Source organism: Cetorhinus maximus, chromosome 18, assembly GCF_964194155.1.
Source record: "Cetorhinus maximus chromosome 18, sCetMax3.hap1.1, whole genome shotgun sequence".
Taxonomy (NCBI): Eukaryota; Metazoa; Chordata; class Chondrichthyes; order Lamniformes; family Cetorhinidae; genus Cetorhinus; species Cetorhinus maximus.
In genome coordinates this window covers 37,588,345-37,876,702 of record NC_135896.1, presented here as the reverse complement: position 1 = coordinate 37,876,702, position 288,358 = coordinate 37,588,345, and the positions used below count along the sequence as shown (strand labels likewise).

General features: G+C 41.8%; 1 protein-coding gene across 3 annotated transcripts; it reads left to right on the top strand.

Moving 5' to 3' along the window:
* Positions 1-61,073: 61,073 nt before the first annotated feature.
* On the top strand, positions 61,074-255,388 carry cdc42bpb (CDC42 binding protein kinase beta (DMPK-like)). Of its 3 annotated transcripts, none has more exons than XM_078562422.1 (37): positions 61,074-61,894; positions 144,926-145,017; positions 169,731-169,814; positions 172,924-173,019; positions 173,232-173,380; positions 178,884-178,977; positions 180,062-180,262; positions 180,703-180,951; positions 187,176-187,255; positions 189,688-189,854; positions 191,409-191,528; positions 197,141-197,274; positions 198,914-199,156; positions 203,495-203,605; positions 204,660-204,904; positions 206,357-206,462; positions 208,339-208,463; positions 208,615-208,720; positions 209,673-209,821; positions 212,206-212,303; positions 212,458-212,537; positions 229,071-229,169; positions 231,694-231,768; positions 232,077-232,182; positions 232,452-232,588; positions 233,220-233,359; positions 235,594-235,675; positions 236,326-236,542; positions 236,653-236,715; positions 236,987-237,583; positions 246,550-246,647; positions 246,754-246,838; positions 248,203-248,323; positions 248,435-248,552; positions 249,825-249,933; positions 253,993-254,054; positions 254,205-255,388. In XM_078562422.1, exons 1-37 carry the CDS (start codon positions 61,720-61,722, stop codon positions 254,331-254,333), a joined length of 5,142 nt encoding a protein of 1,713 aa, XP_078418548.1. In that variant the 5' UTR covers positions 61,074-61,719; the 3' UTR covers positions 254,334-255,388. The 3 variants fall into 3 exon arrangements, with proteins under 3 accessions (XP_078418548.1, XP_078418547.1, XP_078418549.1); XM_078562421.1 differs by having other exon boundaries at positions 254,202-255,388; XM_078562423.1 differs by lacking the exon at positions 61,074-61,894 and adding an exon at positions 106,977-106,995 and having other exon boundaries at positions 254,202-255,388.
* The last annotated feature ends 32,970 nt before the right edge of the window (positions 255,389-288,358 follow it).

Genomic DNA, 288,358 nt, shown 5'->3' with positions numbered 1-288,358 from the left:
TCATTTCAAGTGAAGCAGCATTTCACTTGCACTTCCCTCAATTTAGTCTACTGCATTCGTTGCTCCCAATGCGGTTTCCTCTACATTGGAGAGACCAAACGCAGACTTCGGTCTGTCCGCAAGCATGACCCAGACCTCCCTGTCGCTTGCCATTTCAACACTCAACCCTGCTCTCATGCCCACATGTCCGTCCTTGGCCTGCTGCATTGTTCCAGTGAAGCTCAACACAAACTGGAGGAACAGCACCTCATTTTCCGACTAGGCACTTTACAGCCTTCCGGACTGAATATTGAGTTCAACAATTTTAGATCATGAACTCTCTCCTCCATCCCCACCCCCTTTCCGACCCTCCCCTTTTTTTTCCAATAATTTATATAGATTTTTCTTTTCCCACCTATTTCCATTATTTTTAAATGTATTTCCATCCACTGTTTTATCTCTACCTTTTAGCCTTTTTTGATTCCTTCACCCCACCCCACCCCCACTAGGGCTATCTGTACCTTACTTGTCCTGCTTTCTACCCTTAATTAGCACATTCCTTAGATAATATCACCACCTTCAACACCTCTTTGTCCTTTTGTCTGTGACATCTTTTGGTTATCTCCACCTATCACTGGCTCTACTTGTCTACTTGGCTCTACTTGTCCCACCCCACCTTAAACAGCTTATATTTCACCTCTCTTCTATTTTTACTTAGTTCTGTTGAAGGGTCATTCGGACTCGAAACGTTAACTGTGTTCCTCTCCGCAGATGCTGCCAGACTTGCTGAGTTTTTCCAGGTATTTTTGTTTTTGTTTTGCATTTCCAGCATCCGCAGTTTTTTGCTATTCTAATCCCATTTTCCAGCACTAGGCCCATAGCCTTGTAGGCCATGGCATCGCAAATGCACATCCAAATACTTCTTAAATGTTATGAGGGTTTCTGCCTCTACCACCCTTTCAGGCAGTGAGTTCCAGATTCCCACCACCTTCTGGGTGAAAAAATTCTTCCTCACATCTGCTCTAAATCTCCTGCCCCTTACCTTAAATCTATGCCCCCTGGTTATTGATCCCTCCACCAAGGAGAAAAGTTCTTTCCTGTCTACATTATCTATGCCCCTCATAATTTTATACACCTCAATCATGTCCCCCCTCAATCTCCTCTGCTCCAGGTCTCTCCTCACAACTAAAACTCTCCAGCCCAGGTAACATCCTGGTAAATCTCCTCTGCACTCTCTCCAGTGCAATCATATCCTTCCTATACTGCGGATTCCAGAACTGCATGCAATACTCTAGCTGTGGTCTAACCAGCGTTTTACACAGTTCCAGCATAACCTCCCTGCTCTTATGTTCTATGCCTTGGCTAATAAAAGCAAGTACCCCATATGTTTTCTTAACCACTAAGATAAAAGCAAAAAACTGTGGATGCTGGAAATCCAAAACAAAAACAAAAATACCTGGAAAAACTCAGCAGGTCTGGCAGCATCTGCGGAGAGGAACACCATTAACGTTTCGAGTTCTGTTGAAGGGTCATTCGGACTTGAAACGTTAACTGTGCTCCTCTCCGCAGATGCTGCCAGACCTGCTGAGTTTTTCCAGGTATTTTTGTTTTTGTTTTGCTTTCTTAACCACCTTATCTACCTGTCCTACTACCTTAAGTGACCGGTGGACATGTACATCAATGTCCCTTTGATCCTCGGTACTTCCAAGGGTCCTACCATTCATCATGTATTCCCGTGCCTTGTTTGTCCTGCCTAAGTGCATCACCTCACACTTATCTGGGTTAAATTCCATTTGCCACTGATCAACCCATCTGACCAGCCCATCTATATCCTCCTGTAATCTAAGGCTATCCTCCTCACTATTTACCACCCCACCAACTTTCGTGTCATCCGCGAACTTACTGATCAACCCTCCTACATTCAAGTCCAAATCGTTTATATATACCACAAACAGCAAGGGACCCAACACTGATCCCTATGGAACTCCACTGGACACAGGCATCCAGTCACAAAAACATCCCTCGACCATCACCCTCTGCTTCCTGCCACTCAGCCAATTCTGGATCCAATTTGCCTTGGATCCCATGGGCTCTTACCTTTGTTATCAGTCTCCCATGCGGGACTTTATCAAAAGCCTTGCTGAAGTCTAAGTAGACTACATCAAATGCATTGCCCTCATCTACATACCTGGTTGCGTCTTCGAAAAATTCAATCAAATTGGTCAGACATGACCTCCCCTTAATAAAACCATGCTGACTGTCCTTGATTAATCCCTGCCTCTCCAAGTGTAGATTAGTTCTGTCCCTCAGAATTTCTTCCAATAGTTTCCCCACCACTGAGGTTAGACTGACTGGCCTATAGTTCCCTGGTTTATCCCTTCCTCCCTTCTTGAATAACGGTACCACATTGGCTGCCTTCCAGTCCTCAGGCACCTCTCCTGTGGCCAGAGAGGTATTGAAAATTATTGCCAGTGCCCCTGCTATCTCCTCCCTTGCCTCACTCAACAGCCTGGGACACATTTCATCCAGGCCTGGAGATTTATCTACTTTTAAGCCTACCAGACCACTTAGAACCTCCTCCCTTTCTATGCTAATTCCTTTAATTATATCACAGTCCTTCTGCCTGATTTCCATACCCACGTCGTCCCTCTCACTTGTGAACACCGTCACAAAGCATTCATTTAGAACCCTACCTACGTCTTCAGGCTCCACACACAAATTACCGCTATGGTCCTTAATGGGCCCTACTCTTTCCCTAGTTATCCTCTTACTCTTAATGTACTTGTAAAATAACTTTGGATTTTCCTTTATTTTACCTGCCAATGTTTTTTCATGCCCCCTTTTTGCTCTCCTAATTTCCTTTTTAAGTTCCCCCCTACACATTCTATACTCCTCCAGGTCTTCCACTATTTTGAGTCCTCGGTATCTGCCATAAGCCTCCCTTTTTCTCTTTATCCAATCCTGTATATCCCTCAACATCCAGGGTTTCCTGGATTTCTTGGTCCCACCCTTTGTCTTTACTGGAATATGTTGGCCCTGTGCTCTCCCTATTTCCTTCTTGAATGAGTCCCACTGCTCTGACGCAGACTTAGGTAAAAGTAGCTGCTCCCAGTCCACTCTGGCCAAATCATATCTGATCTTATTAAAATTGGCCTTCCCCCAATTTAGAATTCTGATTTCTGGCCCATCCTTGTCCTTTTCCATAACAACCTTGAATCTAACGGAGTTATGATCACTATCTGCAAAATGCTCCCCCACTGATACCTGTACCACTTGCTCGGCTTCATTCCCTAAAATTAAGTCCAGGACCGCACCCTCTCTTGTAGGACCTTCTACGTACTGGCTTAAAAAGTTCTCCTGGATGCATTTTAAGAATTCTGCTCCCTCTAAACCTATCACACTATGACTAACCCAGTTAATGTTGGGGAAGTTGAAATCCCCCACTATTACTATCCTATTATTTTTACACTTATCTGCCCGTATATCTGCTCTTTTATTTCTCCCTGATTGTTTGGGGGGCCTATAGAACACTCCCAGCAATGCAATTGCTCCTTTTTTGTTTTTAAGTTTTACCCATATGGCTTCATTTGAGTAGCATTCTGAGACGTCATCCCTCCTTACTGCTGGAATTGATTCCTTGATCAATATTGTGATACCCCTCCTCTTTTACCTCCTTCCCTGTCTCGCCCGAAGACCCTATATCCTGAAATATTGAGCTGCCAATCCTGCTCCCCTCTCAACCATGCCTCTGTGACAGCAATGACATCATCCTTCCATGTGTTAATTTGTGCCCTCAACTCATCTGCCTTATTTGTCAGACGCTTTGCATTAAAATAAATACCATCCAACCTTACCAAACTCCCTTGTGCCTTAACTGGCCTATAATTTCTATGCCTTTCAGTCTCACTTGCTCTCTCTTCTAATTTTGGCTGTGCATTTCCCCCTGCTGAACCTCCTCTCAGTATCCCATTCCCCTGCCAAGTTAGTTTAAACCATCCCCAACAGCACTAGCAAACCTTCCCGCAAGGATGTTGGTCCCATTCCGGTTCAGGTGTCACCCGTCCACCTTGTACAGGTCCCACCACTCCCAGAAATGGTCCCAATGTCCCAGAAATCTAAAGCCCTCTCTGCACCATCTCTCCAGCCACGCATTCATCTGGACTGACCTCCTATTTCTATACTCACTAGCGCGTGGCAACGGAAGTAATCCAGAGATTACTACCTTTGAGGTCCTCTTTTTTCATCTGCTTCCTAGCTCCCTAAATTCTGCTTGCAGGACCTCATCCCTCTTTCTACCTATGTCATTGTTACCAATATGTACCATGATCTCTGTCTGTTTGCCCTCCCCCTTTAGAATGCCCTGCAGCCATTCAGTGACATCCTTGACCCTGGCACCAGGGAGGCAACATACCATCCTGGAGTCACGTCTACAACTGCAGAAATGCCTGTCTGTTCCCCTTACTATCGAGTCTCCTACCACTATTGCTCTTCCCCTCTTTTTCCTCCCCCGCCCTGTGCAGCTGATCCACTCAGTGCCGTGAGCATAGCTGCACTCCCCAGAGGAACCGTCACTCTCGCCGTTTTCCAACACAGAAAAGCGAGATGCACCCTGGGGATTTCCTGACACCTTTCTTCTGACTGATGGTCACCCATTCCCTCTCTGTCTGCACTTCCGTAAGCTGTGGGGTGACCACGACTAAAAACGTGCTATCCATGAAACTCTCAGCCTCATGGATGTACCTCAGTGCATCCAGGTGCTGCTCAAGCTCCGAAACTCGGAGCTCAAGTAGCTGCAGCTGGTGGTACTTCCTGCACACATCGTCAGTCAGAGCGCAAGGAGTGTCTCGGACTTCCCACATGTTGCAGGCGGTACATAACACGGGACTGAGCTGCCCTGCCATGCCTCTAGTTGAAAAAAAACCCTTACTTTAAGTTAAATACAATTTAAAAAGTTAAACTATTTATGTACTTTAAGTAAAAACTAGAACTTACCTTTCCTTAACTTAATCTATTTTAAACTGGAAAAAAAAAACTGGAGAAAAACATTTACCACTGCTCACTTTTTGAAGTGACTGCTTCACCACTATGCTGACTGCAGGACGCTCTTCGCAGACTGCTTCACCACGATGCTGACTGCAGGACACTCTTCCCAGACTGCTTCACCACGATGCTGACTGCAGGACATTCTTCCCAGACTGCTTCACCGTGATGCTGACTACAGGACACTCTTCCCAGACTGCTTCACAGTGATGCTGACTGCAGGACACTTTTCCCAGACATTCACTACCATGACCAATTGAATTCCACCAGATTTTTATTGTCTATTGAATTCCTGGAACCAGTATTTACTAATGTCCTAATCTCCCAAGTTCAGTCTATATAACAGGTCCAATGTATGTGCTCACTATCATGTGTGTTACTCATTTTGGTCCTCGAGTCGCTCACTGACATCATAATTGTATACAGATATCAAGATTTCAAATTATAATCACAGTGATATAAATTATTCTATATGCACTTGCATATCCTTTCGAGCTCAGGGTTTTCAGTAAATTCTTGATTATGTGCTTCAACAATTTTTCATTTCCATGGGCAAAAATTAATTAGATAAATTCAGAAATCAACAGATAACACAATTTCCACTTGCTTTCAGAATGGCCAAAAGCAAGCCGTGATACTTCATTGTTGATTTTAAGCACAGACCTGTCACGACTTGCAACCTCTAATTTGAATGTGGCAATTAAAGTGAGAGGAATTTGCCTGAGGATTAATTCTCAGCTGTATGATGCTGGAGATCTCTTGCTGCTCTTGTGGCCAGAAAATCATTGAAGAATTAGTTTTCATACAGTGTCAATGCTTCAGAATGAGGGAGTGGACTGCTGGTCTGGAGGCTGTTGGACCTTTGTGTTGAAAAATGCAGTTAATGAGAAGAATTCTGTGGTTCATTGATGAAAGGTGGTTAAATTGGTTGAAACTATTCAATACTTTTGAGTGAACTGTGTGAGCACAATATTTATAATTACATAAACTGGAATTTTTTTTTTCCTTTTTCTTTAATATTTGTCATTACCTATCTGGAAATGTACTCTTTTAAGTAGGATAAATGTTAAATTCTCCCAGGAGATTAACTATGGGACTCAAGAAATTCTGTTGCAAAATAAGCATGTAAAAGACAATTACAGTGGAATTCATGGAATTTCATAACAAGGGAAACTCAACTGTAAATTTTAAGGAAGATAGCCAAAGGCTTTAACTAAAGAAAAGAAAATAAACTTTAAAATACTTAATAATAATGTGTACAATGTAAGACTATATCAGCAGCAGAAATGTGTTCTGCTGGGATGATGGCTTCAGAATCCAATCTTCCCGTTAGGCATAATTAACACAGAACATTCGCACCATACAAGTGCCAGGCAATGGCCATCTCCAACAAGAGAGAATCGAACTATCTCCCCTTGACATTCAATGGCATTACCATTGCTGAATCCCCCACTATCAACATCCTAGGGTTTACCGTTTACCAGAAACTGAACTGGACCAGCCATATAAATACTGTGGCTACAAGAGCAACTCAGAGGCTGGGAATTCTGTGGTGAGTAACTCACCTCCTGACTCCCCAAAGCCTGTCCACCATCTGCATGGCACAAGGCAGGAGTACAATGGAATACTCTCCCCTTGCCTGGATGAGTGCAGCTCCAACAACAATCAAGAACCTTGACACCATCTAGGACAAAGCAGACCGCTTGATTGGCACCCCATCCATCACCTTAAACATTCACTCCCTCCACCTTCAATGCACAATGGCATGTGTGTGTACCATCTACAAGATGTACTGCAGGAACTCAGCAAGAGTCTTTCAACAGCACCCTCTAAACCCACGACCTCTACCATCTAGAAGGACTAGGACATTGGATACATGGAACCACCACCACCTGCAAGTTCCCTTCCAAGCCACACACCATCCTGACTTGGAAATACATCACTGTTCCTTCATTGTCACTGGGTCAAAACCCTGGGACTCCCTTTCAAACAGCACCGTGGGTTCACCTACAGCACATGCACTGCAGGGGTTCAGGAAGGCTGTTCATCACCAATTTCTAAAGGGCAATTAGGGAAGGACAATAAATGCTGGCCCATCCAGCGATGTTCACAATCTTTGAAAGAATAAATGAACAAAAGATAGAACAGGCATCACAAGAGTCACATAGTGCTGGGAGGTGACAATTTACATGGAGAGGAAACCAGGTCCTGCCTGTGTCTTAAAGGTAGCAGAAATGCAAAAGGAATAAAAAATAAGATCCAGAAGAAATTTAAATTTTACATGTAATGGAGCAAGACTTTTTATCTTGATGAATAGTGATAAGTGTGTAAATTAATTTATGCCTGCCAGAGGTTGTGATTTACACAGTGGTGGTCTTGATAGTTATTTAACGGTTCCACCCCCTGTCAATGTGTTTTTGTGCTATTCAGTCATGGCTGGGATGACGGCAGCATCTCAAGCAGTAGTCCAATCACCCCTATAATCCAACTTGATAACAGTTTGTAGGAGGGCAGCAGTGTGATGCCAAGCACTAGAAATAAGTGCAGGACAAGTAAGTGCGGGTGTGAGGAATGATGGTGCAACAGCAGGAGGATGGTTCTGGTCATTTATATTTCTCTTCAGCACAGTCAGATGCAACCATCTGAAAAACCCGATAATAAATTTGGAGATTGTGCTATTCAGGCTCTAACGTAAATCGAGATAAATCTAGAAAGGCTAATTGGCTGCATGTGTGAAGATGCCACCACCATATCTGAAGCAGCTGCCTGGCAACAACTGTGGTGGACAGTGTCTTTACAATGCCTTCACAGGGCTGCATGCAATGCTTTGTTGTCTGGTACAAGGACACCTACTGTTAACATGCAAGCACCATGGGGCTGCCAAAGTACATCAGTGCTAGAGAATGAGGTATGTTTTTCATTCTTGTTACCTAGTATCTGCAGCAAGTGTTCCTATTTCAGGTATAGCACAATCAGCATCAGGCTAAAGTCCCCTTTACTTTGCCCCCCACCAACCTGAACTTCAGAAAAGCACCCACTGCTGTACTGTATTTTTCTACTTCCAATATAAGCAATCCTTGTGTACACTCTGACTCAGATTGTCAATTAAGGCGAATCTGTGAATAGTTTTGCATTACAGGCGAATGCCACTAAGGACTACACATTCATCTCATCTGTCTGGTTTTAAACCCAGACTGTAGAGATGAAAAGACAAATCGTCTTATTTTGAAATGTTTTTGAAAAATGTTCAAATAAATTAAACTGACCATAAACGCAAATGTACTCCTCAGTTGTAAGATCAACTTGTGACCTGACCCAAACATTAGAGAATGGAAAGTCTCAGTGTGCTTCTGCATCAGGAAGGTTGTATATGAGCTTACAAAAGTTGTTCAGCTCAGCAAGCAGATTTCTTTTCAAATACTTCCATATGAGACATGCCTTGCCAAGGAGGGGAAGCTTCTCAATTCCAGACAAAAGCTGAATTTTACTTAGGGCCAGGAGGAAAAGAATTGCTGCTCCAGGCCCCACAAGGAACCCTTGGGCAAACTTGCTCCCCGCCTCCTGCACCTTGGTGGGGATTCCCCTGCCCATCACCGTCCAATGGACTTACCCTGTAGAATTAGAGAATGATTACAGCACAGGAGGACCTTCAGCCCATCATGTCCATGCTGGTTCTCTACAAGAGCAACTCAACTAGTCCCACTCCTTTCCCCCCTAGCCCTGTATTTTTTTCTCCTCAGATAATTATTCAATTACCATTTAAAAGCCATGATTGAATCTGACTTTACAACAATCTCAGGCAGTGAATTCCAGATCCTAGCCACTCACTGTGCAAAAAACGTTTTTCCTCATGTTACCTTTGGTTCTTTGGGTCATTCACCTTAAACTAGTGCCCTCTCGTTCTCAATCCTTCCACCAATGGGAACAGTTTCTCTCTATCTACTCTGTCCTGAACTCTCATGATTTTGAAAACCTCCATCAAACCTCCTCTCAAGCTTCTCTTCACTAAGGTGAACAGCCAGAGCTTCTCCAATCTATCCATATAGTTTTTTTTTTATTCATTCACGGGATGTGGGTTTCGCTGGCCAGGCCAGCATTTATTGCCCATACCTAGTTGCCCTTGAGAAGGTGGTGGTGAGCTGCTTTCTTGAACCGATTCAGTCTATGTGGTGTAGGTACACCCACCGTGCTGTTAGGAAGGGAGTTCCAGAATTTTGACCCAGCGACAGTGAAGGAACAGCAACATATTTCCAAGTCAGGATGGCGAGTGACCTGGAGGGGAACTTCCAGGTGGTGGTGTTCCCATCTATCTGCTGCCCTTGTCCTTCTAGGTAGTAGTGGTTGTGGGTTTGGAAGGTGCTGTCTAAGAGCCTTGGTGAATTCCTGCAGTGCATCTTGTAGATGGTACACACTGCTGCTCCTGTGCGTCGGTGGTGGAAGGAGTGAATGTTTGTGGATGTGGTGCCAATCAAGCGGACTGCTTTGTCCTGGATGGTGTCAAGCTTCTTCAGTGTTGTAGAAGCTGCACTCATCCAGGCAAGTGGGGAGTGTTCTATTACACTCCTGACTTGTGCCTTGTGCTTTGGGGAGTCAGGAGGTGAGTTATTCGTCGCACGATTCCTAGCCTCTGACCTGCTCTTGTAGACACAGTATTTATATGGCTAGCCCAGTTCAGTTTCTGGCCAATGGTAACCCCCAGGATGTTGATAGTACGGGATTCAGTGATGGTAATGCCATTGAACATCAAGGGGAGATGGTTGGATTCTCTCTTGTTGGAGATGGTTATTGCCTGACACTTGTGTGGCACGAATGTTACTTGCCACTTGTCAGCCCAAGTCCGGATATTGTCCAGGTCTTGTTGCTCAGGGGGAGGTGATGGTGTTGTGGTATTTTCACTGGACTAGTGATCCAGAGACCCAGGGCATGGCAGATGGTGGAATTTGAATTCAATAAAAATCTGGAATTAAAAGTGCAATGATGACCATGAAACCATTGTAGATTGTTGTAAAAGCCCATCCATGTCATTTAGGGAAAGAAATCTGTTGTCCTTACCTGGTCTGGCCTACATGTGACTCCAGACCCACAGCAATGTGGTTGACTCTGAAATGGCCTAGCAAGCCACTCAGTTGTAACAAACTGCTACAAAGACACATAGTTGAAGTTCCTCATCTCTGGGACCATTTTTGTAAATTTTTTCTGCACCCTCTCTAATGCTTTCACATCCTTCTTAACTTGTGGTGCCCAGAATTGGACTCAGTACTCCAGTTGAGGCCAAATCAGTGTTTTGTAAAGATTCACCATAACTTCCTTACTTTTGCACTCTACATCTCCATTTATAAAGCTCATTATTCCACAAGCTTTTTTAAGCGCTCCATCAACATCCCCTGCTACTTTCAATGATGTGTGCATCTATACCCCCAGGTCACTCTACTCCTGCACTTCCTTTAGAATTATATCTTTATTTCATGTTGTGTCTCCTTGTTCTTCCTACCAAAATATATCACTTCACGCTTCTCTGCATTAAATTTTATGTCATACATCTAGCCATTCCACCAGCCTGTCCATGTCCTCTTAAATTCTACCACTATCCTCCTCACAGTTCACAATGCTTTCAAGTTTTATGGCATCCACAAATTTTGATATTTGGCCTGCACACCCAAGTCTAAGTCATTAATGTAGATCAAGAAAAGCAGCAGCACTAATACCAACCCCTGGGGAACCCCACTATATACTTCCCTCCAGTCCAAAAAGCAAACGTCCATCATTACTCTGTTTCCTGTCGTTCAGCAAACTTTATAACCATGCTGCAACATTCTGCCCATTTTATTCCATGGGCTTTAACTTTGTGGACAAGCCTGTTACATGGTATTTATCAATGCCTTTTGGACATCCTTGTGCACCACATCAACTACATTACCTATTACCTCATTTAAAATGCAATGAAATTAGCCAAACACTATTTGCCTTTCGCAAATACATGTTGGCTTTCCTCAATTAATTCACATTTGTCCAAGTGACTGTTAATTTTGCCCTGGATTATTGTTTCTAAAAGCTTTCCCACTCCACTGAGGCATGTACTTGCTGCATTAATCCTTATACCCTTTTTTGAACAAGGGTACAACATTTGCAATTCTCCAGTCCTCTGCACCTAAGGAGGATTGGAAGACTATGGCCAGTGTCTCTACAATTTCCACCCTTACTTCCCTCAATATCCTCAGAAGTATCTGACCTGGTCCTGTTGACTTATCAACTTTAATTACAGTCAACCTTCCCAATGCCCCCTGTTCATCAATTTTTACCCCAGTGCCTCAGCTACCTCTGCTCTCATTATGACTTTGGCAACGTCTTCTCATTGGTAAACACAGTTGCAAAGTACTCATTTAATACCCCAGCCATTCCCCCTGCTCCCATGTATAAATCCTCTTTTTGGTTCCTAATCAGCATCACTCCTCCTTTGACTACCCTTTTCTATTTATGTGCCTATAGAAGACTTTTGAATTCCTTTTTATGTTAGCTGCCAGTTTCTTCTCATACTCTCTTTTTATTTCTCTTAATTCTTATTTCACTTCCCCTCTGAACAGGCTCCATGGCAGCAGCCCTAATGTTTATAAACCGTAAGGGCTATCATTCCATCAATGTAAAACTGGTGTGTGATCACCGGAAGCACATACTGCACATTTGTCACCTGGGAGTTGCCATGACTCCTAAATCCTAAGTCACTCCCAGGTGCCTGAGATTTTCAAGGGGCCATTACATCTGCAGGGATGGCTTCTTGGGGATAAGGCATACCCACTGAAAGGTTGGCTGATGACACCAGTGTGTCACCCTCAGAGTCGGTCCGAGGAGAGGTACAACACTGCTCACAGCTCCACACGCTCCCTTATAGAGCAGACCATAGGGCTTCTGAAGATGCATTTCAGATGCTTGGACTGCTCAGGTGGCTCACTCCAATATACTCCCGACAGGGTTACCGCACCATCACAGTGTTTTGCGCCCTTCACAACCTGGCAATGCAAAGAGGTGACCCCCTGCCAGAGGATGGCCTGGAGGAGGATGAGAGCTTATTTGAGGATGAAAATCCAGAGGCCCAAGTACCTCAGGAGGCTGCTGAGGGTCAGTATGAGCGCGATCACACCATGGAGGAAGGAAGACATGGGAGACATGCATGTGATATGTTAATCACTGACAGGAAGTGTAAACTCAAGTGAGGGAATATGGCCACATCTCTCCTAGCTCTCAATGCCATTTTCTTTCAACTCAGGGATGCTCACCCACTCACAGCGAGAACAAGTCCCACTTTCACACTTGCCTCACCTGAATCACCAGACCATGATCTTTGCTTTGGTCCATGAGGCCTTGTGAGTGAGCTCATTCTGGGAACTGAGAGCCCACTTAGGAATAAGAGTGATGTGAGAGAAGACTTGAAGACTTTGCCGCCATCTAATGATACAAACACTGCTGCGACTGAGATGTGGACATGCCTAGGGATCTCCTCCTCTCGTGAATGTCTTTTCTTCTTCCACTACCACTGAGGAGACACAAATGCTGCTAGATTATCAATGCTGATGAGCTGCCCTCACTCAATGGTGTTCTTTGAGGAAGATGAGTTAGAAACATTTACATCACACACTTCCAATAAAGACTTAAACACATCTCCCTGACATCACACAAGGGGTGCAGACACTAGTTCAACTGAGGTTGACATCACAGGAATGTGAATCTCACAGTGGGAACACTATCACTGAGTGGGAGGATGGCTAAACTTTGGAATAAGAGGAGTCCAAAGTACAAAATCACAATGCATTCAGTTGCCAAGAATATCCACATAACCATCAAATGTATTAACAAAAGTGCAAATTTATTAACATGTCTAGTACACCCGTGACCCAAAAGTGACATCAGTTTTTCTTAACTTTCCTAACTCTACTGCTATGCCTGTGTGCAGTCCCGACATCCGCAGTGGAGGTGGAGGCAGCCTGCTGACTACTACATCCTGATGTATGTGATGACCTTGGCGGGCATCCTCTGGTGGTCCGAGGCCTGGAGGGCCCTGGCCTGATAAGGGTCACTTGCTCAGGGGCAGAAGTACCCTCGGCGGCTTGAGAAGCTGTAGTGAAGGGGCCACAGGCAGAGGGGACTGTGAGCGGCTGCACACCCCTGGAGTGTCCTGAGAGGAGGCACCCAGGGTGTCTGGCTGACACTCATCCTCACTCTGGGTGCCCAAGGGCCCTGCCCTGAATCCGCAGGAGATGGTGCACCTGGAGGGAGGCCAAGATGCCTCGTCCCCATGTTGCCTACATCCTGATGGTGCCCACCAGGCTGTGCGGCCATGGAGTGCAGGGCCAAATGCAGATCTGGCAAGGCCTGCTGAACCAAGGTCTCCATGGTGATTGCCAGCCTTCCCATGGTGAGTGTGAGGCACTCACATGTCGGAGCCACGACATTAGGCAGAACGCAGTTGGACTCCTCCATCATTCGCTCTAGTCTGCTGAGTGACTGCCGAATCCCTGCCTGATGTTCCGCCACCTGCCATTGCATCTCCAGCATTGAGTTGATGGTTGCTCCAGACGCTGATCATCTGACACAGACTGAGCGGGTGGCTGGTCTCCAGCAGCCCTGGGCTGTCCCTGCCTCCGACTACTGTGGGGGTGTGTCAGTGAGGTGTTCCCCAGAAAGTGAGGCCCAGCCTAATCTACATGTGTGTCTCTGAGCTGGTGGAGGGTGCGTGTGGACGTCTGGAGGCTTGCACTGGTGCTCGACTGGGTGGGGGCCTCGATCTGCTGGTGCCTAGAAAATAGAAAATAGAGTTTTAGCTAATGAGCATGAGCTAGATAAGACTACATGTGAGTTACTCTGATTGTCAGGATTTGATGAGGTGATGGGAGCTGTGATCCATACTGGGTTGCTGGGAGAGGCCGATCTCCCCTTCCCCACAGGAGTGAGCCCTGTCCTCTGCGGCCAGCTCGGCTGCAGCCTCCTCAGCCTCGGTGAGGGCAATGAAGTCGGCTGTCCCTCCACTGGGCTGCGATCTCTCGTGCCTGTTGTATGCCAGTTTGGCCTGTATGAAGAAGAAAGAAAGGCATGTGATGAGAAGAGATGGAGCAGAGGTTGGGTGAGATGCATGTTCCCTGTGTGCGGTGAGCCCTCCCCAGAAGGCCCAGAGGATGGAGTGTGAGCAACACGACAGATGGGATGGTGGTGATGTGAAAGTCTTGGTGAGAGAATGAGTGTTGATATGTCTCCCCCACTAATGGTTGTGTGAGATCCCTGAAAAGAGTAGCCATTTGAGTGCATTATGCCATGGTGAGAGTTTGATATTGGGGGGAGTTGAAGGATGACTTACCCTGGCGGAGTGGATGAGATTATTCATCCTCTTCCTGCACTGGGGCCTGGGTGCCAGCTATGCTGACCTACTCCGCGACGCCCTCCCAGGACAGAGAGGTGAGGCTGCTGTGCTTCCTGCCGCCATCCTTGGGATAGAGCACTTGCCTGTGCGCCTGTACCCCTCTGATCAAGGCCTGGAGAGCCTGGTGCATGAAGCGGGGTGCTGCCTGGCTCTTCAGGCTTTTTGCCTTCCTCTTCTGTCTGCTAGACATCTCTGGTGACCTGGAAAGAATGAGATTGTGTGTTGGACTGGTCTTTAAGTGTGGTGTCCGGACCTTCGAACCCGCCAGCTGACGGCGGCCACGCGAATCAACTCCCGATCCGCCAGGTGATTCGGACCAATACGCTTCTCTGAATAATTTATGATGCTCCGAGTGCAGAATCAGGCGCGAGTTCTCACCATTCCGGATAGCAGGGTGGGTGCTGCCAAAAATGCACCCCCCCAACCGTATTTAGTGTCATTTGTGGAAAATTCTGCCCAAGGTACGGTTCCTCGAGTTTGTATTGAACTTAGTTGGAACACTATAAGCAGTGGTAGGGGTATGTAGAAGTGGTCCTTGGTTTTCCGAATCACTATGTTTCTGTATTAGAACGAAGGCCCAGCAAGCAAAAAGGTTTTATTGTATCTGGTTCTGAGGAATGAGGTGGATCAAGTGTCAGTAAGGAAACACTTAAGAGGCAGTGATCATAGTATCATAAGGTTTAGGCTAGTTATGGAAAAGCACAAGGAGCAATCCAGAGTGAAAATAATGAATGGAGGATCTGGCTCAGGTAAAGTGGAATCAGAGATTGTTAGGCAAAACTGTAATGGAACAATGGGCTGCCTTTAAAGAGAAGATGATTCAGGTACAGTCGAGGCACATTCCTACAAGGGGGTAATATAGGACAAACTAAACTAGAGCTGCCTGGATGAAGAAATAGACAGGGAGTAAGGTGAAGCAGAAAAAGGATGCATATGACAGATGTCAGGTTGATAATACAATTTAAAACCAGTCTATTGCACCCTGCACTCTTGTGAAGCCTGAGATGGCAGCGAAGCCGGTGAATCTCATAGCCTGGCTATCTTCATCCAGAACAAACCTGACATAATGATGGGCCTTTGTGTAAAGGACATCTGTGACCTCCTTTATGTACCAATGCATTGAAAACTGAGAGATGCCACACAGGTCGCCTGTTGATCCTTGGAGAGAATCAGAGGCCAAGGAATTGAGTGCAGCGGTCACCTTCAAAGCCACTGGCAGGAGAAACCCTCCAACTCCATGAGGCACCAGGTCTTCATGAATAATGTGGCATATGTGGGACAAGTGCAGATGTTCACGGCATTGCCTCTCGCTCATTTGTAAATAGAAGACTTTTGGACGATAAACCCTAGGTCTGGCGAGTCACCCCCATTGTCTGGGTCTCTCCTCCTGACCCTCCTGTTCATGCTCAGGCTCCGCTTGAACATGTCCCTCCTGCTGGAGCTGCACGCGGAGTCAGGGCAAGAAAGAAAACACAGAAGATGACATGTTTAGAAACTGTAAGGGTCCACATTTTTTCCTGACCTACTTGTATGGTGGCTGATGCCGCCTTGTCCCTGAGGCACTAGCACACACATCGAGGTGACCAAGATGGCGTCGCAGATATGTAACATCTTGAGCCCTGTGTGGGATGCTACTAAGGTTTAATTGAGATGAGTGACCCAGCCTAGCTCTGTGCTCCAATCTCTGATGTGGCATATTAATGACCAATCAGTTGCTCATGGTTAATGAGTGGATGATATTTGACCCGTTAGGAGTGTCACATCTGGTGAACACATGACAGGCCTTCATTGATGGAATGTCATATATGATACAGCTGTGCCTTCCTCATTATTGCCTGCATTCCTAAATTCTACATTCCTGTGTTACACTTGAGATGCAGCAACTGTGATGTGAAGCCACTGAGTTCTGAGTAGCCCTATAACAGTGCTAATGAAGCCATTGGCTTTAAGTGGCTTCCATCATAAGGAGGTATTCTTCATTTCTTTCTAAGCAGACTCCTGCTAATACCAGCAATAAGAGGTTAGCAGGCTACCCTAGAAAGGCCCACCTCATGTTCGCCCTCCCCCCTGACTGCCATTTCACAGCTTTCCCTCCCCCTTGCCCCCCTCATGTTCGTCAACCCGACCCTCGCCTCACAGTCCACTCCCGGCTGAAGTGCTAGTCTCTGAAAGCGGAGGCCTGCAGAGTGGCGTTCATCGCAACAAGACCGGCGCAGCGCTATGGCAGGCATATTCCACTCACCTCGAAGTTGCCAGCGAACTGAGGTCTGAATTGTGCACGCCACCCCTTTTTCATCGGATTTGAGGCCAACGTAATTTCCCGCTGGTGTGATGGGAGATTAGAAGGCGTGGCAAGATTCCAGCAAGCAGCTGTTTTAATGAGCATTCATGACATGCTAATGAACGCAAATGGAATTCACGCCACTAGTCAGCGAGGTAACTGACTCACCATGAACACACCATCAGGAGAATTGCGACTTGTTTTTATGACAGTGGATATGCGACTTTTTGCCTGCCAGTAGATTCCCGGCTCCCGCCCACCATAAAACTCGTCATGGACAGGATGGGAAAATTGCGGCCCTCATCTTTCAACAAGGCGCTGTATAACCTCCTGGGCTCAACATTGAATTCAACCTCTAAAGTTTACTTCATTTCTTTCTCCACAGATGCTACTTCACCTGCAGAAACACAGTTAATTTTTCAGGTCTGTGACCTTTCAACAGAAGTGGGACATTTCATAGGTTTTCAGCAAATGAACAGGGCGAGTGTGGGAAGTAGAACATACGGGAAGGTCTGTGACAGGGTGGAGGGCTGGAGAGATTAGACTGTAACTTCTACCCCATTTTGTTTTATTTTTCTCTTCTGGTTTGTTTCTTTTTCTCTTGTTTCTCTCTTATTTCCTTTACATTGCATTTGGATGGCAGCTAGTCAGGAAACTGCCATTTACACCTCCTCTAGACATGTCTTTCATTCCTTTACTTGTCCCATTACCACTCCCTTTGGCCTTGCAACATGAAACCTTTTGTCATTTAACCTCTCCAGTTAAATGTCCCAGTAAATTTTAGAGGTTGATGAAGAGTTCAGGAGGATATGCCAGGAGCAGCACCAGGCACACTTAAACGTGAGGTGTCAACCTAGTGGAGCTATAACACAGGACTACTTGCATGCCAAACAGCATAAGCAACAACTGATAGACAGAGCTAAGCGATCCCACCACCAACGGATCAGATCTAAGCTCTGCAGTCCTGCCACACCCAGTTGTGAGTGGTGGTGGATAATTAAACAATTCACTGGAGGAAGCAGCTCCACAAATATCCCCATCTTCAATGATGGGAGAGCCCAGCACATCAGTGCAAAAGATAAGGCTGAAGCATTTGCTACAATCTTCAGCCAGAAGTGCGGAGTGGATGATCTGTCTCAGCCTCCTATGGAGGTCCCCAGCGTCACAGATGCCAGTCTTCAGCCAATTCGATTCACTCCACGTGATATCAAGAAACAGCTGAAGACACTGGATGCTGCAAAGGCTATGGGCCCTGACAATATTCCGGCAATAGTACTGTGCTCCAGAACTTGCCGCGCCCCAAGCCAAGCTGTTCTAGTACAGCTACAACACTGGCATCTACCCGGCAATGTGGAAAATTGCCCAGGTATGTCCTGTCCACAAAAAGCAGGACAAATCCAACCCGGCCAATTACCGCCCCATCAGTCTACTCTCAATCATCAGTAAAGTAACGGAAGGGGTCAATTGGCTGTTGCATAGCAATAACCTGCTCACTGATGCTCAGTTTGGGTTCCGTCAGGGCCACTCAGCTCCTGACCTCATTACAGCCTTGGTTCAAACATGGACAAAATAGCTGAACTCCAGAGGTGAGGTCAGAGTGACTACCCTTGACATCAAGGCTGCATTTCACCAAGTGTGGCATCAAGGAGCCCTAGAAAAACTAGAGTCAATGGGAATGAGGGGAAAACTCTCCACTGGTTGGAGTCATACCTAGCAGAAAGGAAGATGGTTGTGGTTGTTGGAGGTCAGTCAACTCAGCTCCAGGACATCACTGCAGGAGTTCCTCAGGGTAGTGTCCTCAGCCCAACCATCTTCAGCTGCTTCATCAATGACCTTCCTTCCATCATAAGGTCAGAAGTGGGGATGTTCGCTGATGATTGCACAACGCTCAGCTCCATTTGTGACTCCTCAAATACTGAAGCAGTCCATGTCCCAATGCAGCAAGGCCTGGACAATATCCAGGCTTGGGCTTACATGTGGCAAGTAACATTCGCACCATACAAGTGTCAGACAACGGCCATCTCCAACAAGAGAGAATCCAATCATTGCCTCTTGATGCTCAATGGCATTACCATCGCTGAATCCCTCACTATCACCATCCTGGGGTTACAATTGACCAGAAACTGAACTGGACTAGCCATATAAATACTGTGGCTACAAGAACAGGTCAGAGGCTAGGAATAGTGCGACGAGTAACTCACCTCCTGACTCCCCAAAGCCCGTCCACCATCTACAAGGCACAAGTCAAGAGTGTGATGGAATACTCCCCACTTACCTGGACGAGTGCAGCTCCCACAACACTCAAGAAGATTGACACCATCCAGGATAAAGTAGCCTGCTTGACTGGCACCACATCCATTCCCTCCACCACTGACACACAGCAGCAGCGTGTACCATCTACAAGATGCACTGCAGGAACCCACCAAGGATCCTTCGACTGCACCTTCCGAACCCACGACCACTACCATCTAGAAGGACAATGGCAGCAGATGGATGGGAACACCACCACCTGCAAGTTCCCCTCCAAGTCACTCACCATCCTGACTTGGAAATATATCGTCGTTCCTTCACTGTCGCTGGGTCAAAATCCTGGAACTCCTTTCCTAACAGCACTGTGGGTGGTTCAAGAAGGCAGCTCACCACCACCTTCTCAAGGGCTACTAGGGATGGGCAATAAATGCTGGCCCAGCCAGCGAAGCCCACATCACAAGGATTAGTAATTTTTAAAAATAGAATATGTTAAGAAATATAACAAGTTTAAGTAAGGAAAGGCAGAGGGGAGGAAAGGAGTAAATGGAAAATTTGTGATAGGGCGGAAAGCAGGTGAGATTACAAAACAAAAGGGTTGATGTTACAAGGTGAAAGGTGTTAAATGGATCTAAGCCAGATAGTGAAATATGAAACAAGACACAAAGATGAGATTTTTCCCTTGAGAGTAGGTTTATTCACAAGATTATTAAAAATCTTTGCCTCCTAACTACCCACCCAGAGTCCCAGCTGATTCCCTTTATGCTCTTTTAAATAGAAAAATTAAACAAATGAATAAATTAACTAATTAACAGTCCCTTAAAATGGCATTATAACAAAAATTAAAACCATATTAAATGAAATTAAAATAACGTTCCCAGGTCTGGTGATGCACTCCAGCTCCCGCAACGCCCATCGCTTGCTGACTCTCTTTATAGGCTCTTTTGAGAAACAAAATCAACAAATTAAACTAAAAAACAAAGGGGGGTGGTGACAACACCTGGAGGGGCACTGTAACTAAAACAAAAACAAGAAAGGAAACTTACAAAGTTAAATCAAAATGTCATTCCCAGGGGTGACTCTCTTTATACTCTTTTGAGCATGCCTGAAACGAAATTAACATGTGAACAGATCAAATTAAATAAACACATCAAATCAAATTAAAGTGATATCCCCTTCAAGGGGATAGACAAACTGCACTGATTTCCTCTTACCACCAGTCTGTATGCAGAAGGTGCTTTTGAATTTTTTTTTAAATATGTGGTGGAGTGTTTTGCTAATCCTTCATTTTCATGATCCAATATATGAATAACCCACAGTAAACCCGAGTTAGGGTTAACTCAGGTTAGTTTATTTTCGCATTCTATAACCCAGGGGAAGGAGTGTTCGCAACGCCCCACTCCAAGCACACACACTCACACATAGTAAAGGGGAATAGAGAAAAGGAATTTTACAGTGCAAGAACTACAGAAATGAATATTAGTTCATATGATTCCCAGAGTCCCAAGTCAGAGTCTGTAATGTCTTAATGTACCAGACAGGTTTCTACTTGAAACAGATAACTTTATTATAGAGAGCTTTTCAAAAGCTATGTGCTTGAACTAGGTCCTCGACTAGATAAACCCACCCAGATTACCCGCACTTAAGGCTCTTTGACCGGAGTCTCCAAGAACAATCACGTGACCCCGATAGGCAATGGGAAAGACTACACCTTCAATTACGACATTTCCTCCCCCTTTAGTTTTTTACATTTTCTATTTACAGAGAACATTTGAATAGCCCACAACATATACATATAGTATACGTATTCACAAGTCAGGTGATTAAAGTTTAAGTCACTGAGGTGGTTTCTTTACTCGGCTAGAGTGGTGTAGTTCTACCATTTGAGGTTCTTCCACTGGATCAACAAGATCAGGAACTGCAGTGACAGGTACATCATTAGAAAGTGGCAGATCAGGGTTTGGCAGCTCTACAGAGTCATCGGGCATGTCTAATCTAGGCCGATCTGTCACCTCAGAAATTAATGGCTCAACGTTAATCACAGGCGGAAAAGCTGGTTGTTGGAATGTCTCTCTATTCCTAACATGATCCACATGTCTTCGAACAATTCTGTCTTCCACTTCCACCTGGAAGGACAAGGGTCCAGTTTCAGAGACAATTGTACCGGGAACCCAACAAGGTTCACTTCCAAAACCCCACACGAAAACTGTATCTCCCACAGTAACTCTTTGAACTTTGCTAAGAATATCGTGATTCAATTTTTGATTACTCTGATTTATCTCTACCTTCGCCTCTAAGTTTGGAAACACCAGACTTAACCTTGTATGTAGGTGACGTTTCATCAACAATTCAGATAGTGTTGGATCTGTATGAGGCATCATATGATAATTGAGAAGAAAAGGGGAAAGTAGAGTTTCTAGAATACCTTCGAATAACCTCTTCATTCCTGATTTGAAAGTTTGCACAGCTCTTTCAGCTAACCCATTTGATGAGGGATGAAATGGTGCTGTTTCAATATGTTCGATTCCATTTAAACTCATGAATTTCTGAAACTCTGCACTGGTAAAAACTGTATCATTATCCGAAATGATGACTTGCGGTAAGCAATGTATACTAAACCATTGACTCAGCTTTTCAATAGTTGCGCTCGATGTCGGTGATCTGACTTCATACACATCCATCCATTTAGAATGCGCACCTACGATCGATAAAAACATGGTACCTAAGAATGGTCCTAAATAATCAACATGCAGTCTAACCCAGGGTCGACCAGCCACTCCCACGGATGCAGTGGAGCTGAAACAGGCAACTTCCGTTGTTGCTGACAATAGAGGCAGTGCTTGACCATGCTTTCAATGTCACTGTCAATGCCTGGCCACCAGGCATAGCTTGGCGCAAGCATTTTCATCTTCCATTTGCCTGGATGCGCACTGTGAAGCTCTGCCAATTAACGGCCAGCCAGGGTGAAAGGCAGGCTGAGAAGCTCAGCGCTGCTGGGGTGGGGGCGGGGGGAAGGTGCGCGCAAAAGTCTGCGTGTGCGGGGGAAAGCTCCCTGAAGACAAGGAGCAGAAGAATTTTAAAATCCAAAATAAGGATTCTGAAAATCGGAACAAAATGTCCCCACACAGGACTCACTCACGTGAACAGAAACATAATAAAAATTAAGTCAAAACATATTTTTTCTTTTTTTAATTAATGTCAGAAACCTCAACCCGCCCGTGGATGAGGTTTCCTCAAAAATGCAAAGGCCGCCTGGCCAATTCACCCACCTACCAACCATAATGTTGGACGGGTAGTGAAAAATAGCAGTTAGTTAATACTGTAAAGGCCATAATAGACATCTTAATTGTCAGCGGGCATGCTGCCGACTCTCGTGCATGCCTGCCAACAGAAATATTGCACACTCGGGCATGTCGGGCACACGCCCACAGGCCAAGCAGAAAATCCTGCCCATAAGGTTTATGAAATATTTCCAATTCGTACCAGGAGAGCTGATTGTGCACATGAGAGGTGGTTGGAAGTTCAGAAACAAATTGTGAATGTGAGTGCCAGGATACAAGATCATTTGGATAACAAAGGGTCAAATAAAGATAAACATATACACGATATAATGGGGTAATTTTATCGAGAGTGTAAAGAGTGGAAAACGTAGTATGCGGGGTGACTAAATTAACGTGGGAGCCGAAATATTGATATCCCAATGGCGCGATGAGATGCGGAGATTTAGTCAATGGCATGAGACAGGAGACAGCACTGAGACACTAGAAAACAGCACGAGGGGATAGAGCAGCGAGACATCATAATACAGCATGAGGGGAGAGAGAGCAGGGAGACAACATAAAACAGCACGAGGGGAGAGAGAGCAGGGAGACAACATAAAACAGCACGAGGGGAGAGAGAGCAGGGAGACAACATAAAACAGCACGAGGGGAGAGAGAGCAGGGAGACAACATAAAACAGCACGAGGGGAGAGAGAGCAGGGAGACAACATAAAACAGCACGAGGGGAGAGAGAGCAGGGAGACAACATAAAACAGCACGAGGGGAGAGAGAGCAGGGAGACAACATAAAACAGCACGAGGGGAGAGAGAGCAGGGAGACAACATAAAACAGCACGAGGGGAGAGAGAGCAGGGAGACAACATAAAACAGCACGAGGGGAGAGAGAGCAGGGAGACAACATAAAACAGCACGAGGGGAGAGAGAGCAGGGAGACAACATAAAACAGCACGAGGGGAGAGAGAGCAGGGAGACAACATAAAACAGCACGAGGGGAGAGAGAGCAGGGAGACAACATAAAACAGCACGAGGGGAGAGAGAGCAGTGAGACAACGTAAAACAGCACGAGGGGAGAGAGAGCAGGGAGACAACATAAAACAGCACGAGGGGAGAGAGAGCAGGGAGACAACATAAAACAGCACGAGGGGAGAGAGAGCAGGGAGACAACATAAAACAGCACGAGGGGAGAGAGGGCGGGGAGACAACATAAAACAGCACCAGGGGAGAGAGAGCAGGGAGACAACGTAAAACAGCAGGAGTGGAGAGAGAGCAGGGAGACAACATAAAACAGCAGGAGGGGAGAGAGAGCAGGGAGACAATGTAAAACAGCAGGAGGGGAGAGAGAGCAGGGAGACAACATAAAACAGCACGAGGGGAGAGAGAGCAGGGAGACAACATAAAACAGCAGGAGGGGAGAGAGAGCAGGGAGACAACATAAAACAGCACGAGGGGAGAGAGAGCAGGGAGACAACATAAAACAGCACGAGGGGAGAGAGAGCAGGGAGACAACGTAAAACAATGTGAGGGGAAAGAGAGCAGGGAGACACCATGAGCAGAATCGTCCCAGATTTGCACTAAGTACGGTAGCAAGTAGGTAAATCGACATTTTACCTGCCGGCTACAATGGCGGCTTTTCACACTACATCATCCCAAACACACTGCCTTAGTTATGCGTTCCCAGGAAACACGCCGTTTCCATGTGGGCGGGTTCTCGTTCGCCCGCCACGCCATTACCTCACCGCTTCATCATGCTGGGCACTATATTTAAAGTCTAGCCACGTGCACACCTCTCAGTGCTTCCAGCCCACGACTAAAGCAGAAAAGACATGGCCCCAAAAGGCAAGAAGCCTGTATTCCCCAGGTTCAATGATGTGTCCCTGCAGTGGGGGCTCGCCGTGATGTCATCTACCCCAACTCTGTCCACAGGATGGCCAGTAACATCACTAATCTGGCTTGGGAGGCAGTGGCAGCGATGGTCAGCACTAATGCCCTACAAAAGAGGACAGCCAGCCAGTGCTGCAAAAGGATGAATGATCTCCTCCGTTCCAGGGTAAGTCACTCTCTTCATCACTCTCAACTCACACTCACAAATACATCACACATCCACAGGGCCCTCACTCACTGCCAGTTCAAGGGACATCACTGAATGGTGATGTCACTCCCTCACACACCCCTTCATTATCCTCATCCCGTCCATGGGACTACTCACCACCCACACATGCCAGGCAAACTTATTGTCTGGACTGTCAGAGAGCCTCCATTTATGCTGGACAAGCTGGTACACAACAAGAGGGAGAGGTCCAGACCAGTGGAGGAATGCCTGAAATCAAGGTCCTCACAGACTTTGAAAACAGCCATCCAGCTGGCCGGCGAGGATCTGGACCAGTCCTGTGCTGACGGTGAGGTCGGCGGTGCTCTACCAAGTGAGAATCCAGCAGTGCAACTTTCATCAGACAACCATGCTGTGAGTGATGTGTCCTGTTTCACAGGTCACTGCCATACACTAATTATCTCTCCTTGCTTTCACAGGCACATCTGGGAAACAACCAAGAGAGTCCAAATCCAGGTCCTCCAATCAAGCACCGAAGAGGAATCTGGAGGCACCCTCCTTTTGGTCCTGTCACAGCGCCCACCCACACCTTCCACCAGAGCAGAGACACACACCTCAGTGTGACCTAGGTTTAGAATAGCCTCGGGATCACAACCTGGTGAGCACATCGCACATTCTGATCCACAGCAGGCAGCAGCTGGGACTTCTCAGGTGTCTGGCACTCAGAGGACTACAGGAGGCCAGAAATTTGCTGAGTCTGAGTCAGATGACGAGCCTCTGGACTCGGTCATGTCACAGTTGCTGGAGCTGCAAAGGCAAGCTCGGGAACATCAGGAAGGGATGTCCGCTGCACTCCTCAGATTGCAAGGCACAATGGAGAGGTCTATCCACCTTCAGGCTGAGGTGATAGCACCGGCATGCCAACGCACTAAGGTCAACACTGGTAGGATGGTGGCTGCCATGGATACCTTGTTTCTGCACTGCTGCACCAGCTGAACTCCATTGCAGACACCATAGTTGGCCCCAACAGTGTGTACGCAAGAGAGGTGCAGGGCAGCTTGATCTCACTCCAGTTACCCCTTCTCCTCAAGGGGCAGAATTTTTAGGTCGGCGTGCCTAATTGTCAATAAACTTCGAAGAATGTCTCCCTGCCAATCGCTCCTTGTTCTGATGAGCAGTGTTTGTCTCACTCAGACGTGAAATTTTTCTACACAAGATAAAGGCAGGTGTCTCAGTCCAGGGCCTCTTCCCTGTGCTTTGTGCAGCCTTCAGACCAAAGTGACGGTCCAGCCTCACACTCCCTGGACAAATTACTGATGCCTGCTTCTCAACGGTGCTTGTCATTGCTGCCAGAATGTAGTGGGCAGGCGTCACACAGTTCTCTCTGTGTGCTCTCTCTGTGTGTTCTCCCTGTGTGGTCTCAGTACCTTTAAGGTGGAGCTGCCCCCCATCTCTTCAGCATCTGTGACCACTGATGCTGTGCTCCTGAAGGGCTCAGGTGCTGAAGGCAGACAAAGAATCAGATGCTTTTAAAGTTTCATTGCTGCATCTCCATGATATGACCCTGATCACAGAGCACAGGCGAGCTGCCCTCAGCCTGACAGGAATCAGACATTCACAGAGGCTATGTGAAGATCTGTTGAGTGTCCTCACTGCATGTCGTCATCATCCTCCTGCAATTGAGCAACTATTTGGGCCTCCACTGCATCTCCATGAAAGGAGCATTATCACAGGGGGCGTGTTCACTGCCATAAGCCAGACTGGATTCAAACGTTTACAGTTGCAAAATGAGGATCTTATGGTGTCTCCTCACTGCATGTCGTCATCATCCTCACAAGGTTTCCCTCATGCGTGGCCACTTCCCTCGCCCACCCCCACTCCACCCCCACTCCACCTCTCATGTGCCTGTGCGCTACCTTCAAGCACAGGGCAGCCTTTGCCTCCACCCCCCAAAGTCACCTCAACCGCAGGGCAGTCTTTGCGCACACCTCCTCCCCCCCCCCCCCCCGATTTCACCTCAACCACAGGGCAGCCTTTGCACCCCCACAACGCGCCTCAATCTTGAACTCCAGAAGGCGACCCTGGCGAGTGCTGCACAACGTTACTGTGCACTCACCTCCGAGTTCCCCTCAAAGTGCAGGCTGCCAAGTGCGCGCCTTATATATGCTGTTGTGAGACACATCAGCATGGGGCGGGCGATCAGCAGAGGCGGAATGAGTCCAGCGGGATAGCCTTATAATGATATGCAGATTTATTACAATGAGGTTCCCGACGTTCGATGGCGGGAAACGTGGCCCGCCACCAGCGGGCTGAGCGAATGATCACAAACTGGTTTCACAACATTTGTAAATCTGAAATTTGGGCTTCTCGCCAGATTGTCCGCTCATGCCACCGAACGCGCCCAACGTCAGTGGGCACGGATGATTCCACCTCATAAAACAGCGCAAGGGGAGAGCAAGCAGTGAGACACCATGAAACAGTACAATGGGATAGAGCAGTGAGACACCATAAAACACCACAAGAGGAGGGAGAGTTGCGAGATACTGTAGTACAGCTAGGTCAGTCTTTGTTTCCAGAGCGGACTGATCACGTTCTGAGAAAATCAAAGTGTGACTTCACCGGGCAACAAGTAAATAATTGGTTGATGAGAATTTTTTTCATTTATCTTGCATAACTCGGGTAATTTATTCACAATTGTGAGGGTTTATTAGCAGTAGTACATTTTACTAGCAGTATTAAAGCATATTAGTAGTTGTAGGGCTTATTAATTAGGAACATAGGAAGAATATAGGAACATAAGAACAGGAGTAGGTCTATTGGCCCCTTAAGCCTGCCCCACCTTTTAACTAGATCATGACTGATCTTCTACCTCAATACCAGCTTCCTGCACTATCCCCAGGTCCTTTCATGTCATTGGTGTCTAGAAATGTATCAACCTCTGCTTTGAACATACTCAATGACTGAGCCCTCTGGAGTAAAGAAGTCCAAAGATTCACAACCTTTGGAGGAAATTCCTCCTCACCTCTGTCCTAAATGGCTTACCCCTTATTCTGAGCCTGTGTCCCCTGATTCCAGAACCTCCAACCAGGGGAAACATCCTTCCTACATCTACCCTGTCATGGCCTGTAAGAACTTTGTACACTTCAATGAGGTCTCCTCTCATTCTTCTAACCTTTAGAGAATACAGGTCCGGTCTCCTCAATCTTTCTTTGTAAGACAATCCCGCCATCCCAGGGATTAGTCTGGTGAACCTACATTGCATTCCCTCTCTGGCCAGTATATCCTTCCTTAGGTAAGGAGACCAAAACTGCACACAATACTCCAAGTGTGGTCTCATCAAGGTTCTATAAAACTGTAGCAAGTCTTCCTTATTCCTGCACTCAAATCCCCTTCAGTAAGGTTAACACACCATTTGCCTTCCTAATTACTTGTTGCAGCTGCATGTTAGCTTTCAGTGGCTTATGAACAAGGACACCCAGGTTCCTTAATTTGGACATCAACACTCCCCAATCTCTCCCTATTTAAGTTTTTTCTGTTTCTGTTTATTCCTACCAAAGTGGATAGCTTCACATTTCTCCACATTATAATTCATCTGCCATATTCTTGCCCACTCACTTAGTCCATCTAATCTCTTTGAAGCCTCTTTGCATCCTCCTCACAACTCACATTCCCACCAAGTTTCATGATATCAGCAAACTTGGAAATATTACATTTGGACCCCACACCCAAATCATTGATATAGATTGTGACTAGTTGGGGCCCAAGCACTGATCCTTGTAGTACCCCACTCGTCATAGCCTGCCAACCTGAGAATGACATATTTATCACTACTCTCAGTTTTCTGAACATTAACCAATGCTCAATCCGTGCCAATATATTTCTCCTAATCACATGTGCTCTATTTCGCTTACGAACCTTCTGTGTGGGACCTTATCGAAAGCCTTCTGAAAATCCAAATATACCGCATCCACTGTTTCTCCCTCATCTATCCTGCAAGTAATATCCTCAAAAAACTCCAACAGGTTTGTCACACATGATTTTCCTTTCAAAAACCATGTTGACCCTGCCCAACCTCACCATTATTTTCTAAGTGCCCAGTTATCACTTCCTTTAGAATGAATTCTTGCATTTTTCCTACTACTGATACCAGGTTAACAGGCCTATTGTTCCCTGTTTTCTCTCTCCCTCCTTTCTTAAATAGTGGGATTACATTTACTACCTTTCAATCTGTAGGCACCATTCCAGAATCTATAGAATTTTGAAAGATGATCACCAATGCATCCACTATCCCGATAGCCATCTCTTTCAGCACTCTTTCTTTATGAATTTCTTGGTTCTCCTTTGCTGAATTTAAAAATGCTCCCAATCCTCAGGCTAACACTTTTTGGCAACTTTATATGCCTTTTCCTTTGATCCAATAGAATCCTTAACTTCTCTTAATAGCCATGGTTGAATCACTTTTCCTGCTGGGTTTTCATGCCTTAAAGGGATGTAAATTTGTTGTAAACCATGTATTAATTCTTTAAATGCTAGCCATTGCCAGTCTCCCATCATAACTTTTAATGTAGTTCCCCAGTCTACTTCAGCCAACTTGTACCTCATACCTTCGTAATTTCCTTTGTTTAGATTAAAGAGCCTAGTTTCGGATTGTACTACATCACTTTCAAACTTCATGTAAAATTCCAGCATATTAAGGTCACTCTTCCCTAAAGGCTTCTTTACAATGAGATTATTAATTAGCCCTTTCTCATTGCACAATACTAGATCTAAAATAACCCATTCTCTAGTTGATCCCTCAACATACTCTTCTAGAAAACCATCATCTATACATTCCAGGATTTTGTCCTCAACATTACTACGAATTAGGCTTACCCAGTCCATATGTAGAGTGAAGTCCCCCATGATTATCCTTGTTTCATGCACCTCTAACTTCCTGATTTATACTGTGCCCTACATTACCACTACTATTTGATGGCCGATAAACAACTCTTATCAAAGTTTGCTGCCCTTTGCTGTTTCTTAGTTCACCCAAACTGATTCTACGTCTTGATTTTCCAATCTAAGATCCTCTCTCACTAATGTACTGATCTCATCCTTTATTAACAGTGCTACCCCACTTCCTTTTCCTTTTTGCCTATCCTTCCTAAATGCTGAATACCCTTGAACTTTCAGTTCCCAGACTTGGTCATTCTGCAGCCATGTCTCCTTAATGGCAATTAGGCCATAGTTGTTTATTTCTATTTAAGCTGTCAGTTCATCTACCTTGTTGCAAATGTTGTGTGCATTCAGCTAGAGTGCCTTGAATTCCATCTTATCATTTTCACAATCTCTAGCCTTAACTGCTGGTGCATTCTTATGGGCTAAATTTCCTGTTTGGCAGGGGGGGGGCGCAGCAGGAGCAGGCACGGGCAGGCACGGACCCGATTGCCACCCACAATCGGGTTCGCGCTGCAATTTTACGTGGGCAGGCCAATTAAGGCCTGCCCAGCGAAATGCCCAACTCCCGAGGATAGCGGGAGTGGGTGGGTGGCAACGGGAGTGCATTGTCCGCCGGGTCCAATGGCAACCCAATGGCCTGTTTATCAGAAGCACTGGCAGTCTTTGCAAGGCTGCTCACAATGGCAAGTGGAAGGGCTCACCAGAGGGCTTCTGGTGAGCAGGCCAGTCCGGAGGGTAGGCCAGCAGAGCAGGCCAGGCTGGAGGGTAGGGCAGCGGGACAGGCCAGGCCAGGCCAGAGAGTAGAGCAAGGGGCCAGTGTGCCCCTCGGCTATGAGATGACTGCCTTGCTGCCCTCCTCAAGGAGGTGGCAGCACGGCGGGAGGTGCTGGTCCCCAGAATGGGAGGAGGAGGCCCCCCCCCGACATGACAAAACGTGCCTGGGAGGAGGTGGCAGAGGTGGTGAGCTCCCGTGATGTGGTGCGGCGCACCTGGATCCAGTGTCGCAAGCGCTTCGACTTGTTGTGCTCCGGCAGGGTGAGTATCATGTTGGCATTGGTCATGTAATCCAGCAGGTCAGCTTACACCCCCTGCTGCCACTACCCCTCCCTCCCCTCAAGTCTGAGTGTAGTGACTGCATGGAATCATTGACGGCATTTGTCCTTTGCTGGGTGGGCCAGCAGATACTGCCCATGCTAAGGTCAGCCTGAGAGGGTGATGAAGAGATGTATATTGCCCCTGCAGCATGTGTTACACTGAGACCCACATGACTGGTTTGGGGGCAACCTGGAGGAGCTGCACCTAGGTGCTGTGTTTGAACCCCAGGACATGTCCAAGTCAGGGTGGTGATATGCTGGGAGGGGGGCTTCAAGGTGGCGTGGCAACTGACCATCTGCTGCCCTCTGCGCTCCACGTGCTTGCCCCTCCTTGCTATGGAAGGATATACCATGTGGTGCCTAATGTGATGTATGCAGCATGTGTCCAAGGGGGGCATGGGGGGTTGTGGAGCAGGCCTAGCATCTTGTGTGAGTGTTCGGGAGCAGCGGGGTGAAGAGGCTCTGGAGACCTGATATGTCCCACTCTGGTTGGGGTGGGCCGTGCGTGAACAGAGTCCATGTGCAATTTTCACTAATCAATGCTCAGCTCTCATTTTCAGGAGAAGAATGCTCATAACTCGGCAGAGGGTTTGAGGACTGGCGGCGGCCAGGCGCAGATCACCATTCTTAGCCAGTTCGAGCAGGAGGCCCTGGATCTGGAGAGGCACCATGCACCAGGGTCCACTGGTGTTGGCGTGGCTGGTGTGCCACGGCCAGGTATTTATGCCCAACAGTGAGGTCAGCATTGTTCTCCCAACAGCCATAGCACTGCTGAATGTTAAATGATTTAATTTTGCAACATGGCTTGACCATTGGTAATGGAAGGATGAGCGCATAATAATCCGGGAGACAGGGATGCACTTTGACATTGTCCCCACGTTAACTGATCCACTGTCCTTACTCTTCCTTTCAGCATCATCGGAGCAGTGCAGGGCGGAGGCCCAGCAGAGACCCCCTTTCACACCTGAGGGCCCTGAAGTCTCACCAGCGTCACACCATTTCTGCCAGGCAGGCACAGGCGCAGATATTAGCACCTCGGTGGGAATTCAAACATCAGCTAGTGTCCCGGGGCACAGTGATAAGGGAAATTCACAGTCGCTGGAGGAGCTGGCAGAGACAGAGGGTGCCCATGGTGCCAGCAGTCGGAGGACTGCAGGGGACCAGGCACATGCCCAGTCGGTGCCTGATGATGTGCCTCTGGAGTCGTCCGCGACGCAGCAGGCGCAGGAAATGCGGCCGAGTGTGCGGGAGCATCTGGGGGAGATACATGAGGTTATACCTGGCTTGGTCTCCATGGTGGAACAGTCTACGCGGACGATCGCCAAAGCAATGAGCCACATGTCCGAGTGCCATGCGTCCTCCATGGAGAGAGTGGCGACTCTCGTGGAGAGGCTACTCCAGGAGACCCATCAGGGCTTCCTGGGGATGCGTTCTGACCAGCAAGCCCTCACATCGGCATTGACCTCAGCTGGCCAGTGTCAGTGTGGGAGATGGTTTGGGCATCAACTTTCACAGTTCGGAGCCTATCCATCCATGGTGAACAGGGAGGCCCAAAGCGATCTCAGGTGCAGCAGCAGCCTGGCATCTCTGTGGGCACCTCTCAGGGTGCTCCGGATGAGGGCAGCAGCTCCTCCACCCCTCTCCCAGTGACCGTTGCATCCGGTGAGGCTGCAACAACTGGGAGATGGCAGCTGTGGAACGGGCAGCTCCCTCCCAGGCGGGGCCAACACAGGCTCCACGGGCCAGAGGACAACCACCAAGGTCACCGAGGCCAATAGGCCAGCAGAGTCAGCAGGGGCAGCACCAAGATGTATCACCCGGAAACGAAAGCATAAGGCACCTTAGGCACACCACTGGCTTTTCACTCGTGCTTTTGTGTTGGCATGATAAGATCCTATGATTTGCTTTGTTTGGTAACACTTTTTTTGGAATAAATTGGTTTGCTTGACAGAATAAATTCAGATATGTCACCATGGCTGAGGGTGCCTCTTTTCTTCTGCGTGTGAATGGTTTCCAAAACTGTAATAAACTAAAATTGGTTGGGCATTCAGCTTTATTAACAAGGCCCTTAGTGACTGTTTCTAACCTGGCAGATTTTGCATTTAGGTGTCAAGTATCAAGCCGACAGCCCAGGCTTGTCCTGGAGGTCCATCTGTGCTGTGCTAGCTGAAGGTTCGTTAGATTAAAGCCTCCCGGGTGTCCCTGCCTCCCTGGAGTGTGCCCGGTTCAGCGTCTACCCCCTCAATATTTCCCTGTGCGTGCTCATCCTCGGACTCATTGCTGGACTCATCGTGTGCAGCCGTATCCACTGTGTCAATGTCAATGTCTTCACCGTCCATTGCGTCCCCCCTTTCCAGCGCAAGATTGTGGAGAGCGCAGCATGCAACCACTATCACTGAGACACGATCTGGGGGGCTACTGGAGTGTGCCTCCTGAGTGGCCCAGGCATCGGAAGCGCATCTTGAGAAGACCAATGGTTCTCTCCACCACAGCCCTTGTGGTGCCATGGCTCCTATTGTACCGCTGCTCAGCTTCTGTTCTTGGATGGCGGAGAGGCGTCATGAGCCACCATCTGAGGAGATAGCCCTTGTCACCCAGCAGCCATCCATCCAGTCGAGCTGGAGCACTGAAGAGCCCCGGCACCTGGGAGTGTCTGAGGATGTAGGCGTCATGGGAGCTGCGTGGGTATCTTGCACAGACTTGCAGAATCTGCTTCCTATGGTAACACACTATCTGCATGTTCATGGAGTGGAAGCCCTTCCTGTTGATGAAGGCACCGGGCGCACCTGCTAGCGCCTTGATGGCCACATCTGTACAGTCTATAGCACCCTGGACATGGGGGAAGCCAGTAATGGCCGCGAAGCCTCTGGCTCTCTGTGCCTGGCTTGCCTGGTCCCAGCACAAGTGTTCACAGCTGATTGGGAGACACCGCAAAGATCACCCACCGAGCCCTGGAAGGAGCCAGAGGCATAGAAGTTGAGGGCAGCTGTGACCTTCAGGGCCACTGGCATGGGGTGTCCACCCACACAGTTAGCGGAGATCTCAGGGCCCATCATCTGACAGATATAATTGACTGTCTCCCTTGAGAGACGGAGCCTCCTTCGGCATTGCACCTCAGGCATATTGAGATAGCTGCTTTGCCGCCTGTATACCCTGGCAGCAGGATAGTGGCATCTTCTGTGGCCCCTTCTGCCTTGAACTACCTCTTGGCCTTGCGCCCCTTGTGCCTGCACCTCTCCTCCCAAAGGTGGCTCCCCTGGAGGCTGAATGTGTACTCCTGGCCTCCTCCCCCTTCTAGCCCTCCCTTCCTCCTCAGAGGAGCTGCTTCCAGTGGACAGTTCAGCTCCCATTCCCAGGCTAAGGGAAAGCTTCCTGAAACCTGCAGGCCCAGAAAAGATTACTCATTGCAGAGTGCTGACCTGAAGGGTTAAGAGTCCAGAAAAGGCAGCTGGTGTGCTTTTTGAAGTACTGCAGATCACGCAGGCAAGTTTCAAAAACATTCACAAATAAATGCTTGACTGTGCACACTCGCAACCCCAGTGAGTCCTCTTATCCCGCCCATGGATGAGGTTAATACAAATGTGTCCTAGCCGCCTGTCTGTTGCACCTGTGTGCCAAGCCGAAGATCGCACAGGCATCAAATGGTGCTTCAAGGGCCTGTTAATTAGTGGCGGTCGCTCATTGGACATCATCTTGTGCCAGCCCAGCAATATGTCGCAATGGTGCGCGGTGACGCCGAGCGAGCGTCCCAATGTCACCACATGGCATTTTACGCGCGGATGTGTAGGACCCACCCCCGCACGCCAAAGGGAAAATTTAGCCCCATGTGTCTACACTCTGCCCCTTCCTGCCACACCCTGATAACATTTCCCTTATTGGTGTCATGCTCTCTTATCTTCTCCTTTTTCTTTAGTTTATCACATCCTTCCTCACCCCACTAAAGCCCTCTCTACTGCCGTAGTTATATGACTTGCCAGAACACTGGTCCCACCATGGTTGAGGTGAAGACCATCCCAATGGTACAGCTCCAACTTTCTCCAATGCTGATGCCAGTGACCCATGAATCAAACCCATTTCTCCCGCACCAATCTTTACCCCACGCATTTACCTCTCTAATCTTATTTGCCATACACCAATTTGCTTGTGGCCCAGGTAATAATTGAGAGATTATTACCTTTGAGGGTCTGCTTTTCAATTTAGCCCCTCATACTCCCTAAGCAGAACTGCCTTCCTAGTCCCACCCATGTCATTGTACCAATGTGGGCCACGACCATTGTATCCTCCCCCTCCCACTGCAAGTTCTTCTCCAGCCCAGAGCAGATGTCCCGAACCCTGGCACCAGGCAGCCAACACAGCCGTCTGGACTCTCACTCTCGGCTGCAGAGAACTGTGTCCATCCCCTCATTATATTGTCCCCTTCTAGCATTACATTCCTGTTAGCTCCCCCTGTTTGATGGCTTCCTGTACCATGGTGCCATGATCAGTTTGCTCATCCACACTGCAGTCCCCACTCTCATCCATATAGGCTGCAAGCACCTCAAACATTATGGACAATAGCAGGCGATGAGAACCCTCCATCTCTGCCTTCTCGATTCCCTTATCTGCCTCACTTGCAGTCACACCCTCCTGTCCCTAATCTAATTACAAATTAATGAACAAAAATAAATTAATTGGCAGGGCAGCTGATGTATTGCAGCTGCAGTATGTTTTTTTCATTCATTCATGGGATGTAGGCTTTGTTGGCTGGGCCAGCATTTATTGCCATACCTAGTTGCCCTTGAGAAGGTGGTGGTGAGCTGTGTTCTTGCACTGCTGGAGTCCATGTGGTGTAGGTACATCCACAGTGCTGTTAGGAAGGGAGTTCCAGGATTTTGACCCAGCGACAGTGAAGGAACAGCGATATATTTCCAAGTAAGGATGGTGAGTGACTTGGAGGGGAACTCCCAGGTAAAGGTGTTCCCTGTTCCCATCTATCTGCTCCCCTTGTCCTTCTAGATGGTAGTGGTCATGGATTTGGAAGATGCTATCTCAGGAGCCTTAGTGAATCCCTGCAGTGCATCTTGTAGATGGTACACACTGCTGCTAATGTGCATCGGTGGTGGAGGGAGTGAATATTTGTGGATGTGGTGTCAATCAAGCGGGCTGCTTTGTCCTGGATGGTGTCAATCTTCTTGAGTGTTGTGGGAGGTGCACTCATCCAGGCAAGTGCGGAGTATCCCATCACACTCCTGACTTGTGCCTTGGAGATGGTGGACAGGCTTTGGGGAGTTAGGAGGTGAGTTACTCATCGCACGATTCCTAGCCTCTGATCTGCTCTTGTAGACACAGTATTTATGTGGCTAGTCCAGTTCAGTTTCTGGTCAATGGTAACCCCCAGGATGTTGATGGGGTGGGGGTGGGGGCGGGTGATTCAGTGATGGTAATGCCATTGAACATCAAAGGGTGATGGTTGGATTGTCTTTTGTTGGAGATGGTCACTGCCTGACACTTGTGTGGTGCGAATGTTACTTGCCACTTGTCAGCCCAAGCCTGGATATTATCCAGGTCATGCTGCATTTGGATATGGACTGCTTCAATGTCTGAGGAGTCACGAATGGTGCTGAACATTGTGCAATCATCAACGAACATCCCCACTTCTGAATTTATGATGGAAGGAAGGTCATCGCTGAAGCAGCTGAAGATGGTTGGGCTGAGGACACTACCATGAGGAACTCTTCTGGGAATGATGGACACCAGGGTGATACAAGGCAACCACATCTGCAGTAAGTATCAGCAGCTCAAGGAGCTTCTCATAGCATGAGAGAAAGCTAGCTATAGGAAATATAAAAATAGACAGTTTTTTTTCCTTTTTTTATTCATTAACGGGATGTGGGCTCCATTGGCTGGGCCAGCATCTATTACCCATCCCGTTGCCCTTGAAATGGTGGTGGTGAGCTGCCTTCATGCACCTCTGCAGTCCAAGTGGTGTTGGTACATCCACAGTGCTGTTAGGAAGGGAGTCCCAGGATTTTGACCCAGCGACGGTGAAGGAACGGTGATATATTTCCAAGTCAGGGTGGTGAGTGACTTGGAGGGGAACTTCCAAGTGGTGGTGTTCCCATCTATCTGCTGCCATTAACTTTCTAGACGGTAGTGGTCGTGGGTTTGGAAGGTGCTGCCTAAGGAGCCTTGGTGAATTGCTGCAGTGCATCTTGTAGATGGTACACACTGCTGCTACTGTGCGTCGGTGGTGGGGGGAGTGAATGTTTGTGGATGTGGTGCCAATCAAGCGGGCTGCTTTGTCCTGGACAGTGTCAAGCTTTTTGAATGTTGTGAGAGCTGCACTCATCCAGGGGAGTATTCCATCACACTCCTGACTTGTGCCAAGAAGATGGTGGACAGGATTTAGGGAATTAGGAGGTGAGTTACTCATCACACGATTCCTAGCCTCTGACCTGCTCTTGTAGGCACTATTTATATGGCTAGTCCAGTTCAGTTTCTGGTCAATGGTAACCCCCAGGATGTTGATAGTGGGGGAATTCAGTGATGGTAATGCCATTGAGCATCAAGGAGCAATGGTTGGATTCTCTCTTGTTGGAGATGGTCATTGCCTGACACTTCTGTGGCACGAATGTTACTTGCCACTTGTCAGCCCAAGCCTGGATATTATCAAGGTCCTGCTGCATTTGGATATGGACTGCTTCAGTATCTGAAGAGTCGCAAATGGTGCTGAAAAACAAGAAACAGTGCCATATTAAAGGTTACTGCACAAAATAAGAGCTCATGCTGTAGCGGGTAACATATTAGCATGGATAAGGGATTGGTTAGCTAACAGGATGCAAAGATTAGGGCTAAATGGATCTTTTTTGGGTTGGCAATCTGTAACTAGTACAGTGCCACAGGGATCAGTCCTGTGGATTCAACTATTTGCAATCAGTATTGTTACGGACAGAAGGGGGGTGAAACAGCACTAATTTTTTCTCTCACCGCCTGTCCGTAATTGCTACTCCTCCTTAATTCCTCTGTAACCATCAATATGTGCCAACCATGAGGCGTGTCAGTGCACTTAGCTCTCTGAACAAGTTAGTCTCAACAAATGATGATGATGCACACATGAATGAAGTGAACCCAATATAATGCGAAATGTTTACAAGTGAAATTATATTTGAAAAACACCCACGCCACCTTTGTGCTCTCAACAAGTCTTACGTTAATGGCCAAGGAGTTGGGTAGGAAAGTTTTGGCCCTGATACAGAACCTCCCTGTTTGTCCAGGAGGCAAGGCCCATCTGTGCCTGCTGCATTGTCAGCTGACAGCAGGTTTCACCACTGAAAAGCTCCCCCACCATGTGATCATACATATCTCCTGTGCATGCCACCGGCACTTTAAGTTTTAATCTTGTTTTAATCCTGCAAAAAGCAAGAGAGCAGAAGTAATGCCCAGTTCCTGTTCTGCTGTTGGTAACCGTGCACCACGGTTAAAATTCCAATCATTAATGTTTTATGGCATTGCAATATCACAATATTTTTATAAACAATTATCATGTAGTTAAACAACTGCACCTTTTCTCTTTTAAAACTTAATTTAAAAAATTAAATTTGGGAGCAACCCGACTCCATTAGTTGAACTCAGTGTGAATTATTCTTGAGTTTATTCCAGGTTTGGAGATCACGGCTCTCAGGAGGGAATGAAGGCTGCTGAGAAACTGGGAAATACCAGGAAGGTGGAGGTCCTTAATGTTTTAATCTGCAGCTGGCCAGAATGAGAGGCTCGCCAGCTGCGGGTAGGAATGTTAGCTGGAGTTTGCAAGTGTCAGTCCTTGGCAATCAAGGGGATCGTGGTGTTACAACAAGCCCCAGGCGAGGTCCCCCCAAATTTGTTAACTTCCCAATGGGACCCCAGTTTTGTCATGCTCCCGGGTGAGGAGGAATGAGCTGGTACCCACTTTTTATTCAACTCCCTTGGTTGGTTGCAACCAGGTTAATTTAAAAGAGATCTTTTCTTCCTGTGGATACCTTTACCCAGTCCAAATGCATTTATGTTTTAGAAAGAGCCAATTTAACCAGAACTTCTTGCGTCTAAAAAAGAGTAAGTTTATTAGTTATTAAAAACCCAAGAAAAATAATAAAAATGCAACATACATACAACCAGATCAGAAATGAGAAGTTAGGAGTCCAAAAATAAAAATTACAAAAGATATACGAATCACTCTTTGGCTTGTCTATGAGGCGTAGATGGCCATACATTGCGGCCGTTAAGTTGGGTGATTCTGGTAGAGCTGACTTTGGCAGTTTTGCAGTTGGTTTGGAGATATTTGGTTCTGCAGGTTGGCTGAAGAAGCTGTTCTATTTCCTTTTTGATTGTGACTTTGCTGACTTGCCTCCAGCAACAGAGAGAAGGAGAGAGTCTTTGCTTGCAACTGCAGGGGTGACTAATTTGTCTTCTTGTTTTGTCACTCTCGCAGCACACTAGCACACTTGCACATTAGCACTGCAGCTAGCTATTTAACCCATTTTTCCCTGTGAATTCCTGTAAGGGGAAAAAAACCATGTCTTGCCCCTAGACTGTCTGTTTTCTTTGATCTCCGACCATTTTACACATACTGAGATGAATCAACAGGAGTTAGATTTTAGATGCCTGCTGAGACGTGGTAATCAGTCTTTTGTTTCTGGGACCACAGGAGATTAAAGTTCAGTCTTTTGCATGTTTCTTATCTCCCTTTTAAGTGTCTCTGCTTGAAGAAGGCCATGACACCTTTTCAGGTGTGACATTCCATGTTCTCTCAGGACAGGTCTATCAATATAATCCACATAGGAACTTTTCCAGAAGGTGATCACTTTACATTATCAGCCATCTTTTGCTCAGTATTCTTGCTTGCATTTCTTTAAAAACACACAAGTCTTCCTTAAAAAGCTCAATATGCCTGTAAGTAATTCATGGCTCTAATTGGCTTTTATGACAGTAGTCAGCGGTGCGGTGGAAAGGCTTGGAGTGTGGCAGAAAGGAGGGAGAGATCACTGGGGGATGGAGGGATTGTGGGAGTGGGAAGAGATCACGGTGGTTGGGCAGAGATCATAGGGGTGGACAGAGATCATAGAAGGGGAGTTGGGTGAATTTGCTAATAGTGTAAAATGGGCGATATTGTTTCCACCACCCTTTATACAGGCCTCCTGACTTTCATTTTCAAATAGTGGCTGAATTGTTGTGCCATTTTACACAGTCACCCAAGTAAATAGATGTGGGAAATTATTTTTTACAGTTTAGTTTTATTTTGTTCTTGACCCCATTAAAGTTTGCCTTTTGGGACACCAGACAATTTATATTACAGTCTGAAACTGGCAGGTTGAGGGTGAAACACCAAATATATGGGTTAGACAATCGAAATGGAGATCTGTCATTTACATATTTAGCATTCTTACAATATATAATAGACAACAATTCAAATAAATTTCAAATTCATTGTGGTACAAGGAGTTCACAATAAATGTTCCAAATGAACTGGCTTCCCCAGTGCCATATCCACCATTGTCCTCTGCTTGATCTCATCTTGTAGCATGCCTACCAAGATATTCAACACAAGTAAATTTTACACAAAGTGTTAATTGACTTTAAATAATTTATTTATCTAACTCCTGCTCCATATGTTTGATTTTCTTTGGCTTGTTCTTTCCTCAACTGTTTGTGTACGGGGTTTGCCCTGAGTTGCACCTTTTTGATCTTACTATTGTGGGAAGAACAACTTGAATGGCTAGCTGCTCAATCTCAAAAGAAGGCCCTTGCGATGTAATAAGCCTGTACCTCCCTGTGCAAACTCATGGATTGGCCTCCAACTGCTGGCACCACATCTGGGGCTGTACTGGCTGCCTGCGCCCACATTCTTTCTGGCTCAGCACGCCTTGAAATACAGCTTTCTTATCTGTGGCTTCTGCATTGTGCTGTTGCTGTGCACCCCTCAACCTGTTGCTAAGTCCCTGTTGTAATGTAAGAAATGGGGTGTCAATTTGTGGCAGCAAAGGCCCAGAAATAGCCAAGGTATAATGACTGGTTAATCTGTTTTAGTGATGTTGGTTGAGAGATAGATATTGTTCAGGACTCTGGAGAGAACTGTCCTGCTGTTCTTCAAATAATGGCATGCCATCTGTTTACATGAGAGGCAGAGGGAGCCTTGATTTAATGTCTCACCCATAGGGCGGCACCTCCAACAGTGCAGCACTCCCTCAGCACCGCATTCAAGCAACAGACTGGATTTTGTGCTGAAGTCCTTGGAGTAGTGCTTGAGCAGACAGCCTTCTGACTCAGAAGTGAGAGTGTTAATTTATGCCATAGCTGATAGATCAGGGGAGACCACACTCCTTGGAGAACTACGGTGGTGAAAAGTGGTGAAGATTTAACTATGGCCGGGATTTTCCGGCCCCGTCATGGCAGGACCTGCCGCGGGAGATTCGGCGGCCCAGACAAAAGTCCATTGATTGTAAGTGGGACTGGACGATCCCGACAGTGGCTGGGGCCAGAAAATCCCACCCGATATTTCATGTTCAGCAAGCACAATTATAATGAAATATAAGTGGATGGACTGCACAACCAGCTTTGTCCAATTATTCAAACTGCTTTCAACATACAGCAAGGTGGAAAATAGAAAACAAAAACAAAAATACCTGGAAAAACTCAGCAGGTCTGGCAGCATCTGTGGAGAGGAGCACAGTTAATGTTTCGAGTCTGCTTGACTCTTCAACAGAACTAAGGAAAAATAGAAAAGGGGTGAAATATAAGCTGGTTTAAGGGAGGGGGGTAGGTGGGACAAGAAGAGGTGGATAGAGGGCCAGTGATAGGTGGAGATAACCAAAAGATGTCACAGACAAAAGGACAAAGAGGTGTTGAAGGTGGTGATATTATCTAAAGGAATGTGCTAATTAAGGGTAGAAAGCAGGACGAGCAAGGTACAGATAGCCCTAGTGGGGTTGGGGTGGGGTGAAGGTATCGAAAAAGGCTAAAAGGTAGAGATAAACATCAGCCAATTGTTTGCATTTGAGCATGAACTGGAACACCAGTACTTTTGGACTATTTCTGCTTCTAAAGTCTGAATTTGCTCTTCCATACTGCGAACCTCATCTTTCATGTTCTTCAGACTGGATCGAAGTTCAAGAATTGCATTGTTCTTTCCACAATGAAGTTCCAACATTTCATCAAACTCATCTTCTGCATGAAAGTTGGTTTTCTACACTTAACAATTTTTCCTTAGTAGAGCTAATTTGTGTGTGCTATCCTTCAAACTCACATTCTCAAATTTTTACTTCTGCCAATTGTTTCTGAAACTCTTCACGTTGCTTTGTGAGAACTTCTACTCCTCTCCTTGCAACTATTCAACTTGTTCTTCATATTCTAGGTTCTTGATTTTTATTTCTGCCATGTCATTTTTCAACAATTCAATGGTTCTCAGTATGTTTGAGGCATCCAGTGATTCTCCATCTAGTTCCATGAGCTTCAGTGTCAGGTTAACATTTTCCAAACCATTTTTGTCTTTTCTTTCTCTGTCTGCAACAAAGCTTTGTCCTTGTCCTTCATTTTGGTTTCACTGTTAGCCAGGTCTGTCTCCGATGAAGACTTACCTCATTTCAGTTCTGTAATTGTGCTCCTCGTGACTTCATTATCTGCTCACAGTTTTACAGCTTTTCGTTTCAATGCCTCCTCTTTTCCATTCAGCTGGTTCTTCAGCACTTCAGACTCTTTCTTGTACCTTTTGGCTTCCTCTTGGAATATTGAAAATTGCTGAGTCTTCACTGCCAACTTGTTCTTCAGTTTGTTCAGAGTGATGTTAAATTAATTTTGTTTCTCTTCATAATTTTCCAGAGGAACAAACTTTGACCTAAGGGACCCTTGTAACGTGTGAAGATCTTCAACAGATTTTCTATTTCTTTGCAAAGCTTGATTGCTTTGTCTTGAGTTTTCTTGTAATTCAACAGTTTCCTCAAGTTTCTTCTGCTGTTCTTCTATTCTGCTGTTATGGACAGTCCTCATTTCTTTATGCTGCTGGAGGGTTATGTACTCTTGTATTTGATCTTGAAAGACAGTCATCTGTTCTTTCAACTGTTTATTTTCTTGTTGACCTCTTGCCAACTCACTCTGCACTTCAATGCATTGCTTTGTTGCTACTGATAATTCCAACAGAGCTTTTCCAAAGTATTATTCAACATCTTTTTTTTGCTCCTCATGTTTTTCCATGGCCACATATTGATTTTTCAAAGAGTCCTTCGAGGTCACAACTTCTTTGAGTGCCTTTTCTGCCTGCTGTTGAGCCTGCCTGTACATCTAGTTGAGTTTTCCCAACTCCTAATTTGATTTGCTAACAATGGAATTTAGAGTTGTTATTTCCTCCTAGTACCCTTGTTTTGTCTCTGAAATTTGTTTATTCAAATCTTGAACAGTTTGGTTCATTGAAGACTTCAGTTTATTGTACATTTTCAAAGGTATAAACTTAGCTTGAATCTTGCTCTTCCAATCTGCCAGTTCAGCTTTGATTTGAACATTATCCTGTGGAATAGCTTAATTTTCTCTTTGCAGGTTTTGTTCCTTTTGGGTTACCTCAGATAGCTTTCCTACATTCACAGTCATCTTCTTGCTCCTCACTGCTACCTGCAGTTGCACTTTGTCTACTTAGTCAGCATTTTCAAAAATCTCTAAATTTTTAAGCCTTTCAGCTGCTTCTCAGCCTTTTCTTCTGCAATAAACCCTTCGGCTCGTACACCCCATTGCACTGCCATGACCTGCGACCGTCTTGGGTTTGCTTGAGTATTGTCTCCCCTGCTCTGGGATCTCCTATCTCCCTCGCTTTGGGGTCTTCTGTCTCCCTTGGCCTGTGGTCGCTTTTCCCCTTCTGTGCTTTATTGGAGGTGTTCCTGACCTGCTTTTAAAGTCTGCACTCTCCACCATTTAGAGTTTAAAATATTTGTGAAAGCTTTTTAATATCTCACCAAATGCGGTTGAGGGTTCATATGTACATTGTTTTCTGGTCATTTCATCCATATATATACCAAACAAGTACATAAACATATTAACTTTTACCTTTTCTGATTCCTTACTTAATTCTGATGTACTCCTGTAATTTAAAAATTTTCTTCTCTAAGATTCGCAATCTTGGGTTTGGTTTAGCCCTTGCCTTAGCCAAAACAAGTCTGGTGGTTCTAAATTTCTATTCATGGCTGTTTTTATTTTATTTTTTGTAGTTACTACTTTAAATGTCACTGCCCTTTTAAGAATGTCTATGCAGGAACACTGTTTTTCTCTTCAATATGGCTCCGCAGCTGCCGTTATTTTTCCTCTGAACTTTCCACACTTTGTTGGGTTCAATGGACTCCCGCTTTGGTCGTGGGCCATTTTTTTAAACAAAAAATCTTTAAAAACTGGTTTTGTTTGCCGGCAATTCACACCTCTGACTTTTGAAAATCTATTTCAAGGCGATTCTTTTTTTATATTCTGCCTGCTGTTCTTTTAAACTATTTTTTTTAACTTCAGTCCAGCTCAGCCACCTTGTGTTCTGTTGCCGGCTGTAGGCCAGTCACTGCAGCCCTACCTTAGCCGCGCGCTGGATGTGCTGATCCTAAGACTACCATCTATTTTAATAGGTAAGTACAGCTTTTTAATGTATTTTGCTCACCCTTCTTGTGATTTGGCTATGTCCCTTGGACTCTGCCTTCATTCAGATCTGCTCTTCATCTACACAGTGGATTCCTATTTACAGTGGATTCTTCTTGTTTTGCGCTTTTTTCCTGGCTTCTTTTCAAACATACGAACATATGAATTAAGAGCCGGAGTAGGTCACTTGGCCCCTCGAGCCTGCTCCACCATTCAATAAGATCATGGCTGATCTGATTGTAACCTCAACCCCACATTCCTGTCTACCCCTGATAACCTTTCACCCTCTTGTGAATCAGGAATCTATCTAGCTCTGCCTTAAAAATATTCAATGACTCTGCTTCCACTGCCTTTAGATGAAGAAAGTTCCAAAGACTCAACCCTCTGAGAGGAAAAAAATTCTCTTCATCTCTGTCTTAAATGAGCGAACCCTTATATTTAAACAGTGACCCCTAGTTCTAGATTCTTCTACAAGAGGAAACATCCTCTCCACATCCATCTTTGACAAGACCCCTCAGGATTTTAAAGGTTTCAATGAAGTCACCTTTTACTTTTCTAAACTCCAGTGGATACAAGCCTAACCTGTCCAACCTTTCCCCATAAGACAACCCGCCCATTCCTGGTATTAGTCTAGTAAACCTTCTCTGAATTGCTTCTAACACATTTACATCTTCCCTTAAATAAGGAGACCAGTATTGTACACAATACTCCAGATGTGGTCTCAACAGTGCCCAGTACAACTGAGGCATAACCTCCCTACTTTTGTAATTAATTCCCCTCACAATAAATTATAATATTCTATTAACTTTCCTAATTACTTGCTGTACCTGCATATTAGCCTTTTGTGATTTCATGCACTAGGACACCCAGATCCCTCTGAATCTTAGAGCTCTGCAATCTCTCACCATTTAGATAATAAGCTTCTTTTTTATTCTTCCTGCCAAAATGGACAATTTCACATTTGCCCACATTATACTCCATTTGACAGATCTTTGCCCACTCACTTAACCTATCTCTGCCCTTTGCAGCCTCCTTGTGTCTTCTTCACAATTTACTTTCCTATCTACCTTAGTATCATCAGCAAATTTAGCAACCATTCCATTGGTCCCTTCATCCAAGCCATTTTTATAAATTGTAAAAAGTTGAGGCCCCAGTACTAATCCCTGTGGCAGACCACTCATCACATCCTGCCAACTAGAAAAAGGCCAATTTATGCCAACTCCCTGCTTTCTATTCGCTAACCAATCTTCTATTCATGCCAATATGTTACCCCCTATACCATGAGCTTTTATTTTCTGCAATAATCTTTGATGTGGCATTTTATGAAATGCCTTCTGGAAATCTAAGTACAGTACATCCATCTCCCCTTCATCCACAGAACACATGACTCCTTCAAAGAACCCCAATAAATTGGTTAAATATGATTTCCCTTTCGCAAAACCATGTTGCCTGATTGCCTTGATTTTTTCTAAGTGCCCTACTATAACATCATTAATAATAGCTTCTACTATTTTCCCTCTGATAGATGTTAAGCTAACTGGTCTGTAGTTCCCTGCTTCCAGTCTCCCTCCCTTTTTGAATAAAGGAGTTACATTTGCTATTTTCCAATCTAATGGAACCTTCCCTGAATTTAGGGAATTTTGGAAAGTTAAAACCAATGCATCAACTATTTCACTGGCTACTTCTCTCAAGACCTTAGGGTAAAGTCCATCCGGACCCAAGGATTTGTCAGCCCAGAGCCCCAACAATACTACTTCCGTAACGATTGTAATTCCCGAGTTCCTCCCTCCCTTACATTTCCTGATTTACAGCTATTTCCAGGATGTCACTTGTGTCCTCTATACTGAAGGCGGAAGCAAAATGCCTGTTTAATTCATCCACCATCTGCCTACTTTCCATTATCAATTCCCCAGACGCACTTTCTAAAGAACCACTCAACAGGAGCAAGTACTTTTCCCAGCAGGGAGATGCCTCGATAGTTGCTGCAATTGCTGTGGTCGTCCTTATTCTTTGCATCACGCATATCCTGGGACACTGCAACTAGAGTTGCTCTAGTATGGACTACTAAAGGAGAACTAACACAGATTTGTTAAGGGAAAATTGTGTTAGATGAACTAGTATGAGTTTTTGGTAAGATAACAGAGAAGGTGGATGAGGGCATTATGGTTGATGTTATATATGCCGGTTGATAAAATACCACATATTAGACTTGTTAACAAAACTGAAGCTCATAGAACAAAACAGACAGTAGAAGCATGAATACCAAATTAGTTAAGGAATAAAAAAGAGTTGTGGTGAATGGTTGCTTTTCAAACTGGAGAGAGGTATAGGTGGAATTCCCCAATTAATTGCATATGAATTATATACAAGTTGTGGGCATTAATTGGGGATTCACTTATACCCTATATGAAAAATAACAGACAGAAACTGTGTTTGTTAGGTGAGGTGGTGCACCTTTGTAATGTATATTTCCATCATTAAATGTCCATAAAAGTTTGTCAAGATTGGCTTCAGTTCTATTGGCTTTCGGGAGTGGAGCACTGTTGTTTTTGATATACATTAATGATTTCAACTTGGGCATATGGAGCACAATTTCAAAATTTGCAGATGACATGAAACTTGGAAGAGTGGTAAACACTGAAGAAGATAGTAAAAGACTTAAAGAGGATATTGACAGGCTGGTGGAGTGGGCACATGAAACTCAATACAGAAATGTGTGAGATGGTACATTTTGGTATGAAGAATGAGGAGAAACAAGGAATGTTCAATGGTACAATTTAAATGGGGTGCAAGAAGAGAGAAACCGTGGAGTGCTTCTGCACAAATCTTTGAAGATGAGAGAATAGGTTAACAAAACAGTAAATAAAGCATGTGTGATTTAGGGCTTTATAAATTGAGGCACAGCCCAAAATCTAAGAAGTTATGGCTAAGCCTATATAAAACACTAGTTCAACCTAACTGTAGTAAAGTGTCCAATTCTGGGCATTACACTTTAGGAAGGGTGTGAAGGCTTTGGGGAGGGTATGGAAGAGATTTACTGGAGTGCTTCCAGGGCTGAGGGATTTTATTTTTATATTCGTCCATGGGATGTGGGTTCGCTGGCTAGGCCAGCATTTATTGCCCATCCCTAACTGTCCTTGAGTTATGTGGATTAACTGGAGAAGCTGATGTTGTTTTCCTCAGAACAGAGAAGACTAGGAGGTGATTTGATATAGGTATTTAAACTCAAGAGTAAATAAAGAGGAATTGTTTCCCATGGCTGGAGGGTCAGTAATGAGAGAGCAGAGATTTAAAGTGATTGGCACAAGAACCAGAGGCAGTTTGAGGAAATACAATTTTTCGCAACAAGTTGTTAGGATTTGGAAAATATTTCCTGACAGGACGATGTACATAGATTCAATAGTAGCTTTCAAAGGGAATCTGATAAATACTTGAAGGAGAAAAAATTGTAGGGATATGGGCAAAGACCAGGAGAGTTGGACTAATTGAACTGCTCATTGAAAGAGCTGGTGCAGACTTGACGGACTGAATGGCCTCCTTCTGTTCTATTCTATGATTCTATCATATATTTTGCATTTATATTAAGGATTGATGAAACTCATGACAATATAATTTTCCCAAAAAACAAACTTTGTTTATTCCACAGCTTTTTATATAAAGATCTCCCTTCTGCCTGTAAAGTAAAACAGCATGAAATAAGCAGACACAATAAATGAAAAATGATATGAAAAATACCTTTGATGGCTCAATTAGAGTCAGATGCCTCCAGTAGGCTCTGGTAATGAGAGGCATGAGCAAGAGCATGAAAGAGAATCAACATTCCAATTTGAAATAACAACCTGCATTTAATAGTGTTCTTAATGTAAGAAAGCATCCCAAGAAATGTCATAGAGCCAAAATTTTACAAAAACAGCCCAAAGGAGATATCAAGCAGGCTGACAAAAACTCAGCCAAATGTCTGGTCCAACGTGAAGCAATGAAGGACGGGGGTCGCAATTTGTTGAGGGAACTTAGAAAATGGCTTTGGTCTTCCCTATTTTTAACTGAGTTAAAGCTAGAGGTGAATGGGAGCTAGAGAATCAAGGATATGCTCTAATCCAGATGAGCAGGAGGTGATTGAGAGTTTTCAGCAAAAGCCCTGTTCAATGCCCTTTGTCCATTATGCAGTATTCAATTAATTAATAAAGTATGATTAATTCCTTGTTAAAACTTTAGGATATTCCAAAGAACTTTATAGCCAATTGCATACTTAAATATTGGAATGTGTTCTTTTACATCCACCTGAGGGGGAAAATGGGGCTTTGGTTTAACATCCAATCTGAAAAATGGTATCTCCAACAGTACAGGACACTCTCAGTATTGCAGTGGAGTATGAGTCTAGTTTATATCTTTAAGCTCCTGGAGTGGACATTCTAGGTCAAAGGCAAGAGTGCTACCGACTGAGCCACGGCTGACATTCAAATATTTTTTACATCAAGTATGCACTCTTAATATTAAACATTGCTTCTTGCTCCTGCCAAGGAGATCTCCATCCCTAGACTGAAAAAGTTTTGTCATCATTATTGCTGCTAGCATATTGTTTTGTTCTTGTTGATGCATTCACAGGTCAGAATGAGCTCCATTCTATCTGGTAATGAACCATATCTCGTGCAAGTTATAAAATGATGTGTTGTGTGCTTGTTTTGTGGTTGACATCAGTAGGATGTGGGTCATGAATGTTTTAATGGCACTTAATGAGTTTCTGTTGATGAGTTTGATTAGTACGTAATTCTGTAATCTTCCCACAATGCAATAAACTCGTGTCCATGATTTGTTGGCATGCTTTTAAAGTTCGATGTTGTAACTAAAGTCATGAAGGCTTTACACTCACCGAGGTTTCTTTGACAGCACCTTCCAAACCCCTGACCTCTACCACTTAGATTGAAGGACAAGGGCAGCAGATGTGTGGAAGCACCACAACCTGCAAGTTCCCCTCCAAGCCATACACCATCCTGACTTGGAATTATATCGGTATTCCTTCACTGTCACTGGGTTAAAATCCTGGAACTTCCTTCCTAACAGCACTGTGGGTGTACTTACAGCCACAATGAAGGCAGCTCGCCACCACCTTCTCAAGTGATAGGCAATAAATGCTGCTCTAGCCAGCGACACCCACATCCTGCGAACGAATAAAAAATAATGAACTGGAAGACTTTAGTTGCGTGAGAAAATAACTGAAAGCAAAATGCTACGGACTCTGGAAATCTGAAATTAAAATAAAAAATGCTGGAAACATTCTGCAGGTCAGGCAGCATCTGTGGAGAGAGGTGGGTTTACAGATTGATGACATTTCATCAGAACCTAGTCTTTTATGTTTTAGGATAATTTAAGCTTTTATTTAATGACAGAAAATATTAAATAAGGTAAATATTGAAAATCGTCAACCATCTTTATTAGATCACTGAATTTGGCATTTGCAGTTTGTAAGTAGTTGAGCAAATGAACCAAACTTTCTCAGCAGATAAACTGCCGCAGAGGAAATCACTTCTTCCCACCACGGCAGCTGGTGAAATTTAAATTCAATTAATAATCTGGAATTGTAAAGCTATTCTCAGTAATGGTGACGATGAAACTATTGTCAGTTGTTACCAAAACCCATCTGGTTTACTAATGTTCTTTATGGAAGGAAATCTGCCGTCCTTACCCAGTCTGGCCTACATGGGACCCCAGACCCACAGTAATTTAACTGCTCTGTGACATGGTGTGGCAAGCCACTTGGCTCAAGGGCAATTGGGGATGGGCAACAAATGTTGGTCTTGCCAGGGATGCCCACAACCCATGAATGGATAAATGTTTTAAAAAGATAGAAGTCTAGATTTCCAAACTTTCTGTCACTGGTCAAATCTCTTGGGAGGGGAAGGGAAACTTTTGCCCATCCCATCTCTGACTCTGGCCATTATTTTGTCTACGTGGTCATTTAAATGTTAGAAATGAACTCCATGGTTTCTGCAGGGAAGTCTTGTAGGCTGGGGTTTACTGTACCTTTTGTCCCTGGAATGGCAGAAGGTATTTGGTCTCCCACCCATGTAAAAGTTTATCTGTACTAATGCAGTCATAAAATTATTAGCTCATATGCTTAGCTGCTCACAAGTTTTATACTTTTAATCAAGTAGCAAGATTCTTGAATCATCCAGATCTATTTCTGAAAATCGGTCTCTCAGCATTAAATGGTAAAGACATTCATAGTCTGTTGCACCTTACTGCTTCCTACCACATAACCTCAAGTGTGATAACCATTTTTCCTGAAGTACTGAATGGGTTTTTTCTTAGTTTCTTAAATTTATGACTGCATTTTTAGTAGCAGCAAAAGTAAGTTATTAACCGCTCATTGGAAACTATGGATATAATTATTTTGTACATTCGCTATTCACCTATATTAAGATTAAGAAACTCATTCCAACTGCAACTAGCTGAAGTAGTTTTCAAATCAGAATTATCCTGTCTACCTGAATCTGACACAGGATAACAATCTTGCCATTGTCATTTATATTTTAGCAACGTCTTTAGAAAAGCCTGGAAGTTGGTGCTTTGAAATGTTTTGATGTGATAACGCACTGTATAAGGTGCAAATATTAAGATGTTCATCCTGGGAAAGAGAGTCTTATCCTAATGCCTTGCTAATTTTGGTCTAAACTGATGATTAAAAGATGAAGGAGTGAAGTGGAGTAATCATCTCTCCAATTTTCTACCACTCTCACTGTGTCAAGCATTACAAGTGCATATACTATCATATTGTAGCACCACACATTGGAGTGCCAAGCATACTATCATTCATTTTTGTAGTTTCTGTCAATTTTTAAAACTACCACATGCCTTATAACAGCATTTCAAATGTTTGTGTCCATAAGCCTATTTTTAGTTCCCTAAATTTTTGTTCCAGTTTGTGGAGACACCCGCTCGGGCGTGCCTGCCAACAATTAAGAGGCCTATTAAGGCCAATAATGAAGTAATTGACCTGGATTTTTTACTACCCATCCAATGTTATGGTTGTTGGGCGGGCGATTTGGCCAGGCTGCCTTTCGAATTTTGAGGAAACCTCATCCATGGGTTGGATGAGGTCTCCGATATTAATTTTTTTTTAAATAAAAATGTTTCGGCAGAATTTTTATCATCAATATGTTTAGGTGAGTGATTGTTGTGGGTGGAAATTTTTTTCGGAATTTCATAATGTTTATTATTAGTTTTATAATTGTCCAGCTCTGTGAGGCAGCTCTCTGCCTTCAGAGAGCTTTCTGTGAGCGTTCCCCCATGCCCACGCTCACGCTGACTTCAGCACTCGCCCTCTTCCCGCCCCAACCCGGCAGCGCTGAGCCTTTTAGCGTGTCTTTCATGCTGGCTGGCGGTTAATTGGCCTGCCAGTGTGAAATTGCAGTCGGGGGCCGATCACGGGTGGCAGCCCATTTCCTGGCTGCTCCCGGGCCCATCTGCCCAATGATCTGAAAATCCTGCCCATGGAGTTTGCAACCCTATGGTGACAAAAATGTCATATAGGAAACAAGGTTAATCACAATTTTCCTTCTTAGACATTCCGTCAGGATCAAGGATGACTTGCTTCTGTTCTGGTTTAATGGGTTCTGAGATGGCTGATAAGTCCAATGGACGAACTGCAGACTCTGCCACATGTGGGCCAGGTGGTGCTTGGCAGGTTGGATAGAACAGTTGTTTGGAGGCTTGTGCGCTCTCTCTGACCCCTTGACTTTGCCTCTGTGTGTTCCTGACGAAGTCTCTCAATATGTTGGGTTTCTTCCCGAATGAACCTTCTCCATTTTGGTCAGTCACAAGCCAGAGACCCCCATGAGTCAGCAGGGATGTTTGACCTCTTTAGAAATGCTTTGAGGACGTGCCTAAAGCATTTCAACTGTCTTCTTGGGAGTTTCCTGAGTTCCAAGTAGAACAGTTGCTTCAGGGTCTGGTCTCAAGCACACAAAGGACATGTACTGCGCAGCGGAACTGTTTTTGATTATCACCTCTAAGCTGGGCATGTTGGCTTGGGAGGGGTTGCTGCTGTTGTATCGCCTTTCCTCCCATTGGATTTGTAGGATCTTGTGAAGTGCTTCTCCAGTGCTTTGAGGTGCCTGTTGTAGATTGTCCAAGTTTCTGAAGCATATAAGGGCGAGGGGATCACTACTGCCTGGTAACCATGGCCTTGGTCTCAGGTTTAAGATCCCATTCCTCAAATACTCTTTTCCTCAGTCAGCCGAAGGCTGAGCTGGCATATTGGAGGAGATGATGAATTTAATCAATTACGATTATACTTTGAAATACACCAACTTGTCATAATATTCAATTCAGAAAAGTAAACATAAAAAGGTGAAATAGATCTGTAGGATAATGTGGATTTACTTCAAGAAGCTGGGCCCCAATATTTACAGGGAGACAATTGAGGCTGAAGAACCCAGGAAGGGCGGGAATGCAGAGATCATGTCGAACTTATCCGGACCTCATTAACATGTGTGAGTTCAGTTTCATGTTTGGCAACTGGCCAAATGAACAGTTGGTTTGGTGATCAGGACTAAACACCAGTGGCAGGAGACAATCCTTGGGAACAATCTCAGGTAACCAGGTGAGGACTGAGATAAGGAGGGAGGAGAGGTCCGCGATTGGGGTTGGGGGAAGAGGCCCATGATTGGGAGGAAGAGAATCCCATGATTGAGTCAATGGGAGAGTGGTCTGCAATCAGGTGGAGGGAGGGTCCTATGATTGAGAGGAAGAGAGGCCTCTGAACGGAGCTGGAGCTGGGAGAGAGTCCCCCAATCTGGGCTGGGGGAGAGTCCCATGTTTGGGGCTGGGGGAGAGTCCCACAATCAGGATTGGGGGATAGTCCACATTCGTGGCTGGGGGAGAGTCTACATTCGGGGCTGGAGGAGAGTCCTGGAAATCAGGCTGGGGGAAAGTCCCGTGATCCTGGCTGTGGGATAGTCCCGCAATCTAGGCTGGGAGAGAGTCCCACGATCCCGGCTAGGGGAGACTCCTGTGATCCTGGCAGGGGGGTGGGTCCTGCGATCCTGGCTGGGGGGAGTGTCCTGCGATCCTGGCTGGGGGGAGGGTCCTACGATCCTGGCTGGGGGAAAAATCACTGCCTTTAGGGCTGTGGGAAAATCTTGCATTAGGCGCTGGGAAAGAATCCCATGATCCAGGCTGGAGGAGAGTCCTGCGTTCAGGGCTGTGGAGAAGTCCTGCATTCGGTGTTGGGGAGAAGTCCTGCATTCAGGGCTGCGGGGGCAGTGGCCTGCAATCTGGAGGGAGAGAGGCCTATGATTAGGAGGGGGAAGAGACCCAGGATCAGGGCTGTGTGGGGAGGAAGCCTGGCGATCAGGACTGTGGGGTGTGGTTCCTTGAGGGGCCGAGCTAAGCACTACTCCTCCACCTGAATGCTGGAGGAGTCATTACCTCGGGGAGCTGGCAGCTCCCACCTGCATTTCACTGCTGAGCTTCATGAATCCTGGGAAATCTATGCAGCACCAGTAAATTCTAAATTGAACTCTCAATTGCACGATGGGAACTGGAATTAAATATGTTAATGAAATGTCCTGCCTCTCCGTGACTGAATACTTGGATGCCCCAATATTTACTGTATAAAAAAGGCAGCAGGCACATGTACAACATGTTGGGGTTGCATTCCTTGTTTGTCACCCCTTAATTCCCACCTCTGACCCTCTTGTGCCCGTCTAGGGGTTAATGTCAAAACCTTAATTTGTAACACCTCTCAGAGGTTATGTCAGTGTAATTTCATTTTTGTAGAAAGCCAAAATGTATTCTCAGACAGATGCAATGGTAAATTACAATCTTTTATCCCAAATGAATATGCTTGTAGGAGGTGGAGCTGGATACCAAGCATTCCCAATAATGACTGGACATTGGTGTTTCCAGTAAAATTGGCAACACAAAATAAAGCACACCATTTTGGGAGTAGTAGATGTAAGGCATCCCCAGAATGATCTGCATTGAGCCATATGGTACCATAAATTCTACACCTGCACACACTTTTATAACTGTGGAGTTTTCAACAACAAAATGCCCATAAAGAAAGTCACATCAGTCTCAAACATAACTAGCATCTAGCTCATTTGATGTCATACATTAAATTACATTAATAGTTTTTTTTTCCTCTGCAACACTGGTGTGCAGACTTCAACACTTTTTTACAAGCTGGTAGCTTTTGAGCCACTTTATTTTCCTGGCGCCAGCTCACAAATTTCAGCACTTTGATGGAATTCACAATCATGACCTCTGGGTTATCTGTGCAATACAATAGCCACTACACACTGGTGTCAACTGTGGCTCAGCTGGCAGAATTCTCACCTCTGAATCAGAAGCTGTGGGTTTAGGTCCCACTCCAGAGACTTGTGCACAAAATCTAGGTAGATACTCTAGTACGGTATTCACAGAGGGCTACTTTATTAGTGATACAATCATTTAATTGAAGAAGAGCAAGGGTGTTAGAATCACAGAAATTTATAACTCAGAAGGAGGTCATTCAGTCCATCATGTCAGTGTCAGCCAAAAAAGAGCTACCCAGCTTAATTGTATTTTCTAGCTCTTGGTCCATAGCTTTCTAGGTTACAGCACTTCAAGGGCGTATCTAAGTTTTTTTTTAAATGCAATGAGGGTTTCTGTCTCTACCGCCCTTTAAGATAGTGAGTTCCAGATCCTCATCATCCTCTGGGTGAAACAGATTTTCCTCAGATCCCCTCTAATCCTTCCTGCAATTACTTTAAATTTATGCCCTCCAGTTATTGATTTCTTTGTTAAGGAAAATAGGTCCTTCCTGTGTACTCTATCTGGGCCTCATTTTATACACTTCAATTAAATCTCCCCTCAGCCTCCTCTATTTCAAAGAAAACAGCCCCAGCCTATCCAATATTTCTACATAGTGTTCCAAATAGGAAGTTTATAAGATTGTTATATTTTGGGTCTGTCACTTTAATTTAGGGTAAAATGAAAGAATGAAGGCAGTCATGCGACCTGTTCTGAATTCTGCCTGGCAACAAGCTTGGGTGGCTTTGTTGTTAAAGGGTAAAGTGGAGTGGGGGCTAGGTTATTTTACTGGGAAGAAAGTGCAAGGTTTTCACACCTGTAGACAATGGCAAGAGTGTCTATGATGACTATGGGTGGACTGTTAGTCTCCAAGTCTTACAGTGTTAGGAATGTCAGGTTTTATAAATGGTCATACTTTAAACTGTCCATTTATTCTGAGATAGAAGGCATTGGGGTGGGTGCTAGAGGATAGCTAATTAATATTTCTACCTGGATACAAGGCCCATGTGATTCATATTGCCATGGGGATGAGCTTTAGAAAGGAAAGGTCAATAGAAAGCTGTTGTGATATGGGGTTGCAGGTTTATTAGCTGACAGGCCAGTCTGCAAGAGTCTGAGAGAGAGCAGAGGAATATAGGCAGCCAGCCCTGCACCTGAAGCAGAGGAAATGCTTTCTTTATTTTTCACCATGCAGAATGCAGGTGGGAGCTAGCACTCAGATTGAAGAGAATAGGTTTATGAGAATTAAACAAAGACTGGAAGATTCACCTAACTTTGGCTACATGGCTGATTTTCCAGACTAATCTTCTCCGTGAAAGTCAATTCAGGGATTAGAAGTTACCCAGTTGGAAAAAGAAAAATGAATCTGGCCATTGGGAGCAGAGAATAGCTTTGGATTGGTTCCAGGAGAATAAAGTGTCCATTTAAGGGGCAGATTAAAGTATAACCGTGGCGTGGGATTGTCGATCATGTTAATTCACATGGGGATGTTTTCTGTAGTTTAAAATGAAAATTGCCAGCAAAAATATTGTCAGTAAATGTTGCTTTTAGTTTGTTTGTTGAGGTAAAAGTCTTAAAGCTTGAAAATCTTGTGTGATCTTTTCTGTCAGTCACTGGAATTCAAATATCTTTTTAAAAGTTATCGTTCTATATGGGGATCAGAACAATAGTTGACATTTTCCAGTAGTGGCAAAATCCTCATAAATCTCTTTAGTATCCTCTCTCGTGCAAACACATCCTTCCTGTAATGTGATAACCAGCACCATATGCAGCACTCTAGCTGCGGCCTAACTAGTGTTTATACAGTTCTGGCATAACCCCCTGCTCTTATATTCTATGCCTCGTATGCCTTTTCAATCACTTTATCTACTCATGCTGTTACCTTCAGGGGTCTGTGGACAGGTACTCCAAGGTCCCTCTGTTGCTCTACAATTCTCACTATCCTACCATTTATTGTGTTGTTTGCCCTCCCCAAATGCATTACCTCAGACTTCTTTGGATTGATTTCATTTGTCACTTTTCTGTCCACCTGACCAATCCACTGATATCTTCCCATAGTCTCCAGCTTTCTTGCTCACTATGGACCAAATGGTCAATTTTTGTATCATCTGCAATTTTTAAAATCATGACCTCTACATTTTAGTTGATATTATCCATGAAAGGCTAGGGATCTAGTGCTGGTGGAACTCAACTGGAAGCAGCCTTCCAGTCAAAATACACCCATTGACCCTCTGCTTTCTGCCACTGAGCCAACTTTGGATCCACTTGCCACTGTTCCTTTTCTGGGGGTTAGTTAAGGAATAGTATTGTAGAGGTTAGGTAGCAGATTGCTAACCATTTGCTCAGAGAAAAGGGTTTGGCACAGAAACTAAGGATTTGCGCATATGCATATTTCCTAGGGAGGAAGCAGGATTAGGTCGGTCAAATTTAATATAGAAGAAAATATATTTAAATTAATATGTAATTGTTATTGTCAGTGTTGTAACCACTGAGTATTAGCTGTGTATAATATATATCTATTTAAATGAATCACGTTTATATTTTAGAGACAAAATACCAGCATTTGCTGGTTAAGCTAAATGGGCTAGTATAAACATTGAAATGAAAACAGAAAATGCTCAAAATATTCAGCACATCAAGCAGTATCTATGGAGAGAGAAACAGAGCTAAAGTTTCATGTGATGAAAAGGGGGAGGGGTGGTGGCATTGATTAAGGAGAGCATTACAGTGCTGGAGAAAGAAGATGTCCCAGAAGGGTCAACGACAGAATTGATTTGGCTAGAGCCAAGGAACAAAAATTGCATTGCTCAGTGTGGTCTTTAGGCCACTAACTATTGGGAAGGAAGTGCAAAAATTAGAGTAGTTATAATGGGGGATTTTAATTATCTGAATATAGACTGGGATAGTGATAGTGTAAAGGGCAGAGAGGGGTAAGAGTTCCTAGAGTGTGTTCAGGAGTATTTTCCACAGTAGTATGTGTTCTATCCCAATGAGAAAGGAGGCACTGGTAGACCTGGTTCTTGGGAATGAGGTGGGCCAAGTAAATCAAGTGTCAGTAGGAGAACATTTAGGGGACAGTGATTATTGTATCATAAGGTTTAGGATGACTATGGAAAAGGACAATGAACAATCCAGAGCAGGAATAATTAACTGGGGAAAGTAAGCTTCAAAGTGTTGAGAATGGATCTGGGCCGAATAGATTGGAGCCAAAGGTTGGCAGAGAAACAGTAACTGAACAATGGGCTACCTTCAAAGAAGGGACTGTTCGGGCACAGTCAAGGTATAATCCCTCAAAGGGAAAGGTAGGTCAAACAAATCCAGAGCACCCTGGACGACAAAGGAGGTAGAAATTAAGATAAAGAAAGAAAAGTGTGCTTATGATAGGTGTGAAGTAGAAAATACAATTGAGAACCAGGCTGAATACAGAAGGCTCAGAGGGGAGGTGTAAAAGCAAATAAAAGTAGCAAAGAGGGAGTATGAAAAGAGTCTGGCAGCTAACATGAAAAGGAATCCCAAAGTCTTCAATGAGCATATAAATAGTAAAAGGGTGATAAAAGGAGGAGTAGGGCCAATTAGGGACCAAAAAGGGAATTTTTACATGGAGGCAGGGGGCATGGTTGAGGTATTAAATGAATACTTTGCATCTGGCTTTACCAAGGAAGAATGTGCTGCACAGTCCACGGTTCAAGAGAAGGAAATTCGGTCACCAGAAGTGTTTAAAATTAATGAGGAGGAGCTATTGGATAGTCTGTCTTTACTTACAGTGGACAAGGCAGTGGGACCAGATGAGATGCATCCAAGGATATGGAGGGAAGTGAGAGTGGAGATGCATCCAAGGAAATGGAGGGAAGGGAGAGAGGCACTGGCCATAATTTTTCAGTCTTCCTTAGACTTGGTGGTGGTGCGAAAGGACTGGAGAATTGCAAACATTACACCCTTGTTCAAAAAAGGATGTAAAGATAAGACCAGCAAAAACAACCAGTCAGTTTAACTTCGCTGGTGGGGAAACTTCTAGAAACTATAATCCAGGAAAGAATTAATACTCAAATGTGAGTTAATTAAAGAGAGCCAGTGTGGATTTATTAAGGGAAAATTGTGTTTAACTAATTTGCTGGAGTTTTATGAAGAGGTAACAGAGAGAGTTGATGAGGGTGATGCTGTTGATGTGGTGCACATGGACTTCCAAAAGGCATTTGATACAGTGCCACACAACAGACTTGTGAGCAAAGTTATAGCTCATGAAATAGAAGGGACATTAGCAACATTGGCTGGGTGATAAGAAACAGAGAGTAATGGTTAATGGATGATTTTCAGGCTGGAGGAAGCTTTATAGTCCAGTTCCCCAAGAGTCAGTATTGTGACCGTTGCTTTTCCTGATTATATATTCATGATCTAGACCTTTGTGTACAGGGAAAACTTTCAAATTTGCATACAATACAAAATGTGGAAGTATTGTGAACTGTGAAGAGGACAGTGTAGAACTTCAAATGGACAGAGACAAGTTGATCGAACGGGCAGATAGGTGACAGATGAAGTTCAATGCGGAGAAACGTGAAGTGATTCATTTTGGTAGGAAGAACATGGAGAGACAATATAAAATAAAGGATACAACTATAAAAGGGGGAGCAGGAGCAGAGGGAAATGGGTGTATATGTGCATAAGTCATTAAAGGTGGCAGGGCATGTTAAGAGAGCAGTAAATAAAGCATACAGCATCCTAGGCTTTATTAATGGGGCATAGAGTACAAGACCAAGGATGTTATGTTGAACTTGTATAAGACACTAGTTGGACCTCAGCTGGAGTATTGTGTCCAATGCTGCACCGCATTTTAGGAAGGATATAAAGGCAGTGGAGTGCAGAAAAGATTGACTAGAATGGTTCATGTGATGAGGAACTTCAGTTATTAAGTAAGACTGGAGAAGTTGGGACTCTTTTCCGTGGAAAAAAGACTGAGACAAGATTTGATGGAGGGATTCAAAATCATGAGGGGTCTAGACAGAGTAGATCGGGATTTCCCACTGGTGAAAGAATCAATAACAAGGTGGCAGATTTAAAGTAATTGGCAAAAGAAACAAGCATGATATGAGAAAAAAAGGCTTTTTCACACCAGTGGTTAGAATCTGGAATGCACTGCCCGAGAGTGTGGGGCAAAGAATGGCACTTCGTGAAATGCTCATTTGGAGTGCCGGTGCAGACGCGATGGGTCGAATGGGCTTCTGCGCTGTAACAATTCTCTGATTCTGTGAATACAGCACTTCGAGAAGGAAGAGATTTTGCTAAATTACGGACGGGGCGGGGGGTAAATCAGCGCAGATGCTGAAGATGGGAATAACGCAAACTGATTTCGGAAAGGGCAAGTTTCCATTTGTCAGACGATGTTTTCGCCCGTGCCACCGGGCACCCACCCTCCTAAAGTTGAAATCTACAGCTCCAGGACACATTCCCATTCCCGGCCCCGCTGCTCCGGGGACATTCCCATTCATGGCCCCGCTGCTCCCGAGTAACATTACTATTCCTGAGCCCGCTGCTCCCGGGATTCATTACCATTGCTCCCGGGATCCATTCCCATTCTCGACCCCGCTGCTCCCAGGATTCATTCCTGGCCCCACTGCTTTCGGGATCCATTCCTATTCCCGACCTCGCTGTTGCCGGGATCTATTCCCGGCCCCGCTGCTCCCGAGATCCACCCCATTCCAATTCCCGGCCCCGTTGCTCCCGGTATCCATTCCCATTGCTCCCGGTACCCATTCCCATTCTCGACCTCGCTGCCCCTGGGATTCGTTCCCGGCCCCGCTGCCCCCGGGATCCATTCCCGGCCCCGTTGCTCCCGGGATCCATTCACATTCACGGCCCCGCTGCTCCCAAGTAACATTGCTATTCCCGAGCCCGCTGCTCTCGGGATTCATTACCATTGCTCCCGGGATCCATTCCCATTCTCGACCCCGCTGCTCCCAGGATCCATTCCCATTCACGACCACGCTGCTCCCGGGATCCATTCCCATTCTCGACCCCGCTGCTCTCGGGATCCATTCACGATCCCGCTGCTCCCAGGATTCATTCCCGGCCCCACTGCTCCCGGGATCCATTCCTATTCCCGACCTCGCTGTTCTCGGGATCCATTCCCGACCGCGCTGCTCCCGGCATCCATTCCTATTTCCGACCGCGCTGCTCCCGGGATCTGTTCCCATTCCCGCTGCTCCCGGGATCCATTCCCATTGCTCCCGGTAAACATTCCCATTCTCGACCCCGCTGCTCCCGGGATCCATTCCTAGTCCCGCTGCTCCCGGGATCCATTCCTATTCCTGGGATCCATTCCTATTCCCGACATCGCTGCTCCCGGGATCCATTCCCATTGCTCCCGGTACCCAATCCCATTCTCGACCCCGCTGCCCCTGGGATCCGTTCCCGGCCCCGCTCATCCCGGGATCCATTCCCGGCCCCGTTGCTCCCGGGATCTATTCCCATTCCCGCTGTTCCCGAGATCCACCCCATTCCAATTCCCGGCCCCGCTGCTCCCGGGATCCATTCCCCGCCGCGATGCTCCCGGGATCCATTCCCGGCCCCGCTGCTCCCGGGATCCGTTCCCCGCCGCGCTGCTCCCGGGATCCATTCCCATTGCTCCCGAGATCCACCCCATTCCCGGTCCCGCTGCTCCCGGGATCCGTTCCCGGCCCCGCTGCTCCCGGGATCCATTCCCATTCCGGTTGCTCCCGAGATCCACCCCATTCCCGGTCCCGCTGCTCCCGGGATCCGTTCCCGGCCCCGCTGCTCCCGGGATCCGTTCCCATTCCCGGCCCTGGCGCTCCGGGTTCCTCCCGGTTGCCATGGGGAGGGGCTGTCAATCAGGTGACGTGCCTGTGTTTCCGGTGGGTGTCTTTGTGGAGAAGTGTCGGTTCACTGAGTGTCGGTGAGTGTCCGAGCGGCGCCTCTCGGCCATATTCCTCACCAAGCACCCCCCCCATCTCGGTTAAAGGAGCAGTGCGGCGGCGGGGATCGGGGCCCGGGAAGCGAGGAGCGGGGGCCAGCAGCACCCAGGCTGGGCCCGGGATGAGCGCCGCCGGCTTCACACTGACGACAAGACGCCCAGGCGCTTCGGCAGAGCCAGGAAAAAGGAGATGAACAACGCACTTGAGCAGCCGAGCTGGCTCTCTGGGGCTGGGCTTCAGCACAACTAAAGGCTTAACTTGGGTTTTGCAGAGGGAAGGAGAGATTTATTTTTTTTTGTGTGGTTGTTGGGGTTGGAGGGGCTGGGGGTGGGTGGGAGGAGAGACGAAAATATTATGACCAGCTGGGCCTGAACGCAGCACTTTTTTCCTTTGCATTTTAACTTCAACCATGAAAATGTCAGTTCCTGCCTTTTTTAATGTGAAATAAATCGCTGCTTTGATCTCTTTCGGGCAAGTGGACGCGGCTTGGTGGTCGCCTTTTGAGGAGGATCATATTGGGGGGGTGGGGGGGGGGGGTTTAAAGAAACCAGGAGAAAAAAAAACTTGAGAGGATAAAATGTCAGCGAAGGTTCGCCTGAAGAAGTTGGAGCAGTTGCTCCTGAAGGGACCTCAGATGAATGCAAGTTCAATGAGTGTGGAGACTTTGTTGGATATTTTAATATGTTTATACAACGAATGTAGCAGCTCGCCTATACGACGGGAAAAATACATTGCAGAATTCCTGGAATGGGGTAAGCAAAACCTTAAATGATCCAGTCTGAAATGGTATCGTGCTTTGAACTGCGCCCAGATTCAGTAAAGCTGTTTGTTTACTTTTGTGGAACAGGTTGGGCTAATTCTCAGATTTTTTTTCTATTAAACATCGAAAAATGAAATATTTATTGCAGGTTTATCAAAACTCTCATTTAAAAACTCGGATTATAATGCTTTGAAATGCTACAAGGTTTCCAAAACATGATTGGCCAAATCTGGATTTTGTTTTAATATAGCAAAAATCTGGAGTGAGAGACAATTTATCTATTCCACAGCATGTTCAGGCACACATTTGCTTGACTCTTTGCTCAATAGCTTTCCTTGTAACTAACAAGGACCAGCACCGGTTTAATTCACTGCTGTTGTTGTGGCTTATTTGTTGACTTTTTATGAACGAGTACTTCATTGTACATACATATTTCACAATTTCAAGTCAGTAGGTAGACATCTGATGGGAATGAAAGCTCTGTCCTGTTTCTTCTACCACCAGTTTATCAATTCTTAATGTGCTGTTTCTAGAGATTAGCTTGTTGGGGAAGGCATAATGTCATTTACAGGAATGTAGTAACAGTTTTATTCAGTTTAGTTTATAATTAAATGGCCAATGTTCTATGCTCACAAACTGAGGAATCACTTCCTGGCCTATCTTATTGACCTTAGTAATGAGATTGGCAACTGAATAGTGAGCCACTTTTAACTTGATTTAAAAAGAGCACAAACATGAAAAGGGAGTAGTTTGACAACTTGCACCGCTCCATTTCCAGAAAGGCATCTTCAGTATTATTCAAGATCTGACATCATTGGGTGGTGCTAGCAATGTCTGTTATAAATTGGGGACTTCTTGTAATCTATGCTGCTAATTCCATATATTCTGTCTTTTAACATGTAATTGGATCATTTTCAGACATGTGATTCCTGAATCTGAACAGTTTTAAATTTCTATCAATCAGAAATATACACAAATTTAGAATATATGTATTCTGTATAATAATTTTTTGTGTGCATATATGTATAAATCAGCTAGATTGTTGTTGTGAATGAGCCTTCGATCTCTCAACGGGAAACGTTTCCAACATAATTTTTAAGTGTACAGTATTATATAACTTTAATTCAACTTTAAGTTGGTCAAGATTTTAAAGTAAAATTTAATATTACATTTATAGCTTCTGGATCATTGTTTTTCTTGGCGCTGTATCTTTTTCCTGTTGTTTAATCAAACATGCAGATTACTCAGATTTTTTAAACAGTTTGGAAGGAGCCTTCACCAGGTCTTACTTTACATTAACTACTTAACTGCAACATTAAACATTACAACGCTTGTTTTAATGTACTGTTTACAACTGAATAATCTACCAAACTATGATAGTTGCTCCATTTTTAGAACTAGACTTTGACAACTATCTATATAAATAAGCCAAAGGAGAATGGACCATCTAAAACTGAGCATCCATATACACCTGAGTGCAGAGCACTATTAATGTAATAAGTTTAGATAAAAATCTACCATTAACAATGCAGCTATAGTCATCTGGCCAATCATATCAGAATGCTTTTGCATGTACTTGTATGAAATTTTGCAGAGACCCTAGAATGGGCTTTTCCCCTTTCAGAACCCTCTGCAAAAGCAATGTTGGGACAGCTCTCAGAACGAAAAAAAAACATTGCATGTGAATAAATGCCTCTTTGTGGATCTTTTAAAACCTCTTTTTTGGGGGCTCCCTCTTTGCGGTACATAGCTTGTATAGTTGGCTAGTCAAGTATATTGTAGAGATTAGATTTCATTTGTGAAGAGATTTGTAACTATATACGTTCTGCTGATTTATGTAGAGTGAATGTGATTTCTGAATATGTTTTTATTTCACTACTAACTAGACCATAAACAGTGCACTACGTCCCAAAATACTATGCTTTATTCATCAATTAATCTTTACAATTCAATTAAAATATATTTTTTAATATTTAGTTAAATGTAAGTGTTTTTGAGGAAGTGTCTGATTGGATTGATAAAGGCCATGTAGTAGATGTGATATATATGGATTTTTATAATGCATTGATGAAGGTGCCTTTAAGGAGGCTTTTTGCATAGCAAGTTGTTTGGACAGGAAACAAAGTGGTGGAATCCCCCGAGGTTTCTCCTGGTCCACTGTTGCAACCTCAACAGAAGCCCTGTTATATGTGAGTGGGGTGTCCAACATGGATATTAACCAATAAAGACTAGGCGTTGCTTGGACGAGACAAGGTTTGGAGGTGGTGTACCTCAATGGGTTAACAGAGTCCACTTTTGTTTTTGGCATATATAGATGATTTGAATTTGCACGTAGGGACCACAATATCAAAGTTTGCTGATGACAACAGAAAAGGTTTGAACGAGATGAAGAAGCTATTTGAGATACTTGAGCTATCTCCACTGAAGCAGCTAAGGCTTAGGAGATTTATTGAAGGTTTTTAATATTGTTGACGGTTTTGACACATTAAGGCTAATGTTTAGCCATGATTGTATTGAATTATGGAGCAGGCTCAAGGGGCTGTGCAGTCTACTCCTCCTATTTCTTGTGGTGTTATGTTTAGCAAATGATTTCCTTGGCTGGGGAATTAGTGATGAGTTGTAATTAATTAATAATCATTCGAATGAGAAGAGAGTTTAGGAGCAATTTCTTTACACAGAAGGTTGTTGGTGGATAGAATGCTCCATCGTGAAGGATAGTTGAATAGAGTCCATTGCTTTTAAAGGAAATTGGCAGTATTTTTGAAGTAGTGGAAGATTGAAGGCAATGGTGAGAGGGAAGGGCAGTGAGATTCGTTTTGGATAACTCTGGTAAAGAGTCAGCACAAACATGATGGGCTGAATAGTATCCTTCTATGCTGTAAGTTTCTATATGCGTGTTGTTCACAGTCAAAGTTGGAAGTTTATTGAATTTCTTTGTTGGCCAAGGCTCTTGCCTGAAAGATAGAAAACCTTCATTTACCTAGTGCCAACAGCTATTTACACTGTAGTTGACTTAAGTTACTCTGTTGTACAATGTTCATTATCTTGTGGTGGAATAGTTTATTCATTAGTTATCTATTTGAACTATTTTCTACTTATAGAATGCCAACTCCTCAAGTTCTGAAATTAAGGGCTGAACTGAAATTTTAATCAAAGTAATATGCAGTCATTTACAGTTAAAATGCTTTTGTGATATATTGACAGGGGTTTTGTCTGGCTGACATCTGTTCCATTGTTTCCAAGTCTGTCATTGTAGTTGTTTCTCCAACAAAGCTTGCAACTTAAAAAAAAATCAGTCAGGTTTAAATTTTAAAAAAAGTTCAAGTAAGAAACCTCATTTCAAATGGATCCCTAATAGAATATCCTCCAACATAATTTTGAAAGGATAGATTTGTGATACTTGCTACATATTAGAGGTGATTGAGGAGGTGGGTTCAATATTGATTAGTTTGTGCCATAATTACTGGGGTTGTTAGGAAAATGGCAGCTGCTGTTTGTTAAAAGCCCTTTTTTTAAATCAAAACTGCAAGCATTGTGAATGGTTTATGTATTTGAAATTGTATAAAATGGTCTTGGAATTGCGTGTATTGGGAATGCAGAGTGCCATGTATATTGCAGAAGTTTATATATTTTAAGAATATTTAAAGCAGTATTAGATATTGAGGCTTGTTTACCCATGTGATTTTCTTTTAGCAACAATGTCTGCAATTATGTCTGTTGTGATTTTGCTATTAGTTCTCTAATTTGATATAGCGTTTTGTAATTTGGATCACTAAGTTAGTGAATAAGTACCTGAACGTCTGTACATGATGAGTAAGACCGTTGTCACAAACACTGGGGTAGATCCTTTTGACATTCAGTTTTCAGCTCAGAAAATAACAATTATGTTGCTTTACCCTAAATATAGCTTTGTTCATGTCCACACTATTATCATCCCTCTTAAAGAATAACCAAGAAATTAACATCAGACACTAGTGTGATTGGAACTTGAAGAAATAAGAGTACAAAAGAAATGACAGCAAATGGAACACAGTTGCTATTTAATGTTACTTTATATGTACGACTCCTTGTCATTTGTCTTGGACATTAATGGGACCACAAATTTATTTACATTTGGAAGTTTTGAACAATGTTTTGATTTGAAAATCTCATTCCATCCTTTTAATTGCAGCTAAATGGTTCTCTTTAACCTAAATCTCCCATCTGCAGCCGCCAAGAGCAACATACAAATGTACAAAAAGGATGGGAAAAAGCCACCCATCCAGACATGGTGCAATCACGTACACTATTGACCCACCCCAACTATGCAAAGGCCTGGGAGAAGCAAATAAAGCAGAAAGACCTGCAACCCATTCAGAAAAAAAACTCCTTTGTGACTCCCTAAGGTAATCAAGCAAGGCTCCTGGAGACCGTGTCAGCCTGTAACTCCAATTAATCCCAGCTAACTAGCAACCTACCCACTGTAACTAGCAATGCTATGTTTGCTCAGGGATTTGTTATTTCTCTTTTAAAAGACAGGAAAGAATCTATGCACACTGCATGTTTTGGCAGTTGTAGAGGGCTAAAGAGATTTTATGCATAGCCAATAGTCCGTTTGTTGCTATCTATAATCAAATAACCTGTTCAATCTAACTGTGTTCAATTCATTTAACATTTTAAAAGTATCAGTCCTGTTCCCTCTAATCCTGCATTTCTGAAATCAAATAGCCCTAACTCTATGGATCTATGGAGAGAGGCATAGGGTTAACGTTTCTGGTTGATGAACTTGTATCAGAAGTTTCTGTTTTTACTTTCAGATTTCCGTCATCTGCAGTAGTTTACTTTCTGATGAACTAAACCTAAAAGGCTTGATATAATTTTGGATCTTCTCCGGCTTCTTGATATTACTTACCAATCTGCAGGGACCAGAAGTAGCCTCTTTATATAGTTATGATGCTGTTTGTTTTATACTCCATGGTCCCAGTAAAGCAACCTCTTTCTCCGGTACATTGATGATTGCTTCGGTGCTGCTTCATGCTCTCATCTGGACCTGGAAATATTTATTAATTTTGCTTCCAATTTCTACCCCTCCATCATTTTCACATGGTCCATCTCTGACACTTCCCTTCCCTTCCTTGACCTCTCTGTCTCAATTTCTGGTGATAGACTGTCCACCAATGTTCATTACAAGCCTACCGACTCCCACAGCCATCTCGACTACAGCTCCTCACATCCCACTTCCTGTAAGGACTCCAGCCCATTCTCTCAGTTCCTTCGCCTCCGTTGCATCTGTTCTGATGATGCCACTTTCAAAAACAGTTCCTCTGACATGTCTTCCTTCTTCCTTAACCGAGGTTTTCCACCCACGGTGGTTGACAGGGCCCTCAACCGTGTCCGGCCCATCTCCCGCGCATCCGCCCTCACAACTTCCTCTCCCTCCCAGAACCATGATAGGGTCCCCCTTGTCTTCACTTATCACCCCACCAGCCTCCACATTCAAAGGATCATCCTCCGCCATTTCCGCCAACTCCAGCATGATGCCACCACCAAACACATCTTCCCTTCACCCCACTCCGGCAGCATTCGCAGGGATTGTTCCCTCCGGGACACCCTGGCCCACTCCTCCATCACCTCCTACACCTCAACCCCCTCCCACGGCACCTTCCCATACAACTGCAGAAGGTGCAACACCTGCCCCTTTACTTCCCCTCTCCTCACCGTCCAAGGGCCCAAACACTCCTTTCAAGTGAAGCAGCATTTCACTTGCACTTCCCTCAATTTAGTCTACTGCATTCATTGCTCCCAATGCGGTTTCCTCTACGTTGGAGAGACCAAACGCAGACTGGGTGACTGCTTTGCAGAACACCTTCGGTCTGTCTGCAAGCATGACCCAGACCTCCCTGTTGCTTGCCATTTCAACACTCCACCCTGCTCTCATGCCCACATGTCCGTCCTTAGTCTGCTGCCTTGTTCCAGTGAAGCTCAACGCAAACTGGAGGAACAGCACCTCATCTTCCGACTAGGCACTTTACCGCCTTCCGGACTGAATATTGAGTTCAACAATTTTAGATCATGAACCCACTCCTCCATCCCCACCCCCTTTCCGATTGCCCCCCTTTTTTTCCCAATAATTTATATAGATTTTTCTTTTCCCACCTATTTCCATTATTTTTAAATGTATTTCCATCCATTGTTTTATCTCTACCTTTTAGCCTATTTCGATCCCTTCCCTTCACCTCACCCCACCCCAACTAGGGCTATCTGTACCTTGCTTGTCCTGCTTTCTACCCTTAATTAGCACATTCCTTAGATAATATCACCACCTTCAACACCTCTTTGTCCTTTTGTCTATGACATCTTTTGGCTATCTCCACCTATCACTGGCCCTCTATCCAGCTCTATCTGTCGCACCCCCTGCCCCCCCCCCCACTTAAACCAAATTATATTTCACCTCTTTTCTATTTTTACTTAGTTCTGTTGACGAGTCATACGGACTCGAAACGTTAACTGTGTTCCTCTCCGCAGATGCTGCCAGACCTGCTGAGTTTTTCCAGGTATTTTTATTTTTGTTTTGGATTTCCAGCATCCACAGTTTTTTGCTTTTATCTCAAAGTGTATTTGCCTTCTTGTAGTCACATCACACACACTACTCATGTACCTTTTAATGAGCTATCCCACATTATCCCCTGGTCTTGATTTGTTACCTTTTCTGAGGACTCCTGCATGGTACAAACATGCCTGTGGTTTCCCGAACGCAACTGCATTTGTCACATGGAAGGACATCTGCTACACCAAATTCTAATCAGCTTACTGAACTAAATTAGCCCACAACCTATTGATTTAGTTCAAATTACTAGCCTACTGTCATTGGTGAAATTACAAATGCTTCCATTAATGCCCTCTCCAAATCATCAAAGGAAATGCTGGACACTAGTGGTCCCAGTAGGAGGACTTATGGAATTTCACTTGAGCATCCCTATCCTATTATTGATAACTTCTGTTTGTGAGATCTAACTAGTTTCTTATCCAGCATAATATCTGCCTTATAATCCCGTAAGATCTGATATCCCAAAGAAGTAAACAGTGATCATAAATGATATCCTGTTTATGCAATACCCTATAGCAGCTTCTATTGGTGGTTCTAAATCTCCCACAAATTGATATTTTACAGCAGTTCCGCAGAAACCTTTGAGTGGATACAAAGTGATAGGTACCTCTTTCCTCAACTTATCAACTAATTACCAAATTTGCCCCATTTAGAACAAGATACAGTAATAGACTGATGTCAGATTAATGATGCCTATAATTCCAGCATCTGCTTTCTTTCTAATTGATGGAGCCATGAACGTGATCAGTTGCTTTTCTCAAATATTCAAATGTAACTGGAATCAGGTTACAATATTCATATTTTATAGTAAAAACAAGAAGCTTGCGTGGGACAGTTCAACAAACATAATTCACAAATTCTGTTGAACTGTCAAATTAGTACCAAACAAAGCCTAATGGCTGTTCCTGTAATTGAGCTTATAACTAATTATAGTTTGTTTTGAGATGTAATGCAGTGGATCAATTTTTGATGGAATATGCAGCAAGTAAGAAATGTACATCACTTCGTAACTGCTGTTTATCTTGCAGGATTTATCTGAATACTATAAAATACTGATTTGTAGGAGACTAGAAGTGAGTGGCAGCTGGTGAAAGATAACCATTTAGATGGTGGACACAGGTATCCTGTTTACACTTTGGCCTGCTGTAGCATTACTTAAAGGCCCTGTTTTTGTGAAAGGAATTTATGTAATGAATATTTAATTTGAAATCTGCTGTGCCTTCAAATACTTGGAAAGTAATTTAATTGCACATAATAATAGTAGGTTGCAGAAAGTACTCTCTTGTTTATGGTTGACATACTTAAGTGAAACTGTGACATGCCAAACTAAACTATCAAACAGTTATCAGTCAAAATTTCACCCTGTGCCTTCCACACAAAGCATGAAATAAGTAGGCAGTTCAGCATCATACTTCTTGCTGAACGTATGTGCAGCCATTAACTCTTATTTCATATAATTGAAAAAAGATTGCACATATTATACCTAAAGATCAAAAGTCACTCGATTTCTCCTTCCTAGATTGATGTCATGCAAGCAAAGTTCATGGGATCTCATCACCATGGCATAGGCTGTGAAGCGTACGTATGATTTCACTCTGATAGTTTTAAATTCATGCTTGGGTAGTGAGCGTCGCTGGTAAGGCTACCATTTAGTGTCCATCTCTAATTGCCCTCGAGAAGGTTTTAATGAGCTCTCATCTTGAACTGCTGCAGTCCATGTGGTGCAGGTATACTCAGCGTTGTTAGGAAGGGAGTTCCAGGATTTGGACCCAGCCGTGGTGAAGGAATGGCGATATAGTTCCAAGTCAGGATGGTGTGTGACCTGGAGGGGAACTTGCAGGTGGTGGTGTTCCCTTGCATCTGCTGCCCTTGTCCTTCTCAGTAGTGGAGATTGTAGGTTTGGAAGGTGCAACTTTAGGACCCTTGGCAGATAGCTGCAGTGCATCTAGTTAATGGTATACATTGCTACCACAGTACAAGGGTGGTAGAGGGAGCAAATAATTAAGGTGGTGGATGGTTTACTGAACAAGCAGGCTGCTTTGCCCTGGTTGGTGTCGTTGGAGTTGCACTCGTTCAGTCGGTGGAAAGTATTCCATCACACTCGTGACTTGTGCCTTGTAGATGGGAGGTGGGGTGTAGGAGATGAGTTACTCATCCCAGAATTCCCAGCCTTTAATCTGCTCTTGTAGCTAAAGCATTTATGAGGCTTGTCCAGTTCAGTTTCTGATCAATGGAACCCCCAGGATATTGAGGAGGGATTCATGGGTGGTAATGATAGTGAATGCCAAGGGGAAATGTTTAGATTCTCTCTTGTTGGAAATGGTCATTGTCTGGCACTTGTATGGCACAAATGTTACTTGCCACTTATCAGCCAAAACCTGAACGTTGTTCAGGTCTTACTCCGGGCAGCTTCAGTGCCTGAGGAGTTGCAAAGGTACTGGACACTGTGCAATCATCAGTGTATATCTCCACTTCTGACCTGAGGAGGTCATTGATGAAGCAGCTGATCATGGTCGGTCCTAGGGCACTACACTGAGGAATTTGTGCAGTGATGATGTGGGGCTGAGGTGCTTGGCCTCCAACAACTTCAACCATCTTCTTTTGTGCTAGGTCTGACACTCATGAGCAGAGAGTTTTCCCCTGATTTGAGCAAATGAATTAGGAGCAGGAGTAGGCCACTTGGCCCCTTAAGCCTGCACTGCCATTCAATAAGATCATGGCTGATCTGATTGTAATATCCCGCCTATCCTCGTTAACCTTTCAGCCCCTTGCTTATCAATAATCTATCTACCTCTGCCTTAAAAACATTCAAATACTCTCTTCCTCAAAAGGCAGTGGATGCAGAGTTCCAAAGACTCCCATTGACCAAAGATTCCCATTGACTTAAATTTTGCGAGGGCTCCTTGATGCCACATTTGGTCAATGCTGCCTTGATGTCGAGGTTAGTCACTTTCACCCGGTCTCTGGAATTCAACTCTTTTATACATGTTAGGAACAAGGCTATTTTGAGGTCTGAAGCTGAGTGGCCCTGGTGGAACCTAAACTGAGCATTGGTGAGCAGGTTATTGTTTTTACTGCCACTGGATAGCACTGTCGATGACACCTTCCATCACTTTGGTGATTCAGAGTAGACTGAAGAGGTTGTAATTGACTGGGTTGGATTTGTTCTGCTTTTTGTGAGCAGGATATTTGTGGGAAATTATCCACATAATCAAGTAGATGCCAGTGTTGTAGCTGTACTGTACAGCTTGGCTAAGGGTACAACAAGTTCTGGAGTGCATGCCTTCAGAACTGCAGCTGGGATGTTGTCAGGGCCCATAGTCTTTGTTGTACTTACTGCCTTTAGCCATTTCTTGGTATCACGTGGAGTGAATCGAAGTGGTTGTAGACTGGTGTCTATAATCTCGGGGACCTTGGGAGGAAGCCAAGATGAATCATCCACTCAGCACTTCAGGCTGAAGATGGTTGTAATTGCTTGTTTTTTGCACTGATGTGCTGTGCTCCCTCATCATCGAGGATGAGGATATTTGTGGAGCCTCCTTCTCCTCAGGTTAGTTGTTCAATTGTCCAACACCACTCAATTGGATGTGGCTTGGTGGCAGAATTTTGATCTGATCCTTTGGTTGTGGAATCACTTGGCCCTTTCTATATGCTGCTTCTGACATTTAGCCTGGATAGTGTCCTGTGCTGTAGCTTCAGCAGGTTGGCACCTCATTTTTGAGTATGCCTGGTGCTGCTTCACCACTTATCGTTGAACCAGGATTGGTCCCCTGGCATGATGGTAATGTAGAATGAGAGTTATATCGGGCCATGAGGTTACAGATTGTGGTTGAATGCAATTCTGCTGCTGATGACCCATAGCTCCTCATGCACGCCCAGTTTTGGCCTGCTAGATCTGTTCTGAGTCTATCCCATTTAACGTGGTGATAGCGCCATATAGCATGATGAACGATGTCCTCAGTGTGAAGACAGGAGTTTGTCTCCACAAGGACTATGTGTTGGTCACTCCTACCAATGCTGTTGTGAACACATGCATCTGTGCCAGGTAGATTGGTTAGGATGAGGTCAAGTCGTTTTTAAGTTTCTTTAACATTTTTATAAGTTAATGCTCGTATTTCAGATATTGCAGTAATATACTGAAAAAATATGTTCTTGGGATGTGGACGACTTGTGTATATTGGTGGTGCTGTGCTGCTTCAATGCTTTCAGGTAGGGAACTCCAGGGCATTGATCGATTACTGATATAGGATCAGTGAATATCTGTGCAAGTCAGGATAGTGTCTGACTTGGACAGCTTTGAGGTGATGGTATTTGCACCGCAGTGTGCTGCCTTCTCAACAGTTAAGGTAGCAAGGGAGAGTGATGCTTTGAAGTAATCTTGGTGAGTTTACTGGATGCCTCCTCTAGCCACAGTAGGCTGGCGATTGAGAAGGTGGAAATTAATTTGTGTCTTGGATTGTGTAAAACGTCTTGCGTGATATTGTGGCTGCACCCATCCAGGTGAATGGTGAGTATTTAATTACACAGCTGAATTGAGCATTGAAGCTCGTGTAGAAGCACTGAAGATCCAGGACGTGAGCTACATGTCATGGAGTATGCAGCCTCTGCTCTGCTCGTGTAGCCATGGTGTTGATATGAGTTCAGTTAAGCTTCGGGTTGGTGGTGTTGAGAGCTAGAAGGGTATGATTAGCTTTCTTTTGTTCAAAATGTGGGGCTGGTGTTACCTGTCAGCTGAAGCCTGCATGTTTTCCAGGTCCAAGTGTAGGCTGGTAGAAGCTTCTTCAGAGTTCAGCTCCATCAATAATGAACAGCTCCACGCCTGACCTTATGAAAGAGGGAAGGTTACCAATGAAACAGTTGACAATGCTTGGGCCAAGGAACTTTCACTGAAGGAACTTCTGCAGTGATGTCTGAGGCTGTGATGTTTGCCATCTGACAACTGGAATTTTCTTTTGACCCTAATTGATGTTAGTTTTGTTCGGGCTTCTTGTGTGCAATGGTGATGAAGTAAACCCACTGCCAAAAGGCTGCCAATGCAATAACCGTTATCATTTATGTTTACAATTAACCTAAAAAAATGAACCTAAAAGCCTGTGCCGCAGTGTATTTTGTGCTCATTTATAACACACTTCATAAATATACTTCGAGTTTAGCATTCTTTATTGGTGCATATAATTCTTTTTTCTTATGCAGTGAGTAACCCATCGTATGAAGTTTTAAGCTTCAGAGAGACAGTTTAGCGTGATGTTATCTATTCTGATGTTATCTCAAGGCGTCAGTGAATTCGGTTTGTTTTTTAAATACTCGTTGAGGGTTATCTGATTGTCCTATGACTTGAGAACCGAATAATGCCAAGAGTTCTCAAAATAAAAATAGAAAATGCTGGAAATTTTCAGAAGATCAGGCATTATTTGTGGAGAAAAACAGTTTTTAACATTTCAGATTAATTACTTTATATCAGTATGGACAAAGGGTCATCAACCTGAGACATTAACTTTCTCTTTCCAGAGATGCTGTCTGACCTGCTGAGTATTCCCAGCGTTTTCTATTTTTATTTCAGAATTCCAGCATATGCAATACTTCATTTTTGTGTTAATGTTATCAGATCACTATTTTATTTCTGGCAAGTAACTTCTCACATTTAAGGATAGTTTCGAAGGTGGTCACTATAGTATGTTCGACAGTTCAATGCCACTTCTCTTTTATCCCCCTCCCCACCTTTAGCCAATGAGATAGCTTTCCCTTGATCTTGGAGCTCGTTGTTCACAATGTTGAATATTTCTTAAGTTTCAAATTAAAAGTCTTAGTGTCTCCTGCAGGCCAGCACCGCTTCAACTCCCTTGGGAGTCGGAGCGGAGTGGACCTCCGGGAAATAGTCGGGAGCTGAGCAGTGCCTATAAATACAGACGGTAAATTCGGGTGAGGCCTAGCTTGCTGGGAGTCGGAACAGAGCGGACCTGCGGGAGACAGTTGGGAGCCGAGGAGCACCTATAAATACAGACCAGGGATTCGAGTGAGGCCTACCTTGCTGGGAGTCGGAGTGGAGTGGCCCTGCGGGAGACAGTTGGGAGCTGAGGCACTGTTTCACTGTTTCAGCTGCTGGGAAGCTGCAGTCGGGGAAAAAGAATAAAAAGCAATTGTGACATCACAGGAAGCTAGTAAGTTGATTGGCCGGTAAGTGCTCAGTCTAAGGGATAGTGAGTGGAAAAACCAGGAGTTAAAGTAGATCTATAAATAAAAAGAACTAAAACTTTAAAACAATAAACCAAAAGTTGAAAACTTTAAAATTAAAATCAAGCAATAAAGATAGAAAAACAATATAGTAAAAATAAAGTAATTTAAACAAACATCTAAAACACATACCTTGTAGTTAAGAAGCATATAACCTTTAGTTGTCAGTGGTACTAGCATTCAATAAACGCAGTAAATTAGATTGGCGGGACAGGTGTTATGTTGCAGCTGTGAGATGTGGGAGCTTTTGGACGCAAAGGCGATCCATGACAAATACATCTGCAGGAAGTGTAAGCAGCTTGAGGAATTCTGGATCAGGATTATTGATCTGGAAGCCGAAATGCAGACACTGCGCAACATAAGGGAGGGGGAGAAATACCTGGATACTTTGTTTCAGAAGACAGTCACACCTCTTAGAAGAGGGACATTTGTTTTGGTCAACAGTGAGGGACAGGAGGATGTGACTGTCAGCGAGGCAGGTAATGGGACCGAGCAGACAGTAGAGGAGGAGCCTCAGGCTTTACAATTGTCAAACAGGTTTGAGGTGCTCACAACCTGTGTGGATGAAAGCGAAGCCTGCAAGGTGGAAGAGCTGGCTGGCCATGGCACTGTGGTACAGGAAGCCGTTCAAGTTGGGGGAGCAAAAAGGAATGTAGTGGTAGTAGGGGATAGTATAGTAGGGGGGATTGACACTGTTCTCTTCAGAAAAGAGCAAGAGTCCAGACAGCTATGTTGCCTACCCGGTGCCAGGGTTCGGGGCATCTGCTCAGGGCTGGAGAGGAACTTGCAGTGGGAGGGGGAGGATCCAGTTGTCGTGGTCCACGTAGGTACCAATGACATAGGTAGAACTAGGAAAGAGGTCCTGCAAAGCCATTATGAAGTGCTAGGTACCAAACTAAGAAGCAGAACCTCAAAGGTAATAATCTCTGGATTATTCCTGAGCCATGTGCAAATTGGCATAGGGCAAATAAGATTACAGAGACAAATGCGTGGCTCACAGACTGGCGTGGGAAAAGTGGGTTCGGTTTGTGGGGCACTGGCATCAGTACGGGGAAAGTGGGGGCTGTACCGTTGGGACGGTTTATACCTGAACCATGCTGGGACGAGTGTCTTCACAAATCGCATAACTAGGAAAGTAGAGAGGGGCTTTAAACTAAACAAGAATGGTGAAGGATCAAGCTTGGGTAGAGATAGCAATTCAAGATGTAGAGTCAAGACAGGGGAGCACAATAGTAATATGAAAAATGAGGGTCAGAGAATGGCAACAGGGACAGAGAATAAACCTAAGACGTCAGCAGTTAAGACTAGATGTTACAAAGATAACAAAAAGACAAAACTGAAGGCTCTCTATCTGAATGCACGTAGCAGTCATAACAAAGTAAATGAAGTGATGGCCCACATTGAAGTAAATAAATATGATCTGATAGTAATTATGGAGACGTGGCTGCAGGACGACAAAGACTGGATCTTTAATATTGAAGGATACATGCCGTTCAAGAAGAACAGGAAACTAGTTAAAGGTGGAGGGGTAGCACTGTTAATCAAAGAGGGCATTGGTGCAATAGTTAGAGATGACCTTGGATCAGGATATAGAATCGGTTTGGGTGGAAATGAGGACTAGTAGGGGAAATAAGTCATTAGTGGGAGTGGTCTACAGGCCCCCCAACAGTAGCCACAGTATAGGACAAAGTATTCAAGAGAAAATATTGGGTGCTTGTGATAAAGGGATGGCAATAATCATCATCTACACACAAACTGGAAAAATTGGATTGGCAGTAGTAACCTGGATGAAGGGTTCTTAGAATGCTTTCGAGATAGTTTCTTAGAGCAGCATGTCCTGGAACCAACCAGAGAGCAGCATGTTCTGGAACCAACTAGAGAGTAGGTTATATTAGACTTGGTATTGTGTAATGTGACAGGATTAATTAATGACTTAAGAGTAAAGGCACCCGAAGGTAGCAGCAACCACAATATGATTGAATATTACATCCAGTTTGAAAGGGGGAAAAGCGGGTCTAAAACTAGTACCTTAAACTTCAATAAGTGCAACTATGTGGGGATGAAAGCTGAGCTAGCTGAAGTGAACTGGGAAACTGGGCTAAAGGATAGATCAATAGAGAAGCAGTGGCAGACATTTAAGGGGATGTTTTAGAGTATTCAGAATAAGTATATTCCTACTATAAAGAAAAATTCTAAGGAGAGGACCCACTATCCGTGGTTAACTAGAGATGTTAAGGAAAGCATCAAACTTGGGGAAAAAGCATACAACTCTGCAAGATGAGTGGCAGGACAGATGATTGGACAGAATATAAGGAATGGCATAGAATGACTAAAAGGTTAATCAGGAAAAATAAGTTAGAATATGAGAGGAAGCTAGCTAGAAATGTAAAAATGGATAGCAAGAGTTTCTACAGGTACTTAAAAAGGAAAAGCATAAGTAAAATGAGTGGTGGTCCTCTAGAGAGTGACAGTGGGGAGTTAATAGTAGATAATAAGGAAATGGCGGAAGAAAAGAACAAATATTTTGCTTCTGTGCTCACTATAGAGGATACAATAAACATTCCAGTAATAGCTGCAAATCAAAAGTTGAATGGGAGAAAGGAACTTGGTGAAATTAAAATCACTAGGGAAATGGTACTGAGCAACTTAATGGAGCTGCAGGCTGGCAAGCCTCTGGGCCCCAACGGGCTACACCCTAGGGCCTTAAACGAGGTGGCTTATGAGGTAGCCGATACGCTGGTATTAATTTTCCAAAATTTGCTAGATTCTGGAAAGGTTCCATCAGATTTGAAAGTAGCAAATATAGCCCCTCTATTCAAGAAGGGAGGGAGGCAGAAAACAGGAAACTATAGGCCAGTTAGCTTGATGTCTACCATGGGCAAGTTATTAGAATCGATCATTGAGATTATAGCTGGGCATTTAGAACAGCTCAAGGCAATAGGAAAGAGTCAGCATGGTTTTGTGAAAGGAAAATCATGTTTAACCAATTTATTGGAGTTTTGAAGAAGTAACATGCGCAGTGGATAAAGGGGAGCCTGTAGACGTACTGTACTTGGATTTCCAGAAGGCATTTGATAAGGTGCCACATAAAAGATTATTACAGAAAATAAAAGCGCATGGTGTAGGGGTAACGTTAGCATGGATAGAAGATTGGCTGGCTGGCAGAAAGCAGCGAGTATGCATAAATGGGTCTTTTTCTGATTGGCAGGATGTGACAAGTGGAGTCCCACAGAGGTCTGTACTGGGGCCTCAACTTTTTACAATTTACATCAATGACTTAGATGAGGAGAGTGAAGACATGGTAGCTAAATTTGCAGAAGACACAAAGATAGATAGGAAAGTTTGTTGTGACGAGGACATGAGGTTGCAGATGGATATAGATAGGCTGAGTGAGCGGGAAAATATCTGGCAAATGTAGTTTAATGTGGGAAAATGTGAAGTTGTTCATTTTGGGAGAAAGAACAAAAAAGCAGAGTATTACTTAAATGGAGAGCATAATTCTGAGGTGCAGCGGGATCTAGGTGTTCTAGTACATGAGTCACAAAAAGTTAGTATGCACGTAGAGCAAGTAATTAAGAAGGTTAATGGAGTGCTATCCTTTATTAAGAGAGGGATTGAACATGAAAGTAAGGATGTTATGCTTCAGTTATACAGGGCATTGGTGAGACTGCACCTTGAATACTGTGTGCAGTTTTGGCCTCCTTATTTAAGGAAGGGTGTAAATGCATTGGAGACAGTTCAAAGGAGGTTTACCAGGTTGATAACTGGAATGAGTGGGCTGTCTTATGAGGAAAGGTTGGGCTGACTGGGCTTGTTTCCACTAGAGTTTAGAAGAATGAGTGGTGATTTGATTGAAGTATACAAGATCCTGAACGGCCTTGACAAGATGGATGTCGAAAGGGTGTTTCCTTTTGTGGGTGAGTCTAGAACTAGGGGGCACTGTTTTAAAATTAGGGGATGCCCTATTAGGACAGAGATGAGAATTTTTCTTCTCTGAGGGTTGTGTCACTTTGGAATGCTCTGCTTCAGAAGGTGGTGGGGACGGGGCCATTGAATATTTTTAAGGCAAAGGTTGATAGATTCTTGTTAGGCAAGGGAATCAAAGGTTATCGGGGTTAGATGGGGAACGTGGAAATCGAAACACAAGATAATCAGCCATGATCTTATTGAATGGTGGAGCAGGCTCAAGGGACCGAATGGTCGACTCCTGTTCCTATTTCTTATGTTCTTATGTACAACTGCAGGTAGTGTACTTCTTTAAGTTTCCTTGTAAAGCTGTAGTGTAGTTCTTGATTCTGATGTTGAATAATCAATGCTAGTAAATTTTCATAATTGATATGAAGTAATAAAAGCTGTACATTAAAAACTGAACTAAGTTTTTTTCTTTGTTTTAAAGTTCCAATACGGAGGAAGGTGGGATTTTGCAAGGAGTAATTAATGGTTTCGCTGTTAGAAAGTTGTTGTTCTTAACAGTATGTGAAAGAAAATTAACTTTCGATTCTGGCACCATCAGGAAATTCAGCTCTTGGCAACAGCAATGAGATGGGTGGAATTTTTGAAGACTTCAGGCAATTGAGGCATTCACGAGGGAATTAGATGATTATTTGATAAGAAACAATGTGCAGGGTTACTGGGAGAAGGCAGGAGAATAAGCATTTCACCTAGTGCCATTCAGAGAGCAGGTGTAGACATAATGGGCCGAATGGCTGCCTCCGCTGTAACAATTGTGAGATTCTGTGAAATTGAATTTTCCTTTAAAGGCTGTGTTGTCTTTTGCTCTCTGGTGTTCCCATTGATGGGCAGGAGGAGGATAGACTGTGCCCTAATCACTGTATAGCAAGGAAAGTCCTCAAAATACTGATTTTTTTGAGAGCAAATGTAGCTGTTAGATTTATAAATGGAATGATTTAAGGATTCTTCACCTGCTAGAGACATCAAGTGGCGCTAGGATATTTGTGAACCTAGTCTCACCTAGAGAATATCTAAAGACCTTTTGCATGTACTTGGTGCATAAGGTCCTTGGAAAATTGGTTGTGGCTGACCCTTTGCTGAAATTGCTGAAGAATTTGATTGGGACATTCATTCCTAACGTGATGTCATTCGATTGATATCCGTTAATTATTTTAGATAGTTTTTTTACATAAAGCACTAAAGAAATAAGATAAATTCCAACCGATTGGGTGAAGATTAAATTATTTCACAAAATAAATATTTAATTGCTTGAATTCCGTGATACTTTTTTTCTGGGGGCATGGACATGCTTTACAAGTATCTTCTATCCTGTAACTTAATTGTGTCAAGTATTGAAAATAGAATGGTCAGGAATTATTTTGACCTCAACCTCCTCAACTGGGATCTGATACTAGACAGATTATCCAATTTCAGCAGTTTTGTACATGATTAAACGTAAATTTTAAATATAATTTAGCTGTCAGTACTTTGTCATTTACTGCTCATTACCAAGATAAGAAAACATTAATTTGATAGCTGAAGAATTGTAACCTTAAGAGGGTTTGTGTTCAGTGACTGGTTATAGGGATGGATGACGCTGATATTGAGGTGCTAATATTCAGTGTGAATAGAATCTCGCATGCGTTAAAACAAATTATCATTGTGATACTTTTTAATATTTTAAATTGAACGCATACTTGAACTTGGGTAAGTTTGTATTTGGCCTCTGAACATGGTTTCACATTTAGTACAGTACAAACAGCTGTCTTACAATAAACATCCTACAGCTAACTGATTTAAGATTGGCTGGGTGACAGTCACATGCTTTGAGAAAAAAGCCAGCTATCTGAACATTGCCTAAAGCAGGAACTTGACTTTCACTGACCTTTAATTTGAGACTTAACTGCTAAGGAAGTTCTGCATGAACTGGGTGTGTATTGGCAAAGAAAAAACAATGTTAGTTTACTGGCATTGGACAATAAATATAATTTACTACCCATAGCCACCACACCTCTTTGGGAAATGTCCTAGCAAGGATAAGGGTGTGTGTATTTTTTTCTTTAAAATTTTTCAGCCTTTTTAAAGAAAAATAAAACCAGCACTGAAAGTTGTTTTTTCCCCTCCAAGTAAAAAGTGTCACTGTTGGTGCCAAGCGTTTTTTTTTAGTCTGATCATTAGTATACCCTTTACGAATCAAACAAATTCAAAGGATTGTAATACCGTAGATATAATTTTTTTTTAGTTTTGGTCCATATTTCTTGGCCTATTTAATGGATTTTTTTGTCAAACCCAGTGTCATTGCTGCTGGAGATACTGACTTGTAGAAGTTACTGTAGGGTTCAACAACAACAACTTGCATTTATATAGTGGCTCTAGCATAGTTGAACATCCCCAAGGGGATTCACCAACCAAGATTTGACCTGAGACGCATAAGGAAATATTGGGACAGCTTTGGCAAAGGTGTAGGTGTTAAGTGTCTTTAAGGAGGTGAGAGAGGCAGTGAGTTTTAGGGAAGAAATTACAGAGCTTAGGCCTAGGCAGCAAAGGCATGACCATCAATCGTGGAACAATTAAAATAGGGGATGAACAGAAATTTTATGTGGCCAGAATTGGAGTAGCACATAGATCTTAGAGGTCACAGAAGGTAGGGAGGGACGAATGCATCAAAGGTTTTGAAAACTAGGGTGAGAATTTTACAGACTAGGCGTTGCCAGACCAGGAGCTAATATAGGTCAGTGAGAATGGTGGTGATGGGTAAATGGAACTTTGTGCAAGTTAGAATGTGGGTAGCAGATTTTTGGGTGAACTCAAGTTTATAGAGGGTGCAAGGTGGGGAGCCTGTCAGTAGAGCATTGGAATAGTTGAGTCTAGAGGTAATGGCATGGATGAAGGTTTCAGCAGGCGATGAGCTGAGGCGGTGTAACAGCGAGGCAGTCTTGGTGATGCAGAGGGGTTGAAAGCTCAGCTCTAGGTGAAATATGATTCCAAGGTTTGAACAGTTTGGTTCAGCCACTAGGTAGTGCTCAGGGAGATGGAGTCAGTGAATAGGGTATGAAGTTTGTGATGAGGATCAAAAACAGTGATTCGGCTTTTCCGGTATTTAATTGGAGAAAATTTCTGTTCACCCAACACTGATTTGTCATACTGTTTGTTCAATATCCGGAGATGGGAGGGATTGAGATGGGTAATGCTGTGGTGGATTTGGTGGTTGTTGGCATACATCTGAAACCTGATGTGTTTTTGGATAATATTGCCAAAGAACATCATGTAGATGAGAAATAAGAGGGAACCAAGGAAAGATCCTTGGGGAGCATGGTGTGGGAGTGGGAAGAAAAGCCATTTCAGGTGTTTGGTTACAATTGAATAAGAATGGAAGCAGATGAGGGCAGTCCCACCCGGATGGACAATAGGAGAGGCATTGGAGGATGATGATGTGGCCATTCATGTCAAAGGCTATAAGACAGGTCGAGAAGGATGAGGAGGGATAGTTTCCCAAGGTCACAATCACAGAGGATGTCATTTGTGACTTGATGTGTGGTTATCATACCCTGCAGCTGGAGGCTATTGGAGGATTTCAAACATGGAGCTGCTGGAAAGATCAGAGGACTTTGGAGAGGAAAGGGAGATAGGAGATGAGCGGTAGTTTGAAGGGATAGAGGAGTCAAAGAGCTTGGGGAGGGGATGATGGTGATGAATTTGAAGAAGTGGTGATTAGGAGAGGGGACCATAACATATATTCACTGGTTAAATAATACTGCATTGTGTGTTGAGACAAACTGGCCAGAATGATCCCCAGTTCAATCTCTAATCAATGTTGTTAACTAAGCTTATATTTTTAATAAGGAGCCTGTTGGTGAGGCTGTCAGCTTTTGAACTTTATGAAAACCATACAGCTGTGGGGAGGATGAGTTAGAAATTTTCATAATTCTGCAGCTATATATTTTCAAATAACATTGACATAATCAATTGTGTATTTCTCATCCATTGAATAATGATGCCACATATGAACAAAAGGAAACAAATGGACCAGTTAAACAAGCAGCTTCAAGCTAACATTTCCACCATTCATTCTTCACTGTTTATTTTGGCAGTGTGTTTCTACCTGCATCTTGCTTGTAATACAGTTGGTGATATGGGATCATTGCTCTGTTTGCTTCTGACTGCTATTTACTGTGTTTTGTGTAATGTGCTCATGTATATATATGGCAAGAATGCTTTTTAAACAAAGCGATTACTTGGATAGCAGGGCCTATTTTAAATATGTATAAATCAGTTTTTCACTTGCTTAAAAATTTATCCTTCAAAAAGGATAGTTTTAGCACAGGCTGTGAGAAAGTTAGTTAAATAGAGTAGGGTTGCAACAGATCATAAAGCACAAAGGTGAATAAAATTGTGAAAGATTATTGCTTTCAAGCAAGCTCAGTTTGGTAAACTCATGGGAAATTTCCCTTTTTTTTGTTCTTGGGATATAGATGAAGAGCAGCTGCCTCGTTTTGTAGTAGAGATGGCTCTAAAAAAAAAATAAGCCAGCCCTATCCATTTCTTTGGTCTATCTGGATTTGGACTACTGAGTTCAAAAATATCAGGTTTTTGATGTAGCTGCAAAAACAATGAACTGAATATTTTTAATTGAAAAAGAGCTCTGTATTTTTTCAGTCTGAAGGCTGGTAGCAACAAAATTGTCAATCTTTCTCAACAATTATTCCCAGTGCCAGAGATACAATGCCTAGTTCTGCCTGCATTGGCGTCGTCATTACTTGTCAGTTAGAAAGTTAACTGCTTTGTTAAAGGTAATGTCATCAACAAGGCAAAAAACCCTTTAATGATATCCGAAAAGCATTTGATGAATATAGGCACACTTGCATGAAAGTCAGCAATATAGGTGCTTCAATCTATATTTGGTCCACATGTGAAATTGGGGGCAAACCAAAAATAGTCTTAGTTTGTCCTGTTTTTAAAGTCCTCATTAAAGTTTACAAGAATCATGGTTCTATCTTAAATTTTACTCCAGAATGACATTGCTTTGCTCTCCCTGCTGATGCTGGTTAAATAGAGAATGTCACCTTCTGGATTCAGGTAGGCTGTGGATTTTAAAGATCAGGAGAAGCCCAAAACGCTGATGATTTCTGAGTGCGTACAAGCTTAATTTTAGTTCCTCAGATCAATTTTTAAAAAAATACATTCCGTTTAAAACTGCTTTTATGTTTAAGTTAACACGCAAATAATGGTTCTTAAATATTCCATTGCAGTAGGGCTGTTTGTAGATGATTGCTTTCCCTTGTACTTAAGAATGATCCCACAATTTTGTCACAGACTTGGAATGTCACTTTTGAAATAGGGGGTGGGAATTTTTAAGGAAAGGGAGAGCCTTGTGAAAATTAGCTTTTTTTTAGCTCTAATATCTTCTTCCCCTTCACTTGCAATTTTTTTACTCGTGTTGCACACTTAATTGGTGACATATATAGATATGGCACATGTAAAAATCACCAGCATTTCTGCTGTATTTGAATGATTGCTGGCATATGGTGGATTATGCAGCTTTTTTGTGTATGGTGCACTAAATTTATAGAAAATAAAATAATGAACAAAGATGTATCTTGTCTTAGCTTTTGAATTAGCTTAAAACTGACTCTAATGATGAATAGCTACTGCAAAAATTAGAAAATCAGCTCTGCTTTCAAAAAGAAACTGGTCACTGCTAAGCAAAATAATTTCAACCCTTTTCTGGAAGAATGAGTTCTTTGTGTGTGAAAATGTTTATCAAATCTCTTGAAGTGTGTGGTCCATTTTTCTTAAGTGTTGCTCTATAAGCTCAATATTTAATTATGTATCAAGAACAAGGTAGATAAACAGTGCAATTTGACTACATAAAAAATCATGTCAGAGGTGATGCAGCATTATAGCTGTTAGAAGATAAGCTTGCAAGTGCCTTTACCTCATGAATGAATGTAATGGCAGCTATTATATTGCGCCTTTTTAGCATAACTGCAAATAGTTCAATGTAATTCAACTCTTCTCCTGTATGCCTTATTAAGCTCAGTAATTTGGCCTTGCTTTGTTAGTTTTGTTAATTTTGTGAAGCCTCCCTTTTTTATGTGCCTTTTTTTGTGTTTTTCTATTATTGATTCAGAAGGCATTAAGACAGTTGAACTCTCAGGTGGTAAAAATATTGCTGCAGTCAGAAAGTTGGAATGCAGTACCACACAAATGGGTTTAAACATGCATGTGCAGAGCCCTGTAACCAAAACCTCTCCTTCCTTACCCCCACTCCGCGGTGATAGAGTGGCAGTATAACTGGCTTGCTGTACAGATGTTACCACTGTTCCAGCACCAGGTACAGTGCAACAGCAGTGTAAGATTATGTGCAATTGTGCTTAGAACTTCATTGTTTTGTGCCTTGGAAATTATGCACTGTGGATAACTTACTCATGAGCGAGCTGAGCAATAGTAATATTTACTTACAAATACTATTGAATTTATTTCCATTTCAGATTTAGTTTTTTGGATCAACTGTGACATAAGACAAATTAGAATAGTAATTTGTTATTGTCTACTGTAAATTTATGAAAATCTTAGAGGCGAATGCTTGGATTGTACATGCTTGCCAGCCCCAGAGAGGCTGAAGGTTAACATTTTTTTGTAGAACCGGAGAGGCCCCTCATAAAGCAATATCTGTTTCTGGTATTAATCAGCCTCTCATACATTTTACACATTTTTGGTTTATCTTTTCAGCTCTACTTTGGCTAGGGAAACGTTATAAGCCGCATAAGACACAAACTGTTTTTATGTTTTTTAACCTTTTTACCACCTCGTTCTACTAGAATATTTATATGGGTTGAGGGCCCTGTTGAATGAAAGTGAAGTAGAAATACAATTTTCTGTAGCATTCGGTTTTCTTAATATTCTTCCTCAGTTGGATGCTCAATAGAACTGCGTGTTGTCTAGAAAGTAAGACATGAAAAGTTAAGGACCAGTTTTGTACACTGCCATGTGTGTTCTAGCATGTATTTGTTTCATTCTCTGGGGATTGCCAGTGTTGACTTGTTGAAATTCCTTTATTTGTTATGCTGTTCTTCAGAGTTGCGTATCTATTAGAAATCTTGGATGCTTTACTGACTTCAGCAATCAACCTATAGCTGCTGCATATAGCTCTTGGGAATGATTTTACAGCATTTTTTGATTGAGTTGTTAGGCCTTTTAATCCAAAGGATTTGGGAAAAAGGACAGCTTTGGTGGATGAAACTAAGTTACGAAGGAAGGCTAATAAAATCAAAGTTTTGCTGATTTGGTAAAGATTGGAAGGTGCAGATGCTACTACTCAGTTCCAAACTTTTCTTGTCTTTCCTAATATCAATCTTCTAGTACCTTGCCCAAATGCTATTTTTCCCCATAAGTCTAATGAAGATAGTTACTGCGAACCAGTGACTTGACAGTGGTGAGCAGCACAACTGAGAATTGTTCTGTCCTTGTCTACCATCCAGATAGGCATTTTGCAGTAATGGTCACTGAATAGTGAGATGCTCAAGCTTGGCATCACCTGATCATTATTCACTGATTTACCTCATTTTGTCTCTTACATTTTCAATCGTTATGGGCAGAATTTTTCATCCTGTGGGCGGGCATGCGCCTGACCCGATCGGGAGTAAAATAGTGCGCGATGATGTCGTGCGAGTGTCCCCACATCATCGCGTATTCACGTGATACTTCAGTCGGCGGGCGTGCACAGGTGCCGGAGCAGTGCCCACCATTAAGTGGCAACTTTAAGGCCCTTAACAGTCCAATTGACTGTAATTTTTCCTTGCCCATGTGATTTTTTTTGCTTGTCGCATGGGCAAAACCAGCAGGTGGCAGCCAGTATTTTTACAAACATCATCCAAGGGCCGGATAAATAGGGTCAGCAGCATTGTCAGTGTGAGTACTGAGGAGTTTTGGAGATAACTTGCCGCTGGCTGCTTATTGGTAAAAGCAAAATACCGAGGATGCTGGAAACCTGAAACAAAAACAGAAAATGCTAGAAAAACTCAGCAGGCCTAACAGCATCTGTGGAGAAAAAAAAGATGTAATATTTTGATTCCGCATGACTCTTCTCCAGAGCTAGAGAGAAGTAAAAATGTGATGAAATTTATACTTTTTAAGGGGGTGAAGCTGGTGAAGCTGGATAGAAGGCCAGTGATAGGTGGAGGCAAATGAGAGATTGCCAGAGGTGTAATGGACAAAAGGACAAAGGGGTGTTAATGGTGGTGGTACTGTCTAAAGGAGGTGCTGATGGTGGCATTAAGGTCAGAAAGCAGAATGTGATAATAGCAGGACAAGGGTAAGCACTCTGGAAAAAACAACATGAACAAGTGACAGATGGCCTTTGTGGGGGTGGGATGGGGGGAAACAAGATTGAAAATAAGATAAAAGGTGGGGATAAAACAATGAATAAAAATGAAAATAAATAAAAATAATTGAAAAAAAAATAAAAATGAAAAAATTAAAATTAAAAAAGGAAGATGAATATTGAAAAAACGGGTGAGGATAGAGGAGAGAGTTCATGGTCTGAAGTTCTTGAACTCAATGTTAATTCAATGTTTGTTCTGCAAAGTGGTCACCCAGTCTGCGTTTGGCCTCTCTAATGTAGAGCAGACCGCATTGGGAGCAGCAAATGCAGTAGACCAAATTGAAGAAGGCGCAAGTGAAGTACTGCTTCACTTGAAAGGAGTGATTGGGCCCTTGGACGGTGAGGAGGGAGGAGGTAAAGGGGCAGGTGTTACATCTTCTGTGATTGCATGGGAAGGTGCTGTGGGAGGGGGATGAGGCCTAGGGGATGATGGAGGAGTGGACCAGGGTGTACCAGAGGGAACGGTCCCTATGGAATGCCGATGGGGAGTGAAGGGAAGATGTGTTGGGTGGAGGCGTCATGCTGGAGTTGGCGGAATTGGCGGAGGGTGATCCTTTGAATGCCGAGGCTGGTGGCGAAAAGTGAGGACAAGGGGGAGGGTCCCTTATCATGGTTCTGGGAGGGAGAGGAAGTTGTGAGGGCAGAGGCGCGGGAGTTCCGTTGGACAAGGTTGAGGACCCTGTCAACCACAGTGGGTGGGAAACCTCGGTTAAGAAAGAGGGAAGACATGTCAGAAGCGCCGTTTTGGAAAGTGGCATCATCAGAACAGATGTGACGGAGGTGAAGGAACTGAGAGAATAGGATGGAGTCCTTGCAGGAAGCAGGGTGTGAGGAACTGTAGTCGAGGTATCTGTGGGAGTCAGAGGGCTTGTAATGAATATTGGTACTCGGTACCATTTGGTACTTGGCAGCTTCACCTCTGATTGGGGCTTCATTCTTAGCATTTCTAGGCTTCATTTGAGTCCTGTCTCATTGCTGTCTGCCAGACCTTTGGAGGATTCAGACCGTGTGGACCCTCCCAGGTATCAGACAGCCTTCCCCTACCCTCGTAATGGGAATTGTGGCCTCCGCTGGAGGCACCTCCTGGGAGGAGGAAGAGAGGGGCAGAAGGGAGAGGTGACTACATGTCCCTATGCAGCTTCCAGGGGAGGGACCTGTGGGAGGAGAGGCACAGGCACAAGGGGCTCAGGACCAGCAGGTAATCCAAGGCGGAAGGGGCTGCAGAAGACGCCACTATCCTGCTTCCAGGGTTTATAGGCGGCGATGCACCTACCTCCATATATTTGAGGTGCAATGCCGAAGGAGGCTCTGCCTCTCAAGGGAGAGCGTGACTTCAATTTGCCAGATGATTGGGCCTGATATCAGCTCCGACTGTGTGGATGGACACCCCATGACTCTGAAGGTCACAGTGGCCCTCAACTTCTGTCCCTCTGGCTCTTTGCAGGGCTCAGTGGGGGGTCTGTGTGGAGTCTTTTGATCAGCTGTTCACATTTGCGTGAAGCTGGTGACACAAGCTCTGCTCAGGCGGGTACTGACCTTTATTCTTTACTGTATGGAGGAGACCAGCCAGGTTGAGCGAGCCAGAGGCTTTGCAGCAATTGCTGGGTTCCCCTGTGTGTGGCCATTATGTGGCCATCAAGGTGCGAGCGGGTCAGCCGGGTGCCTTTGTCAACAGGAAGGATTCCAGTCCATGAATGTGCAGATAGTGTGTGACCACAGGATGCAGATTCTGCAAGTCTGTGCAAGACACCCTGGCAACCCCCATGACGCTTACATCCTGAGACAACTACCAGGTACCAAGGCTGTTTAGTGCTCCAGCTCGACTAGATGGATGGCTGCTGGGTGACAAGGGCTATCCATTGTCAGCCACCCAGGAACAGAGGCAGAGAAGCATTACCATAAGAGATATGCCTCCACAAGGACAGTGGTAGAGAGGACCATAGGTCTTCTCAAGATGCACTTCCAGTGCCTGTACTGTTCGGGGGGAGCACTACAATACACCCCCAGAGTGGGTGTCACTGATCGTGGTTGTATGCTGTGCTCTCCACAATCTGACACTGGCAGGGGGGCCTCTCTGGAAGAAGAGGATCTTGACCCAGCTCCACAAGCCACAGATGATGAGTCCAGTAGTGAGGCCAAAGAGGAGCACAGTGAGGAGAAGGCTGAGGGCGTGGAGCCGGACCTCGGTAACCTCCAGGGAGGCAGGGACACCAGGGATGCCTTGATCCAACGCTTCTTCAGCTAGGCTACCAAAGATCAGCTTCAGACACATGCCAGGGCTGCCGCCTCCATCCCGGATGTCTGAAAGGACCCTTTCATTTGAACCCAAAGAACACTCGGTGCCTGTCAAATAAAGTTCAGAGCCACCTATTTCCAGAATTACATACTGGCATTCCCCTCACTAATGAAATAAAAAGGTAAAGCATACTCAGGCCATGATGACAAAAACACAATTTGTCATTCTGACACTTCAATAATCTTAACCAAAACGTTCCTGGTACTCAACATCAGACCAGTATACATAAAGTAAACAAAAATGAACATAAAATCACTCGTGATCTGTCCCTCTTGTGCTCATGGTGCCTTTAACTTATGTTTGCAAGTGCTACGACTAGGTGCTCCCTCCTTGCTGGCACCGGCATTAGAGGCAGCCTGCTGACTCTGCTGTCTTATTGGCCTTGACGACCTTGGCGGTTCTCCTCTGGCCAGTAGAGCAAGTGCTGGCCCTGCCTGGGAGGGAGCTGCCAGTGCCATGGCTAGCATCTCCCCAGTCACCACAGCCTCATCAGATGCCACGGTCACTGGAGGAGGGGTGGAGGAGCTGCTGCCATCATCCAGAGCACCCTGAGAGGAGCCCGCAGAGACAACAGGCAGTTCATGCACCAACATGAGGTCACTCTGGACCTCTCTGTACACCATTGACTGGGCACCTAGCTGGGTGCCTCATCTATCTCCCACACTGACACTGACCACCTGAGGTCAGTGTCTGTGTGAGTGCTTGCAGTTCCAAGCGCAACCCCAGGAACCCCTCATTCTGCCCCTGGAGCTGCCTTTCCCATGAGAATCGCCACTCTCTCAATGGAGGAGGCAGTGCGCTCAGCCATGAGGGTCAACACAGTGCTCACGGACTCCTCCATCATGGAGACTGTGGCACACACACCCTCATGGATCTCCGCCAGATCCTCCTGCACATCTCACTGGAGATCCAGCATCTGCTACCTAATGGAAGACTCCAGAGGCTCATCATCAGCCTTTGACTCAGCATCGTCCTGGTCCCCAGCAGCCCTCCCCTCCTCCTGCCGGTGCCCTGGGCGCACTCTGCCTCCGCCTGCTCCTCAAGCAGTTGTGAAGTGCCTTCACCCGTGTGCACCGAGATACTAGCTGCTGCTCTAATGTCCACCGAGGTTCTGGTATCTGTGCTGGTGCCCGCTTCAGAGAGCAGGTGTGACGCAGGTGTAAATGATGCCTGGTGGTCCTCTGGTGTCAAGGGCGGCCCTTCGGGGTCCGGAGCTCGATTGCCTGCTGGTGAACCTAAAAGGGAGAAGAAGGACATGTCACTAGCTTAAGTCATCACACTGTCACTGTGCATGCCAGGCACCCTGGTGAGACAGCGGAAATCTGCATCATGGTGCCCTCGTCTTCCAATGATCAATGGGGACTCCTGGTTCGAGGCTCACATCAATGAAAAGACTAGAATGGTTGCACAAGCCGAAATTCTCATCTCTGTGCACTGCACTCTTACCTTCATCTGCCATCCCAGCCTTTCCACGCCTGGTTGCACATGGGCTGTGCTGGCTCTCGAGCCCTAGGGCGTCTTGCTCATACCTCGATGTTTAGGAGGCTAGCGGGGCCTCCGCCAGTCCATGACCTTTCTATATTGTTGTGGGCCCTCTTCTCCTAAAACAACAAAGGGGCATTGATTAGTCCACTCTGTACCTGCAATGTCATTGTAGCCTGGCCACCCTCAGCTGAGGTGTGCCTGGCAGGGCACATCTGAGTCATGGCCCTCGAGCCGCAAGGCACTCAATCCAAGCAGCCAGGGCTCACCCACTTGGCCAGCTCCAGTGTGGTTAGCAGTTAGACACTAGCACCCCTGAATTTCCCTGGGACGGCGGGAGGTTGTCCTGGTCTACATCCTTTTTTCCTTTAATTGCAAAGGCAATGTATGAAATCCTAAAAACCATAGGCTAGGATTTTCCTTTCGTCAAGCGGCCATGAAACAGACCGTTACCCGCGATTGGGCCCCGACTGCGGTTTCATGCTGGCGGACCAATTAAGGCCCGCTCACCGCGAAACTTGGCTCTTCACTGGTCAGCAAGCGGCGGGCGGGGGCCTGTCGGCTGCTGGCCCATTGGCAACCTGGCGGCCGGTTTAAAAGTGGCCCAGGCAGCGCCTGGAAGGACGTTCCCCGAGCCGGCACTGTGGACCCAAGTGCAGCTGGACACTGCAGGTAGCAGGGCAGGTCGGGTGGGCACTCGAATGCCTGCTTCTGAGTGCTTCGCCATCCTTCTGGAGGTGGTGACTGCCAGGAGGGATACCCTTGTACCCAGGGATGGGAGGAGGCAGCCACCACTCCTCACCAAGAGGGCATGGGAGGAGGTGGCAGCCGAGGTCAGCAACCATGACGTGATGTGGCGCACTCCTGGGTGCAGGACTGGAAGCACTTCAATGACCTGTTGTGCTCAGGAAGGATGAGTACCATGTTGGCATGGGTCAGTGTGCAGCTTGAAATTGTCCCCTGCACACCAAGATCTAGATCATTTATATATATATATATATCAGAAAAAGCAAGGGTCCCAATGCTGATGCCTGGGGAACTCCACTACAAACCTTCCTCTAACCCGAAAAATATCCGTTGACAATTATCCTATGCTTCTTATTACTCAGCCAATTTTGTATCCATGTTGCTACTGTACCTTTTATTCCATGAGCCCTCACTTTTCTCACAAGTCAGTTGTGTGGCACTGTATCGAATGCCTTTTGAAAGTCCATGTACACCACATCAACAGCATGGCCCTCATCAACCCTCTCAGTTACTTCTTCAAAACACCCCAAGTTAGTTAAACATGATTTCCCCTTTAGAAATCCCCACGCTGCCTCTTCCTAATCAACCCACATTTCCCATGTTACAATTAATTCTATCCTGAATAATTGTTTCAAGAAGCTTCCCCACCCCTGAAGTTAAACTGACAGGTCTGTAATTGCTGGGCTTATCCTAACAGCCTTTTTTTGAACAAGGGTGTAATGTTTGTAATTCTTCAGTCCTCTGGCAGCTCCCATGAATCTAGGGAAGACTGAAAGATTATGGCCAATGTCCCTGCAATTTCCACTCTTAACTTCCTTCAGTATCCTTGGGTGCATCTCATCTGGTTCCAGTGCCTTGTCAACTTTAAGTACTGACAGTTTATCCAACACTTCCTCCTTATCAATTTTGAACTCTTCTGGTGACAGAGTTTCGTCCTCTGTCATCATAGCCTCGGTAGCATCTGCTTCCTTGGTAAAAACAGATGCAAAGTATTCATTTACCACCTCAGCCATGCCCCTGCTTCCATGTGTAAATCCCTATTTTGGTCCCTAATCGGCCCTACTCCTCCTTTTACCACCCTTTTACTATTTGTGTGCCGATAGAAGGCTTTGGGATTCCCCTTTATTTTGGCTGCATGTCACTTAGTAAAGTACAAACATGATGTCGTAACATGGCCAAAACTAATGGAAATGCAGAAACAATCCTAGGAAACCCAGAAGATTAAAGGACAGGCGAAAGCTCTGAATGTATCTAAGTGGAGTGGCGTGTGAGAGTGTGGATGTATATATTTTTGGCTCAAGGTGGGTGGGGAAGGATAGTGGGGGGTAGTCACACAGTTGTCTGTTGGCAGTGGAGGGTGAGGGGACTGCTTTCTTAGGAAGGGAAGAGTGGTGCAACTGTTCTTAATGGGGAAATATTTCAGTCATTTGAATGACTGGGAGGTGCAAGGTCATTTTGACAGATGGCATCAGAAGATATAATTCTACCTGAAGAAAGTCATGATGATCAAAATAAAGGTTTATGCAGTCTGTATGCCAGGATTCTTAGATGAGTGGAGGCTGTTAGTAGCTCTTGGTGCCTCCGCTTTATAAACTGCCAGTGCCAGCCTTGAAGATTTTAATTAATTTGGTGATTGAGCACAAGTTAGGATAAGGAAATGGTTCAAAGTTTATAAATGGCAGAGGGGAAGACGATTGTAAATTCTCAGAATGCATTTCATCTTTAATGTTTGAAAGTGGGAGGAACAGTTTGTCTCAGTGTTAGTTGGAGCCTCACTATTTTCAGTTAAGTAGAATTCCCACCTTTTCTAGTGGCGCATTCCTGAGAATGTGATTTTCCCTTTACATGGTGTTCACTATGGCTTTTTTATTTGCAAATGGGATAGGACTGTTGCTGGCAAAACTAGCATTTGTTGCCCCTCCATAATTACCCTTAAACAGGGAGTGGTGAGCTGCCGCTTGAACCACTGCAATTCATGTGGTGTCATTACACCCACAATCCCCTTGCTAGGGAGGGAGTTTCAGGATTTTAGCACTGCAAAACTCACCACCTGACTCCCCAAAGTCCACCATCTACAAGGCACAAGCCAGGATTGTGATGGAATACGCTCCACTTTCCTGGATGAGTGCAGCTCCAACAACGCTCAAGAAACTTGACACCATCCAGGATAAAGCAGCCTGCTTGATTGGCATCCCTTCCACAAAAATTCACTCCCTCCACCACTGACAAACAGTGGCAGCAGTGTGTACCATCTACAAGATGCACTACAGGAACTCACCAACGCTCCTTAGGCAGCACCTTCTAAACCCATGACCACTACTATCTAGAAGGGCAAGGGCAGCAGATATAGGAACACCACCACCTGCAAGTTCCCCTCCAAGCCACTCACCATCCTGACTTGGAAATATATCGCCGTTCTTTCACTGTTGCTGGGTCAAATTCCTGGACCTTTCTCCCTAACAGTTCTGTGGGTGTACCTACACCACACGGACTGCAGCTCACCATCATCACCTTGAGTGCTATTAGGGAAAAGCAATAAACGCTGGTCTAGCCAGCGATGCCCACATCCTGTAAATGAATAAAAAATGTATATATATTTCCAAGACGGAGTGGTGTATGGCTTGGAGAAGGACTTGCAGTTGGTCATGTTCCAGTGCGCCTGTTGCTCTTGTTCTTCTTGGTGGTAGAGGTCGTGGGTTTGGAAGGTACGGTCGAAGGAGTCTTGACAAGTTGCTGCAGTGTATCTTATAGATGGAACACACTCCTGCCGCCGTGCGTTGATGGTAGAAGGAGTGCCTATAAAATGGTTGTTTTGTCCTGGATAATGTCCAGCTTCTTGAGTGTTGTTGGAGCTGCAATCATCCAGGCAAGTAGAGAGTATTTCATCACATTCTTCACTTGTGCCTTGTAGATGATGCACAGGCTTAGGAGAGTCAGGAAATGGGTTATTTGACGTAGAATTCCCATCCTCTGGCCTGCCCTTTTAGCCACAGTATTTATATGGCTGGTTCAGTTAAGTTTCTGGTCAGTGATGAGTCCCAGGCATCCGATGGTTGGAGAATCAGTGATGGTAATGTAATTGGGTGTCATGGGGAGAAAGTTAGATTTTTACTAGCTGGAGTTGGTCGTTGTCTGGCACTTGTGCAGTGCGAACGTTACTTGCTACTTATCAGCCCAAGCCTGAAAATTGGTCCAGATCTTGCTGCATATGGATGTGGACTGCTTCATTATCTGAGGAGTCATGAATGGTACTGTACACTGTGCAATAAGAGCATAACATAAAAAAGATAGGAGCAGGAGTAGACTATACAGCTCCTCGAGCCTGTTCCGCCATTCAATGCGATCAAGGCTGATCTAACTCACTCATCTTTCCCGTCTGCTCTCCATATTCCTTGATTCCCTGAGAGATCAAACATCTATCAATCTCAGTCTTGAAATATACCAAATGAGGGGGCATCCATAACTCTCGGGGCAGACATTTCCAAAGCTTCACAGCCCTGAGTAAAGAAATTTCTCCTCATCGCAGTCCTAAATGATTGAACCCTTATCTTGAGGCTTGTTCTCTTGTTAGGAGAAACAGCTAGGGGAAACGGTTGGTCATTGTCTACCGTGTAAAGCCTCTTCAGAATCTTGTATGTTTCCACGAGATCATCTCTCATTCTTCTAAACTCCAGAGAGTATGGGTCCAAAGCAAGACTAACATTTCTCAGCGAACATTCCCACTTCTGATCTTTATGATGGAGGGAAGATCATTGATGAAGCAGCTAGAGTTGGTTGGGCCCAGGACACAACACTGAGGGACTCCTGCAGTGATGTCCTGGGACTGAGATGATTGGCCTTCAATAACCACAACCATCTTCCTTTGTGCAAGGTAGGACTCCAACCAGTGGAGAGTTTCCCCCCGGTTTCCATTGACACCAGTTTTGCTAGGGCTCCTTGATTCCACACTCGTTAAAGCTGCCTTGATGTCAAGGGCAGTCACTCTCACCTGACTTCTGGAATTCTGTTTCTATCCATGTTTGGACCATGGCTGTTAAGAGGTCTGGAGCTGAAAAGCCCTGGCAGCGCACAAACTGAGCATTGGTGTACAGGTTGTTGCTGAGTATGTGCCGCTTGATTGCATTGTCGACTTCACCTTCCAACACTTTGTTGATGATTGAGATAGACTGATAGAGATGGCAATTGGCTGGATTGAAATTGTCCTTTTTTTTGTGACATGACATACCTGGGCAATTTTTCACATTGCTGGGTCATAACTGTACTGGAGCAGTTTAGTTAAGGGCACGGCTCTGGAGCACAAGTTGTCGGTACTACAACCAGGATGTTGTCAGAGCCCACAGTCTTTGTTAGATTCAGTGCCTCAGCTGTTTCTTGATGTCACATGGACTGAATTAAATTGGCTGAAGACTGGCAGAAATCTCAGGAGGAGGCCAAAATGGATATTCCACTCGGCGCTTCTGGATGAAGGTGGTTGCAAATGCTTCAACATTTTTTTTGCACTTTTTCACTTCACCCATCATTAAGGATGGGTATGTTTGTGGAATCTGCTCCTCTGGTTAATTAATTGCCCACCACCATTCATGACTGGATGTGGCAGGACTGAGGAGCTTTGATCTGACTGTCAGTTGTGGGATTGATCTGTGTATAGCATGCTGCTTCCACTGTTTAAGGTTGGCACCTTATTGTTCATAGAATGTCAGGATCGCTGGCAAGAGCAGCATTTATTGTCCATCCCTAATTGCTGTTAAGAAGGTGGTAGTGAGCTGCTGTTTTGAAGTGCTGCAGTCCATGTGGTGTTGGTAGACAGTGCCATAGGTCAGGAATTGGCACTGATCCTGGAGGTGGCATGCAAAGTAGAGCTGGGGATATTATATCTTCTGCCACAGATCATGATCAAGCCTGTTAAAACCTATTGGTAATTTGGAGATATATTTTGTAAATTCCACTCAAGTTAATACTGAAGTTAAGCAGAGCCTTCATAATTGACGCCTGTGGTAATGTTAAATGGTTGGCACCTGGGATAAACAGGGATGGTATAAGTGGCGGTGCCTGTAATGGTATGCTCACAGTGTCACGTACAAGTTCAGTACCACTAGAAATTGGAGACTTGCCCTTTTTCTGTGTTCACATTTGTATGTTCCTGTTTGCACTTATTTGTTTGTGTTTGCACGTGTGCGTATTATTTGAAACTTGGCCAGTGCCTGAAGATACTGTCAATGGGAGACAGTATGTAAATATATTTAAAAACAGGAAAGGAGGTGATTAAGGATGGGACTTTGGGTACTCTGGACAAGAGGAGAAGCTGTGTGTTGGCTATGTTGGCATTGAAATTAGTCTATTAATAGAAGTGTTTTTGAGAGATTTTTCTGTTAACTGCTTGTGTAATCTTTATAGCCATGCAGGAAATGATTTGTATTTAGAACTCTCATTGCTCCAGTTATTTTAATCCTTACTTAATAAAATTGGTGTTGCAGACCTGCCCATTGAATATCCTTAACATCAACTTAATCAACGGCATCCTGGTCATAAGAACAAAGAAAAGTACAGCACAGGAACAGGCCCTTCGGCCCTCCAAGCCTGCGCCGATCATATTGCCCGTCAACTAAAACATTTTGCACTTCCGGGGTCCGTATCCCTCTATTCCCATCCTATTCATGTATTTGTCAAGCTGCCTCTTAAACACCACTATCGTACCTGCTTCCACCACCTCCTCTGGCAGCGAATTCCAGACACTCACTACCCTCTGCGTAAAAAAACTTGCCCCGCACATCTCCTCTATAGTTTTCTCCTCTCACCTTAAATCTATGCCCCCTAGTAATTGATTCTTCCACCCTGGGAAAAAGCTTCTGACTATCTACTCTGTCCATGCCACTCATAATTTTGTAAACTTCTATCAAGTCGCCCCTCAATCTCCGTCGCTCTAGTGAGAACAATCCAGGTTTCTCCAACCTCTCCTCATAGCTAATAACCTCCAGACCAGGCACCATCCTGGTAAACCTCCTCTGCACCCTCTCCAACGCCTCCATATCCTTCTGGTAATGTGGCGACCAGATTTGCACGCAATATTCCAAGTGTGGCCTAACCAAGGTTCTATGTAGCTGCAGCATGACTTCCCAGCTTTTATACTCAATACTCCTGCCAATGAAGGCAAGCATGCCATATGCCTTCCTGACTACCTTATCCACCTGCGTTGCCACTTTCAAACCTGTGGACCTGTACACCCAGATCCCTCTGCCCGTCAATGCACTTAAGGGTTCTGCCATTTACTGTATAATTCCTGCCTGTATTAGACCTTCCAAAATGCATTACCTCGCATTTGTCCAGATTAAACTCCATCTGCCATTTCTCCGCCCAAGTCTCCAACCGATCTATATCCCGTTGTATCCTTTGACAATCCTCTTCACTATCTGCAACTCCTCCAACCTTAGTGTCGTCTGCAAACTTACTAATTAGCCCAGTTACATTTTCCTCCAAATCATTTATGTATACTACAAATAGCAAAGGTCCCAGCATTGATCCCTGCGGAACTCCACTAGTCACAGCTCTCCATTCAGAAAAGCACCCTTCCACTGCTACCCTCTATCTTCTATGACCAAGCCAATTCTGTATCCATCCTGCCAGCTCACCTCTGATCCCATGCGACATCCCGTCATCTTGTATAGAATACTGTCAAATATTTTTCTTCCAAATGGATAGCTGACTGAAGATTTGTTTTCAATAAATGAACATGGTTGGGATTCAGAAATATGCTTTTCTTATGAAATGTTTTGCAATCAAATTAGGAATGTTCGCATTCAGAGCCCTTATAATAAATGTCACTTTTATAACTGTACAGAACTTCACTTATCCAGTTTACTTTTTTGTGTTTTAATTTATAAACTATCTATTGGGAACAGCTGTAAAATATTGTGTATAAGTTGCACATTAAATGGATGTTTGTCTGCCCTTGTAAGTCTCATTTTTAAAAAAAATGGTAAGTATAAAGTCAGACTTTTTTTCAGTTTGGCATAAATTCAAATGGCAGCATTTCAGACATATATACACGTGTAAAGCATTCCCATCAAAGCAATAATTTTTTTAAAAACTGTGGACTGCTACTCCTTTTGTGGACTCAAACACTGCCTTCTGACTGGTCTGCTAAATTAACATCTAATGTACTAACAAAAGCAACAGTGTGCTGTGTTCTCTTTTGGTTTGCCTGGAGTAGCATTACCATGAAATTCTACCCCTTTCAGCATTTTGTAGGCTGAAGTACTGAATAGTTGTTTGGTAGTACAGAACTTGAGTATTGCTGAAAAAAGATTTTTTTTTTTTTGTCGAAGATTTTCGTCTTGCACTTTTAAAAAAATTCATTCCCGTGATGTGGGCTTCGCTGGCTGGGCCAGCATTTATTGCCCATCCCTAGTTGCCCTTGAGAAGGTGGTGGTGAGCTGCCGCCTTGAACCGCTGCAGTCCATGTGGTGTAGGTACACCAACAGTGCTGTTGGGAAGGGAGTTCCAGGATTTTGACCCAGTGACAGTGAGGGAACGGCGATAGATTTCCAAGTCAAGATGGTGAGTGACTTGGAGGGGAACTTCCAGGTGGTGGTGTTATCAGGACAATTGTCATCAGGACAATTCGCAAGAAAATGCCAATGTCAGGGGAAACCACATTTATACTGTATGAGAAGAGAGTGCTGATTGTTTGGCAAATAGACTGTGGTAGAGGCATCATCATGGAGAATGCCCCAGTTGATATTTGCGCTGCAACATTGTACTATGGCGATATAGACCAGCCACAATTGTGTAAATCAGTATTCATTGAGCTTTTGAACTCAACTTATGCAGTTGAGCTCAGCCTTAATAACACCATGTATACCCAAATAGATGGTGTTGCCATGGGATCCCCTATAGGCCCAGCTCTCTCAAACATCTTTGTTGGGTTCCATTAGAAACATGTCTTCAATGGAAGATCACGTAACTTCCTACCCCTTGCATATTTCTGATATGTGAATGATATGTTTGCTATATTTAAATCCACAGCTGCTTGTAATAATTTCCTTGCATGTCTTAATGGGCTCCATCTTGCGCTCAAATTCACCTTTGAAATGGAGCAGTCAAATGAACTTCCTTTTCTTGACGTACTAGTTGAGGAATCTGCCAGGGGATTCTCTACCACAGTCTACCACAAGCCTACATTCACTGGTCAATTCATGCGTTGGGATTGTTACAGTTCCACACGCTATAAGATTGGTCTTATCAGCAGCCTTGTAAATAGGGCTTGAGCCATTTGCTCACCATGAAATCTTGTTGCTGAAATAGGGCACCATCAAAGACATCCTGCAGGATAGTGGCTACCCTGATCAGATCATTTTGCGCTGTACATTGCATAACCTCATGAATGGGCCCAAGGTTGTCACTTTCGGTTCTGAAACATAGAAACTAGGAGCATGAGTAGGCCATTCGGCCGTTTGAGCCTGCTCTGCCATTCGTTATGATCATGGCTGATCATCCAACTCAATAGCCTGCTCCCGCTTTCTCCCCATACCCTTTGATCCCTTTCGTCCCAAGAGCTATATCCAACTCCTTGAAAACATACAATGTTTTAGCCTCAACTACTTTCTGTGGTAGTGAATTCCACAGGCTCACCACTCTCTGGGTGAAGAAATTTCTTCTCCTCCTCAGTCCTAAATTGTCTACCCCGTATCCTCAGACTGTGACCCCTGGTTCTGGATTCCCCCACCATCGGGAACATCCTTCCTGCATCTACCCTGTCTAGTCCTGTTAGAATTTTATAGATTTCCATGAGCTCTTCCCCTCATTCTTCTGAACTCCAGAGAATATAATCCTAACCGACTCAATCTGTCCTCATACGTCAGTCCCGCCATCCCAGGAATCAGTCGGATAAACCTTTGCTGCACTCCCTCTATAGCAAGTACACCCTTCCTCAGATAAGGAGACCAAAACTGCACACAATATTCCAGGTGTGGCCTCACCAAGGCCCTGAACAATTGGAACAAGACATCCCTGCTCCTGTACTCGAATTCTCTGGCTATGAAGGCTAACATACTATTTGTTTTCTTTACCGCCTGCTGCACCTGCATGCTTACCTTCAGCAACTGGTGTACAAGGACACCCAGGTCTTGTTGCACATTCCCCTCTCTCAATTTATAGCCATTCAGCTAATAATCTGCCTTCCTGTTTTTGCTACCGAAGTGGATAACCTCACATTTATTCACATTATACTGCATCTGCCATGCATTTGCCCACCCACTCAGCTTGAACAAATCACACTGAAGCATCTCTGCATCCTCCTCACAGCTCACCCTCCCACCCAGCTTTGTGTCATCTGCAAATTTGGAGATATTACATTTAGTTCCCTCATCTAAATCTTTAATATATATTGTGAATAACTGGGGTCCCAGCACCGATCCCTGCGGTACCCCACTAGTCACTGCCTGCCATTTGGAAAAAGACCCGTTTATTACTACTCTTTGTTTCCTGTCTGCCAGCCAGTTTTCTATCCATCTCAATACACTACCCTCAATCCCATGCGCTTTAATTTTACACGCCAATCTCTTTTATGTGGGACTTTGTCGAAAGCCTTCTGAAAGTCCAAATAAACCACATCCACTGGCTCCCCCCATCAACTCTACTAGTTACATTCTCAAAAAACTCGAATAGATTTGTCAAGTATGATTTTCCTTTCATAAATCCATGCTGACTCTGCCTAATTCTGCCACTGTTTTCCATGTGCTCAGCTATTAAATCTTTTATAATGGACTCTAGAATTTTCCTCACTACTGACGTCAGGTTGACTGGTCTATAATTCCCAGTTTTCTCTCTACCTCCCTTTCTAAATAGTGGGGTTACATTAGCTACCCTCCAATCTGTAGGAACTGTTCCAGAGTCTGTAGAATCTCGGAAGATGACCACCAATGCATCCACTATTTCTAGGGCCACTTCCTTAAGTACTCTGGGATGTAGATTATCAGGCCCTAGGTATTTATCGGCCTTCAATCCCATCAATTTCCCCAACACCATTTCCCTACTAATACTGATTTCTTTCAGTTCCTCCCTCTCACTAAACCCTGTGTTCCCCAACATTTCTGGTATATTATTTGTATTCTCCTTTGTGAAAACAGAACCAAAGTATAAATTTAGTTGGTCAGCCATTTCTTTGTTCCCCATTATAAATTCCCCTGTTCCTGACTGTAAGGGACCTACATTTGTCTTCACCAATCTTTTTCTCTTCACATACCTATAGAAACTTTTACAGTCAGTTTTTATGTTCCCTGCAAGCTTACTCTCGTACTCTATTTTCCCCTTCTTAATCATTCCCTTGGTCCTTCTTTGCTGAATTCTAAAGTGCTCCCAATCCTCAGGTCTGTTGTTTTTTTCTGGCCAATTTGTATACCTCTTCCTTGGATCTAATACTATCTCTAATTTCCCTCATAAGCCATGGTTTGGCCACCTTTCCTGTTTTACTTTTGCGCCAGACAGGAATAAACAATTGTTGCAGTTCATCCATTTGCTCTTTGAATGTTTGCCATTGCCTATCTACTGTCATCCCTTTAAGTAACGTTTCCCAATCCATCATAGCCAACTCACGCCTCATACCATCATAGTTTCCTTTATTAAGATTCAGGACCCTAGTCTCAGAATCAACTATGTCACTCTCCATCTTGATGAAGAATTCTATCATATTATGGTTGCTCATCCCCAAGGGGCCTTGCACAAGTAGATTGCCAGTTATTCCTTTCTCATTACACGATACCTAGTCTAGGATGGCCTGTTCTCTAGTTGGTTCCTCAATGTATTGGTCCAGAAAACCATCCCATATACACTCCAGGAATCCCTCCTCTATGGTATTGTTACTAATTTGATTTGCCCAATCTATATGCAGATTAAAGTCACCCATAATTACAGATGTTCCTTTATTGCATGCGTCTCTAATTTCCTGTTTAATGCCATTCTCAACATTACCACTACAGTTGGGGGGGGTCAATATACAACCCCCACTTTTTTTGCCGCTTAGTGTTTCTTAGCTCTACCCATATAGATTGCATATCGTCGGAGCTAATATCTTCCCTCACTATTGCGTTAATTTCCTCTTTAACCAACAATGCAACTCCACTGCCTTTTCCTTTTTGTCTGTCCTTCCTAAATACTGAATACCCCTGGATGTTCGGTTCCCATCCCTGCAGGACACCCTGCAGCCATGTCTCCGTAATCCCAACTATATCAAATCGGTTTACATCTATTTATGTGGTTAATTCCAAATTTGTTCCAAATATAATAAACGCTTTTTCCCTGAAGATTTGTCTAGAAGTTAGGGTGCATATTACACATGGTAACAAATCAAAAATTTTTCTTTTTTTGCAGCCAGACAAGAACATCTTTTCTCGACCCATTGTGAATGATAATGCATACTAACTAGAAATGTTGTGTTTTGATATTAATTTTAAATTACCCTTGTTTCTAAGGCAAAAATAAGAATTGTCTTTTCATTGATTTTTGTATTTATAACCATAATTTTAGAAAGAAATGATCAAGAAGCTAAAGAGATCGTTTACATTCATTTGCATGTGTCTGCTCCTGGAATGAAATTGATTATCTCCAATTCCAAGCATACTCAAAAACAGGAGGCCTACAAATGGCTCGCATATATACCCTACTGCCTCAAGTTAGCCTGTGCAGACAATTCCCCTGTGAGCGAACTATGAACAATCTGTTAGATGACAGGTCATTGCCGTCCTGAGAAACTTGAATACACATTACATGCTACATTTGATCAATCGATTTAAATGCTGTCAGCTCAGTCGGTCTACTTGAATATGGCACATTTTGCATTTGTGAGAGAGTCGGCCTCAACAAACTAAGGTGGGAACGGACCCCTTAGCTTAGTCAAGTTTGCTTACCATTTTTGTCAATAAGGGGTCATTTGAACTGCAGTGTTACAAAAGTCTAGGTATGTATTATACACGGTGAAATGCAAATTTGATTTTATGTTCATGAAAATTGGAATGCTTAATATTTTCGACGTGTATTATATTTGGAAAATTGCTTCTATTAGACCCTCCTTCTTGTATCCATCTCCTACTGGCGATATAATGCCCTTTATGGAAAAAATTCCAATAGGTTAAGCTATTGAATGATGTCTAGGCAATATGCTGAAGGCAGCCCCAGCAAAATTTTATATTTCTAGGTTGAAATAATCTATATCAACTAGATTTTTGATGCATCTTTCAGTTGAAAGAGGAGAGAGGCTGCATTTTGAGTTCTACCTTTTAGAATGTTAAGGGAACTTTTTTGCACATTTTCTACATATATTCTTGTAGTATTCTTTATAAATTTATCATTGCTTTTTAAGAATCAGCACCCTGCTTCTGGTAACCTCGTTGATGAAACTTGATTTTATGCAATGCTAAATCTGACATGTAAAATACAAATTTGCAGATGGATAACTTTGTCTTTCAGGAATTTTTTTTCCCTTCCTTTCAGCATGTCTCTGCGAGGAAAGATTTTACCCTTTTTGGAAAAAGCAAATCGTGTGTTTTAAAAATATTGTGTAACTGACATTAGTAGCATTACATCTCACAGGTCTAGTTTGCATATTGCAAAAACCACATTAAATTAGTGCTGATTGGTTTACATTTAGCCAGGGAGATATTTTCACCAATCAAAAAACAGTTCCATTTACTAACCAGCTATACGAAGTTATCAATCTGATGGCTTAATTTAATTTTTAACCATTCAAGATTTGCAGGTAGCACAAAACTAATTATTTTCAAGGATTATTTTTAGTTTTGATAATGCACAAATACCAATATATATAACATATTAAATATGTGAAAGAAAAACTCAATTGAGCAAACTGTAACTGAAGTTACCACCAGACAGCCCAAAAAAAAGGCTGTCTTTTTTTTCTCCTCAAAAAGAGACCACCCACTTGGCTAACATTGGACTCTATCTTGACTTTGGCCGATCATCTGGAGTTTTTGATGCCCTAACTCTCTCTCTCTCTCTCTTGCTATGCACCCTCTTAGTTTAAAAATGAAATCATGCAATTCTTCACTCCTCACCGCCATCTTTAAGGAGGATTGGACGATTATGGCAGTACCTCCGCAATTTCCGCCCTTACCTTCCCTCAGCATTGTCGGATGCATCCCATCTGGCCCTGGTGACTTGTCTTAACTTGAAGCCAGCCTTTCTAATACCTCCATTTTATTAATTTGTAGCACATTCAGTATTTCAACTGCCTACTCATTCACTGTCACTCCTGCAGTATCTTCCTTCGTAAAGACAGATGCAAAGTACTTATTTAGTACCGCAGGCATGCCCTCTGCCCCACCTGTCCTCTTACTATTAATATGCATTTAGAAGACTTTTGGATTTGCTATCATGTTAACTGCCAATCTGCACTTATGAGTGTAAGTGTATCTCTCTTTCTCTCCTATTTTATTTTTCACTTTTCCCTCTGAACTTTCTGTATTCAGCCTGGTTCTCACTTGTGATATTAACTTGACATCAGTCATACATACACATTTTCTGCTTCTTCTTGCTGTCTCTTTCATTATCCAGGAACTTCTAGCTTTGTTTAGCCTACCTTTCATCCTCGTGGGAATGTATCTGGACTGTACCCAATCTATCTCCTTTTAAAGACAGCCTATTGGTCTGTTGCAATTTTGCCTGGCATTCTTTCATTTCAATTTACCTGGGACAGATTCATTCTCAGCCCACTGAAATTGGCTGCCTTAAATGTTTTTACTCTGAATTGCTCCTTGTCCTTTTCCATAGCTAACCTAAACCTTATGATATAATGATCACTCTTCCCTAAATGTTTCCCGACACCTGGTCCACTTGACCCACCTCATTTCCCAGAAACAGATCCAGCAATGCCACCTCCCTTCGAAAGCAGAATACTGTGGATGCTGGAAATCTGAAATAAAAACAGAAAATGGTGGAAATACTCAGCAGGCCGGGCAGCATCTGCAGAGAGAGAAACAGAATTAACATTTCGGGTCAATGATCTTACATCAGAACTGGGAAAAGTTTGAGATATAATAGGTATTGAGCAAGGGTTGGTTGGGACAAGGATGGAGGAAGGCTTGTAACAAGGTGAAAGACAGGAGAAATTGAATGAAAGAAGAGTTAGTCTTGCACCCTAACACAGGCCTTCCTTTTATCCTTTTCTCATCCACCTCTCGCTTTATAAACAAAGACAGAGTATAAAAGCAAGGAAGTTATGATGAACCTTTAAAAAACACTCTGGTTCTACCTCAGCTGGAGTACTGTGTCCAATTCTGGGCACCTCACTTTAGGAAGAATGTGAAGGCTTTGGAGAGGGTGCGGGAATGATTTATGAAAACTGTTCCATGGAATGGGTGTCATCTGCTACATCATTAGATTGGATAAGCTAGGGTTTTTCTCCCTGAAGAAGAAAAGGTTGGGAAGAAATTTGATAGGGGTGTTCAAAATCACAAGGGGGCTAGACGGAGTAGATGGAGAGAGGTTATACCTTTTGGTGAAGGGTTGAGAACCAGATTTAAGGTTATTTGCAAAAGAACCAAAGATGACATGAGGAAAGACCTTTTTACGTACCAAGTGGTTAGGATCTGGAATGTACTGCCTGAGAGTGTGATGGAGGCAAATTCAATCATGGCTTTCAAAAGAGAATTGAATAAGCACCCAAAGAGAAAACATCTGCTGGCCTACAGAGAAAGGATGGAGGAGTGGGACTAACTAAATCATTGTTGCAGATACTAGTGCAGCTTGAGGTACCAAACGGCCTCCTCCAGTGCTTTAACCATTCTATGTAAACAGCATAGTACAAGGCTGACTAGGGCTATTGAAGAAAGGCAGGTTATGCAAGGCGGGAAAAGAAAAAAGTTAGGTATCAGATCAAATTCTAGAAATGGAGGCCCGGGTCCCTGGCAGAGAGAACTTATAGGAGAAAACCTCATGTAGATTTTTTTAACTAAACATTAATTTGTGGTTAGGACTGTTTGCAGGCAGATTTTTGACATAGTTGTTAGGGATTAATGAGCTGATCAGAGATCCAGCTTTCTTTAAAGGAAAAAGAAATATCGGAAATTGACTATCTAAACCTTAGATCTCCTGCTGAGTTTCCTTCAGCTCCAGCCCCATCCTGATTGATCTTGCTATCTCTGGCCCCAGTTTTGCTATCATCTTCATGCACCTTACCCAACTTACTTCCAACAATGATGCTATGCTGTCTTTCTTAATTCTGCCCCTGTGTAACTTGGATGGTTTAATTCTGATATCTCTTTGTAACTATGCAAATCTTACTAATTTTTTAATTTCTAATACATACTAGTGCAGTACAGTTCCAGAAATGTGGGGCATCATTTGATGTACCATTGAGTGTAGCTCATTGTTAAGAGATGACAACTTTTCAATTGTTGGAATAATAATGTAAGTATTTTTTCACTCCATTCATTTTGGATATGTTCGTTAGGTTGTAAGGAAATCTGACAAGACTTGGATTGGAATTTTTGGATATCTTCAAAATTATATTGCCTGTGCTGGTTAGCAGATTTTAGTTCAAAGTTCAGGAGCTTCTTGTAGTTTAGATGATTTATAAAAGAGTACATAGTGTTTTTTTTTTCCCCCTTTTGCTCATAAAAGCAATGGTAAAAATTATCAAGTAGCCATTTGGTGAATTAGTTTAAATTGGGCTTTGAACATATCAGGAAAAGAAGGATTTTTAAAGAGAAATGTGTTTAAATTGGCCATGACAGTGTGAAAGAAATTCTACAATATAAGAACTTCATGGTACTCAGTTTGGTCTGGCTAACCATTATGTAAGTTAATCTAGAGCACTGAAACAATTTTTTGTTTGTAAATGGGCATTATCATGGCAGTTTTCAGTAATCGTTTTTACGAGGTCCTGTTTTAATTTATTATCTCTTACATTGCAACTATTTTCTTGGATTCTCTTTTCCTGTCCCCATCAATTCTACACAATTGCTAAGCAATTCTCTGCTAGGAGATGTGGATGGGTGTTCATTCACTCTCTAGATTTTTACTTGCCCTTAAATTTTGCAAGTGAAATGGTTCACTTCCACTTCACAACTCAATTTGACTGCCTGCTTGGTTGAGATTGATCTTGATGAATGAAGAATCATAGGTCAAAACTGCAGTGCTGTCATTCTAATATAGCAATTTACTCTTAAGGGATTTAAGTTACTGAATTCTTGATTATATGCTGTTTACTTACAAGCATTGGGCAGTGTAAAACCATTTCCAGTTAAACTGCCACAGCACAAGTTCTAATATCATGAAGGATTCTTACCTTATGGTTTTGTTTAATTTTTCAAAAAAATGCTTGCCCGAGTTAAATTTGCATTGCCCTACAACTTAATAGCAAGTGTGATTTCCCGTGACCTTTCTTAACCTTGTGACCTCACAAAAGAGAGGTCATGAATCAGTGACCTGAGTTAACTCGAGGAACAGCACATCATCTTCCGATTAGGCACTTTACAGCCTTCGGGGCTCAACGTTGAGTTCAGCAATTTCAGATCTTGAACTCGGTTCTCCATTTTGATTCTGGGCTTTTTTTTGTCATGTGCTGGTCTGAATCTTGTTTTTCATGTTTTTGCTTTTGGACACAGCTATTCGTTATTCTGCCATTTGCACTCACTCTGGTCATATGCTTTATTTCTCCCGCCCTCTACTCTTTCTCAGAGTTTCCCTTTTTTTCTTCCTCCCCTTCCCCCTTTCACTGGCATATAACCCATCATATCTGTACCTTCCTTAAGTTCTGAAGAAGTCATATTTGACTTGAAACATTAACTCTGTTTCTCTCTCCACAGATGCTGCCAGAGCTGCTGAGTATTTCTAGCACTTTATTTTATGCCTGATTTTGCATTCTTTTTAGGCTTATTGCACCAAAAAACATCATCGCTTGAAGCTGCTTTTAGAGTTGAAATAAGCAGAAGTAAACCGTATTATATACCAGTAGTAACACTAGGATTGTAAATTGACACTGGCTGCCTAGTGTGAGACAAATTTCATTTAGAAAAGCATTGTCGGAGTGCTTACAGATCTGAGGGCCCAATGAAGTGCATTCCAGGACTGACCTATGTTCATTGGATTGTGCTTGTGTACATAGGTTCCTTCTTTTGAAAGTTACTTTGCTCATTTTGTTGTTGTACTGCAGACTTCACACCAAAGCTGAAAATCAGGTATCTGGATGATTGTAAACATGTCAGTGTAATGTACAATTCCAGTCAGTGCGAAACCCGTCTTTTACTTAATTGTAAACATTTTAAACCTAGGTGCTTCTAGCACCGCAAATCTTTTCTGCTGACTGAAAAGGACTTCCTTTCTTTACATGGAAAATACAGTCTTCGCACAGATAGGGGCTAAACTGTTTTCTCCGTATACATCTGAGCACAAATGTATGGAGCTCAGCATCACCCTTTTGGGTAGAAACTTTCCTTCAGTACTAGAAAGGAAGGTAATTGGACATCTATATAGGGCTGATCAGAACAAAATGCAGAAATAAAGGTAAAAGCTTGCCTCTTTTTGTTTTAGTGAGCCCCATAGGAGGCTTATTTGTCTTCCATCTTCAGTTCTGATTAACCCATCTCTTCTCTTTCCGATGTGAAGAACTCTGTGCTCTATTGCTGTATATTTTTAACTTCAAATGTCCAGTATTTGCATTTTTCCCTAACCCCTTTTTAACTGTCTCAACAAACATTGCTAATTCATGTTTTATTAACTCCAATCTCATTTGCACTCTCATTCCTCGACACTATTGATCAACTACACTGCTCCAGTGAAGCTCAGCACAGGCTTCAGAAAAAGTGTCTCATGATTTTGCTGAGCCCACTGAAATCTCTAGTCTGAACATTGACTTAGTAACATCAGATCTTAGCTACACCTATATGTTCACAGCAGTGGACACTTGCAATGTGAGGAGAGTCTCAATATATCCAGGAAAGGAAGGTGGATTGACATTTGGATTGTCAAGTCTTCGTCAAAGTACAGCCTAGTATGGATCCATTCTTTTTCTCTCTTCATCATAATGGTGAGAGACTATGATCTGTGGAGCAGCTGAAAGATTTAGTTGCCTATGTGTGTAAATTACTAAAAAGGTATTGCAAAAAGACTAATGGAATGCATCCCTCTATCTCCAGAGGGTTGGAATAGTTTTGGGCACTGAACTGCAAGAAAGATATATTCATCTTGAACAGGATAGAGCATAGCTTTATCAGAATGATGGCTGAACTTAAAAGGGTTAAATTCAGAGGGCAAGTTACATAAACATGGTTTGTATCCCCTTGCATTTAGAAAGTTGAGGGGTGATCTAACCAAGGTGTTTAAAATGATTAAGGGATATAAGATAGATACGGAAACTATTGTCTCTAATGGGACAATCTAGAACAAGGTGGCATAATAACATTAGTGCTAAGTGAGTTAGGAGTGAATTTTGGAAGCAATTTTTTCCCCCACAAAAGCCTACGGCAAATCTGGAATTTGCTCCTTAAAGACTCTGGATCCTGGATCAATTGCGATTTCAAAGGCTAAGATCGATTAGATTTTTCTTAGGGGTATCAAGGGATATGGAGTTGAGCTACAGGCCATGCTTTAATGGAGCTGGCTCCAGGGACTGAATGTTCTTATTTTCCTTTGGCATTTGCCATTTTAATTTTATTTTTGTTGTATTCTCAGCTTGTCAGCATTGCCTTTGATTACCTCTGAAAGCAGCTTCTGGATTAGGAACTGCAAGACCGCTTCTTGGTGTCAAGGGTCTGAGTTATGATGAAAGACTGGAGAGGGTTGGGTATTTCAGCCTAGTAAGAAGTGTCTGAGAGGTGATTGCATGAAGACATTCAAGATAGTAACCTCCTGAATTTTACTTCAATAAGTGAAAGTAAGATAAAGAGCCATGCGTTCAAACTGGAACTTTATGGGTGACTTTAGGAATAATATCAAGAAGTTGTTCACTTGGGAGTGATCAACATTTGGAAAGGACTTGCCAATAGAGTGGAGAGAAAAGCCTTGGGTATATTTAATAAATAATTTGCTGCTGCAATGAATGGGATGTCTGTGGGATGTTTTGTTATGGTTGAGGGAAACCATTCAAAATTACCCTGTGCTCAATGCTCTCTGTGACTGGTGTTTCTATTGGTTCTCTTCTTTGCTCCATCCCCCACCTATTTTTCCAACTGTACTCAAATGTCCATTTATCTCTATGTCATTTTACTATTGAAGTCACCTAATTTTAATAGCAGAGTGCTTTGACTGCTAACAGTCACTGAGTGCTCAAAAGAAAATTGGGCATGTTGGATTCCCTAAGACATTGAAGGGAGTAGACTTTTCACTGGTGAATTGTGGGATAGCTTATACTGCTCTCGTGTGCCCTGTTTTGTTGTGATGTGGAAGGAAAGGGTGGGAAGGGGCCTGAAATAGAAACTTAACTGTAATTTCAGAGATAAGGAGACATAGGATCTCAGAGACACAGTGGAAATGAGAACAACACAGGAATATACTTGGGAGAGGCATTTTGGCAAATGATGCTTCCTGTCAAGCCTGTCATTTATATAATTGTAAAAATTAGAACTCTTAATCAGGTACCAATTTTATGATAGTTAAAATTGAAATACAGCCTGCAAAGATTGTTCTGCATCTCTTTTTTTATCTCTACCTTTGGTAAACTTCAGATTTTCCAGATCAGTTTTGGTTTCACATTTGTTTTCATGTATTAAACATTAAATTAGTTCCCCAGCAAAATGTTAACTTGTTCGTAATAATTCAAGAGGTCTTTAAACTTTGGGTACCTATTGTAAACTTAAATTTTGGATGCCTTTAAAGCCAGAAGGATGAAGTTGGACTGCAATGAGATCTTAGCTGGATAATAACTTTTGAAACAGATCTTTGACTTACAGCTATTTAGTTCAATGCCTCACTTTTGTACTACTGCATGATGCAACAATTCAGTATGTAAAACCTATTTTAGTTTTAATGTGAAATTAATTACATTGCAAAGCCCTCTCCTACATTTGTCATATAGTTTGATTGCAAATAGATAAATCCATTTAAATCTTGAGTGTACGAGCAGTTGATTCAGAATGTTTACCAACCCTTAGAAGGTCAAGTCTTCTCTCAATTTGGACAGCATAGACGTATTTGTGGAAGGAAAGGTACAGGATATACTCACTCTTACACAACTCTTAGGATCTAAATAGAAATGATATTTCTTACAGAATGAGGGAGTGAAAATATTACCAAATATTATATGACATTACATTAGCTAATTACTTAAATTTGGGTTAAAGCTTCTGTACAGCACATTATAGAAGCAAATAATGGCAATTTATTTGTCTCAAAGGTTGATTTTCAGTGTATGCTCCTTTCAGAAGTGTATCAAATGTGAGCTTTCCTGTACTGACAGTGAACTTTGGGACTGTAATGAAAATGGCACAGAGATGCTTCACTTTCCATGGAAACTAATAAAAACAGAAAGCGCTGTAAAAACTCAGCAGGCATGGAAGCATCTGTGGAGAGAGAAACAGTTAACATTTCAAGTCTGAAATGACTTCTTCGGAACCCAGTGGAAATTAAGATTGGCTACTTCAGCCAATTAGAATTGTATAAAACGCTGGTGAGGCCACAACTGGAATACTGTGTGCAGTTCTGGTCACCACATTACAGGAAGGATGTAATAGCTCTGGAGAGAGTGCAGAGGAGGTTTATAAGAATGTTGCCAGGGTTAGAAAAGTGTAGCCACGAGGAGAGATTGGATAGGTTGGGGTTATTTTCCTTAGAACAAAGAAGGCTGAGAGGTGACTTGATTGAGGTGTACAAAATTATGAGGGGAATAGATAGAGTGGACAGGATAGAATTGTTTCCCTTGATGGAGAATTCTAGAACCAGGGGACAAAGATTCAAGGTAAGCGGCAGAAGGTGTAGGGGGGACATGAGGAAGAACTTTTTTACGCAGAGGGTAGTAGGTGTCTGGAATTTGCTGCCCAAGTTGGTGGTAGAGGCAGAAACTTTAAACTCTTTTAATAAGCACCTGGATCTGCACCTAAAGTGCTGTAAGCTGCAGTGCTATGGGCCGGGTGCAGGAAGGTGGGATTAGAAAGGACACTTGGGTGTCCTCGGGCTGGCATGGACAAGATGGGCCAAATGGCCTCCTTCTGTGCTGTAACTTCTCTATGGTTCTATGGTAAGCGCACCTGCTTGATTTATGAAGAAGGCATTTGTAATACCAATCCAGTCGACATTGTCCTTGTTAAAAGTTGCTACTTTTCATCTTCCTCTTACTTGCAACTCTATTCATAGAGTGATTCTACAAGGATTGTTACAGCATTCGGAATACATTTTATGGTATTTTCTAAAATTTAGGTTTCTCTGTTGCTATAAATTGGAACAAATTTCTTCATAAGTGCTGTTTTCATATGGAATACAAATAATACTTTTTTGTTCAAGTTGAATGACAGTTTATTGTTCTCCTGTAATAAACAAGACTGAACTGACAGCTGTATAATTTGATTTTGTGCCAGTAAGCAAACCAAGTCTTAGCAACATCAAAGCTTTGATCTTTTATTTATTTAATCTGTTTTCTGTGCTTTGATCATAAAATATGATTACTTTCATGAAAGGAACAGGGTCTGAAGACTTAAAATTCAACTACTTGTAAGAGAAAATTAACTTGGAGTTTTTTTTACACACTGTGCACTACAGTAGACGGTGTTGTCTTCAGTACACTTCCAAATATGACGCCAGTTGTGTACTCTGTGACTCAGCAATAAAATAAACCCTGCATTGTGAAATGGACAAAGTTTACGAAGGAGGCGTAGCTTGGTGCTACACCAGAAAGCTAGGCTTCAATTGTTTGGCCTAATTTAAGATGTAGTTATATTCGAATCATTTGCTCTAGCATTAAATTATTCTCTTATTATACGGGTATAAATTAACAAGACAAGGTTTGAGACTCACTGAAATAGGCACACCTTGGACTGTGGTAGGGTAGGGGGAGGGAAAGGATAAGGTAAAGCACATTCCCTTATTCTGTTTGGATGGGCTGGAAGCACAGATGACTCACACCTTGTATTGCAAAAGCATCTAGTGTCCTTTCTTGTTTTCTAAGATAAGAATTTGATAGAATTTATGATTGAATTTCATTTTAAAAGGGGAAACAAATGTTCTGGAGATGGAAATCTTGACTGGTTTCAGTATTCATTATGCTTATTAGTCAAAAAAGCTTTTTGGGATTTTTTGCTGCAGTTGATAAATAATCATTGCATATAAAGGGGAAATGTTAAGTTTGCAGAACCAGTGTAAGTGAATGGGAGTGAGAAATATCAGAAGTACGTGTCAGAAGTAAATGTTGACATACTTACTGTTACACTTGTTATTTTTTCTAAAGAATTTAAAAATGGTGGAGGAATTATAAAAATTCCAAATATAAAAATTTCAGTAGTTTTTTTTTAAAGGACAAAACGTGTGCATTGATGTGCTAAACCACTTCCCATTTTAGGGCCCATTTTATAGTTGTAATTTCCCTGCAAAGCTTGAAAATATAGCCTGAATTGGGAAGCTGACACTACACATGCAGAACATGGGAATTTTATTTTTGTTGTTGTCCTTTTTAACCATGTAGCACATAAGACTTTTCAGAAGTGACATGTGGAAAAAAAAACTTCTAAAGAAACGAGTGTTTTGGATTTGGAATGCATGACTTATAGGGTGGTGGGTAATGTTTCAGTAGACACCTTCAAAAGGGAATTGGATAAATTATTGGAGGAAAAAAATGGCAGAGGAATGGACCTAACTGGATGGCTGTATGAAAGAGCAGGTGCAGATTTGATGAGCCTGCTGTATTGTACTATGCTATGCTTCTATGAACACTTAGTGCTGCAGGGATACCTGTTTTGCTTTGTTTCACTTTGGAATTAGTTTGAGCCCTAAAATTGCTTTAATTTAGCTTTGATGCAATAAAAGCAGAAAACACTCAGCAGTTCTGGCAGCATCTGTGGAGAGGGAAACAGAGTTAATGTCTTAGCTCCATGACCTTTCATCAGGGACAGACTTGAAACACGAACTATGGTTCCCTCTTCACGGATGCTGCCAGACCTGTTGAGTGTCTCAAGCATTTTCTGTTTCTGTTCCAGATTTCCAAAACCTACAGTGCTTTGCTTTTCTAGCTTTGGTGCAAACTGATTTTGTCTTTGCTTAGTGGGATAAATACATCTGAGGTGGACAGAAAATAATTACTCCAAGAATGTTAAAAATTGTCATATCTTGCTCTGTTCTTGGATTATATTTTTTACTGAAAACAATTTGTTCAAATGTTCTGTGAAAGACAAGAGTTGCCATATTGTTGCAGCTGAAAGTTTAAAAGAGATGAATTGAGGATTAATCTTCACGATAAGATTAACTGGACCATTTTAGTTGTGCTGAGTTATGTTGTCATCTAGCTTTGAATATTGAGTTTGTCCATTTGCACCAGGATAAAATGGATCTATTAGCCAACCTTTAAACAATTTCAAAAGGTCTTTCCTTTTGGTTGATAAAAACAAGTTTAATTTTTCATAAGTTTAATAAGCCTTTTTTCTATGCATTGTCATTTTGTACTATGCTAAGAGGACCTAGCCATAAGCCTTGTTGAAACAACAGCAAATATTTACATACTGCCTTTAACACCATAAAACATCCCAAGGTGCTTCATAAGAACGTTATAAAACAAAGTATGACACTGAGCCACATACGGAGAGATGAGGTAAGATCTTTGTTTTAAGGAGAGTCTTGAAGGAGGAAAGAGAGAGAGAGAGGCAGTGATGTAGGGTAGGTATTCCAGAGCTTATGCTTAGACAGCTTGAAGGCATGGCCACCAGTGGTGGAACGATTAAAATCAAGGATGATCAAGGGGCCAGAATTAGAGGAATGCTGATATCTCAGAGAGTTGTGAAGCTGGACGGGATTGCAGAGATAGGGAAGGGCGAGACCATGGAGGGATTTGAAAACGAGAATGAAAATTTTTAAATCAAGATGTTGCTTGACTGGGAGCCAAAGTAGGTCAGTGAGCACAGAGGTGATAGTGGAATGGGAGTTGGTGCGAGTTATGACACAGCAGCAGAGTTTTGTATTACCTTAAATTTATGCAGGGTAGAATGTAGGAGTCCAGCCAGGAGTGCATCAGTATAGTCAAGTCTAGAAGTAACAAAGCTATGAATAAGCCAAAACAAGGACAAAGTCAAGGGCAATGTTAGAGGTGAAAATAGGTGGTCTTAGTGATGGTGCAAACATGAGCTCAGAAGCTTATCTCAGGGTTAAATGCGACACCAAGATTGTGAACAAACTGGCTTAATCTCAGACTGTTGCCAAGGAGAGGGATGAAGTGGGTAGCTAGAGAACAAAGTTTGGAGCGGGGACCGAAAACAATGGCTTCAGTCTTCCCAATATCCAATGGAGGAAATTTCTGCTCATCCAGTACTCGATGCCGGATAAGCAACCTGATCATTTAGCAACAGCGGAAGAGCCGAGAGAGGTGATGGAGAGGTCGAATTGGGTGTTGTCAGTGTTCATGTGAAAACTAATGCTGTGCTTTCGGATGTTGTCGCTGAGAGGCAGCATAAAAATGAGAAATAGAAGGGGGCCAAGGATAGATTCTTGGGAGAAGTGTGATTGTTTTGGCTACTATTAGCTAGCTAAGACTTGGAACCAGGTGGGAGCAGTCCCAACCAGCTGGACATCAGTGGAGAGGCGTTGGAGAGGATAGTTGGTGGTCAGCTGTGTCGAAGGCTGCAGATAGATCAAGAAGGACGAGGAGGGAAAGTTTACCTTTGCCACACAGGGGTCATTTGTGACTTTGGTAAGAGTGTTTTGGTACTGTGGCAGAGGTGGAAACCCGATTGGAGGGATTCAAACATGGAACTCCAGGAAAGATGGAGTGGATTTGTGAGGCAACGACAGGTCCCAGGACTTTGGAGAGGAAAAGGATTTTTGAGGCGAGGAGTGATGACCACCGATCTGAAAGAGAGCCAAACACTGAGGAGAGAGAGAACTGTTTGCAACATTGCCTAACATGGGCACTTAGAGGGGAAGTTGGATGATCAGTTTAGTAGGAATAGGATAGTTGGATGAGGAGGTGGCCTCATGGATACGATGAGCTCAGAGTAGGCATGAGATGGGATAAGAGAGAAACTAGAGAAAGATGCAAGTTCAGGCTTAGAGCAGGTGGGGTAGTATTACCTGAAGTTTTGGCCAGGTGGGTTGCTGGGACACAGCAGAGGCAGCTGATCGAATGGTCTTGATCTTAGTGACAAAGAAGTCAATGAGCTCTTTGCACTTGTTAGAGATGAGGGTGGAAGGGACGGGGAGAGTGGTTTGAGAAGATTGTTGTCACTTGTTTGGAGAGTAGGATTAAAGTAGAAAGATTGTTGGAGGTCATGTTAACTTGGAAATTTGTGTGTGGACTTTGCCAACATCTATAGCAACTCAAACTCCACAACTGCAAAACTATGCTAAATTGTCTAATTTTACACTGTTTATAGTTGAAAAGAGATCTGTAAACAATGTTTCTTGTTTTATGGTAGTCAAAAATGTTGTTATAAGATGTGGTGGTTTCAGTCAGAATTTCTGTCGGAATGCTGGGACATAGGCTAAATTATACCAACTTGGCTGAGATCCCGTTCTCAATTGTATTGCCATTTGAGGTATTCAGCAAATAGTCTGGGTTTTTCTCCACAAAGGAAGGAAATGTTGGGATGGGAAGATACAGTTGTATCACTGCTTGTCTACCTCCACGCACTTAGGTTTGGAATGAGGAGGGTTGTTTGCTCGTTAGTGTCCTTTGTTGCATTTGGTGTTCCAACATAAAGTGTAGATTTTTTCCCCATCTACTTGGTTTAAGAAGTATAATAAGGTAGCATCATTTTTTTTTCTGATATATGAAAAGTGAATTTCGGTTTGTGACGACAGTTCCTGAGATCTTTCAGGAAATGCTTCAATGGGTCAGTATGATAGCAATTTTTTAGTGAGATAAACTTATATTCCTTGAAGCTGCGACAATTCTCCAAAAATAAGCTATTAACAAGATTTATAAAGCTTGCAATCTTTCTGATTCAAAGACATTTTTTTTAATCCTGTGATGTTATGAAAGGTTAGATCATTTGGCCTAATGCCCCTAGGGAGACCCATAAACATATTTAAGAACTATAAAACTGCAATATGTACTTGTGTCCTTGTCATTTAAGTCTTATTGGAGAACTACCTCCTTTCTTCCCTTGCACTGAACAACTTCATACCAAATTCTTGGCCAAGGAAACATGCTTCCTAAAAACAAAACAATTTTATTTCAAGACTTTCTACTTATTGTGATAAATATTCCTCCTTTTTATTCTGGGAATCAATTGAGCTTTTGTTGCTATAATCCTGTCAGTCCTTTCAGTTGCTTGAATTAAAGTGCTGGATAATATTGAAGTGACAGTGTTAAAGGCTTGTTTTTCATCTTGTTAAGCAGAGTTAATAAAAGTGGAATACAAGACAATGACTTTGTCTTACATATTGAACTGTTAGTTTTAAAGTACATTCATTTAATATCCCTGTTCAAAAATTGAGTCAGGTGGAGCTAGCAGGCTTGTTTATGCATGGTTCTATTCTTGGTCCCTCCTATTTATCATCTACAAGCAACCTCTCGTTGACATATCTGAAAACGCTCAGATACCTATACTGACGACATCCTCAACCCTTCCACTGTGTCCACTTTGTCGCATTGCTTGCCCAACACCCAGTGCTTGATCAGCTGAAATTTCCTTCAACTAAATATTGGAAAGACTGAAGCCACTGTCTTGGGTGCCTGCTGCCACTAACTCCACCTGTCTCCTCAGTAACTGCCTGAGGCTGATCCACCCTATTTATAACCTTGGTATCGTATTTGATGCTGAAATGAACTTCTGACCACAGGTTCCATCACCAAGACCACTTACTTTACCTCTGTACCATCGCCCAACTCTGTCCTGCTTCAGGTCGTCTTCTGCTGAAGCCTTTATCCAAATCTTTGTTATCTTCAGTCTTGACTATTGCAACACTTTCCTGACTGACGACCTGTCTTCCACTCCCCATATACTTGAGTTCATCCGAACCTCTGCTGCCTGTCTCCTAATTTGTGCTATGTCCCATTCACCCATAACCCCTATGCTTACTGACCTACACGGACTCAGTCTGGCAATGCCTCAGTTTTAAAATTGTCACCCTTGTTTTCAAATCACTCCATGGCCCCCTCTCTAATCTTTCTTCCGCTACAGGCCTCAAAGTTCTCTGCTCCTCTAATTCTGCCCTCTTGTGCAACTCTGGTTTTAATAGCTCCACCATTGCCTTTAGCTGCCTTGGCCTTGATGTTTGGAATTCTTTCCCCAAATCTCTCCACCTGCCCACATCCCTCTACTCCTTTAAGGCACTCCTTAAAGCCTATCTCTTCCTCGTCCTAATGTGGCTTGATGTCAAATTTTGTTTGATAATGCTTCTGTAAAGTGTCTTGGAATGCTTTACTACATTAGAGGTGCTATATGACAAAAGGTCATTATTGCTTGTGCTGTCACTTTACATCTTCAATGTTTAAAATATACTACAATTATAATGGAAGCTGTATTATGTATTGTCATCATTTGATTTCCTCCAATCCCAATGACAAAAGCTTATTTCTGTGTTTTTTCTTTGTTTAGCAGCAGTAAGTAGCATTGAAAAGGATTATTTGTTCTTTGTCCAAAGTCTGTTTTTAAATTGCACTTTTTACTTTTGGACTCTTTTGTTTAAAAAGAAGCCTGAAATTAAGACTTCCCTGAGACTCTTCAAATAATGTTTTTTAAGCACACTTCGAAATAGTAAACCCCAACTAGTTCTCTTATTTTGTGTTCTGTCCATAGAGAATGCAGTTAATTGCCTCAAAATACAATCAGTTTAATGGTTTCTGCACCAGAATCGCGAGCAAGGTTCTAAAAAGTGGTTAAAACCTGTAATGAGTAAACAAGTTGAGACATAAGCAATGAAATGCCCTATAATCTTCTAATGAGAAAGGAATGTTGTGAAATGTGTAGTTGATGTGAGAAGAGACTTTTGCCTTCCCCACCCTTTTTAAAAATAAGCAATACTATTTGATAAATTTCAGAAGTGTCATGCCTGGGCTTGTAAAAGACTCATGACTAATTTCATTAAATTCAGAATATTAGAAAATAAAGTAAATAAACAATTTAATGTACAAATATCTTTCTGCCTGTTAATGACTCATCAGCAGAAAGTGGAATTTTCAGGCAGCAGTGTGAAAGCAAGGCTTTATAACATATTGCCTGATGATAAACTCCTGTTACCAATCATTTTAAATGCAGTGATATAATTTAATTGCTCAACCTTTATCTTTTCTTTAAACTATAATAGTTTTAACAAGACTCCTTTGGATCAGTTCTTGTAAGACAACAATCTGTATTCATTAGAATCATGGAATAATACAGCAGAAAAGGAGGTAATTTGGCCCATCATGCTTGTGCCAGCTTTTTCGAAGAGTTGCCCTCCCCCGGCCCTGCCAACCACCACCCCACTATCTTTCCATGGTTCTTTTGGAAATCTTAAAGCCATGTCCTCTGGTTATTGACCCTCCTGTCAGTGAAAACAGTTTCTCCCAATTTACCCTGATCAAACCCTTCATGGTTTGGACCATCTCCCACTAACCTTCTCTGCCTCAAATCGAACAATCCCAGTTTCTCTCATCTCTCAATATAACTGAAATCCCTTGCCCTGGTACCATTCTAATAAATGTCCTCTGCATTCTCTCCAAAAATCCTCCTTAAAGTGTGGTGCCCATCATTGGACACCTTTTCAGCTGAGGTCCAATCAAAGATTTTTTAAAGAATAACTTGCTTGTGTCTGTACTCTATGCCTCAGTTTTATAAAGCCCAGGATCCTGAATGTTTTTGACCTTCTTCCTTCAAAGACCCCCAGGTCTATGTTCCTCCTTAAAAATTGTACCATTTAGCTTGTAATGCCTCTCCCAGTTCTTCTAAAATGCATCACTTCACACTTCTCTGCATTAAATTTCATCTGCAACAGGTCCTCTCATTTCACCAGTCTATACCCTTCTGAAGCCTGCTTCAATTCTCACTTATAACTATGTTTCCAAGTTTTGTGTCAGCTGCAGCCTTTGAAATTATGCTCTGTATACCCAAGTCCAAGACATTAATATATATCAAAAAGAGCAATGGTCTAAATAACAATCCCTGAGGAACATAACTGTATATTTCCTTCCAGTCTGAAAAAATCCCATTCACCGTTACTCTCTGCTCTTTGTCTCTTATCCAATTTTGTATTGCTACTTTAATCTCCTGGACTTCAGTTTTACTTACAAGTCTGTTGTGTGGTACTTTGTCAAATGCCTTTTGAATGTCGTATATCGGTCGACCGCACTATCCTTATCAACGCTCTGTTATTTCATCAAAGAATTTAATCAAGTTGAGTTAACACCTCTTTTGTGTTTTAACTTGTCAGCTGGTTGTTTGAGTGGTGTACTTGAAATTTCAATATTTCAAGATGTTACCAAATGCAAATGCCCTCTTTTGACTTAGAATAGTTCATTGTAAATTATAATTCATGCCAATAATTGCACCCTTAATTAAATGAAAAAACTGAAACAACTAGAATAAAATAGTTGTACACTCTCTCAGCATTCGATTAGCAGCCATCCAATGTTAAAGCAGATCAGAACTCAAGCCATGTTCCCACCACTGTGCTGCCATAGTTAAGTACTTTGAATTAATCCTTGACACTTTAAGTACTGGCCTACCTGTTACCGCCATTCATTAAAGTGCATGTCATTCAAAACCTGACATGTACTAAGGCCCACACTCAAGCTGTTTTTTCTGAGTCTCAGAGCAACAACCTTAAGATTTTCATAAAAAGATTTTCGGTTATTGCCCCCAAAGCCTCCCCTCTCCTTTCCTCCATAATCTCTTTGAACCATATATCCTTGCAAGCATCCTCTACTGTTTGATTTTTCTCCATGATCAGTGGTTGCTCTTTCAACCACCTTGTCTCTGTTCTCGAACTTCAACCTCTAAGCCTCTTCACTTTACAACTTATTCCTTTGTCCTCATAAGCTTCCTTAAGATCTTCTTCAGATGTGCATTTTGTCATCATCCCATCCTCTTCCCTCTTTGCCCATGGCTTCCCCTACTTATTGTTAACATTATTATCCACCATAATGTAAAACTCCCTGATATTTCTTTATTTAGTGAGTGCTATAAAAATGTAAATTGTTATTGACTTGCCAAGGAACTTGCTGCATTACTTTGCATATATCCTGTACAACCCAAACTTCCTGATCTCGCTTTTGTTGGAAAATAGCTGAGTCAATATGTCACAGTGGAATATCCCTATGTCAGCTTTCTCTAACGAAAAATAGGCCGATAATTTTTAACTGTCATAGTTAGCTGATGAACAGTCAAAATGCTTTTTGGAAAATGTTTATTTTTCTGTAGCTGAAATTTGTAGGGTCTAAAATTAGGTAGTTATCTGACTGTATATTTCTAATTTTGATGCATTCGAAGACTAAGGTTTTGTATCTAGCTGTCATACTTATTCAGTTTTTAATTATACAACAAGTGCCAGAAACCAATGAGATACAGGCTGGTTTAACTACAAATCTAGAACACATTTAAGTAACATGCAGATTTATTTGTGTAGCATTAGTACTTCAGAAAATTACTCCTTTCCCTATACTATTTACATGTTTTGTTTCTAAATTTGACTAATGCCTCAGATAATTTAGGATTTAAAATCTGATGTCTGTCTACCGAATAAGTGTGCATTGCAATAATTAATTTTACTTCTGTTTGAATGGCCTCATGGTCTCATCCTTCCCTATCGCTGTAAGTTTCTCCAGCCTGTAACAGCCTTCCTAACCTAACCTTTGGGCTAGTATCTATTTTTACCAATTATGCCTCTGCAAAGCACACTCCTAGGATTGTTTATCTATGGCAAGGGCATATGAATGTAAGTTGTAATAAATCTATTTACATTTGAGTAGTTTACTGTAATATTTGTTGAATTTTGAGTTGGAACTTTAAGAAGTTGAGAATGCAAGTACATGGCTTTCTAGGATTAATGCAGCATTGGAAAGACCACACTTTATTGTCTATTCTCAGCTAATTTCAGAAAGTGATGGTGGGCTTTCTCTTTGAATTGTGTTAAGTTAGGAATTCCTGGAAATTGACTCTGTGAGGAAGAAGGAACTCCAATTATGTCCAAGTTAGAATGGAGTGTGATTCGGAGGGGAACTTGATGGTGATGATTTTTCCAGGCTTTTTCCCTACTGTTATCCTGGTCAATATAGGGAGTGAAGGGGAAGGAGGCCCTAATGTTGCTATAGTACATCCTGTAGATTGTATATCTATGCTGGCTTTATTGGTTGTCTAGGGGTTAAACAAATACCCTCCCACTGAAGGTAGTATGCTCTTCCCTCACTGTCAAGGCCCCATTTCCCCCGTCCACCACTTCCAATGTTAAAGCCTATTGTGTTTTGCAAGGCATTAAAGATGCATTGAGAGCTTGACCAGAGCTGGTTAAATTTATGAAGCTTCCCTAATGTCAATTCACTTTTGTTCTGTATTCATTGACCATCTGTTTTATTTTGATCTCCTTTCAAAAACTTGCTGGTTTTATCAAATTGCTCTGAAGTTTAAGTACCAATTTTGTTTTCAGTATTCAAGTTAAATATAGATGCTGTCTTTATTTTCCTCCAAAAATGTAAGAAATATTTTCAGATTTTATCTCTGTACAAAGTGTATATACCTCAAATTTTAAACAAATATGCTATATCAGCTGTCATTTTCTTTGGCTATTTCTATTTTTGAACTATATCCTTAATTTCTTGCTCTGCTCTCACTTTCTGCACCATTTACCCAGAGGCAATAGAAGCATTAACATGGCTGTGTGAAGGCATCCTTGTAAGGTTAGTGCAGGTATGTCTTGTCCGTATCAGCAGCTTCACCTCAAAATCATCAAGTTTCTTATTTTTACACAACTGTGCAGCTCAAAAAATCCAACACACAAGGAATAAGAATATTTTAGCTTAAAGGAAGGAACAGATGCTTATAATCTGACTTACAAAGATTTTGATAATAAATAAACAGTCCAGATGCTGTTGCAATGTGTTGATATTATAACACTGTTCATTACTGATATACTAGTAAATCTTCCATGGCATTGTTCACTGGTAGTTGAGGGCATGCAGTATGGTTTCGGGTGCTTACTAAATTTCTTCCACACATTAAATCTGAAAGTATTTTCCTAATAAAAAAGCAAATTTGCTGAAGTAGTATTGCCCAACCAGCAGTTTAAATATCATAGGTATTTTCTGAAGGATGCAAATCTCAAATAATTGTGATAAATTTTTATATTAAAAAATCCCTGTCCTCCCATCCTTCTACTTGCAGCTCGGTTTTGCTGTATGGCTCCCATGTAAGATTGCTACCATGTACTATGGATGTTACATTTCCACAGGGGAGTGGTGAAAAATAGGATTCCATGATGTAACTCTCATGCACACCTGTTTGTCATCAGGAGCTGGGGCATCCTGCTCCATTAGATGGAACACAGCAGAACTCAAGTCTAAGGAACCGGAGAGGGGACTAAGAACTGTGCAGGAAAAAATGGAAGCATTTTTAACATTTAATTATGCAATTGACATTTATGATAGTTAAGTAAAAGTATTTTATCGACTTTATGTACAAAGCTTACATAAAGTACCATTTACCTTTTACAACATGAAAATGAGCAGATTTTAAAAACAAAATGTTTCTTGACTATCTTATTTTGCTGCCATTTACTACATCACACCGTAACAAAATTAATCAGCCAAGGGGAAAAGATCAACTGTATTTATTCAAAAATATGTGTAATATGCAAAAGGATTTTTAATGTTTAGCTACATGTCAATCATTAATGTTTGCTTTGAATTGTAAAAGTGGAGTGCATTCTTAACTCTGAAACAGGTACACTGATGTGTGTTATGAAGGCCATGGCTAATTGTACAGGTGTCATTGGGCTGAGCAGTAAAACAACTCCATAACATGAGCTCATCAAAGAGATTTTGTCAACACAAAATAAATAGCTGGTATCCCAGTAAATCCCAGTAGGTGACCCTCCAACTAAGCAGCTCACCTGGACTCCCCAGTTCAAGCATGGGCCTCACTGCACTCTTGCTTAGTGACTCCATATCAGAAAACATCCTTGTTTTCTGATAGGCCTCCACTATTGGTCTACTGCTCCTGGCAGATTCTTTTTCTCTCTCTCTCTCTCTCCCTTTCCAGGTTGACTTCAACTGTCATTTTATAAGAAATCTCAGTGTAAAAAACAAAAAAAAGCCTCCCTGCAGTCTATCCCCATGGCAATTTGGCATGCCTGCGATCTGCAGATAGAGGTCCAAATTAACCTTACCTTCGAAAAATCTCTGATTCTGGTACTCCTCTCCACAAAAAGCAAGACAAATTCAATCTGGTCAGTTACTGCCCCCTCTCAATCATCAGCAAAACGATGGAAGGTGTCATCAATAGTGTTGACAAGCGGCTCTTACACAGCAACCTGTTCACTGACGCTAGTTTTTGATGCTCAGTCAGGACCACTCAGCTCCTGAGCTCATTACAGCCTTGCCCAAGTATGGATAAAGAGTGCTGAACTCAAGACGTGAGATGAGAGTGACTGCCCTTGACATCAAGGCAGCATTTAACTAAGTTTGGCATGAAGGAGCCTTAGCAAAATTGAGGTCAGTGGGACTTGGAGAGAACTCTCCATTGATTGAAGCCATACTTAGCACAAAATAAGATAGTTGTGATTGTTGAAGGGCAACCATCTCAGCCCCAGAACATCACTGTACAATTTCCTTAGGGCATTATCTTAGGCCCAACCATCATCAGTGACCTTCCTTCCATTATAAGGTCAGAAGTGGGGATGTTTGCTGATGATTGCAGTGTCCAGCACCATTTGCAGCTCCTCAGATACTGAAACAGTCTTTGTCCATATGCAGCAAGATCTAGACAACATTCAGGCTCGGGCTGATAAGTGGCAGATAACATTTGCGCCACACAAGTACCAGACAGTGACCATCTCTAATAAGAGAGAATCTAACCAGCTCCCCATGACATTCAATGGTATTACCATTGCTGAATCCCCCACAATTAAATTCCTGGGGATTACCATCAACCAGAAGCTGAATTGGATTAGCCATATAAACCCTGTGGCCACAAGAGCAGGCCAGAGACTGGGAATTCTGCAGTAAGAAACTTGCCTCATGACTCCCCAAAACCTGTCCAGCATCCACAAGGGACAAGTCAGGAGTGTGTTGGAATACTCTCCACTTGTCTGGATGATTGCGGCTCCAACAACACTCAAGCTCAACACGATCCAGGACAAAACAGTCCACTTGATTGGCACCCCATCCACAGCCTTAAACGTTTGCTCTCCGCCACAGTGACAGGCAGTGTGTACCATACACAAAATGCATTGCAGCAAATTACCAAGGCCCCTTTGACAGCATCTTCCAAACCTGTGACCACTATAACCTAGAAGGACAAGGGCAGCAGATTGATGAGAACACCACCACCTGCAAGTTCCCCTCCAAGGCACACGCTATCCTGATGGAATTATATTGTCCTACCTTCACTGCCACTGGGTCAAACTCCTGGATCTCCCTTCTGAATAGCAGTGTAGGTACACCTACACCACATGGACTGCAGGGTTCAAGAGGCGGCTCTCCACCACCTTCAGAAGAGCAATTAGGAATGAGTAACAAATGTTGGCCTTGCCAGCAATACTCACATTCCATGGAAGAATTTTTAAAAAGACTTTCACGACCACTGGATGTCCCAAAGGTCTTGCAGCTAATGAAGTACCTTTTTGAAGTGTAGTCATTGTTGTCATGTAGGAAACAGTAGAGGAATATTAGTGTACAATTGCAGACTGATTATTATAATGCTAAAATGCTCAGAATTTTGAAATTCTTGTGAACTTGTGATTCCCATCTATTGGACATCAACTGATTCTTATAAACATTGCCCTGAAGCTTTAGTAGTTCTTTGAATATTTTGTGCTGTGCTTTCTGATTACTTGCTTTCTAGTATAGGAGATCCTTCATGTTCTTCATTGAAATTAAAATTTAATTGACTAATGTCATATAAATTTTAATGTGTTTCATGTCTAATTCCTCTTAATTAGATTCAGGCTGAATTTATGCTACAGCTGCTTTGGTGTTGTAAGGCAAAAATGACTTCCCATTGAAGCTATAGTTATGATATGAATGCCTCCTTAGTGCTGTCAAAATAAGGATGTTTCACAAGTTATAAACTAATTATATTGACATGTGCTTCTAAGAAGGTGTTACTAGACCAGGCTGGCCCTAATTTGGATCAATGACATATTTCTTTGCCGATATATCTAGCATGAAACAACAAACTTTTCTCTTAAGTTTTTAAATGAACATTGATCTTTTGTGTAGTTAACACACCCATTTCTGCATTGTTTAATTCCTCATTATGTACCAGTGTGTCATTTAATTGTCATATGGTAAATAGATTAATTATAAATATTTGACCCTAAAAAGGCGTGTCCCACGGTGCCAGGAAACAAACTTTATTGCACTGCAATATTTGGTTACTGTTTGTTTTCCAAGCTGGAACAGAACTAAAGTCCAAAGAAGCACATGATCAAAAGCAGTCCAATAGAATAATCAGAAAACATAGCATCAAAACCATGTACTTTTGTTATTAACCCTTAGATTGTTAGTCCAGGGAAATGATTGTTTTTCTGTGCCAACTGGTTTTACAAGTACCTAGCCCCAACTTCTTCAAAATGAAAGCCCTTTTATTACAGTAAAATAAATACATTCCCAAGAGGGGGAAAAGTGCGACAAATAAATCCAAAGCTCCCTGGATCATGAAAGAGATTCAGAGTAAGATGGAGCAGAAAAATGGTGCTTATTATAGATGTCAGGTGGATAATACAATTGAAAATCAGTCTCAATATTGAAGTTTATGGGGAAATAAAACAAATAAGAGAAGCAAAGAGAGAGCCTGAGAAGAGACTGGCAGCTAATATAAGGAATCCAAAAGTCTTCTATAGGCATGTAAATAGCAAAAGGGTGATAAAAGGAGGAGTGGGGCTGATTTTGACCTAAAAGGGGATTTGCATATGGAGGTTGGAAGCATACCTGAGATGCTAAATGAGTACTTTGCATTTGTCTTTACTAAGGAAGAATATGCTGCCCAAGTGAATTAGGAGGAAGTTGAGTCACTTGATTGGGTTAAAATTGATATGGAGGAGGTATTAGGTAGGCTGGCTGTACATAAAGTTGATAAGTCACCAGAATCCAATGAGATGCATCCAAGGATACTGAAGGAAGTAAGGATGGAAATTACCAAGGCACTGGCCATAATTTTCCAATCCTCCTTTGATACAGGGATGATGCCAGAGCACTGGAGAATTGCAAATATTACACCCTTGTTCAGCAAAGGGTGTAAGGATAAGCCTAGCAACAACAGGCCAGTCAGTTCCTTGAGGATGGAGAAGCTTTTAGAAATTATAATTCCGGACAAATTTAACTGTCATGGGTAAGTGCGTGTTATGTAAGAAAGCTCGGACAGATTTGTTCAGGGCAAATTGCGTTTTTAAAAAAGGATACCAAATTGACTGAGTGACAGGAAACAGAGTAGTGGTAAACAGTTGTTTTCAGACTGGAGAAAGGTTTATAGTGGGGTTCCCCAGAGGTTGGTGTTGGGACCCTTGCTCTTGATGTATATTAATGACCTAGACCTCAAGTTTGTTATCAGTGCGAGACCCCAATAGGTGCCCACATCAGCAATGCAAGGATGACTGCAATCGAGACTTCAGGTTGACTGGGATCGGAGTAGACTCATGGGAAGTCATCACTGCTGACCAGAGTGCATGGAGATGAGCAGTCAGGCAGAACATGGAAAAATCAGAGGACAAAAGAAATGACCAGTTGTGAAAAATAGAGCCCACCAGAATGAAGAATCATCAGTTGACCTCAGACCAACCCTATTCATCTGTGCCAACTGTGGAAGGGACGACCAAATCAGCCTCTGCAGCCACAACAGACGATCTTCATTATAGAAGTGAACATAGTCTTGTTGCAGGTTAACGTCGATGTCTGTTTAATGAATTTTGTGTCTGAAATTGTATTTCAACAATTGACTGACGTACATAATCAGTTTTCATTCACACAAAACATGGCAAGCTTCCACGACTTCTCTAGCTCTATTTCTGGAGATAGTCTATCAAGTAATATTCACTATAAGTCCCGACTCCCATAGCTCAACTTCGCTTTCTCACATCCTGCTCCCTATAAGGACTTCATTCTATTCTTCTAGTTTCTCCTTCGCATCTATTCTGATGATGCCACTTATCATAACAACACTTCTGATATGTTTTCCGTTTTCCTAAACTGAGAAATCCACGCTACCCCCCCACTCTGGTTGATAGGACCTCAACCATGTCTGTTCCACTTCCTGCACATCTACTCTCACCCTTTCTCCTTCCTCCCAGAACCATGATAAGGGTGCCCTTTGTCTTCACTTTCTATCCCATCAGCTTCTGTATTTTATAGATCATCCTCTGCTATTTCTGCCACCTCCAGCGTGATGCCACCACCAAACATATCTTCCCCTCCATTCCCCTTTCAGCATTTCGAAGGGACCATTCCCTCCAAGGCAACCTGGTCCACACCACTTCCCCAACACCCCTCCCTTTACTATGGTAACTTTCCATGCAAACGCAGGCGATGCAATACCTGCCCTTTTAACTCCTGTCTCCTCACTACCCAAGGTCCCAAACACCGCTTTCAAGTTTTACATGTACTCCCCTCAATTTATTATACTGTATTCACTGCTTACAATGCAGTCGGCTCTACACTGAGGAGACCAAACAGAGTGAGTGACCACTTCGCAGAACACCTCTGTTCAGTCCACAGGCAGGATCCCCCAAGCTACCAGTTGCCTGTTGTTTTAAGTTTCCACCTTTGTTCTCATGCTGAACTCGCTGCCCTCTGCCTATTACAGTGTTCCAGTGTAAGCGCTAGGAACAACGCTTCATCTTTTGATTAAACACTTGATAGCCTTCCGAACTCGAACATTGAGTTTAAAAATGTTGAACCATAATCTCTGTCCTCGTTTTATTGTATTTCCTTTCCTTTCCTTTGTGTGTTTCGGTTTACTCATCTTTGTTTTCAGACAGCAGTACACCGGCTCTCAGCAAATCTTTTGTTTCTTGTCCCATCACCACTTCATTTGGCCCTGCAAGCCTAACTCTTTGGCCATTTAATGTGCCCTGCCTTGCGTCTCATCACAGAATTTCTCTTTTGTCCTTTCTCTCTCTCTCTCTCTCTCTCTCTCTCTCTCTCTCTTCCCCCCCCTCCCCCCCCCCCCCTTCACTTCAACTGCTTAAAACATATTACATTCCTAACTTTTCCCAGTTTAGATGAAAAGTCTAGCTCTGTTTCTGCCTCCAGGTACTGTCAGCCCCACTGAGTCTTGCCAATATTTTGTCTTTACTCAAAGGAACTTTACTCAAAATTTAACCCCAGATAATCTGAAAATGTATGGGAGTTTTCAAAACAACGGGGAAATTTGCTGAAAGAAGGATCATGGGATTGTGACGAATAAATGATCTTGAAGCAGGAGCTGCAATGCTGTGCATAACTGATCCAAAGAGAGAAGAGTCACAATGAAAATAAGGTTGTGAGAAGTGTGGTATTTGTTGTATGGGTTGGGGAAATTAAGTTATAACAGCGCATTGTGATTGGAAGTGAACTAGTGTTTCACTATATTTCATTTTGATCTCTAGCTAAACTTGATTTAATTTTTAAGACCAAAATTTTATGAATATTCTGTACAACTTCCAAGCACAAGCCAGTCATAATGTTGCTGTTCCCAACAGAACAAGAGGATAGAACAGTTATCTTCCTAATTCTGTGGGTGGGGGCGAATGAGAAAAACTGGACATCTTTTTGACAAATGCAAGAGCAATAAGAATATAATGAGCAAAAATATTTGCCCTGATAAGTCCATTTTCTCCAATTAAAGGAGTTAATAAAACCGTTCCCAAGGATATAACTATTGAAAGTAGTCAAGCAACTAACCTTTCCAGGACATCAAAATAATATTAAATCTGCATTGTTTAACCCTGACTGGTTTGTTACACTACAAAGATTAAACTACAGTAAACCCTCACTTAAAGTTGCACTTTTCAGGGACACAGCTACAACTTTAAGTGAATCAGAGTTTCCCATTAAAACCTATATAAAAGCTGTAATTAGGTCCTGTAGGACCTTTCTCAAATGAAAAAAAGATTAAGACATTATACCCTAAAATTGAAACACTTCACATTGCTAAATTTCTATCTTGGTAAATGAAATTATATTTATTTTAAAAATAAAAATGTAAAAGAAATACAGGGTATGCTAACTTTTCACTTAACCTCCTGCTCGCCGCTGTTCCTGCTACACGTCCTGCTCCCTGACCCTTCTGGTCCCTCCCTTTCCCCGACCCTCCGGCTTGCGGCCTCTGCCATTTTCTGACCCTCGCGGTCATTGCGGAGCTGCCTTCTTACCAGACCCGCTCCCCACCTCTCCAGCTCGTCGCTTCCCTACCTTAAACCCTCGCAACGAGAGGCAGGAAGAACAGCTTCGACTTGCAGGCGGTAAGCTGTGGGCTGGAGAGGCAGTGAGACGGAGGGTCAGGCAGCAGGAGAGGCTCCTCCAAAATAGTACCAATCGTGTCACGTCACCCTATGACACATCCAGCACAAAATGGCCTTAAAACAAAACTTGAGGCGCTAAATGCGAACACCATTAACTGACTAACGTTAAAACGTAACATGTTAAAAAGGGGACTTGCTGTTCTGGATCCAACAAGGGTACTACATAGTTTAACTGCTGATTTATGTACATATATTTAACCTTTTATATATCATTTTCATTGCTATAACTTACCAGTTAATCATCCAATTTATTTCTACAAGTTCACAATATTAACTGACTTATTGCAGCTTATCAGGAGGATGTTAGGGAAGGTGAGTTCTAACCTCACATTAATTCCAATTTTGTAACTGCTTCCTTAGTTTCGCTTCAGTATTTGTCAAATACCTTTCCTACATCTACATTATCCAAGATTTTCAAATTTTTGAAGAAGTGAATCCTCTATCTTAAAACACAATATTCAATTTTATGACCATTTCCTCCATTTGCAGAGGATTTTCAGGGTGAAATTATTTGTATATTTCGTTAAAAGTTAATTTATTCTGCATAGTTTCTGTTGGAAAAATCGCACTGTCAATTTAAACCTCAAGTGAGATTTGTAGTGTTGTTTTTCACAACAGTCGTAACTTGTATAAGCGCTAGCCTTGTAGGCAAATTGTTCATATTTCTTGATACTGCCAGCATATTGTAAACGTGAATTTAGAGAGAAATTACAATCCACCTTTGAGTTTGTTAAACTGCGGATGCTGCCATCACTGTCACCGTCCATCAAGGGGGAGTCGCAGCTGTACAAAGAACGAGAACTGGTGGTACACTAGGTAAATTTAGCCTACTGTACCAAAGCAAAACTGAAATAAGCCTGTGGCTAGCTCCACATGAGCAAATATTGGAGGCGACAGGATGCAATTTTAATGTGGGACGGGTGTGGAGGTGAATGGAGGTCAGGCTGTTTCTCCATAGCGAAGGATAAGGAATTTATAGCCTACAAGCTATTGCTTCTGGTGAGTTATTTGAGTGGCCCCAAAGTAGGTCATTCTACCCTAAAAACAAAATGGAGATAAAGACAAAAGAGGCAGATTAATTCGCCCTTTAATAGCTTAGAAAAATGTGCAGCACTTGAAACAATGAAAAGAGGAAAATGTGGTAGTGTTTTGAATTTTTTTAAAAATAAGACATATCTGTAACAAACAGACCGTTTAAAAGATGAAAATCACTGAGAAAGGTTAAGTGCACAGTGATTTTATGAAACTTGTAAATAAGGCAGAATGTAGAACGTAACCATATATTGGGTGTCAGGAGGGGCTGCACAGCAGACTCTGCATTACTGCTAAGGCCATCTGTTAAAAATGGATTAATAGCTTGTTTTTATTTAGTAAAAAATTAATTACACTTCCAGGGCATCTCTAAAGTACTATACACTATCTCGTAAAACAACGAGTAGCTGGCAGTGAGCTTAGGCCAGTAATTCAGTTTTCAATTTGTTAAAATTCTTCAGCTGCTCCAGCTGCGCACTTCTGGCTTAGGGTATTATTAAAACCACTTGATTGAAATAATTCTTTATAACTCACTATAAGTCTTGCAATATCCTATGCTCATGCTGCCATATAGATTAAAACTAATTTATTTTTCTTATTTAGAATGTGTATACATTTACTGACAGCTGTTGGCACGGTTATTTTGTTCAGGACTAGTTTATTTGAGAGAAAAATACTGACCTCATTAATGACACTTAAATATTGATCATAGTCATTGTACTGTTTCGTTAATTGATTTTAAAAGCAAATTCATACTTGAATGGAATTTTAATAGTAAGAGTACTAATTGATTAAAGTAATGTTTCTAGAGCATTTGACAACTATTTTAATCTGTTTTTTGTCTGCTTGAAATATAATAGCTTTATTAATTTATTTAGCATGTGCTTAGTCACAGAGCCAAGCGATAGCCTTGTCAGTGGCTTGATGGAGTTCTTTAAGCCCGCCTTCGAGTTTAGCCAGTGGACACACCTCAGCAATGTAAGTCATTGTTTGGACTGTACCACAGCTGCAGCTTGGATTGTCTTGGCAACCCCACTGATGTTGGTTGACCTTGGCCAGTCTAGAAACTGTTCAAAAGGCCCACTGTTGCCATGGGAGATCAAAGCCGGGTGGACAAGTAGTGGGACGTCCAATGAGGCGGTGGTTTCTGGATGTTTTCTCCTGCCAATCCTTCTGCAACAAGTTCCCAGGTGTTACTCCTCGGTGCGGTGAGTTTAACCATATTGGGTAATGCAAGGGAAGGTGTTTTGCTGGTGGGCTGAAAGGTCATTGAATGAGGGCAAGCTTAGGTTGGAGTAGACCCTCCCCAGTAGCTTGTCTGTTGCAATTATCTTCCTGGTGTGGGGCTGGTTGGGGGGAGGTGGGAGTAAATGTTGCTCAAGTCTGGGACCCAGGGGAGTTGAGTTGGTCGAAGCATACCTGTAATGATGTGCATTGTTGAGTTGCCCATCAATAAGTTTGTTGCGAGCAGATTGGTACCATACAGGGATGCAGTATTCTGCACCTAAGTACATGATGGCAAGAGCAGAGGCCCTTAGGGTCTTGGCCCGTGATCCCCCTGAAGTGCCGGGCAGTTTACTGACGAGGTTATTGCAGATTGTAATTTTCTCTGCAGTCATGATGAGGTGCTGTCTGTACATGAGAGTTATGCTAAAGGTGATGCCTAGATAAATAGGATGGGGATTGTGCTCAAGTCTCTGGCCATCCAGGGTGATGTCCAGTTCCCTCTTGGTGCTGGCATTGTGAAGGTGGAATGTGCTAGAGACGGTTTTACTGGTGTTCGGTTTTAGGCACCATGTCTTGTGGTAGTCAGCAAGCTTTGCTACATCATCGTTCAGTGTATCTCCCAGTTCAGGAAAAGCCTGAGCCTGTATGCCACAATATCTGCATAAATAAACGTCTGGGACTAGGTTGGGAATAGGTTGTTGATGTACAAGTTGAACAGAGTTGAGACTGAGACAGGCCCCTGGGGTAGTCCATTTGTTTGTTCCCTCTAGGCATTCATCTTGTCACCCATATGCACCCTGAGCTCTGTGTCCCAGAGTAGCAGCTCAATGACATCAGTAACCAGGGAGGGAGAAGTCTTTGATATTTTGACAAATAGGCAAATGTGCCAGACTATTTCGAACGCTGCAGTGAAATCAAGGAAAATTGCCCCTGTTTTGAGATTCCTGTGAAAGTAGTTAATATTAGAACCTGATCATGTGCTTCTTCCTTGTCAAAAGCCTGCTTGGTCCGTATGCAGATGTTCTCCACTTCTGGCTCGAGTCCCTGTCTGATTATGCACTCTACTGCCTTGAAGCATACTGATAGCGGGGATGTTGGCCAGTGGTTTGATAGTAATTTTGGGTCTTTGCATAGTTTAGGGAGGCCAATGACTCATATGTGCCGGGATTTTGACAGTTTTCCCTCATATACGACCCTCGTAAAGAATTGGGCCAACCAGGAGTGGAGCCTGTGGGCCATGGTGTTTTTGGAACTCGGAGGATGTTGTCATAACCAGCAGCAATGCCCAGCTTGGTGGTTTGTAGTACTTAATCCAACTCCAGCATGGCGAAGGGTTCAGGGCAAGATCTGGAGGTGTGCTGCCTATGAAAGGATCTCTACTTACTCCAGAATTGATTCTTCACAAACAGATCAGCCATGGTCTTATTGAATGGAGGAGCAGACTCAAGGGGCCGAAAGGCCTGCTTCTCCTATTTCGTATGTTCTTCACTCCTTTTTCCAGCAGTGTCTTCCTATGTGAAGGACATGGCTTGCTACCTGATTAACACCAAGCTGCCCATCTGTAAATGTCAATGATCACTGGGCTGCTCCAAGATTTCCAACTTGAGTGGGTGAAGTCCAGGTTCTTTGGTGTCTCTTCCCATCTGGCCTGGTGAGCACAATCCAGGGGTTTAACCAGATGGTCTGCCACATCTGGGTCATATTGTTGGAGTAGGGAGGCAGACTTCTTTTCCAGGCAAGGCGTAAACACCGGGTGGGTACCCCCTTGGAATGATTCTGGTGGCTGAGTTATAAATGGCTCTGCAGAAGCAGCTGTATGCCAGCTGTAAGGGGATATTTTGGGAATGTATCATTATAACACTTTGTTCCAATATCTTGCTGTATTCTTCCCAGTTGGCTTTTCGCAGGTTCCATCTAATAATAATAATCTAATAGATGAGGAAGTACCTTCAATACAAATACTGTACTTACTATAAACCTCTCTGTCCAGCAAGACATGTTCCGGCATGTTATTTGTCAAATATTTTCCATCTGCTGGGAGGAATTATTAGTTGTACTGCCCATCTTTGCTAAGGAAAGTTGGTGCACCAGGCAAGGTGATTTTAGCCACAAGCTTAAACAACACTGGTTGACTGGATTAAAAGTAACATTCTTTTCCACTTCAAAGAGGAAATGAGTTATTTGTATTGTCTCACTTCCAAAATCACAGTGCTTACCTTTGTTATGCGTTCTCAGACTGAATGAGGTGAAAGCAGCGAGCTGTGATAATAAACTAGGGGTTAAAAATGAGATTAGAATAATCTGTATGTGGCTGTTACCAAGAAACATGAACCAGTGACTTACATAGTAGTGGCAACATGACACAATCAAATTAACTTAGCCTTATATGGAACTCCTCAAAAACTGGCATAAGAATAATTACTTTGTTTTCATTGATTCATATCCTTTGAGATGAATATGTTTTTGTATATGTGGGAACTATACAGGAAAACTAGTCAGAAAAGGTAGAGGGCAAAAAGTTTGAACAAGTCACTTGGGTTACTGCAGTTTCCTTGTGTGCAAATGTTGTAATAGCTCTTCAATGTAAAGGTTGTTAAATCATTGCATCTATTTTGGAACTTCAGTGAGCTCTGTTGGAGGGAGAGTAAGAAACAGAGATGTAGTAAATTAATTTATCCATCTTTTTGAGAGAGAAGATATTATGTAGTGGCAACTTAGAAAACCTAAATAAGGATTCCCTCCGTGGAAAGATCTGCTGTGAGGATGGAAAAGTCAACCTACATTGCTAATGCAGTAATCGTGCCAGTGTGACGATATTGTTGGGAGCAAGCTTGAATAGGAAAGAAGAGGTAGAAAATAATTTTTTAGTTTGAGGAAAACTCGTAATTGAAAAGCAGTCAAAAATGTTTTTACTTTTTTGATATGCTGGTAGCAATAGTGGCAAGTTCTAAGACGGATATCACCTGTGGGTCGGTGTGTGCCACCATGATCTGCAGCTACAGCAGCTTGGTAGCAAGCACCAACACTGAAAATAACAGTCCGTAATGACACCTGATAATCACTTCATATGCAGCAATTATGGCAGAACCTACTCTGATAGATTGATCTCTTCAGCCATCAGCAAAAGTGAACCATATGAAGCTATCCCATCCCCAACTGATTTGCTGCATGTCCATCATCCTGCGTTCCTGGGAGGATGCTGACATTTAAAGACAGAAATTTGTTTCCTATGTTGGTGCTGCATAGAACTCAATTAATTTCATGGAAAGAGACCATACTGTATAGCACATTATTCTGGTCACATATAATAGTTTGTTTCTGAAGCTAGAAAGGTATTAATTCTTGAATCATGCATAGGTCTTTTTGTCCTCTGTTTTGTATGTTGAAGGCGAGACTGACACAGTATAACAACTATTGTTTGTCATATATCCACTCATTTTCAGCTCACCAGAATTTATCTGGAATGGTGCAAATTTTTCATGCAGTATTTGCTTTACATTGGAGATGGTAGTAACTCTGTCATGATTAGTTAAGTTCACAGTTCTTTTTCATGATTATAGGCTATGAGCAGATTGTTTCCTTCAGGTTGAACAAGTAAGCAGATCCTGAACTAATAAAACCTAATATTCTTTTAAAGAAAGGTCTTAATTTTACTCTTACTTTTATTCCATACCCTTTTATCTCATGTTTTACTGCATAGTTAATTGGGCAAAAATCAGTCATTGTAATTTCTTTCAACACATTACTAAGGGGGCTGTGAAAAAGTATTGTAGAGCGCGCACACAGCAAACCTCAGGCAGTGATGGTCACTGCTGAAACTTTTGCACCGCTTCTGCAAACATGTTAATGCTGCCCTCAGGCTATTTATTTTTAGTCATTTGGTAGTACAGAAATTGAGTATTGCTGAAAAAAGAGATGTCGAAGCTTTTTGTCTGCACTCATCAGGACACTTGGCAAGAATATAGACTTGACTTCGCAGCCATTGACTAACTCATTCCTCAGGATAATGCCTTGACCAATCAGGGTCAAGCTGCCTGGTTTAAATTTCAAACAAGGTTTGGCAGTTAACTGTTAGTCGCCATCATTGGTGCATTCCCCATAGCGATGCCTCTACCACTCAGAGTCCACTTGCCAACCAATCAGCACTCTCTTCACATACAGTATAAATTGTTGTTTTCCGCTTATATTGGTAGTCTTGCGAAGTGTCCAGATGAGTGCAAGACGAAAAGCTTCATGTCTCTTTTCCGCAATGTTTATTTTTCCTTGACTGATTCGGTAGGCTAGTTATGTGCTTTTTGTAGTACAGAAGCTTGGAAGGCATCAGGTTCCACACAAGATTAAATTATCTCTATTTGTACTTGACATTATGAACCCTTAATTTTGTTTAAGCCAGATATTTATGCAGCTTTTAATGTTTTGATTGACACAGCATTAACAAGTAAAGAGGGCACTCAGTTAACTCGAAGTTATTACAATTACGGAGCTCTTCCTTGAGGCTTTTCACTGCCTGGTTGATGCCCTGTAGCTGCAAAACTGAATAAAGAAATCTTTTTATTAAGAGATTCCATCTCACTGAGGAGGCTTCATGCCAATCCACATCCAACAACCTGCGCTGAAAATTCTGTTCACATTTTGACAGCTGTGACAAATTCCACCACAGCAGCTGAGTCAATCCACAACATTCTAAAACAATCAACATTCCACAACATCTAGAAAAAAAAGTCAATTCACCCTATCTCTCAATGTTAACAGATCCTTTACAAAATTCCAGGGTCTGGATCTGCATCTTTGCCAAAAGCTAATCAGTTCTCCTTGGGCCTTACCCTATATGTGTACCAAGTTTCATTGAAATCCATCCATTAGTTTTTGAGATATGCTGTTTACAGACAAACAGACTAACAAACAGGGATGTATCTCCAACCTGTAACTACACCTAATTCCACATATCCATCTTACTGCAGGAACAATCTAAACTTTCAAGCTCCTTGTTCAAAATAGTAAATGCCAGTAGTGCCAAAATTAGATATATCACTTATTAACTTTTCACTTGAAGTTAGAAGCAGTGTTTCATGTTATATTAAGATCAGATGCAATCAGACTTAAAATTGTAATGTTCTTATTGTTAGTGTGGAAAATAAGTATTTTTAAAAATCTCTGTGTAAGTGGTATGAGTACAACCAACGCCAAGATGGTCAGTAAGATAACTAACTTTCAGCTGTTCCCTTAACATTCAGAAAGTCACTGTCACCTAACAAGGTTCAATTCTTAGGTAAACATGTACTCCTTTCATAGTGGTCAATTTTACTTACCATGATGGATTTTCTACAAACTTTCCTTTTGTATTTGTCATTTTGCACATCTTAACAATTCATACTCCCCTTCTTCCTATGCCATTTTAACTTTTACTTTTCTCATTGTTTGGCAGCAGCTTTAGACCTACAATACCGATAACATTTTTAGTGAAGTTCATTGTTTACTTAACAGCAGTGTAAGCCAGAGTGGGATTTTAAAACTCTGGTTAGGCTGTAAACAAGTTGCTTCAAGCAAGTTGCTTGGCTTTTATTCTTAAATAAGTCTGACTTTTGGTCACTGTTATTTGTGTTGGTTGCTCCAAAGCTTAGATACAAAGACCTAATGTGCTGCTAAAGACTTTGGCCCAGAATTTTCAGTTGTAATGATTGTGAAACTGTCGGTGTTGGCCTTCATTACTGTGCAAAATTGACAGCAACTTCTGTCATCCACATATGTACAATTAAACGCAGAAATCCTGAAGCTGCTGCCAGTGACACCTTCCTCCTCCACAGGGTGCATTGACACAGTCTTCACAGATGCAGCGAACACAGATTCAAAGAATTGATGTGAACTTACAACCATTTACATAGTATTCTTGCTGCAAAACCATTGAAAATGTTAAACCTTGTTGAATGAGGTGTAACTGTTTTTTAGCAAAATACTAAAACATAATTAGTGCTGAGCAACCTCTCTGGCTCTAACTCTAGATATGGAATCCTATTATCACAAGATGAAATTGGGTGCCCTTTCCTCTGTGCTCCCAATATTAATAACTGCTGCTGAAGTCTGCCTGTGAGTGTGCTTTACTTGTGCACATTTCCGTTGTTAATGTACCTCAGTATTTGTCCTAATGAATTTAGTTTGCAATACAGTTGCAATTGGAGTTGAACATTGACTAGAAAATAATCTCTGACTACTAAATACAAAGCAAAATAGGGCAAATATGTGAAACCATGTGTAGTTTTTCTTTACAGTCTTGTAGGAATAAACTTTCAATCTGAAAATACAACTGCATATTTTTCAAAGATTTGCTGAAACCTGGACTAGGCTGAATAAACCATTCCTGAAAGAATGATAGAGTGGTTACAACACTGAAAGAGGCTATTCAGCCCATTGAGTCCATGCCGGCTTTCGACAAGAGCAATTTATCTGGTCCTATTCCCTGCTCCCTCCCCAAGCCCTGCAAATGTTTTTCTTCAGTTACTTATATAATTTCCTTTAAATGCCATGATTGAATTTGCTGCCTCCACCCGCTCAGGCAGTGTATTCCAGATTCTGACCACTTGCTGCGTAAAAATGGCTTATGTTGCCTTTGATTCTTTTCCAATGACTTTAATTCTGTCCTGTCTGGTTCTGAACCATTTTGTCGATGGAAATAATTTTTCTCCATCTACTCCATCCAGACCCTTCATAATTTTGAATACTCTATCAAATCTCCTCCCAACCTCTTCTCTAAAGGGGACAACCCCAAATTCTCCAATCTATCCACGTAACTGAAATCTCCCATCCATGGGACAAGTCATGTAAATCTTTCCTGCACCCTCTCTAAAGCCATCACATCCTTACTAAATTGCGGTGTCTAATTATGGCTGAACCAGAGTTTCATAAAGGAACATCTTTACGCACAAGGATAAAACTTTGATGAGTGAATATGCTGCAACTGCACTGCTGAAGTAACACTTCATGCAATAAGTACACATTTGTAGATACTTGAGTTGTGATTTTTAACTATGCTTACCCAGCAAGAATGTGCATGAGTGGGGTAAACATTAGGCCAAGTCAGTCCTCCAGCTTGAGGTTGCTCTATTCTCCCTAGCTATCAGGAGAGATTAGAAAGGCTAGGGTTGTTTTCCTTAGAACAGAGGAGGCTAAGGGGTGACTTAATTGAGGTGTACAAAATTGAGGGGCCTAGATAAGGTAGACAGGAAAGATTTGTTTCTGCTAGCTGAGGGGTCAATAGCTAGGGGGGCATAGATTTAAAATGATTGGTAGATGGATTAGAGGGGACATGGGGAAAAACTTTTTCACCCAGAGGGTGGTGGGTGCCTGGAACTCACTGCCTAAGTTAGTGGCTGAAACACTTAACTCATTTTAAAGGTACCTGGATCTGCATCTGAAGTGCTGTAACCTACAAGGCTACTGACCAAATGCTAGAAAGTGGGATTAAAATGAGTGGCTAGTTTCTTTTTTCTCTTTTTGGCCAGCACAGACATGATGGACTGAATTGCCTCTTTCTGCACCGTAACTGATCTGTGATTCTAACCTCATTGTTCCTTTGTTTTATGCAAAATCTTCTCACTGATCTAAAAAGGAAATTGTTTGTCTTGATACATATTTGTCGATATGGTGACATATAGTTTTGTTTATAGATAATAGTCTGTAACACAATCTAGCTAGCAAATGTAATTTTGTGAAGTGGTATAATTTTAGCCAAGTAACTGCAATCTTTGCGCAAGGACAATAAATATTAACATGTCAATTTTTTTTTACTTGAATGCCTTCTTATTGAAGTTATGGCAACATTTGTAACTCAGTAAGAGCTTCATATTCTGAGGAACATCTTTATTTTAATAGGAAATTTGATTTGTATCAATCCATTTTCACACATTCAAAAGCTGTAGAACATCATATTGTTCATAAATGTTTGTAAAGGCAAAGCTTAATGAAACTAGCAGATTTAGGGTCATAAAAGGAAGCCAATTTTGTGGAACCATGTAAGTGGCTGACTGGAATCAAACTGAGGCCAAAAAAAGCAGGCTACCAATAAAATAGATAAAATCTGTGATATTTTATTTTTTTTATTCATTCACGGGATGTGGGCTTCGCTGGCTGGGCCTGCATTTATTTCCCATCCCTAGTTGCCCTTGTTCAGGGGTATTTAAGAGTCAACCACATTGCTGTGAGTTATCTGGAGTCACAGTTAGGCCAGACCAGGTAAGGACAGCAGATTTCCTTCCCTAAAGGACATTTGTGAACCAGATGGGTTTTAACAACAATTGGCTGAATTGTATTGAGTTTTATTGAATTCAAACCCAGGTCCCCAGAGCATTACCCTGGGTCTCCTCATTAGCTTTTCCAAAAGGTGAACTGTGAGAATCGGATTTGATCTTTGCTCGGTGATGGGGGTGCTGGCACATCAGTGCAAAAGCCAAGGCTGAAGCATTTGCAAACGTTTTCAGCCAGAAGTACCAAGTGGATGATACATCCCTTCCTTCTCCTGAGATCCCCACCATCATGTCTTTGGTTAGTTCAATTTACTTCATGTGATATCAAGAAACAGCTGAAGGACACTGGATGCAGCAAAAGCTATGGGTCCTGACAACATCCCAGCTGTGGTCCGGAGGACTTATGCTCCAGAACTAGCCATACTCCTAGCCAAGCTGTCTTATACTGTTACAACATGGGCATCTACCCGGCAATGTGGAAATTTGTTTGTGGGACTGTCTTGTGCACACGTTAGCTGCTGCATTTCCTACATTAAAACAGTGATCACACTTCAAAAATACTTAATTGGCTGTAAAGTGCTTTTGTACACCCCAAGGTTGAGTGGCACGATAAAGAAGATTTTTTAAATTATTATTTAAACTCCTCCATTCTGTCTGTGTATTCATATATGCTTGAAACATAGTTCCTTAATGTACATGATGCAAAACAATTGACCAAAAGGTTACAGCATTTTATACAAATCATGTTTAGTAAATGGCAAAATAAGCAAGAAAGTGCTAGTGCCATTGGTGTTGCAAGCCAATACCACCTCTTAGGGGAGTGCATAATACCTCAAATTGTTGTATGGCTGCCTAGCAAGGATTTAAGTTTTTGGCTGTGAATGTGTATCATACTTATCATACACAATCTACTCCTAAATTACCACTTCATTGTGTTGTTATCATTGTCTAATTGGAATTAAAAATACTTTGAATTATCAAGAGCAGACAGCAGAGCAGTGACCAGGCCCCAGCCTGACGTATCCCTAAAACTATTTGGTGGAGTTTGTGAGAATGACACGATACTGACTCTTGCTCTGACCTTTTCCTGATTCACCTCTTGCCGCCTTTCCCTCACCTTCAGCAAGACACACATGCACACACATTTGGGAATTGTAACCACAAGCTCATGTTCCATCGATTTGTGTTTTTACATTATTTTCGTTGAAAAGAATGCTCATCTATGATCAGAGATTTATCTTAATGGAAGATCTAATATAAAATTGGCTTTGGAATTTTTTTCCAATTTAATTTATTAAAGTACATCATTATAATTGTTCGGTAATATCTATTAAGCCTTGGTCGATTCATAAATACTGCCTTTTAAAGCTGTGAAAGCACTTCCAGAATTTAACATTCTTGCTGCTCATTATAGAAATATAGGGCTGGATTTTCATGCCTCCGTTTGTGTTGGAATGGAGGCTGGGAGGATTTAAAAATTGGGAGTGGGACCCGAATGCATGATTCCTGCACCATTCCCGTCGTATGGGATTTTTATGGCCCCGAGATAAGGGTGCGGACAGCAAGTCCGCATGTAGTAATCCCACTCTTGTCTACTCCATTGTGGGAGTGGGCATTTTAGAACCACCCCCACCGCTATTTCCATGGAGTTTGCCCTGTTATATTAGGAGACATGGTTCATAGCACCTCAGAGGAGCTGTGAACCATGGGAGAACCTAGCGTGGAGTCAGGAGCCCTTTGGCAGGTAAGTTCAAAAAGTCTTGCCAACTTCCAATGTAATGACTAGATGCTGTATGATAAGTTAAATATGATTATATTGCACTGATTAATGATGGGGATTTGTTCAGAAAAGGTAAATGACTATTAAACTGACCAGCATTGTGAAAGCATTTGGATGCATTAGAGTACTTTATCCGAAGAATCAAATGCTCTTCTGCATGCGGCAGTATTGAAATTAAGATTTTAATTTGTCATTTGGACCCTGTGCTTTGATTTTTACATTGATTTAAAGTCCAGGCATCAATTGAGCCTTTGGAGTAGATGAACAAATGCCTGACTTCAATTAAAAATGAATTGGCTGAGCCTTTGAAAAAAATGGAGATGACCATCTACTCATGCAACTTAAAAGACACTATTATATTGACCTCTGGAAGGGTTGTTTGTTCAGTTGTGCAATGAGTGTTTAGCTGATGCCACTAATGGATTTAGCTCAGCAGGATTGTTTACATAGCTGTGAAGGGGACTGTGTGCTTTGTTTTATGGTTTTATGAGCAGATAATAGGATTAAAGAGGCTTTTGAATGATTGTTTATTTTGGCAGTTTCATGAGCATTTCAAAGACTTCCCAGTGCTATTATAGGGTTCATGAATTCTGTCCATAGTGGATCTGGGATGAGGGGGTATAGTGAGGCTTGGGGAGATTGGTTGAGGGAAAGTGTGGAGGTGTTAAGAGGTGAGGTATAGGGTGCCTAACACATTTTCAGAACCTGGCTGATGTCCAGTCAACGAAGATGGGCCTTCTAACCTACTGGCCTCAGGATCCACCTGCCTCCATTCCCACCTCGGGCCTGCCTCCAGAGGCAGTGGCTCCGGCTCCAGCCTGCCCCTATCACCCCACCATGAAAATAGTGTGAGCAGACACTGCTGGGCAGGAGGCGGGGATCATGACTTCGAGAAACGGGTTGACTTGTGATTCTTGCCTATCAAATGAAAATCCGAGCTATAGAGTAGAATCATAAAATCCCTACAGTACAGAAGGAGCCATTCAGCCTTTCAAGCCCCTGCCGGCTTTCTGCAAAGAGCAGTTTAGCTAGTCCCACTCTCCTGCCCTTTTCCCATAGTCCTGCAATTTCTTTTCCCTTTTGATGAACTGCAGCTAATTTCATAATCTTAAAAACATAGAGGTCAGATGATTTAAAATAACTAACGTTCTTTGTTTTGCAGAGAATAATACTTAGCTTGGAATAGTGGAATTTTGAGCATTTTTGGTCTAATTTTCCAAAGTTTCAGTAAAAGTTATAATTTGAAGTAAATGTTCAATGTATATAACCACTCTCATTCCATCATTTTTTAACTTTACAGCGAAACCATTCACCTCTACTGTAAAGGAACTGAGGCTACACCGAGATGACTTTGAAATGTTGAAAGTCATTGGCAGAGGAGCGTTTGGTGAGGTGAGCATTCACACGCATAATTTCTTCCAGAAATCAAATGCTCCTTGAAATTCTGATATGTTTTACAAGTCGCCTTAGGCAATGATACACCATCTACAGTAAAGCAATTGGCTATTGTCTGGAAAAAACTGATTGGAGCCATTGCCTTTTTAGTTGAATGTTATATACAGTCTGAAATATTGATTTGTGTCATCAAAAGATACTCTCGCTAGTGGTTTGGGCATTTAACCTTTCATTGTTTTTCTATACATTTAATCCCCCTTTAGAGGCAGACTCTTAGCACCAGTTCTCAACAAGCTTAGTTAATTTATGGTAACTACTTGGCAGGAATATTCTCTGGACCAGATTGTGGACTTAAAGAAGGTTGCATATGCCATCCTTTGTAACCCCACTCCTCCACAATTTTGAGATATGTGACGTCCCAATACCCAATTTTAGCCTTCAAAAAAAAACTGCATTTATACAATTGACGGTGTATTAGACCATGTAAACTTAGTTAAGCTGAACAGGAAGTGAATTCATTTTCAAGCCTAATTTACCAGATTGGATAACTGTAAAAATCCAAAACATTGTTGAAATTTCAAGATTTAAAATGGAATAAGAAAACACAGTTGTATGGAGAAATAGTTTTTTTTAGTAAAACTTTTCACTTCCAATTTATTTGTTCTGGAATTAGTTAAGAACCATTTCTTAGCAGAACTAGCTTAAATTCAGTATCCTTTAATGTAATTCTGATTTCCTGAAAAGAAGTGGAATTTGTTGGTTCATTCTTCAGGGCAATGCCTCGACCAATCAAAGTTAAGCTGCCTGGTTTAGAATTTCAAACAATGCTTGGCAGTTAACTGTCAGTCACCATTACCTGGTGCATCCCCCATGGCAATGCCTCCACCAATCAGAGTCCACTTGCCAACCATTTCCTTCCTTCCCTCCCTCCCCCTAGAGTATAAAGTTGTTGCTTCCCTTGACATTGATATGCTTGCAATTGTCCTGATGAGTGCAAGATGAAAAGCTTTGTCAAAATGTATTTTGTCAGCAATACTCAAGCTAAACAGTTTTTAAAAAAAATCAATCTCATCACAGTGGGAGTCTATAGAATATTTTAAAATGTTTTTTTTTAAATTGCATATCTGCATACTATTCACTTAAAAGCACAACAGTCATCCAAGTAGGTGAAAACAGATATACTGTACGTTGCCAACAATCTAGAGGAATTGTGAAGTACTCAAAATAATGGTGCATGGTTCCAACTTAAACGAGAGATTTTTCAAATGTATTTTAATTTATTAAGGGTGTAATTTAAAAATGCTGACCACTATTAACTGCTTCAATCAAAATTGCTTTAATGGTCTAAAGTTGCTTGTATATAACTATGTACAGAAAAACATTCAATTACACACCAAACCAAATTATGAAGTTCTTTCTCATAGTTGAATGAGTCAGATCTTGTTTACCTATATAAGAATATCTTTTGTAAATGCCCAGTGAATTTCAATTTTGATATTTCAGGGTTCTATACATGGATAGAAAAAAATCATATAAGATTTTGTCCAATGTATGAACTCTAAGTACGAAAGAACAGTGAACGTGGAGTGTAGTTTCACCAGGTGAGATTAGGGCACAGTACTGCAATTTTTTTACTGCATTGTGACTTTCATTTATTTGATTCCTATATTCAATATTAAGAACTTGTTTAGTGTGATGTCTGTTAGTTGGTTGGAACCAGTAACAGTTTAATTAGTTAACAGCTGCTGTGATTAGTTGTTCATTGGCTGTTTCCTCCAGTTCCACTCCCTTGTGTTAATTAATGGGTTCCCAGCCAGGGTAAGAGAGATTACCAAGCAAGTGATTTTTTTTTATATAAAAGAGAAGCAGCAGAAGTTGTAGTTTTGGAAATAGAATTGAGATTGTGCAAAAGCATGAGGTGACGAAAGAGCAAGGATTGTAATGGCAGGAGTACTTCTACAGTTACAAGCTAGACAGTATAGTATTGGTAAGGATGTTATATATGCGGCTGAAGAGATGACGTTAGAGTGAAAGAGCTCTGATTTTTGGGCCGGGTGGTCTCCATAGGCTTCAGCTGAACATGGTTGTGACCAGTGTCTTTTCTAAGAGAATGTCTAGTGTTGTGGGAGTGAGTATAAAGTAATAAAGCAGAGGGGAGGGGAGAAAGCAGAAGGAATGCAAAGGCTGTACAAAAGTCACAGAAGGGATTAAAACAATTAAGATTGTCGTACAGGCATTTTACTTAAGTAAAAGTATTATGAATAAAATAGATAAAATGCAAATTGTAATTGGGGGTTATAATATGTCATTAATAAATAAGGAGCTTAGGCCAAAAGCTAAGCATTCCTGGTTATAAAATTTTTGGAGGGATTGAACAGGATAAAAGGGTGGAGGAGTGACAGTAATAAAAACAGTCACTTGGTGGAGGAGTGATACTGTTGCTCTGAGATTTCATTACAGCAGAAAAATGCTAGGATTATATAAGGGTGGTAGAAAGCCAAATATGGCTAGAACTAATGAAGGAGGAACTGTTATTCTTGGGAGAATATTATAGACCGCTAAACAATAAAGAGATGGAAGAAGAGGAATCATAGAATGATATGGCAGTGAAGGAGACCATTTGGTCCATCACGTCAGTGTCAGAACTATCCAGCTAGTTTCATTTCTCTGCTCTTTTCTCTGCAGCCCTATAAATGTTTTTCCCTCAAATATTTATCCAGTTCTCTTCTGAATGTTATTGAATCTACTTCCACCACCTTTTCAGGAAATGCAATCAAGATTGCAGCAACGTGCTTTGTTTTAAACAAAAATTTCCTCATGTCACATCTGGTTCTTTTCAAAGCTCCTCTTAGAGCAGAGGTAGTTAAGGTGAACAACCTCCACTTCTCCAGTCTCTCCATATAACTGAAATCACTCAATTCTTGATACATTTTAATGCATCTCTTCTATACTCTGCTCAAGACCTTGACACCTTTTCTAAAGTGTAGTGCCCAGATTTAAGCTGAGACTTAACCAGTGTTTAATAAATGTCTAACAAAACTCCCTTTCTTTTGTACTCTCTGTCTCTACTTATAAAGACAAGGATCCTGTATTTTTAAAAAAACTAACTTCTCAATATGTTCTGCCACCTTTAAAGATTTGTGTACATACTCCCCAAGGTCTATCTCTTTGTACATGTCTGTTTTAAAATTGTCATTTAGTTCATATTGCCACTTCTCATTACCTCTTCCTACCAAAATATCACTTCAAACTTCTCGGCATTAAATTTCATCTGCCCATTTGCCTGTCTGTATCCGCCTGAAGTCTCTCACTAGCTCCCTCACTGTTTACTATATTCTGATATGCAAACCTTAACATTCAAACGAGGAGACCAATCCTGGTTTAATGAGGACTATAGGAGAGCATGCCAGGAGCAGCACCAGGCATACTTAAAAATGAGGTGCCAACCTGATTAAGTTTGTAGTGGGCCAGGGAAAGGTTACAAAAGAAAGAGAGAGAACAATTAGATAGGATACTATGGATGAGGAGTTAGTACTAAAAAAATTAGCAGAATTCAAAATGGAAAAGGCAACGATTTGTAAGATAAGTGGAAAATAAGATAAACAATAAAAGGTGCAGCAAACAAGAAGAATAGAGAGAAAGTGAAAATAAAATATCTAAAGAACAAAGTAGGAAGTTAAAGAAAACAAGCGTATGGATGGAGGGAGGACAGGGAACAAGCGGACAAGAATGGAATGCATCTATAGGAGAGAACATAGAAAAACAAAGCAGTTTTTTTAAAATGTAACCGGGTGTGGTGAGGACTTTTTATGTTGCATAGGATATGAGTAAGTGACAGCAAGCGGATGCACAGATGTAGTTTATTCGAGATGTGATGGAAGAGCTTTGTGACTCACTGCGGCATTGGCTTAGGGGCTGTGGTGGATCCACTCTTCGAACACCTCTGTGCACGTAAGTGGGCCAGGAAGGAAGCCAGGCCCTGAGCTGAAATTCTGGATACAGTCTTGCTGGCAGTGGGGTTCAGATCCTGGCCTGCGAAGACCCAATAATACAATAAAGCTGCTGCAAAAAACAATTGAAGTAAAGCACTTATTTAAGCAGATGGACAATATTAATTGTCAAAATGCATCTATGAGGAAAAGGTTAAATTAGCCCAGAGGGTTGGTTTTTGTTAAAAGTAGTTCAACGTATGTTTAATGATGTATCTTTGTCATTTTATAAAAGACCATTTTAATTTTCTAAAGAGGAAGAAGGCTTTAAATTTCCAATTTTGCCAATTGCACTAACATTGTTATTGGGATTCTGTGGCTTATAAAAGAGAGACAAAGTACAAAGGAAGGAAGCTATGATGGACCTTTATAAAATACCAGTTTGGCGCCAACTGGAGTATTTTTTCCAATCCTGGGAACTGTACTTAAGGAAAGATGTGAAAGTGCTGGCGAGGGTGCAGAAACAATTTGAGAATGGTTCCAGAGATGAGGCACTCAGTTTACATGGATAGGTTGGAGAAGCTAGGGTTGTTCTTAGAGAAAAGAAGGTTAACAGGAGATTTGATAGATGTGCTCAAAATCACGAGGGTTGAAAACAGAGTAGATGGAGAGAAACTGTTCCCATTGTGCTTCATAAAATGATTTAAACCCTGAGATTGGATTATAGATTCATGATTTAGACTCATAGACTCATAGATGTTTACAGCACGGAACGAGGCCATTCAGCCCATCGTGTCCACGCCGGTCAACAAAAATCTGACTACACTAATCCCATTTTCCAGCGCTTGACCCATAGCTCTGGAGGCTATGGCAACACAAGTGAATATCTAAATAATACTTAAGTGTTACAAGAGTTTCTGACTTAACCACCCTTTTCAGGCAGTGAGTTCCAGACTCCCACCACCCTCTGGGTGAAAAAATTTCTCCTCAACTCTTCTCCTTGCCTTCTACCTCTTACCTTAAATCTATGCCCCCTGGTTATTGACCCCTCTACTAATGGAAAAAGTGCCTTCCTATCTACCCTACCTATGTCTCTCATAATCTTATACACCTCTATCAGGTCCCCTTTCAACCTTTGCTGCTCCAAGGAAAACAACCCCAGCCTATCCAATTTTTCCTCATAGCTCAGACCCTCTAGCCCAGGCAGCATCCTGGTAAATCTGCTCTGCACCCCCTCCAGTGCAATCACTTCCTACAGTGTGGTGACCAGAACTGCACGCAGCACTCCAGTTGTGGCCTAATTCCAGCATAACCTCCTTGCTCTTGTATTCTATGCATTGGCTAACGAAGGCAAGTATCCCATATGCCACCTTAACCACCTTATCTACCTGCCCTGCTACCTTCAGGAATCTGTGGATATGCAAACCAAGGTGCCTCTGATCTTCAGTACTTTCTAGGGTCCTACCATTCATAGCGTAATCCCTTGCCTTGTTGGCCCTCCCCAAGTGCATTACCTCACACTTTTCTGGGTTGAATTCCATTTACCACTGTTCTGCCCACCTGACCAGTCATTGATATCCTCCTGCAATTTACAGCTATCTTCCTCACTATTTACCACCCTACCAATTTTCATATTACCCGCGAACTTCTTGAGCATACCCCCTACATTTAAGTCCAAATCATTTAAGTACACCGCAAACAGTAAGGGCCCCAGCACTGAGCCCTGCGGAACCCCATTGGAAACAGACTTCCAGTCACAGAAACATCCCTCTACCATCACCCTCTGTTTCCTGCCTCTCAGCCAATTTTTTCTCCAATGTGCCACTTTGCCTTGGATCCCATGGGCTCTTACTTTCTTGACCAGTCTGCCATGAGGGGACATATCAAAAGCCTTGCTAAAGTCCATATACATTACAAATGCATTACCCTCATCAACATTCCTAGCTACCTCCTCAAAAAATTCAATCAAATTTGTCAAACACGATCTTCCCTTAACAAATCCATGCTGACTATCCCTGATTAATCCATGTATCTCCAACTACAGACATATTCTGTCCCTTAGAATTCTTTCTAGTAACTTCCCCACCACTGAGGTTAGACTGACTGGCCTGTAATTTCTTGGTCTATCCCTTCCTCACTTTTTTGGGACAACGTTAGCTGTCCTTCAGTCCTCTGGCACCTCACCGGTGGCCAGAGAGGATTTGAAAATTACTGCCAGGACCCTTGATATCCCTTCCCTTGCCTCCCTCAGCCTGGGATACATCTCATCTGGGCCTGCGGATTTATCCACTTTTAAGGCTGCTAAACCCGCTAGTACCTCTTCTCTCTCTCTGTTAATTTCCTCTAACATTTCATTGTCCTCCACTCTGATATCTATACCAGGGCCATCCTTTTCCATTGTGAAGACTGATGCAAAGTATTCATTGAGGACTGTAACCACGCCTCCTGGGTCCACGCACAGATTACCTCTATGGTCCTTTCCTGGCCCTACTCTTTCCCTAGTTATTTTCTTGCTCTTTATATATTTTGAAAAAAACCCTTTGGGCTTTCTTTTATTCTACCTGCCAATACTTTCTCATGCACTCTCTTAGTTTTCTTAATTTCCTTTTTAAGTTCCCCCCTACACTTTTTATACTCCTCTAGGGATTCTGCCTTATTGAGCCCGCAGTATCTGCCATAATCTTCTCTTCTTAACCCTAACCTTTATTTCTCTTGACATAGGGTTCTCTGGACTTGATTCCCCCCGCCCCCCCCCAACTTTGTCTTTACGGGAACATATTTTCCCTGTACTCTCGCGATTTCCTCCTTGAATGCCTCCTGTTGCTCTGACACAGTTTTACCTGCAAGTAGCTCCCCTAGTCCACTAGGGCCAAATTGTATCTCATCGTATCAAAATTAGCCTTTCCCTCATTTAGAACTTTTATTCCCAGCCCAGCCTTATCCTTTTCCGTAACTATCCTAAATCTAACTGAGTTATGGTCACTATCTCCAAAATACTCTCCTACTGATTTGCCTTCCACCTGCCTGGGCTCATTTCCGAATATTAGGCCCAGAACTGTCCCTCCCTTAAAGGGCTTTCTATGTACTGGCTAAAAAGGTTCTCCTGGATGCAACTTAAGAATTTTGCTCCCACCCTACCTTGCACACTAAAACTATCCCAGTTAATATTTGGGTAGCTAAAATCCCCTACTATTACTGCCTTATTATTCTTGCACTTCTCTGAAATTTGATTACATATTTGATCCTCTATCTCTCCCTGACTGTTTGGGGGGCCTATAGTACACCCCCAACAGCATTTTTGCCCCTTTTGTGTTTTTTTAACTAATACCCATATGGCCTCATTTGATGGTCCTTCCAGGATATCATCCCTCTTCACTGCTATAATTGATTCCTTGATCAATATTGCAACCCTCCCTCCCTCTTTTATCCCCCTCTCTATCTTGTCTGAATACCCTATAACCAGGAGTGCTGAGCTGCTAATCCTGCCCTTTTAGCCAAGCCTTGATCATAGCTATGATATCATACTCCCACATGCCTAACTGTGCCTTCAGCTCGTCTGTCTTATTCCTCAAGCTCCTTGCACTAAAATATATTCCATTTAGTCTTGCTAAACTCATTTCCTTCTTATCTAGCCTATGTTTCCTCTGCCTCCCAGAGTCACTTACTAGTGTTTTAACTTCTAATTCCATCTCAGCTTCTCTCTCCTCTGAACTACTTTACAGGATCCCATCCCCCTGCCAGTTTAGTTTAAATCCACCCCAACAGCATTAGCAAACCTCCCCGTGGGGATGTTGGTCTTATTCCCGTTTAGATGTAACCCATCCAATTTGTACAGGTCCCACCTCCTGCAGAAACTGTCCCAATGCCCCAGCAATCTAAAGCCCTCCCTCCTGCACCATCTCCCCAGCCACACATTCATCTGCCCTATCCTTCTGTTCCTATACTGGCTACTGCATGGCACTGGGAGTAATCCAGAGATTACTACCTTTTGAAGTCCTGCTTTTCAATTTCTTAACTCCTTAAAGTCTGTTTGCAGGACCTAATTTCTCTTTCTTTCTTAATTCTTTGATCGAAACATGGACCACAATCTCTGGCTGTTCACGCTCCCCCTTCAGAATGCCCTGCAGCCGTTCCATGACCCTAGCACCGAGGAGGCAACATAGCATTGTGGAGTCAGGTCTATAGCTGCAGAAGCACCTGTCTACTCCCCTCACTTACAAAATCCCCTACATCTATTGCCCTTCCACCCCGCCCCAACCACCCTCAGCAGCTGGACCACCCACAGTGCCATGGCCTTGGCTCTGGTTGGCCTCCACAAAGGAACCATCAATCTCTCCATTTTCCAAGGCCAAAAAACGGTTTGCAAGCGAAATGCTCTTGGGATTCCCTCACTACCTTCCTGGACCCTTTCTTCTGTCTGGTGGTCACCCATTCCCTCTCTGCCTGCACTTCCTTAAGCAGCAGGGTGACCACGTCCTGAAACATGCTATCCACAAACCTCTCAGCCTTGTGAATGCACTCTAGTGCCCCCATCTGCCGCTTAAGCTCCAAAACCGGTGCTCAAGTTGCTCCAGTCGGAGGCACCTCCTGCACACATGGTCATCCAGACTGCCAGGAGCGTCTAGGATTTCCCACATGGCACAGGATGTGCAAACCACAGGACTGAGCTCCCCAGACATATCTTAGCTAAATAGAATATAGACCTTTGCTTTTATCTTACCCTTACTCCTACTTGGGTAAAGACTAGATGCAAATCCTCTAGATAGACTAGATTCTCTAGGTGCTGCTGACTGCCTGTCCCTGGGTTGTCCTCTCGCACTGCCCTCTAGGTGATGCTGAATGCCTGTCCCAGGGTCCTCCTCTCACACTCCCCTTATTGCCAGGTATTTAGTAACTTTCTTTTAAAAATGAATATCAACTGATGGATGCCAACATTTTGTAATGGAACCAGGTTTGAGAAAATGTGCAACTTGAAAGTGAATATTGCCATTCTTGCTGACATCATTGAAGATTTCCAGCATGATATATTTCTCACAATAGAATTATAATTTTACAGATTGTAGGATTTTTAATTCTTTAATTTAGGTATTTTTACATTGAGCTGCTGTAAACTTTATAAATTTTGTTTTTGAGACGTGACAGTCACTGGCAAGGCCAGTATTTATTACCCATCCCTAACTGTCCTTGAGCAGAAATTCCCTGAATTCTTTCAAAGGAATATTGCCAGGGAAACTTGTCAGACATAAAAACAAAGTGCTGGAAAAAGTTAGCCAGCCTGGCAGCAGTTCCGAAGAGGAGTCATATTAACAGTTTCTCTCTCCACGGATGCTGCCAGACCAGCTGAGTTTTACCATCACCTTGTTTTTATTTCAGATCTCCAACATCCACAGTATTTTAGGCTTGTTAGATATGTTGGAGTAGAGTTTCAGCTAGGTGTTTACAGTTTGCTCTAATCAGCCAAACTAGCGCCAAAGATGGAGCAATTTTGCATCCAAGTTACACCCAGTGCAAATTGAGATTCCACAATCTTTAGCACTATTTTTTTAAAATCGCATCAACAGCTAGCTCTGCCCACCCTTCCGTGCCCTCCTCTCCCCCCCCCCCCCCCACCGCCTTTGAATCAATCACCATGCTGAGTTTATGCTAATTGCACTAGTTTGCATTACTTAAGAAAGCTTTTAAAATTACACTTTCCTTTCCGATGCCAGGATGCTAATAGGGCCCTTTTTAATAGCTTTTAATTAATAAATATTTAACTTACTGATAAACTGTCTTACTACTTTCCCACAAAACTAGTAAACAGCTGTATATAGATTTTTTAAAATCATTTTCGGTTATTTAGTATCAGGTTATGCGCAGGTATTGGACTAGACAATGATTAAAACTGCTTTTTTTGTGATAAACTTATCAGCTGTAGTAATAAAACTACGTCTGGTTACCACCTTCAAATGTATGGAAGTTTTTTTAGTGCAGAAGAGAAAAGATAATCAAGAACTTGGTCAAAAGGATTGTTTTTTTGAAAGGTTATTTAAGATGGAAAGAAAAGTGAAAAGGCAGAAGGGTTAAAGGAGGAAATTTCAGAGCAGCGATTATGCAGCTAACATGTCTGCTGCACTAATGGTGGGTTAAAGGTGCAGAGCTGTGCTAAAGGCCAGAGGCATAGGACTAAAGGCTATGGAATGAGATGATGTGAAATTAAAGATGTTGAGTCTCTCTTAACGATGGGTATTCTGTCCTCTATACTGTTCTCAATATTAAATCTAAATTGCCCACACCCTTAAATCTTCACTGGCTTTTATATTGTGCTAAATTTTTGGTGGCATGCACAGGAGAATAAACAGAAAATCTTCAAATTTATAAAGCTGTGGGATTTACCCTATCTTCACTGAGGATTCTCTTGTCCTCAAAAATGGCAATGTGACAGGAACATCAAACCTTGACATAGATTCAAATGGCAGTGAAGTCTATTAAAACTGGATAAGTTAATTTATATATTTATAATAGATGTTAGGCTTTTTTATTCATTTACAGGATGTGGGTGATGCTGGTAATGCCTAACTACCTTTGAAGGTTAGGTAGTGATTTCCTTAATTCATTCCAAGCACAATACTCATGGAGCTTAAACCAACTGCATTCAAAATCATGTCCTGAGCTTAAATACAGAGAATGTAGTTTATTTTCTTCTCCAAGCAAATCATTTGAAGAGTTTGCTTGAAGAGTGTGGCCAAGTGACATAACTCTAACACACACAGTTGTATGCTCAAATGCAATACTGGCAGCTACTATTGAGTTGAGCTCATGATACTCCCAAGTGTGGTCTAACTAAGGTTCCATACAGGTTTCAGTTCTATCCCTCTGGAAATGAACCCTCGTGCTTTGATAGTTTTTCTGCATGGCCTTATTCTGATATAAGAAAAACAATAAATTGGTTTGCAGTCTTTATTACTTTTCTAAGTGTATATATACAGATATATTATTTTTTTTTTACCAATTATAGCCAACTAGCCTTGTACAAATGCTTTGTACATTTAAGTTTCAACTGATTCCTTTGATTTTGAATATTCTCATAAATAAACATTTCTGAAACATTTGCCAACATTTCATGACTTTGAATAACTGTGAGCTCAACTCAATAGTAGCTGCCAGTATTGCATTTGGGCATACAATTGTGTGTGTTAGAGTTATGTCACTTGGCCACGCTCCTCAAGCAAACTCTTCAAATGATTTGCTTGGAGAAGAAAATAAACTACATTCTCTGTATTTAAGCTGAGGACATGATTCTGAATGAAGTTGGTTTAAGCTCCATGAGTATTGTGATTGGAATGAATTAAGGAAATCACTACCAAACTAAAGCTAAATGCTTTTTTTGTTACAGGAACCTTACATTTTGATAGGAAGAATAAGGAGGCCACATATTCCTTGGAAACTAAATGCCTAAATGGGGTAGAGGAGCAGGGAGATCTGGGGGTATTGATGCTTAAATCACTAAAAGTAGTGACATTGGGATAATGCCATGAAGAAAAACTACCAAAGCACGGGCATTAATTTCCAGAGGGATAGAACTGAAACTCGTATGAAACCTTAGTTAGACCACACTTGGGAGTACCATGAGCAGTTCTAGTCGCCATGTTATAAAAAGGATATAGAGGCACTGAACAAGGTGCAAAAAAAGATTTGCTAGAATGTTATCAGAACTCAGAGGTTAAACCCTTCAGGAAAGGTTGAACAGACTGGGGCTCTTTTTACCAAACTAGGATTGAGGGAACCTGATTGAGGCCTTTAATTTTATGAAGGGTTTGAGAAGACAGAAGTAGGAAAAATGTTTTCATTTAAAGGGAGACCAGAACTAAGGTCATAACTATAATAAATCCAGTCACAAATTCAGAAAAGCTGCTTCATCCAGTGAGTGACTAGAATGTTAGAACTTGCTACCATAAGGAGTGGTTGAGGTGACTAACATAGATGCAGTTTGGGAAAAGCTAGAAAAGCACACGATGAAGGCGGCAATAGAGGGATATGCTGATGTCAGATGAAGAAAAGTGGGAGGAGGCATGTGTGGAAGTGGACCTGTTAGAACGAATAGCCTATTTCTGCACTTTAAAATCAGTGTTGTATCATGACGTTGAGGGAGGTGGCAAAAATAGTGCCAGTGGGTGCAAAGCCATAGCGGCACTTGAAGATGTGTTGGGGGCATGAAGTCGATACAGGTTGTTGGTTAATGAAGGCATAGGTGATGGTAGGGAAGTCATATTGCAGTTCAGGCTTCTGAACAAGTTGGAGGTTATAGAATATGGAGTCTAGGAGAGAGCAATGAGAGCACTGGAAAAATTGAATCCAGAAAAGCATAAAAGTAATGTTTGAACCTACACCTTACCACACTTACTACATCAAAACATTTGGATCTTATAATTAATTTAGTTTTTCTTTTTAAATTGGCATCTGAAGCACTTTTACATGTTCAGATTTGTTTTTCATTTGATTCGTGGTGACACCTTAAGGTGATGACATCTTGACATTGAAGGTAATGACATCTGACATCATTTATCCAATTAATGTAAAGCTGCACCTTTTAATTTAAAATTCTGTATTAACCATGTACTGCACTATGCACAAAAGGATAAATCTAAAGAACAATTTTAAGTTGTTGGTCATCATGAAAATTCAGAAGAATAGTAAAACTGATCTATTTGATCCATGGTACAATGCTTGATGCATTGGAAATTGGAGTTATAATTCATTAAATTATCTTTTCAGAAACACATTACTCATGTGCTCAAAAAGTATACACTATGAAACTTCCAACAATGTAGTAATCGTTTTTGATCCCTTTAGCTGTCTAAGACTTCAGTAACAGTTACAAAAACTTTAAGACTTCAGCAGATTAAATAGATTATTATTAATCACTACAGAGGGTGAGAATGCTTACAGGATACCGTCAGGAAGAGGATATTTTCAGTGAAGGGAAATGATGACCAAATGTGGTTTCCTGAAATGCATTTTGCGGTTTACACGTTTATGCCAGCACAGTGAGAAATGTTGACTATGTACTATTGCACTTATAAGTTCAAAGGAAAAATTTGTGGTTCAGGCTCCTGGAATATAGTAATGGAAATCATGTCAATAATCCAACAGCTTGCCTGTTGGTTCACAGTAGTCACGAATTGTTGCTTATTCATAGCTGATCCTTAGAGGGAAGAGGGGGAAGCAGAGAAGGAACGGTGCACATTCAAGCTATGCAAGCCTAGTGCTGTTTTAATGGATACCATCTTTTATTAGAAGTAGTTTTATGATGCTGGTGCTGCCTGCTCCTGATGTGCTGCCCTTGTTCTGCGGGTCTTCCTAGTCTGTCAGCTTTAGCAAACCTGGCAAGCTAACTTTTGTGAAACCCATTTGGAAATTGGTGGCACCAGTGAGATATGATGTGCAACATAAAAACATTGATAGCATAGGTCGAGCCATGACTGTTCCAAAGACTAAAAATAGTTCAGTCCCTGACTGAAAACTTAACACCTTCGCCTTATTAGAATAGTATGATGGGTGCACCTGAGAATATAAAAATAGATCTTGCAGGTTGAGGAGTTTAAAGCTGCTTTAAATTCAGCACTGGGGAGAAGAAAAATATTAATGTTATGCTATTTAATAATAGCGCTGTGGGAAGCGCTCGGCTGCTCATATCCTATCCTGCAGCAAGTCCTACTCACCCATCACCCTTGTCCTCACTGACTTGCATTTAACTTCCAGTTCCTTAATATCTCAGACTTAAAATATTTATTCGCCTGTTTAAACCTTGCCCCAGCATATATCCGTGGCCCCTTCCAGCCCTACAAATTCCAACTCGCCCCCCAACCATCCCCAAGCTTTCTCCTTTTATGGCTTATCATCTTATATCAGTATCCCACCAGTGGCAACTGTGCCATCAGGCATGCTTTGAATTCTGTTCCTAATCTCCCCCCTTCCCTTAAAAAACACTTCTTTGACACACTTTTTAACCACCCCTTAAAGTGTTGTCTGTGCCTTGGCATCAGTTTTTTTTTACTTTATTTTCTTAGTGAAGCCTTTCTACATTAAAGTAAATGCAAGTAGTTGTTAGTAACTTGTATGAAACAATTCAGAGCAGTATTGCATTGTTCGAAGGTCGTATTCAGATGAGACGTTAAACCAAGGCACTGTTTGCTTAATCTAGGGTAGATGTAAGAAAAAAATTGGCAATTATTGAAGAAAGCAATGAGTTCTGCCATCCTGGCCAACATTCCTCCCTCAACCAACAACCTAAAAACAGAATGTGGGGCCATGGTATCATGGTAGTTATGTTACTGGACTAGTAATCTAGAGGAAAGGACTATTGATCAGGAGACATTCATTCAACTTCCACCATGGCAGCTGGGGAATTTAATTACAATTAAATAAAATCTGGAATAAAAAAAGCTAGTGTCAATAATAGATTGTCATAAAAACCCATCTGATTCACTAATGTCCTTTAGGGAAGGAAATCTATTTCTATACCCAGTTTGACCTATGTGTCTGCAGACCCAAAGCAATGTGATTGGCTCAACTGTCCTCTGAAATGGCCAAGCAAGCCACTTGGTTGTATTTTAGAAGGAGGTTCACCACAGCAACTCCTCAAGATCAATTGGAGAATAAATGACAGCCTTATCAGCGATGCCTACATCCATTGAGTGAATAATATAAACAAAAGATTATCTGGTCCATTTATTCATTTGCTGTTTGTGGGACTTTGCCAAATACAAAATGTCTGCCATGTTTGCTTATGTAAAAGTGACTCCCTTCAAAATTAATTTACTGGTTGAAAAGTGCTTTGGGGCCGCCTGAGGACGTGACACAGTGCAAATACATGTATCTGTGTGTTTGAGATCTGGATCAATTTGAGTAATGAAATAGTGCTGATCATATAATGCACCTTGATGCCTGTATAGAAAAACAGAAGCTGGGTTGTTTGTGAGTGCAGAAGAAATTCCAACTAGAAATAGAGCATTTTGTTAAAAAAAAACTCAAGTACATTTGTTTGTTTGATCATAGGTATAGGCTTTTTAAATAATTCTATAGACCAGTAGTATATCAAATATCCGGCTTGAGAGAGCACTGTGATGGCAGAGAATGTAGTCTTTCGGGAGAGATGTTAAACAGAAGCAGTCTATTCAGATGGATGTAAAAGATCCTATGGTACTATTCGAAAAGGAACAAGGGAGTTCTTAACTGTTCTGACCAAAATTCTTCCTTCAACCAGAACAGGTTAATTGGCCATTTATTCATTTCAGTTTGCAGGACCTTGCAGTACACAAACTTTGTGCTATGTTTGCCCACACAGCAACAGTATCTTTATTTCAAAAGTAATTGAGCTTTTTGGGTATCCTGAAGGCATGAGGGGTGCTACATAAATGCAACTTCCTCAAGGTAGATTCTACTCACCAATTTATTGTACAAGCAAGGTAGGATTGCAAACTTAAGGAAGTTGAAGACACAATAAGCCATTTTATATATTTTGTAGTTAACAAGCTGTGACCATGTATGGGAACTAAGTTAATATCAGTGGATGATGAGTAACCCTCTCTGTGTGTCAACTGTGTGTACATATTTGGCTTCAGAAAAAGCAGATGACTGTTGATCTGTACAGCAATTCTCTTTGAGGTTAAGTTCTTTTAACAATTCAAGGAGTTAACTGTTTCTATGTAAAGAAGGAACACCCCTCAACACAGATTTCCTCTGGGCACAGAGTTCTTTCTATCAGACTGGCTTCCTAAATGTGGCCAGCTGCTGTCAACAGAAGAAGGAATTGAATGTCTGAAAGTGCTTGGCTGTTCCTTCCTGCTCCTGTTCACCAAATGAGTTTGGGACTGTATTGGCTTGGTTGACCACTGATTCAGTCACAGATTGATTAAATGGTTTTTTAAGTTCCATGTGCTTCCTTTGCGGAAATTGCCATGAAGAGTTTGCCCTTGAGGTCCTCTCTGTGTCATGTATTGTTTTACACAATGGCAGTATAGTTGTCTTGTACCTATGCTATGTTGTAGTTCATTCCCTCTCTGAGGCCCAGTCTCAAATTCATGTGCAGCAATGCAGCTTTCAGGAGCTGTATCCACAATGTGAATATTTCCGTGCAAGTCATTTGTGCAACTTGTGCTTAGTACACAATACTCGTAATCTTTATTGCAAGATGTTTGTCCTCAGTGAAGGCACATTTTATAATAGAATTAAGAATAAAACTCCAAAGATTCAAGACTAATGCATTTAACTTTATGGGTGGTGATACAAGTACAGGAAGATAATTACTCCACAATGAATTTGTTAGGGAAACTGCTAATGAACTGAATTTTGCCTGATGTGTATTTATTTTTGGCCTTAAAGTAAGAGGTGTAATAGTGGTTCTTTGAGTTTCTCTGTACCTTTGCTTGTTCTAAACTGACAATGGAGGGTCAGAAAGATTTGGTGGTCCAGGTACGAAAATTACTAAAAGCTAGTAGACAGGTGGAAATAAAAGCATTAATGGAATGTTTGACCTTTGTCTCAAGCAGGCTGTAATACAAAGGGGGGAAAAATCATGCTACAGTTGCCTAAAGCTCTGGTTGGAATGCATCTGGAGGACTGCATTTCGTTCTGAGCACTGAGCCTGAGGAAGGATGAAAATGTGGTGGGGTAGACCTGTTACTTAAGGAAGACATTAGTATAGAAGTGAAAGATGACCTTAGTTCAGAAAATCAAGTTGTAAAATCAGTTTGGGTAGAGATAGGAAATAACAAAGGTAACAAGCCACTTGTGGGAATAGTTTGTAGAGCCCTTAACAATAGCTACGCTGTAGGACAGAGTATACAGGAATAAATAATGGGAGCTTATTAGAAAGTTACTGCAATAATCATGGGTGATTTAAATCTTTTTATAGATTGGATGAATTAGATTGACAAAGGTAGCCTGGAAGATGAGTTCATAGAATGTGTTTGGGACAATTTTTTAGAGCAGTATGTTCCAGTGCCAATCAGGGAGCAGGCTAGTTTTGACGTGGTAATGTGCTATGAAACAGGATTACTTAGTGACCTCATTGTAAAGGCACCTCTAGGCAGCAGTGACCATAATTTGATTCACATTTCACATTCGGTTTGTGGGTGAGAAGTGTGGATCTAAGACAAGTGTCTTAAACTTAAATAAAGGCAATTACAAGGTATGGAGAAAGAGTTGGCTAAAGTGAACTGGGAAAAATAGATTAAAAGATAGGGCATTTGGAAGAACAGTGGCAGACATTTAAGGAGATATTTCATAACCCACAGCAAAGATGTATTTCATTAAGAAAGAAAGACTCTATGAGAAGTGTTATGGCATGGCTGATGGTAAATGCCGTGCTGCCCAAATCCCAAAGGAAAACTTGAAACAGCTGCCAAAACAGTTTTTGCAATTTGAGGAGAGGTTCTGAAATCAGGAAATGATGTCCTCATCTACTTGTGATGATTTTATAGTAGAGCAAATGTCTATTAAAAGAATAAATCAAAACAAAACAGTTACACTTAAACACCAAAATGGCTTCACACAGTAAACAGTACTTTAAAACAGTTCCACAAGACCTTAACTTAACTGCCCTCAGAGTTAACCGTCCCTTTTGTGTTCAACTATCCTTATAGATTTCAAAATCTATAGAATTCCAGTCATTTTTACCATTCAGTGCCTTTTTCCTTGGGGTGTCCTCTGAGGCTGACAGCAACTGGCTCTCCTGGTCTGCCTTTCACACTGTTTTCTGGGAGTTCTGACCAGCTATCCTGCTGTCTTCTGGGAGACCTAAACAGTTTCCCCCTCACGTAGGCTTCAGTATTTCCTTAAATGTGTTCCTTCCCTTTGATCTCTCTATTGTCTCAACCAGTCTTTTTAGAAATGCTTTCTCCCCAGACTTGATTAGACTCTTCTTTACTTTAGATCTTAGGTTTTAAAAAAAAATAAATGTACCCTATCTTTAAGTATTTACTTGCGCCTTTTTACAACCTGCATATATCCTCCTTTGAATTAAAACAACTCGATTCAAAATTACTCATGTTATTGCTTTATGTAAAACTCTGATTGAAGTTCCTCATGGTTCAATAACATATCAAAACCACTTCTTACTGTTGGCTTTAGATGCTTGCAGTTACTCTGGCTCTTACTCCAATTACCATATTCATACCCCCAACAGCCTGTCTTCCAGTACATAAGAAAGATGACAGGGTTATTAACAGAAGAAAAAATTACAATTTGTTTTCTTGACAGACCATCTGTGGCTAACTAAGGAAGTTAAGGATATTATCAAATTGTAAGACGGTGTGCAATATTGTGAAGATTAATGGTAGGTCAGAAGATTGGACAGATTTTAAAAACCAGCAAAGAATGACTAAAAAATGAGGGACAAAGCCAGTCAAGAAATATATAACCAAATAATAAGAGTTTCTACAAGTATTTAAAAAGGAAAACTGGTAACTAAACCGAGCATTGGTCCCTTAGATGGTGAAACTGGGGAATTAATAATGGGAAACAAAGAGATGGTGGAAGCATTGAGCAGATATTTTGTATCTGTTTTCATTGTAGAAGACACAAAATAATCCCAAGGATAGTTGAAAATCAAGAGGTAAGAGGGAGGGAGGAACTTAAAGCAATCAAATTCACTAGGTAAAAGTACTGGGAGAACTATTAGGACTAAAGGCTGACAAGTCCTCTGGACCTTATGGCTTTCATCCTAAAGTCTTAAAAGAAGTGGCTGCAGAGATAATAGTTGCATTGGTTGTGATCTTCCAAAATTCCCCAGATTCTGGAAAGATCCCAGTGGATTGGAAAATCGCAGATCTTACACCTCTATTCAAGAAAGGAAGGAGACAGAAAGCAGGGAACTATAGGCCAGTTAGCCTAACATCTGTCATAGGGAAAATGCTAGAATCCATTATTAAGCAGGTAATCACAGGAGTAATTTATTAGTTTGTTGATTAAGTAACAAGCAGGGTGGATAAAAGAGGACCTATAGATGTGGTGTACTTGGATTTCCAAAAGGCATTCAGTGAGTTGCCAAATCAAAGGTTACTTCACAAAATACGAGCCCATGATAAAGGAGGTGATGTATTAGCATGGATAGGGGATTGGTTAACTAACAGGAAGCAGAGAATAGGGAAAAATGGGTCATTTTTGGATTGGCAAGCTGTAACTAGTGGAGTGACAGCGGGATCAATGCTCGGGCCTCAGTTATTTACAATCTAAATCAATGACTTGGATGAAGGGACAGAATGTATGGTTGCTAAATTTGCTGAAGATACAAAGATAGGAAAGTAATTTGTCAAGAGGACATAGAGTTTACAAAGGGGTTGAAATAGGTTGTGAGTGAGCAGAAACCTGGCAGATGGATTATGATGTCAGAAAATGTGAGCTCATCCACTTTGACAGGAAGAATAGAAAAGCAGTATATTAGTTGAATGGACAGAGACTGCAGAGCTCTATGGTACAGAGATCTGGAAGTCCTGGTACATGAATCACAAAATGTTAGTATGCAGGTAAAGGCAATTAGGAAGGCAAATAGCATGTTGGTGTTTATTGAAAGGGAATCTAATATAAAATTGGAAAGTGTTGCTACTTCTGTGCAGGGACTTAAAGAGCCCTCATCTTGAGTACTGTGTACAGTTTTGGTCTCCTTACTTAGAGGGATATAATTGCATTCGAAGCAGTTCACAAAAGGTTCATTCGACTGATTCCTGGGATGAAGGGGTTGCCTTTTGAGGAACAGTTGAGCAGGTTGGGCCTATTCCCATTAGATTTTAGAAGAATGAAAGTTGATCTTATTGAAACAGAATATCCTGAGGGGACTTGACAGGTGGATGTTGAGAGGATGTTTCCTCGTGTGGGGAGTCTAGAACTAGGAGACAGTGGTCAGTGGAGGCAGGGTCATTAAATATATTTAAGGATGAGTTAAATAGACTTTTTATCAACAAGGGAGATGAGGGTTATGGATGGCAGACAAGAAAGTGGAGTTGAGGCCACAATCGGATCAGCCATGATACTCAATGGCGGAGCAGGCTTTGCGGGGCCAGATGGCCTACTCCTCCTAATTCTCGTGTTCTTCTGTATTGGCCTTGAAGGGAGTGATGATGGGGTTAAATGGGTTAAATTATTACACATTTTAGTAGATAATCAATAAACAGAAACCAAGGAAATACATAAAACAATCAAAAGTATTTGGCACTGCTGTTGTGTTGACCGTTTCACTAGCAATAACACAAAGGCTAAACCACATGCATGGGCCATGCAAATATGAGTATTGAGATCACATGCCTGGCATTGGTGCCTCCCATTTTTTTAATGGACTAGCCAAGCATTCAATTTGCCACATCTGGATTCCCAAGTAGCAACACTTGGTTAGTGGTTAATGTATTGGACAACCTGAGTTAGACTTTGACGCCATAGACGGACATTACTTCATTATAGCAGCGTGATACATTTTGCATTACTGTCATTATAACAGTATAACATACCCGTCATTATAAATAGCATATCACCTAGTGTTCTGTAGAAAAAAGTTAGTTCATGGCAAGCCAAATTGACATTTATTTCTTTTAATGTTAGCTATTGAGGCTCGAAAACAAATTGGCCTTAATTTACAGTAGTGATAACACATTCAGTTCTATTGACTTATGTATTTTTTTGAGGTAATAGCTCCAGCTATTGGAAAAAATATTTATCCCTTTCTGGATGTCAAGAAATCATTGTTATCCAGAACAAATGTCAGTAAAATGAAAACAATTTTGGTATCTGACAGTTCAGTGACATATTTACATAAATGATTTCCTTTCTTTTAATTTTACAAAATAAACTGGCAGAGGCATACTATGCTAATCAGTAGAAGTTTTATAAAAATATTGAAAAGATAAGGACCTTGAGAGACACATTTGAGATGCAAAGAAATATGTAACAGTATTTTGGAAAAAAGCAAGCTCACAATACACTGATTTTTTTTTTAAAGAAACTGCAGTACAGAGATATAAATCTAGATATTTTAAGAGGTTTGTTAGTAGATGTTAGTGTATTGTATTTCTGCCAATACAATGAGAATATGCTTTTTTCTTTAAAAAGGATAGAATTTCTAATTTTTTTTTGGGCAGGATTTTAAAAAAAACAATGAACTGTCATCCTGTTAAGGCGATGGAAGGCTGCTAACCAGCCAGAATATATAACTTGCATTCCGCCCAAGTAAGATGAAAAGGGAACAGACACCCAAACCCTCCTGAGGAGTGTGTAATACCCCTTCTCCTTTTGCCTTTCACACTATCCTGAAACTCTTCTAAAGCTTTTGAGCCGAGACATCAAAATGCAATTACATGTTCTACAGAACAATGACTACGGCAGGCATGGTTATCAAATTCCTCTGGAATTTACAGCTAGCAGGACTTTTAACAACTGTTTTACCAAGCCAGAGAGAACACGAGAGATCGGAATGCTGTACTGAAAAGCTGAAAGGAAGCTGTTTATCTCTTCTCTTTCTCTCCCTCGTCCTGCCCCGCCCTCACCCTCTCTCTATTGGGAACTTTAACATTCACCTGAACAGACAACAGGACCTCTGCTTAACTTTTCATCCAAAAGATAGTACCTCAGATTATGCAGCCGGGGAACTTTTTTTTACATCTACTTCGAAGGGCAGATAGACCTTACTTTAGCATATTATCTGAAGACTGACATCATCAGCAGTTTTCCCTCAATACTGAAGTACCAGCTTGGCTTATGTGCTCAAGTCTCTGGAATGGGTCTTGAACCCACAATATTCTGACTCAGAGTACCATCACTGAAGCAAGCCTGATTCCTTTACATGAATGATCTACTACGAATGTGCCTCTGAAGCATTTAGGCTGCAACTAGAGCTGCTCTTCAGTGACACAAAATACTCTCAGCTTGCGACTGCTGATCAGCTTATAATCCTTTAGATGCTTTCACACTGCTCTTAACATATAGAGTATTGGTGTTGCAGCTGGGTGATGCTGCCCATGCTTGTCAGGTTGTTAATATTTCAGGTTTTGCATACCATTTCATAGAATGCTTTGGTAAATAAAGTAATACCAGTATCATTTACTGACTTTTTGTTGAGGGCTATCATCCAATGTACGATCTTGCCTGAAATGCATTCTCACAAATGATCCATTGTGCTGCAGAGTATTGATCATAGATCTATACCATGATCCCCATGTGGTGAACTCTTAATCTTAACTGGGCTACAATGGTTTATCTTTCCCTTTGCCTGGTTTTCTGTCTATTTTTCTTTTCTTTTTGCTCTCTCCTTACTTGGTGAATAAACCTCAGTGTCCAAGTCATAGGCTCAATTGCTGGAATGTTCAACTCATAACAGTAGCGAGTAGAACTGGATTGGTAAAGAGTGAGGGTGCAGGAAGAATTGAAGTGAAGTTTTGTGGAAATTGTAGTCACGAACCACGAACGAGCAATTGGTTTGTGGTGTGGTTTATTTGCCTGATCAAGTGCCACCTATAAATGCTGGTAGGTAAGGGTGGCTATCTTACCAATTCATCAATTTAGAGATCAGTGGGATTGACAGTGGGGTTTTGCAAAATCGTGAATGGAGGGTTAGGGTGTGATAGGAGAAGATAATTATGAGTATTGACAAGAGTTCTGGAAAGGTGGTGGGGAGGAGGCAATGGAATGTTGGGTTGCCAGCATCTTTACAGAAAAGTTTACTTGGGGAAGGTGTATTATTCAACACTGTGAAACTGCATAGTGGAAGGAGCAGAAATGGATTTTCAGAATGGTGGGTGAGGAGTAATTACTGGCTGGCAGTAGACTTCTCTGCAGCAAGCCTCTTAACTACTATGTACAATTTGTTCCAGCTCTTTGATTAAGAGGTTAGAAGCCTTATTTTTAGTGAAGAACAAAATTCATTAGAAGTATTTACATTTCATTACATTGCTCTCTTTGAGAAAGACTTGACTTCAGCTAGATAAGAACTGATCGACTTCAATCCAGCACCTTTGAATTGGAGCTGGAAGGTGATAGAACTAATGTTATATGACAGGATTTTTTGTGTTAGCATTGTGAAGGGAAATCAACAGTAGCAACTTCAGACATAACGCGTACTTCAGGGAAATGTTGACACATTTAAAATGGATTTTCCCATTGATAAGCTGACAATACAAAACAAGTTAGTACGTAAGATGCAGATAAATTGAGAGACAAATATCGCCTGGTGTTCAGCAGCACTCAGAAGAGGAACTAGGGTTTTGCTGCAGCTGGGGCAGTCCCTGGTGTTTTACAATACTGCAGTGAGGCTGCTAGAGTTTGGCAACATGGGGTGACCCTATGGCTTAGAATTGCTGTGGGTTGGGAACTTGGGGGTTAGTAGACCTGATGGAAAGTGAAAACAAAAACAAAAACAAAAATACCTGGAAAAACTCAGCAGGTCTGACAGCATCTGCGGAGAGGAACACAGTTAACATTTCGAGTCCGTATGGCTGTTGAAGTCATCGTACGGACTCGAAACGTTAACTGTGTTCCTCTCCGCAGATGCTGTCAGACCTGCTGAGTTTTTCCAGGTATTTTTGTTTTGGATTTCCAGCATCCGCAGTTTTTTGCTTTTATCACTGATGGAAAGTGAACCTAGCTTGACTCATTGGTGGATTTCTGATGTTGGCCAGAATTTGGGGAAGGGAAATAACATTGGCCTGATGTTACTGGAGAGCGGTGGGTGAAGGAGAAAAAGATGAATCCTCAAAAGATTCTTGACATGGGAGTCTTGCTTTTTTCCTTTTTCTCTTTCTTGTCCTTCCTCTCACACGGCTGTTAATAATTAGAATGTTTACATTCCCTACTTCAACACAATGATTGATAGTGGATAATTAGAAGCCTTCATTTGCTTCCAAATTCAACTAATTTGTATTTTTTAAATGCATTCAAGTTTGTAATCTTTATGGACTGTCATTTTTACGCACACAAGTTGCCTGTCAACACAATCAACTTTATCTGAATAAAGCTTTTCAAATTTGTCTTCCTAATCTTTCTACAAATAACTTTGAAAAACAACTGAGCACAAATGCTAGAAGCTGATGAAAAATATTCCAATTGTTTGCTGACTAAATGCCAGTGAAGCATCTTGGAAAACTTGGTTACAATGTACAATCTCAAGTTGTACAATCTAACTTCAGTTAATAAACTATCAGTTATAGACAAATATATTAAGTCTGTTTCCAGTATGAAACCTTCCAGTAAAAACATTATTGGGGCATTGAAGGGCACTAAAGACAACTTAATGAATAAATTTAATTCAATATAAAAAGACAGAAAATATACTTTGTTTCTCAATGAGCTGATTACCAGAGAGTACAGATTTATGGCAGTTGGCAGAAGAACCAGAGCAACATGAGGGAAGACCGTTTTTACACAACTAGTGGTTTGGATTTGTAGTTCATCGCCTGATGAGGTAATAGAAATAGATTCAGTGCCAAGCTTCAAAAGGGTATTGAATAAATACTGAAGGAGAAAAAATTACTGGCATATGGGTAAAGAACCAGAGAATAGGAATAACTGAATTGCTCTTTGAAAGAGCCAACGTAGACTTGATGGACCAAATTTCTGCCTTCTGTGCTGTATTATTGTTTGATGCTATGAAATATATCATAAATGTGTTAATTTTTACAAAAGCATGTGAACATGAGTTGCTTACTGAACAAGTAGTTGAGAAGTTAAATTTGGATCCTGTCCTTCATTAGGTTTGACTGGACCATTGATTTATAAGTTGTTATAAAAATTATGTAAATTTCACAATTTTGTTCTTTATAGGTTGCAGTAGTGAAAATGAAGAACACTGAACGTGTTTACGCTATGAAAATTCTCAATAAATGGGAGATGCTGAAACGTGCTGAGGTAAGAATGGGTTAACATAGATTTGAGTGCATTCTAGTAATCAGATTTTACATTTCAAGATGAATCGCCTTACAGATGGATTTGGCAAATTATGCTTTGAGTTTGCAGTGAACAAGGGTCATAGCTGAACCTCACAGTTGAACTGTATAATGTTGACATGCTATGATTTCACAACTAATTGTATACATTCCTTCCAATCTTTTAAGTTTCCTTTTTTTTCTCAAAAGAGAAACTTAGCTGGAAAATAGTTTGGAGGAGTTTATTTTATGTCATAATAAGTGCAACTGGAACTAATTTTCATTTCCTCAGCACAATGGCTTTCAAAATAAATGTTTGACGGTTTTTGCTTAAACCTGTTCGTGGTTACAAGTCCTAACTATTATTATTGTATAAGAGCTTGAAACTAGATAAACTTAAATATCTACAATTCTGTAGCTGCTCTGATATTCTTATATGTTTGTCATGAGCAAACCAGTATATTTAGGTATAGGAACTTGATTTAAACTAGAAGGATCACAATATGAATCATTGGAACTGTGTAAATATCAATTACACACATTCCCCATTAGGGACCAGAGTGCATATTTTTGAATTTTTAATATTAAAGAGGGTTTGTATAAACCATATAAAGCCAGTGGGGAATAAATGTTACTGCATTTTTCTTTCAACTGATCATTGTGCTGATGTGTTAGAAAGGAAACATTATGACATTTGGTACAGGCTGGATGCGACTTGTTATCCAGTCACACACACATTAAGGATTTTATGGAGGAAAGAAAATACAAAAATACTGATGATGTAAGAATGAACTTACTTTTTCTAAAATGCCATATGACAGTTGCTTCAAGGCATCTGCTATTCAGAAATATCAGTAACTGTACAGTAAACCCATCTTGGTAAAGAAGTAACATTTTATACCATGTGATGTGCATTCATAATTCTTTCCTTAAAATCTGATTGCAAATGCAGCATTTTTACAAGAAATAAATTGAGCAGTGCAGTCTTTAATTTAATCACCCAAAACTGGTTAACGTCTGCCTTTTCCTGTAGTAGCCTACTTGACTTTCAGGCCAATATAGTGAAATATCCTCTAAAATTAATACTCAGTGGCCTACAATCCCCACTCTGCCATTGGTCATTCTTTAGATCTGGGAAGAGTGTGTCAGAAAGCTAATCAGCTATATGCTCCACCATCTTCCTGTCATTTTCTGCTGGGGGCGGTGGGGAGCTGCTGTCACTCCTGTTTAAGTACACCCACCTATATGTGGACAAGCACTTGGTAATTTGATGCTGTAGCAAATTCGCCACCTAGAGCTGGCCTCCATCCAAGCATAGTTAGGTCAAAATCTTAGCATCAGTGTTGAAAATGGTTAAACGAGGAGAGCACAGGCAATAATAGGGGAAACTGGGGTACACTTTCATTGGGTAAGATGTTGAATCAGATTTAATGTTATAGCCAGTAAAAGTTACACCTTACATTTAAGTTAATTTGTGGTTAGGAAGGATACTATCTTCAGAATGTGGTGGTAGAATTCAGTATGCAGAATTCCATCATCACTAAAGGCAGTTGGGCAGCCATTGAATTGGAGTAAGGTTCAGTCAGATTTGAAAATGTTTTTCAAATAATGGAAATCCCTAAAAGTGCAAAATTTCAGGGACTTACTGGTTTGCTACTTTGGGTCAAAATTGAGCTATGATGCCGATTTAAAGTGCTTCAGAATTTGCAGACCCCTTTCAGTTTCCATCTAGAAATTTTCCATGATACATGCAACTCTATAAACAACATAATCCTCTTTCTTCAGTAATTTAGTTATCCAAATCCCAATTTTTCTGAATTAATTTGATAATTTGTATTTTTCCTACTTTGTCCTCATGTGAATTCTTTCTCTCTCCTTTACCAGTAGACCCTCAGTCTCTTGGCCTTGCATTCCAAAGTCAAATTCACATGTAGGCACATGTTGCCACAGAATTGAATTTTTCTCCAAATTATCAACTTAATTCCCTCAACTTATTTGGGTTTCATTTGAAAATGTATGCAACCTCTGTCTCAAGAAGTACAGCAGTGTATCCTCCTAATACTTCCTTATTTCAGGCAGTTTTATGGTTGTCTTATTTTAAAGATAAAATGTTTACAAAATGGAACCAGTGGCAGAATTTTAATTATATTACTATTGGTTGCCTGGTAGTATAGAACTTGAGTGTTGCGGAAAGAAGAGACATGTTGAAGCTCTTAGTCTTGCAAGCATCAGGACACCTTGCAAGAATACCAGTATAAGGGGAAAACAACAATTTATACTGTATGAGAAGAGAGTGCTGATTGTTTGGCAAGTGGACTCTAATTGGTAGAGGTGTTGTCATGGAGAATGCGCCAGTGATGGTGACTGACAGTTAACTGCCAAGCATTTTCAAATTTAAACCAGGCAGATTGACCCTGAGGTCAAGGCATTGGCCTGAGGAATGAGTCAGTGAATGGGGGTTGTCACTTATTTTGTTTAGCTGAAACAGGTGCAATGTGTGTACATGTCCTTTCTGTCTGCAAAGAACAGAGCCTGTGTATTAAGATATGTAGCTTCCAGTACACACAAATGTGAAGTATCCTGATGAGTGCAAGATGAAAAACATTGACATGTTTCTTTTCCAGTAATATATTACTATTCTAAAACATTGCTACTTTCAGTAGTAGAAAGCAGCAATTCCCCTCTGCCTGATATTAGTGATATAATGAAGTCACTGTTTTAGTTTTGATTGCACACCTTTGTTCCAATAATCATTTGCTGCCAGGCTGATGGTACGTAAGCCAGGCCATATCTCCTTAGCTACAAATAAATTCAAAAATAGTCTCAGCGAAAGGAAGCATGGTCTATTCAGGGTATATGAAATCTAGAAATTGACTCAAAATGGAGCTTTTATGTTTTTAAATAATTTTTAATCGTGAGCAAAGTATTTTTCAGTTTACTAATTCCTTTAGCTGTCTGACAAATGGATTTCCTGGTCATACCAGTGGTTCAGTTCGATTGAGTGCAAGCCAAACCTTGGAAGTAATGTAGGAAATAATGCAATCTAACTAAATATACGCAATCAAGTTCATAAAACACTTCCTTATGCATAGACCGCTTGTTTTCGAGAAGAAAGGAATGTTCTGGTGAATGGTGATTGCCAGTGGATTACTACACTACACTATGCCTTCCAAGATGATAACTACTTGGTAAGTCTGCTTTCACTTAAATTTCTGAAATTACCTAACAAAACAAAAATATAACATGGGTATTCATTCCAGAGAAAATAGTATCTCAAGTTGTTAAACCACAGGTTTTCTTTTGGTGATAATCATTTATGTAATTGGTTTTTGATTAACCAAATATATTTAAAGATAGAACATGTGTACTGTCTTATTAAGTGCATTTTGTGTATTTTCAGTATTTAGTTATGGACTACTATGTGGGTGGGGATCTGCTGACGTTGCTCAGCAAGTTTGAAGACAGACTTCCAGAAGAAATGTCTAAATTTTACATAGCAGAAATGGTGTTAGCTATCGATTCCATTCACCAGTTGCATTATGTACACAGGTATGTGTATATTTTTTGTGTATCCTGCGTTGCTAATTTAGTACAGTGAGATGATGTGGATTTTTTTTTTACCTATTTTACCTATTTCTGCCCTCCCTCCCCCCAATCTCAAAGGTGTTGTCTCCTTTCTGGGGTATGGTTACGCATGTGCTATGCGCTTGCCAGTGATTCACCCAAGTGGCCATTATTCATGTATAAGTCTTGATGGTGAGTGTTGGCAGGCAATTTAATGTCAGGGCTTCTCAGCTAACTAAATCTTGCTCTTGCCTGAAGTCCAGCAAGAGTCAAATTTCCCTCCTAGGGCTGCTGAAGCCAATTGCATTGCCTTTTTCATTGCCATTGTTGTGATAGCACAATAAGCACAGGCCTGGAATTAAATGTGGGACATCTCCTAATTGTCTCAATTGTTGGTTGATAAATTTGCTGAGACTTTGTAGAGCAAAATGTTTAGTCTTGGTCCAAATCTCAGTGAATATGGGAGATATGTTGAGAGTGCCTCCAGGAACAGGCCTTAAATTATCCCATAATTCTTCAATTCTAGACTATGGGTTGGAATTACTAATTTGATAATGCTCCATAGTTGCTTTGCATATTCTTCTTTGTAGAGAAGGCATCACCCTGCTACTCTGATGGATTCTGCTTGCTGTTCATTCTAAAGTGTTATGTGATTCTATGTCCTTTGCTTGTTGGAGGGACAGTTGCATTTTTTTCACTTTTCAGGCTTGGGATGCATGATACAAAATATTGGTGTCAGACTCATGTACCGTTTTCGGTTGTGAATAATTTCTGTTATGCTTGTAGGTATTTTGAATGTGCCTATCTACTAACTGTGAGTGAGTATTGTATACCATTTACACACATAACATGTTTTATGTGCAGTAATGTTACAATTCTGGGGATTATTGGGTTTTACACTTCAAAAATTAACCATTACCCCGTCGGGAAAAAAAATCCTGAAGGATGAAGCTTTGAACTTCAGCCACATTTTTTAGATGCATTTATTTAGCAATGGTATTTTGGTTCCTTATGCTAATATGACTGAAGTATAAAGGAATTAATACACATCAAAGTTTTTGAGTGTCTACTTTACCAATTATTTTCTCCTATTATCAGAACAGAAAATACTGGAAATACTCAGCAGGCCAAACAACATCTGTAAATAGAAAGCCTTTTACTTATTTCATGCCGTTCACGATCACTGGATGTATCAAAGCGCTTTACTGCCAATAAAATCCTTTAGAAGTTTAAATGGAGTTAACTTTTCAAGTCGAAGACCTTTCATCAGTTTGGATGAAAGTTGATCGACTTGAAACAATAACCCTGTTTCACTCTCCACTGATGCAGCCAGGCTGCTGAGTATTTTCAGCATTTTCTGTTCTTCTTTCAGATTTCCAGCATCTGTAGTATTTTGCTTTTGAATCATTTTTGCATAATCTAACAGTGGATGCTTTGCAGGTTTGAATTTTGTTGATCTATTGAGATACAGTGTCTGGATTTTACAGTCAATCATTAATTGCCTGCAGTACCAAAACTAGCCAGCACAACCTGGAATAAAAATAGAAAATTCTGGAAATGCTCAGCAGGTCAGGTAGCATTAGTAGAGAGAGAAAAACATAGTTTGATGACCTTTTGTCAGAACATCATTGACTTAAACATTAACTGTGTTTCTCTCTCCAAAGATGCTGCATGACCTGCAGATTAATTTCAGCATTTTCTGTTTTTTGTTCCAGATTTCCAGCATCCAAGTATTTCGCTTCAGCACAGCTTGAATCTCTGTTTTTAATTTCTTACATCAGTTGGGCAGTTAGTCATTTTGATATTGAATTTTTTGTGCATGCTTCGCAATTAAATTTCATCCTGAATTTTGAGCCAAAAGTTCTTGAAATTTGTAATATAGTATGTAATGGATATCCTGCAAGAAAATAGTTACTGAAATAATTCAGTGTAGGGGCAATGAAGGAGCTCCGTATTTAGATGCTTCAGTGATCAAGTCACTGTGGAAAGGTTAAGACTACCAGCAGGTTCCAGGGAATTTCATAGTACACAGTGGTGCTGAATCAAATAATGTTACAATGATGAACCTGCCAAATGTTAGACCAAAGACATTACCACCATAATAAACATTAAAAAACAAAATATTTTGTTCAACATGCCTTATTTATGTCCTGCTCCCCCGCCCACCACCATGACCTCCTAACATTCACTCAAATTTTAAAGTGGTTAGTATAAACCCCCCCTCCACCGTTCTGAAACTCCTGTTTCAGTCTTATCCAGATTGTTCTCCTCTTCGTAAAGCTCTATATCCACCTCTGTTAAAACGATGGGAATAAACCTGTTTATATTCAGTTATACAGTCTAAGGAAAATCAAAAAATGCTGGAAATACTCGGCAGGTCTGGCAGCATCTGTGGCAAGATAAACAGGGTTTAAGTTTCAGATCTGTGCCCTTTCACCAGAAAGGGAAAAGTTAAAAATGTAATAGATTTTGAGCAAGGGAGAGGGGGAAAAAAGAATGAAAGGGAAGAATGAATATGAGTACAGAATTAACTGAAACATCTTTTAGTTGTAGTAGTTGAGTGTCAGGCTTCCCTAGTGCTTAAATCAATGACCAAAGAGTTTTGAAATTAGTAAATTAAACATTGTGCTCTGGGCCCTGTGTAAACCTGCATAAGACAGTGCTGCCTAATGCAAATTTAAATTTGGAACTAAACCGACCAAACTGAAATACAACACTGGAATGTGTGGCCTGGGCCACAGAAGAGAAGTCAGAATGAGAAAAGAATGAGTTTTATAAACAAACATATCATGGAAGACTGCACTAACGAGAATTTCATAAATTGCAGAATGTTGTGGTTAAAATAAAATAACATTTTTAATGAAGAAAAGAAGATTCTCATTTTATTTTACCACAGTTTAGACAAGTAAAAATAACTTATAGTAAATTTAAATTATAACCGTGTAATTTCAAGTTTGTTGTTTGAGTCTTATTTGGATTTCAGGCCATTGGGGATAATTTGACCCATTTTGCTCAAAACCTACACATCAAGGTAGCCGATGTGAAGAACATTTGTGTATCGCATTAACTGTTTGTACAGTTCTGACCCTGTCTAGCCACTTTGCTACAGATTTGCATATTGAATTGGAGAGCTTTAAAATTAAATTCAATTTGTAGTACCAGGAACTGTCTGATTGAACCTTATATTTGATAATTAAACAAAAGCTTAATTTCTGTTGCAATACTGTAGCAACCCTGCACCCCTTTCAGTAAAGGCACTCAGAAGTGCGTGTTTTAAAGTTAGGATTTTGGCCAGTGTAATGGGGAAGATGCTAAGGTTATTTTCAATTACTGTAAGTGTGAGAAGAAGCAAGCTATTATGCCACCAGCAGCCATTGTTTATTAAGATCTAAAACTTTTATATTTTTTCCTCATCTACTTCAATGGTAGCTTTACAAAAAACAAACCTCCTGAGAGAAATATCACAGTTCTGAACACTAGGTTTTACTTCTGGCAAAATGTTCCAGCTTTGTGAGTGTGAATGACTCATGTACTATTTCTAACATCTCTTCCAAAAGACCATAGAAAGAAAAAGAAACTTCTATTTCATTGTGTCTACCAGTTGCCTGGATGTTATAAGAAACTTCCTGAATAAAGTTATTCATTTCCATTCAGGGTTCACTATTAGACCTGGTCAATGCTAACTTTATATCCAGCGTAGAATAGAGACAGTTTTTGGTTCAGCAAAGATTTCATCTGATGAAGCTGTCTAATTATATATTCAAAAAAGATGAAAAAGGCATCAACCTGCATCATGACCAGGTTTTCTGCTCGCTTAGAGGTTAAATATAATGTTTGGCGTGGCATTCCAAATTTGATCCCTGATTTCTACTGAGTTAAGTAATCTTAATTGGCATAGCATAGTTGACTTCAGATCACCAACTTTGCTATTTTGAGTTGAGATTAGTCAAAGGATCAGGGATCTAATTTAGAATCTTAGGCTGGGAGACTGTTTAAAAAATAATTAGTCCCAATCCCCATCTCTGTTCCATATCTAACCATACACTGCATAAACTGCTCCCACAGTTCAATTCCCTATCTAACAGCACTGTGGGTATATCTATACTATATAATAATAATGGAAGTTTATTCAAGCAACAAGTTTGCAGCTGAAGGCTGAATTGCACTGACATTATTTAGTCCTTATATGAATCCTTTGATGCAAGGTAATTAGCCATAGACCACAAAGCACCATAGGCATCTCTCTCCATTAGAGAGAGAGAATTGGTTATATATAGCTTGTGGGGTGGGGCAAGACAAGGCAGCAGGCCCCATGAACTACCACAGAATGCAGACATGTAACAATGATGTAGTAACAAAAATAAATAAATTCAGCAGGTAATAGGAGTATAGACAGGACATTGAAGGAAGGGTAATGGTGAATTAAAAATATATTAAAATTACTCGATTCCTACATTACAGGAATGAAGCACGTATAAATTTCATCATCTGTGATGTTTAATTTAATTGAACCCTCAGTTGCCTTGATTGCTCTGAGCGTGACTGAGGTAACAAATTCTACCTAGACTGCAACAGTTTAAGAAGGCGGCTTACTGCCTTCTCAAGTACAGTGATGGATGGGCAACAAATGTTGGCTTTACCAGTTATGCTCACATCCCAAGAACTAATAAAAAAAAAAAGTTGAATAGATAACCTACTGTCCAACCTGAAGCATGGCTACCCTAGGACATGGTACTGGTAAAACACTGTCTAAGGAAATGTACTGCAACATAAGTCGTAGGGAAAGTAGGGTAAAGGTAGAAAAATGTGGAACGATTGAAGCCCCTTTACTTGAGAAAAAATAATCCTGGAGAAGCTTGAACAGAATAATTAAAAAATATATACTTTCATTGAGACATGCATTCTGCCCTTCCTTACTGACTTAAAAAAAGTTTACCAACCAGCATACTAAGAATAATGGTCATGTACTCTAAAGGCTTGAAATTTATTTATTGTGGATGGAGTTTCAATACATCTAGAGGGTAGTGGGGGCAGCAGTTTTGCTATATGCTTGTTTGTTTCCAATGATCTTTTCAAGTATGATGACTTTATCTGTTTAAAGATTACATGCAGTAATCAAAAAATATTTTAAAAATATAAATAAAATTAGTAATTACAAAGCAATGAAAACGCAATGCAAGGTGTTACGGTTCAGAGCAATCTTGCATTATTGTTGATGAAAAGGGTCATTTGGACTCGATGTTAACTCTGTTTCTCCACAGATGCTGCCAGACCTGCTGAGTTTTTCCAGCACTTTGTTTTCATTTCTATCTATATCTATGTTTCCCTTGTTTTTATAGAGATATCAGTGATATCTATGTGTACAAATAGGGGAACAGTTTACTGAAGAAACATGAGATTTCAGATGATCAAGCAATATAAATATTTGTGCTGTGAGTTTCCCTTTCGTTCCCCCAAACAATTGGTAATAGTCACTTTTATTTTACAGGGATATAAAGCCTGATAATGTTTTGCTGGACATGAATGGACATATACGTCTTGCTGACTTTGGTTCCTGCCTGAAGTTAATGAATGATGGCACTGTGAGTACTGTTTCTGGAAATATCTTCTAGGTATATATTGGAACAGTGTCTACTGTGTATCCTAGAACATTCAGGAAATAGTTGTTTGAATCATAGGACATGCAATATATTATAATGCCTACTGTACTTGTGTAGAATGCAAACAACACTTCGCAGTTCTCAAAGAAAACGTGCAAAGTTTTGATAATTTCTCAATTTTTTTCATGTCACTTTTTTTGGGTCATCTCAAGTAAATCTGTTTATTTCTTTGTGTCCGGGTTGTAATCATTTTGAAACTCAAAACTTAACAATTTGTTCTGTCTTGTTATAAATATGACTTCCTATGACTGATGCCTGCCAAACAACAAGCTTCTGTCAAATCTTCAGAATTTCTTTTCTAATCTGATGAAAACCAGTAACTCGAGAGAAAGCTAAGCTGATTGAGAATTTGATAAGCATTGAATGGGGTGAGGGAATGAAAGAGATTCTATAACTGTGCTTTGTGTTTAGTTACACAATGATACTTTAATTGTACGAACATCCACCACCTTAAACATTCACTCCCCCCCACCACCAGCACACTGTTACAGCAGTGTGTACCATCCACAAGATGCACTGCAGCAACTCACCAAGCCTCTTTCTAAGCACCTTCCAAACTCATGAGTTCAACCACCTAGAAGGACAAGGGCTGCAGACACTTGGGGAACCTGCAAGTTCCCCTCGAAGCCATTCATCATCCTGACTTGGAACTGTCATCGGATCAAAAACTTGCAGTTCCCTTTCTAACATCATTGGATGTACTTGCACCATATGGACCATAGAGATTCAAAAAGGTGGCTCAGCACCTTCCCATATGTAATTATGGATGGGTAACGATGCCCATATCCCAAGAATAAATTAAAAATAGTTTTGTAATGACGAGTGAAAGTCAATTTAATTTTATAATGTTTGAGAAGGCGTTATGTACTAGTTGACCCTTTCCATGGAACATTTGGATGTGCATCTTTAAATCAATAATGTTTTGTTGCCTGCAACTTGTTAATTAGAGTAAATCACGTACAGAGTATGCAGGCTTCTGATGTACTTTCTTGTCTCTGTTGTTTAGGTACAATCTTCTGTGGCAGTTGGTACTCCTGACTACATCTCTCCAGAAATCTTGCAAGCAATGGAGGATGGAATGGGAAAGTATGGACCCGAATGCGATTGGTGGTCTCTTGGTGTATGCATGTATGAAATGCTTGTTGGAGAAACGCCATTTTATGCAGAGTCACTGGTGGAAACATATGGGAAAATTATGAATCACCAAGTAAGCCCAACTTTCTTTAGGCTGACATTTTTAAAATAATTTGTGTAATGATTAAACTATTTGCAATGAACCACAGCAGTTCACTTTGTAGGTGACTTTGTACCATTGAATATTGCAGTAGATTGTGACAAGCTGGTCATATGGTTACCATATGTTTAAATTGAAATTGTTTTTTTTGAGCATGCCATTAGGGGTTGTTCATTGTATCTTGTGCCCAGTTCTGATTGTCACATAACTAGCTTTCTGATAACAAAAATGTAATGAAATCAATGTATACTCAAGGAAAAAAAATAAACATTGCATCTAAGCTAATTCCATTTTCAGGGAATTTATCTGTACAAATAGACCTCACCTTGTCTTGTATGTGGGAAAGACACCATTACACTGTATTTGTTTGGATGATATTGTCAGTAACATCTAGTCTGCACCTTGTTTGACAGGAACGGTTCCAGTTTCCATCTCATATCACTGATGTATCTGATGAAGCCAGAGACTTGATACAGCGATTAATCTGTAGTAGAGAACATCGCATTGGAAAAAATGGAATGGAAGATTTCAAAAAACATTCATTTTTCAAAGGGATCGATTGGGACAATATTCGAAATATTGAAGCACCTTATATTCCTGAAGTCAGCAGTCCAACAGACACTTCAAACTTTGATGTAGATGATGATGTTCTCAAAAATCCAGTTAGTACTTCAGTTTTAGTAGAATACTAAATAAAGCTCTGAGATGTAACAGTTTAGAGCAATCAAAATGTAGCACCCAGTAGTACCATTTGACTGTAGATGAGACATAGGTTTGATTCTTAACAGTACATGTGTGTTATTTCACAGAACATAGAAACATAGAAAATAGGAGCAGGAGTAAGCCATTTGGCTCTTCGAGCCTGCTCCGCCATTCATTATGACCATGGCTGATCATCCAATTCAATAGCCTGCTCCCACTTTCTCCCCATATCGTTTGATCCCTTTCGCCCCAAGAGCTATATCTAACTCCATCTTGAAAATATACAATGTTTTGGCCTCAACTACTTCCTGTGATAGTGAATTCCACAGGCTCACCACTCTCTGGGTGAAGAAATTTCTCATCTCAGTCCTAAATGGTCTACCCTGTATCCTCAGACTGTGACCCCTGGTTCTGGACTCCCCGCCATTGGGAACGTCCTTCCTGCATCTACCCTGTCTAGTCCTGTTAGAATTGTATAGGTTTCTATGAGATCCCCACTCATTCTTAACTCCAGTGAATATAATCCTAGCCGACTCAATCTCTCCTCGTATGTCAGTCCCGCCATCCCAGGAATCAGCCTGGTAAACCTTCGCTGCACTCCCTTTATAGCAAGAACATCCTCAGATAAGGAGACCAAAACTGCGCACAATATTCCAGGTGTGGTCTCACCAAGGCCCTGTATAATTGCAGCAAGACATCTCTGTTCCTTTACTCAAATCCCCTGGCTATGAAGGCCAACATACCATTTGCCTTCTTTACTGCCTGCTGCATCTGCATGCTTACCTTCAGCGACTGGTGTACAAGGACACCCAGGTCTCATTGCACATTCCCCTCTCTCAATTTATATCCATTCAGAGAATAATCTGCCTTCCTGTTTTTGCTACCAAAGTGAATAACCTCACATTTATCCACATTATACTGCATCTGCCATGCATTTGCCCATTCACTCAGCTTGAACAAATCACACTGAAGCATCTCTGCATCCTCCTCACAGCTCACTCTCCCACCCAGCTTTGTGTCATCTGCAAATTTGGAGATATTACATTTAGTTCCCTCATTTAAATCATTAATATATATTGTGAATAGCTGGGGCCCCAGCACCGATCCCTGCGGTACCCCACTAGTCACTGACTGCCATTTGGAAAAAGACCCATTTATTCCTACTCTTTGTTTCCTGTCTGCCAACCAGTTTTCTATCCATCTCAATACACTACCCCCATCCCATGGGCTTTAATTTTACTCGCTAATCTCATATGTGGGACTTTGTCGAAAGCCTTCTGAAAGTCCAAATAAATCACATCCACTGGCTCCCCCTCATCAACTCTACTAGTTACATTCTCAAAACGTTCCAGTAGATTTGTCAAGCATGATTTCCCTTTCGTAAATCCATGCTGGCTCTGTCTGATTCTGCCACTGTTTTCCACGTGCTCAGCTATTAAATCTTTTATAATGGACTCTAGAACTTTCCCCACTACTGACGTCAGGTTGACTGGTCTATAATTCTCAGTTTTCTTTATACCTCCCTTTTTAAATAGTGGGGTTACATTAGCTACCTTCCAATCTGTAGGAACTGTTCCAGAGTCTATAGAATCTCAGAAGATGACCACCAATGCATCCACTATTTCTAGGGCCACTTCCTTAAGTACTCTGGGATGTAGATTATCAGGCCCCGGGGACTTATTGGCCTTCAATCCCATCAATTTCCCCAACACCATTTCCCAACTAATACTGATTTCTTTCAGTTCCTCCCTCTCACTAAACCCTGTGTTCCCCAACATTTCTGGTATGTTATTTGTGTCCTCCTTTGTGAAGACAGAACCAAAGTATGTATTTAGTTGGTCAGCCATTTCTTTGTTCCCCATTATAAATTCCCCTGTTTCTGACTGTAAGGGACCTACATTTGTCTTCACCAATCTTTTTCTCTTCACATACCTATAGAAACTTTTACAGTCAGTTTTTATGTTCCCGGCAAGGTTATTCTCGTACTCTATTTTCCCCTTCTTAATCATTCCCTTGGTCCTCCTTTGCTGAATTCTAAAGTGCTCCCAATCCTCAGGTCTGTTGTTTTTTCTGGCCAATTTGTATGCCTCTTCCTTGGATCTAATACTATCTCTAATTTCCCTTGTAAGCCATGGTTTGGCCACCTTTCCTATTTTACTTTTGCGCCAGACAGGTATAAACAATTGTTGCAGTTCACCCATCTGCTCTTTGAATGTTTGCCATTGCCTATCCACCGTCATCCCTTTAAGAAACGTTTCCCAATCCATCATAGCCAACTCGTGCCTCATACCATCATAGTTTCCTTTATTAAGATTCAGGACCCTAGTCTCAGAATCAACTATATCTCTCTCCATCTGGATGAAGAATTCTATCATCATATGGTCGCTCATCCCCAAGGGGCCTCGCATAACTAGATTGCCAGTTATTCCTTTCTCATTACACAATACCCAGTCTAGGATGGCCTGTTCTCTAGTTGGTCCCTTAACGTTTTGGTCCAGAAAAAATGCCGTATACACTCCAGGAATTCTTCCTCCTATGGTATTGTTACTAATTTGATTTGCCTAATCTGTATGCAGATTAAAGTCACCCATAATTACAGATGTTCCTTTATTGCATGCGTCTCTAATTTCCTGTTTAATGCCATTCCCAACATCACCACTGCAGTTTGGGGGTCTATATACAACCCCCACTAATGTTTATTGCCCCTTAGTGTTTCTCAGCTCTACCCGTACAGATTGAATATCGTTAGAGCTAATATCTTCCCTCACTATTGTGTTAATTTCCTCTTTAACCAGCAATGCAACTCCACCACCTTTTCCTTTTTGTCTGTCCTTCCTTAATACTGAATACCCCTGGATGTTCAGTTCCCATCCCTGGTCACCCAGCAGCCATGTCTCCGTAATCCCGACAGTATCATACCTGTTTACATCAATTTGCGTGGTTAATTTATCCATTTCATCGCGAATGCTCTTTGCATTAAGGCACACAGCCTTAAGGCTTGCCTTTTGAACATTACTTGTCCCCTTCCCACTATTTTTCACTGAGGCCCTGTTTGATTCTTGCCCTTGATTTCTCTGCCCATCCCTTTTTTTATTCCCCTTTCTGTCTTTTGTTCTTGTCCTTGATTCCCCCTCCTCTGACTCCTTGCATAAGCTCCCATCCCCCTGCCATTTTAGTTTAAACCCTCCCCACCCATGTGATAACATTTTGCCCTGTCTTCCTCTTCCTTTCCAAATGTTGTTTTATTTCCAAAATTCAAAGAGCAGGAAGAGTCTGGCGAGTCACAGACCTTTGGCAAAACCACTGCTAGATGGTTCATCTCATGATGTGGCCAAGGCCTGTCTAAATTCATCGCAAACACTGTTGGCTTATTTAGTTGTCAGGCAACCCTTAGGATTAAAACCCGTGACCATCTGGAAGTTTAGGCTGTTTTTGTTGCTAGACATCTGGTTATTCCATTGATTTTTCTCAAAAAAATTGTCGTCTATCTGTAGAGCATTTAACACAGTTTCCAGTTATTTCAAATATGTGTGATGGAACTAATATAATTTGAATAAGTAGAAACTCTAAAATTTTAGGATGATTACTGTAAAATTAAATATCCTGGTATAACTATTGTATGTGGATGTGATCCTTGTGTTTTCCTGAAATAATTTATGCTGACTCCTTTAATTGGTCAGAAATGCAATTTTGAAGCAAAGTCTGTTTGCACAACATTAAGCATTATTTTTATAGTATGAAATTCAGAAACGGAGGCTACTTGGGAACAAGATAAGTAGAAGTGGAAAGTAATCCTAGCCATCTTTAAATGAAATTTTGCTTGTTTTTGGTTACATTATGCAACACTGGCACAACTATTAGCATAGTATAATTCTAAAACAATATATACAATACATAATTTAACCTTACACATAGATCTTTGTCACTTTGTACAGTAGCACGATAGTATCCTTTTTTAAAAGTGCAAATGCCAGGATCATGAGACAGCATTGAAATTTCTTATCCATGGAAGATCTCAATTTTAAATTAATAAATCAGTGCTAATCTTGGGAACAGGAATTGCAGCGCTTTCAAACACAGGCAAAAGTAATTGAACTGAAGTACTAGACTGGAGACCAACCTTCTATTGTCACTGGTAATAAAGTAACATGGATATCTACCTTCACTCTTTTTCCATCTCACCCTCCCAAACCACCCCAACAAAAATTTCCTTAAAATTTCTAAAGACAGTGAATCAGCAGTGCTTCCATATTTTGACCAGTTGAAAACGCAGCCTTTCCTTTAAACCTTGCAATAAAACTGGGCCAAATTCCTGTTTTTTTTTCTTTCACCAGAGAAATACGTGACTAATAGGACTTTCAAACCTGATTTGTATTGGGAGAGAATTTGTTCATAATTTAGGTGTAATTTGCCAGTTCAACAAGAAAATCCAGATTGGCATTAGCTTTGAATTAGACAAGGGGCGCTGATTCAAGTATCGCAAAGGCCAATTTAAGACTTCACGCAGAATAATTAACCGTTAGGATAGAATTCTTGGTATAGTAGTGAAGCAAAAACTGTTTTAAAAACAAAAAAAATTAAGAAACAGTCATGTGCTGTGATATGATGGGGGAGAGGGGTACTATAGGTTCTTTCCAGATGGATGCGCAGAGATTCATCAGAGAGCTTTCTCCTCCATATCCATAACAAGTCCACTGAATAAATTCTGGAATTGGAATTCTATAAAACTTACTGCTTTCCTAATACCTTGCCAACTTAAAAGTTGGTTTCCCCTCAGTTTGTCACAGAATCACACAGTGCAGAAGAGGCCCTTCGGCCCATCGAGTCTGCACCGACATGTGAGAAACACCTGACCTACCTACCTAATCCCATTTACCAGCACTTGGCCCATAGCCTTCAATGTTACGACGTGCCAAGTGCTCATCCAGGTGGTACTTAAAGGATGTGAGGCAACCCGCCCCCACCACCCTCCCAGGCAGTGCATTCCAGACCGTCACCACCCTCTGGGTAAAAAAGTTTTTCCTCTCATTCCCCCCCCAAACCTCCTGCCCCTCACCTTGAACTTATGTCCCCTCGTGACTGACCCTTCAACTAAGGGGAACAGCTGCTCCCTATCCACCCTGTCCATACCCCTCAATCTTGTACACCTTGATCAGGTCGCCCCTCAGCCTTCTCTGCTCCAACGAAAACAACCCAAGTCTATCCAGCCTCTCTTCATAACTTAAATGTTTCATCCCAGGCAACATCCTGGTGAATCTCCTCTGCACCCCCTCCAGTGCAATCACATCCTTCCTATAATGTGGCGACCAGAACTGCACACAGTACTCCAGCTGTGGCCTCACCAAGGTTCTATGCAACTCCAACATGACCTCCCTACTTTTGAAACCTATGCCTTGATTGATAAAGGCAAGTATCCCATATGCCTTTTTCACCACCCCACTAACATGTCCTTCCGCCTTCAGAGATCTATGGACACACACGCCAAGGTCCCTTTGTTACTCAGAACTTCCTAGTGCCATGCCATTCATTGAATACTTGCTTGTCAAATTACTCCTTCCAAAGTGTATCATCTCACACTTTTCAGAGTTAAATTCCATCTGCCACTTATCTGCCCATTTGACCATCCCGTCTATATCTTCCTGTAGCCCAAGACTCAACCTCACTGTTAACCACCCGGCCAATCTTTGTGTCATCCGCAAACTTACTAATCCTACCCCCCACATAGTCATCTATGTCGTTTATATAAATGACGAATAATAGGGGACCCAGCACAGATCCCTGTGATACGCCACTGGACACTGGCTTCCAGTCACTAAAGCATCCTTCTGTCATCACCCTCTGTCTCCTACAACTAAGCCAATTGTAAAGAATTTTAGCATAGACAAAGGAGTAGACCTGGAGGGATTTAACCAACTTTTGTTTATTAGTAGCTGGTTCAGTGTGTGGTCCCACTGAGCAACGGGACAAATCTGTGCTTGAACTGACCAGTTAGCAGCCTGTTCTGCAAAAATACTTCTACTGTTCTAATTTTAAGATGGACAACACAATTCTTTTATCTCTATATTTTAATTAACTTCACTTATTTATGACTAGTGTTCAGAGTTTGGTGTTAAATCAGCATTATTACAATTTATTGAATGAAAAGTCTTCCATTTTTACTTATAAATGTTTTTAATTGCCCTAGGAATTGGTGCCTCCAGCTACTCACACTGCTTTTTCTGGACTGCATCTGCCATTTGTTGGCTTCACATTTACCACCAGCAGGTAGAGCAATTCAAGCACTTTATTGAAATGCTGCAATTTTTTGTTTGAGTGCATGTATTGTAGTGAACAATTCATTATCGTAACAAGTGGATCATAACTATATTTATTGGCTTCTGAAAAACAGCTTAATAAGTCTTTGCTTTGTTTCCCATCCAAAATATTACTAATATGCTCTACAATTAATATTGTAATCTTATTTTAAGCATGTCCTACCTAATCTAGTGTAAGTTGTATTGTGTAAATTATTCACTTAAAAGGCTTGACATTTGCATCAAATCATAAGCTGATAGACCATTTTTATTGTAAGGAATATTTTGTTTTCCTTTTAATTATGAATATAATTTTTTGGGGGGCTTTGCCCACCAAAACTAATTTTCTCTTAAGAAGCTGACCTTTTAATGGCTCAGGATTCCATGAGTAACACACACACTCCCATATCTCACCCATGTGGTCATATTTGATGTGCGAGACCATTTGACCGAAGTAGGGTATTATTGGTGAAAATAACACTATCCTTCCTTGATATCCATGAAGCACTTTGAGCAGGGATTGCAATCAAATGCAGGAATGCTGATTTTCCTTCCCCCAGCCCAAAGGTCCTTAAAGCAATTGCAGAGCCCCCTAAAAACTCAGCTTTGACCTGCTTATAGAGTACAGGCCAGGGATCAAACCTGGATCTTCCTAGTCATCCTGCCTCAGCTGCTCACTTATTTAATATGTTGAGTTGGGTGTGTCCTTGTATAATTTAATGCAAGTTTAGTACCACAATTTATTTAAAATATGTATTTAAATTGGAGCAAACTATGCAGTTAAATGAATCAGCTATATTATTCAAGCTGACGAATGCACGTTTGTGCAACTATGCACAGGGTTATTATTGTCAGGTAAATGTAAGATTCAGTGACATCTGGTGCATTATAACATTTTTCACACCTGGTAGTAAACTGCAAAACAAAACGAATGACATGGTTTTGAATGTATTAGGTTGGCCAGGTCCTCAGACTTGATAAATCTTTGATTCAGCACTTGATCAGTACAGTTATTTGATCAAACATTCGCTGTTTAATTTCAAGTGATCTTGTGAGACATTTTAGTAAGAGTCAACCTTGACACACTGAAAGCATTCTTGTTCTAATCAAAAGGTCATTTGTTCAACTCCTATTCCAGTGATTTGAGCACAAAATCTAGACTGCCACTTCAGTGCAGTACTGAGCGATTGTTTTACTGTATGTTACAGGCAGGAGGGGGTTATAAACAGCCCTGATTTCTCATCTCTCCACCCTTCCATAAACAGAAAGATGTTTTTCATTTTTGATTTCCCCTTTTATGTGTGGTGGTGTATTTTTCCCAACCCCTCAATTTTGGTGTGATCCAATTCTCTATTAATAACCCCACAGCAAACTCAAGATAGGATGAAATAAAAGGGTTAATTTATTTGCACACACTCAAACGTGAGAGGAGGGTCGCAATGTGACCTCCTTTTCATTCATACAATAAAAGAGGGATAAGGGGAAGAAAGAGGCACGGTACAAAGACCACAGAGAAGATAAGAATTATTGTTTCACATGAGTCCAGAGTCAAAACCCAATGGTATATTCACCAATGAGAAGGGGGTGGGGGGGGGCGGGGTACATGTGACATGACTCCCACTTCTCCACCTTTGTTTGGACAAAAGATATTAAATTCCTTGTCTGGATTCTTGAGATGGTTAGTGTTTCAACCATTAATGAGTTCAACAGAGGTTTCAGAGTCCTTTTGTCTTCGTAGATGGATCATCTCTGTTGCCAGGGCCTGGCCTTAGAAATGTAAATGGTCTTTGTACAATTCCTTGGGATTCAATCTCTGCAGTCATAGAGGGCATTAAGGCCTCTTTAGAGATAACAAGGTGCTGCTGTTCTGAAGGTCAAAAATTCTTTTTGTATGAGTCATAGACAGTCATGGCTTCAGTCATTTTAAAACCTTTGTCTATTTTTTTAAAATAGTTCTGTAATATATATATAGTTTATATAGTGAGGCCTTAGCTCCAAGACATCTGAGAGATGCTGTGTTTTAGATGAGGCATTAAACCATTGCCCTGTCTGCCTCCTCAAGTAGATGAAAAAGATCCCATGATGCTATTCTAAAACCAATGGGGAGTTCCCACAGTGCCTTGGGTAGCATGTATCCCTTAACCAACATCAGTAAGGCAGATAATCTGGTCAGATTTATCTCAATGCTGTTTATGGGATCTTAATGCGCACAAGTTGACTGCCACATTACAACATTGTCTACACCCGAAGGTGAAGCACTTTGGGACACTGAGGTTTTGAAAACATTTATTAAACGTGAGCTCTTTGTTGGGTTGGATGACTACTTTCATTGAATTGTCAATGCTTAATCAAGTTATCTGATATTTAGAATGCAACAATGAACAATGTGATTTGCTGTTTCAGTCCTTTGTCAGACAGAACTTCTTTGAAAAATGTTATACAGTCAGATTCAATTGATGGGAAAGCAGATGTACGAATAGATTTGGAAAACAGTTTGCAAATAGAGGCATACGAGAGGCGAATCCACAGGCTTGAACAAGAAAAACTAGAACTAACTAGGAAACTGCAAGGTAAGTTTGAGATTTGAATAACGGAAAGCAAGGAAACACAGAGCAAATCAGTCAACATCTGTAAAGGGAAAAGACAAGCTAGTGCTTTGGGATATGCACAAGTCATCAGAATTGAAAACTAAGTCTAAAAGTGGAAAGCTAAAAGGCTAGATGTTATAAAAGAGGTATGTAAACTCAAAAGATCAATCTGTCGTTTCTCTTTACAGATACCACTAGATTTATTTATTTCTATCTTTTTGTTTTTATTCAGATTACAAGTTTTTTCTTAAACATCAAAACTGTTAGATTGTTACTGCATAGTTACCTTTGGTGTCCTCCAAGGATCTACCCTTAGCCCTGTCTATTTCTCATTTACATACTACTCCTCAGCAACATTATCTGAAGGCACAGTATTTTTACATATATGCTGACAACACTGTACCTCACCAGCACTCCTCTCAACTCCCTGCACCGTTGCTAAGTTATAAGACTGGTTCTTTGGCACCTAGTACTGGATGAGCAGAAATTTCTTCCAGTTAAATAATTGAGAAGACTGAAGCCATTGTTTTCAGTTCCTGTTCCAAATTCTGTCCCCTGGCTACTGACTCCATCCCTCTCCCTGACAATGGTCTGTTCACAACCTTGCTGTCACACCTGAGCTCCTGACCTTGCATTCCTGTTACCACTAAGATCAACTATTTCCACCTCATTAACATTGCTCGACTTTGCTCCTGTCTCAGCTCATTTATGCTTTTGTTACCTTTAGACGTGACTATTCCAACGGGCTCTTGGCAGGTCTCCTGCATTTTACCTTCCAAACCCTATTTTTTTAAATATATTCTTTCACGGGATTTGGGCCCTTGAGAAGGTGGTGGTGAGCTGTCGTCTTGAACCGCTGCAGTTCATGTGGTGTAGGTGCACCCACAGTGCTGTTAGGGAGGAAGTTCCAGGATTTTGACCCAGCGACACTGAAGGAACAGCAATATAGTTCCATGTGAGGATAGTGTGTGGCTTGGTCGGGGAACTTGCAGGTGGTGTTGTTCCCATGTACCTGTTGCCCTTGTCCTTCTAGGTGGTAGAGGTCGCAGGTTTGGACTTGAGGCCATCTAAACATTGCTGCCCGTGTCTCATCCTGCAACAGGTCCTGTTCCTCAACTATACCTGTGCTTGACCTACATTGGTCAAGCAATGTTTTGATTTTAAAATTCTCACCCTTGTTTTCAAATCTCTATTTGGCCTTGCCGCCCCCCCCATTTCTGTAATCTTTTCCAGCCCCAAAACGCTCCGAGATGTCTGTGCTGCCTTAATTCTGGCCACTTCTGTATCCCCGTTTTAATTGCTCCAGTACTGGCGATCATACCTTCAGTAGTCTAGGCCCCAAGCTCTGGCATTCCCCCCTTACACCTCTCCCACTCCATACCTCACTTTCCTCCTTAAAGACACTCCCTAAAACATACCTCTTGAACCTTGCTTTTGGTCATCTGACCTAATGTTTTTTTTGTTGTACTGATTTGCAGTCATCTTTCCTTATAATTCCTGATTTGATTTCATATAATTGGGTTCTTTTTGTTTTAGAATCCGCACAGGCGGTACAGTCACTTCATAGTTCAACACGTGGAATGGGAACAGGCAGCAGAGATAAGGAAATCAAGAAGTTAAATGAGGAAATGGAGAAACTGAGAAAAAAGTTAGCAGGTACATTTATTTGTCATATTTTGGCTTCTTGTACACATACCACAACTCTGTAGACTTATTTGTTGTATTTCTGTCATGAATAAAGGTGATTGTGCTTAACCTATCATTTTTAAATAAATATATTCTGAATTGATAAGGGCTAGTGTCAACTCTCAAATGATTTGTTACCTTCAATGTCTTTTTCTAATCACTGATCATCAACAGTGTAGCTGTTCTTCTTGTCCATAATACATTTCTCCTGAACTTTGCTTGTTGGGTGGAGGGCAGGTACATGGTAATAGGAATTTTTCTTGCCCGTGTTTGACCTGATGCCATGAGACTTCATGGAGTCCAGAGTTGTTGATGTGGACTCCCAGGGCAACTCCTGCCCATCTATAACTACTGTGCTGCCACCACCTCTGCTGTCATACCCAGAGATGGTGATATCTAGGACATTGTCTGTAAGGATTCCTTGAGTATAACTATGTCAAGCTGTTGCTTGACTAGTCTGTGAGACAGCTCTCCCAATTTTGGCACTAGCTCCCCAGACTTTAGCAAGGAGGACTTTGCTGGGTCGACAGGCCTGAGTTTGCCGTTGTCATTTCCAGTGCCTAGGTCAATGCTGGGTGATCCATCCGGTTCCATTCCTTTTGAACTTTCTAGAGGTTTAATACAACTGAGTTGCTTACTAGGTCATTTTAAGTGTCAACCACATTGCTGTGGGTCTGTAGTCGCATGTAGGCCAGAGCAGATAAGGACCGCAGATTTCCTTCTCCAAAGGACATTAGTGAACCAGTTGGGTTTTATGACAATCAACAATGGTTTCATGGTCATCAGACTTTTAATTCCAGAGTTTTATGAATTTAAATTCCACCAACTGCCGTGGTGGGATTGGAACCCGGGTCCCCAGAGCATTATCCTGGGTTACTAGTCCAGTGACAATGCCGCTATGCTACCGTCTCCCCACCTTTTCAGCTAATGGGTTTCCAGGTTTTCAAGTTCCATCTCCTCCACAGCCTACATTACATTTCATTTGGAAAAGCCCAAATTAGTTCACATTAGCTGCAGCCAGGGAAGACAGACTTAGAATCATGCAGCGCATTCAGCTCATCATGTCTGTGCTGGCTCTTTGCAGAAACTGTCCAATAGTCCCAGTCCCCTACATTTTCTCCATAGGCTGCGAATTTCTCCCTTTCAAGTATATATCCAATTTCCTTTTGAAAGTTACTATTGAATCTGCTTCCTCCACCTTTTAAATGGAAAGACAAATGTAACATCACTATTCAAGAAAGGAAGAAGAAAGAAAGCAGGCAACTATAAGTCAGTTAGTTTAACATTATCTTTGGGAAAATGCTGGAATGCATTATTAAGGAAGTAATAGCAGAGCATTTAGAAAATCATAATACAAGCAGGCATAGTCAACATGGTTTTGTGAAAGGGAAATAGTGTTTGACAATATTATTAGAGGTCTTTGAGGATGTAACAAGCAGGGGAGGATGAAGGGGAACCAGTATATGTAGTGAATTTGGATTTCCAAAAGGTGTTCAGTAAGGAGCCATATAAAAGGTTACTGCACAGATAAGATCTCATGGTGTTGGGGGTGATATATTAGCACGGAAAGAGGATTGGCTAACTAACAGGAAACAGTCGGGATAAATTGATAATTTTCAGCTTGGCAGACTAACTAGTGGAGTGCCACAGGGATTAGTGCTGTGGCCTCAACTGTTTACGATCTATGTTAATGAGTTGGATGAAGGAACCCATTGTAGTGTAGCCAGATTTGCTGATGATACAAAAATAAGTAGGAAAGCAAGTTGAGGAGGATACAAAGAGTCTGCATAACGATATAGATATGTTAAACAAGTGGGCAAAAATTTGGCGGATGGAGGTTAATGTGGGAAAATGTGAGGTTGTCCACTTTGGTGGAAAGAATAGAAAAGCAGAATATTGTTTAAGTGGAGAGAGACTGCAGAATGCTGCAGCATGGCAGGATCTGGGCGTCCTGGTACATAAATCACAATCTCAGAGAGTCGTTAGTCTTTGGAATTCTCTTCTATATAGCAGTGGAGGCTAGATCATTGAATATATTCAAGGCTGAGTTAGATTTGTCGACAAGGAAGTTGAGGGTTTTGGGGAAGAGGCAGGAAAGTGGAGTTAATGTCACAACCAGATCAGCCATGTTCTTACAGAATGGCAGAGCAGGCTCGATGAACCGAATGGCCTACTCCTCCTATTTTATGATCTTTTTAGGTAGTGAAGTTCAGATCATCATCAGCTCACCAAATCAGAAAAACATTCCTCATTTCTTCCTTGGATTGTTTGTCAATTTTGAGTCCAAGGCATGGAGAAAGCCTTGTTATTTCCTTTGCAATGTATCCCTTCGTGTATCTAAATACAGAAAATTAGCTTCAATTGGAATCTAAGAAAGTAATTTTCGGATTGGGAAATATTATTCTAAGATAGCTAGGTATCCAATTATTTGCTCAAATTTAATCCACCAAAGAATGAGCTAGATTTGTGATTTGTTCAGGACTACTCAAAACCCATTTTAAGGCATAAATGTTATAAATGGAAGATGGCTGCTAACTTTGAAATTGCATTCGAGATTTTTTTGTTAGAAATGGAGTTGACCTCCATTGCTCAGGATGCACCTGGTTAATAGGTATTTGCATCTCTCATTCCCGCTGGAGTTGCAGATTCTCATATGAAGGAAACAGTTGCTCTTTGGGAAGCAAATTGTGTATTTTGTTTTGAAAAGGAGTACCTAGAATTTATCCTGTTAATCCCATATGTGACAGACCATCGACCCCTGGGGGCAAAAGACATCATATGTATGAGTCAGAGACTCATGTGCTTTACTTGAATAGTCTACAAGATAATCTTCCTGCTGCAACCACTAACCAGTGATTTTCTGCATTTCTCGCCAAATGCCCAGTAAAGGAAAACTTCTAGGACCCTTTGAAAGCAGATTTTCCTGCCAGATCTAAATGCATGGAAGTTGTTACAATCCCCTTAGAGACCGATAACTCCTTAAAAAAAAAATTTGAATCTCCCAGTGACTGACTCAAAGGATCTCACAACAAAATTTCACATTTTAAGACTTTTAATGTAACAAACACATTAAAGTCAACATAGACTAAGCATTACTTAGTCGGCAAGTGATGCACTAAACTACAGAAAAGGTATTCCGTAGCAACTTCTTAACTGAAAACGCCTCACCGCATTTATGCATTACACCGCACCCTCCCTGCATAGTCTTGAGTTTAAAGTCCAGAACTCTTCTGGCTCTAATAGGATCTGCTTCACCAGGGTGAATCTTTCAGTGTCCTATTAAACAAACATAACTGAATGGACTTCCTGTAGCAAGGTACCCTCTGGTTATTCCATGGTCTTTAACTGTTCTCAAACATGTGTTCTGTCCTCACCAGCACTCTGCTTCGTGGTTAACCCAAAAGTAGTCCTTTTTTTCTGCCTGGTGTAGCAGCACCTGTTGTGGGCTGTCTTCCTCCCCATATTTTCTGTCTGACTACATCTAGGAGCCTGTGATTATGCAAGCAGCAAGAACAGCTGCCTTCTACTTTTTAAGGTGTTAAAACTGGCATGTTGCTTTCATTAAGTTTTGGCTTTTTAAGTTTGGCAACCAGGTCACATGGGCTTGTCTCTGGTCCGACTTCGTATGATGTCACATGCCCCTTTCCACTACCTTGGTTTAAACTGTCTCCATTAATTCATAACTATCTTATAACGTCCTGTGGTCATAAAGTGATTCAAAAATGTCTCTTGAAGTGAATAGTTTTGTTTACTGAAGGGCATATTTCACTGCAGAGTTAATGAGCAAGCTATATTTGGCTAATTAAAGATCTTTTTATTAATTTTTAACTTCCAAATGTCAGGTGTTTACTAGTCTGTCCATTTCTCACTCTTTTGAGCAATTGGCAAGTCAAGCTTTAGCTGACAAGAAATGTTTCATTGAAGCTGTAACCATTCTATGATTCTAAGAAGGCCATTTGCGTCCATGCTGGTTCTCTCTAAGAGCTACTCAGTTAGTCTCACTCCACTGACTTTTCTCTGTAGCTCTGCAAATCTTTGCTCTTCAGGTGCTTATTAGATTCCCTCTTGAAAGCTACAATTGAATATGCTGTTGATTGTATACTTAAGAGGAAAAAATATCACAACTGTTGTACGAGATACTGATGCAAGATGCAAAGTCTAGATACCAAAAGCGTTTGAAGAGAAATGTACTAGAAGTTGGCTACTAAAGTGGCACATTCCTGTCGATCTATTTCTGGTGTCAAGTATGTCATTCATCAGGGGGTCCTTCTTGGAAAAGCCCATGTGGGCTGTGGCTCTCACCACCATTTCTGATAATCTATACTCCAGCCCTATATTAAAACATGGATATCTATCAAAATTTAGTAAAAGTGCAACTTCAAAAGGTCCAATTACTGATTCCCATGCTGTCCCTTGCCCTTACTCTGAGAAATATTAGTAAACTACTTAATCTAGAATGTATAAATTAAGTACTTTTTGAACTGAATACAGCAGACATTTTCAATCAAGTTCATGGATTCTTTGAAGTTCATTTAGTAGCTATTGCACCCCTTGTCAATAAAAATTTCAGAGACAAGTGCTTCCAAGTGCTAGTGCATTAATGGGGCTTTAGAAAATTGGACACTGCTCCTTTTGAGCAGGTGTCATCTGATATTTGTACTCTCTTGTGCCTATGATACCCAGTTTAAAAGATTTATGCTTTCCTGGAAGAATTACCCAATGTTATTTGGCTCTTTGGGCATTACTCTTGATGTGTGTAACTCTTATTTAGAAATGTCTAAAAAAAAAAAATTCCACCATCCCTAAGATTCCAGTGCTGAAATATTTTTTGCTATTAATTTTTTCTAACACCAAACACAGTTTTCATTTGTCTTTAGACAAATGCTTTGTAGATGCAACTAAGTGTTTCTGTAAATCTGGAAAGTTTTTTTAAATAAAGCTTTAACCTTATCATCTCAGTTTATATGCTTCTGCCCAGGTTGAGGAATTTATATCTTTGAGATGATCTGGAAGATTTATTGCAAGTCAGTTAACTCTTTGACTCAAATGTAGGCCACTTTATGGGAATATTTCAGAGCTGTTTGGACTCCCATTTTTCAAATGGCCAAGTAACCTTCACATCTTTTGCTATTCACTGCTACCTTAATTAATTTGTAATTGTATAAAAACAAAATGGTACTGAGGTGGATACCATTAAAGATTCATAGGATTCTGTACTTGAATCTGATGCATTATTTTTACTTAATCAGTATTTTGAAATTGAATACAATGCTGCCAAACTCTGGTAGGACGCTAAAAATGATTTTCATGAGGTGCATATCATAGGATTATGAAGTAGATATTCTAATGCCATTGTTAACAAAATTGCATTTGTGGCCATAAAAATGCTGTTGTCTATTTCTGCACTGTTGGGAAACAAGATGTATGAATTTGTAATATGCAGCTATCGTGAAGATAGACACTTAAAGATGACACTATAAGCAGACAAATGTGTTCAGAAAAGTTTTGAATACTCTTTTAACTGCCAGTTCAAAAGTAAGTTTCAATTACAGACAGTTGGCTTTTGCTTTTGTTTTTTTTAGAATCTGATCGGTTAGAACATCAGCTTGAAAATGCAGTGTCTCTCCGCCAAGATTTTGAGGAAACTACAAACAAAGTAAAAGCACTTGAAAAACAGATTAAAGCACTTAAACAAGAAAAAGAAGAAAATCACAAGGTACGCAAGTAAAATTGATATTTTGATTATTGCAAACAGACCTTGGTTGGTTATGATTAAAAGGGAGTATTACTGTAATTTGAAGTGCTTTTTAAATTCATTATTGATGTATCACTAGCTCAAGAAGTCAGGCAATGAAAACAGCATTACTGCAGTGTTATAATATTCCTATGGCATCCTAATATAAAAAAAATAGAACAAATCCTTAAAATATCATAAAAATATAAACTGCCTCAAATATGCAGCAGGTCAGTCAGCATCTGTTAATGAAAAGACATATAACATTTCAGACGTGCAGATTACAATGCTGATTCTGATGTACGGGAAGCCATTGCTTAATATCATTAAATGGTTCCTGCAAAATGCGACATTATGCAAAGCTATGTTATGTGAAACAGTCTGAGACCCGTAACCCCCCCTCCCAAGATTTCCTGTTCCTCACCTTATCCTCGCAATCTCAACATGGGAGTTACACAGGAATGTCCAGGTGTCCGGTGACATTAACATTAAACAGCAGCAATCCAACGCAAATGTAAGGTTCTCATTGGAGAATGCTGTTAACGCAAAACAACATTGTTCAGGACAATATTAAAGGAGGACTTCCTGTACTTATTGACTAGATATTTTAGTGAAACATATATAAATACTTCTAAGTATCCACCTTTTGGGTCATAAAATATAATGTTCAAGCTGTGGAGGTGAGTGGATGGGGAGGAACTGCAAAGACAACACAACTATTTGCATTGAGAAAGCATGAAATGCATGTTCTAACTGAACAGATTCTTAAAAAAAAATGGCCAACTGTCTATAACTGAAATTTATACGGAAGTATAGGCCAATTAATCTACCATTAGGCTCAAAGAATGGCAGGACCGAGTGTTAAATATTCCTGGGTACAAGGTGTTCAGGAAAGATAGGAAAGGAAGAAAAGGGGGAGGAGTGGCAGTATTGATTAAGGAGAGCATTGCAGTGCTGGAGAGAGAGGATACCCTAGAGGGGTTAAGGACAGAATCTATTTGGCCAGAGCTAAGGAACAAAAATGGTGCAATTACATTGCTCATTGTAGTCTATAGGCCACCAAACTAGTGGAAAGGATTTAAAGGAACAAATTTGCAAGGAAATTAGAGAGGCGCAAGAATTAGTTATAATGGGGGACTTACCTGAATATAGACTGGAATAGTGGTAGTGTAAAGGGCAGAGAGTGGCATGAGTTCCTAGAGTGTGTTTGCAAAAATTTTCTACAGCAATATGTTTCCAACAAGAAAGGAAGCACTGCTGGACCCGGTTCTTGGGAATTAGGTGGGCCAAGTGGATAAGTAGGAGAATATGTAAGGAACGGTGATCATTGTATCATAAAGTTTAAGTTGGCAATGGAAAAGGACAAAGCACAATCTAGAGTAAGAATAATACCAGAGAAGTATTACTTTAGCCTACACTTTTCTAATATTAGAAATTAACAACCCGTGGGACTGGAGCATGCACACTGCTGCTTTGTCAATGAACTTCATTCAGTTCTATAGGTGCCAGTTTGAAATTGGAATCTGTAGCATAATGCAGCTTAAGTTGTAGAAAATTCTTAAATTCTGCAAATTTATCTTTTGTATTAAAGTAATGTCTTTCTAACCCATAAATTTGATAGCAACTTGTTGAAACCCTTGAAAGACAAAAATCCCAAACCAAGGAATTGAAGGATGCACATCAGCAGAGGAAAGTTGCAATGCAGGAGTTCTCCGAAGTCAATGAACGGATGGCAGAGTTGCGTTCACAAAAACAGAAGTTATCCCGACATCTCCGTGACAAAGAGGAAGAGTTGGATGTAGCTATGCAGAAGATTGATGCAATGCGTCAAGAGATCCGGAAAGCAGAGAGGGCCAGAAAGGAGGTAAGTTACCAACAAACTAAAAGAATATGTTCATAGTCCCAGATTGCATAGAACTTAAATGTTTGTGTTTGGAAAAATATTGATTTCTGCATAGCAAGTAGTAATCCTATGTATTAACTTGGCACTTGTTAGAAACTGTTTCTTGATCTCTAATTCAAGTAAGTCCTAAAAGGGCAAACTAGTTAATGGGTTAGGAAAGAGCACCAGAAGCTGTAAAGAAGCAAAAGGAGCATAGTAACTGTAGAAACAATCAAAGGGATAGAATAATGAGTATGCTAATAATTGTCATTGTAAATTGATTTGTTTTCCAATGTGTCAAATATTTCAAATATAACTTTTCCTCAACTGTTTGACAATTTGAATCCTTACTATTGCTTTGTGCCAAATGTGCAAAGCATTTAGTGCAAGTTTCTTCATCCTGGAACAAATGCACTTTGTTTCAGTGCAAGATCAAAGAACTGAACACAGCAGAACTAATTATGTGAGGGTGTTGGAGATGTTTGACTGGGTAGAAATGGAAAGAAAAGGAGAGATCCCCTCAGTTTCCCAGTCATTTATTCCATCTTTCTTAATGCAATTCCTCACAGACTGCTTCTTTCCATCTGACTATTACTTCATATTGCCACATTGTACCTGTGTAATGCTGTTGAGCTTCAGAACTTTTTTCTCCTTGCTATCTTCGTGTGCCAGGTCAAAGTACTGCAACAGAAAAAAAAATTCTGAACTGTTCACTTATGTGGTTATCATCAGACAAGCCACATTACAAGTGAAGGTGATAGTAAGCAAATTTTTCTAAAAAAAATAAATTGCTGTAGAAAAATCTTTTTCAAAATATGAATCACTGCAACGCAACAGTCCTGATTCTAGATACTGCAAATATTTTCATTGCACACCTATATTGATCTACAACTTCAAGCATAAATGATAGGCCTTCCAATTCCAATTCAATTTTCTGGTTGGATATATTTATTAATAAATCATATTTAATGTTCCCAATATTTCTAGCTTAATATTACAATGTTAAGAACAACAATTGATATATATCCCCCAGTGTTTTAGGATCTCTTCCACAGCATTGTCCCTTCCTAGAATTATAATTCTGACAGTAATTGCAAATAGAAAGTAAGACCGTAAGTTAACAAAAGATCAATTTAACTCTGACCAAGCTCATATAAGATCAATACACTCCAGTACTAAGGAACTGTATTATGAGAAGACAGTGTATATGATAACACCATTGAGAGGAATTTAATCTAAAGATGAGTTTGATTTACATAAAATCATCATTGCTTTGTTAGTTTTCTACAAATATGTGGGTTTTGCTGGTAAACAGTATTTTGGTGAAATCAAAATTGTCTAAATATATTACTACTTTATTAACCTCTGCACCATACTGCTTTTCAGTCCTAAAATTTAAATATCCAGATCTTGAACCATTCTGCAATAGGCTACTTATTTTTTTAAAAAGTACTTCATGATCTACAAGATAGTCTTTCCTAATAAATTCCCAGGTATTAAAGTTGTTTGAGTTCTTGGAGTAAATCTCAAAGCATAATTCAGCAATGCACATCTTAGTGGAAATTGATGTGTCATTTTTATGGTATAATGTTTTTCATCTTTTTGTTGGGGGATCCGCCATATTGAGTGTATAAGCACTAGTTTTGGGGAGGACAGAAGAGCAAAGAGACAGCTTGTGCAATGCCTTTGCCCTCAGTAGTCACCGAACACAAAATAATGTTACTATTGTTTTACCTTTCGGCGAAGAGAGAAAAAAAGAAGTGTTAAGTATATAGTCTTAATTATTCACCTGAACTGTATAGATCTTAAATCTGGTTCTTTATCCACTCCAGGCAGGATTTTTTGATAACTATGAATATTTATAAAAGACTTATAAGGTCTGTTCCATTATTCTAGTAATATGTTTTGCAACTCTCAATTTATCCCCAATGATGGAGTATCTGAAGTAACAATATTTGACATATCTAAATGTAGTGTGGTTCTATGGATTGTGATGACATGAATTTAATTCCAAATATATATTTTTTCCCTTTCCTCCTCTTCCCCTCTCCCTGCCACATACATTCTCCTCTCTTTTTCTCCTGAAAGAATCAACTCCTGACTTTCCCTTATTGGGATTGATTTTGTGCATACCTTAGCCCACCCCTGACATGGCCTGATTAATCACTCAAGTGCGCATTATTTATATGTGTGAGCTTTTAAAGTGTATATTTACTGGAGGGTGGAAAAATGTCGCATCTGACCCTGATTCTGCCCTTACCCATTTCCAGCAGGACAAGGTACCATGACCAGCTTTTTTCTTCCTTAATGCAGGAGTGCTGCAGCCAATTGTAGTGCCTCAATAGTGAGAACTATTGACCTAGACACTTTGAAAATTAAATTGACACCATATTCCACAAATGCCCATGGCTTTTTATTTACTAAATTGCTCTTAAGGATGTCTTAACAATGAACTTAGAAAAGCATCATATGATAGAATAAGTCAACATGGTTTTACTAAGAGAAAATCCTGTTTGACAAACTTAAGAGTTTTTTGAGGATGTAACTAATAGCGTAGGTAATGGAGAACCAGTAAGATTTCCAAAAGACATTTGAAAAGGTGCCACACCAAAGGTTAATAGGCAAGGTAAGGGCTCATGGAGTTGGGAGTAGTATTTTAGCATGGGTAAATGATTGATTAACAGGTATAAAGCAGAGAGAGTGCATAAACGGGGCTTTTTCAAGTTGGCAGGCAGTGAATAGTGGAGTGCCGCAAGGATCAGTGCTGGAGCCTCAGCTGTTTACAGTCTATATTAATGACTTAGATGAAGAGATAGAGAGTAATGTATCAAATCATCATTGCTGATGATACCAAGCTAGGGTGGGAATGTAAGCTGTGGGGAGGACACAGAAGCTGCAAAGAAATATAGACAGGTTAAGTGAGTGGGCAACAAGATGGCAGATGGAGTATAACGTAGGGAAGTGTGAAGTTATTCACTTTAGCCACAAGAATAGAAAAGCAGAATATTTTTTAATAGGTGTGAAACTTGTAAGCGTTGATATTCAGAGAGACTTGGGTGTGCTTGTACAAGGAATGCAGAAGGTTAGCATGCAGGTGCAGCAAGCAATTAGGAAGGCAATGACATGTCGGTCTTTATTGCAAGGGGATTGGAGTAAAAGAATAAAGAAGACTTGCTACAGTTGTACAGGGTTTTTAGTGAGACCACATCTGGAATACTGTGTGCAGTTTGGTCTCCACATTTAAGAAAGGGTATGCTTGCATGGAGGCAGTACAGTGAAGGTTCACTAGACTGGTGCCTGGGATTAGGGTGTTGTCCTATGATGATAGGCTAAATAAATTGGGCTTATATTCTCTCGCGTTCAGAGGAAAGAGAGGCAATCTCATTGAAACCTACAAAATTCTGATGGGCCGTGATAGGGTAGACGTTGAGAGATTGTTTCCACCGGTTGGGGTGTCTAAAACACGGGGGAATAGTCTCAGGATAAGAGGCCAATCATTTCTGACCAAGATGAGGAGAAATTGTTTCACTCAAGGGTTGTGAATCTTTGGAATTCTCTACCACAGAGAGTTGTGAATGCACCGTCATTGAATATGTTTACGGCTGGGATAAACAGATTTTTGGTCTCACAGGGAATTAAGGGTTATAGGGAGTGGATAGGAAAGTAGAGTTAAAGCCCATTATCAGCCATGATCGTATTGAATGGCAGAGCAGGCTAGACAAGCCACATAGTCTACTCCTGCTCCTGTATCTTGTGTTCTTGTGCTCTGCTTTGACTTAATCCAAGTTTGCTAAAATATTCCACATGTTTTAAATTTTTCACAATCTAAGTCACCCCATTTATTGAAAGTGACTTTTTCTTGCCTTAAATTTAACTCATTATGGTAATTGTAATGAGCTGAATTAAACTTAATTGATTAAGACATTGATGCAATCTTGTCACTTGTGAATAATGTTACCTAGGGATAGACCTACAGTGGTAAATCGTATTGCAAATTGCAGCGTAATGCTCGCCACTTCATTGCTGCCAACCTTTTTAATCATTTGAGAACTCATAACCTATTTTGACCTCTTCAGATGTTTTTTCACATCCAAGATCATTTCTTAATCTCCTAATGCTGCAAAATAGACACAGTGCCATCCAATATTTCTTAATTCTTTGCTTAATCCAAGAATGTTAAAAACGATTTTGTTTGTGAAACATTGTTGTAAGTAATCAACTTTAATGTGTGCTAATAGGATTGTATATCAGTTTTGTGGTGGAAAATATAAAATGCGGTGTATGCACAGGTTTGCAATGAGTATTTTCTTTTCTCTCTAGCTGGAAGCCCAGTTGGAAGACTCAATTGCTGAAGCATCAAAGGAGCGGAAGCTTCGAGAACACAGCGAAGCTTATTCCAAACAACTGGAAAGTGAAGTGGAATCGTTAAAGGTCAGAATATATTGAAACAATTTTAAGAAAGTAAATTATGTTTCTATTTGAAGGAAAAATATAGGTGAATTAGAGGATAATTATAAAACAAGCCACACTCAAATTGATTAAAGACAAAAGCAAAACACTGCAGATGCTGGAAATCTGAAACAAAAACAAAAATAGCTGGAAAAACTCAGCAGGTCTGACAGCATCTGCGGAGAGGAAGACACAGTTAACATTTCGAGTCCGTATGACTTTTCATCAGAACAAAGGAAATATAGAAATGTAGTGAAATATAAGCTGGTTGAGGGGGATGGGACAGGTGGGGCTGGATAGAGGGCCAGTGATAGGTGGAGGCAAAGAAGAGATTGCCAAAGATGTCATAGACAAAAGGACAAAGGGGTGTTGACGGTGGTGATATTAGCTAAGGACTGTGCTAATTGTGACATTACGGGTAGAAAGCAGGATAAGCAAGTGACAGATGGCTCTAGTGGGGGTGGGTTGGGGGGAAGGGATCGAAATGGGCTAAAAGGTAGAGATAAAACGATAAATCGAAATAAATTTAAAAATAGGTGGGAAAAGAAAAATATATTTTTAAAATTATAAATTATTGGGAAAATGGGGATCAGAAAGGGGGTGGAGATGGAGGAGAGAGTTCATGACCTGAAGTTGTTGAACTCAATATTCAGTCCGGAAGGCTGTAAAGTGCCTAGTCGGAAGATGAGGTGCTGTTCGTCCAGTTTGCGTTGAGCTTCACTGGAACATTGCAGCAGGCCAAGGATGGACAGGTGGGCATGAGAGCAGGGTGGTGTGTTGAAATGGCAAGCGACAGGGAGGTCTGGGTCATGCTTGCGGACAGACCGAAGGTCAAAGACAATTTGGCTTCACTTGTTCAGTTTCCATATCTGAACTAATTGGCTGGCATCCAAACAACAGAAAAATACTGGGATACTGTATTGAGAATAATATTCCAACTGCTTTGGCCAAAGGAGGTGCATTAGAGATGAAGCTCCAGGAGAGAGGATTTTTTATGTTAAAAGTAGTAACAACTGTTTTCTGCTCGCATGCTTAGCTGAAGCAAGGAGGTCGGGCCGCTGGATCCAGCTTGCAGCACCAGCAAGAACTCTCCAAGGTAAAAGCAGAACTGGAGAAGAAACTGGTGTTCTATGAGGAGGAACTGATGAGGTGTGAAGCTGCTCACAGCACAGAAATTAAGAACCTTAAAAAGGAGCTCCATGATTCAGATGCCCAACATTTAGCTCTCCAAAAGGACGTCATGATACTAAAGGACAAATTGGAGAAAGCCAAGAGAGACAGGTAAAGAGCCAAAGAAAAGCGCTTAACATAGTTAATTACTAAGAACTCTTCTTGCCTTATTAGTTGCTTTAAATATAAGTACACTACTTGCAGAAACATTGCAAAAATGTGTGAAGCTTGAGAAATAGTTTTCTGAAGAATAGGGGAAAAGCTCACTTGGACAGCTGCCCTGATAAGGCTGATCTTAGTAGAACATTTAAAGTGCTGCATCATAAAACTGCTATATATATCTCATGTCATTATGGGCAAGAACACAGGTCAGGTGCTTTCCCACAGCAAGGAAGGGAGTGCCATTCTGGGGAACAGTAGGACCTCGGCGCAATTGGAGAGACCAGGAATGAGGAGAAAATAACTGATTTGAAGGCATGGACTTATTTTAATAAATAGTTGAGAGTAGCAAGTTTTGTAGCTAATCATGACTTTATTTGACTTCTTATGATGGTTGCTTCCACGCAGTTAGATTTATAGAACTCTTGAGTTTAACCAGCATAGTCTCCTATATTTGTTTAATGCATGCACATTGCTCTTCATTATTTATGTTTATTTCTATATTTTCAATATTTTTGTTGCATACGAAGTATGTTCTATGGTTCTAAAGGAGGTCAAACTAAATAGCATTGTGTACTTGTATGAAATTTAGGCTTTCAATGTTCAGGCATATTGAGAAAAATAGGACATATTACTAGTTTTCACTCGTTTTGATGCAAAACATGGAACATTTATTGAGTTCTTCAGATAATTCAATCAAGAATGTTCATTTAAAATTTGAAGCTGTAATTGTGAAGAGTTTTGCTGTTAATTTCCTATTTTTCAGCCATTGGTAAAAACAACTAATCTTTTAATATCCAAGTTCAAACCCAGTTGACCCTAATTTCCAGTAAACCATTCTTAGTTTGGTAATATTCAAAAATCCATTGAACAAAAACAACTTTAGTGTAATAAGAGATACTAGCTATTGAGTCTGCAAATATTTTAGGTTAAATTTACTACAGTGCCTTCAGATGCATTTCATTCTTAATCCATTTATGTCTTGATATTTTGGGGAGAAATTCAATTACTTGATATTTCTGCAAGTATTAAGAGCAATGCTTTTAGGATTACAAAAACTACATTGCTGCTACTAGATCATCATGTGTTTTGAATCATAAGCCTCATTTTACCATTATGCTTAACATATACAAAAACAATAGCATAAAGTAAGTAGTGAAATGTGAATGATTCATCTGTCCTCTATCCAAACCTTTGTATATAGTTCAGATAAGAAAGAACCGTACACATTTAGCCCTAGGTTTAGATATTGAGTGTAACTGCTTCTTGCAGAGCATTATCTATATAGACAGACACTAATGTTGCATCAGAAAAGACCCCTATGATGTATTATTAAACAAATAAGTTGTCAATTTATAGCACAATTTGAAAAAATGCTGAATATGTCTATTTTCTTGTGTACAGGCACAATGAGATGGAGGAAACTCTGGGTGAACTGAAAAAGAAGTATGAATGTGAGCGAAACATGCTTATTGAAGAGAACAAGAAATTTTCAGTTGAGAATGATCGAGTAAGTCACTTCACTTGATATTTATTTCAGTAATATTATCACCCTGGATCCATGAAATCTACTGTTTTTAAGTTAAGGCAAATGTTCATATCAAAAATATATATAATTGCCCATGCATTCATTTTTGATGTAAAGTACTATCAGATGCATACATTTGCTGGACCAGGTTTGGGTAGGAACCTAATTTGTTGTTATGAAATAAGTATATCAAAAAGCATCAGTAACTTGATAAGCTTCTCTGCATTGCCCATTGCTGCTGACCCATTTTTATTGCCCTGCAGAGTCAGTTGATGACATCTGGGTTTGTAGCTACAGCTTTGAAAAAAAGTATGGCAGTGCAAAGATAGGACTAAGGAATTATTCAAAAGATATAATCTAATCCAATTAGAATCAATTAACTTTTCTATATGGTTGTAGAAGTTCTAAATCCCAGTTGAAACAAATATTGTTCTGTTTACAGTATATACAATGTGTATTGGATATAGAAGCCACCTGTAATAACTGACACATTAATTCTATTAAGTCACACAGTTGCAGTCTTGTCCCATCACATGGTACTAATTATTAGCTGAACATTTTAATGAAGAATTTAAAACAAAAGACTACTTTTTTAAGCTGTTCTTTGTTAATGACCTTTTTAGCAAGATTAATGATAAAGAACAAGATTGTTCATTTCAGCCAGCACTATAATTGTGCCTAAAATAAAAACTGTCAATTTATAGCAAGTCTGGCAGAATCTTTGGAGAGAGAAACAGTTAATGGGCAGAATCTAATGGAGCCTGCCAGAGGGGGCATGATGGTAGGGAAGGGGTGGGGGGGAGGGAGAGAATCAGGTGGGCATTCCTGTGTCCAGTTCCCAACCTCAGGAAAACTGTCCCTAATTTAGTTGGTGGCAGGAAGGGCCCAACACTGAAATCATGCCTGCTGATGGTGGGATGTGAATTATGCTCATCAATGAAGCACTTAAAGCCAATTATCCTTAAGCCACTGGGATTTAATGGTGGCTTAGGGATATAATAGGACTCACATGGGTCTCCGATTAAAGGACCCAGTATCTGGGGAGAGGTGCTGAAAGTCACCTTCCTGCCTTTGCATCTGACCGTCCCCCCACCCCTTCTACCTCACCAGTGACCCCATCTTGCCCCATTCATCTACTCGCCTGTCTCCAGGGATTCTGCAATGATCCCTGGTGAAGACCTCAGAACATTACCTGCAGCAGCCACTGCTCCCACTGGCACTGCTGGCCATTGAGAGCTGCCAGCCTCTGATTGGCCAGCAGCTCTTGGGGTCAGGATTTCTGTCCTACTGGAGACTTAATCCGAGGTGATGCTTCATGCTGGCCAGCTAATTGCACTTAAATAGCGTCGGGCCTCTGGGACAGAAGTGACGGGCTCCCATTGGTTCCCTGGCCAGTGGGGTACCCCCATCGCAGGAGTTAAACTCTGCCCAGCATTTCAGGTGGATGACTTTTCATCTGTACTGTGACAGTATTGGGTCACTACATTTGACCTCAATGATCCTAGATGCACAATAAGAAATTCAGCTTGGGCTCTTCCTCCTGATTGTTGTTCTGTAATACCTGCTGGGAAGTGCACAAGCATCCAGTTTAGAAAATGACCGGATGAAGCATTTATATATTTTCAAAACATTATAGCCTGACTTGTTACAAACTCATATGGACTACCAGACTACTAAGCATTTAATCTAATTTAGTTTTTGGGTTCCTATGATGATTGTGTTTACTGGGAATAAAAAATGTTTTGCTTCAATGTAAATTTATGATAAAATTCTATTTGCGCACATGAAGCATTCGCAAGCTATTCACTTGGAAAACATGTATATTCCCAATTTAAAAATTACAGCTTTTGATTTTCAGATAAGTACGTTTGTGGACAAGCTTACAACACAGAACAGACGACTTGAAGATGAATTGCAGGACCTTGCAGCCAGAAAAGAGTCAGTGGCTCACTGGGAAGCTCAAATTGCAGAGATTATACAGTGGTATGAAGTAGTGCTCCTTTAAAAATAGAACTGTTTCAGTGCTACTATTGTGGTCATTTATGAGATTGTATTTCCTCTAATATCTGTAGGTTATCTTGTATTTTTTCTATTTATTATAAATCATGATATAACAAGGAGACTTTTTTGTTAGGGTAAGTGATGAGAAGGACGCAAGAGGATACTTACAAGCTCTGGCATCCAAGATGACAGAAGAACTTGAATCACTGCGCAATTCTAGTCTAGGCTCAAGAACACTGGTATGATTATAGTCATTTACTTTGGTTGAATTGAATCCTGATCATTATAATCTTTCACTTTGTTTTTGCTGAAGAAAGAATGTTAGTTTTAGAACAAATTAACGGATTCAATTCGTATTAGAAATATTCACCTACAGTTTTGTAAAAATCTTGTGTGTTGAAAGTGATATGTTCTAAGCTAAAGCATCATTTATGGGTGAATAATCTTACACAATAAAGTAACAAATGTACTTTTCTACATTGAGTAAAATTTTACCCAGAATTAATGTGTAGGTACACTTGATCAACAAATTATGAAAACAAATTTTTGAAATGTCAATATATCGCTTTATGCTGTTAAAGTTAACTGTTAAATCTATAATCCTATGTAATGATACAAATTACAAGGTAGCATAAAATATTTCTGGAGAAGATAGCATATTATTATAGTTACCGGCCATCTCCAACCTGAGGGAAATGTGCTTTGATTTTGTTTGTACACTGTTGATAGAGTAACAAACAAAATTCAGCAAAATACAGAAGTATATTGGCATTTAACTGTTGGAGAGCCTCACTGTCAAAGCCCCTTGTAGGATTCATTTATAATATTTATATATTTTTTTATATATATATATACATTACAAACTCATTTATATTACATACACACACACACACACACACACACACATATATATATACACATATTTATGTTATTATATATAGCTGCCATTCTCAATGTATTTAAGAAGTGAGCAGTGATGTCACCATCATAGTTTAGAAGTTACTGGACCCAATAATATGAGAAACCAAATTGGCATCATTAAATGCCATCAGTAGCAATCATTATTAACATAGGGTGTTTCAAAGCTAAGTTAATTCAGCTCCCTCATACTTTACTGACTGTAACTCCACTGTTAATATTTTCCAGACAAACTAATATGTTAATGTCCTATGTCATCTTATACTTTTCCAGGATCCACTGTGGAAAGTAAGACGCAGCGCAAAGTTGGATATGTCGGCTAGGTTAGAGCTGCAGTCAGCTCTTGAAGCAGAAATACGTGCTAAGCAATTGGTACAGGAAGAGCTAAGTAGAATGAAAGCTACTAACATGGCATTTGAGAGGTATGATTTTTATTATCATACTAGTTCCTGGTGCTGGATTTTTGGTGCATCTGTTCAGTAGCACTGCTATTCATTTCCCATGGCATTACTCACATAATTGACTAGGCCTCCACAGATGCCACCTTTAACCATTCACTAATCTAGTCTCCATAAATCAGAAGAATTAATAAACACTGCTCCAAACTTCTGTAGGCTTCCTTGTAACTATTTGCTAGACTTTCAACTTGAATTTTGACGTGTTTAAAATTTTTTACCCTAAACTTTCATTGCAACTTCTAAATAATTAACTTAGTTAAATTTCTAGTTTTTGGCTTGAAGTGGTTATGCTTTTGCTATTTTGATGGGGCATATACTTTTAAAATAGAAGCAGGAATAGACCATACAGCCCATTGAGCCTGTGCCACCATGCAGTTAGATCATGGCTGATGGTTTACCTCAATTGCACTTTCCCACCCTATTTGCATAGCCTTCAGCCCTCTTATAGTACAAAAATCTATTGATCTCAGTCTTCAATATGCTGAACAACTGAGCATTTATAGCCCTCTGGGATAGAGAATTCCAATGATTCACAAATCCTGGAGTGAGGAAATTTCTTCTCTAATCAGTCCTGAATGCTGACCTTTTATCCTATGTCCCCTACGCCCAGATTTTCCAGCCAAGGGAAACAGCCTATCAGCATCTACCCTGTCAAATCCTCTAAGATTTGTACAGGATGATGCTTAGGTCATGGTTAAGATCGCTGTGTGCCCATTATAGAAAGGAAATTAGATACAGAGAGCACGTAGCAGACATTGTCCAGGATAATACCAGAGATGAGAAAATAGTTATGAAAAGAATTTTGAGATACTGAGACTTCCATTGGAGAAGGAATTTAAGAGGAAATTTAATAATATATTTAAGATTATGTAGAGTTTGATGGGGTGAATGGAAAAAGACGGTTTACTTTGACTGAGGAGTCGGTAATTGGGGATCTTCAATTGGAGATTGTCACCTGAGATTGAGGAGAGGGGTTAGGATAAATTTCTTTACATTGAGATGTTGAAAACATTGTGGCAGAGACAGTTGCAGTTTTAAGAGAAGAGCGGTTAAGCACTTAAAATGGGGGAAGGTGTAGGGGGGGTGTAATATTGCAAGTTAGTGGGAATACTTTGGGATTCTCGGTTCCAGTTTGGAATTGGAATGGCATAAGTGCAGTGAGCCAAATAGTCACCTCTCCATGACTGGTGCCTGCAAACCTTGTGACTGGGACATTGGCCAGGATTTTACGGCCGCGCCAAGGTGTGTCTCCCCCGGCGGGTGCAGCGAGCCATTTAAGCCTCCATTCAGTTTGGCAGGACCGTAATATCCTGCCGGGCGGGAGGGGCCATAAAATCCTGGCCATTGTCTCTGTTCATAACTGTAATTTTTCATCTCTGATACCATCCTGGTGAATATCTGCTCTAGGCCCTCTCTGACTTAAAATTACCTTTCTGCAAATAGCACACAGCACTCCTAACAGTGTATGTGTACAAATCTTAGAGGGTTTGATAGGGTAGATGCTGATAGACTGTTTCCCTTGGCTGAAGAGTCTAGAACGAGAGGATATAGCCTCAGAATAAGAGTCAACCATTTAGGGCAGTTAGGATGAGAAATGTCTTCACTCAAAGGGTTGTGAAACAGACCTTGGGGACTGTGGATGTCAAATTATTTGAGTGTATTCAAGATTTTTGTACAATAAGGGAACTGGGGGCTATGCAGATAGGACGAGAAAGTGGAATTGAGATAGATCATCAGCCATGATTTAATTGAATGCTGGTACCGGCTCGAGGGGCTGTTTAGCCTTGTCCTTTTTTTTTAATACATTCTATATATTTTATAAATATACCAGACTCATAACTGTTTCCAGACCCAAACTAGAAATTTAACTAAATTAATTAAATTCGGCCAATTGGAAAGCAAATAGCCAAGACACTCAAGTTAAATTATTTAGATTTGAGGAGACTGGAACTTTAGGGCACTCCTGAAGGAATGCTGCAATTGGTAGAGGTGCTGTCCTTCAGATGAACCAGCACCACCATTGACAAATTAACTGGTGGTTTATGTCATTGGCTGTTTGTGGATTCTTGCTGCATTCAAATTGGCTGTTGCACTTGCCCACAGAACAACAGTGAATGCCCTTAAAGCAATAATTCTTTGCTTATGCAGCACATTGGAATGCCTCAGGAATGTAATCAGGCACTATATAAATGCAAGATCTCCTGATTTTTCTAACTGGCAAAATCGTGTTTAAAATATTGAATGTTAAAATCTTTGGCAAATTTCTTGGGTTGCGTATGAAAACTTTTGTCGATTGAATTCATCTTGGTGTTCTGCATTCCATCTCTATCATGAAAATTTTATTTTAGCAAACTGAAGGAGGCGGATGCCAAGAATCAGCAATTTGTAGAAGAGATACAGAATTTAAAGAAAGAATTAGAGGAAAACAGAGCCAGAACAGAAAAAGGTTAGTGACATCTGCAGGTTGGAACAGCTTTACTATGAGCTGTAAATACAATTATGAACTGCTTTTTTAAAAAACATCAGTAAAATTTGTATGGCTAGCTTTTTTTTAAAGGAAGCAATTTTTTCACATTTTGGCTTTTACTTTTTTTTTAAAGGTCTCAAACTTCCAGATTTTCAGGATTCCATTTTTGACTACTTTAACACCTCCCCAATTCCACATGACTTGGGATTTAAAGTAAGTGCTCATTATATAGTGATAAAATTCAAAATCGGGGAGTATTTTATCTGTGGTGGTTTATACATTTTATTTGCGCTGGGTGGATATTATATCATGTAAAATAGGGCAGAAAAATGGGTTTGCCTGTAGTAGACAGTCTTGCCACATCTACATGGAATATGTTTTGCAATCTTTTCAAGCAAATTGACACAGTTTTTAGGCAAAAGCCAGATATGCTGAAAAGCAGTAAGATTTGGTAAGGAAATGCTGGTTAGATACCCAGAAAAAAAAGTGTGCTTGCTGATTTTTGTGACTAGTTTATTCAGTCCACACTCCATTTTTCAAGCTATGGTCCATAATAATCTTTAGAACTTTAAAAACAAAATAAACTAGTTGTACACTTTGTGACATTGCATATGCTAACTCCAAACATCTTCCAAGAATCTTTAAAGCATTTGGTCTTTTTTTAAATTAAATGAAGACCTTCCTTTGAACAAAATTGATTATGCCCAAATGCAGCAATCTCTTTGTGAGAGATGGTGTCCTGATGAATACTTTTGAATTTGCAAAAGGGAATTCACTGTTTTTCTCATATCTGTTGCACAAAGGGCTCTGTTTCTTCCTCGTCTACATCATCTCTCCTAGCATTTTGGGAAGAAGTAAGTTTCTGTACGTGCTTTGTCACCCTAACTTGTTACCACTTGCATAATCTGACCCTCTGAGCTAGCTGTGCTTCCTTTTTCCATCCTAATTACTTCTGCTGTAGCTTTCCATGAAACTCCCTGCACTTACTGTTACTATTGCTAATGCTTGAAAATTATTGTTCAAAGTACTCAAATAGTCATATTTCACAATGACTTCAAGCTGCAGTTACCATTGTGATTGTACTTGGAAAAAATAGAATTATTCTTTGCCCATATTATAATGTAATTCGACAGTCTACTACACTTATAGGTTGGCATTTTTGAAAAGGTTTGTGTTTGATTGCAATACCAATTAACTATAGACGGAGTTCAAATAAAATTAGACAAATTTTTTGAAAAGCTCCTCAGTCATTATACCTGGTGGTCTCAATTCATCTGAACAATTAAATTTTAATATACCTGAAGAAAAGATTCAGGTGTTATTTTGCTCTGTTACCCAGTAAAGATCAAACTTTCTTAGTACTTAGTCATCGATTCCTATTTTCCGGTTCTAGCAAGCGCTTTGCAGGTACTTATTTGAACTCCCGAGCTTGTAAAACCGTAACCATTTTGACATTTAGGTGTACATATAATTAATCTGCATCCTAGAGTGTTGGGATTTACAGAAACTAAGTGATGTGCAATTCACTCCTGTCTAAAATATTGTTTTAATGTACTGTTTCAATGATTCTTCTTGTTTTGCTGCCTACTCTTTTCAAACTTGATATCTTCCATCAAGCCCTGCTTTATAAAGAACAGACATGTAAGGAAATATTTTACCATACCTGACAGCATCCTTTATTTAGTCAGTTGTAGGAGAAGGTATGAGAATAAATTATGATTAACACAGTGCCCCCTTCTGTTAGGAAGATCCCTTAAGATGAATATGCTCCATCTTCATTTTAACATGTTCCTTCGATGAAAGTGCTTTGTGTGTGATATTAAAACATGCCCTCGAATGAACTGGACTAAAATACAACATTAAAAAAATCAAAAGCCAAAGCTCAGTAGCCATACAACCAGAGAGCGAAATAGCTCGGCCATATAATTAGATTGATTAGGGTGGGGAGTTACTTGTATATCTGTGGCTGTGTTGTGCCAGTCCTGAATTGTATAATGTAGAGCATTTTAAAATATGAATACTAAAAATGTGAATGTATGCAATATCACATTTATGTACTGGAGTATAAAGAAAATATTGCTTCAAAGTCATTCTGCCTTGAATCTGGCTTTTTTCCTTTCTTTGTTACTTCCTTTTAACATCATTAAATTGGTTTCAGAGTTCAGCAAAATTTACAATGAGCATTTTCACTGTCATTTCATTAACTTCAAAATTGCAAATTGCCAAGAAACAGCTAAGAATAAGTAGACATGTTTGCTGTGGATTTTAAGTTGTGAAATAAATAATATAAATTGTAATTAGTGAATTTGAACATTAGTTATTTCTTATCCAGAATCCAACTTTGTTCATTTTGTTAAGTGATACCTTATATTTTATTAATCAGTAAAGTAAGGCTACCAATTAAGGTTGGCCCAATGGTTAAATGAATCACATAATATGCCACTAAGCTATTCAAAGGACCATCCATGCTTCATCTCTGCTTTGCATTGACTTAGCTCGAAAACATTAAAAATGAATGTGCCATAGGGGTTCCCATGTGCTAATCTGAGGAGAAAAATCAGTCCGAGTTCCTGCTCCATATCACACTTTATGTCTTACTATTTTCAGAGCCTTGCCAATTGTCTGCTTGTGTGAACATCAGATCAATAAAGGAAAAGTTTTAGCTGTTATAATTCCAGCAAATAACCTTTCGGCACATGATGTTCAGATTTAGAAATGAGATCTCATTGGATATTATATCAGAGGGCTGCCTCTATCGGGGATGTCATGCTTAGAATGAGCCACCAGGAAAAAGAAAGTAAGGGGAAGAAGAAAAAAAATTTGAGAATAAGCACTTCATCTTTACTGGCAGAATTTTACTGGCTGTAGCTAGTGGTTGTTGGAGTTGCCTCAAGCTGCTGAGTGCCATAGTACATTTATGTATATGGCTCTGTATTTACAGCGTTGTTCAACATTTTGTAGGAGACTTGAGTAGCAACATGATTGAAAAGTTGGCATGAGTGAGTCAGCCTTGCACTGATGTGCAGCTAGAGTGTTCTCGTTGCATTATGGTACATTTGCTTCTGTGCCAGCCTGCCAGACACAATGCTATACCAGCCCTGAGCTACCTGCTTGGGTCGATCTTAATAGACTTAATTTTAGATTTTTTGGATGCTGTAGCATAAATTTGGTATGGCAATCCTCATGAAACAAGGCATCAGATAATTCAAGATCAGATCACTGCATATTCAGCAAGTATGATTGTTAAACTATTTTGTCACTGATGCCATGGTGGTTTGCTTTATAAACAAAGGGTGAATCAAGTGCTAAAGCAAAGTTTTGCCAATTAGTAGGGCCTAGTTTACCATGACTTATAACTTGCACGTGATTCCATACAGCCCTCTGTCTCAGACGGTCTGTAACGTCAAATGTTGTGAGGGGAAGTTAATTGCTCCTGTGTAGCAAGGAGAGAAAGTTTTGGGCAAGTCAAACTACACTGCCCTGATTTTCTTCCAGCAACTGCTTGGCATTGTCAGAAATCTAGGAGTAGCTATTCTGTCTGGACTATGGCAAAGAAAGCCATATGTTGAGAGAGGAATATGCACTCATGAACAGACAAGAGAAGAAGGCTATATTGTTCAGATTAGAGGCAAGTGGTTTGATGAGATACCGGTTTTATTTTATTATGTACTTTAACGGCTGCACAATTGCTTCTGAGTGCTATCTTGAGTGCATTATGTAAGTCTCTGCTAAGAGGAAACTGCATTGAAGACACTTGAGGTAACTTGTCCTACCTGATTGCTTTTATAACTCACAAGGGACAAAATTTGTTTCATTAGAAGAATCAAAATTGTGTTGAAACTCTTCATTGAGTACTATTGCCGATTCTGTAAGTGTATTTTGATTTGAAAGAAATGGGTTACTCAAAATGTAGGTTGAAGTTGAGTAAGTGACTTTGCTACACCAAGTGAGTGTAAATGATCAGTGCCCCGATTTAACGTTTCACCCGAGAGTTTGCTCCTCTAACAGTGCAGCACTGGAACTTCAGCCTAGATTTTGTGCTTAAGTATCTCTTAAGGACTCATTAAGACATCCAACGTTACAACAGTGACTACCGTGCTTCAAACATACATCATTGCCAAAAAATGCTTTGGGACATTGTGAAAGGTGCTATATGAATTCAAGCCTTTCTTTCTTTCTGGCATTATAGTAAAGATTGAATGACTGTAAAGGAACACAAATTATGAAGGTGTTCTCTTCCTTTTGGTTTAGATGCCAGTTCACATTGTTAAAAAATACCTTGTTAAGAGAGGAGAAGCACTAAAAAAGTATAGCTTGAAACTTGCATTTGTGTAGTGCCTTAATGACCTCAGAACAACCCAAAATGCTTTAGTCAATGAAGTCCTTTTGAAATGTATCACTGTTATGTAGGAAACTTGGCAGCCAATTTGCATAGAGTAAGCTCCCACAAACAACAATGAGATGACGACTAGGATGTTTTACATTCACCTGAGGGTGGATGGGGCCTCTATTTAATGTTCCATTTAAAAAGGGCACCTTTGAAAGTGTAGCACTCCTTCACTACTTTATTAGAGTGTCAACCTGCATTGGAGTTGGGAAATGCTGGAATGCTGGACTGGTATGTTCCCACATAGTGTGAAGCTGGAAAAATTGAAGGAGAATTGCCTTAGATTATTAACTCTGTTGCAGTCAGTTTCATTGTATGTCACTACCTACCCCATTAACCAGGTATGTTTTTTTTTTATTTGTTCACGGGATGTGGGTGTCACTGGCTAAGCCAGCATTTATTGCCCATCCCTAATTGCTCTTGAGAAGGTGGTGGTGAGCTGCCACCTTAAACCGCTGCAGTCCATGTGGTGTTGGTACACCCACAATGCTGTTAGAGAGGGAGTTCCAGGATTTTGACCCAGCAACAGTGAAGGACCGGCAATATATTTCCAAGTCAGGATGGTGAGTGGCATGGAGGGGAACATCCAGGTGGTGGTGTTCCCATGTGTCTGCTGCCTTTTCCCTAGGTGGCTAGTGGTCATGGGTTTGGAAGGTGCTATCTAAGGAGCCTTGGTGAGTTCCTGCAGTGCATCTTGTAGATGGTGCACACTGCTGCCACTGTGCGTCAGTGGTGGAGGGAGTGAATGTGGAAAGGTGCCAATCAAGTATACTGCATTGTCCTGGACAGTGTCAGGCTTCTTGAGTGTTGTGGGAGCTGCACTCATCCAGGCAAGTGGGGAGTATTTCATTGCACTCCTGACTTGTGCCTTGTAAATGATGGACAGGCACTGGGGAGTCAGAAGGTGAGTTATTCGCCACAGGATTCCTAGCCTCTGACCTGCTGTTGTAACCACAGCATTTATATGGCTGGTCCAGTTCAGCTTCAGTTCTGGTCAATGGTAGCCCCCCCCAAGGTGTTGATAGTGATGTATGGGGGCAGAAGAACCAATGTAAGGGGAAGGATGTCTCCATCCTTCAATCAAATGCAATTTGCAGTGCGTGAGCTGAACATATTATTGTTTATAAAATATACTTTCTAAATTATTTGTAACCAAATGTCTATTCTTGTTCACCAATTTGCTTTGTTGCTAGTGTTATAACCAGTTGAGCAGGGGTCAAGTGGCTCCCCTTTTTTCCCTTTCCTCATTGACTGCAACAGGATATACTTCGAAAAGGATATACGTCTCAATTCAATGAGAACTTATGTGCTGTGATCATGAAAGGACCAATAGGACAGGTTTCCTTGAGTTTAACAAAGAAGGAAGTTAGCTTTTATTATACTTATATCATACCTATCTAAGTGAAATAATAAAATATGCACTAACTTTCAGGCATACATGCACACACCTTCGAAGTTCACATGTACACAAATACAATGGGGAAGGATACATTGACCAAATTAGAGTCCATATAAATTAAAAGGAATTCATAGTCTGTAGTACGTTGACTCGGCTGGCTTCAGGCTGAATCCAGTGGTCTTACTACTTGCAATGTGAAGGTGGTTTTAAACTGCAGATTAATTCAGGTCTGGGAATTCCCCCTCTTAGCCAGGGTCCCATTGTTCAAGTGATTAGGTTTGATGGCTTGTCTCCACCCAGTTGAGTATCTGGAGATTGTGCTAATGGAAAAGGAAATATAGTTCATTCGCATTCCTCTGAGGTCACTGTCTTTGCTGGGTTTTTGCAAACATGCCATCTCTGCCTCAATTGGGTTGGAATGTGGAATGTATAATAATGCAAATTAAGCAGCCATCATGTTTGAGAGTTCAATTCACTTTAGTCTATATTTTTAAAAAATCTTTTTTAACGTTCAATTCATGTTTCCAGTCAGTGGATTAAAAATCATTATTTGGAATACTGCACACCTTCATGACACTTGACTTTTGTGTTAGTTGCCCTTCACTGCTGTCAGTTATTTTGCCATTGTAAATGAAGCTTTTGTCTTTTTTTTAATGAAAATATAAATTATGATTCAGCCTTTTTATATGAGGAATTTTTCAAGGTTCTAAGTTCAGGAGAAATTTTATTCAATACATCTGACATTTTGTGTAATACCATAAAATATAGAAGTAGTTCCATTTGAATTGTTCTCCTAAATGATTCAGAAGATACTTTCACACTACATTTTCTGCATAAAACATTTGCTCCTTTCCTTACCACTACCCAGACATATAGCTGTCGTTATTCTTGGTGTTTTTTTTAAATTCCACAAGGAAAACACCAGAAACTTTTACGATACTCGACATCAAAACCATGGCTACACACACCAAAAATGACATGACCTGTAACAGAGCTACTACTTGCTACGTTTAAGTAATTGACACACTGGGGAATTACTTTAGGGGAGTAGATAATACAGTAGCAGGCACCAATTATAAACCGTACAACACTACAAATTAAACAGGCAAAACAGTTGACAAAAACCTATAAAATGAATATTCCTTAATGCTCACTCGTGTAGCAAATGGACATCAGACAGATATTCTTAAAAATAAAGTACATGAAAATCATAAAGGAATCAGTTCTAAATGAAGTGTCGCAGGTGTTGCCATTTATTCCATCCTCCAAACCATTCTTTAAAAATGTAACGTCCCTGGTGCCTAAGTTTGCAAATGACACTAAACTGAGTGCAGTGACCAATGTGCAGTAATCCACAGGAACCTGCACAGGCGTGGTCATTGGGTGGAATTCAAGACAGAAAAGTGTGAAGCTTTGAGCCCATATAAAGCAAGCAAGATTTTTGGAGTCTGTTATATAATGACATTGTTGGAGTAACTGAGGAGGAAAGAGATCTGTTAATTTTTGTGTATATTTTGTTAAAATCTTTGATTTCAAGTTCGCAGCTGCTTTCATTTCCTCATCAGTTTTGGCAAGTTTAGTTCCATAAATTTTAATCTACTCTAACATCAGCTACTGCAAAATAGACACGAGATATAAGAAGGAAAACCAAAGGTGTGCACCCTACAAAAACTTAGCAAAACACTTTATCAACATATACAAATTCTACGCTGTGTGATAGCTGACCAGAAAGATCTACATTGTACTTGGATAACAAACAAAGAGAATGACCAAGACAAAATGTGATTCATAAGGACCAAACAAGACAGGGTAACTATTCAAGGTCATGATAATCAACTTATAAACCTGAATACACAAAAAACAAATATTCTTTTGATATGCTACTTGGCACACACAATTTACCATAAATCTAAACTATTTCCAATTAAATCAGATATTAACAAAAATCAACATTCCCAAACTAGTTTCAGGGAGAAGGGTTGATTTGCAAGCAAAAAGTAACACAGGAAGCCATTACATTAAAACAAAGTCATGCAAACATTCTTCATGTGCTGCCAAACTCGGCTCATTACTTCACTAAAGTGACCAGGCTCATAGCCCCCTGAAACTCTGAACGGACTGCTATGCATTAAAACTATGTAGTTTTCTACTTGCCCTTTTGTGTAAAGTTAGCAAGCTGAATATTGTATAAATAAATGCCAATTTTGGAAAGAGTTGCTGAATCCCTTCATGTATTATTTCACCAATACCAAATAATACCAAAGAATTCTTTTGAATGTAATCCCTTGCAATTAGCAGAGGACACTTAACGGTTTGGGACCATGCCCAAAATTTCTAATTTGTGTTCAGAAAATGTAGTTTTACTTTAAGCAAATCAAGTTTCCAATGAACTGACAGTTATCTATTTTTCATTCCGTGAATAGGATAGCATGCCTACCCCTTAGCCATATTATTTTGCATTCAAAGTCATGTGGGATGCCCACATTTGTCCTGTCCAATCTGAAAGAGGACACACATCACACTGAATATTGCATTCAGATCAAAATGACAAAGAAATTATACAGAAGCAAGATAACAAGGGGTTAAAATACTCTTCTGGAAATTATTTTTTTAAACTGTTCCAACAATCAGACTTTTGGATAAAGTTTATAATGTACAGAACAGCACAATGTCATATGCCATTGAGTACAAGTTTTATTTACAGTTGTTGATCTAAAAGTACTGAAAGAAATAAAGAAATCTTCAGTATATATATATATGAGTGTACTCGTGTAAGTTGTTGTATTTTCTTGATAAGAATCTAACTATCTGATAATTTAAACTAAGCAATTGAAATTAAATAATATTTTTGGCATGGTTTCAATTCAAAATAGTTAATTAAGCAACTTCAAATTAAGGTGAGTGGACTGTGTTACAAGCCATAAGGCCTTTAAATACAAAGTTGTGAATCAAACACACTTAAGCTAGTAAGTATTTGAATTTCACGTTACAATGTCAGCTGTGGCTCAGTGGTTAGCACTCTTCCCTCCAGTCAAAAGGTTGTAGATTCAAATTCCACTCCAGAAACTTGAGCACGTAATCTAGGCTGGCTTCTTTTCTCTATTGCAAACTGTTTTCTTAAACCCCCTCTGTCCTGTCTCTTCTACCCACATCTTTAAGAATAATTGTGAGGAGCTCTTGGACTTCTTTAAGATCAAGATCACCTGATCGGCAGCCTCTGCTGCATCCTTCCCTTCCACTATCCCACCGGGCCAATCTTGCTCTAAGGCAACCCCCCTGTCCCATCTCTGAATGGGCATCTTTCCCGAGTCTCTCTCTCATCTCCTCTCAAGCCCTCTTCAAGCCCTTGTCCATGCGACCCTCCCCCCCACCGTTCCCTCAACCCTACTCCCACTAAACTGCTTATGACCCAATTTCCCCTCTGGAACCCCATGTTAGGCAATATTGTTAATGGGTTTTCTCTTTTCAGGTGTTATGTCTCTCTCCTTTGAATTTGCCATCATCACTCTCAAAAACCAACCCTTGACCTTGCAATCCGTGCAAACTACTGCCCTATCTCCAACCTCCTGTTTCTCTCTGAAGTCCTTCAACTTATTGCCTCCCAATCCGTGCCCATCTTTCACAGTACTATTTGTTTGAATCCCTCTAATCAGGTTTCCGCCCCTGCCATAACACCAAAATGGTTCATTTCAAAGACACACATGACATCCTATACGACTGTGAGAAAGGTAAACTACCCCTCCGCATCTTTCTTGTCCTGTCTGCAGCCTTTGAAATGGTTGATCACACTGTACTCCTCGAATGCCTCGCCACTGTCATCCAGCTGATCGGGACTTCGCTCACCTGGTTCTATTCTTATCTGTCTAATCGTAGCCAGAGAATCACTTATGTTGACTTCCCTTCCTGCTCCTTCACCATTACTTCCAGTAACCCCAAAGAAGCCATCCTTGACCCCCCCCTCCTATTTCTTGTCTACATGCTGCCCTTACACAACATCAGCTGAAAGCACGGCATTGGTTTTTACATGTACATTAATGGTACCCAGCTCTATCTCATCTCCATTTCTCTTGACTCCTCCACTGTGACTAAATCATCAGATTGCTTGTCCAACATGCAGTACTGGATGAGAGGACTGTAAAGAGCGAGACTTCAGCGAGCAGAACAAGACTTCAAGCAGAGCAGGGCTGTAAAGAGCAAGACTTCAAATGGAGCTGGGTTGTAATGAGCAAGACTTCAGCCAGGAGAGCGGGGCTGTAATGCGCGAGACTAGTAAGGCGTATTAAGTATTAATACGGTTTGTCAGTAGTAGTGCGATTTATTGGTAGTCATAAGGTTTATTAGTATTGGTAAACCTTTATTGGTATTGGTAACATAGTAAATTTTATTAGTAGTAACAAGGTTATTAATTAATAAATAGCAGAATGGCAGAGTTGCTCCAACCTCGAGAGTGCACATCCTGTGCAATGTGGGAACTCCAGGACAGGATAACCATATGTGCAGGAAGTGTTGTCTGTTCAGCAGCTTGAGCTCCGAGTTTCGGAACTTGAGCAGCAGCAGGCATCACAGCAGTGCATCCGTGAGGTTGGGAGCTACATGAATAGCACGTTTATGGATGTGGTCACCCCACAGCTTAAGAGTGTGCAAGGAGAGAGGGAATGAGTGACCACCAGACAGTCAAAAAGAAACAGGCAGGTAGTGCAGGAGTCCCCTGAGTGCATCCCATTCTCCAACCAATATTCAGTTCTGAATACTGATAAGAGAACATATGAACATAATAATTAGGAGCAAAGGTAGGCCATTTGGCCCCTGGAGCCTGCTCCGCTATTCAATAAGATCATGGCTGATCTGATCATGGCCTCATATCCACTTTTCCGCCCACGCCCCCTATCGATAAGTTTTGATTCCCTTGTTAGTCAATAATCTATCTACCTTTGCCTTAAAAATATTCACCTTCACAGCTCTCTGGAAGAGAGAGTTCCAAAGACTCATGACCCTCAGAGAAAAAATTCTTCTCATCTCTGTGTTAAATGGGAGACCCCTTATTTTTAAACTGTGTCCCCTAGCTCTAGTCTGCCCTACAAAGGGAAACATTTTTTCAGCAAACTATCAAGTCCCCTTAGGATCTTTTATGTTTCAATAAAATTACTTCTCATTCTTCTAAACTCCGACAAGCCCAGCCTGTCCAACTTCTCCTCATAAGGTAACCCTCTCATTCCAGGTATCAGTCAAGTGAACCTGCTCTGAACTGCTTGTAACACATTTATATCCTTTCTTAAATAAGGAGACCAAAACACCACATAGTACTCTAGATGTGGTACCAATGGTGCCCTGTACAACTGTAGCAAAACATCTTTTATATTCCGTTCCCCTTGCTATAAATGACATCATTCCATTTATCTTCCTAATCACTTGTTGTACCTGCATACTAACTTCTTGTGATTAATGCATTAGGACACCCAGATCCCTCTGTACCTCAAGACTTCTGCAATCTCACTCCATTTAAATAATATACTGCTTTTCTATTCACCCTGCCAAATTTTTGCTCGCTCACTTAAACCTATCAATGTCCCTTTGCAGACTCCTTATGTCCTCTTCACAACTTACTTTCCTACCTATCTTTGTGATGGTGGTTCTGGGGAGTGTAGCCAGAGCCAAGTCCATGGCACCAGGGGTGGCACAGTTGTCTAAGGGGCGTACAAGGAAGACTGGAAGAGTCATAGTGATAGTTGATTCTACAGTTAGGAGAATAGATAGGCATTTCTGTGACTGCCAGCTTGAATCCAGGATGGTGTGTTGCCCCCCCCCCCCCCCCCCCCACCCCCACCCCCACCCCCCGGCCACGGTCAAGGATGTCACTGAGCGGCTGCAGAGCACCCTGACAGGGGAAGGGTGAACAGCCGGCAGTCGTGGTCCACATTGGTACAAATGCCATATGTAGAACGAGGGCTGTGATTCAGTCAGAATTTAGGGAGCTAGGTAGGGAATTAGTAAGCAGGACCTCAAAAGTAATAATCTGCCAATTACTCCCAGTACCACATGTTAGTGAGCGTAGAAATAAAAGGTTAGAGCGGATGAATGCATGGCTGGAGAGATGGTGCAGGAGGAAGGGCTTTAGATTCCTAAGGCATTGGGACCAGCTCTGGGGGAGGTGGGGTCTGTACAAGCCAGACAGTTTGTGCCTCAACAGGGCTGGGACAAATCGTTGCGGGGAGGTTTGCGAATGCTGTTGAGCAGGGTTTGAATTATTTTGATGGGGTTGGGAACCTGAGGATGAATTCAGATGGGACAAAATCAGAAATGGAAATGGAAGGCAGAAGGTTAATGAATGAGTCTGAAAGGTAGAGGAAACAAAAGTTAGAAAAAAAAGTTAGCAATGCTCAAAGGTATATACTTCCATGCAAGAAGAATAGCAAATAAAGCAGACAAGCTGAGGGCATAGATAGAAACGTGGCAGTATGATATCATAGCTATTACAGAAACATGGCTTCAAAAAGGACAAGAATGATAGCTCAACGTTCCTGGTTACAGGGTTTTCAAATGAGATAGAGAGGGGAATAAAAAGGGAAGGGAGGGGTGGCAGTTTTGGTCGAAGAAACAATTACAGCTGTGAGGAGGGATAATATTGAATGAGGCCACATGGATTGAAGTAAGAATCAAAAAAGGGGACAGCCACACCACTGGCCGAGTCTACTATAGACCCCAACCAATCAAAGGGAGATAGAAGAGTAAATATGTAGGCAAATCTCTGAGAAGTGCAAAAACAATAGGGCAATAATAGGGGATTTTAATCATCTCAATATTAACTGGGATAGTTTTAGTGCGAAAGGAATGGAGGGAACAGAATTCTTGGAGGTGCACTCAGGAGAATCTTTTTGGCCAGTATGTAGTAAGTCCAACAAGAGACAGCGGGGTTCTGGACTTGGCTTTTGGAAACAAAGCTGGGCAGGTGGAAGGAATGGGAGAGAATTTTGGTGGTAGTGATCATAATTCAGTTAGTTTTAACATAATTATGGAAAAGGACAAAGAAAAAACATGAGTTACCATTCTAAACTGGAGTAAGGCCAATTTTACTAGGCTGAGGAATGATTTTGCAAAAGTGGACTGGGAACAGCTACCTACAAGTAAATCATTGTTAGAGCAGTATGAGGCATTCAAAGAGTTCAGAGTAAATATGTTCTCACAAAGAAAAAGGGTAGGACGGCCAAATCTTGAGCCCGGTGGAGGTCAAGGAGCTTACAGGGTAAGATAAGGCAGAAGAGGAAAGCTTATGTCAGACACCAAGTACTCAATACTACAGAAAGCCGAGAGGAGTAGAAAGTGCAGGGGTGAAATCAAAAAGGAAATTAGGAAAGCAAAGGGAGGGCATGAAAGAAGTAAGATCTTGGCAAGTAAAATCAAGGCGAACACGACGGTTTATAAATACATTAAGAATAAGGGGATAACTAAGAAAAGAGTAGGGCCCATAAAACACCAAAAAGGTAACCTATGTGTGGAGGCGGAAGATGTGGGTATGGTTCTAAATGAATACTTTGCATCTGTCTACACAAAAGAGGAGCACAATGCAGACATTGTAGTTGACGAGGAGGAGTGTAAAGTATTGGATGTGATAAAGGGAGAAGGGAAGTATTAAGGGGATTAGCATCCTTGAAAGTGGATAAATCACCAGAACCGGATGAAATGCACCCCAGGCTGTTTTTAAAAAAAAGCCAGGGAGGAAACAGTGGATGCTCACCATCGTTTTCCAATCCTCATTGGATGCAGACGTGGTTCCGGAGGATTGGAGGGCTGATAACATTTTACCTTTGTTTAAATTGGAGTGAGGGATAGACCGAATAATTACAGGCCAGTCAGTCTAACCTCAGTAGTGGCCAATACTGGAATCAATTCTGAGACGCAGGATAAATGCCACTTAGAAAGGCACAAAGTAATCAAGGGCAGTCAGCATGGATTTGTTAAGGGAAGATCTTGCCTGAATAACTTCATTAAATTTTTAGTGGAGGTAACCAGGAGGATTGATGAGGGTAGTGCAGTTGATTTGATTTACATGGATTTTAGCAAGGCTTTTGACAAGGTCCACGGCAGGCTGGTTTTAAAAAGAAAAGTCAATGGGATCTAGGGGAATGTAAAATTGGCTTAGTAGGATAATGGTTGATGGGTGTTTTTGTGACTGGAAGGCTGTTTCTAGTGGGGTTCCACAGGGCTCAGTACAAGGCCCCCTGCTTTTTGTGGTATATATTAATGATTTGGACTTGAATGTAGGGGGCGTGATCAAGAAGTTTGCAGATGACACAAAATTTGGCCGCTTGGTTCACAGGGTAACTGTATACTGCGGGAAGATATCAATGGACTGGTCTGGTGGGCAGAAAAGTGGCAAGTGGAATTCAACCCAGAGAAGCATGAGGTGATTTATTTTGGGAGGTGAAACAAGGCAAAGGAGTGCAGAATTAAGGGGAGGATACTAAGAGGTGTAGATCAGTAAGGGACCTTGGAGTGCATGTCCACAGATCCTGGAAGGCAGCAGGACAGGTCGATAAGGTGGTTAAGAAGGCATATGGAATACTTTTCTTAGCCATGGCATAGAATATAAGAGCAGGGGGGTTATGCTGGAGCTATATTAAACACTAGTTAGGCCACAACTTGAGTACTGCGTGAAGTTCTAGTCACCTCATTACAGAAAGGATGTAGTTGAACTAGAGAGGGTACAGAGGAGATTTACAAAGATGTTGCCAGGACTGAAAGATTCATTTGAGGAAACATTGGATAGGCTGGGATTGATTTCCTTGGAACAGAGGCAGACTAAGTGAGATTTGATTGAGGCGTGCAAGGCTATGAGGAGCCTGGATAGAGTGGATGGGAAGGACCTATTTCCCTTAGCAGAGATGTCAGTGACTAGGGGAGCATAGATTTAAAGTGATTGATAGAAGGATCAGAGGGGAGATGAAGAAAGACTTTTGCACCCAGAGGGTGTTAGGGGTCTGGAACTCACTTCCTGAAAGGGTAGTAGATGCAAAAACCCTCAACTCATTTAAAAGGTATCTGAATATGCATCTGAAGCTCCATAACCTCTAGGGCTACGGGCCATATGCTACCAAATGAGATCAGGCTGGGTCGCTCGTTTTTCGGCTGGCACAGTCACATTGAGCAGAGTGGCCTCCTTCTGTGCTGTGAATTTTTCTAAGTATTCTAAATTTCTGAAAGGGAGGAATGTGTAGGGATGTGGGGAGAGGGTCGGGGAGTAGCAGTTTGTGAATTGCCTCTTAGGAGAGCCAGCACAGACACGATTGGCTAAATGGCCACCTTCTGTGCTGTAACAATTCTATGAGCAGATATTTCCCCCAGTTAAATATTGGGAAGACCAAAGCTATTGTTTTAGATCCCTGCTCCAAATTCCAGTACCTAGCTAACCAGTCCACCCCTCTCCCTGGCAACAGTCTGAGATTAAACCAGACTGTTTGCAACTTTGGAATCACACTTGCTACCTCTAGACCTGACAATTTGAATGCATCCTTGGCTGGTCTCCCACTTTTTCTCTCCATAAACTTAAGGTTATCCAAATCTCTTTGCTGCCTGTGTCTTAATTCATTCAAATCCCATTCATCTATCGCCCCTGTGCTCATTGACCTACATTAGCTCCCAGTCAAGCAACATCTTGATTTTAAAATTCTCATCCTTGTTTTGAACCCCCTCCATGGCCTTGCCTTTCCCTGGCCCCACAACCCTCCAAGATACCCGCTCTCATCAGCCTCTTGAGCATCCCTGATTTTAACTGCTCCACCATTGGTTGCCATGCTTTCAGTTACCTAGGCCCCAAGCTCTGGATTCCCTCTATACACCTCTCTGGCTCTCTACCTTACTTTCCTTTTTTAAGAAACTCCTTAAAACCTACCTCTTTAACTAAGCTTTTTGTCATCTTATCTAATATTGCCTTAAGTTTGCTATCATATTTTGTTTTATAATTAATGCCCCTGTGAACGCCTTGAGACATTTTGTTACATTAAATGTGCTGTATAGATATAAGTTGTTGACAGCTCAGTGCAGGATTGAGGCAGTCATTGTTGGAGATGCAGTCTTTCAGATGAGTCATTAAATCAAGTCTGCTGTCTCTTGAGGTAATAGTACCCATCATGTTATTTGAAAAAGAACAGGGGAGTTTCTCCTGGTGAGCTGGTCAATATTTATCCCTCAGCCAACACAAAACAGATGACCTTTTAATTTATTTAGTTGCTTTGTCCAAATTGACTGTGCACTTGCAACATAACAAAGTTCTAAAATTCTCCATTGGTGGGATACCCTGTGGTTAGTATGAGTATATAAGTACAAACCTCTCTTTTTCTAATAGGCAATCTTGCAATCAAGCTATTACCCAGGACTTGACAATGTTCGATACAGTGCATAATTTGAATGTTTCCTAGAACAATGCTCCTTCAATGGTTTAGTCATTTAGGATGTAATGCATTTGTCCACATACTTTGGAACTTGCCAGCAATTAAAACCATTCTTGTATCTGCTTGACATGTTCAAAAGATACAATCATTTGATTTGCATCTAGACCCAAACTTCTGATTGATGGATCCAAGAACACTCCTGTTACTTGCAGACAGTTGGTCTGTAGCTTCCACTTGAAGTTTAGTTTGGGAAAACTAGCTTCCACCGAAAATTCTTGTTATTTCTCAAGCATGTTGTGTATCTTTAGTTTTTGTTGATTGTCATGAATCTTTAGTCACAAAAACACAAAAGGTCTTCAGAATTGTAATGTGCTGCCTTGTAACATCAGAAATATAACTGTAAAAAGATTGTTGCAAGGGTACAATTTTTATAACTTATAATTTAATGAATTTTTGTCAAGAAGTGATCCTTTTACAAAACCAAAATTAAATTGTCTTAACTATCAATTGAAACATTTAATTGATAGCGATTCTTGTGCTAAGTTTTGTTTAAAATTGCTTCTTATTTTCCACAGGGTGGTTCTATTAGTGAGTCGGATATAGGGGGCCTAAAACCAGAAGCATCTTCCCATTCTCCATCACCATCAGTTTCTAGTAATTTGGAACGGAGGGACGTAAGTATTGTAAGACCTGTCATTGATAGAAACCTTCAGTTGCTTGATCGTACAGAACTTGAACATTGCTGAGGAGAGGAACATGTTGCCAAAGCTTTCAGTCTTGCACTCATCAGGACAAACACATGAATGCCAGATTTCAAATTATTATTTTTTTCATTCACGGGATGTTTCGCAAGCGCGAGCTGGTTGAGTGCGGTGCCTATTATGAACAGCCGGAGGAACATATTGTTTGATTCAATCAGCCAGTTATTGGAACGTACAGCCTACGTACCTGGCATTGCACGTGCACTGAAATTCATATACGATGGTACTCGATTGTGGTGCACAGAATGTCTTTTGGATGGACGACAGCATTCTATTAGTGGAAAATGCCACTTACTTCGCCACTGCATAGTAGCAGCTTGCTGAACCTGTTCAAATTGTTGAAATACTTTGCCTTCCTGGGGTAATTTGAGGCAGATCAAACACGTTCAGGTCCAAAAGTGTGGCCTTTGGCCCATTTACAGGTTTGTGCAATACACAGCAAACAATGATCTGATCAGGATAGCCATTGTCCCGCAGGATGGCTTTGATATACTCTATTTCTGCATCAAGCTAGCCAGGTTGAGTAAATAGCTTGGGCCCAATTTCCAAGGTTGCCTATAAGACCGACCTTATAGTGTGTGGAGCTATACGAACCCCAAGGCATATGTTGATCAATGAAGGTAGGCTTGCGGTAGATGGTAGTGGAGAACCCATGAGCGGATTACTCAATCAACACATCGAGGAAAGGGAACATATTAGGCTGCTCCATATCAAAAGTGAATTTGAGCATGGGATGGAGTGCATTAAGGTGTGTAAGGAAATCCTTATCCGTGGCTGCAGATTCAAAGATCGCAAGCATAACACATGCTTGCTCCATCTATTTAGGCATATCTGATGTCATTAAAACTGAACTGACATGTGCGGATTGCTAAATTGCTAAGCTCAGTGAATACAATGAATACAGATTCAATTTGTCCTGATGTGTGCAAGATGAAAAGCTTTGGCAACAGGTCTCCCTTTTCAGCAATATGATAGAAACCTTTAATGTTAAAAAATTTAACTTTGCATATGCTGTTAAGCCAGAATGTGAAGCGTAAGCTCCCAAAAAAATAATTTTTTATGCCTTTCCCAATCCAATTAAATGTTTTTTTTCAAGATTCTGAGCCTTATTGTGTACAGCTTCAACTATTTTTCATTTATGAACCTAGGTTGGCAGATTGTTTTACTATGGAGCGACTTGTGCTCAACCTCCATCCACTTCCCACCTAACATCTACATAAGTACACCTTGCATCAAAGGTGATCAAGTAGTAAACAGGACTGGTTACTACTTACTCTTTCCTAGCCCAGTGGCATTGAGCCGTGTTGTGATACCCCAACTGCTACCTAGCTAAATAATCATGGACAGGGAATCAAACTGAAGCCTTCTGGTCTGTGTAGCAGATTCCTCCACTAACAGTGTTTCTGCCCACTAAATCTTTGAGAGCATTATTGTAGTTGAGGGAAGGTGGGAAGGAAGCAAGTTGATGTGGTGTGATCTGTGCCCTTGCTATCAATATGTTTTCTTCCACTAGGCCACTAGAGTCTGCTCAGCCTTGCCCATTCTTGAAGTCATGAGATCTAATTATGATTATAAACTTGCCTTGCTGTAATTGTGGTGCTGCAGTACCTCCATTGGCAGGCAGGTGTAATTGCAGCATGACAATTTATATTGACAGTTTCCATTATAATTATGGGCTTCAGAATTTATGGTGGAAAAATTGACTGTGATTGCAAACATATGTAAAACTTTTAATGTAGTAATAAACATTTTAGTATATGTAGATATTGGATACGCCAATGAATGAAATTTGGGAGATGTAGCTTTATGAAATGTTACTGTTTATGCATGCTGTCTGACACTGGGTGATCTCTTAAAACCATGAAGCAGAATGAGATCTCGTATAGGACAGTAACTTTAATTACAGGACCTTGTAATGTACTGCCAGTTGAGACATTTTTTTGGCATAGAATATGTTGATTTTGTCACCAGAAAGCTTAAGTGACATCACGTAGCAGAGAGATGCAATAGTTACAATTATAACAAATTAAATTTTGAATTTGCCCTTTATTAAAACCTCAGACATATATAATACATTATGGATAGTGGTCAAGTATTTGTAATTTTAAACAGGCTACTTGATTGGACTTTTTTAAGGTTATTGGTCCTGGTCCTCCAGTGTCTTGAGAATTAATCAGCCCATCGCCCTGGCACTATGTATCAGTATAAGAATATGCTGTACGTTGCACTTTCAAAGATGCAGTTTTCAAAGCTGACTGACTGTAATGTAATGCCAGTGTAAAGTTATATATGATAGCCTCATAATGTCCAGACTCTTCAATAAATTTGACTAGCGATTTTTTTAAAAACCAACAGAAAAGTTTATTATTCTATCACTAGTATTGAAATGATGAGCCTGAGTTTACTACAACTTAATGTTTTTTTTTGTAAATTGCAGGAGCCAATAACACCCCAGCAAACTGCTCCTGCTGCTACATCTCCAATATTTGTACAGCCTACTCCTTTGCCTAAGGTATTTTCTAATTTACTTATATAGTTATTAGGAAAAGTGTTCATCTAGAAATTCAAGCCTCACCTCCATTTGATCAAGTTGATAAAACTTGAGCCAAGTTTCACCTATTTCAAAATAATTTCTGTAAAATATTTATTATTAAAATAAAAGCATATAATGACTGTTTGTTTGGAGTTCAGTTTGCACCAAACCAAACCGAAAATTGAACTGGTTCACTTAATCAGTAAAAATATAAACTTTTTTATTCAAAGAAACAGCTCAGTCAATTTATTAAGTCCACTTTTGTACCTTTCTCTTTAAATCCTCAGCCTAAAGCCCATCAGGTCAGTATCAGAAATTTCTCGAGCCCTACACAGTGTAGCCATTGTACATCTTTAATGGTGGGTTTAGTGCGACAGGGATATGCCTGCGATGGTGAGTGATACACGAACATTATCTATTCTAAAACTTTTGCCATTCTTTAAATTTAATGTTGGATAGTGAAAATGTGTCAGTTTAATTTTTAAAACTAAATTTGCACCTATGTTTTTGTTTCAACAAAATGTTGGTAATGTAGTTGTGAAAAACTGTGCAGTCATTTGTCTAAATATTTGTTCAAATTTCAAATTATATTATTATTGCAATTAAACCTAATGTGCTTTTTATTATATGTCTCCCTCAAAATAATTTTTCCTATTCCATAGTATGCTCATTTATATGCCACGTTTTATGCAAGGACAGTGCTCCTCAAGTATGCCCTCTTCCATCTGAGCAAGCGAAGAGGCCACTTGGAATAGATGTCCAGAGGGGGATAGGAACAGCTTACAAAGGCTATGTAAAGGTATGGAAATCATTTTTGGATAAGATGTTGAATTTATGGCAAAGGTTACACAGATTGGTACACATACACATTCAGTGTATATTCAATATTAGCAGGTTGGTAGAATTAACTCTGCACTGAAAGAGCCTAGAGTTTATAAATATACGATTATTGCCCTGATAACACAGTTGCCACTTTGAAAAGATGATTCATCTTAATTTACTCAGCATCACTGTATTTACAGTGATTATAGTAGTTTACAGGTAAAATGCAAATATGGTTAGACATTGACCAATCACCCCATCACAGTCCTCTATCATCTACATGAGTATTAATAAGCCTGTGTTCAGATAGCCTTCCAATCCTCACAGTAACTATTTGGGTTTGATCTGCTATTGAAGTGCATTTGGGGGATTTCATTATTAAATATTGTATATTGTTTTACAAAGTTGTAACTAATATATTTTGAAAAATGTCATTTTCTGAACCTTAATAACCTGCAAAATGGAATTAATTAGAAAAGACAATTGACCATATAAAAGTTGAAAATAAAATTGAGCAAGGGACTTGTGCAAAAGTTCTTGTTGAATCATCATGAAATTTCAAACATTTTTAATTCTATTTACTTATTCCCTTTATTGGCATGTTTAAGGTTCCTAAGCCCACAGGGGTGAAGAAAGGTTGGCAAAGAGCATATGCAGTGGTTTGTGATTGTAAGCTTTTTCTATATGACGTAGCTGAAGGCAAATCTATGCAGCCTGGAGTTGTTGCTAGCCTGGTGCTGGATTTGAGGTAAGCTTTCAGATTTAGAAATACTAAACTCATTAATGGATAAAAAGTAGATCATTAGCATTTTGATTCCTCCCTCCTTTTCATCCAAAGAAGTAATGGATAAGCTGGATTCTAATGTTATCCATCTAGTTTTTGGGTAGTTGCTTGACAGTTATGTAACCTGACCTTAAAGGTTTTCCTTGACTCTTTTAATTAGAATGAATCTTAAAATGACTCAGCAATTGTAGCTTTCCTTCACTTTACAAATCTAAACATTGAAAACTTCAGATCCGTGCCAATATTCTTTTGGGTTCTGCATCATTAAGCAGTGCTGTAGGTAGAAGTCAAATCCCTTACCATCCTCTGCCCTTACTATTCAATATCTAGGCGTACAATAGTGCAACCATCATGTCCTAACCATGAAATCCTCATTGTGTAAACTGGGTATTGAAATCTCACATGACCCATGTGTTTCTCCTGTCTTGTAAAAGGGAAACAGTTACTCTAATGAAATGAAGCCAAATGTAAACAAACAAACTGATATACTCTGCACGTAATGTGTAAGCAATAAAGTTTATAGCAAATTTAATTCTATTCTATAATCTTATAACATAGAAAATAACAAAACACATATTTCTGTTGGCTCATCTCATTTCAGTAACCACTAAATTCCTGAGCTAGTTAACACTGAACTTCAATATAGTTCTGCACCCCTGTGCCTGACCTGCACCCTGGAATATTGTTGCCCAGCCAGAAAGCTATAGATATGCCCTCTGACCCCCTCCCCCACCCCTGGATTGTTCTCTTTGGCTGGAGATGATCAACACTCAACCTCCATTGAAACCTGCTATAACCTTCCTTGTGGGCTCCTGGCAGCTGCCCCCTTTCCCCACAAGGCTCGCTTTAATGAAACCATTCTAGCATATTATTTGTGAATGTCTTACCTATCCTTTCTCAAACTTTGTGGTATGTAGGAATCATCTTGATCTTGATCGTCTTGATTTACATTCCCAAATGCATTCTGTGGATTTAATCTGTGTGTATGCAATTCAAATTAATTGAAAAATCTCAATATAAATTGCTCCCATTTTCTTTTATCTTGAATAATTTTGTCAAATTCAGTGCATGAATTATTTCATCAAATGAATTTCATCCCAAAAACATGCCAGTTCTTTGAAATTTCCAGAAATCTTCTCCCGAAGTTATAGCGGATGACTGAGAGAACCCCATGGCCTTTCATTTAACTGAATCAGAAACAGTTTTATAAATTTGGGATTATCATTTAAGTAGCTTACAATTAAAAATAATTATGGGATCATGCAGCTTCCAGTGATTATCCATGAAATCTGTTTGTTTCTAAACCATGCTCCATCCACCGTTTTATTTCTACCATCTACACTCTGGGCAGAATCTTCGGCGCGGGGACGGGGCCGGCTCGCTGAGGTGTAAAATGACGCGCGGAAACGTCGGGCCACAACGTCACCACGCATCGTTCAGATTTTCAGTGCGGCGGGCGCACACCCAAGTCGGCTGCGCATCCACCAAACTGTCAAAGGCCTATTAAGGCCAGTTAACTATCAATTAAAGCAATAAACTGAGCTGCCCATCCAACCTTAAGGTTGGCGGGCAGGCAAAGAGCCCAGGCGGCCTTCACATTTTTCACAGGTGGGATGAGGTTTCATGAAGGTTTTTAAAGGTTTGAAAAAATTTCTAATAAAATTCATAGACATGTCCCAGCTCATGTGACAGTTTCACATGAGGGGACATGTCCTAAAAATTTTTTTCCCCCTTATTAAAATTTTTTAAACTTAAATTAATCTCCCTGAGGCAGCTTTGTGCCCCCGAAACAGTGCAGGCAACACCTCCACCCCCCCTCACCTGCACAGGTAGCGCTCAGAGCTTCCAGGCGCATGTCACGCTGGACGTACCTTATTGGCCTGCCCAAATAAAATGGTGGCGCCCAGCCAATCGCGGGTGGCAATCGGCTGTGCCCACACCCGTTCCCGCACAACTCCCCCCCCCCCCCCCCAAAAGGGAGAAAATTTTCCCCTCTGTTGTCAAAGGACCAACAAATAGCTAACTGTACTTGGGAAGGGTTGTGTAAGGTTAGTTTTGCAGCATTTTGGGAAGCTGATGGAAGAGTGTCTCCCTTTTGCAAAACATACGTGCTTTTCTTCTCCAAGCTTTACTTGATATGATGTTTCAATCAAACCTAAACTTTGTTGTGATTATTGCTGTTAAACTTATATCTGCAGAGATGAAGCCTTTTCTGTGAGTTCAGTATTTGCATCTGATGTCATTCATGCTTCCCGGAAGGATATTCCTTGCATTTTCAAGGTTAGTATTAATCTCACAAGAATGAACTTTAATTATGCATGTCTTGAGTATCTTCCCTGGCATTGTTCATATTGAAATTTGACCTAATGGGAGTATATAAAATGTGAATGAAAGTTTCAGTAATGCTTGGAAGTGCTTAACCTGCGTACTGATTTCATGCTTTGAATGAGGAGCAATGGAATCTCGGCTTAAGTCCACCCTAGATGATAGGAATGAAAGTCTCCTTTGCCTGGCATCTCTGAGATCCTATATGAAATGACTTTGATAAGTCACTGTATACTTCTACAGATTGTCCCTAAACTGGCAGGCTCTGTCAGAAAGGTCAAAGTATATTGCTGGCTGGTCAGTGGGATTTTTGTCCTACTCTAATTTGAAATTCTGTTTCCAGATCAGAATAACTCTATTCTCTGAACTGACAAACCTCATGTTCATGAGAATTTTTGCAAAAGCTTAGTAGCATGATATTTCAATGTACTGTTATGTTGAACGAATAGGATAGAAACTACTAAAGGCTATGACATGAAAAGGAAACGTTTTGTATTCTTGTGGATGAATACAAAATCACACTGAATTACTTTGCATCAAGAAAGGATGATAATTGCATTTGTATAATTGGGGTAAATATAACTATACCAACTTTTGTTCTGCAGGTGACAACTTTGCTCCTTTCCTCACCATCAAAGACCTGCTCGCTGCTTATCCTGACAGAAAGTGAAAGTGAGAAAAGGAAATGGGTTGGAATCCTAGAAGGATTGCAGAACATCCTACAAAAAAATAAACTTAGAAACAGAGTTGTATATATTCCACAAGAAGCATATGATAGTACACTGCCTTATATTAAAACAAGTTTATCTGCTGCTGTTATAGGTAAGATCAGCTGATGTTTTCTTCCTTGGATGAAGGGAATGTAAATTTCAATAGTAATTTTTACTGTTTACTTTTGCAAAATCAAGCCTCTATTTTTGTGATTTTCCTAGATCGTGAGCGTATAGCTCTGGGCACAGAGGAAGGACTATTTGCTGTAGAGTTAACACGAGATAGTAAGCTACTAAATATCAATTTATCTTTTTTAATTTGGATTTCAGGCAGTTTTTAATACAGTAATTGCAACTGAATGATATAATTTCTAAAAATGCCTGACTGTAAAACATTAAAAGATTAGAAATTAATTTTTGTAAACTTGGCTCACTTTACTAAATGTAGAAAGATTTGAAGACTTCAGTGACCAAATATGCACTTTAATTACACTTGTTATAAATTTTGAGTGCAGGAAATTTTGCTGTGTATATAATAAATCTTCTCTGATTGCAGTGATTGTTCGAGCAGCTGACTGTAAAAAAGTCTACCAGATTGAGCTTATTCCCAAAGAAAATCTCATTGTCCTTATTTGTGGTCGAAACCGACATGTTCATTTTTATCCATGGGCTGCTTTTGATGGACCTGAGACCACCTTTGATATTAAACTCACTGAAACAAAAGGCTGCCAGACCATGGTTTCTGGATCTTTGCGGCAGGGTATTGTGAGTGCTCTCTTTGTGGCAGTGAAACGGCAAGTCCTGTACTATGAAACTAGCCGAACTAAACCTTATTACAAGAAATTCAGTGAAATTCTGGTCCCGGGCAATGTGCAATGGCTGGCGGTCTTTGAAGAAAGACTGTGCGTTGGCTATCCTTCTGGATTTTCACTGCATCATGTCCAGGGAGATGGACCTTCCATTAGCCTCGTAAATCCAATGGACTCATCACTTGCATTTCTCTCACAGCAGCCTTTTGATGCTCTTTGTGCTGTGCAGCTTAGCAATAAAGAGTACTTGCTCTGCTTTAGCCATGTTGGTGTATATGTGGATTTGCAAGGGAGAAGGTCTCGAATGCAAGAGCTGATGTGGCCTGCTGTTCCTGTCGCCTGCGGTATGTACATATTTTCTGCTCTGTACAGCAGTTGCTGTTACGTTGTGGTTTTTGTGTTTCTGTTTATCCAAAACTTTTCTCCCTTTAGTATTTACATGTCAATTGCAAGAAGCCCTTAAATGCATTACTTCTGCAGTATTTCCCAAACTATTCTTAAACACAGAAGCAATCTTAGATTGTACATTTGAGTATTCAATTGAATTAACTTTGTGGAATTTACATTTCAAAAGGTTTTATGCATTTGCAGTTTTTTAGTGGTCTTCTAGTTAAAAGAGAGTAGGTGTAAAGTACTCTCAAATACCAAACAAAATCTTTTCTGCTAAAACAATAATTATTTAATATCCAGGATATTAGAATACAAAACTGGTTCAGGTTTTTTAGCTCACTAAATAATTCTTTGAAACAGAATGTTTATGCAAGTAAGTTTCCTATCAAGCAGCCATCAGGCTCCAATCCAGGAAGAATTCCCATCACAGCTAACAGAAAAGCATATTTTAATTGTTTTTATCTGGGTAAATTAAATTAAATGTTCATTTATACACATTTCTCTTGTCAATAAATATATATTACTGTCTTTTTTAGAGTGCGCATTCATCCCACACTGTTAGAATAATGCAGATAGCTAGTTTGCCTCTTAAAGAGCAAGTTTCACCATCCAAATAACTTTTAAAAAAATTAAATCGGCAGCAGGAAATATGATTGACTTGGAGCATAATTTTTCTTGTTGACATTGTGACCATAATTTTCTCTCCCCCACTCCTTTGGTACGCTTTTTTATTCATTCATGGAGAGCAAGTGCCAGTAGCATGGCCAGCATTTATCGCCCATCCCTAATTGCCCTTGAGAAAGTGGTGGTGAGGCAGTTTCTTGAGCCACTGCAGTCCGTGTGGTATGGGGATGTTCACTGATGATAGCACAATGTTCAGCACCATTCGCAACTCTTCAGATACTGAATCAGTCCATGTCCAAATGCAGCAAGACCTGGACAACATCCAGGCTTAGGCTGATAAGTAACATTTGTGCCACACAAGTGCCAGGCATGACCATCTCCAACAAAAGAGAATCTAACCATCACCCCTCGACATTCCAATAGCATTACCATCGCTGAATCCACCATGATCAACATCCCGGGGTTACCATTGACCAGAAACTGAACTGGACTAGCCATATAAATACGGTGGCTACAAGAGCAGGTCAGGCGCTAGGAATCCTATGGTAAGTAACTCATCTCCTGACTCCCCAAAGCCTGCCCACAATCTACAAGGCACAAGTCAGGAGTGTGACAGAATACGCTCCACTTACCTGGATGAGTGCAGCTCTAACAACACTCAAGAAGCCATCCAGGACAAAGCAACCCGCTTGATTGGCACCCCATCCACAAACATTCACTCCCTCCGCAGCGTGTACCATCTACAAGATGCACTGCAGAAATTCACCAAGGCTCCTTCGGCAGCACCTTCCAAACCCAAGACCACTACCATCTTGAAGGGCAAGGGCAGCAGGTAGATGGGAACACCACCACCTAGACATTCCTCTCAAAGCCACTCACCATCCTGACTTGGAAATATATGGCCATTCCTTCACTGTCGCAGGGTCAAAATCTTGGAACTCCCTAACAGCGCTGTGGGTGTACCTACACCACATGGACTGCAGCCGTTCAAGAAGGCAGCTCCCCACCACCTTCTCAAGGGCAATTAGGGATGGGCAATGAATGTTGGCGTAGCCAGCAAAAGCCCACATCCAGTGAATGAATTAAATAAAAACACCCACAGTGCTGTAAGGGAGGGAGTTTCAGGATTTTGATCCAGTAACAATGAAGGAACAGTGATATAGTTCCAAGTCAGGATGGTGGATTAGCCCTATCATGTCCTCCTGCAAAGCCCACATATACAATTGCCAGAAGAGATCACTGGATAGTGAACATAGTGGAAATTGGAGTGATTGCCTCTCATAGTTACCTCCCTTCCAGCCAAAGGGCCAGACCAATAAGGTGAATTGTAGCCCCATTACCACACTGGCTGAGATGAGTTAATTCAGACCAGAGATTAAATCTAAGCCTTCCTGGTCTGCATGATTCAGAACACACCAAGCAGATTATTTACCCACTAAATTATTGAACAGACTTTCTCCTTCTGATTTTTATCTAGAACGAACATGGATGCCTTTCAGTACCTCACTTAAGTTTTTTTATACTTGTGTTGATCTGCCCTGTAGTTATCAACAGACTTTTTGCACTGAGGCTGGTTTGTTCACTTCCAGAACAATTTCCCCATGATATCCTCAGTTTCCACTGTTGGAATAAGAAATAAACTAGACAGAATTTCAAAAAGGAATGTTACCTTCAAAATCTCTTAAACTTTTAGGCTTACAATAAAACTCTCTAATAGAAGTTTGATGTCTGCCTTAGACATTCTCTCAGAGTCAGCAGTATTAGACATTGCCTATGAATGTGCCTATACTGCCAAATATCTAACCATAAGATAATGTAGCCTTTTTGCGATCCAGACAGGATATAGTCTTTCACATGTACCCACATATTCACTTCTCCAAACTTTCAGTAGATAAACTAAAAAGCACTTTAATGAGACCAGGCAGGAATGAATTAGTAAGCTACTTTATTTCACAGGCAACAACCAAGCAATAAGAATTAAATCTCATAATCCAGCTAACTTTAGACCCCTTCTTACAAACAAGAAAATATTGAAGTACACCACACTATTGCCACTAGCAAACACATGCAGGTTTTCCTGGTCAATCTTCTGCTCCTAACAGGCTCTGGGTTTAAGATGAGTGAATTTTCCATCATTAAGTTAGACTGTCCTCTCTTTATCTTTACCTCAGTCTGTTCCCAGAAAGTGGAAGGATTGTTCTCCTGGCTAGTTCCCTTTACAGGAATTCACTTAAAAGCATGTCAGTGAAATGTTCTATCTAGGAACCATCTCCTGCTATTCTCAATACTAATAGGGCCTATCTGATGGGCCAATAAGGGTGAACATTGGGTTGCCACTAAACTAGAATCCACAAAACAAGTGTCCTTTTAGGGCACCATTAATATAGGAAAGAAACATATGGTCCAATTAACTTAAAAGAACCTTCCCAACTAAATCAAAGTGTATTTCGCTGTCAGTGGCAAAGAATCAGCACTTGCTGCTGACTTAGAAGGAAGTTGCCCATAAAGACCTAGCAATCTCTGCAGTGTGGGTTTTCCCTTTCCGTCGTTAGTTTTAAAAGTCATGGGGATCTCCAGGCATCCAGCAACAGTGATGTCATCAAGCAGGATTAGCAGTCAATCACATTGAAGTATTCTAACACACAACAAACTAGGAAGTAAAATGCATTGATTATCCTTCACTTTTAATTAAATTTTATAGAGAGCAAAATAACAATTGGGACATGCATATGAGATTAAGGCAGAAGTAGGAATATAATAAACTTTTTTTTAAAAAATAATACTTTATAAACATGTGGGAGAAATTTGACTATCCACAAATATAAAATTAATTTTTCGGGGCCAGTGAGGATGTTCAGTAATTATGAATTTAGTATGCCATTAAAAGCCCAGTTACACCTCATTCAATAAGTTGTTACTTTTTCCAGGGTTTTTACAGTGAGACTAAGCATAAAAGGGCAATTTCTTGTCAATTCATTGATTTCTAATGCATTCTGGACTGGGAGGACTTCAACAGTACACCCTGTAGGGAAGCGTTAAATCATTGACAGCAACTCCTGGATTTCCCCACTTAACTGCGCATGTGCAGACTCCAGAACTTGTCGTCTGTTTCAAAGTCGCCTTCTTAGGCAGTTCCTTGGGACCGAGGATGACTTGCTTCCACTCCAGTTTGATGGGTTCTGAAATGGCTAATAATTCCAATACCTGACATGTAGACTCTGCCTCACACGGAGTAGATGGCACATGAAGGTTTGTGTGCTTGGGTTGTTTGAAGATTTGTGTGCTACCTCTGATGTCTCAACTTCACGTCTGTACATTTCCACGAAGTCTTTCGATATGTTCAGTACCTTTTTGGAAGTCTCCTGTCACGACTGAGTTCTGAGTAGAACAGTTACTTTGGGAGTCTGGTGTCAGCCATAAGAGTGACATGCCCCACCCAGCGGAGCTGGATTTGAGTGATTAGCACGTCGGTGCTGAGCAAGTTGTTGTTGGACCACTTTTCTTGATCCCGGATTTGTAGGCTCTTGCGCAGGGGCCACTGGTGGTACTTCTCCATTGCTTTGAGGTGCCTGCTGCATATAGGAACACTGCTATCACTGCTGTCTGGTAAACCATGACCTTAGTCTCAGGTTTGAGATCCTGGTCCTCAAATACTCTTTCCTTCAGTTGACTGAAGGCTAGGATGGTACACTGAAGGTAATGATGAAGCTTGTCATCTTTGTCTGCCTTTGTTGAGAGGAAGCTCCCAAGATATGGAAAATGGTCCTCATTTTTCAGGATTTCGCCATTGATGATAATCAATGGGGGGAGGTGTTTTGCTGTGGAAGAGGACCTTCGTTTTTTGGGTGTTTAGTGAAAGGCCCGTTTTCTCATATCCTTTGGAGAAGGAGTCAACAATGGAGCTCGGTTTCTAAGTGCACACAAGGATCATCTGCATACTAAAGCTCTATGACTGAGGTTGGAGTGCTTTTGCTTTTGGATTAAAGGTGATGTAGATTGAACAGTTTCCCATCTGTTCAGTAGGTTATCTCCATGCTTATGGGTAATTTGCTGGAGGCGGGGTGCAATATTGAATTGTGCAAAATGGAGAAGAGGGCTGGTGCAGTGACACTGTCTTGTTTGACACCAGTTTTCACTGTGATAGGGTTTATGGTGGTTCTGTTGGTGAGGATCACGTTTCAGAGTACTAATGATTACAAACTCTGCAGTTTTGTCATCATTACTACTGCAAAATCTGGACCATAATGTTATCAGTGTCTATAAGATATCCTATAGTCTGAGATACGCACCATTTGGAAAAGACCTCATGCATGCTGGGGGGCACCTAAGGTTCCCTCTCCAAGGCCACCTGATCAGAGTATCCATGAAAGAGAGACAGACAGCCAGGGCAATTCCACCCTAGAAGGCAACACCCATCCTCAACTTGTAATCCATTGTCGTCTTCAAGCCAAGGAGCAGACCCACAAGAAGGCCCTGTTTCTTCAACCCAGTTCTCGTTAAATTGATCACCCACCTTCTTTTCTGGCCTTTGCTTTAACTGATGTTGGAAATGGTTCCACCCCCCATCAGATGCTGCCCTACAACCATTTTAAACTGCCAGAATCGTCCGTTTCAAAATGAAGAAACCATTCCTGGCTCCTCTGTTCTTGTTAACTGCCATCCCTAGCCTCCTTTTCAACCCAAAGATCCTTGAGCATGTTATCATTTCCCAGATCCATGCCCATCTTTTTGTGCAACACCCTGTTTGAACCCCTGCAATCAGATTTCTGCCCCCTCCACTTCACTGAAAAGGCCCTAATCAAGCTCATGAGAGACAGTCTCTGTAACATAGAAACTAGGGCCAGGATTTTCCATTCGTCAGGCAGGCTCGGCGGGAGCGGGCGGGGTGGTCGCGGAGCTGACCACCGCTCGCGATTGGTTCTGCAATACTATTTCACGCGGGTGAACCAATTAAGGCTTGCCCTGAATGGTTTGCGAGCGTTAGCGCTGAGCACTACCTGTGCGGGCATGGGGAGGAGGGAGAGCCAGGCCTAACGCTTATTTTGCATATGCGCCCTTTGAAAAAATTAATAAAGAGCAGAAAAATTCAATGAAACGTCCCCTCATGTGACTATGTCACATGAGATGGGACATGTTTTTAAGTTCAAATTAAACTTTCTATTTAATTTGTAAAAGCTTCAGGAAACCTCATCCCGCTCGTGGATGAGGTTTCCTGAAAAACGTAAAGGCCACTTGGCCTTTTTGCCTGCACGCCAACCGTAAGGTTGGATGGGCAGCATAAAGTTCAGGTTAATTACTTGGTTAATGGCCTTAATAGGCCTTTCAGTTATCGGTGGGTGCGCAGCCGACTCTGGAACACACCCGCTGAACGAAACATCGCGCGACTTTGCAATGACATCGGGACACACGCCTGACATCATTGCGTGTCATTTTACGGCGTGTCGGGCGTGCGCCCGTACACCGAATGTAAAATTCTGTCCTAGGAGCAGAGGGAGGCCATTCGGCCCTTTGTGCCAGCTCCGCCATTCAGTATGATCATGGCTGATCCTCTGTCTCAACGCCATATTCCCACTTTCTCTCCATACCCCTTGATACCCCTAATATCCAAAAAATTATCAATTTCTTTCTTGAATATATTTAGTGACCCAGCCCCCACAGCTTTCTGTGGTAAATATGACTGTAGTGCATTATCCTTTCTTTACTACTTTGTCTCCCCAACCTTTAAAGCAGTCAATCTCACAATCCTCCTCTATTGCCCACCACAGTGAGACTGCCTCAACTTGATTGTACACCTAACTATTCAATTGTAGCCACTGCACATCGAGCAATGGTTTCTCTTCCTACTCCCTCATTGTCACCTCTTGAGTCCTGCATGGATCCACCCTTGGCCCCTCCTCCTCTTCATCTATATGCTGTCACTTTGCAACATTATCTGAAATCATGGATGTTAGCTTCCACATGTCTGTTGGTGACACTTAGCAATTTGAATATGGATTAGTACTTGCGCATGGGAATAACTATTGAAATTTGCTGATACCACAAAAATAAAGGGTTTTGCTAACAGCTAGGCAGGCTTTTTATGATAAGACTTCAGGAGCACAGAGGCTAGTGGAATGGACAAACAGGTGTTGCGTGCAGTGTAATGAGAAAAGTTGTGTTGGGAGAGAAAATTGCAACATATACTCAATGGAAAAATATTGAAGTGTTTGGATAACTGAGACCAAGTTCAAGTACAAAATTCCCTGAAGATCTAAATGTAAGTACATAAAGCTTAAAAAAAAAGCCTATAGCAATTTGGTGTTTCTCAATAACAGGGGTACAATAATAAAAAAAATGGTAATACATTTGTACAAGGAAATGGCTGGGCCACAGTTAAGGAAACCATATGTAGGTTTGGGTGCATTAAAGGACCTTAAAATTAGATCATGTAGCATAGATTCAGCAGATGATATCAGGGATATGAGACAATATTTATGAGAAGACTTTTGGCACTGAAACATAGGTGGCTTTGGATTGCTCTAGCAAAAAGCTGGCACAAATCCCATATGTTAATCTTCTGTAGGTCTATGCAAGCAAAACTCTGTGTACATGTAAGTACAGTTATTTAAAGCTCTGTCTTCATCCGCCTAGGAAATGTACACAGGAAGTATATTCATGACTGCTTGCTTGCACCACACTAAAACCCAGGATTTTATTAGCATAAATTTCCCTCTTCACTCTGCCTCGGTCTTCCTGCACTACACACCAATGATTGGTTGGATAACCTCTTTCTAAACCTTGACCAATGCCATTCCAAGCTAGCTGGAGTGAAGTGTATGAGTGCAGGCTAGAGTCTGACTCGTTGTATGGACATTCTCCCCATCTCCTTGAGACGATATCTGATTTCGTTGGGCACATTCCAAATGATCTGCACCATCTCAATAAACACATTCTATTTTCTAAAAAGCTTAAAGTTGGTTAAAACGGAGCTTTTGATGTCACAGAGGCACAATATATGTTATGCCTTCAATATTTAATGCTCCAATACTTCATGAAATTAAAGTTTTTTTTTACATTGACCCAGGAAGCCTTCCTTTATTGTTCAAATAGTAATTTCTCATAACACCCTATCTCTAAAATCTCATGCAGGCCTCTATTCCATCTAAGCAGTCAACTGATCTGACTCTGGCCTCTTAAGCATATCTGCACTTAACATTGGCAGCAGAGTCTTCAGCTTGCAGGATTCTGCTCAATTAATCCCTTTTTTTTTTAAAAAATCATAAAGCAAATTACTTTGACTAAGATTTTTCAAATCCACCCTAATCTCTGTTTTTCTAAGCCAATCTGTGAAGATCCTTGCGATTTTTTTGTCACTATAAATGCTGTATGTGTGCATACGGGTGCAATTTGTTGCTGTTATGGGGATTGTTTTGAAGAGTACCGAGTGACAGCTAAGTACTGGAGGTCACAGTGTCTGTAGAACCACATCCCTGTGAGGAAGGGAGGGGAGCACATTGGCAAAGGAAAGAAGGGAATTCATTTTTAACAAAAAATTTTGTTGCGCTTAATTTTGAATATCAGGGCTCAGAGTTTCCTCTTCAGGCTGAATCAGCGATTTGGGTGCAAATTGTTTTCAAATCTGTGGGAAGTGTGCTTCGTTTGTTCAAGTTACCCCTTCAAACTCATTTTCATATCACCAAATGTAAAATCTTCCACAAGCTATTGCAATTGGGCAGTGTTTTAGAACTTTTTTAAATTTTGCATTAAAAATAATTTATTGGTTAAATTAAAGAGTGGTGGCCTGGTAGTTTTTATTAACACAGCTGAAAATGGATTAATGACAAAAAAAAAATTATTCTTATCCAGAGTGCCAGGTCTACCACCTGTGAGTAACTCTGTTTTAAATAACTGAAAAAGACTTTTTAAAAAAATTATACAGAGCTATTTACCAGTTGCATTGGTGCGCAGTGGCCAGTTCCTTAGCAATTTAAAACAAAACTTAAAACGCCTCTCTGTAAAAAGCAGCTTAATTTAAGAGTCTCTTAGAAGATCTCAGAAGAGGAGGAAACCAACAAAGGAAACCATCCATGGATTCATTGAATTCGGGGCTTGGCCAGTTTGTGGGTAGGCCTGGCTTCCAGCGCGAGTTCTTTTTTTAAAGTAGTGTAAGAGATTGTGGAAACCGGACTCGCGTCGGATGAAATTTACATTTGAAATTTGCGTGAATTGCACTGGAAGTAGCACAACTTAGTGAAAACTGCAGCTCTGCGCCTTTTACCGAATTTAACTAATTATTTACTTTTTACACCTATGCTAGGTTACACCTCTTCATATCTAACAGTATACAGTGAGTATGGTGTGGACATCTTTGATGTGAACACAATGGAATGGGTCCAAACAATTCCTCTTAGGAAGGTACTGTAGATGGCCACAGAATCCAGTTTGATTTGAAAGTCTGTTTTTAACTATTGCACATTTTACATAATATAGTATTTAAATTGAATTTTATTTTTTAAACCAGATTCGACCGTTAAATGCTGAAGGTACACTAAACCAACTCAACTCGGAACCTCCACGGTTAATATATTTCAAGAGTAACTACTCAGGTTTGTTTCATTAGTTTGATGTGTATGTATTTGAGTACAGGTCAGATCTTTGTGTATTAGAGAAGTGGACTTTTGCTTTGAGGCTATATTTGGAAAGTGGAATATTCGCCATTTTGTCCTAACCCTAACTTTTAGATGTTATAGTGCAGTTAGCCCCACACACTTCTACAACTTACCTGTTCAAATCACCTGTAATTTCACTTTCTTGAATCAGATGCAACTGACAGTGAAGGTGTGATGCTCAACAAAGAATAGTTTTTGTCCGGGATTTGTGTTTGGACGTGTATCTGTGATTTTTTTTTATTAGGTAGAAGTATAGGAAATTTAGTCACATTGCCTTATTTTCATTTTAATTAAGTACTTTAAATCATTATTCCATTGACGTACCACAATAATGTTGAGTTATAGCTATTTTGCTAAATGAAATCCAGCATATACTCAATTTTATTCCAATTATGTTTAGCTGAGAATTACATACATTCTGATTGTCAGAATTTATGTTTGCAGTTTGAAAGTCAGAAATCACACATTTGAAGCAACACTTAACGCTGTGTGCATGTGGTGTGCTGCTTTTTTCAGGATTTTTTTAAAAGATGAATGAAGTCTTAAAGAAACTAAGGTAAATGTACCACACAGTGTAGTACTGAGCTATATAGTGCAAAAAAAGCTCCAGTTCAATCTATGGCCTGTGCTGATTTAAATTATCTCAACTGAGACAGTGGTGGACAATAGTTAGTCAGTGTTCCTGGACTGAGCAAGATAAAGATCAGCCAAGGCGCCCACTCCTAACTACTGTCCTGTGATCCCTGATGGAAAAAACACATGAGAATATTGAGAGAAGACAAGGTAGGATTAGGCTGGATTTGCACCTGAAATGCCACATGGCCAGAATTCTGGATAGCTACCAGTGGCATCTTGTTACCCTATTCAAGCATCAGTTCCTATCTTTAAGATCAAAGACAACTGAAAGAAAGACTTACAGGACCCAAATGCTATTGAAAAGCTAAGTGTATATCAATGGCAACATTATTTACTTTCTCCAGTTGATTAGTTCCCAGATACTTTTTCATTCATATGAAAAGGCCATACAGCTTTCTTGCATTTGAGAGTTATTGTTCTCTCAGGCTCATGAAATGTCGGTCATAACTCTGTATCTTTGTAGAGAGAGCCTTTGTATGGCTTGTAGTATTGCTATGCATCCACACTAGCACAAGCTGAGACTGCGAGGATTAATTCACTCATGCCCTTTAACATCTTTTTTAACATCTTGGCTATAATTCCACATGAGATATAGAAGCCTCATGTCTTTATTGTCTGACACAATTGGCTTTCTGATGTGCATTCGTTTTAAACATTATTTACAGAGGGAGATGATTTGAGTGTGCCAGACACTTCAGACAACAGCAGAAAACAGATGCTCAGAACCCGCAGCAAAAAGCGGTTTGCTTTTAAGATTCCAGAAGAGGAGAGGTTACAACAAAGACGGTAAGACCTTGAGCATTGTCATGTTGCATGTCATTTGAGAGATGTTGAGCTATTTTTATGAGCAATTTCAGAACTTTTGATTTGCATGTATTATCTTTGTTTTCGTACCAGGGAAATGCTGAGAGATCCTGAGATGCGGTCAAAACTGATATCAAATCCAACAAACTTTAACCATGTGGCTCACATGGGACCAGGAGATGGCATGCAAGTACTTATGGATCTTCCACTGGTAAATATGGGGAACAAAACTTGAAACTACAATATTTTGCCCAACTGAAATGTTTACTTTCCATTTTATTAAAATACAAATGTAGCATAGGAAACAATGCAGAGGCATTGATGAGACGTGTCCAAATGATTTTGTAAATCAACTAAACTGCTGTGATTATTTACTTAATCCATGCTTTTACAACATAAATGAAAAATTCTGGGAATTGGAATTAATCTTGAGTCTCGTAAACAAATTTCTAAGAGTAATTGAAGATGAAGTGTTCAGAAAGATCTCCAACTTTATTCATGTAAACAATATCACACATTCTAAACTGTTAAGCCTGTACTGTAACTGAACCCACTCATGTTTGTACTTCCTAGTTTTCTTTCAACATTATTTCCTTACATGCCTCATTCCGTTTATTTAGAGAACATCTCTTCACTGTAAGCTTTGCACTGCAATGGAAACCTAACTTGTTAAATCAAGAACCTTACTGACAGTATGTAATTCATCAAGTCTTGCATGTAACCACAGAAAAAATGCCTGGGAAAGCATCTGTTGTGAGGTCATGTAAAAGGCAGCAATTACATTTGAAGGGCCCTATAAACGTTCTAATAGTATAGTTCAATTCTTTTTAGGTTACTTCACAGTTCTGCAACAACATTCTTGTGTGTCCACAAAATAGTTGTGGATTTTGAAATATTAAACAGGCAGCAAGCTAACATTATTGTCTTTTTTAAATGTTTATCATTCTAAAATAGCCACTATGAAAGTTGGAGTTCAGTATAATTGTTTTTATGTTTTTATGAAACAGGAATTTTTTGATAACCTGACTTTAATTTCTGAAATCTGAAATTGTATGTTTTAAATGTTTACGGGCATTATGGTATAGCACAATAGCTTCTTTGATGTTTCTTTCCTGAGATAATTAACTAGTCTGTTTCCTTTTGTTGACTTAGCAGAATGAGTTTCCTTCCCCCCCCCCCCCCCCCCCCACCCCCTCGACACCATGCTCTGATATCTCCTCAAACCAACTTTGAGCACATCTATCACATAGGCCCACTCTCTGCTGAAACCTGTCTTCAGAATGATCATTCCTCACTGCAAGACTTCCCTCTGCTCTCTTCCTCTTCCTGTCCACCTTTCCTCTTCCTCAGCCAGGGTAGGAATACCTACCCCAAAGTGCAGCTGATTATATCCTCCAAACTGAATCACCTTCAGCTCATTATAGAGGTATTGTGCATTTCTTGAAAAAGAGAAACAAATGTAATCTTTCACTTGTTGCTGCAGAGTGTGTCACCAGTATCACAGGATGAGCAGTTAAGAGAAAAACGTGCTTCCCAATCCAATCTTTCAAGACAACAGCGAAGCAAACAGTACATTACGCGTACAGCATCAGGTAATGCCATTTGTTTTTTGTAATTATGTGTTCCTTTATATTAAGCATCCTTATAAGTATGTGGGCGCTGCTAACCTCATGGTTAAGAAGGAAAAATGGATTGGATGTTCTAGATTACTGCACAAGTTTGCTAATAGAAACAGCTATATATGGAAATCTATTTTCACAATCACAGTAGAATAACAAATTACTGGTTAGAACAACATGGTAAGTTATTTTAAGTTGTATAGCTTTCTCTTTTAAAACTCTTCATTAGCTCTATGTCCTGAACACAAATTTGTGTGTGGGGAAAGGTATTGTCCTTGGAATAGATTATTCATTAAAATACATAAGGAAAAAGCATTCCGTATCTTTGTCTTCTACCAGAATAGCAGCTTTAATGCAATAAATCAAGAGAATTATTAAACAAAATTTGAGCCATATAAGGGGACATGAGGGCAAATAAGTTTTAAGGAGCACCTTAGAGGAGGAAAAAGAGGTAGAAAAGTGAAGAGGTTCAGGTAGGGAATTGTAGACCTTGGGGCTTTGGCAGCTGAAGCACGATTGCCAATGGAGGAGTGATTGAAATGCAGGATTCATAAGGAACCAGAATTGGAGTGCCATGGTGCAATTTCCAAACAAGGATGCAAATTTTAAAGTCGAGGGAAGCATAGCAAGAAGCCACTGTAGGTCAGTGAGCCCAGGAGTGATAGTTGAACGGAACTTGGTGCCATTTAGGATACGGACAACAGAGTTTTGTATGAGCTTACGTTTATGGAGGGTAGAAGATAAGGGGGTAGGGACGGGTGGGTAGCCAGAAGCACATTGGAAAAGTCAAGTCGAGAGGCAACAAAGGCATGGATGAGGGTTTCAGCAGCAGCTGAGCTAAAGCAGAGACGGAGTTGGGCGATGGAAATAGATGATCCTAGTGATGGCACAAGAATGCTGTCGGAATCTCATCTCGGGGTCAAATGCAACAACAAGAATGCAAACACTGGCTCAGTCTCAGGCAGTTGCTGGTGAGAGAGATGGAGTTGGTGGCCAGGGAGTGAAGTTGTTGGCTTTTGATAAGATACTTAGATAACAGCCGAGGTAGGAAAGCCTCTTCCTGGTTAACTAAAGAAAGCAGGCAGGATAGCAAAAAATTCCAAGCAACAGACCAAGAAGCCTTCTAAAAAGCAGTTTTGTGAGGTTTTGTTCTGGATTCTGTTCTGGAAAATGGGTAGAATTCTGAGTTCTTTTGTATCTATTGTGGAGAAGAGCACTGAATTTAAACAAGAACATAAGAAATAGGAGCAGTAGTCGGCCATATGACCCCTAGAGCCTGCTCCGCCAGTGAATAAGATCATGGCTCATCATTGACCTCCATATTTTCCCACCCCACTCACCATTTCCCATGATTCCTTTTAGAGTTCAAAAATCTATTTCTATCAACCTTGAATATACTCTAACAATTGACTGTCCACAGCTTTTTGGGGTAGGGAATTCCAAAGATTCCTAACCCTCTGAGTGAAGAAATTTCTTCTCAACTCAGTCTGAAGTGGCTGACCCTTTATCCTGGGACTATATGCCCAGTACTAGACTTCCCAGACTGGGGAAACAAAATCTCAAAATCTACCCTTTGAAGCCTTCTCAGAATCTTATGTTTCATTGAGATCACCTCTCATTCATCAAAACTGCAGAGAGTACAGGTTCAATGTAGAGAATGCAACCATTGCAAATAAATGCTAAGCAAATGTATCTGCCAAGATGGGTACTTGGATAGCTCTTCCTAACTCTATACATAAACCATTAGCATTAATATTTATGTACAATAATAACTTATTTATTAGTGACTTTAATATAATAAGAAGTCCCAAGGTATTTCCCAGGAACATTATAAAATGAAGTATGGCACTAAGCCACATCAGGAGGCAGTAGGTCTGATGAGCAAAGGTTTGGTCAAAGAAGTAGGTTTTAAGCAGTTTTTTCATAGACTCATGGAAATCAAGGCGGAGAAGTCTGGGGGGGAATTCCAGAGTTTGGAGCCTACACAACTGAAGGCATGACCACCAATGGTGGGACAATTATGATTAGGAACACACAAGAGGCCTGAATTAGAGGAGCACAAATACCTCAGAAGATTGTGGGGCTGGAAGAGATTACAATGATAAGGAGGCACAAGTCCAGGGGGAATTTGAAAACAAGGATGAAAATTTTAAAGTCATTGCTTGACCAGGAGCCAATGTAGGTCAGCTAGTTTAGGGGTGATAGGGGAACGGGACTTGTTGTGATTTAAGACACGAGCAGCAGAGATTTGGATAACCTCAAGTTTATGGAGGGTAAAATGTGGGAAACCAGCCAGGAGTACGTTGGAATAGTTGAGTTTAGAGGTAACAAAAGCATGCATGAGGATTTCAGCAGCAGATGAGCTGAGACAGGGTAAAGTCAGGCCATGTTGGGAAGATGAAAACAGGCGGTTTTGGTGGTGATATGAGTATGAGGTCAGAAGCTCAAGTCAGGATCAATTGTGACCCAAGGATGCAAACAGACTGGCTTAATCTCAGGCTGTTGCCAGGGAGAGGGATGGAGTCGGGAGCTAAGGAACAGAGTTTGGAGCTGGGACTGAAAACAATGCTTAATACTGTTCAATATTTCATTCAAAATAATAATATTAATGAATAATAACATACGAGAAAGTAGTAGCAGCTTTCATCCTCATGTTTAAATCCCATTTTGACCTCCCCTCTAACTACCTCAGTAAGCATTTTTAACCCTACGTCTCAATTCAACCTCTGACTCTGCCCCTGGCCTATTGTGCATCACTGCTTCCCTTCACGCCGTCATTGTCAACCAAGCTATTCAGGCACCAGAACAGCTCAAAAATTTTTTTTTTTTTTTTTGATAAAGCATTCTCGGTGCAATTGTATGCCTTCCTCAGTTTGAGGAGAAGAACAAGACCCATTCAATTAAAAAAGGAATTTCAGTCCTGAATATCAACCACATCATTTTTCCAAAACAGCTTTTAGCTTTCAGGACACAAGCAGTTTAGCTTTAGATACCTACTTTGCACCCCATTTCCAACTATTGATTACCATGAGCCTATACTTTATTGTCCTGCTCTTTTACCTATTTTAACCAACTAAGTACCTATAAAGGTTCTTCTGAGATGTTCTCCAATGCTGAAAGAGTCTTAACTTATAAATAGTTCCTCTAGTTTATCCCTGTAAGCACATGGGATCCACCTCAATGCTCCTCTCTCCACTGCCTAAAGCATTTAGATAATGACAGAACCATAAATGATGCACTACAGAGCCTTGAACAGCTTCAGCATAGCTTCTGGAGATTTATCTCAACTGATTTGTAAATACAGTCCAGCAACATGTTACTTTGTTGATTGCCACCTCAGTTTGATTATGGCAAAGTAATACCCCTACATTGCTTTCAACTTGATCCTTGACAAATTCTATTCCACTAAATGAACATCTGTACCTCTTATTTTAGTTCTAATGTGAAATTATTGAACTTCATTTGTCACTAATCAGCCAAGTTTCATACTTTCTGAAGTTCTCTTTATGTGATCTTGGCTGCTTCTGAATTCATAGTTCCCTCTAGCTTGATACCATTTGCATTGAAACAGGAGTATTGGTCAGTTATTTGTTTTATATTAGCTCCAAGAAGGATCCATCTGGAGCATCTTACACCATACCATTAGCCCCAATTAACCCTGCTCTCCTCACAATTGCCTTTTTGCCAGTTACTATTGCTTGCCCAAGCCCTTGTTATCCACTGACATCTTTTTGCCAAGGCTTTTTGAAGTCTAGATTCTTTACTTCATAGAGTATTGCTGCCAATCTGAGATGTCACTCATCAAAGTCTGACATTGATCAAAGTCTATACCTTTTGGAGCTCTTGGCTACCATTTATTAGGTTAATTTCATTTGAATATTTTTCATCCCTGCTTTTGATTATTTATTTCGTTAATTCTCTGTAGTTGTCAGGAATGAATCTTGTGTGGTTCTTAAATATGGTACCTAGAAATACCTGTGCTATTTAAATATGCCAAAGTACTGACATGATGTTCTTATTTCTTACACTTAGGTGGGGAGGCTGTTATGACAACGCGTAATATCTCTGATCCTGACCAAGATTTTGAGAGAGAGGTAGGTATTTGGATGTAATTATTCGGATTCAGTTCGTTTGAAATGAAAACCTAGTGAAAATAGATTTCTCAGTATTTGATTATATTTCCTTGATGTAAATTAGCAGCAAACATCAACTAATATGCTTCCATTTTTTTAATCTATCAGCAGGACTCTGATTCAACAAGGCATTCAACACCTTCAAACAGCTCAAACCCAAGTAGCCCACCAAGTCCAAACTCTCCTCACAGGAACCAAATTACACTGGATGGTTTGGACCACCCCACAAGTGATGCATGACTGTTTCCTCCAGTAACACGTTACAGTGCATAAAACAACACAATAGGATTCTCCATTTTCATAGATTCCTTTCCTCTTGAAAAATGGATTTTTGCTGAATTGCTCCAAGAAAGTGCCAAGAATGGAGAACAATTTCTTCTGTTAATTCTTGCTGATTGCACATTAAATTATGTATTCAGGCTCCTTTATGAACAATTCCACCTTATTTTGACTGTCAGCCCAGTAAAATGACTGACTAAGTGTCACTCATATTCTTCGGTGATTACGGTTTTGTGCAGTGTTGATGTTAAGTTGCAACCTTTAACAGCCAAATAAATTTGGGATTGTGAGGCCCACATCTTCTTCACTTCCAAACTTTCCTTCCAAATTTCTAATATAGTTGGTAAATGGTGAAATAAAATTGTCCATGTACTGTTCCTGTTTGTGCATCTTAGTTTATATATAAAAAAAGAAAAAAATGTTTTCTTCAGGGTATACATGACACTAGTAAATAATACTGTGAATAAGAATTTTAGTTGCTTTTTGTAATACTGTTTTTAACCTTTTGACGTAGATGTCCTTTCTTTGTGCTGTATTGTAGTGAAAGACCATATCTATGTTTATCAATGTCTATGGACCCAATGCAGGAATATTAATGCTGGTAAATGCCAGACTTGGACCCGCTGCATCTTTAAATACACAATTATTGTAAAAGACTCAACAAAGTGTGATTGTCCTAATTGCTGATCAAGAGGTAGCATAGCTGTAAGGCAGTGGTCTCGATAAAAGAAAGCTACATTAATTTGATCATTTTCAAAATCAACCTTTGCATGAAAATACATTCCTTAAAAACATGTTGTATTGGTTATGTTCTTTAAAAACAAAATATCCACAGCAGTCTTGTACATTTTGATATGGATCCAGATGATGTGCTCCTGGTGGATGCAATTGTGTGTGCGTGTGTCAATGTATATATAACTCATGTTCAGTGTATGATAACATTATTACTCATTCAATTGTGTCCATATTGCATTAAAGGCTTATACACCACGGCCAGTATATCCATTTTGTCATCACACCTGTGTGCCTTCCGTGCTGTATTTGTGACAATTTACTATTCATACTGATGCAGTATGATTTCTCTACTCAAGATCACTGCAAAGAGCTTGCATGTTTTAGTCACCCAGATCCCTTACTGAGTGGATGGTAATTGTGACGTGCCACATTAAGCAACTAATCAAACTTCTTTCATTTACTTAAAAGGGCTCACTGTGAAGCCTAACACTACTGGTGAAACAGTTTGATTTTTTTATGTTAATTTGTGAAAGTGGGTAGTTTTAAAATCAGCTAACCACTCTTTGTAATTATGGAATTGTGCTTTGACAAAATATTGAAAATTGACCTGTCAATAAAGCATAAGAGGGAGGTACCAAACTGTTTAATAGTCTGTGTTTACATGAACAAAGACCCTGCAATGTCAAAGGAACATTAATGCATTCTTCTGAAGTTCTTCACTATTTTAGCAGCTTTCATGAGTAGGTTAATACGTAGCAGGAGAAATGGTGCTGTAAGGAGGTCTTCAGATTCTTGAGATATTGGTACCAGTTTTGGGTAGAAGAGACCCGTATATGGTTGGGTTAGTTGAACCTGAACAGGGCTGGAGCCAATGTCCACAGAACCAGAATGAAACACTAGAAAGAAAGACTTGTTTTGTCAGGCAAAGTAGTAAATAAACAATGCAAGGCCTTTAAGGAGGGAGATGGTTCGGGTAGAGGTTAACCACATTCCTACAAGGAGAAATGGAAGGGCATACAAAGCTAAAGTTCCCTGTATGACTACAGAAATTGAGGTAAAAATCAATTATTTCCAAAAAGGAATTTAATGAAGTACCACATATCAGACGTATTCAGAAAATAGAAGCCTATGGTAATTATTGGAGAGTGATAGTATGGTACATAATTGGTTAAGGGAAAGGAGGCAGAGTAGTGGTAAATGGATGTTTTGCTGACTGAAGGAAATACACGGTATGTAGGTCCCCAGCAATCAATATTCGAACCATTGCTTTCTTATATATAAATGACTAGAACTTGGGTGTATGCATCATAATTTTGAAGTTTGCAAATGCTGCAAAGCTTGACTATAGTAAATAGTGAATAAGATAGTAGCAGTCTTTAGAAGGACATGGACTGATTGAATTGGTAGACACTTGACATGCAATTCAATATGGATGGGTGTGGAGTGATGTGCTTTGGGGGAAGCTAAATGAAGAGGCCGTATAATCTAAATGGTACTTATTTTTGACGGGATTGCAAGAGTATAGAGACTTAGGGTGCACATTCATAAGTCTTTGGTGGAAGGACAAGTTGACGAGGATTTTTTTTGTTCTTGGAATCTGAGCATTGTTGCAAGGTCAGCATTTTTTTTACCTAGCCTTAATTGCCCATGTGATGGTGGTGCTGAGCTGCTGCCTTGAATCGCTGCAGTCCATGTGATGTAGGTACATCCTCAGTGCTTTTAGGGAGGAGGTTTCAGGATTTTGACCTAGCAACAGTAAAGGAACAGCAATATTCTTCCAAGTCAGGCTGGTATGTGGGTTTGAGTGGAACTTGCAGGTGGTGATTCCATACGTTTGCTGTCCTTGAACTTCTAGATGGTAGAGGTTGCCGTTTGGAAGGTGCTGTCAAAGGAACAATGGTGCGTTGCTGCAGTGTATCTTGCAGATGGTACAGTGCTGTAAATGTACATCAGTGGTGGAGGGAGTAAATGTTTAAGGTGGTGGATGGGTGCCAATCAAGCAAGCTGCTTTGCAGAATGCCGGGCAGGGGATGTAGCTGTGCGCATTCATATCTGCAGAATGCCAGGCAGGGGATGTAGCTGTGTGCATTCATATCTGCAGAATGCTGGGCAGGGGATGTAGCTGTGTGCATTCATATCTGCAGAATGCCGGGCAGGGGATGTAGCTGTGTGCACCCATATTTTTGCAGAATCAAGCAAGCTGCTTTGTTCTGGGTGGTGTTATTGGAGATCCAATCATTCCAGGCAAATAGAGGGTATTCCATCACATGCTGACTTGTGCCTTGTAGATCATGGACAGATTTTGGGGAGTCAGGAGATGAGGTGATCTCTGTAGAATTCCCAGCCTTTGACCTGCTCTTGTAACCACAGTATTTATATAGCTGGTCCAGTTCAGTTTCAGGTCAATGGTAACTCCAGGATGTTGGTGGTGGTGATTGATTTAGAGAAGGTAATACCATTGAATGTCAAGGGGAGATAGTTAAATTCTAGCTGGCTGATCTCTAGTTGGAGATAATTATTGCCTGGCACTTGTGTGGCACAAATGTTACTTGTCACTTATAAGCCCAAGTCTGAATATTGTCCAGGTTGTGCTGCCTTCAGACACGGACTTCTTCAGGACCCAAGAACTTGCAAATGGTGGTGAAGACTGTGCAAGCACCAGTGAAGGGCCTCATTTGTGACCTAATGGTGGAAGGGAAGGTCACTGATAAAACAGCTGAAGATGATTTGGCCTAGGACACTGCCTTGACGAATTCCTGCAGTAATAATCTGGGGCTGCGCTGATTGGCATCCCAACAACCACAAACATCTTCCTTTGTGCTAAGTATGATATCAACAGTGGAGAGTTTTCCCCCTGATCCCCATTGACTTCGATTTTGCTAGGGTTCCTTGATGGTTAACAAAGTGTGTGGGATATTGACTTTGTAAATAGGGACTTTGGGTACAACAACAAGGAATTAATGCTAAACCTTTACAGTTCCCTGGTTATGACTCAGCTGAAGTATTGTGTACAATCCTAGGCACTGTACTTTAGGAAGGATGCCAGGCCCTTGGAGAGGGTACTGAGGAGGTTTACCAGGATGATACTAGGGTTGAGGAACTACAGTTATGTGGAAAAATATGTGAAACTGAGATTGTTGTCCTTAGAGCAGAACAGGTTAAAGGGAGACCTTGGAGACATTTAAAATTGAGGGATTTTGATAAAGTAAGTAGAGACAAACTTTCTTCTGGCAAATAAGTCAGTAAGGGTGATTTATTTAATATAATTGGCATCGGAACTAGAGAGGAAATGAAAATGTTCACACCGGTTTGTTAAGATTTGGAATGCGCTACCTGAAAGGGTGGCAGAATCAAACTCCATAGAACCTTTGACAGCACAATTGGACAGTGCTTGAAGACAAATTTGTATAGTTATGAGAAATAAACTGGGTTAGAGGACTAAATTGGACAGCTCTTTAAAAGAATCAAGCTCAATGCAAAAAATGCAGAGAACTGACAAGAAATGAGGGCAAAAAAGTGAGAAAATTAGTAGGGGGAGGTAACAAAAGCAAACACCAGTCTTTTATGAACATTTAAAAAGAGAAAGAATAGGAAGGGTGGATCTGAGTAGGGATCAAAAATGAATTTTGTTGTGGAAAGCAGAGGGCACAGCTGAGGTACTAAATAAATACTTCTGTCTTCACAAAAGAAGGAGATGCTGCTAATGTAACAGTAAAGTGCTGGGGGTGGGGTTGAAGGGGGAGCAGTAAGAGAAATTGGATAGGATAAAAATAGTTAAAGTTGGCAGCTCAAAGTAAATAAGACTGAACTGAATAAGCATGATTAAAAAGCAGATGATGCTGTCAAGTAGACAATGTTTGTGGTTTAGACAATCTGCATTTATGAATCTTAAGGGAGGTGGAATCTTAAATTAGTGACATATTTAACTGACATATTGAAAGTTTGCTAAATTTAAGAGGCATTTATAAAAATGTTTAATTTTAGAAATTTCTGAATTAATTTTTACAATCCATTCAATAAAATCATCAATACATTTTAGACATCGTCACTTGCATCAGACATAACTGTTGTGGTTTGTTCACATTTATCATTGATTTCACCATTCTAATGTAGTTTAACAATTTCTGTATGCCTCCAGGGAGATAAATTAGGAATATGAAGTACACTTTTGTATTGCTGAAAAAAAAAGACATGCTATCAAAGCGTTTCGTCTTGCACTCATCAGGATAGACCAACAGTAAAGGGAACAACAATTTATATTGAGTGAGAGAAGAGTGCTGATAGACTGGCAAGTGGACTCTGATTGGTAGAAGTGTTGCCATGGAGAATGCAGCAGAGAACAGTTAACTGTTAACTGCCAAGCTTTTGTCTAAAATTCAAACCAGACAGGTTGACTCTGATTGGTCAAGGCATTTCCAAGGAGAATGAACCAGGGAATGGCAGTACCCTAAGCTTTTGTTTAGTTGGAAAAGGGTTAGGTAATGCATGAACATGCTCCCTCTATCTGCAAAGGACAGGGTCCTGTGTGTGAACATACATGGCTTCTAGCATGCTTAAGTGAGCTACACTGCAAGCCCGACTGAATCTTAAATTGGTTGTCAGTGTAATTCTTAGCACAATCAAGATGGTTTAGCAAGTGTTGTTCAATCGTGGAATCACTTCTAATATTGGACACTACATTTTGAGTTTTGCAAACAAGGGCTGGCTGTGTATGGTCAGTAGTTTCTATGTTGCGAATAGCCGATGGGATGTGTTGTTTGACATGATCTGCCAGTCGTTGGAATGTACAGCCTACATACCTGGTATCACGCCAGCACTGAAGTTTATATCCACATTACTTATTTGTGTGATGGGCAGAACACCTTTTTTGACTTGACAGTAGCATCCTGTTAGTGAAGAATAACACTTATGTTGCTACTGCATAGTAACTGTGAAACAGCTATCTTCACCTGTTGCTCAGATTTTTGAGATACCTAACCCTTCCAGAGTAATTTGAGGTAGGCACTTTTCAGGTCTGAAAGTGACAGCCTTAGGCCCGTTCATGAGTTGGCATTATATACTGTGAGCAATGATTTGATCAGAATAGCCATTATCCGTAGAATGTCTTTGATGTGCCCTATTTCAGCATCAAGCTTGCACAGTGAGCAAATGGCTCAGGCCCTATTTACGATGTTACTGATACCACTTGCCAACCAATCAGCTCTTCTCACGCAGTAGAAATTGTTGTCCCTGTTACTAGTGTTTTATCTTGCATAGCTGTCCTGATGAGTGCAAGATGAAAAGTTTTGATAGCATATCTCTTTTTTCAGCAAGCTCAGTACTACCAAACGACTGTTTAAATACACTTTTGTGTCCTCCCTCTTAGTCTTTTCCTATTGATTATGACAGGTCAGAATGATTCTACAAAGCTGGAAGATTTTTCATTTTGAGTTTCCGTTTACTCTGTGAAATTGAGTACAAAATATTTTCTCTGTAGTACCTCATCTTGTTAATATGGTTCAAACAGTCTGGAGAGTCTCTATATGAGGCTCTATTCCTGACAATCCTCTTCCTTTAATACAGCAGTGACTACACTTCATTGGCTATAGAATGGTTTGGGATGCTCTGGGGTTGTGAAAAACACCATATAAATACAAAACTTTATTTCGCTAAGGAATTCCATACGAGCCTCCTATCTTGATCACATTTGCGAACACCCCTGGGAGGAGTGGCAGTCCCTTACTGTCAAAGCCACAGAACTTCAGTATCTAGTCCTGAGGATTTTAGACTTACTCTTTGATAATGAGTATTGGGCATAATCACAGTTGAAGGTCAATACATTGGAACAACTAACTGAGAATGGTAGGTAAACACTTCCACCACTGTTCTTCAAAGATTGCACCATGCTGTGCTTTAAACTGGAGGTTCTAAAATCAGAATACATATCCAACGCCTGATCCATTCATGGATACTAAAGGTTTTCATGCTGGAGTATTTGAAATAATAATCTCAACCAGGTTGCCAGAGAACATGAACCTTTGCTGTTTTATCACATTCTAAAGAACTATACAAGAATCTTTAAAAGTACAAATAATTCCTTCAGGTCAGGAAACACAAAGGTGAGTGAAATTGGATAGCCCTTTTTTTGGGGGCACAGGGGTTGCAATTTGTGATTAACCATGTCCGTTGAGATCAAGATGGACAACATGCCAACTTTGTATACCCACCTCATCTAAATTATTGCAGCACCAGCTAGTGCACCCCCTACCGTATGCTCCTAAATGCGCCCAGGTGAGCTCTGTGCACAGCCGGATGCCCAGCAGTGTTCTTTTGTACCATGCTCTTTAAGGCAGGCTGTGTCTTAAGAAGCTGCACAATAAGATTACTGGAATGTCATTTCTTGCAAAGTGAAGAGCAGGACAGACAGAGGGCTCCATGGTATCAGATGCAGTATTAGAGACTTAGTGATGCAAGAAGGCAGGAGGAGATATCCACAGTCCTGTGGGGTCTTGGAACCCTAAAAATAGAGTGGGAGCAGGAGGCCAGGGTGGTCAACTCTCAGAGTCTGGACCCAAGGACCTGGCAGCAGTGCCACAAGTGGTCAAATGAGAGGAGAATGCAGGAGGAGGACCCTGGGACAGGCAGTCAGCAGCACCTAGAGGACAGCGTGAGAGGAAGACCTTGGGACAGGCAGTTAGCAGCACCTAGAGGAGAGTGCGAGAGGAAGACCCTGGGACAGGCAGTCAGCAGCACCTAGATGTAGATTGGCTGGTGATGAGAAAGGCCCTCCCCATCAAATCCTTCCTACACGCCAGGAGTCTCACCCCCTCTGCTTATTGCCCTCGAGATGGCTATGGTGGAGAGGAGACCTCCTTGTGGAATGTGCCTTCGCAAAGAAGGTCTGGAGAGAGATGCAGTGGTTTTGTCGAGGTTCATCCCAAGCAGTTCTGTGACACAGGACTCTGTACTCTACGGGCTGTTCCCAGGGACACACACCGAGACAAACATCGACTGCAGCTGGAGGATCATCAATTCGGTGAACGATGGCCTTTGGTCTACCCGAAACTTGTTGGTCTTCCAGTGCAAAGAATTGTCCCTGATTGAGTGTTGCAGACTGGCACATTCCAAGGTCCAGGGCTACATGCTGAGGGATGCACTAAAGTTTGGGGCAGCTGCCGCAAGGGCGCAGTGGGGAAAGGTCGCTATTTAAGACCTTTCTGCCACAGTGCACCGAGGGGATAGGAATTGTATAGACCCCTTGGGCTGTATGACTCACAAGGAACGTATGCAGTGAACACTAAATGTATCATAATTATGTTGAAGCACCTCAGAGTGCAACATGATCTATGTCGATAATTTGAATACCATTGTATTGTCTGAATGACTATATTGAAATATCTGTAGTGTTTATTGATTGTATTGAAGCACTTCATGATCTATGTGGAAAAGTTGAATATGATTGCACTTTTTGTGATGGCCATTTTGAAATGTTTTGTAATGTTCTTTCAGACATTTTATGAATAAAGTATATTTTTCCAAAATAGAAGTCAGCGGCACCTAGAGGACAGTGCGAGAGGAGGACCCTGGGACCAACAGTCAGCGGCACCTAGAGGATCTAGTATCTAGACTATTTTGGCTAAGATCAAGTGTAGCACACTCCTGCGCGATGGCGATCACTCGAGCCATCTTCCGCTTTATCTGGAGGTCGAAAATGGATCGTGTCTGCAGGGACGCGATGTACAAGCCTCTAGATAAAGGGGGAAAAAACGTGCCCAACATCGCCCTCATACTGATGGCCACCTTTGTGTGTGGCTGCATCAAGCGGTGCGTAGACCCTCAGTACGCAAACACCAAGTGTCACTACGTGCTGAGGTTCTACCTGTCCCCGGTGTTGCGAAGGATGGGTCTGGCCACGCTGCCGCGGAACGCTCCAAGTAGTTGGACCGTGCCGTACCACCTGTCCCTGGTGGAAAAATTTATGCAGAAAAACACCTTTGACCACAAGTCCATCAGGCAGTGGTCAGCACGTAACGTCCTAGAGGCCCTGAGGGATAAGGAGAGGGTGGACCCTGTGGGATGGTTCCCCGAGCAGACTGTCAAAGTCATTTGGCAGAATGCCTCATCGCCAGAACTTTCCAACAAGCACCAAGACGTAGCTTGGCTGGTGGTGAGAAAGGCCCTCCCCGTCAGATCCTTCCTACACGCCAGGAGTCTCACCCCCTCTGCACGATGCCCTCGAGGTGGCTGTGGTGGGGAAGAGACCGTTGTTCACCTCCTTGTGGATTGTGCCTTTGCAAAGAAAGTCTGGAGAGAGATGCAGTGGTTGCTGTCGAGGTTCATCCCGAGCAGTTCTGTGACACAGGACTCTGTGCTCTACGGGCTGTTCCCAGGGACACACACCGAGACAAACATCGACTGCAGCTGGAGGATCATCAACTCGGTGAAAGACGCGCTTTGGTCTGCCCGAAACTTGTTGGTCTTCCAGCACAAAGAGTTGTCCCCGACCGATTGTTGCGGACTGGCACAATCCAAAGTCCAGGACTACGTGCTGAGGGACGCACTAAAGCTTGGGGCAGCTGCCGCAAAGGCGCAATGGGGAAGGGTCGCTGTCTAAGACCTTTCTACCACAGCGCACCGAGAGACTGGGAACTGTTTAGAGCCCCTCGGGCTGTACAGATCAAAATGAAAGGCTGTAAATGATTGTAATATTGTTTGTACTGATGCACCTGGTGATACATTTTGTAAAAGTTTAACCTGGATTGTACCCTTGTAATGTTGTTTTTGAAATGGTTTTGAATGTGATTGAAGATTTTTTATGAATAAAGTATATTTTTACAAAAAAAAAAGTGTAGTGTTGCAGGGGCGACACCATGGTCCTGCCAAGGCAAGGTCGGGATGGAAGGGCGATAACCAATCGCAATCCAAATCCATACCGTGGGTTACCTATCACCGTCCGAGTCACGGTGAACCACAGCGAAGGAGGATCACCTATGGATCGGGGCTTCTTCACCAGGAGGATCCTGTTGAAGGCGTGCGGCTTCCAAGCTACGGAGATCTTCACCCTGCACGACTCCCGCAAAGGGGGTTATTTTGACGTCACGTTCAAGCGGGTGGCAGACTGCGTCCGGCTCCTGAGGGTGTTCGAGGAGAAGAGAGACCTGCCGGAGATGAAGATCCTGACGGCGGAGCCGCACTTTTCTCTGCCGTTGCAACGGGAACGTGAGGTGATGGTGCATGTGTACAACCCCTTCGTCCCTGTCGCCGACGTGGTCACCTTCCTCACCAGGTACTTCGATAAGGTGGGGAGCGGCACCGAGATTCGAGACGACTTGGGGATCTGGACAGGCAAACGCCTGTTTAAGGTCACGCTAAAGACCGATGGTAAGGGAGCCATTTTCCACCCTCCCTCCAGTTTCGCTATCGGGGGAAACCGGGGCTACCTGGTCTACGCTGGGCAACCCAAGCATTGTCGCTCATGCGGCAAGGCTGGTCATGTGGCGGCCAACTGCAGCGCCTCCCTCTGCAAGATCTGCAAACAGGAAGGGCACCAGACAAAAGACTGCAAACAGGCCAAGTGCTGCAACCTGTGTGGCGAGGCAAGTCACCTCTACAGGACCTGCCCCAAACGCTGCCGTACTTACGCACAGGCAGCCAAAGCCGACCAGGGGGAAGCAGAAGAAAGGTTCCGTGTCACTCCAACCACCAAGGCCCCCAGGGAGCTCAACGGGACAAAGGAGGACACAGAGAGAGACAAGGTGGAGAAAGAGATTGAGGCAACAGAGAGCCAATCAACAGCACTACCCCCTGAACCTCCCAGTCCTCAGGACAGCGAATCAATGGAGGAGGAGGCAGCAGTGGAAAAGCAGCAGGGGGAGTGGCGGACGGTGAAGAACAAGAAAAGTAAGAGGGAGCGAAGAAGAAGCAAAGGCGTTTCCCAGAGAAGCGGCAAGAGGCGTCTCCCATCCGACACGGATGACAAGGGCAGCAGCTCTTCGGATGATGAAGTGCCAGAGCGGCACCGACAGAAGAGGCGGCAAAGCTCCAGGGCGTTGGAGGACGAGACACCCGAGCTCCAGAAAATTGGAGACAACAAGGAGACCAGCGCACCCCAACTTTGCCTGCAACCTGAGGAGGCCAGTGCACCACAGCCCCTGGAATCTGGGAGCAGTGAGGCAATCATCGCACCCCAGCTCCAGGAAGCCGGGAACAGCAACACCCCAGAGGGGGTGAGTTTTGGAGAAGCTTCTCCAGCAAAGGTCATCTCAAAACCCGCTCTCTACGTGAACCTCCAGATGCCACCGGAGCAGAACACGGCCAAGGAGATCTACCTCAGCCCATCCAAAGTGAAGGAATTTGAGCTCACTACGGGTATGAAGGAGCAGACTAAAGGTCTGGGACTCTCAGAGACAGTGGGTTTGGTAGGAGAATAAATGCTTTAAAATGGGTTTAAAGATTGTATCCATAAATGTGCGTAGCATTAAATCTACTACGCGATGTGTTGCGACCTTGGACTACCTAGCCAAGGTCAAAGCTGACCTGTTGTTTCTGCAGGAGTGTGCGATACCGCACCTCAGCTCCTACAGGCAATGGTCACGATGGTGGTCCCACGGGCCATCGATCTGGTCGGGCGGAAACGACTCTCGTTCCTCCGGCCTGGGTATTCTGCTGCGGGGAGGCAACTTCACCGTCTCCGAGGTCAAGGAGGTGGTGGGCGGGCGACTCCTCGTAGCAGACGTAATGTACAAGAACGCTCCACTCCGGTTAATTAACGTGTATGGCCCGGCACAAGGGGCTGAGCGGCTGGAGGTTTTTCAGCAGCTCCCACTGCTGCTGGCGACCTCCAGGCCGGTCATTCTGGGCGGGGACTTCAACTGCATCATCGATGCGGCTGGACGATCCGGCAGGGCCGGAAGCAGATTGGACGCTACGTCCAGATCCCTGATGGAAACAGTTAAGGATGCCAAGCTGCACGACGTCTTCAGCAACCCTGCAGACGGAGCGCAGCGTAGATACACCTGGTCGCGGCCAGACGGGTCCATTCGTTCCAGGATAGACTTCCTGTTTGTGTCCCGTGCATTCACAGTCAGATCCACCGACGTCAAGCCGGTGTTCTTCTCTGACCACTGCCTCCTACTGGCGGACTGCCACTTGGAGGAAGACCTGAGGGTGGGCAGGGGGGCATGGAAGCTAAATGTGCAACTGCTGACCCCAGAGAACATTGAGGAGCTCAAGAGGGATTACAAAGGTTGGAGAACCGTGAAACCCCTCTTTGAGTCCCTGACACACTGGTGGGAAGTGATCAAGGGAAGCATCAAGAGGTTTTTCATCCGCAAAGGCACCCAGAAAGCTAGAAAGGAACAGAGGGAAATGTCCCGACTCCAGGAAAAGATGCAGAATCTGCTCCGGCTGCAGTCGATGGGGGTCGATGTCAAGGAGGAGCTCCAAGAGGTGAAGGGCCAGCAAGCCTCGCACTTTGCCTCGGAGGCCTCCAAGATCATCTTCCGTTCCAGAGTCCGCTCCGTGGAGCAGGATGAGACGTGCTCACGTTTCTTCTTCCAAAAGGTACACAGAGAGCGCTCTGTGATCAGCAGCCTGAAGGAAGAAGACGGCTCAGTAAAGTCATCACGGTCCATCATCCTGAGGATCAGCAAATCCTTTTATGCCGGACTGTATGACGTGAAGCCCACGGACAGCACGGCCTCCCAGTCCTTCCTGTCCTCTATCACGGAGGTCTTAGACCACAGTACGCGGGAGAGCCTAGACAAACCGCTAACTCCTGACGAACTGACTAAGGCCCTCGAGTCCTTCGAGAAGAGTAAAACCCCCGGAAGCGACGGCCTGCCGGCGGAGTTGTATTCGGCTCTGTGGGACTTGATCGGCCCAGACCTGCTAGAAGTGTACGAGAGTATGCTCCTGGCCGGCAGCATGTCAGAATCCATGAGGAAAGGCATCATCACCCTCATCTACAAGCACAAGGGGGAAAGGGAGGAAATTAGAAATTGGCGACCCATTTCACTGTTGAATGTGGACTATAAGATTCTGTCCAAGGTCATCGCCAACCGGGTCAAATCCGCTCTGGAATTGGTGATTCACCCTGACCAGACCTGCTCTGTGCCAGGCAGGAAGATCTCTGACAGCCTGGCGCTGCTCAGGGATACGATTGCCTATGTACAGGACAGGGGTGTGGATACCTGCCTCATCAGCTTGGATCAGGAGAAGGCCTTTGACAGAATATCGCACACCTACATGGGGGATGTGCTCTCCAAAATGGGCTTTGGGGAGGGAATTCGAAATTGGATCCAACTGCTCTACACTAACATCAGTAGCGCAGTCTCAATCAATGGGTGGGAAACAGATAGCTTTCCGATTAAATCTGGAGTCAGGCAGGGCTGTCCTCTCTCGCCTGTCCTTTTCGTGTGCTGCATAGAACCCTTTGCCGAGTCCATCAGGAAGGATCCGGGCATAAGAGGAGTGACGATCCCAGGCAGTGGAGGCACTCAGGTAAAAGCCTCCCTGTACATGGACGACGTCGCCGTTTTCTGCTCGGATCCGCTGTCGGTGCGCAGACTGATGCACGTCTGCGACCAGTTCGAACTGGCCTCGGGAGCCAAGGTAAATCGTGGGAAGAGCGAGGCCATGTTCTTTGGGAACTGGGCTGACCGATCCTTTGTCCCCTTCACTGTCAGGGCTGACGGCCTGAAGGTGCTGGGGATATGGTTCGGAGGGACCGGGGCATGCGTTAGAAACTGGAAGGAGCGAGTGGCTATGGTGAAAAGGAAACTGGGCATGTGGGAGCGACGCTCCCTCTCCATTGCGGGTAAGAACCTGGTCATCAGGTGTGAGGTACTCTCGCTGTTGCTGTACGTGGCGCAGGTCTGGCCCATTCCACACTCCTGCCCGATGGCGATCACTCGAGCCATCTTCCGCTTTATCTGGAGGTCGAAAATGGATCGTGTCTGCAGGGACGCGATGTACAAGCCTCTAGATAAAGGGGGAAAAAACGTGCCCAACATCGCCCTCATACTGATGGCCACCTTTGTGTGTGGCTGCATCAAGCGGTGCGTAGACCCTCAGTACGCAAACACCAAGTGTCACTACGTGCTGAGGTTCTACCTGTCCCCGGTGTTGCGAAGGATGGGTCTGGCCACGCTGCTGCGGAACGCTCCAAGTAGTTGGACCGTGCCGTACCACCTGTCCCTGGTGGAAAAATTTATGCAGAAAAACACCTTTGACCACAAGTCCATCAGGCAGTGGTCAGCACGTAACGTCCTAGAGGCCCTGAGGGAAAAGGAGAGGGTGGACCCTGTGGGATGGTTCCCCGAGCAGACTGTCAAAATCATTTGGCAGAATGCCTCATCGCCAGAACTTTCCAACAAGCACCAAGACGTGGCTTGGCTGGTGGTGACAAAGGCCCTCCCCGTCAGATCCTTCCTACACGCCAGGAGTCTCACCCCCTCTGCACGTTGCCCTCGAGGTGGCTGTGGTGGGGAAGAGACCGTTGTTCACCTCCTTGTGGATTGTGCCTTTGCAAAGAAAGTCTGGAGAGAGATGCAGTGGTTGCTGTCGAGGTTCATCCCGAGCAGTTCTGTGACACAGGACTCTGTGCTCTACGGGCTGTTCCCAGGGACACACACCGAGACAAACATCGACTGCAGCTGGAGGATCATCAACTCGGTGAAAGACGCGCTTTGGTCTGCCCGAAACTTGTTGATCTTCCAGCACAAAGAGTTGTCCCCGACCGATTGTTGCGGACTGGCACAATCCAAAGTCCAGGACTACGTGCTGAGGGACGCACTAAAGCTTGGGGCAGCTGCCGCAAAGGCGCAATGGGGAAGGGTCGCTGTCTAAGACCTTTCTACCACAGCGCACCGAGAGACTGGGAACTGTTTAGAGCCCCTCGGGCTGTACAGATCAAAATGAAAGGCTGTAAATGATTGTAATATTGTTTGTACTGATGCACCTGGTGATACATTTTGTAAAAGTTTAACCTGGATTGTACCCTTGTAATGTTGTTTTTGAAATGGTTTTGAATGTGATTGAAGATTTTTTATGAATAAAGTATATTTTTACAAAAAAAAAAAAAAGTGGATACTTACCTGGCAGGGGAGAGACCATGATCATGGTTCTGCCAAGGCAAGGTCGGGAAGCAAAGGCTATAACTAATCGAAATCCATACCATGGGTTATCTAACACCGTCCGAGTCACGGTGAAGGACAGCGAAGGAGGATCACCAATGGATCGGGCCTTCTTCGCCAGGAGGATCCTGTTGAAGGCGTGCGGCTTTGAAGCTCCGGCGATCTTATCCCTGCAGGACTTCCCCAAAGCTGGTTTTTTCAACGTAACGTTCAAGTGGGTGGCAAACTGCGTCCAGCTCCTGAGGGTGTTCGAGGAGAAGAGAGACCTGCCGGAGATGAAGATCCTGACGGCGGAGCCGCTCTTTTCTCTGCCGTTGCAACGGGAACGTGTGGTGATGGTGCATCTGTACAACTCCTTCGTCCTTGTCGCCGACGTGGTCACCTTCCTCACCAGGTACTTCGATAAGGTGGAGAGCGGCACCGAGATTCGAGACGACTTGGGGATCTGGACAGGCAAACACCAGTTTAAGGTCACGCTAAAGACCGACGGTAAGGGAGCCATTTTCCACCCTCCTTCCAGATTCGCTATCGGGGGAAACCGTGGCTACCTGGTCTACGCTGGGCAACCCAAGCATTGTCGCTCATGCGGCAAGGCTGGTCATGTGGCGGCCAACTGCAGCGCCTCCCTCTGCAAGACCTGCAAACAGGAAGGGCACCAGACAAAAGACTGCAAACAGGCTAAGTGCTGCAACCTGTGTGGCGAGGCAGGTCACCTCTACAGGACCTGCCCCAAACGCTGCCGTACTTATGCACAGGCAGCCAAAGCCAACGAGGGGGAAGCAGAAGAAATGCGTCGTGTCACTCCAACCACCAAGGCCCCCAGGGAGCTCAACGGGACAAAGGAGGACACAGAGAGAGACAAGGTGGAGGAAGAGATTGAGGCAACAGATAGCCAAACAGCAGCACTACCCCCTGAACCTCCCAGTCCTCAGGACAGTGAATCAATGGAGGAGGAGGCAGCAATGGAAAAGCAGCAGGGGGAGTGGCAGAAGGTGAAGAGAGCCAAAAGGAAGAAGGAGCGAAGAAGAAGCAAAGCCACTTCCCAGACAAGCGGCAAGAGGCGTCTCCCATCCGACATGGATGACAAAGGCAGCAGCTCTTCGGATGAAGAAGTGCCAGGGCGGCACCGACAGAAGAGGCGGCAAAGCTCCAGGGCATTGGAGGACGAGACACCCGAGCTCCAGAACATTGGAGACAACAAGGAGACCAGCGCACCCCAACTTTGCCTGCAACCTGAGGAGGCCAGTGCACCACAGCCCCAGGAATCTGGGAGCAGTGAGGCAATCATCGCACCCCAGCTCCGGGAAGCCGGGAACAGCAATGCCCCAGAGGGGGAGTTTTGGAGAAGCTTCTCCAGCAAAGGTCATCTCAAAACCCGTTCTCTACGTGAACCCCCAGATGCCACCTGAGCAGAACACTGCCAAGGAGAACTACCTCAGCCCATCCAAAGTGAAGGAATTTGAGCTCACTACGGGTATGAAGGAGCAGACTAAAGGTCTGGGACTCTCAGAGACAACAGGTTTGGTAGGAGAATAATTGCTTTAAAATGGGTTTAAAGATTGTATCCATGAATGTGCGTAGCATTAAATCTACTACGCGATGTGTTGCGACCTTGGACTACCTTGCCAAGGTCAAAGCTAACCTGTTGTTTCTGCAGGAGTGTGCGATACCGCACCTCAGCTCCTACAGGCAATGGTCACGATGGTGGCCCATGGGCCATCGATCTGGTCGGGCAGAAACGACTCTCATTCCTCCGGCCTGGGTATTCTGCTGCGGGGAGGCAACTTCACCGTCTCCGAGGTTAAGGAGGTGGTGGGCGGGCGCCTCCTCGTAGCAGACGTAATGTACAAGAACGCTCCACTCCGGTTAATTAACGTGTATGGCCCGTCACAAGGGGCTGAGCGGCTGGAGGTTTTTCAGCAGCTCCCACTGCTGCTGGCGACCTCCAGGCTGGTCATTCTGGGCGGTGACTTCAACTGCATCATCGATGCGGCTGGACGATCCAGCAGGGCCAACAGCACATTGGACGCTACGTCCAGATCCCTGCTGGAAACAGTTAAGGATGCCAAGCTGCACGACGTCTTCAGCAACCCTGCAGACGGAGCGCACCGTAGATACACCTGGTCGTGGCCAGACGGGTCCATTCGTTCCAGGATAGACTTCCTGTTTGTGTCCCGTGCATTCACAGTCAGATCCACCGACGTCAAGCCGGTGTTCTTCTCTGACCACTGCCTCCTACTGGCGGACTGCCACTTGGAGAAGGACCTGAGGGTGGGCAGGGGGGCATGGAAGCTAAATGTGCAACTGCTGACCCCAGAGAACATTGAGGAGCTCAAGAGGGATTACAAAGGTTGGAGAACCGTGAAACCCCTCTTTGAGTCCCTGACACACTGGTGGGAAGCGATCAAGGGAAACATCAAGAGGTTTTTCATCCTCAAAGGCACCCAGAAAGCTAGAAAGGAACAGAGGGAAATGTCCCAACTCCAGAAAAACATGCAGAATCTGCTCCGGCTGCAATCGATGGGGGTCGATGTCAAGGAGGAGCTCCAAGAGGTGAAGAGCCAGCAAGCCTCGCACTTTGCCTCGGAGGCCTCCAAGATCATCTTCCGTTGCAGAGTCCGCTCCGTGGAGCAGGATGAGACGTGCTCACGTTTCTTCTTCCAAAAGGTACACAGAGAGAGCTCTGTGATCAGCAGCCTGAAGGAAGAAGACGGCTCAGTAAAGTCATCATGGTCCGACATTTTGAGGATCAGCAAATCCTTTTATGCCGGACTGTATGACGTGAAGCCCACAGACAGCACGGCCTCCCAGTCCTTCCTGTCCTCTATCACGGAGGTCTTAGACAACAGTACGCAGGAGAGCCTGGACAAACCGCTAACTCCTGATGAACTGACTAAGGCCCTTGAGTCCTTCGAGAAGAGTAAAATTCCCGGAAGCGACGGCTTGCCGGCGGAGTTGTATTCGGCTCTGTGGGACTTGATCGGCCCAGACCTGCTAGGAGTGTATGAGAGTATGCTCCTGGCCGGCAGCATGTCAGAATCCATGAGGAAAGGCATCATCACCCTCATCTACAAGCACAAGGGGGGAAGGGAGGAAATTAGAAATTGGCGACCCATTTCACTGTTGAATGTGGACTATAAGATTCTGTCCAAGGTCATCGCCAATCGGGTCAAATCCGTTCTGGAATGGGTGATTCACCCTGACCAGACCTGCACTGTGCCGGGCAGGAAGATCTCTGACAGCCTCGCGCTGCTCAGGGATACGATTGCCTATGTACAGAACAGGGGTGTGGATACCTGCCTCATCAGCCTGGATCAGGAGAAGGCCTTTGACAGAATATCGCACACCTACATGGTGGATGTGGTCTCCAAAATGGGGTTTGGGGAGGGGATTCGAAATTGGATCCAACTGCTCTACACTAACATCAGTAGCGCAGTCTCAATCAATGGGTGGGAATCAGATAGCTTTCCGATTAAATCTGGAGTCAGGCAGGGCTGTCCTCTCTCGCCTGTTCTTTTCGTGTGTTGCATAGAACCCTTTGCCGAGTCCATCAGGAAGGATCCGGGCATAGGAGAAGTGACGATCCCAGGTAGTGGAGGCACTCAGGTAAAAGCCTCCCTGTACATGGATGATGTCGCCGTCTTCTGCCTGGATCCGCTGTTGGTGCGCAGACTGATCCACATCTGCGACCAGTTCGAACTGGCCTTGGGAGCTAAGGTAAATCGTGGGAAGAGCGAGGCCATGTTCTTTGGGAACTGGGCTGACCGATCCTTTGTCCCCTTCACCGTCAGGGCTGACGGCCTGAAAGTGCTGGGGATATGGTTCGGAGGGACCAGGGCATGCGTTAGAAACTGGAAGGAGCGAGTGTCTATGGTGAAAAGGAAACTGGGCATGTGGGAGCGACGCTCCCTCTCCATTGCGGGTAAGAACCTGGTCATCAGGTGTGAGGCACTCTCGCTGTTGCTGTACGTGGCGCAGGTCTGGCCCATTCCACACTCCTGCGCGATGGCGATCACCCGAGCCATCTTTCGCTTTATCTGGAGGTCGAAAATGGATCATGTCCGCAGGGACGCGATGTACAAGCCTCTAGAAAAAGGGGGATAAAACGTGCCCAACATCGCCCTCATACTGATGGCCACCTTTGTGTGTGGCTGCATCAAGCGGTGCGTAGACCCTCAGTACACAAACACCAAGTGCCACTATGTGCTGAGGTTCTACCTGTCCCCGGTGTTGCGAAGGATGGGTCTGGCCACGCTGCCACGGAACGCTCCAAGTAGTTGGACCGTGCCGTACCACCTGTCCCTCGTGGAAAAATTTATGCAGAAAAACACCTTTGACCACAAGTCCATCAGGCAGTGGTCGGCACGTAACGTCTTAGAGGCCCTGAGGGAAAAGGAGAGGGTGGATCCTGTGGGATGGTTCCCCGAGCAGACTGTCAAAATCATTTGGCAGAATGCCTCATCGCCAGAACTTTCCAACAAGCACCAAGACGTGGCTTGGCTGGTGGTGACAAAGGCCCTCCCCGTCAGATCCTTCCTACACGCCAGGAGTCTCACCCCCTCTGCACGTTGCCCTCAAGGTGGCTGTGGTGGGGAAGAGACCGTTGTTCACCTCCTTGTGGATTGTGCCTTTGCAAAGAAGGTCTGGAGAGAGATGCAGTGGTTGCTGTCGAGGTTCATCCCAAGCAGTTCTGTGACACAGGACTCTGTGCTCTACGGGCTGTTCCCAGGGACACACACCGAGACAAACATCAACTGCAGCTGGAGGATCATCAACTCGGTGAAAGACGCTCTTTGGTCTGCCCGAAACTTGTTGGAGTTGTCCCCGACCAAGTGTTGCGGACTGGCACAATCCAAAGTCCAGGACTACGTGCTGAGGGACGCACTAAAGCTTGGGGCAGCTGCCGCAAAGGCGCAATGGGGAAGGGTCGCTGTCTAAGACCTTTCTGCCACAGCGCACCGAGGGGCTGGGAACTGTTTAAACCCCCTCAGGCTGTACAGCTCAAAATGAAAGGCTGTAAATGATTGTAATATTGTTTGTACTGATGCACCTGGTGATACATTTTGTAAAAATGGAACCGGATTGTACCCTTGTAATGGTGTTTTTGAAATGGTTTGGAATGTGGTTGAAGATATTTTATGAATAAAGTATATTTTTGCAAAAAAAAAGGGTAAAGTAAAAGCAAGGGTCCATATTCTATTTAGTTAAGATATGTCTGGGAAGCTCTGTGATTTTCACGTCCTGCACTACGTGGGAAGTCCTAGACGCTCCTGACAGTCTGGATGACCGTGTGTGCAGGAGGTGCCACCGACTGGAGAAACTCGAGCTCTGGGTTTTGGAACTTGAGCGGCAGTTGGGGGCACTAGAGTGCATTCACAAGGCTGAGAGGTTCATGGATAGCATGTTTCAGGATGTGGTCACCGCACAGCTTAAGGAAGTGCAGGCAGAGAGGGAATAGGTGACCACCAGACAGAAGAAGGGGACCAGGCACGTGGTGAGGGAATCCCCCAAGTGCATCTCGCTCGCAAACCGTTTCTCGGCCTTAGAAAATGGTGAGAATGACGATTTCTCTGTGGAGGCCAATCAGAGCCAAGGCCATGGCACTGTGGGTGGTCCAGCTGCTCAAGATGGGGAGGAAGAAGTGTGGAAGGGCAATAGTGTAGGGGACTCATTAGTGAGGGGAGAAGACAGGTGCTTCTGTGGCCGTAGACGTGACTCTAGGATGGTATGTTGCCTGCCGGGTGCCAGGGTTAAGGATGTCACGGAATGATTGCAGGGCATTCTGAAGAGGGAGGGTGAACAGCCAGAGGTCGTGGTCCATGTTAGGACCAATGACATAGGGAGAAAGAGAAATGAGGTCCTGCAAGCAGACTTTAGGGAGTTAGATAGGAAACTGAAAAGCAGGGATTCAAAGGTAGTAATCTCCGGATTACTCCCAGTGCCACGCAGTAGTGAGTACAGGAACAGAAGGATAGAGCAGATGAATGCGTGGCTGGAGAGATGGTGCAGGTGGGAGGGCTTTAGATTCCTGGGGCATAGGGACTGTTTCTGGGGGAGGTGGGACCTGTATGAGTTGGACGGGTTACATCTGAACAGGAATGAGACCAACATCCTCGTGGGGTGGTTTGCTAATGCTGTTGGGGCAGATTTAAACTAAATTGGCAAGGGGATGTGCTGTAAACATCTATGAGACCTCAAACGTGAATGTAACTTCATATGACATCTCTGAGCCACCGCTCACCCATCAGCACTCCCTGGCACTCAGGACTCACCTGACATCCAGATACTCCACCTCATCCTCACACAGCTACCAATACTGCAAGTCCCATACTCATCTCACTGCTTGCAAATACCTCAGGCTATTCAGCTATGGCAGGCACATCACCCAATGACAGTGCTACACAACAACTGCTCTTGTAGGACAATGTGGCACACAATAAAAAGGAGCAGAGCAGAACCAACAGGGGACAATGATGCCTACATGTCCTGAGACCTACAGACGAGATAGTTCTCCTATGGCTGTATTGCTGACAACATTGAGGATGTGAGTATATTCTTGCCTTGTGCCCCTTCACAACTCCCAACACACGCGCATCCATTGATGAGCAAGCTGCTGGTGGCAACCATGGCCCTCTTGTTTCCCACTCCACCCATCTTCCCTCACCCCAACCTTTCCCTTCTGAAGTCCTGCTTTCATACACCCAAGAACTGCCACCTGCCCAGCTTCGGCGCACCCAGGAGGAGGAGGGAGAGCATAAGCACTACACTGATGAAGAGGAGCTGTCACTTGATCTGACGCTCAGAGCCACCAGCTCAAATACTGGCACTGCACTTAACTTGGAGGCTAGTATAAGAGTTGAGATCAGCACATAGTGAGTCATCTGGGCCAAGTGGGCTGCAGCCAGGCCAGGGGCAAAGGGTGGTTTATGTACCAGCTCACCAGAGGGCAAAGTGGCCACAACAAGTACTGCTGCAGAGGACTCAATGAGGTCATCATTCCAGAGAGTGCTGGGTGCATTAGCTGGCCAATAGATAGCCTCCTGTCATTGCCAGGAAGCATGGAGGACTCCGGCTCCAACTTAGCGAGGAGATGGCACAGAACTTGTCCTCACTGCTGACTCTGCTGCGTTTCCCCATCGCGCTGCAGACTCACAACTGCCACCACTGCACCCATGCTTGCTCAGCCTTTGTGTGGACATGGGTCACCTTTCACCTCTGTCTGTGAGATGAGGCAACATTCTCCGGTATATTCAAGAACTCATCAAAACACCTCCAAAACCATTCCAGAATACGACCAGACACATTGCAATGGATAAAAATTCCAAAAATTTACTTTGTGTGCAAACTGTGTTCGAAGCCCTTTAAATAGCATGACTGCAGGGGCCATTTTGCAGCCTCAAGTTTGTTTCTGCACAAAGCAGATGCTGCCTGCACAGACGTTCCCCAAATTTCAGATCCTGGCATCACATCAGGCTATGTGACATCACAATACCATTAAGTTAATGTCTTATGAAACACTCAGGGAAACACACAACCTGTATGCACCCATATCTTTGCAGAATGCCAGGGGGGCGGTGCCAGGAAGTAGCTGGTGGCGCACCCTGCCCCTGGGAAACAGAGATAAGCATCCATAGCACCACTAGAAGCATCACTATCCTACTGAATTACACTCCCGCGTCTTCTACAAATGGAAATGCTTAGTTGATGGTGGGGTAGATTTTTGATTTTACCACCTGGACATTCAACATCCCCTAGCAGAAAGTAGATTGGAAACTCTAGCAGGTAGGATCACAAACCAGTTACATGATTTATCTGATTCACCTATTGAAAATATTAGAAGGAAACCCTGGCTGGTTCATAAGGGAAGTGCAGGTCTCTCCCTTTGATTTTTCTTTCTGAATTCCACTCAAGCATTGTTGAACACTCAAGTAGTAAAGATGAAAATCTACCCCAGTGTATGATTAAAGTTGAATATTGCAACATAACCATGCACCCAATGGGTGTGAAATCACTGCCTGAAAATCGCGCTCAAGTAAAAGTGTATTGTACTAGTGAGATAACATGGTTACTGTAAGGTTTACATTTGGATAATCCTCGCAGTAATTGAATGTATAGCCTTTCTACTGCCTACCAGGGGTCACATGATTGCTCTTGGAGGCTCCGACAATGAGCCTTAAGCACGGGTAATCGAGGGGTGCAGGGTTTTCTTGTCGAGGACCTGGTTCAAGCATCTGAGTTCTCTGTAATAAAGTTATCTGTTTATAGTTGAAACCTGTCCACTACGTCAAGCCATTGCATTACTTCAATTACATTTTGTTTTCATTCTAGTTAATAATTGTTGTTGGGTTATGAAATGCCATGTCAGAAATCACAATGAGTGCTAGAAGTGTATTTCACTGAGTACTACAGCACACTTGCTTTTATAAATGAGCACCACTTGCAAAAAAAAGCCACAGATGTCCTGGATATTGAAAATTATCTATATGCAGTATGATTTTAAAGGAAGTGTGAGACTGCATTCTGCCAAGATATGATATATAAGTCTGGATCAAATGTTTCACAGGCCTGATCCCAATAGCTGAAACAGCAAAGGCACATGCTCTTACAAGGAGAAATGTATGCATTCATTATTTGACAGGCTACACCCTTTGTTAGCTTAATGGATAAAAATCTAAAGTTAGAAAAGTTAATCGGTTTTTTTCTGCCATATGTTGTGAGTTCCTTTGTCACCAATTTAGAGTGTCCCATAAAACAATATTGAGTGAATAACTCTTATTTTTAGCTGTCAACCAGACATGTTTAAAATAGTTCATGTGGCTAGAACATTTGAGACTCCCCTAAATGTTTTCTTGTAACTTATCTAGTTATTTTATTTGCACCCTGCCCTCTTGTGGGAAGCTAGCATTTATTGTTTTTCCTCTTAAATTATAATTAGATAGGCTGCTGCGAGTTGGGAACCTCTCCAAATTCCTGCTGTTTTCTCAACTGACTTACACGGAAGAGATTACAGCAGCGAAGGTCTCACCATCTCAGTCTCACTGAACTTTTTAGGAATCATCTAAATGGGTAACCCACTAACAATAGCACTTTTAAAACAGTTTCTGATGAAGGCCAGCCTTCCGAAATGTCATAACCTGTCTTTTCACACCATTATCAGCCTCTTGTAATTTTACTACCTTTAGTTATGACTACTTTTTTTTGCCCTGTTTATTGATCAATATTCTTGCTGGCTCACATTGACTCCAGTTCCCCAGACCAGAAATTTAAAATCTAAATCTGTACAACTACACCCTTCATTCCTCTGACTATGATCCCTTGGGCATTCCTCCCTTCCTTAGCCCAAAACCATCTAGTCACCTCCTTAAAATCCACCTCTTCATCCAAGATTTTTGCCATCCCCCCTCCCCCCCCATCCCCCAAGATCCTTCTTTGTTTTCTCTTGTGCCTCTTTAATGTCTTTGGGATTCTTATTTCATCCTTTCAGTGAGATGTTAAACCAAGGTGTTATCTGCCTAATCTAGTGGTTCCGGTAAACGTTAAAGCTCTCATGGTGGTGTTCAAGGAGCTGGGGTTTCTCCTGAATTCTTGAACAACATTCTTTCCTCAACCTACGCAGCCAAAGACTGATTTAATTGGCCATTTGTCTCATTTTTGTTTGTGGGACCTTGCTATGTACAACAGGTCCGCCTTGTTTTCCCAAATCGTGACAGGGTTTTTTTAATATTCTTTCACAGGATGTGGGCGTCGCTGGATAGGCCAGCATTTTTATTGCCCATCCCTAATTGTCTTTGGGAAGGTGGTGGTGAGCTGCCTTCTTGAGCCATTGCAGTCCATGTGGTCCACAGTACTGTTAGGGAGGGAGTTCCAGGATTTTGACCCAGCGGCAGTGAAGGAACAGTGATATAGTTCCAAGTCCCGATAGTGAGTGGCTTGGAGGGGAACTTGCAGGAGGTGGTGTTTCCATGCATCTGCTGACCTTGTTCTTCTAGATGGTGGAGGTCGCAAGTTTGGAAGGTGCTGTTGAAGGAATCTTGGTGAGTTGCTGCAGTACATCTTGTAGATGGTAAGCACGGCTGCCTAGTGCGTCGGTGGTGGATGGGGTGAATGTTTGTGGACGGGGTGCCAGTCAAGTGGGCTGCTTTGTACTGGATGGTGTCAAGCTTCTTGAGTGTCGTTGGAGCTGCACTCATCCAGGCAAGTGAAGAGTATTCCATCAGACTCCTGACTTGTGCCTTGTAGATGGTGGACAGGCTTTGGGGAGTTAGGAGGTAAGTTACTTGCTGTAGAATTCCCATCCTCTGTCCAACCTACTCTTGTAGCCTTGGGCCCAGATTTTCATCCCCAGCTCGGGTTCACAAAGTCGGGAGCTTTCCCGGCTCGGCAAACCCAACCTTTAAAAAGGCCCGCTCACAGGTGGGATTTTTGGTCAGAAGGGCAGGCTGAAACAGGAGTCAGGCAGGATGAATCCAGAGTCTGCTCTGCATCCCAGCACAGTGTTTAAATAAATAAATTTAAAAATATCCCTCCAGCTCTCACCCCTCACACCCTACACACTCCCTATGTCCCATCCATACCAACTTATGCCAACCCATGCCTCCACACAACTCCCATGGCCCTCACACCCCTATACCAACTTAGTGCCCCTCTACCCACACCCCGTGGCCCCTTGCACCCCAATGCCAACTTAATGTCCCTCTACCTAACCCTATTGCCCCTATGCCAAATTAGTGCCAACTGATGCCAACCCATGCCCCCTCCACCTTTTGTCCTTACTCCCTCCATGCCAACTCAACTAGTATCCTTGCACAGTTCCTTGACAGCTTTGACACTTCCTGGGTAATTTTTACAGGCTTGACAATTCCTGGAGAGCTTTGACAGATTTGACAGCTGGACAGTTCCTAGACAGGTGGACATCTATTTTACAGTTAGACAATTCCAATGAGTTTGTGCATGATCATGTTCACTTTTAGTAATCCCAACGGTTACCTTAATTCTCCCAAAGGGTGCCTTACCTCTCCCAAACGAGTCCTGGAACCCTATTCAAAGGGGTACCTTATCTCTCCCTAGGTGTACCTTGGCTATCCATAAAAATCTACCAAGTTCAGACCTCCTCTTACCTGTTCTAATCTGCACACTCTGGATTCTACACTCCTGTTCTTCCAAAATCCCACTTCAGTTGAGGCAGTAGGTGATTTAAATGGCGAGCTACCTGCATGAATCGTGCATGCGCGAGCCCCGGCCTGACTCCAGTCCCGGCCCCCGGTGGTTTGGGGAAATGCCGGGTTTGGGGCAGGACCTAGTATTTTCAGCTGTTTGCGGGATTTTTGTAACGATGGTGAGCCTCTCCTTTGTGATGAAAATAGGGGCCACAGTATTTATACAGCTGGTCCAGTGACTGCAATTATGGCTTGTGAAGAAATTTGAGGCATTTCTGAGGGGTGTGGTAAGCTGAGATATAAAATACAAGTTCTTATTAACTGACTTGTAACTGTTCCTGAGCCCAAATATTGTGAGGGTGCTGAATTAACATTAGTGCTGAACTATACTCCTTATCCCAAAGCATTCCAGCTCTAACTGAATGTTAGTTCATCCCCCTTGCTAAGGAGTCTTCCAGACTATTTCCCTGGGCGATGTCATCCGAATTAATTGTTTAAACTAAGTATGCACTCTTAAAGATCAACAAGAAGTCAGAAAATGAAATGCTCAGTTAAATGCACTTTAGTGTAAACTCCTGATTGTTGAGTAGCAATTCTACTATAGGAATTTTCTTGACAGAAGTCACCAGATGGCCTTTATGGATGGGGGGAGGGGGGATTACAATTACATGTTCAAGCCGGAGCTGTTATTTAACTTTTAGCACCAATCAACCCCCTACTGCAGACAGGTGGTGTCACTATAGGTGGTGATTCTTTACATTTATGTTCACTGTTCTCTCTGTATTTCCCACAGGAGACATTTTCCAGCTCAGCCTCCTTCAGACAGGAGCAGGGAGGATATGAGTCACAGATGTCTCCACTACTGCTGTCAATGTGGCTCTGTAATTAGCTAGCACAAACATCTGTTTCTCCCTTAGAGACAATATCCCCTCATAATGTCGCACCCCAGTTATTTAGCTGACCAACAAATAGCAGATCACTGGCACCTGAGCCAGGCATCAGTGATATTGCAGTAATGAAAGGGCAGATTTTCTTTTGAAACTCCAGTTCAGAAGCAAGATATACATGAATTCTTGTACATCTGCTGGATTTTATAAGATGATTTTTTTTCCTGATTTTTAAAAAAGAATTTCACAAATATAGAAAATGAAGATAGCGTATTAGCTTCACTGGTTTTCACTGACGGGAAAATGTTCCATGTTCACTAAGGTAGTAATTGACAGTCTAGAAGATGCAAAAACTCTTGTAATTAGATATTAAAAGGAAGAAAGACAAGCACTTATGGAACAACTTTCATAACCTCGCTTTGCAACCAAGAAGTACTTTTGAAGTGAAGTCACTATTCTAATTCAGAATTGGCAGCCAATTTGCGTAAAACAACTTCGCACAAACAGTCATGAGATAATGACCAGATAATCTGTTTTAGTACTTTTTGAGGGATATATATTGGCCAGGACACAGAGGAGAACTCCCCTGGTCTTTAAATAGTGCTCTGGAATACTCTGCATCTACAACCTTCTGACTTTGAGTTGCAAGTGCTACTGAATACAATATATGAAACCTTTTACATATAAAGTCTGTGACTATTACATACACCTTGGGTAGCAATAGTGTTTGGGAGATACACTACTGAATGATTTTGGAGTTAATATGTTATTCTGCATTTTAAAATGCTTTGCTAAAAAAAATTAGCTCTCTGTCTCCACCTAGTGATTGTTCTGCACCAAGCTCGTTTCAACTTCCTGCAGACTGATGTTGGGCCGTAACTTCTGAGCTCCCTAGCGTTGGATTTGAAGAGTACCCCAAAGACGCACTGGGGAATCCCTCTCGGAATTTCACAGGTCAAGGTTTGCTTGGCAATTTCCCAGAAGTGCAAACTCCCTCTGAGCAATTGCCCTGCTCTGTGAATCATCCGAAAATGCAATTTAAAACGCAAACTTCGGATAGTTCTGACAGGGTTACACCAATAGTTACTCAAAAAATGTTAGAATTAAAACCTCTTCTGGGTAACTATTGTAAAGGCCCAGACCGACCCTCCCCTGCCATGGGACTCTCCCCACACCCCCGGCCCCCCAGGGGACTCCCACACACACACCCCCCACCCCCCCCACACCCCGATTAACCACCCCCTGACAGTATTCCCTACCACGCCTGAAACCCCATGGGATTCCCCCTACCCACACAGAACTCCACACCCAAATGCCAAATTTCAAATGATCACAACAATTTGTCCTACAGGAGAAAATGGGTTGTGATTGGTTGACAAGCTGATTTTGTTTAGTCGAGGCATTTCCATGGAGAAAGCAACGGGGAACTTTCAGCTTCTCAAGCTTCCAGGTAATTCAAAAATGGTGCAAGGCTCGAACATATTTCCTTTGTTTGCTGAGAACCGAGCCCTGTGTATAAATGTTATGTTGCTTCTGACAAGTGTAAATGAGCCACATTAAGAGCTCAGCTGATTATCTTAAATTGGTTGTTAGTACAGCTATTAACACACTCAGGATTGTTCAGCAAGTACCGCTCAATCGTGGAATCACATCTAAGAGTAGGTGTTTAGAATTGGATTTTGCAAGTGCAGGCTGGTTGAATACGGTGCCTATTATGATCAGCCAGAGGAACATGCTGTTTGATTCGATCAGCCAATCGTTGGAACATATGTACCTAGCATCGCACTGCCACTGAAATTCATACATGATGGTGCTCAATTGCAGTAGGCAGAAGATATTTTTTGGACTGACAGCAGCATCCTATTAGTGGAAAATACCACATGCATCAACACACCTACTGTTAGATATGATTCCCTGATCGGGCAGCACTTGATGAACAGTCCTGAGTGCACATTTTTTGAATTACCCAGAAATAAGGGGAGCCTATAGTTCCCCATCTTTTTCTCTATGGCAACGTCTCGGCAAATCAGAATCAACTTGCCAACCAATCAGCACCCTTTTTCTCCTCCAGTATAAATTGTTGTGACCTTTTGAAATTTGGCACCCTTGCTTTTATTCTGATGAGTGCAAAATGAAAAGCTTCAGCAACATGTCTCTCTTTTCAGAGATATTGTAACTGATGATAGTCTTGTTTGATGACAGTCTTGTATGACTGACAATTCACTACCACTGTACACTTCATGTGTATATCTGCATGAATTTTCACAATTAAGTTATCTGCACACTCCTTAGTGATAGAAAGAAGTCCTCATGAATGGATCTTATTCATCAGTTAATTTTAACTCATTGAGTCCAGTGTCTTTCAAAGTGATGGGACAGCAACAGCTATGTCAATCATGAGGTTTATGTTTAGTACCTTCCTTTTGTTGAAGTGATATCTAATCCACCCACATGAAGCTGCAGCAAACAGAGAAAGGACAAGTAAATGGGATATAGAGGAGATAGCTCCAATTGAAACATATGCAATGACACAGCCATAATGGATGACTTATGCAGTAATTTATATGAATCTACATCCCTTTTCTGCAGCACATCCTGCCTTCCTAGTCATTATCTCCTGTCACTCATAAGATTTAGCGTCTAAAGCTTGGATTTTCACTGAGTCAGGATGAAGCATACATAATGAGGCTTTGCTGAGAACCCAGGCAACCATTAGAGTACTAAAACAGCTGCATCCCGGAGAAAACATTGTTTGATTAACAGCTCAGGCTCTCTGATCACTGTCGTCAATTTCGCAATGTTTGTTTACACAATGTTAAATGGTTTCAAGGGTTTGCGGTTTTTGTTTTGTTATTGATACTTTAAAAGATCTGGATGATTGACACTTTTTTGTCTTCTAAGTGAAATAACTTTTCTCACACAGTAGAAAGTTATGAATGAATTACATTTTTAAAGTTTCTTTTTGCATATCCTACTGTCACTATCAGGTTCATTGGCTCTATGCAGTGTATAGTGGCTCAACTGGCATTGAAATGCCATAGCTCGGCATAGGTGGTATGAGGAGCCTTTGGGGGGTAAGTGGAAGGACAGAGCTTGGAATGAGGGGAATGAGGAGCCATAGAGGGTGAGTGGGGGGGCATAGCTTGGCATGGGACATGAGGGGCCATGAGGTGGCATGCATGGGGTATGGGGAGTGTATGGAGGGCGAGGGGTAAGGGCTGGAGGTTTAAACAGCCCGCTTCCACACCTGGCAGCCCCTGTGGCTGTCTTCAATCTTTCTTCAGGTCAGCTGGGCCAACCCCAAGCAGCAGCCTCCCCCACGAAGATCCTGCCTTTGCCGGCACTTTCGCCCAAGGCAGGCAGGCCGATATGGGAATTTTCCCGTCTCCCTCTACCTGCCTCAAGGATGAAAATCCAGGCCTAAGTAAGGGTTAGACTCACCTCAACTGGCATCATCTCACAAGATTAATCCTCATCTTCTACTTATTCCATTAGTTTTACACACTTCGTAACTACTTTCATGGCAGCTTCCAGCATCTCCTTCCACAAGGCAGTCAGCTCTTCAATAATTATGATCTTCAAGCTTCTTCTCCACAGCACAGTCTCCAGGTAGATGTGTGTCTAAATAATACCGTGTAACAGTTACAGCCGAATATTACCTGGAGCTTCATTTTCATGAACTTTCACACATGTCCTATCTTCTTCTGCAGGCATAAACATCACAGGGCCAAAACCAGAAGACCTTCTAGTGCACTTCAGCAGGAAAGAAACAAGAGCAAAGTACTGTGGATATAGGAAATCTCAAACAAACACAAAATGCTGTAAATGCTCAGCAGGTCAGGCTGCGTCTGAGGAGAGAGAAAAACAGAGTTAACATTTTATGTTAATGATCTCTCATCAGAACAGTTCTGAAGAAAGGGTGTTGACCTGAAATCCATTTCACATGTTTATTGTGCGTGTATGCGTGCGCATGCGCGTGTACATGTGTATAGAACATAATGATGACAGGTGTAAATTTGTCATTTAGAAGCTACCACACTCTCATTTTTTAGTTGGTCATCTTCTGAATTCCCATTTTGTTTACTAAAAGTAGAAAGACTTGCATTTATACAACGCCTTTCACAGCCACCAGGCATCTCAAAGCGCTTTACAGCCAATGGGGTACTGTTGAGCCTTAGTCTCAGTTGTAATGTAGGTAATGCAGCAATCTTGAGATAATGAACAGATAATACCTTTTGTGACATCGATTGAGGGATAAATATTGGCCAACACACTGAGGATAATTCCACTCCTCTTATAGTGCCTTCAGATCTTTCATATCCACCTGAGAGAGCAGGTGGGGCCTCAGTTTAATGCCTCATCTGAAAGATGGCACCTCTGACAGTGCAGTACCCTCTTAATGATTTTTGTGCTCAAGTCTAGGAGTGGGAATTGAACCCACAACTGCCTGACTCAGAGGTGAGAGTGCTACCAGCTGACCCACAGCTGACACACTACCTGCTATGTCAGCACTTCTCTGTTGCTTTTTTTTTGAACCAAGGAGCATTCACGGGTACCTCTGTCAATTTTCCTTTCCTATGCGCAGTACTATCATGGAAAGCCAATTATAGCCATGAAATACTTACATATTGAACTTTTTAAGGAAAACTTTAATGTTTTTAAAGAAATACAAGCAAGGACAGTGAGCAAAAGATGATTGATAATGTAAAGTGGCCATTTTCTGCAAAATTCCTATGTGGATGATACTGACAGACCTGTCCTGAGAGAACATGGAATGTTGCACCTGAAAAGATATCATGGCCTCCTTCAAGCAGAGACACTTAAAAGAGAAATAGGAAAAATGCAAAAGACTGAACTTTAATCTCCTGTGGTTGCAGAGACAAAAGACTTATTTGCACATCTCAGCAGTCACCCAAAAATCCATCTCCTGTTGATTTATATCTCACAATGTGTAAATAGTTCTGAGATGGATGCAAGATTACTATTTCCCCTTCTAGAATAGACAGGGAGAAATCCGTTAAAAAGCTGGTGTGCTGGCTTGCTCTGTGTGTGTGTGTGTGTGTGTGTGTGTGTGACAGCAAGCAGAAGAACAGGCTAGTCACCCTCTGCTCTCTCTTTCTCTCTCTCTGTTGCTGGAGGCAAAGCTCTGCAGAAGCCACAATCTAAAGGAAATAGGACAGCCTTTCAATCACCCTGCAGAACCAAGTATTTCCAAACCAACTGCTAAATTGCCAAAGTCAGATCTACCGGGATCACCCAACTTAATGGCCACAACATACTGCCATCTACAACTCACAGACAAGCCAAAGACTGATTCATATTTTTTAAAACTTTTATTTGGGCTCTTAATTTCTTATTTCCGATCTGTGCATATGTGCATTGCATTTTTATCATTTTTCTTGGGATTTAGTAACTAATAAACTTATTCTTTCTTTGACTCAAGAAAGCCTGGCTAAATTTGCTCCTTCTAAAAAAAAGACATTTGGACTGGGAAAAGGTATCCACGGGGAAGGGATCCCTTTTAAATTCACCTTGTTGTGACCAACCCAGGGGTTTGAATAAAGAAGGGGAGCCAGCTCATTCCTCCTCACCTGGGAGCATAACAAAATTGGGGTCCCGTTCAGGAACCTCACCTGGGGACCAGTCGTAACAGTACTTAATGTTAAATTTTATCAGGGATTATTCTGCCCACTTCTATATTTTGTCCACTGGGTCAATTCATTTTGAGTTGTTACCTCAGTATCTATTGTTCTTCCCAGTTTGCCATCAACTCCACATTTCACCAATTTTACACTATGCATCCAAATTGAATTTATGAACATAAATTATAAACTATACCATTTCCTGCCATTTCCACACCTTTTTTCACAGGGTGGAACTTTCATCATCTTAGCTTTTGCACATTCTTTTGTTTTGAAATGTTTCTCTATTGTTTCACAATGTTTTTTTCATATAACTTAAGCATTTTCTGCTTTTCTTTTAACCCGTTCTTTTACTCTGTTAACTTTCTCTCTACAATTGAAGCATTTATTGCATTTTAGGGATTTTTTCCTCCATTTTCTGGATGCACTAAAATGTTTTTTTACCCTCCAGACTTCAGTTCGAAGGCTTTTTTTATTCATTCACGGGGTGTGGACTTCACTGGCTGGGCCAGCATTTATTGCCCATCCCTAGTTGCCCTTGAGAAGGCGGTGGTGAGCTGCCTTCTTGAACCACTGCAGTCTGTGTGGGTGTAGGTACACCCACACTGCTGTTAGGGAGGGTGTTCCAGGATTTTGACCCAGTGACAGTGAAGGAACAGTGATATATTTCCAAGTCAGGATGGTGAGTGGCTTGGAGGGGAACTTCTAGGTGGTGGTTTTCCCATCTATCTGCTGCCCTTGTCCTTCTAGGTGGTAGTGTTCATCAGTTTGGAAGGTGCTGTCTAAGGAGCCTTGGTGAATTCCTGCAATGCATCTTGTAGATGGTACACACTGCTGCTACTGTGCGTCAGCGGCGGAGGGACTGAATGTTTGTGGATGTGGTGCCAATCTAGCAGACTGATTTGTCCTGGCCGGTGTCTAGCTTCTACAGTGTTGTGGGAGCTGCACTCATCCAGGCAAGTGGGAAGTATTCCATCACATTCCTGACTTGTGCCTTGTAGTTGGTGAACTGGCTTTGTGGAGTCAGGAGGTGAGTTACTTGTCGCACTGTTCCTAGCCTCTGACCTGCTCTTGTGGCCACAGTATTTATATGGCTAGTCCAATCCAGTTTCTGGTCAATGGTCACTCCCAGGATTTTGATAGTGGGGGATTCATTGATAGTAATGCCATTGAGCATCAAGGAGTGATGGTTGGATACTCCCTTGTTGGGGATGGTCATTGCCTGACACTTGTGTTGCTCGAATGTTACTTGCCACTTGTCAGCCTAAGCCTGGATATTGTCCAGGTCTTGCTGCTTTTGAACATGGACTGCTTCAATATCTGAGGAGTTGCGAATGGTGCTGAATATTGTGCAATCATCAATGAACATCCCCACCTCTGACCTTATGATCAGGTCATTGATGAAACAGCTGAAGATGATTGGGCCTCGGACACTACACTGAGGAACTGAGT

Bases quoted from the DNA above. Each gene is read 5' to 3' on its own strand.
- cdc42bpb (XM_078562421.1), top strand. From the start codon at position 61,720: ATGTCAGCGAAGGTTCGCCTGAAGAAGTTGGAGCAGTTGCTCCTGAAG. The intron at 173,020-173,231 runs GTAAGTCTGCTT...GTGTATTTTCAG, and splicing joins TCCAAGATGATAACTACTTG to TATTTAGTTATGGACTACTA. The intron at 246,648-246,753 runs GTACTGTAGATG...TTTTTAAACCAG, and splicing joins AAACAATTCCTCTTAGGAAG to ATTCGACCGTTAAATGCTGA.